Source organism: Mustela nivalis, assembly GCF_964662115.1.
Source record: "Mustela nivalis genome assembly, chromosome: 4".
In the NCBI taxonomy this organism is placed as follows: Eukaryota; Metazoa; Chordata; class Mammalia; order Carnivora; family Mustelidae; genus Mustela; species Mustela nivalis.
In genome coordinates this window covers 81,778,681-82,067,038 of record NC_139023.1, presented here as the reverse complement: position 1 = coordinate 82,067,038, position 288,358 = coordinate 81,778,681, and the positions used below count along the sequence as shown (strand labels likewise).

At 36.6% G+C, this 288,358-nt stretch overlaps 5 protein-coding genes across 16 annotated transcripts; 4 read left to right on the top strand and 1 right to left on the bottom strand.

The window, feature by feature from the left end:
• Positions 1 to 51,509: 51,509 nt before the first annotated feature.
• INTU (inturned planar cell polarity protein) lies at positions 51,510 to 136,224 on the top strand. Of its 8 annotated transcripts, none has more exons than XM_082727568.1 (17): positions 51,510 to 52,516; positions 69,142 to 69,680; positions 80,047 to 80,132; positions 90,395 to 90,598; positions 95,248 to 95,366; positions 101,433 to 101,522; positions 107,752 to 107,829; positions 111,433 to 111,574; positions 113,117 to 113,170; positions 119,446 to 119,508; positions 120,378 to 120,599; positions 121,239 to 121,721; positions 123,425 to 123,522; positions 126,293 to 126,482; positions 129,797 to 129,954; positions 132,894 to 133,701; positions 133,743 to 136,224. In XM_082727568.1, exons 1-16 carry the CDS (start codon positions 52,458 to 52,460, stop codon positions 133,003 to 133,005), a joined length of 2,697 nt encoding a protein of 898 aa, XP_082583694.1. In that variant the 5' UTR covers positions 51,510 to 52,457; the 3' UTR covers positions 133,006 to 133,701; positions 133,743 to 136,224. The 8 variants fall into 8 exon arrangements, with proteins under 8 accessions (XP_082583694.1, XP_082583692.1, XP_082583697.1 ...); XM_082727566.1 differs by having other exon boundaries at positions 111,385 to 111,574; XM_082727571.1 differs by having other exon boundaries at positions 51,510 to 52,772.
• LOC309863077 (uncharacterized protein) lies at positions 78,072 to 263,682 on the bottom strand. 3 transcript variants are annotated; one of them, XM_082727576.1, is made up of 6 exons: positions 263,522 to 263,589; positions 250,211 to 250,328; positions 229,428 to 229,504; positions 182,315 to 182,395; positions 81,515 to 81,669; positions 78,072 to 78,423 (listed from the first exon to the last, which is right to left on the bottom strand). In XM_082727576.1, exons 3-6 carry the CDS (start codon positions 229,430 to 229,432, stop codon positions 78,302 to 78,304), a joined length of 363 nt encoding a protein of 120 aa, XP_082583702.1. In that variant the 5' UTR covers positions 229,433 to 229,504; positions 250,211 to 250,328; positions 263,522 to 263,589; the 3' UTR covers positions 78,072 to 78,301. The 3 variants fall into 3 exon arrangements, 1 of the variants encoding a protein (XP_082583702.1); XR_014310881.1 differs by lacking the exons at positions 78,072 to 78,423; positions 81,515 to 81,669; positions 182,315 to 182,395; positions 250,211 to 250,328; positions 263,522 to 263,589 and adding exons at positions 224,635 to 227,691; positions 263,599 to 263,682; XR_014310882.1 differs by lacking the exons at positions 78,072 to 78,423; positions 81,515 to 81,669; positions 182,315 to 182,395; positions 250,211 to 250,328 and adding an exon at positions 224,635 to 227,691 and having other exon boundaries at positions 263,522 to 263,611.
• Positions 139,282 to 164,509, top strand: SLC25A31 (solute carrier family 25 member 31). The gene is made up of 6 exons (XM_082727575.1): positions 139,282 to 139,847; positions 147,751 to 147,878; positions 153,799 to 153,916; positions 156,758 to 156,912; positions 158,377 to 158,502; positions 163,021 to 164,509. The coding sequence occupies exons 1-6, from the start codon at positions 139,604 to 139,606 to the stop codon at positions 163,219 to 163,221; spliced, it is 972 nt and encodes a 323-aa protein (XP_082583701.1). The 5' UTR covers positions 139,282 to 139,603; the 3' UTR covers positions 163,222 to 164,509.
• HSPA4L (heat shock protein family A (Hsp70) member 4 like) lies at positions 173,090 to 221,134 on the top strand. Of its 2 annotated transcripts, none has more exons than XM_082727562.1 (20): positions 173,090 to 173,486; positions 174,677 to 174,874; positions 186,965 to 187,022; positions 188,585 to 188,725; positions 190,445 to 190,567; positions 193,892 to 193,991; positions 194,353 to 194,486; positions 196,423 to 196,667; positions 196,805 to 196,881; positions 197,725 to 197,876; positions 198,340 to 198,446; positions 200,935 to 201,068; positions 202,815 to 203,014; positions 208,543 to 208,641; positions 209,933 to 210,070; positions 213,183 to 213,308; positions 213,817 to 213,924; positions 216,287 to 216,406; positions 217,754 to 217,915; positions 219,826 to 221,134. In XM_082727562.1, the coding sequence occupies exons 1-20, from the start codon at positions 173,236 to 173,238 to the stop codon at positions 220,015 to 220,017; spliced, it is 2,865 nt and encodes a 954-aa protein (XP_082583688.1). In that variant the 5' UTR covers positions 173,090 to 173,235; the 3' UTR covers positions 220,018 to 221,134. The 2 variants fall into 2 exon arrangements, with proteins under 2 accessions (XP_082583688.1, XP_082583689.1); XM_082727563.1 differs by lacking the exon at positions 173,090 to 173,486 and adding an exon at positions 173,823 to 174,052.
• Positions 263,683 to 283,989, top strand: PLK4 (polo like kinase 4). Of its 2 annotated transcripts, XM_082727560.1 has the most exons (16): positions 263,683 to 263,987; positions 264,653 to 264,748; positions 265,572 to 265,667; positions 265,747 to 265,861; positions 269,745 to 270,765; positions 271,433 to 271,533; positions 274,401 to 274,768; positions 275,799 to 275,903; positions 276,258 to 276,360; positions 277,336 to 277,485; positions 278,602 to 278,735; positions 278,828 to 278,919; positions 279,067 to 279,211; positions 280,368 to 280,508; positions 282,855 to 282,961; positions 283,351 to 283,989. In XM_082727560.1, exons 1-16 carry the CDS (start codon positions 263,958 to 263,960, stop codon positions 283,451 to 283,453), a joined length of 2,907 nt encoding a protein of 968 aa, XP_082583686.1. In that variant the 5' UTR covers positions 263,683 to 263,957; the 3' UTR covers positions 283,454 to 283,989. The 2 variants fall into 2 exon arrangements, with proteins under 2 accessions (XP_082583686.1, XP_082583687.1); XM_082727561.1 differs by lacking the exon at positions 282,855 to 282,961 and having other exon boundaries at positions 263,701 to 263,987.
• Positions 283,990 to 288,358: the final 4,369 nt, after the last annotated feature.

Below are 288,358 nucleotides of genomic sequence, written 5' to 3'. Positions count from 1 at the left end.
AGTGAAAAGATTTGTACATGAAGTTTTTTCTATATTCAGGCTATTTTCTCTAGGTCAGTGTGATTTTTTTTTAATTTTATTTATTTATGAGGATGGTAGGTGAGGGAGGGGGCAGAGGGAGAAGGACAAGCAGACTCTTCGGCACTGAGCATGGAGCCCAACAACAGGCTTGATCCCAGGACCTTGAGATCATGATCTGAGCCAAAACTAAAAGTTAAGTTCTTAACTGACTGAGCCACCCAGTCACCACAATGTGATGGTTTTTCAATACATCAACTTAGCTAGCCTACAGTCCTGTCACCCAACCAAACACTAATCTAGGTATTGCTCTGAAGACATTTTGTAGGTGTGATTAAAGTCATAATCGATTGATTTTAAGAAAGGAAAATTATCCTAGATACTCTGGGTAACCTCGCTCAATCAGTTGAAGGCCTGAAAAGCAGAACTGAGGCTTTCCTGGGAGAAGAAATTCCTCCTATGGACTACACTTTCTGCTCATACCATGCCCAGAAAGTTCCAGCCTGTCCTTCCTGATGGCTCACCCCACAGATTTCGGACTTGCCTAGCCAAACTCCACAACCCACAAGCCAATTCCTTGTAATAAATCCCTTAATAGCTATTTCCTACTGGTTCTCCTTCTCTGGTCCAACCCTGATGGATACATTTATGTTCTCAGGAATATACACACTACATCAAAAGTCTCACCCAATAGAAAGTCCAAAATACTATTCCTGTCACTTTCCTCTAATAACTTTCTCCATGATTTTTAAAAAATAGATGATGTCTTTCTTGCTGACTAATCTCACATAGCCTAAAATTGGGCAAGTAGAGGGAATCATGTTTGACTAAAGACCTGTATAACAGCTAAGCTTAGACAAATAGCACTCAGAACCAGCCATATTGGTGGAATTTGTTCCGCCTGTGTGCTAAACGAAGTGTAACTAAGATGGTCTGAATCTTTCCCCAGCAGCATTGGCAGTAGCCTCAAAGTGTCTCAGCTAACACTTCATTATCCAGGCAAACCAGGGATTTGTATGATACCAGTCTTTCCACTGGGCTGATTATTTACATGGACTCTTTCTATTTATAATGTAATATCAAACCCAAACAAAAAGATTTCACAAGGGCACCCGGGTGGCTCAGTCATGAAGCATCTGCCTTCAGCTCAGGTCATGAACCCAGGGTCCTGGGATGCAGCCCTGCATCAGGCTCCCTGCTCAGCGGGGAGCCTGCTTCTCCCTCCCACTCTGCCTGCTGCTCTGCTTATTTGTGCTGTTTCTCTGTCTGTCAAATAATTAAGTAAAATATTAAGGAAAAAAAAAGATTTCACACACACCTATGTGCACATATACACATATCTACCCATATATACACATATCTACCCAAACACATATTAACTATTTTTTTACTTTTTTTTTTTTGCATAATTGAGACACAGCATTACGTTAGTTTCCAATGTATGATATAGTGATTCCACAAGTTTATAGATGAGGCTGTACTGACAAGTGTAGCTACCGTTTGTCACCATACAACACTATCATGGTATCATTGAATGTCTTCCTTATGCTGTGCCTTTCATTCCCATGACATATTCAGTCTATATTATCTTTTGGATATCCATATTCATCTTGTCTCATATAGACCCTTATAGTTTTCCAATTATTCTTCATAATCTCTTTTCACCTACTTTATATATGAAAAATGCTTTTAATGACTTTAGATAGAAGAGAAAATGCTCTTACAAATAATAAGTGTGTGCCAAGGAAGAGTATGTAAACTAATTTCTTATAAAGTCATGTGTGCCATTCTTATTCTGAAAAGGTTAACGGGATACTAATATCACAGCAAGACTTAGTCAGTTTTGTTTTCCATAGAGTGCATGTAATTCTTTATATATTTAGATCAGGTATGCTATTGTATATCCACCACAATGCTTAGGAACAACTACAGATTTGAATAGGAGGTTTTTAGAAGCCTATTAAAAATTGGTTTCAGGTAAAAGAATTACACTATTCATAAAGTTCCTCTGTCTTCTAAAGTGAATGATTCTGGCATTTGAAATGATTATGAAATGATGGAGAATTCTCCATCTACATAAAAGAATGAGCAAGATAAGAAATAACCCACCATGAGATGATTTATACATGTAATTCCTTTAGATCTGAAGCTTAGATAGCTAAAGTGTGACACAGTTGAGGAAGTCTATGTGTTTTACCAAGCTGGAGACACCTGTGGGGCACACAGATAACACTATGCAACTGGCAACTAGAAATTTAGGCCTGGACTGCAAAAGTGAGGTTAATAAAAATATAATGTGTCCACATGAAGTCAAGTGGATATGTTTTAGTGTTCGATGTACCCAATGTCATGATCTGCAAATATCAGTGAATGTGCTATGAATGAGTCCATCTTTTTTTCCCTTTGATAAGCAGTGAGCTGCAAATGGAAGTTGGTATAGAAAGCTCTTTCCACCAATGGTACTTTCTACAAAATTCTCCCTGTTCCAACATAACTTTAGGGTCTACCTGAATTTTTTAAGAAAAGAAAGGAGGAAAGAAAGCAAGAAAGTAAGAAGGAAGGAAGGAAAGAAAGAAAGACAGACAGACAAGACTTTGGAAAAAGGTGTTCTATAAAATGATTAAAATCTTGCTTAAAGGGGTGCCTGTGAGACTCACTGGGTTAAGCCTCTGCCTTCAGCTCAGGTCATGATCTCAGGGTCCTGGGATCAAGCCCTGCATCAGGCTCCCTGCTGAGCGGAGAGCTTGCTTCCCCCTCTCTCTCTGCCTGCCTCTCTGCCTACTTGTGATCTCTCTTTCTCTCTATGCCAAATAAATTTTTTTTTTAAATCTTGATTAAAATCCAGAAGTTTCACAACCTCCCCACAGGTGAACTGAGGAATTCAATATACTTTGAGGGCAAGATCCTGGACCTCTGGAAAAATGGCACTTCATCTTTTTCATGTGTATATCCCCATGGTAGGTGCTCAATAACTAATTACAGAAGGAAAGAAGTGAGGGAGGAAGAAAAGAAAGAATTGAGGGAGAGAGGGGAGCAGGGAAGACTTGTGATGACTTTTGAATTCTGGGAGTTTTTTAATATCTTTCAGTATCTTACAATTCTTTATCTATGTATTTTAACTAGAGCAAAATGTCACATTTACCAGTTGATAAATACTGTCATTAAATATTATGCAAAATGATCAGAACTAAGTGGGATGGTGGGAGAAAAAGAGGGAAAAATTGTTTCAGGACCAAGAAATATAGTTACTAGGGGCGCTTGGGTGGCTCAGTGGGTTAAGCCTCTGCCTTCGGCTCAGGTCATGATCTCAGGGTCCTGGGCTCCAGCCCCACATCGGGCTCTCTGCTCCGCAGAGAGCCTGTTTCCTCCTCTGCCTGCCTCTCTGCCTACTTGTGATCTCTATCTGTCAAATAAATAAATAAAATCTTAAAAAAAAAAAAAGAAATATAGTTACTAGCTGGGATTTGAGGTTCAGAATTCTTTATTCAGATGCACTTAAAAAGTAAGAATCAATGCTAAAACTATATATTGCACTTCGGTTATTATATATTTTATAAATATTTATTTTATCATGTTGAACAGATGGTCAAAATCAAGTTTCAGGCAGTAGCCAAGTAACTTTGTGTGATATAAACCCATAACTCACTTTCAGAATAGTTGTACATTTGGAATGGAACCATTGGACATACATGACTAAACTCCATTCTCTGGTAGAGCAACTTTATACCATGCAAATAAGTAGACAATCTATAAGCGAGACCCAGGATTTATGCAATTTTCCAAGTTCTAAAGATAAGTAATGTATTTTAATGGTCTTAATGTTTTTAAAATCTCAAGTGCTATTTCAAAGACAAAAACGGATTCCAGATCACACCACAAGCATATATTATGTATATATTAGATGGATTAACTTAATTGAATTCCCCTGATGACTCTGATTTACATACAGATTTTTAGCTGAAAGGTTCACACACCATGAAATACCCATCAGCCTTAAAGAATAATTCATTAAGTGTATGGATTTTGCATAATCATAATAAGTGAATAAATGGGAAAAAAATCAAGTAGTTTATGGTTAACTACTCTGGCATCAGCATACTTATTTCCCAAATAAGTGAAATCTCATTTCTTTGTCAGTGTCTATTTCTGATTGGGGAACTACTTCTCTCTCTTAAAAAATATTTTTTAGATATTTTATTCACTTTTTATTGTCCAAATACGCCACTTAATTTATATACATTATGCTAAATAGGACATTTTTCAATGCATAGTCTCTAAACCCACTGGTTAAAAATAAAAATAACTACAGAGGAAATAAAAGAATACAAATTTTTAATTCAATTAATTAACATGTAATGTATTATTGGCTTCAGAGGAAGAGGTCAGTGATTCATCAGACTTACATAATAACCAGTACTCATTATATCATTTGCTCTCCTTAATGTCCATCACCCAGTAACCGATTCCCCTTTTCCTCCAGCAACCCTCAATTTGTTTCCTATGATTAAGAATCTCTTATGATTTCTCTCCCTCTCTGATTTTGTCTTATTTTATTTTTCCCTCCCTTCCCCTATGCTCCTGTTTTGTTTCTTAGATTCCACATATGAGTGAGATCATGTGGTAATCATCTTTCTCTGATTGACTTATTTCGCTTAGCATAATACCCTCTAGTTCCATCCACGTCATTGTAAATGGCAAGATTGCATTTTTTATAGCTGAGTAATATCCCACAGTATATATATACACCACATCTTCTTTCACCAATCCTCTGTCAATGAACATCTGGACTCTTTCTATAGTTTGGCTATTGTGGACATTGCTGCTGTAAACATTTGGGTGCACAAGCTCCCTTCAGATCACTACATTTGTATCTTTAGGGTAAATACCAAGTAGTGCAATTGCTGGGTCATAGGGTGGCTCTATTTTCAACTTTTTGAGGAAGCTCCATACAGTTTTCCAGAGTGGCTGGAGCAGCTTGCATTTCCACCAACAGTGTAATAAGAGGATTCCCCTTTCTCCACATCTTCACCAACATCTGTCATCTCCTGACTTGCTAATTTTAGCTATTCTGACTGGTGTGAGGTGGTATCTCATTGTAGTTTTGATTTGTATTTTCTGAGGCCAAATGATGCAGAACACCTTTTCATGTGTCTGTTGGCCATTTGTATGTCTTCTTTGGAGAAGTGTCTCTTCATGTCTTTTATCCATTTCTTGATTGCATTGTTTGTTCTTTGGGTGTTCAGTTTGATAAGTTCTTTATAGATTTTGGATACTATTTTGAATATTTTGGATACATACCTTTATCTGATATGTCATTTGCAAATGTCTTCTCCCATTCTGTCAGTTGTCTTTTGGTTTTGTTGGCTGTTTCCTTTGCTGTGCAAAAGTTTTTATCTTGATGAAGTCCCAATAGCTCATTTGTGCCTTTCTTTCCCTTGCTTTTGGAAATGTGTCTAGCAAGAAGTTGCTATGGCCAAGGTCACAGAGGTTGCTGCCTGTATTCGCCCTTGGATTTCGAAGGGTTCCTATCTCACATTTAGGTCTTTCATCCATTTTGACTCTATTTGTGTGTGTGGTGTAAAGAAATAGTCCAGTATCATTCTTCTGCATGTAGCTGTCCAATTTCCGCAACATCATTTGTTGAAGAGACTGTCTTTTTTTCATTGGATATTCTTTCCTGCTTTGTCAAAGATTAGTGGACCATAGAGTTGAGGGTCCATTTCTGGGTTATCTAAGGAATACAAATATTTTTAAAAACTAAAAAGTTAAAGGGCACCTGGATGGCTCAGCTGGTTAAGCATCCAACTCTTGATTTCAGCTCAGGTCATGGTCTTGGGGTGGCAGATTCTAGCCCTATGTCAGGCTACATGCTCAGGAGGGAGTCTGCTTCAGATTCTCTCTCCCTCTGTCCCTCCCCCAACTCACACTCTCTCTTGCTCTTTCTCTCTCTTTAAAGTAAATAAATCTTAAAAAAGAAAAAAAACTAACTAAAATATTAAATGATATATTAAGGGCATTTATAACATTTTCATGCCAGCTAAAGTTTGAAAGTAATAGAAGGACATATTATAAGTTTTGCATAATAGTTTTTTGTTCTTTGAAAAATTCTCAAAAGTCTCTAAGAACTTTTTTTAATTTTTTTCTTTTTAGGATTTTATTTATTTATTTGACAGACAGAGATCACAAGCAGGCAGAGAGGCAGGGAGAGAGAGGGGGGGAAGCAGGCTCCCCAATGAGCAGAGAGCCCGATGCAGGGCTCGATCCCAGGACTCTGGGATCATGACCCGAGCCGAAGGCAGAGGCCTTAACCCACTGAGCCACCCAGGCACCCCTTTAAGAACTTTTTTAAGTCTGATTCTTTATTCCCAAGATGTTTGCACCTTCTTACTTTTAGGCCACATTAAGATTTGTCTTTTATGCTGGCTCTGCTACTTGCTCACTGTTTAACTTTGGGATAGTCAAGCCCCAGTTTTCTCATTTGTAAAATGAAAACCAGAATACCTGCCTCATAGGTGTTTGTGAGTATTTGAAGAAAATCATAAAGGACCTCGTACAGGACCTGGCCCATTGTACACAGCAAGTACTTGGTGGCATTTGTAGTGGAAATAGAGGAGGAGGTGCTGTTGGCCATTGATTGCCAACACAAGAAATCAGAGAAGTGTTTCCTGGGATCCACTAACTGAATGTGGGATTGGTGTTTTCAGTGGTAGTGTGCTACAGCTGGCTTGCTCTGGGTTGGAGAGCCAATTGCTAAATAGTCTTCAGTTTGTCAAGTTTGGCAGTTGTAGAAGCATTTACACCATAGAAATTGGCAAGTGCTGTAAACCAGGGGTTCCTCCCACACTACATATTACCCAAAACACTGATGGTTTTAAGTCTTAGCTTATGAAGTTTTTTTATTAAAGAAATTTGTTTAACTTCAGATTGTACTTATGGCTGCATATTTCAATAAATCCTTTACGTACATGATTTAAGCTTAATTTATGGGTTGCCCCAAGTGAAAACTAAAGGCAGACCTAGTATGCAGTACTCTGCTCTACTGCCCACCTGCTTAATAATAAGCTGCACTTCATTTCTCAAGGCTTTTACTCACTTTTTCATGGTTTTCTACACCAGGTTGTCACTCAAAGAGGCAGTAGAAAGAGTTTAAAAAAAAAAAATCTCTGCAACTTTTTTTTTTTTAAGCCTGTGTGTGTGTTTTGTGTGTGTGTATACTTATACCTTACCTATGTCTATACCTATACCTGTATACTTTGGGAAGGACAAAACTTGTGTGCAGCAACCAAAGTAAGTGTGCTCTGTCCTGGACACAGAAGAAGGTTGCATTTCCCAACATAAAGGGATAGGGGAGGACTGATGTGACTAGTTCTGGCCTAAGGAATAGGAGTGGAAGTTTTGAACAACATCCAAATCTGGTCCTTAACAAAATTTCTCACGCAATCTTTTCTTCTCTCTTTCAGTCACTCTCCCTCTCCTTCACTCCCTTTCCTCCCCATCTCTTTTCCCCAAATATGGAACTGGATATCCAAAATAGCAATATGAGATATCTAAGACACCTCTGAGAAGAGTTGCCTCTAGAGAATTACTGACCTGCCCCAGACAATGACATGAGTGAAAGTTAACCGATGGTGGCGCATTGCCGCTGAAAGCTCAAAGATGTCTTATTACAACAAAATCAACTCGTAAATATTATCATCCTCCCCCCACATTTCTACAACTAATCTCCAGAAAGAAGGGGTGAGCAGGAGGTCTATATTCTGGGAAGCTTGGATTTTTGATATTTCCATTCTCTACAGTTGGATTTTTTCTTTAAAGAATGTTCACAAGAATAAATTTAATGCATAGTTTACTGTAGAAAAATCTAGATAAAGAAGCATACAAATCCTTTAAAATCTTTTGAAATATACTGCTTATGAAAGAGATGTGGGACTAAGTCAGTTTTCTAAGAACTTCCAGTTTTAATAAGCAAAGCAGATTTTTTTGTTAATTGAACATTTTATGTATTAAACTAATGTCTAAGTAAGTAAAATGTAAACTATAGGATTGTCTGGTGAGTTATATTCACACTTCTTGATACATCACATTAAACCTTGCTATAATGAATACGTCAAGTGCCTTTAAGCTCCTTTGATATATTTTGTTAAAAAGATATTATGAACTCCTAAAGAAACTAATTAACTGAGAATTTTTAAAAATTGGGTTTTCCTCACTGCTTTGCCCCTCACCTGCTGTTAAGACCTTGAGCAAGTCATGCACCCTCTCTGAGTCTCAGTTCTTCACCTAAGCTGAGAAAGTTCCAAATAGATGATTCTTTATACCCAAGAGTATACTTAAAGTCTGAAATATGACTATGAAGTGTTACTGAATTTATAGACTTGCTTTTTAAAAATATATTGGTAGTAGTAGTATACGAAAGTTCTTGAGCAGGCACATACCCAGGGCCTGAGAATGATATTGTTCCAATGCAAAATATGATCTCCTTTGTAACAATTTCTTTTATAATATGGTTTCCAGAACAGAAATGTTTTGAAAAAGTCTTTGAAATCATCCCATATTAGTAAGAAAATGATGCAAAAAAAATTTATTTCTGGTTGTGCTATGAATGAGAGTAAAATATTTCCTTAAAAGCACATTTTTAGAAGAATCGCTAATTGAAGTACACATCTTTAAAAGTATGTTTACTTTTCAGGTAATCTGTAATCTCAGGCAATTTCATGATTTTAAAACTCTACTAAATGCTTGAGAGATAAATCAGTAGGAAGTTCATGAATAGATCTCAGCTTATATTTGTTGAGCATCTTCTATAAGTCAAGCTCTGCTTTCGACACTGTATGAAAAGATAAAACTTTATGGGGAAGATATTCCTCTGTCCTCAAGGACAGAATATAAAATATAAAATAACTTTAACATAAGGCAGGTCATAAAACCTGGTGAAAACATAAGCTGAATGTATAATTCAGAAGAAGGGAGTGTCACAGCCAAGCTATCAAGGAGGCTTAATATAGAATTAGGTGTGTGGCTGCATCTTGAAGATTAATAGAATTCTGGCAGATGGAAATGGAGAGAGTATTCCTAGCTAATGGAATAGAAGGAGAAAATGTGCAAAGGTAAGAAAATGAAGTATAATCTTAGAAAAAAGTACATTGGGTAGATTTAACTAAATTATAGAGAGTGGAATAAGAACTTGTGAGAGGTTACAATGGGCAGCTGAATTATGGAGGGCTCTAAATACCAGGCTGAAAAAAGAGTGTACTTTTTTCTAAGATTGTACTACATTTTCTTACCTTTGCACATTTTCTCCTTCTATTCCATTAGCTAGGAATACTCTCTCCATTTCCATCTGCCATTTGTGCAGTCAAATTCTAGAAGGTCATCATTGTGCCATCTCTTGCTGATAGAATGACCAAGAGGAATCAGAAACCTGAAGTTAGGAAACCTCAACAAGAAAAAGCCATCAGAGCTGCCAAGGAAGTGACAGAGGCTAAGTAAGTGTTTTTTAGACAGCAATGGCTGGCAGCTTTGAAGTTTCCCATGAAGGCAGCAGCTAAATGAGAGCTTGAGAAGCCCATGAAGCTTTCTGAGTGCTGGGTTCATGGAAAACACTAAATTGGCAGATCAGATTTTTAAATAAACATGACTATTTAAAAAAAAAAAAAACATCAAAGTAGAACTAATCAACAAATTCAGTAAATTTGCAGGATACAAAATCAATGTACAGAAATCTGCTGCATTTTTCTAAACCTGTAATGAAGGAGCAAAAAGAGAAATTTTTTAAAATCCCATTTAAAATTGTACCAAAAATAAGATATCTAGTAATAAACTTAACCAAAGAGGTGAAAGACCTGTACTCTGAAAACTATAAAACACAGAAGAAACTGAAGACGACACAAAGAAGTGGGAAGACATTCCATGCTCAAGGATTAGAAAACAAATATTGTTAAAATGTCTACACAACCTGGCTCTAACACAAGATGGCAGAAAAGTTGGAGACCCTGTTTCAACAAGTCCCCGAAAATGAGTTAATGATCTACCAGAACACTCTGAACACCCATGAAATCAGCCTGAGATGTAGGATTATACACTTCTGCATCTCTACAGGGGCAGAAGGCTCTAAGAGAGAGGTAAAGAGGAGTGGGAATCAGACTGATACCTGAGGATAAACAGAAGGGGGAGGGAGCCACCAGAAGTGACCCATTAGGAAAGTAATATTCAAATACAAGAGTACCCTGTGATTGAAGACCAGCATTAACTTGGAGTCTGGTTAAAAGCACTCAAAAGATCTTAAGGGCAACTGGCAAAATCAGGCGGTCATGGGCAAGGTCTAAGGCCATGGACCCAGGACGGTCACCACCAGTGACCACCCATGCCAGACAATGCAGCAAAGCCTCCAGGCCATGGTCCCTGAGCTCTGGCTTTCCACTGCTTGCCCCATGCTGCTAGGCATGCGTGAGAGATTCTGGGGTGGTCACCAGCTGGCGCTCTCTAGAACCACAGCCTTTTGCACTCTGCATGTGCACTATGAGACCAAGGCCTGAACCTCACTCTCCACCCTCCCCTGAGAGAGCTCAGTGCAGGCACTAGATGGTGGTCTCTGGGACCAGCCAAGAGTGTGAACACTCTTTTCACTACATCTGTATCTTTGGGGTAAATACCCAGGAGTACAATTGCAGGGTCATAGGGAAGTTCTATTTTTAATTTCTTGAGGAATCTCTACACTGTTCTCCAAAGAGGCTGCACCAACTTGCATTCCCACCAACAGTGGAAGAGGGTTCCCCTTTCTCCACATCCCCTCCAACACATGTTGTTTCCTATCTTTTTAATTTTGGCCATTCTAACTGGTGTAAGGTGATATCTCAATGTGGTTTTAATTTGAATCTCCCTGATGGCTAGTGATGATGAGCATTTTTTCATGTGTCTGATAGCCATTTGTATGTCTTCATTGTAGAAGTGTCTGTTCATATCTTCTGCCCATTTTTTTGATATGCTTGTCTGTTTTGTGTGTGTTGAGTTTGAGGAGTTCATTATAGATCCTGGTCAACCTTTTGTCTGTACTGTCATTTGCAAATATTTTCTCCCATTCCGTGGGTTGCCTCTTTGTTTTTTTGACTGTTTCCTTTGCTGTGCAGAAGCTTTTGATTTTGATGAAGTCCCAAAAGTTTATTTTCGCTTTTATTTCCTTTACTTTTGGAGACATATACACTATGGAGTATTATGCCTCTATCAGAAAGGATGAATACCCAACTTTTGTAGCAACATGGACGGGACTCGAAGAGATTATGCTGAGTGAAATCAGTCAAGCAGAGAGAGTCAATTATCATATGGTTTCACTTATTTCTTCTGGAGCATAACAAATAGCATGGAGGACAGGGAGAGTTAGAGAGGAGAAGGGAGTTGAGGGGAATTGGAAGGGGAGGTGAACCATGAGAGACTATGGACTCTAAAAGACAATCTGAGGGGTTTGAATTGGCGGATGGGTGGGAGGTTGGGGTACCAGGTGGTGGGTATTATAGAGGGCACGGATTCCATAGAGCACTGGGTGTGGTGAAAAAATAATGAATACTGTTATGCCGAAAATAAATAAAAAATAATTCAAATAAATAAATAAATAAATTGACTTGGCAAAATTCTTGCTAACACCAGGCTATGCAGGTCTAATAAAAACAGGACCTAGTCAAGAAAAGGGCTTAAAGGAATCAAATTAAAGTCTGGTTAAAGAGAAAGTCTTTGTTAATGTCATGTGACATTCAAAAGTGGTAATTGGGAAGAAAAAAAAAACTGCTCCTCTACTTCTTACTCTGAGGAATAGTAATAAATAATATTTGTTAACTTTGAATTGGTTTTATTATCATTTGTAATAGTTTGACATGTCTGAAAATACTGAAGGACTTAAATATGACAGAGAAAAGAAAATAGTGGACGTCCTATCTAGTTTACCCATCAGTGTAATCTCTACCTCTCATTGTCTTTGAGCTATTATACAAGTCTGTAAATTGTAGAAAAGAGGAAAAAAATGTAAATTATTCTTGTCCATAGAAATGCAAATAAATTATGTTCTCTTGAATGCAAAAAAAAAAAAAAAAAAAAAAAAAGGGTGTGAACACTCCCAGCTCGAGCTTGAAAATCTTAGCACACTATCCCTGGTTGGGATCTCTCGGGCAGTCTGAACCTCAGACAGCAGTCCAGCAAAGATAGCCACTGGAAGCGGGCTCCCTGCACCAACATCGCTCACAGTTTTAGTAGTGCACAGGTGCAGAGACAAGCGGGCACTCGAACCACCTCTGAGACAGTGGCTGGGGACATGCACTGCCTGTGGGAGGTTGCACAGCTCAGCAGAGTTTGCAGAAGGGGGAATCTGTATGTTCTGGACCCCAGAGGGGAGAAGACTGAGGCTTCTCTCTGAGACAGAGGTCTGGATGCACTTTGCTTTCCAATAAACCTCGGAAAAGCTGCAAAAAGCTGACAAAGAACAAAAACCTCCAGAGAACAAAAGCCTGAAAAACCGGTTTCCACACAGCCCAGTAGCACTCAACCCAAGCAAGAACGACTGAGAAACAGGACAGCAGGCCCCTCTCCCAGAAGCCCAGCTGAAAGAATGAGGACAACCAGCACAGGGCCCCCATAAAACTGTAAAACTCCAATATCAGGAGAAAACTAGATATTAATCTCCTGGTATTGCCCTAAAACCTGTATATTTCATAGATACAATTTTTATTTTTACTTCGCTCTCACTATTCTCATTCTTTTTTATTTTTTTAACCTATTTACCATTTTGAGAGGTTCAGTACAACAAATTCCATAATAGCCTTTTAACTTGAACTTTTTTCATACATATACCTGTGTTTTTCTTTTGCTTTTCTTTTTTTTAAATATAAATATTGATATACGCTTCACAGTAATCCTCTTTCCCTAATCAACACTACCCCTATATATAAACCAGTTTTAATCTCCCTTTGCCTCTGGAAAGTTGAGTCCTTTAACAAAGATATCAAGATACACCCAGGAAGAATCAAAATAAACTTCCTTGCCCACATTGAGTATTTATAACCACCATCCCATCTTTTTCTTCTGTCAGTGTTTCTGTGTATTTGTTTTTGTTCTGGTATTATATAAATCTTATACTAGAGGTTCATTTTCACTGGGTTCTTTTTTTTTCCATGTCACGTACTTTTGTCGGTCTTTTTGTTTGTCCATTATTGTTTGTATGATTTATAAATCTTACCTTTGGGGCCCATTCTGGCTGAGGCTTCTCTCTTTTTTTTCTGTCTCTCTCTTTCTCTCTCTCTTTTTTTCTTTTCTTTCTTTTTGGTGGTGACTTTCAATTGCTCAGAAGTGTTCCAGGGTGCACCTTACCTGGGTCATGGTTGATATACTCAGCTACACATCCCCTCAACCACCTCTCACCAAAAATGACTAGGAGGAGGAATGCCCAACAGAAGAAAAACTCAGAGACTATACCCTCTCCATCAGAGCTATTGGATATGGACATAAACAGTATGCTGAAAAGGGAATGCAGGTTAACAATTACCCAGGCAATGGCTAGGTTGGAGAAAACCATTAGTGACAACATGGAATTGATTAGGGCAGAAACGAAAGCCACCCAGAAAGAAGTTTAAAATGCTACCAATGAGATTAAATTTAATCTAAATTCTCTAACAGCTAGGGTAACTGAGGCAGAAGATAGAATTAGTGATCTAGAGGACAAACTGATAGAGAAAAAAGATCAGGAAGAGGCCTGGAATACACAGCTTAGAAGCCATAAAAACAGAATTAGGGAAATCAATGATGCCATGAAAGCTTCAAACATCAGAATTATTGGGATCCCTAAGGGGGAAGAGAAAGAAAGAAGACTAGAAGATATAGTTGAACAAATTCTCCATGAAAATTTTCCTAATCTAGGGAATGGGACCAGCATTCCTATCCTAGAGGCAGAAAGATTGCCCCCGAAGATCATAGAATCTAGAAAGACCTCAAGACACGTCATGGTGTCTCTTTAAAAAAAAAAAAAAAAAAAAAAAAAAAAAAGACACGTCATGGTGTCAATCCTAAGGGGGACATACAAAGCCATCCAAGCCTTCCTCAAAAAAAAGTTGAAAAATCCAGAATACACCAGGTCTCTCTACACCTTAAAGAACTGGAGAATCAATAACAAATTAAGCCAACCCCACATACAAGAAAGGAAATAATCAAAATTAGAGCAGAGATCAATGAGATAGAAACTAAAGATACAGTAGAACACATCAGTGAAACCAGAAGCTGGTTTTTTGAAAGAATCAATAAGATCAATAAACCATTGGCCAAACTAATCCAAAAGAAAAGAGAGAGGACCAAAATTAACAAAATTGTGAATGAAGAGGGAAAGATCACAACTAACACCAAGGAAATAGAAACAATCATCAGAAATTATTATCAACTCATATGACAATAAGTTAAGCAACCTAGACGAAATGGATGAATTCCTGGAAACCCATAAACTTCCAAAACTGAATCGGGAAGAAATTGACAACATGAATAGACCCATATCTAGTAACAAGATTAAATCAAAATCAAAATTAAATCAAAAACCTCCCAAAAAACAAGAGCCCAGGAGGTGATGGATTCCCTGGAGAATGCTACAAAACATTCAAAGAAGAAATAATACCTAATCTCCTGAAGCTGTTTCAAAAGATACAAACGGAAGAAAACTTCCAGATTCTTTCTATGAAGACAACATTACCCTGATCCCCAAACCAGGCAAAGACCCCAACAAAAAGGAGAATTTCAGACCAATATATCTGATGAATATGGATGCCAAAATTCTCAACAAGGTCCTAGAAAATAGAATCCAACAGCACATTAAAAAGATTATCCACCATGACCAGTTGGAAATTATCCATGGGATGCAAGTGTGGTTCGACACTGGCAAATCAATCAATGTGATAGAACAAATCAATAAGAGAAGAGAGAAGAAGCACATGGCGCTCTCAATTGATGCAGAAAAATCACTGGACAAGATACAGCATTCATTCCTGATTAAAACGCTTCAAAGTATAGGGATAGAGGGAACATTTCTCAAATTCATAAAATCTATCTATGAAAAACCCACAATGAATATCATCCTCAATGGGGAAAAGCTGAGAGCCTTCCCTTTGAGATCAGGAATATGACAAGGATGCCCACTCTTGCTACTCTTGTTCAACATAGTACTAGAAGTCCTAGCAAGATCAATCAGACAACAAAAAGAAATAATAGGTATTCAAATTAGCAATGAAGAAGTCAAACTCCCTCTTTGCAGATGACATGATACTTTATATGGAAAACCCCAAAGGCTCCACCCCCAAACTACTAGAGCCCATACAGCAATTCAGTAATGTGGCAGGATACAAAATCAATGTACAGAAATTAGTTGCTTTCTTATACACTAACAATTAAAATATAAAAAGGGAAATTAGAGAATCAATTCCATTTACTATAGCACCAAGAACCATAAGATACCTGGGAATAAACCTAACCAAAGAGGTAAAGGATCTGTACTTGAGGAGTCACAGAACACTCATGAAAGAAATTGAAGAAGACACAAAAAGATGGAAGACCATTCCATGCTCTTGGATCAGAAGAATAAACTTTGTTAAAGTGTCTATTCCACCTAGAGCAATCTATACTTTCAATGCCATCCGGATCAAAATTCTACTGGCATTTTTCAAAGAGCTGAACAAACAATTCTAGAATTTTTATGGAACCAGAAGAGACCCCGAATTGTTAAGGAAATGTTGAAATGGAAAAACAAAACTGGGGGCATCATGTTGCCTGATTTCAAGCTTTACTAGAAAGCTGTGATTCCCAAGACCGCATGAGACTGGTACAAAAACAGACACATAGACCAGTGGAACAGAGTAGAGAACCCAGATATGGACCCACAACTCTATGGTCAAATAATCTTTGACAAAAAAGGAAAAAATATACAGTGGAAAAAAGACTCTTCAATAAATGGTGTTGGGAAAATTAGGACATCTATGTGTAGAAGAATGAAACTCGACCATTCTCTTATACCTTACACAAAGATAAACTCGAAATGAATGAAAGACCTCAACGTGAGGCAGGAATCTATCAAAATCCTAGAGACGAACATAGGCAGCATCCTCTTCGACAATGGCCACAGCAACTTCTTTTAAGACATGTCTCCAAAGGCAAAGGAAACAAAAGAGAAAATGAACTTTTGGGACTTAATCAAGATCAAAAGCTTCTGCACAGCAAAGGAAACAGTCAGCAAAACAAAGAGGCAACCCAGGAATTGGGAGAAGATATTTGCAAATGACAGTACAGACAAAGGGCTGATATCCAAGATCTATAAAGAACTCCAACTCAAAACACACAAAACAGATAATCACGTCGAAAAATGGACAGAAGACATAAACAAACACTTCTCCAAAGAAGACATACAAATGGCTAACAGACACATGAAAAAATGTTCATCATCATTAGCCATCAGGGAGATTCAAATAAAAACCACATTGAGATACCACCTTACACCAGACAGAATGGCCAAAATTAATAAGACAGTAAACAACATGTGTTGGAGAGGATGTGGAGAAAGGGGAACCCTCTTACACTATTGGAGGGAATGCAAGTTGGTGCAGACACTTTAGAAAACAGTGTGGAGATTCCTTAAAAATTAAAAATTGAGCTACTCTATGACTCTGCAATTGCACTACTGGGTATTTACCCCAAAGATACAGATGTAGTGAAAAAAAAGGGCCATCTGTACCCCAATGTTTACAGCAATAATGGCCATAGTCACCAAACTGTGGAAAGAACCAAGATGCCCTTCAATGGATGAATGGATAAAGAAGATATGGTCCATATATACAATGGAGTGTTACAAATCCATCAGAAAGGATGAATATTCAACTGCTGTATCAACATGGACGGGACTGGAAGAGATTATGCTGAGTGAAATAAGTCAAGCAGAGAGAGTCAATTATGATATGGTTTCACTTACTTGTGAAGCATAAGGAATACTTGTGGAGGACATTGGGAGATGGAGAGAAGTGACTTGGGGGAAATCGGAGAGGGAGACGAAGCATGAGAGACTGTGGACTCTGAGAAACAAACTGAGGGGTTTGGAGAAGAGTGGGGGGTTGGGTGAGCCTGGTGGTGGGTATTATGGAGGGCATGTATTGCATGGAGCACTGGGTGTGGTACATAAACAATGAATTCTTTTATAGTGAGAAGAGATAAAATAAAATAAAATGAAAAAAAAAGTCTATAAAACCTAGAACAATCTACACATTTAATACAATCCCTATGAAAATACCACCAGCATTTTTCATAGAGCTAGAGAAAACAATCTTAAAATTTCTATGGAACCACAAAAGCCTCTGAATAACCAAAGCTATCTTGGAAAGGAAAAGCCAAGTGGGCTGGGGGGGGGGGGGGGGCGGGCATCACAAGTCCAGATTTCAAGTTATATCACAAAACTGTAGTAATCAAAATAGTAAGGTATTGGCACAAAAATAGACACCTAGACCAATAGAACAGAATAGAAAATCCAGAAATAAACCCACAAGGATATGATCAACTGATCTTTGACAAAGCAGGAAAGAATATCCAACAGGAAAAAAGACAGTCTCTTCAACAAATGGTGTTGGGCAAACTAGACAGCAAAATGCAAAGGAATGAAACTGGGCTGCTTTCTTACACCATACATGAAAATAAATTCAAAATGGGTGAAAGGGGAAAAATACAGATGAAAGACCTGCATGTGAGACCTGACGCCATAAAAATGCTAGGATAGGGCACCTGGGTGGCTCAGTGGGTTAAGCCGCTGCCTTCGGCTCAGGTCATGATCTCAGGGTCCTGGGATCAAGTCCCGCATTGGGCTCTCTGCTCAGCAGGGGGCCTGCTTCCCTTCCTCTCTCTCTGCCTGCCTCTCTGCCTACTTGTGACCTCTCTCTGTCAAATAAATAAATAAAATCTTTAAAAAAAAAAATGCTAGAATAGAGCACAGGCAGTAACTTCTCTGACATTGGCCATAGCAACTTTTTTTCTAGATAGGTCCCTTGAGGCAAGGTTAAAAAAAGAAAAATGAACTATTGGGACTACATCATGTAAAAACATTTTTCACAGCTAAGAAAACCATCAACAAAACTAAAAGGCAACCTGGGTGCCTGGATGGCTCGGTTGGTTAAGCATCTGCTGTGCGATCAAGTCCGGCTTTGGGCTCCCTGCTTGGCGAGGTGCCTGCTTCTCCCTCTGCTCCTATCCTCCATTGCTTGTGCTTTCTTTCTCATACACACTCTTTGTCTCATGCTCTCGATTTCTAATAAATAAATAAAATCTTTTTAAAAAAATCTAAAAAACAACCTTTGGCATGGGAGAAGATATTTGCAAATGACATATCTGATAAAGGTTTAGTATCTAAAATACATAAAGAACTTATAAAATTCAACATCCAAAAACCAAATAATACAACTAAAAACTGAGCAAAAGACATGAATATACATCTCATCAAAGAAAACATACAGATGGCCAACAGTCAAATGAAAAGATGTTCGACATCACTGATCAACAGGAAAAAGCAAATCAAATGAGATATTACCTTCACACCTGTCCAAATGGTTAAAATCCACAACACAAGAAACAACAGGTGTTGGAAAGGATATGGAGAGAAAGGAACTCTCTTCCAATGTTGGTGGAAATGCAAACTGGAACAGTCATCCTGGAGAATTGTATGGAGGTTCCTGAAAAAGTTAGAAATAGAGCTACCTTATCATCCAGCATAACAGTAGTGGGTATTTACCCAAAGGATTAAAAAAATACTAATTCAAAGGGATACATGCACCCCAGTGCTTATAGCAGCATTACCTACAATAGCCAAATTACGGAAACAACTCAAGTGTCCCTTAACGGACAAATGGATAAAGAAGATATGGTACATATATATACCTTGTAATGAATGAAATCTTGCCATTTGCAATGATGTGGAAGGAGCTAGAGAATATAATGCTAAGCAAATAAGTCAAGAGTAATCAGAGAAATAGAAAATACCATATGATTTCACTCATTTGCGGAATTTAAGAAACAGAACAAATGAGCAAAGGGGAAAACAAGAGAGAGACAAACCAAGAACAAGACTCAACTAAAGAACAAACTGATGGTTACCAGAAGGGAGATGGGTGGGGGGATGGGTGAAATAAGTGATGGGGACCAAGCAGTGCACTTGTCTTGATGATTAAAATAAAAACTTAAAAATAAAAGAACACATCAAAGTAATTACACAACTAAATACACTTTTTAAAAATGAACATGCTCTTCTGGTTTCTCATGTAATCAACAGCTACTTCCCAGAATACACCTCACCCACCTCCCATACCAGACACATCTTACAATATTTGAACAAAAACAGTGACTCTAGGAAAGAGACATTCTTTACAAAAACAGTGAGTGCTGAGTGCTTTTCTCTCTCAGACCCAATTTCACGCACAAAGGAGGGAAAACTTATCAGTTAAACTTCCTAATTATCTACAATAAAGAAAGTAACTAGATGCAGAAAGAAAAAAAAAATAGTAGTGAATAATCCAAAAGGCATGTTTCTTACTTTGGAATGCTAATTTACTTTTCCAGTTATGTTGAACTTAATCTATTATTGCATCTCCTAATTCCATACTAATATATAATATAGGAGACAGACCAGAAACAGTGCTGATTTGAAGAAGCCAGGGGAAATTCCAAAACATGTTGAAATAATCCATAAAACAGATGACCCATATACATAAATTTGAGAACCAAGATATTGTAAGGTTAGTGACTTAAAAGACGGAAATATTCCTGTTACTTTTTTTCTCTTCTGGTTGGTAGTATTGCAAGATAATTGTAAATTTCATTTTTCTATAATTCTATAATTTTCCCTTATTTAAGATAATTTTCCCTTGCTTTTATCTTTCCCTTGACTCCCTTTGATTTCACTACCCAGAAACTATCCATCAACTAGATGGTCATTTCTCAGGAAAGTAGTGAAGCAAAAAGGGAGGAAGGAAGTCATAAAATGAGCTGTCATCCCCATTTTTTACAGATAAAAACACTGACCTGATGACTATCAAAGTCAGAATTCAAACTCCAAAGTGACAACTTTTTGTAGTTAAACAGTACTTTCTACTTTTTCTTTAAAGATTTATTTATTTACTAGAGAGAGAGTGCACATGCACAAGCAGGAAGGTTAGAGGGAGAGGGAGAGAGTCTGAAGCAGACTCTGCACAGACCATGGATCCCAAAGATACGGGACTGAATTTCAGGACCCTGAGATTAGGACCTGAGGTGAAACCGAGTCAGATGCATACTGACTGTGCCATCCAGGTACCCCAGCACTTTATACTTTTAAAAGAACTTTCTACATATTATTTCAATTTATTTAACTTTGATTAGACCCTACCTCAATCTGAAAAATGGATTTCTTTTTTTTTTTTTTTTAAGATTTTATTTATTTATTTGTCAGAGAGAGAGACAGCAAGCACAGGCAGACAGAGGGGCAGGCAGAGTCAGAGGGAGAAGCAGGCTCCCCGCAGAGCAAGGAGCCCGATGTGGGACTCGATCCCAGGACGCTGGGATCATGACCTGAGCCGAAGGCAGCCGCTTAACCAACTGAGCCACCGAGTGGCTCATTTTCATCCTGAAAAATGGATTTCTAAAGGCAAAGGTGATATATGTTAAAATTTATGTTTATGGTTTGTCTTCCTCTCTGATTTCATCTGAGCTGGAGGAGGCTAGATTGGGGGATGGGGTAGTTAGGTGATGGGTGTTAAAGAGGGCACTTGGCGTAATGAGCACTGGGTGTTATATACAACTGATGCATCACTAAATTCTACCGCTGAAACTAAAAAAAAAAAAAAAAAAAAAAAGGATTCATGTTTATGACACATTTGGATTCAAAAAATTTTTTCACATTTAAATATAAAAATTATGGGTAAAAATACTGAGAAAACGTTTGTTTCTTTGAATTTTTGTTAAGCCACATAGTTTTATAAGGTTATCTGTGTATAAAATTTTTAGTGTGATGTTACATATTGTGCTCTAAAATCAAGAAAATAAATATTTAACCATATGACCAGTCCAAAAGAAACTGAGGGAAAAAGAAATCATTGCTTTTTTCGTCATCTCATAGCAAAAGTTTGTGAGGATTTGTACTTAGTCTCCAATTTGATCAGTTTGCTGTAGCATACACATGCTATTTTGAGAATTATAATACCCAACACAATACCTTGTGAATATAGAATGTGCCCAATAAAATAGTTGCATTCACAAATAAAAAGTTAATTGTATAAGGTGCCAAAGAATGGGAAAGTATAATAAGAAAAATTTAGAATGGAAATAAGGTGGGGCAACTTCCATGATACTTTATAATAAAATAGCAATTGAGGAATGCATAAATTTGTTTAACTCATTGATGTTACTTCTATGTCACAATTTATTTTTATATTTTCAAAATCAATGTGCATTTTTAAAAAAGGTAGGTCTAAAGTTATGTCAGGTTTATTTTTCTATTCTAGAAATTCTGAAAACTTGATATTTTGTAGTATTTGTTGATAGATCTCAAGAGAGATTGTTACATTAAAAATTATTTAAGAAAAAAATTTTTTAAAAATTATTTAAGGATTTGTTTCCTTTATAACCTCAGTATGTATTGGGTATTCCTGTGCCCCTTCACCCATTCATTTTTTATTTTTGTTCTTGTTTGTTTTTTTAGTATTCAGTGATATGCTGCCTTTTTTTTTTTTTTAACTCCTGGCTTTGCTAATTTTATATAAATCTAAACTGTTAAAATACAAATCTATTAGCCAAATTTTCGCATTTTCTAACACATATTATGTTTAAATTTCTCTGCCAGTAATTGCTATCAATTTTCCCTATGCTGACAAGTTTTAGAATATGAGAATTTTCATATTTTATTTCTCAAGCATATGAACAAGTTGCATTGAGAAGTATAAAACTAAAGCATACAAATGTCTTTGAACAAAGCAATGAATGCCCCCTAGTGTTTTTTGTTAGAATATCAGTTTTGATAACATAAATTGAATATGTAAATATTTTCATAACTACTTAAAAAATAAACTCATAAACAATAGAATATGAATGTTTTATAAGTTTTAAATTTCACCAAAAATGGAGTAGCAAGACATTTAGTTAAATGTTGCCTCAAGTAAATAATAGATATCATAATGTATACACAAAGGTGATAGAAATCAGAGCTGTTCTGACAGTTTTTCAGATATGGGACAGTTGACACTCCTGAAACACATACCCTGCCTTTCTTGCAACACCTTTCTAGCTAACTCCAAACTAAACTCATTAGGAATCATTCTTAAAACACCAATATACAGGTAATTAGTCCCAAAAGCCACATTTGCGCTCTGTCTGCGGACCTGCATATACAGAGCTTCTAACTCTGCAGATGAAATTCTGTTTCCATGAGCATCTTCTGCCTCTGCTCTAGTTCCCTTGTTGGTAACAGTCACGGTAAAAATAGAAAGGAGCAAAGAATACAGTTTACCTGGGCATGTGTCAAAGCTGCAAAGTTCCAATGTAACTTGCCTTAACTTTACACAGTGGCACTCATCAAGAATTTAGAAGTGCCAATGCCTCTGTGGTCAACAGCCCATGTCTGGTCTACCTGAAGGAGCATTTGCTTAGAGAAAATAAACAAACACATCAGAAAAGCATGTTGGTGGATATCTGAGTTTATTACAACTTCACAGAATACTACATATTTGTCTCTGTAACTAAGGAAAATGATTATAAGTACCACAAACACACAAAAAAGCATTGGAAAACATCTGAGTTGAATACATTAAGCAGGGGGTATTCCTTATTTTATTCTTACCCAAGTATCTCTTTGCCTTTTGGGGGGACACCGCCCCTTTTCTGGTGCGTAGACTTGATACTGTGCAGAAGGTTTGTCTCAGGACCAAGAAGTGGACACAGGATGGAGCCTTGACCAGACTTTAATTTCAGAAATATAAATCTTGGACGGAACAAAGAGGGGTGGCAAAGTTGCTCCCTAGATCCCCAAAGCTGCCTGTTCCTGCATATCCGAAGACCTACATGGCCAACTTTTCCTTGGAATCTGTGTGAGATACCAGTAACTTTTTGCTTAAGTTAACCAGAATAAGGAGATCTAACTGAACTATTTCATAATAACATTATACTTACCACACTTAGGTTACATAAAAATATGAAAAATAAACCAAATGATATAATTAGGTCATTTTAATTACAAATGAGTAATTTATGGACAATATTTTTATTATCATTGAATAACATTGTCAGCTACAGTTTAAAAACAGAATTTGTGTAGATAAGTCACATTATCAATGTACTTTCATAAAAATCTCCAAACAAGCATAATTTTTTAAAAAGCGTTAGAACAAGAATATTCTTTATTATTTATGTTTGCGAACAAAACAAAAAATGCCTTCTTTCATTCTTTGCTTTAGTTGTCAGGTAGCTGTAAATATGTCTTCCTTCCATCACCACCATCCAAAATTTAAGGGAGAGAAATATTTCTCTATCATATCCAAATCTTTCACTCAATTTAAATTTATACTCACTTTGTTTCCATTTTTAATCTTTCAAAGGGTAGTTAAATGATAAAACACTTTTCTTTATTATTAAATAATTATTATTTTATGTGAAAGAAGCAAAGCAAAATAATTTTATTTAAACTTTGTCAATTATACTTCAACTTAAAATTTTTTATTTAAAATAGCTGCTTCAGAGTATTTTTTATTTAACAAATCTCTTAGCATGGACTATAAAATCCAAACTTCCTATAAAAGATCAGAATACCTACTTGCTTTCTTTAACAGAGAATGTCATTAAAAATACAATGAAATAGGGGTGCCTGGCTGGCTCAGTCAGTAGAGCATGTGGATTCTTAATTTCTGGGTTGTGAGTTTGAACCCCACATTGGGGGTAGAGATTACTCAAAAATAAAATATTTTTAAAGAAGAAATACAATTACACAATGATAATATAACTTCAATATGATGCTTTAGCTTACCAAATGTTTCTGTGTGGATTATTTCATTTAAGTCTAATGACTATAAGTCAAAGATTTGTACCACTATCTTACAGATAAGGAAACAGAGGCCAAAAGAAGGTAAGTGGCTTACCAAAGGTCTTAAAAGTCATCATGCAGCAAAGCCAACTCAAACGCAGATACTCTATCTCTCCAACTATGGTTCTTTCCATTATACCACACTACAAAGTAGAATGAAGTTCTATTTTCCTAGTGTTGTATTACCTCTTAGTGATACTATCACTATACTTACTATCAGTAATACTATCAGGAGTAGAAAGTAAACCAAGAACATACCATGACACAAGATCCCTAGGCAGTTTTCAGGAACTGTAAGTTACTGGTGCTCAAATGCCTTTCTATCAAGAACTGTGAAGTGTTTTTCAATCTATAACATTGATTATTCTCTAGACTATTTCAATAATGTATGTCCCATTTCAATGATAAAGTCAAACAAATATGAATTCACTTTCAAATCATCTCCAACCTTTAATATTGAAATGCAATATATTGCATTTGAATATATTTGATGGTGTGGGTACAAAAACGATGTTCAAGTCCTTCTCTCCATACATTTTTTTTTTTTAATCCTTGATGGTATTTTTCTAGAAGAGATATTGGATTTGTCTGGATTAGTACTTAATCCTTCCCAGATGCCCTTTTGACTAATGCAAACAATAAGATTGTTGGCTAACTTAGAAATTCAGCATGTGGCCACAGAGTCTCAAAGCCAAGTGGCCTCAAAAGACACATGCTCTTCTCCATACATACATAATTAGCCAAGCTAGGAGACACCCAAAACTGAGTTTAAGATGTCAAAATTTAATTTCATAGATAAGAACCAGATTTTAGACAACTCAGACACTAGAATATTACATATTAAATATTATTAATAATGGAAATAATATTAGATACTAGTAGATATGTATCCATCTCCTTGTTTTCTATAAAACTTCCGGGAGTGATATTGTGTTAGTCCAGGATCTCTAAGAAGCAAGTACCAACAAATAGCCAAAGCAATATTGAGAAAGAAGAACAGAGCTGGATATATCACAATCCCAGATATCATATTATACGATAGAGTTTTAATAGTAATAAAAATAGTATGATACTGGCACAAAGCAGACACCTAGATCAACAGAACAGTCTAGAAATAAACCCACAGGTATATAGTTAATTAATACACAACAAAGGAGACAAGAATTCATGATTGGGAAAGGACAGTCTCTTCAATAAGTGGTGCTGGGAAAACTGGGTATCTACATGCAAAACAATGAAGCTGGACTGCTTTCTTACACCATACACACACACACAAACACACACACCTTAAAATGGGTCAAAGACCTAAATGTTATTCCTAAAACCATAAAATCCTAAAAGAAAACATAGGCAGTACGTTCTTCGACATTGACCTTAAAAAACACATTTATGGATATGTCTCCTCAGGCAAGAGAAATAGAAGCAAAAATAAACCATTGGGACTACACCAAAATAAAAAGCTTCTGCATGGCAAAGAAAACCATCAGCAAAACAATAAGACAACCTACTAAATGGTTGTCTTATTGCAAATGATATATTCAATACGTGTTAACATCTAAAATATTAAAAACAACTTATGAATCTGAACACCAAAAAGCAAATAATCTGATTTAAAAATGCACAGAGACCTCAATAGACATTTGTCCAAAGAAAACAGCCAACAGACACATGAAAGATGCTCAGTAACACTTGGCATCAAGGAAATGCAAATCAAAACCACAACAAGGGGCGCCTGGGTGGCTCAGTGGTTTGAGCCGCTGCCTTCGGCTCAGGTCATGATCTCAGGGTCCTGGGATCGGGTCCCGCATCGGGCTCTCTGCTCGGCAGAGAGCCTGCTTCCCTCTCTCTCTCTCTGCCTGTCTCTCCATCTACTTGTGATTTCTCTCTGTCAAATAAATAAATAAAATCTTTAAAAAAAAAAAAAAACACAACGAGTTATCACCTCACACCTGTCAGAATGGCTAAAATCAACAACACAAGAAACAACAGGTATTGGTGAAGATGTGGAGAAAAGTCAACCTTCTTTCACTATTGATAGGAATGAAAATTGGTAAAAACATTGTGGAAAACAATATGAAGGTTCCTCAAAAAATTAAAGAGGGGCACTTGGATGACTCAGTCGGTTAAGTGACTGACTCTTGGTTTCGGCTAAGGTCATGATCTCAGGGTTATGAGATCAAGCCCCATGTTGGGCTTCCTGCTCAGTACAGAATCTGCTTGAGATTCTCTGTCTCTCTGTTGCCCTCCCTCTTTGTTCCTCCCTGCTTGTGCTCTCTCTTCCTCACTCTCTTTCTCTCAAATAAATAAATAAAATCTTTTTAATAATATTAAAGATCAAAATAGTATATGATCCAGTAATTCCACTGCTGGGCATTTATCCAAAGGAAACAAACACTAATTTTAAAAGCTATATGCCCTTCTATGTTTATTGCAGCATTATCTATTTGGAAGCAACATAAATATCTTTCGATAGATGAATAAAGATATGCTACACACACTCACACAATGGGATAAGACTCAGCCATAAAAAGAATAATATATTGCCATTCGTGACAACATGGATGGCCCTAGAGAGTGTTTTATGTTAAGTGAAATAAGACAGAGAAAGACAAATATTGTATGAGTTCACTTATATGTGGAATAAAAAAAAAAAAAAAAAGAACAACAAAAAAACAGACTCTTAAATACTGGAGTTTGCTAGTTGGGAGGTGGCCTGGAGGATAAGTGAAATAGATGAAGGGGATTAAGAGGTACAAAGCTCCAGTTATAAAATAGATAAGTCACAGAGGTAAGTACAGCAGAGGAAACATAGTCAATATCATAATAGCATTGTATAGTGACTGATGCTGACTAACTATACTTAACCATGGTGAGCACTGAGTAATGCATTGAATTGTCTGACCAATATGTTGCATACCTGAAACTGATATAGTATATATAAATAATTATATTTCAATTTTTTTTTTTTTAAAGTAGAACTTACAGAAGCAGAGAATAGAAGAGTGGTTAGCAGGGGCTGAAGGGATAGGGAAGTATTGATCAAAAGGGATAAAGTCACAGTTAGGTAGGACGAATAAGCCAGAGAGCTAATGTACAGGCAGATGACCATACTTAATGCTACAGCACTGATTACCGGAAATATGTTGGAAGAGTAGATTTCAGGGGCACTCATCACACATACACAAAATGGAGGAGGAAGTGATATTAGCTTGACGCTAGTATTCATGTCACCATGCATATATGTATCAATTCATCCTGTGGTACACCTTAAATCATCTACAATCTTGATTAAAAATGCACAAATAAATGAAAAAATGAGTTTATTAGAAGGAAATGCCTGTGTACGAAGAAATAAGGAGGGAGCCGGAGAAGGCGGGGAGAGTCGTCAGACTGTGTGCAAGCCTAATCCGGTAGAATAGGATCGGGCGAGAGGGTTGACTGGACATAGCTGAGAGAGCCGTGCAGTCTGAAGAAGGCCTGGCAAAACCTTAAGGATGTCCTGGAGCCAAGGTGGGCCAACAAAGGAGTCACACCAATCTTCAGGAATGAGGAGGGCCTCAGCACAGGACTGTATTCCGTCTTAGGCTGTAGCCTCCAATAGGTATGGCCTGTGGCAAACAAGGTGGCTGGGTCTCAGAGAACAGCAGCCCGGGCCCCTCCATCTGTGAGGAGCTTCGTTACTGTTCCACCGTAGAGTGTATGAAAGACCTAAGAGCGGAGCTTTCCTAAAACTCTTTAAAACATTAGAGGGAAGGCCCCTTTTTATCAGAAATGCATTCCTTTTGTTTTGTTTTGTTTTTCACAAGAAAGCTAAGCCTGCATAATTTGGGAACAATATTTAGCATTACTATAAATAGAACACTGAGAAAAGCGTTCTAAATTACAATTTACAAAATATGACAATTTCTAAATCATCTAATAAAAATCGTTCCATAGTTTTATTCAACACCAGGTGGAGCTCTTTTGCTTTTTAAAACAAGGAAAGAGTTTTGGTTTTTGGTTTTTTTTTTTTTTTTTTAACTTAATTTAATACAGGTTTAAGCTGATTATGCATAGCTCTTAAGTCATCTGGTAAAATCATTTGAGTGCTTTCACACCATATTTGTCACCATTTAAAATCTGATAATTTCTACAAATAGCACAGACTAGCTCAAGCTGCAGTGTTAATAAAATAAGACCACTAAGGCTAAAAATAAGCATTAAATCTCAAATAAAGTTGTAAATAATACTGCTTCAAGGTCTACATTATTCTAAAGGAATGAGTTAAGAACCTAATTTAAATCTCACAATCAGGGGCACCTGGGTGGTTCAGAGGGTTAAGCATCTGTCTTTTTCTCTGGTCATGATCCCAGAGTCCTAGGATCAAACACAGCATTGGGCTCCCTGCCTGCTTCTCCCCATCCTTCTGCCTGCCCACCCCTCCCTCTGCATATGCTTTCTCTCCCTCTGTCAAATAAATAAATAAATCTTTAAGAAATAAATAAATAAACCTCACAGTCAATCCTTAAATCAACAACTATGGAACATCCTCTCCAAAATCTCCAATGTGCTCCACACTCATTCTTTTTATGTAAAATACCCTCTCTATAGGACAGATACTAAACAGGTTTTATGTTATGAAATATAATATTTTCACAACTTTTCTATGCCAATTCTCAGAAGAAGCTAAAGGATTAAATTAACAATGTTTATAATGTAGACATGCTTTTTCACAAGTAACTTGTCCCAGCTGGGAGGCATTACTTTCTCTGGGTCTATGCTTCAGAGGACTTGCATTCTCATTGCAGGGTGATGGATACAGACACAAAAGGATTTTTACAATCAAAAAGCTATTTTTTAATGATAGGGTTGATATACTCATAAAGAAGACCATTTACTGCAGTGGTCTGTGTTATCTATTTATTCTCCCATCCATGCAAGAAATACTTATAGGGAGCTTGCTATACGCTGAAGAGACAGGAATGAATAAGACAAACAGAGCCAGCTGCTTGGAGCCTAAGAGTTCAGAAGATCTACAGTGAAGCCAGCGTTATAATACAGACCATTGCAATGAAGGAGATACAGGGTACTCTGGGAGCCAGAGTGAGGGAACCTAATGACCAACTTGACCTGGGAGACAGAATACCTTCCCAAACAAGTGAAATTTAAGCCGAGACTCCTCTGTAGGAGAAAATGGGGTGAAAAGCAAAAGTCTTTAAAGATATTCAAGGTAAAGAAACAGCTTTTCCAAGGGCTTGGGGATGAGATACAGAGGATCAAAAATTGTTAAAATTAAAAGCATGTCAGCAGAGCATAAGACGTAAGATTCTTGGAGAAGTGAGAAAATTTTAAGATTTGGAAAGATTTCTGAGAACCAGATTGTGAGATCTTTTAAATGAATTAACAAATTGGAATTTTATCCAAGAACAATTGGAAATATAAATCAAGGGGCTAAGTTAAAACTTGAAAGGATGTGCTAACCAGACCAAGAAATATTCAGTGTCTAAAGGAGCAATATGTTAGATGAATCATCATCAGTATCCCAACCAAAATAAATTACTTAGATGTGATTATTTTAGCTTCTCTTATCCATTAAAGCAACAACATTGACATACAGACTCGGTTCATATGATTGTTGATGTCAGTGACTTTTTATCATAACAACTCTTAAACAGATATATGGCTTTTCAGATTCTTTTTTTTCTTGTTACAATTATATTTATTCCCAAAACATAATAATCAAATTCACTGTAAAAAAAAAAAAAAGCATCTGAGCAGAGAGCCCAATGTGGGACTCAATCCCAGGACCTTGAGATCATGACCTGAGCGGAAGGCAGTGGCTTAACCCACTGAGCCACCCAGGCACCCCTATAAATATATATTTTATATATGTTATATATTTATATATATTATACATATATATAACATATTTTTATATATAAATATATAAATATAAGACAAATATAAGGACAAAAATGATGATTAACTTCATTGATGCTAAAAAGCCTGACAAAAATTTATACCCATTCCTAATATGGTCTGTTATGGGCTGAGCTGTGTCCCTCCCAAAATCCATATGTTGAAGCTCACCCCCCAGGAGCGTATGTGGAAATAGGGCTTTTAAAGACGTAATTAAGTTAAAATGGATCATTAGGGTGAATCCTAATGCACTGCGTCTTTATTAGGTTTAGGACACAGACATACAGACAAGATGACCAAGGAGGACACAGTGAGAAGGTGGATACAGCAAGCAGAGGAGAGAGGCCTCAAAAGAAATCAAACCTGCAATACCTTGATCTCAGCTCCTAGCCTCTAGAACTGGGAGAAAATAAATTTCTGTTGTTTAAGCCATCCAGTCTGTGATACCTTATTATGAGAGCTCTGACAAGCTAGTGTACCCTACAGTTACCCTCCAGAAATGTGATTACAATGTGATTTTACACAGCCCAGTCTTAAAGCCAATACATTATTTAATAAGACAACTCTGAAGGCATTCCCACACACACACACACACACAAAAGAACAAAGCAAGGATGCCCACAATCTCCACTACTACTTAAGATCATATTACGATGAAATTTGGCAATAGAAAATAAAAAAACATACTACTCAGAAAAGCAGTAGTAAAAACAATTTCTGTATGCAAATGATATAATAGTGTACCTGCTAGCCCAGGAGAATCACTAACAAAGCTAACTCAAACAAAAATGTACTCAATAATACAGCAGGACATAAAATTAACATGTGAAAATCAATAGCCTTGATACAGCTCATGTGGAAAAATAAAAATGGAAGAATATTTAGGGAACCCTGAAAAGTAATAACAATATGGAGAGACTAGCCCTCCCAGAAACTGAAATATAACAAAAAGCTCTAGAATGAAAAGAGCATGGTGCCAGTGAGACTTAGACCAGTGGAACAGAACAGAAATTCCTGAAATAGATCCAAGAATACATGAAAGTTACTTTGTTACTGTCTCAAAGGGACCATCTCAAATCAACAGGAAAGAGTAAGATTTTTTATAAATACTGCCCTGTATAGTCATTTAGAAGAAGAAAAAATTAGACACTTCTCACCATATACAAGAATAAACTCCATTAGATAAAAGATTAAATCATATATAAAAAGAAAAGGAAAAGACAAGAAACCATACAAGTAGTAGAAAAAAATAAGGGAAATTCTTTTATAATCTAAGTGTGAGGAAAGCTTTCTAAAAGTGACCTGACCTGAAAGACAAATCCTAAGACACTCTTAACCATAGGAAACAAACTGAGGGTTGCTGGAGGGGAGGGCGGTGGAGTGAGGGGGAGATGGAGTAAGTGGATGAGGGGCATTAAGGAAGGCACGTGATGTAATAAGCACTGGGTTTTATACGCAAGTGATGAATCACTGACCTCTGCCTCTGAAACTAATAATATACCATATGTTAATTAATTGAATTTAAATAAAATAAAAATTTAAAAAGTGACCTAAAATCCAGATGCAACAAAAGAAAATATTAAATAAATGTGACTGCATTAAAAGAGAAAGCTTTTTCATGAAAAATAAACCACCATAAAGTCAGAGGATAAATGACAAACTAGGTGGAAATATTTGAACAGATAGCATATATAAAGCGCCCATCTCTCCAATGTTTAAAAAGTTCATAAAAAATAAGGGGAAACTTAAGACTACGGCAATAATGGAGTAGCAGAGTCTAGATTACTCTCACAAATGAAACAGCTGAAAATCCAGACAAAACACATGAAAGAATGGTTTTTAGACACTGGACCACAAGCAACACAAGGCATGATCCCTGAGAGAAGCAAAACAAATGAAGTCATGCCTCGGAGGGCCCCAGCTTACTGCCTGAAGAGAGTTTCGGGCCACAACAAAGGGAAGGGGAGGCCAAACAAAATCAAGCTACTCCACTGAATTTCAGAGACAGAGTTAGAATTTGGGGAGGTGAGGGTGGCGGAGTACCAGAGAAGAGAGGGCTGTGTTGCTAGACAACTGCAGGGATCTGAAAAGGATTCCTCTGGAGTCTTCAGCAAAGTACTGGGAAAAACATGCATTCGAGGGAAACTCCTGAGAAAGAGCCCCTAGAAAGAAACAGATGGAACAATCCTCAGATCTTTGACAGCATGGGGAATAGCCTCTGTCCCCACTAACCAGAGTGAAGGAACCTCAAAATAAATGGGAAATCTGACAGAATAAGAATCTGTAAGCTACAGAAGGAGGTCAGTGCTTGCCCGGGGATAGGAGTGAGGGATGAAAAAGTGGTGGACTGCAAATAGGAAACTTTTGGGGGTAATTAGTATATTCATTATACATATACATATGCTAAAACTCAACAAATTGGATATTTTAAATATGTGCAATTTTATTGTACATCGATTATACCTCAATAAAACCATGAGGAAAGTAAGTTTTTAAAAATTACGAGGGAGAGAAAACCCAAAATAAAAAAAAGATAAATACCCTCAAACATATAAAAATGCATAATTTCACCTATAATAAAAGAAACGCACAATACTGATGCCACTTTTTACCTTTCATATTGGGAAAATTTCAGCAGCTTTTCAATGCACACTTGAAGCTATGAAGAAACAGCCATTCTCAAACTTTCCAGGAGGTAGTACAAAATGGTATGTAATCCATTGGGTGGGGATTGGCAATGTCTACCAAAACTGTATATGCATTTATTCTTTGTTCCAGCATTCTTACTTCTAGGAATTATCTTGTAGATATAGCCCCCATCCCCCCCCAAAAAAAAAGAGTTTATTCAATGTGGCATTACTGGTAACAGCAAAATATTTTGAACAATCTAAATGTCATTCACAGCAGCCTGGTTAAATAAAGTATTGAACATCCATTCAGCTAAGTATTTATGTAGATCCAAAGTTGACTTTTAATAAAAACAACTGAACCAACCATATATTGAATTGATAACATAATCACAGAAAAAAAAATCACAAAATTAATTAAAGTATCTTTAGAATAGGGGTGCCTGGGTGACTCAGTCAGTTGTGTACCACTCCTGATTTCGGCTCAGGTCATGATCTCAGAGTTGTGAGATCAAGCCCTGCATCAGGCTCTGTGCTGGGCACGGAGCCTGCTTAAGATTCTTTCTCTCTCCCTCTCTCTGCCCCTCCACCACTACTCTCTCTCTCCCTCTCTAAAACAAAAAATAATAAATAAATAAATAAATAAATAAGTTTTGTTTTTTTTTTAATATAGTAACCTGAGTGTATCCTTAGTTGACATACTTCAAGGACAAAAGAACTGCTTAGAAGATTTGCCTTTGGTTGGCATAATAATTCTAATCTGAATTCATATTATATCCTAATTGTAGGAAAGAACAAAGGAGTGAATATATTGATATTCTGGAAACTGAGGTTCTCTCTGTGGATGAAGAAAAATTTAAATATGTGTCAAGGAAGGAGAGGAAGAGCCTTGTGGCATTGTTTGAGAATAAGAAGTATTAGTACACCAATTTATTTTTTTTCCAATATATTTCCTTTTTCTCCCTTGAAAGGGCCTAGAAACAATGACATACTAGTGGCAGCAAATACACCTATTTCCCAGTGTCAAGGGCTGTACAGATCTGAGATTTTTATCCTACTTACAACCTGATAAGCTAGCCTGCCATGGTGTCATGAATGCTAGCAGAACACAAGGAACTCCTGGGTTAGCAATAGGGACTTTATTCCAGAAATAGTCATCCCCAGAGCATCAGAATCTCTGCCAGCTCCCCAGGCCCATTCCCACAGGGCAACATGGAAAGGGTCAGGAGATGCCTGTACATGCCAGGGGTTGCTTTACATGAGGACTCGGAACTTAAGGAATCCTGTCTTGTAGAATGGGAACAGCCTTCCCCATGATTCACCCCACAGGAAGCATTATCTTTATTATATCGAACAGTACACAAACTTCTCTCTTTCTCTTGTAGGAGACTACCTTCTAAGGCTGTTCACTGCACAAAATCCTTGAAAAAAACAGTCTAGCACAAAGGGCATTTACTGCATCCCTCACAAGATGTCCAGGAGGGTGAGAGAACCATGGAGAATTGTCTCCCAACACCCAGATCTTGCTGTCCAAATATCATCCACCACAAAAAATAAATAAATAAATAAAAGGACTCCTTTGATAAAAGGCTGATTATAACTTTGGGGCAGGAAAAGCACAGGTGAGTCTGGAATGTCTTATTGTGTCAGAAAGTAATTAAGCCTGGAAAACTGATGAAGACATTCAAAGGAACTCAGGGCTAGAACAAGCTGAGCCTCAAAAAGAGTAATTACAGGGACACCTGGGTGGCTCAGTGGGTTAAGCCGCTGCCTTCGGCTCAGGTCATGATCTCAGGGTCTTGGGATCGAGTCCCACTCAAGCTCTCTGCTCAGTGGGGAGCCTGCTTCCCTCTCTCTCTCTCTCTCTGCCTGCCTCTCTGTCTACTTGTGATCTCTCTCTGTCAAATAAATAAATAAAATATTTTTTTTAAAAAAGAGTAATTATAGAATAGATTATAGCGCATTCAATGTTTCTTTAGATATCCAGGAGGCCATGGTAATCCTTTGAAAAGGTGGTGGAGGGAGCTCATCTTTAGAGAATAATGCCAGCTAATAAGAAGCAATGAGAGAATGAAAAAATAAATATGAATCGTCACTGAGTGCCTGTTGGTTTATGAACTGGCCCCCGCACACAGGGGGCAAGGAGGGTCTGAAATGGTAATGGCTGCACAGCCCTCTCCCCTCCACGCATCCTTCTCCTCTCAGCTACTCTGCCCCCGCCTTCCCCAAATTCTAACTCTGTCTCCTAAACTCAATGTGTTGGTTTCATGTGTCTTCGTTCATAAATAAACACGAGCCCCATGTGATAACCACTGACTTTCTGTGAAGTCATTGCCTCATTTATCTTTAGGTTTCCTTTCATTTCATTAATTCACCATTATGTAGACACATCACCTTTATTGTTACCACTTTATATTGTCCTTATTTATGTTGGACCAGGAATGACTCAGAGGTACTTCACAAAGGCACAGAGACTTGGCAGCACCTCCCTGTCTAGTTTACTTCCTCACAGGTTCTTACACATGCTTAGGCTAAAGTCAGTCTCATCTGTGTGAAGCTCCTAACCGTAGAGTGAAGGGTGGTACCGCCCATTATTAAATAACATTACTGTCAGCGGCTCACACGAACACACAGCCCCCAAACATGTTCAAAACACATGTCTAGGGGCGCCTGGGTGGCTCAGTCAGTTAAGCATCTGCCTTGGGCTCAGATCGTGATCCCAGAGTTCTGGGATGGGTGCCCATTCCCCCGCCCTTGCTCAGCGGGGAGCCTGTTTCTCCCTCTCCTTCTGCTGCTCCCCTTGCTTGTGCCTTGTACTCTCTGTGTGTGTGTGTGTGTATCAAATAAATAAACAAAATCTTTTTAAAAAACCATTTATTTAAAAAAAAAACCCATATGTCTATAACCTAGGACAGTTGGATCTTCCAACTCAAGAAGTTAGGGGTGTCGCTAGCAGTTTTTATACTACTCAGTTGATCCCCAGCTCCTGAAGAGGAAGGTAGGTACCAGGGGACATCTCAAGGAGAAGAGCAGGGGAAAGAACGAGCACTTCCCACTTATGCTGTTCTAAGGATTTGCATGCTGAAAGGATATGGATCCAGGCAAATAAAACTTGATCCTCCTGCTTATCATTCTATCTATCTGCACACATTTATTAAATGTTTAGGATAAAAAAGACTAAATGTGGTTTCAGTGCTCTGGGGAATGGCAAATGGGTATCAATGGCATATCATATAACAGAGGTATGGATGCTTCTACTATGTTCCAGTAGGAGAGCGGTGGGAAGAGCCTAAGACAGGGCACAGCACAGCTGGTCAGAGTTGAAAGCCTATTCCTGAAAAAGTGGCTGGGATCCCTAGCCCTCTGGGAGTCTGAGCATCAAACAAGATGCCCTCACTACTTAGGAAGATGAAAGAGGAACTGAGTGATAAATCATTTTTAAATGATTTATCATCTAAATGATATAAATCATTTTAAATGACAACATAGTATTATTTATTTATTGTTAAATAAATAAGGAAAAGTCAGAAATGCCAAATTGTTATAACTTTGCCATTCTGTCCCTTCAAAGTCTGGAAGAGCATACAAACAAGTATAGATCATTAGGGAGAGAACATAATCTTATAAGTCAATCATAGACAGACACAGAGTCCAAAGGGTACAAAAGCTCTTTTCTTGCTGTCTATAGCACATAGGCTGGTGGGTACCCAGAAGCCCTATTTCTCTTCCTTATTCCTACCAAGCTTCCCCCTCATCTCTCACTTGTTCCATCCTTTCCTTGCCAAGGGACCCATCCTTTTGTTGTATTTTGTGGACAAGGTCTTCTGAAGTCTACTTTTTGTTCCATTTTCGAGTGAAATAGTAGATTCTCAAGTTTTTCATAAAGGAGCACCTACTCAACAGATAAAACTGTCCCAATAACTAAAAATAATTTCAATCAATCTTGAGATCAAAAGACCCCTCCTAAATGATGAAGTGTAAATGGAAATAGAGAAGGCTGTTCTGCCAAATGTAAAATCTGAAGAAAGCTAATCTCCCCAGGTGAAGATCAAGATATTTCTATAATTTAAAAAATCTAGACATCCTATGTATATATTATCTTGGGAGGCAGAAGTAAGACTCCACTTCATTCTTTCACCCATATATGTCTTTTTCCTAAGTCAGAGAGTACACAAATGATTACCATCTAAAAGCTGCAAGAGTGAAGCAGTGCTGACATGGACAACAGAAGTAACTAGAAATACTAGAAAAGAAAAAGGGGTCCAGAAACTCTCTAAGCACTCACACTCCTCTTCATTTTTCTAGGGTTCTGCAACTTCTGTTAATCAACTCTTCCAGTGACAGAGAGCCTGTCACCCTTATGAGGTTAGATATTGTATTAGATGCCATGATGTATCACCACAGTCCTCTCTCCACATCCTCCCCGCCCGTGAGTCATTCATTCCCCACGCTGCTAGGTATGTTGACAGATATGGCTCTCAGCTGAGTCTCTCTCCAGAAACTGCTCTGAGCCACGGCACCTGGGTGGCTCAGTCAGTAGCACCCTACTCTTTTTTTTTTTTTTTTTTACCTTTTTTTTTTTTTTTAAAGATTTTATTTATTTATTTTTCAGAGAGAGAGCGAGCGAGAGCGAGCACAGGCAGACAGAGTGGAAGGCAGAGTCAGAGGGAGAAGCAGGCTCCCTGCAGAGCAAGGAGCCCGATGTGGGACTCGATCCCAGGACGCTGGGATCATGACCTGAGCCGAAGGCAGCTGCTTAACCAACTGAGCCACCCAGGCGTCCCGCACCCTACTCTTAATTCCAGCTCAGGTCATGACCTTAAGCTGGTGAGATTAAGCTCTGCGCTGGGTTACGTGTTGGTCATGGAGCCTACTTAAGATTCTCTCCCTCCCCCCCACCTCCGGAAAAAGAAAAAAAAAAAAAGAAGAAAAAGAAAGCGCACTCAGCTGAAGAGAGTCACTTTGTCAAACATCATAGCTCTTTTCTGTAATGGTAAGAAAATACAAAAACCTGTTCCTCTTACCTAAACTCAGGACAACCCTGCAGAATCATCCCATAGCAAGCCCATGGGATTGGCTGTGACCTGGAGACTACACTGCATTTCAGTGTCTCACTATGCCCAGTCTTGCTCCCTTCATTCTCCCCAGTTGTTGATCCCAACAGTACTTCCTAGTAACCCTCCCATATGGAAATCTCTATCTCAGAGTAAGCTTCTCAAGGATTCCAACTTGCAGTTTATATTAAGTATAAATCTGCCTTCATATTTAAAAAAAAAAAGGAGTCTTCTTGTTCTAATTCTAACTTCAGAAGCTGTACTGGACAAAACAATCTGTTCCACATGATGATGGCCTTTCAGATATTCGAAGATAGTTATTATGTGTCTTGAGGGGAGCACCCCAATCTTGGGAGTTTGTGAGAAGGCAGAGGAACCAGCTGATGCAATGAGACTAAGGCCAGGAAAGTGTAGTGTCTTGGAAACCATGCCTGCATCAGAGCTGCCAAGCACTGCAAGAAGTATTTCCTCTCACAAGACCCACTGGTTCCATAGACAAGTTCTCATAATCAACCTTGAAAATGCACTGCCTTAGTTTTCTATGATGCAAACATAGAAATTAAAAAACGACACAAATTTAGTATCCTTAAACAACACACATTTATTAGGCCACCAGGTTATAGGTCAGAAGTCCAGGTGGGCTCAAGTAGGTTCTCCACCTATGGTCTCACAAAGGCAAAACTGGGGTTTTATCTTGGTTAAGACCTTATCTGAAGGGTCTGGGGATAATCTCTGTTCCAAGTTCATTCAGAGATTAGTTCTCTGTAGTTGTAAGACCTAGGCCTCCATTTCCTTGCTGGCAGTCAGCCAGGGCCACTTTCTGCTTCTAGAGCACCCCCCTCCACTTTCCTTCTCAAATCGTCCCCTCCATCTCTAACCCAGCCATGTCTTATACAGTTATTTTCATATGGAAGAATTCTAACTCTCTAGCTTCCTCTTCTGCCATCAGTCAGAGAAAGCTCTTTGCTTTTAAGGACAAACAAGTAGCTATAGATACATCTCACTTTAAGATAGTATGACATTCATAAACTCAGATTTATTATGCAAACATAACTGAATAGTGATCTATAACACCACAGACTTCTCAAAATTTGATTCAAAATTCTCAAAATTTGAAGCCAAAAGGAAAAGTTATCTAATAGTTACAAACAAAATGTAAATTACTAAAAACTTAAGATAACTTGGTAATTATCCAAAATAGTTACACAATAACTACTCCCTATATAAAAATATTTTGTAACAGGCCTTTTTAAAAAATAGGGTATCCATGTATCCTTATATTGCACAATGTTTTGCAAAACCACTTATATATATCTGAGAATGGAAATCTAAAATAGATAATTGGAACTTTTCACCTATAGAATTCAGTTGCCAACTTTTCTTCAAATCATTCTTTCTACATATTTATATGTGAAAGCATCCTAATTCTAAAAATAATATGTATTTATTAAAATTTTGAAAAATACAGAAAAGCATAAAGGAAAAAATAAAAATCCCACCTCTACTTCCAGATACAATCATTTTTAAGATTTGGTGACTATCCATCCAATCGATTCCCTAATATTTACATAGTTAACAAAGTCTGAATGTACAGTTTTATCTCCTGAATATTTGCTAAAGTTTAAATCATAAATATTTTATCATGCTATTAAGGATTGTATTTAAATTTCATTTTAGTAAATACATATCAGTTCATTGTATGAATGGACTTTAACCTATACAAGTATTACACTAATTTTAAAGATTTTTATTTATTTATTTGACAGAGAGAAAGAGATCATAAGTAGGCAGAGCAGCAGGCCGGGGTGCGGGGGGAGACAGGCTCCCCGCTGAGCAGAGAGCCCGATGCGGGCTCTATCCCAGGACCTTAGCTGAAAGCAGACGTTTAACCCACTGAGCCACCCAGGCACCCAAGTATTACACTAATTTTAGATATTTACACCTTTTATATATTTGTTATGATGGCATACTATAATGAACATCATGATCTTCATCTTTTATTATTTCTTTGATATTAATTTCTGAATCAAAGGATGTGAACATTTTCAGATGAGGCAGAGCATAGAGCAGAGGTGAAGCAAAACAGAAAGATTAAGTGAAAGTCTATTAAAAGATGAGTTCCCCATTATTCATCCTCTTTACCTCCTTGGTTCCCAGAACACTGGCAGCCAGGATTCAAGAAACTAACCCAAGAGAAAAGTTCCACAATGGCATTTTGAAATCCTACAATGAATAGTGAAGTCCTAGCTAGTAACCATACATCTAAAAATTAATCTATCACTACTTATAATTAATCTGCAAGCTATAATCAGTAGTACCTTATAACTAAAACAACATTCTCCAGTCTCTTCTCCATTTATCCACCATTAAAGTATCAGACAGAATAGTTTCACTGCCCTAAAACTCCTCTTTGCTCTGCCTATTCATTTCTCCCCAAGCCCCCTGGGAAATCACTGATTCTCAGTTTTTACAATTATAAAGCTGATACAAACATCACTTATCTTTTTCCTTTCATCATAGCTTTGCCTTTTCTAGGATGTCATACAGCTGGAATAATACAGTGCGTTGCCTTTTCAACTTGGCTTTTTTCACATAGTAATATGTATTTAAGATTCCTCCATGTCTTTTCATGACTTCTTGATGGCTCATTTTTTTTTTTTTTTTAGCAATGAATAATATCCTATTGTCTAGAAAAACCACAGTTTATCCATTCATCTACTGAAGGATATTTTGGTTACCTTCCAGCTTTGGCAATTAAAGCTGCTATAAGCACCCACCTGCAGGTTTTTCTGTGAATATAAGTTTTCAGTTCATTTGGGTAAATACTGAAGAGTGGGATTGCTGGATTATATGGTAAAAATATTTTTTTTTTGTTTCGTAAGAAACTTCCAAATTGTCTTCCAAAGTGGCTGTAACATATTGTATTCCCACCATCAATGAAGGAGTGCTCCTTTTGCTACACATCCTTACCCGTATGGCATTGGCTGGGTTTGGCATTTTAGCCATTCTAATAGGTGTGTGGTGGTATCTCATTACTTTGCTAATTTGCAGTTTTCTAATGACATATGATGTGGAGTATCTTTTCATATACTTTGTGCCTCTCTGTATATCTTCTTTGGGGAGGTGTATATCAGGTTTTTTGTCATTTTTTAAATCAAGTTGTTCCTTTTCTTATTGTTCTATTTTAAGAGTTTCTTGTGTATTCTGGATTACAGTTCTGTTTCTGAAAGGTCTTTAGCAAATATTTCCTCTCAGTTCATGGTTTGTCTTCTCATTATCTTGACAGCATCTTTCGCAGTTTTTAATCTTAACGAAGTCCAATTTATCAGTTTTTTTTTTTCATGGCTCGGGCTTTTGATGCTGCATTTAAAAATCACCATACCCAAGATCATCTAGATTTTTCTTTTATGTTCTCTTCTAGGGTGAAGTGTATTTTTAAACATAGATCCCAAAAGAGAATATGGAGTCCACATGAGACTGTTCAGCCACCACATTTTATTCATTCTTTTATCTTTGAAGACTAGAACTCAGCCTGGCATATCACAGGTAATCAATATATGTTTGCCAAGATTGATGAATGTATGTGGCTTCTTTAGGCAGAATTAAATTCCCACCAAGAACTGAAACCTAGCTCGCCTCTCTTTCCTACTCATTTTCCCATCCTTCCTGGGGCAGCCAGGGCCCAAAGAGCCTCCTCATTGCCTCCTCCACTCCTCCCTTGTTCACGGTCCTCCAAGCTGCAGGTGGTAGCTTTCTTTGCTGGGGGCGGTGCCTGGACACTGGTGTCCCTTGCCCGGGACAGCCTTACTGTCCAGGAAGGGAGAGTGAGGAGCACTAGGCGGCGAAAGAGCGCAGCCTGGGACAGCCCGGCCGGAGGCACTGGCGGGCTCACCGCGCGTGCAAGGGACCTCGAAGTGTGTTGGGACAAGGAGGGGTGGGATAACCAAGACGTGGAAGAGGGGTACTGTGGGTTTGGCCAGCTCCGGCGGAGGCGGCGGCCAACAGAGCACCCACCTGCCCAGTGGTCTCCCGACGCCCGGGTGGCTGTGCCGCCGGCCTCGGGGCTCCCAGATCCGCGCGGGTTAGCAAGCGGGCGAAGGACAAGGACAGCCGTCGCTGCACACCGCTACCCTTCAGTCAGGTTTTTGAGGGTCCAAAGCTGACAGCCTTTTCTTTCAGCTCCGAGTTCCCCAGCTGCGGCCCCATCAGTGCCCGAGGCAAGCGGCGCTGCTAGTGCAGCAGCACAGCCCTCGGCGCCCCCTCCGCCTTCCGCCTGTGAATCCATTGTACGCTTTTGCAGCGAGTCTCGAGTGGGCATGTTTCAGGTGGGCAGGTCCAGTATCCCCAAACCTGCCCCCCGGAACCTGGAGGACCTGGACTCTGTGCAGCGCGTCCTCTTACACAGGTCAGTGCTGGGCCGGGGGCCCGGGGAAAGACCGCCCTCAGCTCCCGGGGCTTACGGCGAGGGGAGGGGCGACTTTCCTGGGCGGTGGCGGGGGGGTCCTGCGTGAACAGTCTTACTTGGGGTTCTCCTGCGTGTGGTGCTCGCTGCGGCAGGGCGTTGGGACCTGCACCCCACCCTTTCCAGAACTGGATGCTCCCGACCCACTTAGTCTAGCCGCTGGGACTCTGGTCCCGCGCGGGACCGGGGTATCCACCCACCTCCAGAAAACACCACTTTCTAAAGAAGTTAAACAGAATTAAGCAAAACTGTTCTTTAAACACCTCTAGACTTTCTCCAGGAAAAAAATAGCTAAAAGTGTTGTTTGGATTTCGGTTGTAATTGGAGTTAGAATGACCACTTTTTAACAAATCTAAATTCTAAAACACGCGCGCTCGCGCGCACACACACACATACACCCCAAACGCACGCGCGTGTCTGCACAGATAACTACACAAAAGAAATTTAAGAGTTCCTCTGAGAAGGTTGGGAACACCAACTTTCCGTAAACTGCTAATGATAAATTTACTGTTTGTACCTTCGTCCAACCTTATACTTTATGCAAATAGACCAACGAATATTAAATTCCATGGTAACTATGATGAGTTTATAGAAAATAAAGAAATAAGAATCCACATGGATAGCAGATTTTCTTTCCATTTTAAGGTTAAGAGAGGATGGATGAAATGTCAGGCAGTTAATGCTGCTTTAGGTCTAGGAAAGCCTGGCCTTCTTAAGACATAATATGGGAAAAACTTAGAAATATATCGAAAGTATCTCTTGAATACATTTGTGGTGAGAAAAAGTGGCCCTTAGTAAATACCTGTGGGGGGTGCTTATTAGTGTTCTCTCATCTGTAGACGGTTCAAGTGACTCTTTTAAGTCTTTGTATAAAACCATATGAGCTATAGAAACCCTGTTCTGTTGGAAGTGTGAGTAAAATAAAAAGACATTGTGCAAGGAAGAAAGTAGGTCTCTTCGATTTAAAAGCTGTCTTCTGAAACCTGCAATTTTCCACAGTTGGTTTCCTTTCGCCCTCCCCCCAAGAGAGCCCCTGCCATATACAATAAAATATTGTCAAACAAGTAGCTAAGGGGGGGGCGGGATTCTAACTTCCCAAAGACAAATCCCCCTGCATGATAAAATTTCAGTCCAGAAATAATCCCCCAAAACATTAACTAAAAACCCATTCACAGCATGATGTGATGAAGTAGGGAGAGGTTTTAAGCTTAAGACCCTGCTACAACAGAATTTCATATTTTAAATGTCAGGTGCCAGAAAATTTCCAAACTAATTAACACTGCAGGGTTTCAGATCCAAAGCACAAATATGTCTGAATGACCCAGGGCAAAAGAGTATGTTTAAACTATAGTCATCAAGACTGAAGTGATTATTTCAGAAGTAAGTAGGGGAGTATTTCTGGAATAAACTTGCTCAGTATATGAAAAACTACTCTATCTGAATTACAAATAACTGTTCCCACATGCTATAAGAACCAATGGAATCTGAAACTATAAATGTGTTTGTCAGTATTATAGCTAACAGGGCTTTGTTTTTAACACTATATGAAAGTCGTTTTGCTTTGGCAATGTATCATTTTTTCAGTGATTATTATTAAATATTTTCAAACATACTTATTAAAAAATGAGACATGTATAGAGGTTTCTCTTTCTAATGAAGCTATATTTTCACACATGTTCCTATTTCATCAAATGTCTTTTAAGAAAAAGATTTTATTTATTTATTGAGAGAGAGCATAAGTTGGGGAAGAGGGTGGGCAGAGGGAGAGGGAGAAACAAGGAACATGGAGCCCTATGTGGGCCTTGGTCTTGGTTGGGACCCTGAGATCATGACCTGAGCAGAAGTCAGATAACAAGCTGAGCCACCCAGGTGCCCTGAAAAAACATCTTTTACTTGCATTTATAAATTTAGATATCATGTAATAGAAATTAGAGAAATCAGATAACTTTTAGACCATGTTCATCTACTCACTATAGCTCTCATTGACTAGTCCAGAGCATGGCCTATTTTTTAATATCAGTTTTATAAAATTTTTATGTTTTTCCTTTAAAACATTGCTTGTCAGTTATCCACAACATTTTGGCAATTGCATTAAAGAGACGGATAGTCTTGAGCCATAGACAATTTACAGAGAAGAGAAAATAGTAAACTATTGTATCTTTACATCTGATTTTAAAGGGTAAGTTTTCTGAGTGTTTTTTTTAATTACTTGTGTATTTTCTGCTGTGAATATGGTTTTCAAAACTGTAAAGCATTAAATTACCGAGCTTTTGAAAAAGATACTTCAGCCAAACCAAAATTGAAGCAAAGTTGCAAACTTTTCTCTGCATGAGGTGTTAACTACAAAATATAGTTAAGACTAAAATAACAGTAGCTGGGGCAAAAAAGCTGTCTGGCTTTTTGATTAGAAGTTACATGTAGGTTTTCAGAGTCAGGGAAAACTTCAGTATTATTTCTCAGTTACTTTACACAAGTAAATTAATTCATATTTGTGTCATCTTGATTATAAAAAGTATCCAAATAATTATATTTGAGCTCATTAATATTTTGCAAAGACAAAATAAAATATATGCACAAGGCTATTGCAGGTTTAATCATTCCTTTTGAGTCCTATTTCTGTTGCATAGTTGTTGTGTGACTTGCAAGATTTTTAACGTCTATATTTTCCTGTTATTTCTGTAATATAAAGGGATAATACCCATCTCACAGGGTTGTGGTATGAATTTCAGTTATGTAACAGCTCTGTAAAACTAGGTTCTGTCAAATATGAAGGATGATATTAACAACTGTCCTAAAAAATTAAAGCAAAACACACACCTATAGCTATTCCTAAATATTCAGAAAATTCAGCTAAGTGACTTTTGCCCAAACCCTAACGGCTAATATATGGGGCTGGTCCAGGCCAGAGTGGTAGTATGTTCTGCCATCTAGACCAGCAGAGAAAATGAGCTAGAGTTATACCTCTGGAAATGTTTGATGACCTAAATTTCATGCTTTTGCCCACAGCAAAAATATGCATATTTAAAATACCTCAAATATTCAGAAGTCTCAGGGGGTAAAGGTGTACCCCATTAGATAACATTCCTGATGAATAAAATATACTTTAAACTCAAAAAGTAAAAGCTAAAAAAAAATAAACAATTTTTAAATATAGCATATAGCACGCACTCATCTGTTTCTTTAGGTGTGGGGCTTTAGATTCCAAGGGTTATCTCATTTGGTTCTTAGCGACCCAGTACAGCAAGCAGGGATTATTATTACTGTCTTCAGATGATGAAACTTTGTCCACATTCACTTGGTTATTAGTTCCAGAATCAGAAAGATATGTGGCTTCTCTGACTGGAGAATGCGTGGCACTTAAGAATGATCGAGCATTTTCACAGTCTTATCAAATTACTGTAGGGTTCGACAATGCAGTAATTTTCTTTTCTTTTGTTAGGTGCTTTTGAGGGCACTTGGCATTTCACTTATAAGCTTTTTTTTTTTTTAGTTCTTGTGTCTCCTTTTTGTTTCCTACTTTCCTCTTCATTGGCAAATTGTCAGCCATCAACAATTTCTGCAGCTGTTGTATTCCTGTTTTAAGGAGGCCTCCCTTCCTTCTGGTTGGCAGCTACTGATATACGGCAGTTGGATTTTTTTTTTATAATCTGTAAATGAAAATTTTTTTATGATCTGTAAATGAAAAAATAAAGTGAGGATAAGTAGGAGTAAATCAAGGGTTTGGGGCTTGAGCTTGGTGCCGTCTGTTTCAGTTACTTTTATGTTTACCTCTGTATTCTTACCTGTGTTTCATTATTATTGAAACAGAGAATGTATGATCTATCTCTTTGGAATAAGTTCCATACATTTTTACAGGTAATTTAATTTTTATATTGAAAATTAGAATTTTAGATAATACAATGCTATAAACATAGGATTGCTAAAGCATTATTCTTATATCCCAAATTTTAAAAATCTCACATTGCAAAGCCTCAGTTTTTAAAATGTTATTTTGCTGGTCTAACAAGTTATTTGTTCATGATATTTAAAATGTTGGGGGTTGTATTACTATATACTCATGAATTATTTCATTGTTCACAATTAAGGTGGCATTAATTAGTTTCTAACAATGTCAAGTTCCATGCACTTTTCCTTGCAGTTTAAATTTTTTTAATGGACATGACCTCATGTGGCCCTGTTTTCACTTACTTCTCATTGCTAGCTTCCATTACTACTAAACGGAGAGCTCTTGAACCTGCTAAAGACACTAAATTTTTAATTATGTTCTTATCTGGTGTATTTTATGTCAGAATTGTATTGTATGCCTAATTGAGATGGCAATCTATGAAAAATAAGGACATTATGTCATATATATTAAACTGAACATATTTAGTCCTCAGAAGACTGCTGGCCATCTGTGTAGTGGAAAATAGAAATTGAGAATATACCTCAGTCTCTTTTAAGTCTTCCTGAAATTGCTAATTATAAAACAGTCAGTATTTTTTAAAAGGCCCTGAAAATAGCATGTTATTCTTTTCTGTTCTTCATCCCCTCTAGTATACCTAAGATAGTTAGATATTGATTTATTTAGTACAAATATGATATATAAAATTGAAATCTGATTAGTTAATATCACCCTGAAATTTTAAATAAGAATATAAAATGATTGTTATTATTTCTAATTTTGTGAAAGATAAGCAAAGTGGCAAAATTTTGGGTGGGGCAGATTTTGTCTATTAAACTAACATATGGAAATAGACAAGCCAAGGAAATTAACATAATTCAGAGATAGGATTATTGTGAAGAACATTTCTTAAAAGATGCTTTTATGTGGCACTTCCTGCTCCTGTCCAACTCTGTGTAAGATGAAAGATCAAAAAACAGTAACAAAAACTCAGTCATATCTTCCAGGAATTTGTCATTTGATGGCAAAGATAGACACATTCCTAAATAATTTAGATACACCCAGACTGATACTTATTATAACAGAACTTTATTGGATAGATTATGAGGGGAAGGTGGAAAGAGGGATTGTCACTGAGGTACGAAAAGAGTGCAGGAAGCTTCTTGAAAAGGGTACTATTAGAATTGGGTCTTGAAGTAAAATGTGGTATTTTAGATAAGTAGCATTCCTCAATGAAAGAGTCACATGAGTAAATGATTTGTAAAATAGCTTGTTTTATTGACATTTTATGTGCTAGGTATTGTACCTGCATTAACTTGTTGGACTCCAAACAGTCCTGTGACGTATGTACCAATATCTGAATTCACAGATAAAGAAATGCAGCTTGGAGAGGTTAATTTGCTCAAGATTATAAGATGGTAGTTCTGGAGCCAAGAGAGGTCTGTCTGCCAGGCTCAAATTCAGGAGGTGGGAGTGGGTTCTAGTCTACTGGGGAAATGGTCAGTGGGCCTGCAGGTATGAAGCTTTAGAACTGCACAGAGGCTTAGGGCAGTGTTTTCCAAGTTTACCTTAACCTAGGGATCACTGAGGGGCAGGGGCATGTTTTAAAACAGATATTTCCTGGCTAACTTCCCTGGAGATTCTGATCCTGTTGAAGTGGGGCAGGCCTTAAAATCTCTGTTTAACAAGAACCCCAGGGGATCTTTTGATCTGACAAGTTGGGCACATTTGATTAACTTGATTAATGCAGGAAATAAGGCATCTAATTCCTAATTGGTGCTCCATTGTTTGTAGAACTGGAATTTTTTTTTTTTTTTGTAGTTAAGAGACTTTTATTCTCTAATGGAGTGGCATTGAAGGTTTATGAGCAGGGTATGAAATTATTAAATGTTTATAGAGAAAAAAGTATTCTTTTTAAAAATTTTTCTTTAATTCAATTTAGTTAACACATAGTGTATTGTTAGTTTCAGAGGCAGAATTCAGTGATTCAACAGTTTCATAGAACACCCAGTACTCATGACATCAAGTGCCCTCCTCAAGGCCCATCAGCCAATTACCCCATCTCCCCACCCACCTCCCCTCCAGCAGCCTTCAGTTTGTTTCCAAGAGTTAAGAGTCTCTTATGGTTTACCTCCCTCTCTATTTTTCTCTTATTTTATCTTTCCTTCCCTTCCCTTGTGTTCATCTGTTTCTTAATTTCCAGTGTTATTTATATGAAGAAAATGTGTTTGTTTTGTTAAAATTTAAAATGTACTTTTCTTTTTAACTTCCAATAAGATGCTTCTAAAATAAGAAAAGTGTAACTTATTAAAGAGGTGCCTAAAGCATTTTTTTAAAGTTTATTTACTTAAGTAATCTCTACACCTAATGTGGGGTTTGAACCAGAAATGAGATCAAAAGTTACATGCTCTTCCAACTGAGCCAGCCAGGCATCCCAAACATTTTTTATTTTGGAATGAAATCTTAAGTAATTTTTAACATTTGAGATTGTGGTGAGAATAATATGTATGTGTTGACCAACATAGCTATTATAGTGGTTCCAGCTTTTTTTCTAATAATGTTTCTCTGATTTTATTTATTTTTAAAGATTTTATTTATTTATTTGACAGACAGAGATCACAAGTAGGCAGAGAGGCAGGCAGAGAGAGAGAGGAAGGGAAGCAGACTCCCTGCTGAGCAGAGAGCCCTATGCAGGGCTTGATCCCAGTACCCTGAGACCATGACCTGAGTCAAAAGCAGAGGCTTAACCCACTGAGCCACCCAGGCGCCCCTGTTTCTCTGATTTTAAAAATAATACATTTTTTTGGACCTCATTGCTGATGGAAATACTTGTTTCCCTTCCTTCCTGGATCCTATCTCTTCAAACTTCTAATACCATTACATCCTTCATCATTTTCAGCCAGCAAGGTTGCCTTCTACTTATCTGAGAATATAAACACCATCACGTAAAGGATATTTCAGCTCCCTGACTAACCCTGACAAGTCAGCATCCATACCTGCACCCTCCTTAAGGAACCAGTTTGTGTGTGTGTGTGTGTGTGTGTGTGTGTGTGTGTGTGTGTATTCCACCCTTGCTCCTTACCGATGCAGGACTCGATCCCAGGATCCTGGGATCATGACCTGAGTTGAAGGTAGCTGCTTAACCAACTGAGCTACCCAGGAGTCCCTACGAACCAGTTTTAAGGAAGACATGTCAGCAAGGTCATATCCCTCCATCTGTACCTCAGATGCCATTTTCTCCTGCTACCTCAAGAACGTCCTCTGTCCCATTATCCCTTTATGAACTAGTCCCCTGTTTCCCAATCTGAGTGATGTAGAGACCTCTTTTGAGGAAAAACTGTTGTGGATTTCCAGGAATGACCTATACTTTTTTAAAATTATAATTTTAAATAAATAAGTATAAGCTCTGTGCTCTATAGCTCTTACAAAGATCAAAAGTTCTATAAATTAATTCAAAGCAAACTGTAAAACAATATTCAATAGCTGGTATACAACTCTGAAAAAACGCATTTAGAAATCATACAACAGGGGCTCCTGGGTGGCTCAGAGGGTTAAGCTTCTGCCTTTGGCTCTGGTCATGGTCTCAGGGTCCTGGGATGGAGCCCTGCATAGAGCTCTCTGGTCGGCGGGGAGCCTGCTTCCCCCTCTCTCTCTGCCTGCTGCTCTGCCTACTTGTGATCTCTCTCTGTGCCAAATAAATAAATAAAATCTTAAAGATTATTTATTTATTTGACAGACAGAGATCACAAGTAAGCAGAGAGGCAGGTGGGGAGAGAGAGAGAGGAGCAAGCAGGCTCCCCGCTGAGCAGAGAGCCCGATGCGGGACTCGATCCCAGGACTCTGAGATCATGACCTGAGCCGAAGGCAGAGGATTAACCCACTGAGCCACCCAGGCGCCCGATAAAATCTTAAAAAAAAAAAAAGAAATTATACAACAAAAAAACTTTTAGGATATTGAAATGTACATAGTTTAATGTAACAAATGAAACTAAACCGCATCTTGAAAGTTTAAATACTTTTAGCCTGCTGCTGCTTAGGTTCTTTTCCTTTTTAAGAGTTTATTTATTTATTCAAGAGAGGGAGCAAGAGTGAAGGGGGAGGGTCAGAGGGAGAGAGAGAAGCAGGCTCCTCGCTGAGCAGGAAGCCTGACTGGGGGCTGGATCCGAGGACCCAGGGATTATGACCTGAGCCAAAGGCAGAGACTTAGCAGACTGATCCAACCACTGGCCCCCACCACTCAGGTTTTTTTTAATTCTCCATGCATATAACCACTTTGTGCCATGGGAAGCACTCATTTCCCACTACTCTCTTCTTTTTGGATTGTAACACTCCATAATAACAGAAGTTTAGACTTCCTCTGTGGCCCTCCACACCCCAGTCTATCTTCCCTTGGGTATTCCTTGGAACTCTGCATTTATCATGATACTTATCACTGTGTATTATAAATTGCCTATTTGCCTTTCAATATCTACCATCTATCTGTCCATGTAGTTTAACTTGAATCTCGAGCACCCATCCATTGAGATCATGAAATATTTTATCCTTTTTTTACTTGCTATTGTAAGAGTGGGTTAGCATAAGAACGGCCATCCTGAAAGCCGGGAAGCCGGCTTTTACTGAGCGTCCCTAACCGGCCAACCACTGTGTAGGTGACTTGAGATAAGAGAAACTAGCTAAAACCTAAAACACAACTTAATCATATACCACCAGGGTGCCACAGGGACCAGATGTTAATAAAAAACAAATAGTTAACTTGCAGAGATCACAATCCTGCAAGACAGGAGTCTCCCTTGGTTTACAAATGTCCTAGTGATTTACAACAAAGAAGCTGTCTTCTCAAGAGCCCAATTTCCAGGGACAAATGGCTCAGTTCCTTGAGGCCTGATGTCGCCCTCCCCACCATAAAACTGAAGGAGGCTGAGGTGGAGAGAAATGTAAATAAAGTTAAATTTCTTCTAAACCTAAATCTCACTTAACCGCCAGGGTGACACCGGGGTGGCAAAAAGTTAAACAAAGTTAAAACTCTCAAAGTGGGGCCCAAGATATGTATGTAGCTATGAAAAATTGCCTTGAAAATGCTATATAAACCCCTGGCTTTGAGTGCTCTGGGTCCTTGTTGAAACCCGCTCTGTGGGGCAGATACTTGGACCCCAGCTAGCTGGAAATAAACCTCCCTGTGTGACTTGCATTATCGAGAGTGTTCTCTAATTGAGGGGTGGTTGATTCCGTCCCCTAACACTATAACATGACTATTTCCCCATGCATTACTCCTTGAAAACATTTACTATTTTCGTATTCCATACATATTATTTAGCTTTCGCCTGCTGTTGAACACTTAGATTGCTTTCAACTTTACACTTCCACAAATCTTATAAATTTTTTGCATCCTTTATTTTCTTAGAATAGATCTGCAATAGTTGAATTACTGGGTCCTGAGGGGGAAATATAATCTAGTAGTTAATGACTTAGGTTCAATTTTTGTTTGACTTTGTTGCCTTCTAGCCACTTGACGATTAAGATGAATAACCCAAGCTTCAGTTTCTTTAGTATAAGATATTTACTTCATAATAATACGTAGCATAGTAGACGAATAGAACAAGTAATTTGAGAATATTACTGATTCTCAATAAATGCTATTATTTTGTACTTAGAGAAAATACTTGGAGGTATTCGTAAATTACCGATAAAATTTATCAATTTACACTTCCAACTCAGTGATGAGAAGAAATTGTAAGTTTGCGTTACAGAATGAACATGCAGTTGATTTCACAACACTGCCACCCATTTGAAGCACTCCATGGCATCTGCCCGGAAAACTATAAATACGTTTGCAATTGGGAAACAAAATGAAAACCGAGGAGACAATGGAGCGTATTTACATTAGCACCTCTTTGTGGGCGTTGTTTAAAAGCTTTCCTTCCTAGTCCAGGAGGCAGAGGCCCTGAGGAAGGGTAAAGAGGAGTTTCCTTCACCTCAAGGAAACCCCAGGCTATGTGCCTCTAAGGCTTTGGGCAGCCTTTCCGCGTAGAAACACAGGGCAAAGTGCAAACTGGAAGAAAAGGGAAAAACAGTGGGTCTCCTCGGTTAACAAATTCTGCGGCTCCAAAAGAGTGCATTTAGGAGAGTCTAAGCGGTGAAATTTTTACTACTTAATTCCTCCAACTGAGACGCCCTCCTGGACATTTCACCTCATTGGCTTCTTTCAGTAGTTCTCGCGCGCTCGGGTAAAGCTTCCTCGTCTCCCTGGCAACCCAAACCGCCACCAATTGCAGCCAAGCGTTGGCGGTCACGTGGCGTCTCCTCTTTCCCAGTGGAGACAACATGGCGGATACAACGAGCTGTACTTTCGACATTTGAATTACGCGACTTGCGGCTATTGCATTCCTGATTATGGCGTCTCCGGTTTCGTGTGGCTCGCGTCATAGCCCCGATGAGCTCCCTGGAGACCCGTCTTCACAAGAAGATGAGGATTGCGATTATGAAGATCGGGTCAGCTACTCGGGTTCATACTCCTCAGAGAGTAGCGATTATGAGTAAGAGTCTTGAAGAGGGGCAGTTAAATCCATCCTTTCAATCCAGAGAGTGTACACGTGGGCTGGGGGGACTGCCAGAATGTTGGCGTGGTTGGGATTGAGGAGAGTTCTATAATCAGTGGGATTTACTTGAGCCACGTTCCACTTCTGCGGTAATGTGAGCCGCAGTGACGTGCCATTCTTCGCTCGCGTGGGCTTTTTGTGATGGTCAGGTGAGGAGGTTTTCCTCTTTGTGGCGGGTTCTGTAGTATGTAAGGGTATACCTGTTAGGATGTTCCCAACATTTTTTGAGCTTGTCGCCCTGCCTTCTCTGCTGTTACGGTCTTTGTGATTTTAGTGGAAGGATACCCTACACGTTTTATAAATAAACGATTGAAATTATACAGATTTTTTTTTCTTGTTTTAAAAATGGGTAGGTATAGAAAGAAAAAATTCACCCTTCCTCCTCACCTTCAAGAACAACTTCTCAGCATTTGGGGGGTATTTCTGCTCTATTTTCCTATACATTTTCACGGTTTTCTTGTTTTCTACTTAGTATGATACGTAATTAAAAAAAAAAAAAAGATTGTTATTTATCTATTTTGTCAGAGAGAGCACAAGCAGGGGGAGCGGTAGACAGAGGAGGCAGGGGGAGAAGCAGACTTCCCTTGAGGAAGGAGCCTGATGTGGGACTGGATTCCAGGACCACTGGGTTCATGACCAAGAGTTGAGGGCAGATGCTTAACCTGCTGAGCCACCCAGGTATCCCAATAATGTGATTTTTAAAATATAGAATATCTAAGTGTTATTTTCCACTTTTTAATCCATAATAATATCGAAAAGGTTATTTTGATCCATAGGACCCAATGCTATTCCAATTTTGCAGGAATCTATTTCTTACTACCATGAATTAAGACCTTTTTTGAAAAGTAAATTAGTCCTAGTTTGAAAGCTATGGATAACAGTGAGAAGGTGTAGGTGCCAAACCCTGGACCAATCCCATAACAGACTCCCATGCATAGTCAGTTTTAGGATGACATTTTAAGTGTATTATTTAGGAATAATGATTGCAAGTATTTAATGTGTATTTAGGAGTAAAAATTACTTGGCAATTATTTCCACCTTTGGGTATGTAAAAAGGATTTACCATTATCTTTTTTAAAGATAAGGGTAAGGGAAAAACTAATGACTGCTTAATATACTCTAGAGGCTCAATAAAGACAGATTACATTCTTGAGGAGACTGTCAAGTATTTTGTGTAATCTTCTGTGGTCATTTAAAAAGTAGTTAAAAAATGATGGTTATCAAGTGAGGCACTGGATGAAGGATGGGTTACAGGAAAACTGATTTGGTCTTGCTGTGGAAGTCATGGATCTTGTGAGACTAGAGCTCCTGGTTTCTCTGCATCTTAGAAACACACTTTTAGCTTAGAGAGAATCTGTAATTCATCCATAGTCACACAACTGAGTGTTTCAGCATAGAAATTTAGGAGGCTTGATTGCAAATGGAATGAAGGCAAATGAACTAGCCCTGTTTCCTAGGAAATGAGCAATCTGATGACCCTGTGTTAGGAAAACTTGTTAACTCAAAACATTCTGTGATTCAAAATACATGTAAATATGGATTTTATATATAAATACATAAACATTTGTGTATATATATTGTGTGTATATATATATATGTATATATTTTTTAAAGGGCATTAAGTTTTCCTCATTAGTTATTCACTGGTTACTCCAGATGTTCCAGTGTCTTTATCCTCCTAATAATAAAAGTACAGTAAATCGGGGCGCCCGAGTGGCTCAGTAGTTTAAAGCCTCTGCCTTCGGCTCAGGTCATGATTCCAGGGTCTTGGGATCGAGCCCCACATCGGGCTTTCTGCTCAGCAGGGAGCCTGCTTCCCCTTCTCTCTCTGTCTCTCTTCCTACCTCTCTGCCTACTCGTGATCTCTGTCAAAAAAAAAAAAAAAAAAAAAAACTTTAAAAAGTACAGTAAACCTCTGTTGCAAAATGTTCAGGTGATCTATATTTTCAAGTCCTGTCAAGATTCAGATTTAATGTTTATCGCTTCTTCATGTGTAGGACATGAGAATTGATTTGCTGATCTGACCAGGTAGGTTTCTGGTCTGTTCTTATTTACTTCTCTAACCTGCAGAGTCACCACTGTAGAAGTAGTCTTCCCAGTTTGGACATTATTTTCTTTTTATTTTTTTTTTTAAGATTTTATTTATTGATTTAAAGGGGGCATGTGAGTGGGGTTAGGGAGGGGCAGAGGGAGAGGGAAAATTTCAAGCACACTCTGCCCTCCGAGTGGAACTTGACATGGAATCTCACAACCCTGAGATCATGACCTGAGTCAAAAGCAGCCGTGGGACACTTAACCAGCTGAGCCACCCAGGCAGGCACCTCTGGACCAGATCACTTCTTTTTTTTTTTTTTTTTTTAATATTTTATTTATTTATTAATAAATGAGAGAGAGAGCGATCACAAATAGGCAGAGGGGGAGGGGGAAGCAGGCTCCCTGCCGAGCAGAGAGCCCAACTCGGGGCCCGATCCCAGGACCTGGGACCATGACCCGAGCCAAAGGCAGAGGCTTAACCCACTGAGCCACCCAGATGCCCCAGACCAGATCACTTCTTAATCAAATACACAGGGACATGTGAACATGTGAACCTAATTTTTCTCATCAAAGCTAAGAGATAGGCATTGTCCATGTTGTTGCCCATATGTAGTTCATTCATTTTTAACTTCTGAATAGGATTCCACTATATGACAATACCACAGGTTATTCTTTTCTTGGGTTTTAACATAAGGATGTTTTACTTGAAGAATCAAAATATTTTGAAGTCGTGATGCCATATACCGTATTAACATCCCATTTAGGATAATTCCCTTTTTCTTCTGCTCTGATTCCTGACTTCTTTTTCCTTTTAATTTAATTTCTCTTTTATCAAATTACATATATTAGAAATTCAAACAGTGGGGCGCCTGGGTGGCTCAGTGGGTTAAGCCGCTGCCTTCGGCTCAGGTCATGATCTCAGGGTCCTGGGATCGAGTCCCACATCGGGCTCTCTGCTCAGCAGGGAGCCTGCTTCCTTCTCTCTCTCTCTGCCTGCCTCTCTGCCTACTTGTGATCTCTGTCTGTCAAATAAATAAATAAAATCTTAAAAAAAAAAAAAAAGAAAAGAAATTCAAACAGTGTATGTCTAAGTTTTTTATGAGAATGGCAATTCTTTGCTACCCTTTCTGCTTCCAACTCAGCATGTTTGAAGATATTTCATTATCTTCCCTGTTTCTCCCCTGGTGTTGCCCATCTTACCTACTGACATCACTCTCTCCTTGCTCATGTCTTCAGATCTAGTAAGTCTGCAGTCTTGTTGACTTCCTTTTTTGATATCCACCCATCCTCTCCCCACCCCACCCCAGAGGCACTGCCTGACTTAAAGCGCTGGCCTCTCCCATGTAAGAGTGGAGTAGCCTTCTAACTGATCTGGATGCCTCTTCTTTCATCTCCAGCCTTTTTTCTATACAGCTGCCAGAATATGCTTTCTAGAACACAGTTCTGAATCAATTTTCTCTTAGAGAACTGACTACAAAAAATATATTGTGGCAGTTTGGATCAAAAATAGAATTAAACACATACTTGAAGCTAAATAAAATGAAGCAAATATGCATATGCTTAACTAGGTCATCCCCGTGATCCTGAAGAGAAGGCTGAGATTTAAGGAACAGCTAATATGTCAGGCTTGGTCACTGATGGTTGTATTGCAAAGAATTTAGCCACTTCACTTACAGTGGAATTTCTTGTTGCCTGAGTGTAGTCATCCTGTGCAAGGTAATGAATATTCGATTAAGGGTAAGGGTCAGAAAACCTGTGTTCTCTGCCACTAACCATATGGCCCTACATGGGTCACATGACTTCTATAAGGATCAGTTTTCACTTGTTAAAATGGGAATGAGAATATTTACTTAACTTTGAATTTTGTTGACTGTGAGAAGGTTTGTTAAATCCTAGGAAAGGGAAGTTTGTGAACTGTTGATGGTAAGGAATTGACAAGAGGCAAAGAGGAGTTGATGGTAGAGGTGACATTTTTGATTTGAAAGAAGGTTAATCCAAGCTGTGTTTTATTTCCTCCTATTTCCCCCAGCTTTATGGAGTATAATTGTCAACTAAAAATTGTATGTATTTAGGGACGCCTGGGTGGCTCAGTTGGTTAAGCAGCTGCCTTCGGCTCAGGTCATGATCCCAGCGTCCTGGGATCGAGTCCCACATCAGGCTCCTTGCTCGGCAGGGAGCCTGCTTCTCCCTCTGCCTCTGCCTGTCATTCTGTCTGCCTGTGCTCGAACTCTCTCCCTCTCTCTCTCTCTGATAAATAAATAAAATCTTTTTAAAAAATTGTATGTATTTAAGGTGTACAATGTAGTGATTTGATAGAGAGGATTCTATCAAATAGAGGATTCTCTAAGAGGAATGCGGATGCCCTTTACAAGTGTATTTTGCTTGCATAAAAGTGTTAACATTTTAATTTCTTCAAATTTTCCCTGGTCTTGAGGGGTTCAGAATCAGAAGAATTCTTGGTTATAAATTATCATTTTATGAGATGATTCTTATAATAAGTTTTCTCATCTTTGTCAGAGGTTTCACAACTTCTTCCATATATTCAGGAGGGAGAACACTTCATATTTTAAGGGACAGAGTGGTTAAAGAGAAAACTGTAGGCTGAATGTGCAAGCATTTCTATGAAATCTTTGTGTAGATGGCCAAATAAAGACACGCTTTTCTTTTTTCTTAATTCAAAATTATTTTCTCCAAAAAATTTGAAATATGCACAAAAGAAGAAAGAAAGCCCTTATATACTTCTCACCAAAGATGTGGTTTTTCTTTACATGAAAATTATCTTCCTGGTATTGAATGAGAAGCTTTGCGGGCCTTCATTTATTCTGACTTTTATTTTAAAATTTGAAGTAATAAGATAATTGTGTTAGGGCAGTGAAACTACTCTGTGTAATAATATAATGGTGGATGATGCATGTCATTATGCATTTACCTAAGCCTATAAAATGTACACCACCAAGAGTGAACTGTAATGTAAACTATGGATTTGGGGTGGTTATAATATATGACTATAGGTTTGTCCATTGTAACAAATGTATCATTCAGGTGAGAGATATAGATAATGGAAGAGGTTATGCATGTGAGAGGAAGGAGTATGTTGGAAATCTCTGTACCTTCAGCTCAACTTTTCTTTGAACCTAAAATTGTTCCAAAAAAAAGAAAAAGGTAGTAAATAATTTTTCTATAGTACTCAAAAGCTCAGTGGCCGCCAAAATAAATTCCAGATTATTAGGGGTTTCAGATCTGTCCCTAGCCTCTCTGATCTCATCTTTGATGATCTTCCTTCTTTTTTTTTTTTTAAGGTTTTATTTATTTATTTGACACAGAGAGAGAGAGATCACAAGTAGGCCAAGAGGCAAGCAGAGAGAGAGAGGGAGGAAGCAGGCCCACCGCAGAGCAGAGAGCCTGATGTGGGGCTTGATCCCAGGACCCTGGGATCATGACCTGAGCTGAAGGCAGAGGCTTAACCCACTGAGCCACCCAGGCGCCCCATGATCTTCCTTCTTTAAAGCCTTTTTTGTTCCCACTTGTCTTACCTCGGACTGTTATTTAAAAAATAATATAGGGTGCCTGGGTGGCTAGGTCAATTAAGCATCTGACTCTTGATTTCTGCTCAGGTCATGATCTCAGGGTCATAGGATCAAGCCCCACATCAGGCTCTGCACTAGGCAAGGAGCATGGTTAAGATTCTCTCTCTCTCTCGGGGCACCTGGGTGGCTCAGTGGGTTAAAGCCTCTGCCTTTGGCTCAGGTCATGGTCCCAGAGTCCTGGGATCAAGCCCCGCATTGGGCTCTCTGCTTGGCAAGGAGCCTGCTTCCCTCTCTCTGCCTGCCTCTCTACCTACATGTGATCTTTGTCTGTCAAATAAATAAATAAAATCTTAAGAAAAGAAAAAAGAAAAAAAAGATTCTCTCTCTCCCTCTCCACCCCCACCCCTAAATTAAATGTAAGAAAATAGCATAGACTGAGTATCTTATAAACAACAGAGATTTTTTTCTCACAATTCTGAAGGCTGGTTGTTCAAGATCACTGTACCAGCATGGTCAGGTTCTGTTGACACCCCTCCCCCAAGTTGTGGATTGCTGACTTCTCTTTGTATCCTCACATGGCAAAAAGCAGAGAGAACAAGCAAGCTTTTTCATAACCCTTATGAGGATGCTAATCCCATTCACCACGGCTCCATCCTCATGGCCTCATCTAATCCTAATTGCTTCCCAAAGGTCCCACCTCCTAATAGCATCACACTGAGTGATAGGGTTTCAACATATGCATTTTGGGGAGACACATTCAGTTCTTAACATTACTACTTGGAAATATACACTCATGCTCATACCTCTTGTGTACTTTCACACCTACACTTGTATGTCCTTTGTTCTCTCTGAAACATCCTTTCTTGCTATCTTATCAAAATCATTTAATGTCCCACTTATGTGCTACCTTCTCCTATAGACTTTTTTGATACTTCTTACACTTAATTTCCCTAAACTTGGCTCTCCTGTAGCAGTTTTGGTTCTTCACTTTTGGGCCTTGCATTTTAGCTAGGTGATGAACCATCTATCCATCTTACATCTTTAAAAGCACAAAAATGCCCTATCACAAAATGTTTTGCTGGTCTTTGATTTCAGTTTTGCCAGGGTCAGATCTTACGCTCAACTCAGTGATTTGTAAGCATGCTCCATTTAACTGAAGGGTGTGGATGTAGGGAATGTGGTCCTGGGAATGGGGTCATTATTAGCTTAGTTCCAATGGAGATGTGTTCCTGATGTAAAAATTTATTTCATGCTGAGAGTACACAGTAGTTTACTGGCTGATCCGTTCCTTTTCTCTAACATGTTTCACATTTTTCCAGTGGTAACTCTGGCTGGGCTAGAAAGACCACCAGCCCATCCCAGGTTCCCCACCCCTCAAGCTGCCATAACATCTAGCACAGATTTTAACTATTAAAACTATGGCTTTCTTCTAGAAAACAATCGGAAGACTTCAAGGATAAAAATTAGATATTGCTGGTAGAGCACAGAAAAACGTTAGATCAGCGCTGAACAAACATCAGATAGACTCGATATTAGTTGTTATGTTTTTATTGTGTGTGGGTTTTCTCTGTCCCTAGAATTGTCCTGCTGTACATATTAGGACCATGTAACTATGTGTTTTGGCCACTTTGGTACTTTTGCCCACTAACAAGGAAAACAAAGTATACTGTAACAGGTTTGGAGTAGTAGCAAAAGCCTGTTTTCCTTAAGGAAATGAACCAGTAGCTCTGGCTATTCATAACTTTTCTTGTGGTAGCCAAGAAAATCCTAATACCATTTCAGTTGATAAAAAATTTTGACAGTGTAAATAATGACCTAAGGGATTCAATAATTTAGAAGAAAAAAATAGTATCAGTGTAGAATTCTTTTTTTTAAGATTTTATTAGGGGCTCCTGGGTGGCTCAGTCATTAAGGATCCTGGGATCAAGCCCTGCCTCAGGCTCCCTGCTCAGCGGGAAGCCTGCTTCTCTCTCCCCCTCTGCTTCTATTCCCTCTCTTGTGGTGTTTCTGTCAAATAAATAAATACAAATCTTTTAAAAAATTTATTCATTTATTTATTAGAGAGAGAGAGCGCTCACAAGCAGGAGAGTGGGAGAGGGAGAAGCAGGCTCCCCACTGAGCACGGGTTCCCATACAGGGTCAATCCCAGGACCCTGGATCATGACCTGAGCCTAAGCAGATGTTTAACCGACTGAACCATCCAGGCACCCTTCAACATAGGATTCTTGAATATGAATTGAGAAATTTATTAGCATTATCTGAAGTTCATTTTCTTTAATATAGTTATGTTACTCTATATGTAAGTGAACTTGGTTATTTGTAAATTAGCAAATCTTTCTTTTGGGAAGAAGGACTCTGCTCATGTTTACTACATCAGAGCCTTGAAAACCACTTAAAGTGTCCTCAAACTTTGCAAGCAGACAATGAATATACAATTATTTCTGTTCAGAGAAAGTGGAATAAACAAAATAATCTCATTGCAAGACATTTACACAATGACAAGTTTGCAATTTGTACCATAGGATCTCAGAAAAGAGATTAAAGAACACTTATAAAAATGTGAATTAAATCTGCTTGAGTTGATTTCCTTTTTAAAAACAAACATTTTCTTGTGGAATAAGTTTAGATCTTACAGAGGAATTGCAAACATAGTACAGAATGTTCCTGTATGTCCTTCACCCAATTTCCCCTGATGTTAACATCTTACACAACTACGATATATTTGCCAGAACTAAGAAATTAGTACATTAGTACATTAGTACAGTACTTTTAAATAACTCTAGACTTTATTTGAATTTTACCATTATCTACTTATGTCCTTTTTCTTTTCTAGGATCTAATCCAGGGTATCATAATGCATTTAGTCATTAAGTCTCCCTAGTTTCCTGTGGTCTGTGACAGTTTTTTAGTTGTTTCTTGTTTTTCATAACCTGGATCACTTGGTTAAGGTAAAGTCTGCAAGGTTTCTTCACTGTGAAGTCACTATTTATCTCTTTCCGTATTCTGTTGTTTGGGAGCACATCACTGAGTCCAGTTCACATTAAAGGGGAGGAAGGGTTAAGCTCCATCTCTTGGAGTAGGACATATCAACATACAATATTTATTTAATTTTGTTATTAATAATAGTTGCACTGAAAGGTTGTTTTTTTCTTAATTGTTGTCTTTAATACACCCTCTTCTAGTAGAACTAGTTTGAGAATACAGTCTTTACAACTTTCTCAAACTTTCTAACACATTAATCAGTTATGCTCTTATTGCTTATCTAAACAGGAATTAATCATCTGGAGTAGGAGTTAGGAATCTTCCAGGAATAATGAACTATGGGAGCAATACAGGCTGCATCTGTTTCACTTCTTATGCCAGTAGTACTTAGCCTGGAACCTAGCAAATAGAGGTCATTAAAGACATCTTCGTTTATTGCCAGGGGTTGGAAGAATACAGAAGTATGAGTGCTATATCCAATAAAGTTAGAAGTTACTCTACATTTTTAACTCTTTTGGGCAAGAGTAAAGGAACTGACATTTGACACTTATACCATGTCTAGCAGATTTTTTAATTTACTATTGATAACAGCCATGTGAAGTAGCTATAACCTATTTTCTAGAAGAGAAAAACTAAAGCTTAGAAAAGTAAAAATGTCAATAGAACAGAATTTGAACCCAAGTCTTTGTGACTTCTCAGTTCATTTTTTTTAACTATATATGTTTCCTTCTTTCATGAGTCTTATACATTCATTTCTCTGTCTTTATTCCTGTTCCTCTTATCTCCCTTTTAATTTCTTCTTCCTCTTAAAGTGAAGCATCTTTTAAATTTAGAGGTGATGAAAATGGATCTTATTCATTGCTAGTGGAAATGTGAATTGTTGTAGTCTTTGGGTAAAAATGTATATGTACGAGGCACCTGGGTGGCTCAGTGGGTTAAGCCTCTGCCTTGGGCTCAGGTCATTGGGTTCTCTGCTCAGCAGGGAGCCTGCTTCCCCGCCCCCCACAGCCTGCTTGTGATCTCTCTGTCAAATAAAAAAAAATGTATATGTGCATACATACATATAAGGATGGTTACTGTATCATTGTCCATAAGGGTAAAACAAATACTGAACACAAAGATAGATTTTTAAGGAGGCGAATGACCAAATGTGCTACATCCTTGATAGGAACCATTAATGCAGCCATTGGGATTTCTAAATTGTGATAAATGACAAAGGTTTGTGTATATATACGTATGTAGGTACACTTTTGAAAGATGATTCCACATTATATATAATAGAATATGTAATAATTCTAGTTTTTCAAAAACAATGACAGCATAATCCTATATATGATTTTAGGATTTTAAGAACATGAATATTTAACATTTATGTCAGTGAAAAGTAGGAGGGGAAGACAACATGTATTATAGTTCTGTTTCCATTTATATAAAATGAGCCTGTGCATGTGCTTGCATAAAAGGATGCGTGAAGGTCGCCTGGGTGGCTCAGTGGGTTAAGCCGCTGCCTTCGGCTCAGGTCATGATCTCAGGGTCCTGGGATCGAGGCCCGCGTCGGGCTCTCTGCTCAGCGGGGAGCCTGCTTCCTCCTCTCTCTGCCTGCTTGTGATCTCTGTCTGTCAAATAAATAAATAAAAATCTTTAAAAATTAAAAAAAAAAAAAAAGGATGCGTGAAAGTATAGTCACCAACCAGGAATCTAGTCGACAGTAATTCCTTCTCTGTCATCATCTCATGTAATCAGTCTCAAAGTCCAGTGATTTTCAAGCATTTCTTAAATGTTTTTCTTACTTTCCATGTTTTCTGCCATTGCTTTAGATACCATCTTTGCCTGGTAGCTAAACATCCCATAGCCAGACTCTTGACTTGAATCTTGCCTCCCTCAAATCCTTCTTCCAATTTCTTGTTAAAGTAGATCTATCCAGAGATATCTGACACATAAAAATTTCTATCAATACTCTTCATTACTGGGGCGCCTGGGTGGCTCAGTCGTTAAGGGTCTGCCTTTGGCTTGGGTTGTGATCCCAGGGTCCTGGGATCAAGCCTCAAATCAGGCTCCCTGCTCAGTGGGGAGCCTGCTTCTCCCTCTCCCACTTCCCTGCTTGTGTTCCCTCTCTCGCTCTCTTTGTCAAATAAATAGATAAGTCTTTAAAATTCTTCATTACTTATACCATCAAATCCAAACCTCTTGCCAAAAGGCCTTGTAAAATTAGGACTTGAGTACTTTTCCTTTATGCCCCACTTTTGGTGACCATAGACTATCTTTGTTTTGTTTTATTTACAATTTTATTAAAATTCCAGTTTATTAAAGTACAATAATATTAGTTTCAGGAAAATAATTTCGTGATTCATTACTTACATACCACACCCAGTGCACATCACAACAAATGCCCTCCTTAATGCCCATCACCTATTTAGCCCCTCCCCACCCACTCCACCCCCAACATGTCTGTCTGTTCTCTGTAATTAAGAGTCTGTTTTTGGGGCACCAGGGTGGCTCAGTTGGTTAAACGTCTCCCTTCAGCTCAGGTCATGATCTCGGGGTCCTGGGATCAAGCCCCACATTGGGCTCCCTGCTCAGCGGGGAGCCTGCTTCTCCTTCTGCTCCCCCCTCTTGTGCTCTCTTTCTGTGTCAAGTAAATAAATAAAATTTTAAAAAAGAGTCCGTTTTATGGTTTGCCTCTCTTTCTCCCCCCAACATTCATCTGTTTGTTTCTTAAATCACACCTACGAATGAAATCACATGGCATTTGTCTTCCTCTGACTGACTTACTTCCCTTAGCACAATACTCTCCAGCTCCATCCACATCATTGTAAATGGCAAGATTTCATTCTTTTTTATGGCTGAATAATATTCGTGTGTGTGTGTGTGACCTCTTTATCCATTCATCAGTTGATGAATACTTGGCTGCTTCCATATTTTGGCTATAATTGATAATGCTGCTGTAAACATCAGGGTGCATGTATCCCTTCGAATCAGTGTTTTTGTATCCTTTATACCTAAAGGATATACCTGCAATTGGATTATATGGTAGTTCTATTTTTTTTTTTTAAGATTTTATTTATTTATTTGACAGAGCGATCACAAGTAGGCAGAGAGGCAGGCACAGAGAGAGAGGGAGGAAGCAGGCTCCCCGCTGAGCAGAGGGCCCAATTTGGGGCTTGATCCCAGGACCCTGGGATCATGACCTGAGCCGAAGGCAGAGGCTTTAAACGACTGAGCCACCCAGGCGCCCCAGTAGTTTTATTTTTAAATTTTTGAGGGACCTCCATACTTTTTCTATAGTGGCTACCCCAGTTTGCATTCCTACCAGCAGTATAAGAGGGTTCTCCTTTCTCCACATCACCAACATCTGTTGTTTCCTGTGTTAATTTTAGCCACTCTGACAGTTGTGAGGTGGTATCTCATGTGGTTTGGATTTGTATTTCTCTGATGATGAGGGATGTTGAGTGATGTTGAGCATCTTTTTATATGTCTGTTGGCCATCTGTATGTCTTATTTGGGAAAATGTCTGGTCTTGTCTTCTGCCCATTTCTCAACTGGATTATTAGTTTTTGGGTGTTGAATTTGATAAGTTCTTTAAGATTTTGGGTACTAATCCTTTATTAGATGTGTCATTTAAAAATATATTCTCCCGGGGCGCCTGGGTGGCTCAGTGGGTTAAAGCCTCTGCCTTCAGCTCGGGTCATGATCTTAGGGTCCTGGGATCGAGCCCCTTATCGGGCTCTCTGCTCAGCGGGGAGCCTGCTTACTCCTGTCTCTCTGCCTGCCTCTATGCCTACTTATGACATGTCTGTCAAATAAATAAATAAAATCTTTAAAAATATATATATGTATATTTTTTCTCCCATTCTGAAGGTTGTCTTTTAGCTTTATTGATGGTTTTCTTTGCTGTAAAGAAGCTTTTTATTTTGACCTTGTCCCAATAGTTCATTTTTGCTTTTATTTCCCTTGCCTCAGAAGACCTATCTAGAAAAAAATATCTACAGCCAACGTCAGAGAAGTTACTGCCTGTATTCTAGGATTTTTAAGATTTCAGATCTGATTTAGGTCTTTCATCCGTTAGGTCTTTCATCCATTTTGAATTTATTTTTAAGTGTGGTGTAAGAAAGTGGTTTAGTTTCTTTCTTCTGCTCATAGCTGTCCAGTTTTCCCATCACCATTTGTTGAAGAGACTGTCTTTTTTCCATTGGATATTCTTTCCTGCTTTGTTGAAGATAAGTTGACCTTATAGTTGTGAGTCCATTTCTGGGTTTTCTGCTCTTTCCATTGATCTGTGTGTCTATTTTTCCACCAGTACCATACTGTCTGGATCACTGTCGCTTTGTAATATAACTCAAAGTCTGGAATTGTGATGTCACCAGCTTTGCCTTTCTTTTTCAAGATTGCTCTGGCTATTTGGGGGTCTTTTGTGGTTTCATACAATTTTAGGATTGATTGTTCTAGCTCTGTGAAAAATGCTGGTATTATTTTGATTGGGATTGCATTAAATGTGTAGATTGCTTTGGGTAGCATGGACATTTTAACAATATCTGTTTTTCCATCCATGAGCATGGAATGTTTTTCCATTTCATTGTGTCATCTTTAATTTCTTTCATCATTGTTTATTGGTTTTCAGAGTATAGATCTTTTACCTCTGTGGTTAGGTTTATTCCTAATTATCTTTGGTTTTTGGTATAATTGTAAATGGGATCAATTCCTTAATTTCTTCTGCTGCTGCTTCATTATTGGTGTAGAAAATTCAACAGATTTCTGTAGGTTGATCTTTGTATCCTGTAACCTTACTGAATTTGTATATCAGTTGTAGCAATATTTTGGTGGAGTCTTCAGGGTTTTCTACATAGAGTAATATGTTGTCTGCAAATGGTGTTAAGTTTCACTTCTTCTTTGCCAATTGCCTTTTATTTCTTTTTATGTCTGATTGCTGAGGCTAGGACATCCATACTGTGTTAAATAACAGTGGTGGGAGTAGACTCCCCTGTCTTGTTCCTGACCTTAGAAGAAAAACTCTGTTTTCCTCCTAAAGGATAATATTAGCTGTGGGTTTTTCATATATGGCCTGTATGATGTTGAGGTTTGTTCTTTCTTTAGTTGTCCACATAGGCCAGATGGTTTTAGTTGTCCACATCGGCATAGAGACAGTCCCTCAAGGCCTCTGCTTATGCTGTTGTTTCGGCTTGGAATTGTCTTTTCTTCTTCCCCTTAAGCCCCCCATATCCCATCACCAACCACTTACTCTCTTAAAACTTACTTCTGTGTATCCTCTACCAGAAATTTCCCTGCCCTCGCTCTCAATCCCAGGCTAAACTAGGGGACCTCTTTTGCATACAGTGTGTATTGTTGTGAATTGTTTCTCACTTTCTCTTCCCCATTAGACAAGGGAAGGTACAATTCTAGTACCTTCCAAGGACCTGGCACTGTTCATTTGCTCCATGATTGAATATCCTGTGTCCTCCTCTTACCTGCAGAGATCTTCCGTCATAGCCAAAAGATGTTTTCTCTTTCAAATTTTAGAGATTAAGATGAAACATCTTCATGTTTAGCATAGGAGAAAAAGTATTTCTTTTTTTTTTTTTTAAAGATTTTATTTATTTATTTGACAGACAAGAGATCACAAGTAGACAGAGCAGCAGGCAGAGAGAGAGGAGTAAGCAGTGGGGCTCGATCCCAGGACCCTGAGATCATGACCTGAGCCGAAGGCAGAGGCTTTAACCCACTGAGCCACCCAGGTGCCCCAGAAAAAGTATTTCTTTGGGGTCACATTTCTAATACAAATAAAGAGATTATAAAGCAAATAGTTTCATTCATTGTTTAAATTGATACTTATCTTTGTAAGTAGTTGTGTATAATCATGATATATACATTGTAACATTTTAAACTATGATACATAGTTATCTAAATTTTTTATGATTGGAGGCAGTTACTTAGATTCTTCAGAGTAGAATTACAGAGTTGTTTTTTTTTTTTTAAAGATTTTATTTATTTATTTGACAGAGAGAAATCACAAGTAGACGGAGAGGCAGGCAGAGAGAGAGAGAGGGAAGCAGGCTCCCTGCTGAGCAGAGAGTCCGATGCGGGACTCGATCCCAGGACCCTGAGATCATGACCTGAGCCGAAGGCAGTGGCTTAACCCACTGAGCCACCCAGATGCCCCCAGAGTTATTAAATACTGATTTCTGTGGGTACAGATGAGTATGGTTGCAACATCTGATAAAGGGTTAATACCTGTTGCTTAATGGTTCTAAAATGATGCTCCACTTTGGGACCCAACAAGTGCCAAAGAAATACTAGTTTTGATATTTGGGGCTAGGTATGCCTTTTTTAACTATTAATATATTGTTGAAAATTATGTGTTAATTGCCAATGACAGATGAGATTGGTGGTTAATTTCAGAGTTGAGTAATAAAATGGTGCATTTTTTTTTTTACAATTAACTTTCACAGTTTTTGGAGAGACAGATGCCTTTTTTCTTTTTTTTTTTTTGAGAGGGCGAGAGAGAGAGAGAGAGAGAACGCGCGAGCGTTTGTGCTCGTGAGGTGGAGGGGATGGACAGAGGAGGGAGAGGGGCAGAGAGAATTTAAGCAGGCTCTAAGCCTGGTGCAGAGCCAGCACCAGCACAGAGCCCGACATGGGGCTGGATCTCATGACCCTGAGATCATGACCTGAGCCAAATTTATGCATCAGACGCTTAACTGACTGAGTCATCCAAGCACCCCTAGAGAGACAGTTGACTTTTAAGTTAAAAGAGCCAGAGTTGCTAATAAACACTGTAGAAAACAGAATTGTCTTCTATTTGATGGAATGATTAGAACACAAATTATACCCTTTTACATAAGAATACTGCAGTTGATGTTTCTGACTCTCTCAACATATTTTCTCCACTGTAACCAGTTTTGCTTTAAAAAAATAACAGTTTGAAAGGTACAGCATTCATAACATTAAATAGGGAGGGTAAGGGTAGAGTTTTTGATAGGTTTGTTACCTTAAGATGGGCATGTTTTTTTTAATGCTGTTTCAGTCCTTTTAATAGCAGAACTTTTATTTTTTTCAATGGCCTATTTCCCAGTTAAAAGTTTTTTTTAAAACAATCACATGATGAATTATGTAATATGCGGTTTATTTTTCTTACTATAATTATTCATAAAAAGGAGTTTTATGGAAATTATAAGTTATAGAAGCAATCATTATTAACTGTGATTATAAACTAGGGGTTTTAAATGAAGATTTTAGTTTATGGTAAGGTGAATGTTTCTCTTTTGAAAAGTTATTGTATAAAATCTTACTAATAATGGTAGGCTTTAGCTTTCATTTTAACGTGACAGCCATGCTGAATAGTTTTATGCAAATAGGTTGTTTGATGTCCAGTTTCCAAATGGCTTATGTCTGGATATAATTACACAATCAACTATTAATGTGAATTATTGTCCAGTGAAATTGTCTGAAGTCAGCAATAACCTTACAGGGGCTGAATTAAAATTTAAAAAAAAAAACCAAAACAGCTACCCTTAGATTCTAGAAGAAGGCTATCTCCTTTTTTATTTGTTTTCTTTTCTATCACTATACTTTTTTAACCCTCTCCTCCAACTCCATTTCTTGAAGACTCTTAAAAAGTGTCCTAGGGGCGCCTGGGTGGCTCAGTGGGTTAAGTCGCTGCCTTCGGCTCAGGTCATGATCTCAGGGTCCTGGGATCGAGTCCCGCATCGGGCTCTCTGCTCAGCAGGGAGCCTGCTTCCCTCTCTCTCTCTCTGACTGCCTCTCCGACTACTTGTGATTTCTCTCTGTCAAATAAAATCTTTAAAAAAAAAAAAGTGTCCTAGGAAATAATGTTGATGCTTATAATAAGTCAGAAATAGTAAGGAAACTTGAACAAGAACTTCCACCTCCTCCCACTTCTCTGCACACCTGGTGCCTGAAAGACATAACTATTTTTCTTTTGTTTGGCTCCTATTCAGAGTATCTTTTCTATTTTTCACAGTGATGTTGAACCTGAATGGCTGGACAGTGTGCAGAAAAATGGAGAATTATTTTATTTGGAATTGAGTGAGGGTGAAGAAGAAAGCCTCCTTCCTGAGACTCCTACTGTGAATCATGTCAGATTCAGTGAAAATGAGATTATAATTGAAGAGGATGATTACAAAGAAGGAAAAAAGTATGAACCTAAACTCAAGCGGTTTACCAAAATTTTAAAAAGTAAAAGTCTTTTACCCAAGCGCCACAGTAAAAAAAGTAGTAATGGCAATGAGCCAGTGTCCATTCTAAAGCATCAGTCTAACCAGAAAACAGGAGTTGTTGTCCAACAGCGGTACAAGGATGTGACTATTTATGTAAACCCCAAAAAGTTAACTGTGACCAAAGCCAAAGAGCAACTTAAGCTTCTGGAAGTCCTGGTTGGGATTATCCATCAGACCAAGTGGAGCTGGAAAAAAAGTGGAAAACAGAGCAGTGGAGAAAGGCTTGTGGTCCATGGCCTGCTGCCAGGAGGCTCTGCTATGAAGAGTGGTCAGATATTAATTGGTAAGTGTTGCTGGTAAACATCATTTCTTGTTTGCAGAGACTCATGATTAGTGATGCCTTCTGAGATGTGATCAAAACAGAATTATATCCAAAGTCTCAACAGATTAAGGACTGCATGATGGTATTTGGGACAGTAGCGACATTGTTAGGCATGGTGTACTACAAGGCATAACGCTCTTAGACTAAGTACTTTAGGGATTGAATATGTGTGTGCCTCATTTAGGTCAAGGAACAGCTTAACTGTTGAGTTTTGAATTATATCATTTTATTTCATCTTGCTTATATTTGCTGACAAGAAAAAGAAAATAAGTTAATTTTACGGTGATAATATCGATTTGAATGACCTATATCCAATAGCGTGATATAAAAATATGTAATTTATGAACAAAAATATTTTTACATTTGTGTTTGTACTTGAGTACACTAAGTTCTTGAGAGTGGTTTTTAAACTGTTTTGTTTGGCATATTTAGCAACAGTGATGTTATACATAAATTTCATTTTAAGGGTGGTTGTCATAAAATATCTTACCAATTTAAAGGTTAAAAAATGCATCTGAAAGTTATTCTGAATATATGTTAAGGTGAGCATTTTGTATTGCTGATACATTTTCAGCTGTTGGATATAATGCTTGAGTTACTAGTAATTTTATTACAAAGGTAAAAGCTATGTCAAATGTGAGAATATATTATTAATGAAACTTAAAATCAATGAACAAATCTAAAAGCTGACAGTCTTTTAAGTTGACTCAGCCTATAAGATTTAGATATAGGAACTTTTTTTTTAAAGATTTTATTTATTTGACAGAAATCACAAGTAAGCAGACAGGCAGGCCGAGGTAGAGAAGAAGGGAAGCAGGCTCCCCACTGAGCAGAGAGCCTGATTTGGGGCTCGATCCCAGGACCCTGGGATCATGACCTGAGCCAAAGGCAGAGACTTTAACCCATTGAGCCACCCAGGCGCCCCTAGATATAGGAACTTTTATAGCTACCTTAGAAACATTTAAAAATATTTCTTTAAGTCTAAATTGTATTTGTTTGTTTATTGATTCCACAAAACTTTTGAGTGTCTGGTGTCAGGAATACAAATATTATTCTAAGGATCCATTTACTCCTCCTAAGAGGCTCATACTGCAGTGCAAGAGGTGGGTCAGAAATAGGCAGTTTCACATAGTATGATTAGTGTCGTGATAGGGTTTTACATAGTATGATAGTTTCATATAGTATGATAAGTTTCTCATCGTTTGATAAGTGTCATGATAGGGTTTACAAGAATGAATCACATAGGAAGAGCATCTATGCAATCTATCCTAATGATTGCAGCAACATCTTCACATTCTCTTCTTACAGTTTAATGTTGGTACTCCTCCTACGTTTTTTTTTTTTTTTAAGATTTTATTTATTTATTTGACAGAGAGAGAGAGAGATCACAAGTAGGCAGAGAGGCAGGCAGAGAGAGGGGGGTGGGAAGCAGACTCCCCACTCATCAGAGAGCCCGATGCGGGGCCCGATCCCAGGACCCTGAGATCATGACCTGAGCTGAAGGCAGAGGCTTAACCCACTGAGCCACCCAGGCGCCCCTCCTCCCAAGTTTTAAGTTAAGTTTTTGTGTCCTCCCTTCCCTACTCCTGTGGGCCTGAACCACAGCTTAAGTAGTACTATGTGATTTCAGAGGTGGGATCATAAAAGGTGATACAGCTTCTGCCTAGTATTCTTGGAATTCAGTTGCCATTGTGTGGGCAAGGCTGGTCCACATGAAGAGGCCACAAGTACTATTCTGGCTAATCAGCCCCAGCTGAGGCCTTAGCTACCCTGCAGCATCAGCCAGCACACACGAGTGAAGAAGCCTTACAGAAAATTCCAGCCCCAACCACCATCTAGGTGCAACCACATGGAGAACCCTGAGTTTGAACCTCAGCTAAGCCCAGTCAACCCCAGAACCAGGAAGGATAACAAATTATGCTTGCTGTTTTAAACTCTAAATTTTAGGGTCATTCATTATGCAGCAACAAATAGCTGGAACAGAAGCTAATGCATGCTTACGTTCTCTCAGGTGCTCAACTTCCTTTTTGGTAAAATGTCTCTAAGGTTTCTTCTTTTTGTTCTGTCAGGATGCCATAATTCATGCTTATGAATTCTTCTCTGGTTGTTGCAAAACACCATAGCTTTAAGATAGCACATGATGGGAAACTCCTATATTTATCTGGGACCTCTGCTCAGGACCTAAATGGACTGATTTGTAGACAAATCTCTGAAATGCTTCTTAGCCATTCCACTTGAAACCTAATAGAGAGTTGGTTATTGTCAGTGAGCATCCCATTCCATGTTTCATTTCCCCGATCCTCCAGTCTACTGAACCTTCTAGGAATACTACTTACCTAGACCTGTCTTTTTGCACCATCTCTATGGGAGGAAAGAAAATGAACTATAGAGAGGAAGAACGTGCTACGTCGTCCTGTTGTTTATCGTGAAAATAATTTAAAGATACACAGGATGTTGGTAGTATACTTTTTAACCCGAGTGTGGTTATGTTGGTATGTTCACTTTTTGATAATTTATTGTTGTAGTAGTACTTTGTGTGCACTTTTCTGCATGTATATGAATAGCAATGAAAAGGCAGAAAAATGAAGTTCATGATTTCAGTTTCAAAATGGAAGAGTTTATGATTTACCAATAAGTAAAAAAAAAAAAAAGATATGTCGAAATAAAATGATTATTTCATCCTCGGTGCATAGCAAAATGCTTGGTTGATAAATAAGCCCTAAAAAACGTTTTTCTACACAAACTGTGTAGAAAAATACTGTGGAGGGAAAACAATTGGAAGTAAATATAAAGACACCAAAATGCTGGTAGGGTTTGTGTGAAGATGTTACAGATGGTTTGTTTTCTCTTTTTCCAGAGTTTTAATTTTATGGTGATATTGTATATTTTTAAAGTTGTATACTTGGGGATAAATAAAGAACAATTTTTAAAAAGATTTTACTTATTTACTTTATTTACTTATTGAGAGAGAGAAAGAGTGCACATGTGCAGGTGCAAGAGCTGGGGGGGAGCAGGCAGAGGGATAAGCAGGCTCGTGCTGAACAGGGAGCCCGACTAGGGACTCAGTCCCAGGACCCCAAGCCAATGGCAGACGCTTAACCAACTGAGTCACCCAGACACCCTAATGGACATTTTTGATGTCATTGTGACTTTTTAATTTTTGATGTCATTGTGACTTAAATAATTCCACAGCATGGAACTTTGTTATTTGTTTCTTTCATAGTTTCATTTTATACTGAAATCTGTGGTTGAACTGTGATGTAATCCCATAGGCAAGAGAGTCTTAAAAACTTTGTCCTGGTAATGCAGTTTGCTGGCCATTGTCTGGCTGGAGAATGATCCTCCTTTGACTTAAGTGCATTGGCCAACCCAACTCTATTCTATTTTGATTCTTCTTTGTTGGGATTTTGGAGGGTTTGCTGCATATTCTGGTGCCATTTTTGTTCTTACTGCTGACCTGTGTCTTTATTTTTTTATTTCTGAGTTTTTGTTAAAGTTTGACCACTAGGGTGTCCACGGTGGCTCAGTCATTTAAGTGGTGGACTCTTGATTTGGGCTCCGGTCATGATCTCAAAGTGGGGAGTTCAAGTCCAGTGTTGGGCTCCCTGCTGGGCCTGGAGCCAGCTTAAGATTCTCGCCTCCTCACTCTGACACTTCTTGCTCCTCCCCACCACCATGCATGTGAGCACATGTGCTTTCTCTCTCTCAAATAAATAAATCTTAAAAAAAAATAAAAGGGGTGCCTGGATGGCTCAGTGGGTTAAGCCTCTGCCTTCGGCTCAGGTCATGATCCCAGGGTCCTGGGATCGAGCCCCACATCCGGCTCCTTGCTCAGCAGGGAGCCTGCTTCCCCCTCTCTCTCTTCCTGCTTCTCTGGCCTCTACTGATCTCTCTCTGTCAAATAAATAAATAAAATCTTAAAAAAAAAAAAAAAGCCACAGTTCTTTGCTCTCTGACTATCTGTAGCCAGCCTCCATCCGTAGACCAAAGCAAATCCTCTTCTGACCTGCATCCTAGAAACTGCATATCACCTTGGTGATTGGTTTTTTTTTTATCAAGATGACCCATTTTTGCTCATTTTAACCAGGCGTATTATAAGGATGGAAAGGATAGGGTTAAAGAAATCACACATTAATGTTCTCAACACGCATACCCCTGTAGAAAGTTTCTGCTCAACAATAAAACAAAGTGTTTTTTTTTTTATTTTTTATTTTTTATAAACATATAATATATTTTTATCCCCAGGGGTACAGATATGTGAATCGCCAGGTTTACACACTTCACAGCACTCACCATAACACATAACCCTCCCCAATGTCCATAACCCCAGTCCCCTTCTCCCAACCCCCCCCAGCAACCCTCAGTTTGTAAAACAAAGTTTTTATTTTAAGTACTTTTTGTGTGACTTCTAATGTTCTCACCTGTGATCATTGAATAACCTGTTTTGTATGACACACTTGTGCTATTTCTCTTTTAAATTTTTTGAAGTTTTTTTTTAATCTTTTTAAAAATCTTTTTGAGGTATATCATGCATTGGTAACATAGACAAATCTTAAGTGTGCACTAGCGAATTTTGATGTATGTATATAGTTGTGTAACTACCACCCAGATCAAGATAAAGAACATTTCCAGTACCCAGAAGGCTCCATGATGCCTCCTCCCAGTTAATACCCTCTCCCTTCTGAAAATCCACTTTTCTATCAACAGAGCTGACTTTTTCTCCTCTTCCTCCTTCTTTTTAATTTTACCACTTCTCAAACTTCATTTAATAGAAGTCTATAGTGTATATTCTCTTGCATTTATTTTCTTTATTTTATAGTATGTGAGAAATATATAGGTTATTGCTATGTAGTATTCCATTGTATATTCATTTTTCCATTTCACTGTTGATGGATATTTCCAGTAAAAACATTTTAAGTGCTGGGACGCCTGGGTGGCTCAGTTGGTTGGACGACTGCCTTCAGCTCAGGTCATGATCCCGGAGTTCCAGGATCAAGTCCCACATAGGGCTCCCAACTCCATAGGGAGTCTGCTTCTCCATCTGACCTTCTCCTCGCTCATGCTCTCTCTCACTATCTCTCTCTCAAATAAATAAATAAAATCTTTATAAAAAAAAATTTTTAAGTGCTCTTTTTAAAAGATAGGTTTGGTTTTTTTGTGAACACCTAATGGTTTTATTCTTTAGTATTTTATATGTTGTTATTTGATACACATTTTTATTTTCACTTTCTGTAATACTTGAAACATTTCAATTTCTCCCCACTGTTTTTTTTTTAAGATTTATTTGTTTATTTTTGAGAGAGAGAGTGAGCGCAAGCTGAGGGAGGGTCTGAGGAAAATCTCAAGCTGACTCTGAGCTGAGCATGGAGCCTGACATGGGGTTCAATCTCACAACCCCAAGATTATGATCTGAGCTGAAACCAAGAGTCACACACTTAAACAACTGAGCCACCCAGGTGCCCCAGTTTTCAGTTTTGTTAACAAAAATAACTCTGCTGTGTTTGTCTGTCTCTCCTCCCTCACATCATTTCTTTCCCATGTTTTTACCTGTAGTACTGGACCCAGTAGTAAAGGAAAGAAACAAGCAGTGATTTCACTGGAAAAATAAAATTAGAGTTTTTAGGCCTTCCTAGAGAGTTTCTGGGGCAGTTACTTCCTTCTACAGCTGAGTACCAGAAGGATTATGTGATTTACCCAAGAACAGAGGGCAGTGATAAAGCTGGGAACTACAAGTTCTGATTTCTATTCACAAAACTCTCACTTGCTGTGGTGCTCACTTGAATGGGTGGGGGAAATGCTGAAGGATTTCTCTTTGGAGCCAAAAAGAAAAGAAATCATTTCATCCTTTCAAAATGTAATTTGGAAATAAGGATTAAGCTACAACAATGTACCACCTAACCCATTTTATCCATTTTGAGACACTTATCCAAACGAAATAATCTAAAACAGATCTATAAACCATGACCTTTAGGTCATATCAGGCCTACCACTCATTTTTGTAGTCTGAAAACTGAGAATGGTTTTTACCTTTTCAGTGATTAAAAAATAAAATCAAAAGAATAATATTTTATTATATATGAAAATTATGTGAAATTCATATGTTAGTGTTCATAAATAAAATTATATAGAACACAGCCATATTCATGTGTTTTGTCTATTGCTGCTTTCAAGCTACAGTTGTGGAGTAGAGTAATTAGTTGCTGCAACAAAAACCATATGGCATGCAGAGCCTGAAATATTTACTTATCTGGTCCTTTACAGAAAGTTTGTTCATCCCAGATGTAAAAGAAGGAAAACTAGGTGCATGAAGACATTTATTTAAGCATTTTTTAAGAATAAAAAATAAAAAGCATGAAAATGTCAAACTGGAGGATGATTATTTTAATTATGATTTAATAAATGTATGCATTATTTGACTATTAAAATAGTAATCTAAGCACTGTGTACCAACATAAAAATTCTTAATACTTGAGAGGTTTAAAAGGATGAAATTCCTTTATACCTTGTTAGTGTCAATATAAGTAAAGAGTAAAAATAATTTGTGAAAATAATTATGGCTATGAGTGCTGGGGTCATCAATAATTTTTTCAGCATTTCTATAGTATTACTTCTATTTTAATGAGAAATAAAAACCTTGCACCAGTTTCTTATCAGGCAACATTAGGGAATATGATCTTTTCTTAATCAAATATTTTGAGTGATTATTACAATATATGAGACACCATTATTCAAGGATTTCTAGAATGATAGGTTAGGAGAAACCTTAATTTTCTGCTTATGCCTGCATATTATAAATGAGAGATTGATATTGGAGCTCAAAAAATACATAATGAAGGTAATTCTCTCAGAATTTAAGAATTTTTCAGTAAATGTCTTAACAGTAAATGCGTTAACTTGAATGTATAAAACGGCAGTACTTGGTAACTATGTTTCAGAAGCCAGATTTTCTTCCCCCAAAGTCAAATTCAGTTTAATTTAAAAGACCAATTGAAACTCACAATCGGATCCCACCCCATTGGCATATAACATATTTCCCAGTCCTTCTGTGCATAAATTCCTCCTTCTAACAAGACTGATTTTTTTTTTTTCTCCAATGACCTCTTTGTACTCTTTATATATTCTGATCTGTTCTTCTTCATTCATGGTCCCTGATTCTCATTTGGTGCTTAGTTAGCCAAGACTGCTTTATATTGTTAAGACAGGTGTATTCATTTTCTATTGCTGCTGTGACAAATTACCATAAACTTAGTGGGTTAAAACAACACAAATTTATCATCTCGCAGTTCTGGAAGTTAGAAGTCTAAAATGTGTCCTTTTGCACTAAAGTCAAAGTATCCACAGGGGTGGATTCCTTATAGATTCTCTAAGGTAGAAATCCCTTTCCTTGGCCGGCTTTTCAGAGGCCACTTGAATGCCTTGTTTCACGGTCCCTTCCTGCATTTTCAGAGCCAGCAGCGTAGCATTTTCAAGTCTCTCTCTGACTCTGACCCTCCTGCCTCCTGCCTTATAAATACCCTATGATTACATTGGGCCACTTAGATAATCTCCCAATCTGAACATCCTTAACTTCATTATATCTGCCAAGTCCCTTTTGCCATGTAAGGTAACTTTCATAGATTTCAGTAACTAGGGTGTGGACAACTTTAGGGGACCATTAATCTGCCTACCACCATGGGTTTTTATTTTTTAGTAAAATAATGAGTTTTCGGGTTCCTCAGTGCTCAGTCAGTTAAGTGTTTATCTTGGACTCAGGTCATGATCCCAGGATCCTGGAATCAAGGGCCCCACATCGGGCTCCCTATTTGTTGAGAGCCTGCTTCTCCCTCTCGCATTGCTGCTCCCCCTGCTTGTGCTCTCTCTCTCTTGCTGTCTCTCTTTGTCAAATAAATAAATAAAATATTTTTTAAATATAAGGATTTAATTTGTTTTTATAATAGTAATATTTGTTTAATATAGACAGTTGAGAAAATGAAACAAAAAAAGAAAAAGCCCGTACACCCAAAGGCAATATTTTACATAAATATTTTTTCTTTTTTCTATATTTATGTGTAATAGTTTTAAAAATAATTTCTTTTTTTTTTTTTTAAGATTTTATTTATTTATTTGACAGAGAGAGAGATCACAAGCAGGCAGGGAGGCAGGCAGAGAGAGGAGGAAGCAGGCTCTCCGCAGAGCAGAGAGCCCGATGCGGAGCTCTATCCCAGGACGCTGGGATCATGACCCGAGCTGAAGGCAGAGGCCTAACCCACTGAGCCACCCAGGTGCCCTAAAAATAATTTCTTAAACTGTATTCATTTTGTATATAGTATAAATACAGTAGTAAACAAATGTTGACATATATATTTTCATAGCCCTTGGTGCCCTTCAGTACACACTTGATATTAAGTAGATGCCGAGGAATGCATTGATGGATTTTCTCAAGTGATTAATTTTACATTGAAGAATTGATTTAAGTGCAGTGCTAAACTGATTTCACCACTTTCTATTTCTTTGACTTTTGAATGTATCTTGATAAAACTTTCCATCAGTAATTCACATTTCTTATCTAACAGTTCAAACAATTTCATGCAGTTCATTTCCTTTCAGCCTTTGACAGGGTGTCCTAAGGACTCCTGTGTGCTTGCTGAGAAAGAACTTTGCCCACTGCAGTGATAGGATGTCCTGGAAGCCTGCCATTTCTGAGTCACAGAGTTACTGACAAAAACTGGAGGGAAACAAATATGTGGGAGAGTGAGAAGTGGGCAGAACACTTCTGCTATAGAAAGAGAAAATGTTCCACTAAACATTAAAATATTATTTATACCACACTCTAAAATTAATTTTCATATCTATCATGACAATACATGTATGTCTCCTACTTTTAGAGCTTTGTTAGACATGTTTTCAGATGGTTCTTCCCTACAACACTACCTCTGTTGTCCAAGGCTGTTCACTGCCCAAACATCCTTGAAAAAATAATCCAGAACAAGGACTTTCAGTGCCTTACCTTGCAAGATGTACAAAATATGAAACACTGAGGGAGAATCATCTACCAAGGGGTACCTGGGTGGCTCAGTGGGTTAAGCCTCTACCCTTGGCTCAGGTTATGATTCCAGGGTCCTGGGATCAAGCCCCGCATCAGACTCTCTGCTCGGCAGGGAGCCTGCTTCCTCCTCTCTCTCTGCCTGCCTCTCTGCCTACTTGTGATTTCTCTCTCTGTCAAATAAATAAGTAAAATCATTAAAAGAAAAAATCATCTACCAACATTGTTATCTATATACACGTTTATAATCTGTCTTCCCCAGAGTATGAAGCTCCATGACAGTAGAGGTTTTTGTCTGTTTTGTTCCATTGTTTACCTATATTGCCTAGAACAGTACATGGCACACAGTAGGTGCTCAGTAAGTATCTGTTTGATTAATATTAATTATTTGGTCCATTTCCTAATGATATGTTTAGGAATGATAAAAAATAACCTTGGTGGGACGCCTGGGTGGCTCAGTTGGTTGGAGGTCTGCCTTCGGCTCAGGTCATGATCCTGGAGTCCCGGGATCGAGTCCCGCATCGGGCTCCCAGCTCCATGGGGAGTCTGCTTCTCTCTCTGACCTTCTCCTCGTTCAAGCTCTCTCTCACTGTCTCTCTCTCAAGTAAATAAATAAAATCTTTAAAAAAATAAAATAAAATAACCTTGGTATGTATATATTTCTATAATAAAACTAACTGGAATTTTGATATTATCTCTATGTTATAAAAGTAAATTCCCATTTTAACACTGATCTTTATTTTATGAAAGCCACCAAATTTGATAACCATACTCACTTAAAGAAAAAGCCATGGAAAAGGAACTTTTACCAAAACATGCTGTGGTTTTGTTATAGTTGGGGCCTTTGAAACAAAGAGCTATATGTAGACACAGATCAGTAATAGCAGTGAAAGCCACAGCATATTGAATTATGATGTACCACATGGATTTAATTAAAATTAAAGCCAAATTTTTTTTACTGTGGGTTTAAGTGATTAGATTTAATTTTGCTAAGTGCAGTACTTGGTTTATGCTACAAATTTTGTATTTGCCCTTTGAGTTCTCTCAATTGTATCCAAAATGAGAATATTCATCTCTTTAAATGTCCATAGGTGGTATTTAGTTATGGTGTAACATTGGGCTATATTATAGTATAAGAAAAGAGTGGAGTGGGAGCTTAGCTCTGCTGCTATGAGCTGTATAATAATATATAATGAGTTCCACAGTACTTTGAAGAGGTTGGAATAGATGATTTTTAATGGTCTAACTCTAGATCTTTTTGGGTTTTGAATATTCATACAACAACTTTTGTTATTCTCTTTTCAGGTGATGTCCTTGTTGCTGTGAATGATGTTGATGTGACTTCTGAGAACATAGAGAGAGTTCTGTCTTGTATTCCTGGACCTATGCAGGTATAAACAGCCTTTCTTTTGTATTTTATGATTAATTACAGAAAATAAAGATACCTTCTACTGTTTTCTTTTTTAAGACTCTGAAAATTATCATGTATAAAGTGAATTATACTTACATATTTGATGATTTAAAACATTTTAGCTTCTGTTAACATTTTTAGCTTTTGGATATTATTCTAAAAAGAGAGAAATATCTACAAATAAAACCCTCCTATGTAAAGCAGGAATAATGACGTAATTTAAAAACTATATAATGACCAACCTATCATTATAACTTCTATATATGTTGATGAAAATCCATTTCCTAGACAAGTCATTTTAAACAGTCATGGAATTTTTTTTTCTCTGGTTTATTAAAATCACTGTTCCTTTAAAAAATTTTTAAGATTTTGTTTATTTATTTGTTAAAGAGAGAGAGAGCATAAGCAGAGGAAGAAGCAGGCAGAGGGAGAAGCTGTCTCTCTGCTGAGGAAGGAGCCTGATGTGGGCCTTGGTCCCAGAACCCTGGGATCATGACCTGAGTCAAAGGCAGATGCTTAATGTACTGAGCCATCCAGGCATCCCTCCTATAAAGTTTTTTAAATGTGGTTTTGTTTATCTTAAAAACTAATTGTACTATTTTCTTGATTTGTGTGTGTGTGTGTTATCTTGTTTAGCCTTATTCCTGAGCTTTCATTTAGCTACTTAGTGTATTATTGCTCATTCCTTGTAAGTAAAAATAAATCTCTTTCATAATAGTTATTTTGATAGTCTAAGCATTGACATTTTGTATTGTAGATGACATTTTTAGGTCATTAGAGAGATGTATTTTGAAAGTGCTGTACTTTCTATTTAGGAATGTTCTGCTCTAGTTAGTATCAGGAATTCACTTTTTCTCTTTTGAGGGATAGGGAGGATGATATGCTTTGAACAGGTAGATACTCCATCAGACTATGAGAGGATGAACCACTTTCTGGATTGATCAGGGTGAAGAATAGAATCCATGATAAAACAGAATCTTCCTGCATCTGATTTGAGATACTGAAATAATGGGACCCATGATGAAATTCTTTATTGTCTAAGAAAGAACATCTCCCTTATGCTCACTTCTTTCTCTTAACACACAAAGACACACATGGATGCTCTGTAAAATTAGCTATCTTTGGAAATGCAAAATGAAAGTGCTCGAAGAACTTTGGCAGCCAGTGACCAGCAGCGCCTAGGAATGGATAGAGATAGCGATGGAGACAAGGTGGTGTTTGAAATACTAACAATCAGGCAGACACCAGACGTAATGCTGAAATAGGGTATACTGTTGTCCCCTTTGGTCGTCAGGTGTGGAGAGGGCCTAGGGTGAGCCAGGGTACTAGGCACCTCAGGGGGCTCAGACAGCAATTACTTACCCATTAGTAATGAAGAATTGCAGTATTTTAACAACTGAATCAGCTTCTCCAGAGTAAACTGGCCACATGTCAGCTCCCAGGTCTGGGCTCCTCCTTTCTTGCCTCTGTCAGTGGCGGGTATCTGCCAGTGTTGCCAGAGTTCAACCGCGGCTCTTCTATCTTCCAAAAAAAATTATGTTTAGAGTGGAGTCACATTGTACTTATGTTTAATTAACATTTGCAGATTCAGCTATTCACACTCAGAAGTTAAAAAAAAAAAAGAGAGGAAGAAATAATGATTTAAATATTTTTGTCCGGTTCCACCCACCATTTACATGCCCTTATTAAATATGAAGTAGGAGTTGTGTATCTGCTGTTGGCCCAGTTTGCCTTTTATGATGTGAGCATCTTGCTGCATTAAGTGTGGTTCTGTATTTAAATACACATACCCCCCCCCCACACACACGCATGCACACGGCTTTTACATGCCAATATGTACATCTTGTGCCTAAATGAAGAAATAGCAGTTTGTTTTGAGAGTGGAAGAAAAACTGTTTTGAGTTGTTTGAATTTATCATATTGAGAGAGTATGTTCTACTCTAGCACATTCTTGCCTTCCTAATCTAAGTTCAGAGTGATTTTGACAGCATTTAATTTGAGGATATTACCCTGTCATAAGATGTATATTATTAAAATCTTTTTAAGGTTTTAAATCTTTTAAAGTCTTTTCTACTTAAGAAAATAAGCTTTCTTCTTATTATAAAGGTAGTACATGTTCATTGTAAAGAGGAAGATACGAAGAAGTAAGGGACAGAATCTTTTAAAATCCCATTACCTGAAGATGTTCATGTTTAATGTTTTGGAATATTATATTCTGGTTTAACCCCTTGAGTATAAACATGTATGCATTTTTTGTTTTGCTAGCAGAATTGGTATTATAGCTGTGTCATGCTCAAAACCAAGCACCAGCTTTTAGCATGATGTATCTTTAATAATGATTTAAAACATAGTTAAAATTCCTTTAACTAGAAGTAATGTTTAATTAGTAAACCACATCTTTCTTATATCATTAGTGTTGAAAGGGGTGTGAAGTATAAGCTTCTCTCTACCAGCCGTATAAACTAGGAGTTCGTAGGAGGCTCAGGGAGGACAGGAGTAGAATTGGGAAGAGAACTAGTGTTTGTACATACCAGGCAGTTTGTTGGTGCTTTGCTAATCTCATTTTCTTTAGCGATTTAATTTATTCCTCACAATAGCCTGTAGGATACCAATAATTGTGTTTCTATTTTGTATGTGAAGAAAAAGAATCAGAGAGATGTAACTGTTTCTCCAAGGTTGCAGAGTTAATAACTCAAGGAACTGAAACTGACTGCAGAGCATGATCCTTCCATCTCTCACACAACTTGGGTGGGTCTTCATTCCTGCTGGGCTAGAACAAACTGAGGTGGAATTGTCCCCGAAAAAGTTGTTTTACCTGATTTGTATCTATGGCAGCTGAAACAATCACTCAAGCAGAAGAGGAATAAGAGAAGAGGAATATTCATTTATAAAGAATACCAAAGGAGACTTTTTAACATTTAAATTTGGAACTGTCTAACAGCAATATTTTATTTTATTTTTTTAAAGATTTGATTTATTTATTTGGCAGAGAGAGACACAGTGGGAGAGCGAACATAAGCAGGGGGAGTGGGAGAGGGAGGAGCAGGCTTCCCGCTGAGCAGGGAGCCTGATGGGGGGCTCGATCCCAGGATCCTGGGATCATGACCTGAACTGAAGGCAGATGCTTAACGACTGAGCCACCCAGGCACTCCTCTAACAGCAATATTTTAAACTTCTGCTTGATGTATAAATATGGTCTAAATGCTCTTGTCATCTGACAGAAGATGGCCTGGGAGCTATCTACAATGTGGTAATGTGGTAGAATGAGGTCAGAGCTCCATTTTAAACCTTGCTCTGAGCAAGTTGCCAGACTGTTCTGGGTTTCAGTTTTCTCATCTATAATCAGAGGAGATTTGAGCAAATATATCTGAACCCAATTCCAACTCTGCAGTTCTGTGCTTGATTTTTAAGTAAGTTCTGTTATAAATAGATTCAAAATACCAGAATGAAATCCGGAGGTGAAGCCTATATGCTAGGTGAGGTACAAAAAGACTAAATTATTTCTTTTAAAGCCAAGTTATAAAATTCTGCAAAAATAGTTATCTTAGATTTCTCTAAAAATGTTTTCTGTCTTAAAAGAAAAAGAAGGCTGGAGAATTGTTTTAGGCTAAAGCAGAATGAAATGACATAGAACTAAATGCAGTGGCTAATCCTAAATTGATCTTGGATTGCAGTGGGTAGCAGCTATATTGGGACAATTGGGGAAATTTGGGCAAAGACTTGAGAACAGTATTATATTTAATATTCAAATTCCTAAGTATGATAATTATATTTGGTTGTGTAGGAGAAAGCCCCTATCCTTAAGAGATATGTGCTCAGGTATTTAGCAGTAAAGCATTAAAATGTCACCAGATAATTCTGAAGTGATGCAGCCAAATTTTTTTTGAGTATATAAAGTAGGGGTGAGGATGGAAGGAAAGGGGAGTAAGACAGAGAAGACAAGGAGAAAGCAAATGTGACAAAATGTTAAAAATTGGTGAAACTGGGTGAGGAATAATGCATGGGTAATTATTATGTTATTGCAACTTTTCCATATGTTTGAAATTTTTTAAATAGGAAGTTGTGAGTTTGAAAAAAAGAGGTTTTCAGTATTTAAAATGACAAGAACAAAGGTACAAGTACCCTTGTGATTGCTGACTGTGACCTTTACTACTGCAGCTCTTATGCACTCATATTTATTCAACAAGTACATAATTATATATATTAAGTATATATCACTCATTCCTGGCTTCTTCAGGGAGCTTGGGTCCAAATTCTGCTGTTGACCAGGGTAGATTGCATTAAGCATTGGGCCATACCTCATTTTCCTGGAGCTTTGGAGGAAGCCACCAACTCCTTTCACAGATCAGCCTGTAAAACATTAGTCCTGGACTCTTACCTCTCAAGTATTTCTTAGGCCCAAAAGAGGGGGGAAAGTCTTTTTAAAGGAGATGATGGTTGGGTGGAATGTTTTAACTTTTATTATCTCCTTGTTAAACAAAAGTGATATATAAACCATGGAAAAATTAGGAAATAGACTGGCAAATTTTTTTTTTTTAATGTAAATCTTCTCTATTCTCAGAACCCAGAAGTATCATCTATGTGGATATTTTAAAGTGGAGGACTGACTGATCAGATTTGCATTTTAGGAATATTTCATTCTGAATAGGCCTGGAGGTAGGAAAACCAGGTGATTGGCTTCACAGCAGTCCAGAAGAGAGCTGATAAAAGCCTATGGATATGGAGGAAGGAATAGATTAGATTCAAGATAATGTGAAGCATACGATAGTGCTTCCTGTGGGATAAAGAGAAGTCTAACATGCCTTCCAGGTTTCATCTTGAGTGAGATTGCCTTAAACAGAAGAGGATCAAGGAGAGAGAATTTGCTAAGTCAGATACACTCCTGTTCTTCAGAATTGTGACTGAGGAATATTCAAAGCATCTGCCAGGAAAAGGAGAAAGGATCAGATGGGCAGATAGCAGTGTAGATGTTGTGAGAGAGATCCCAGGAGGGCTGTGAGCAGAGGGTGAGAGACTGGTCAGCTCTTGGAGCTGCTTCAGATTCTGACAACCTCCCTGGTTCCCATCTGTGAAGAGGATGGCTTGGTAGCTAAAAGAAAGAAAGAATTTGCTTGTTTGTTTGACAGAGGCTGAAGAGACATTGCTTGTTAAATGGAGGGGTTGAAGAGAGAAGTAGAGAAAGGGTAATTAAACAAGATTTTGGCAATGATGAATTATGGAGAGCATGTCTTCTGACCCAAGGAAAGGTACATCATCTCCTGAACTGGAAGGAAAAGAAGAAAGGATGAGCAAATTGCACACCACACACACACACACACACACACACACACATTTTGAGAGAGACAGGCAATGAGGAATGATGAAACATGTCACAGGTTAATGTTCATGGAGGAACAGAAAACCCTTTTGTAAGAGGTTTCATGTAAACTATTTTATATTAGATGGGTTTTTCCCCCTCAGATTTTATTTATTCATTTAGAGATGACAAGCTGGGGGAGTGGCAGAGGGAGAGAGAGACTCCATGCACTAAGCACGGAGCCGGATGTGGGACTCCATCCTATGATCCTTGAATCTTGAACCAAAAACAAGAGTCAGACACTCAACCGACTGAACTAACCAGGTGCTCCCTCCTAGATGTTTCTGAACAAAAGTTTTCTATAAAATATATCTTCAGTATTTATGTATATAGACCCCTTTTTTAAAAAAGCACATAACTCTTAATTTAGTTATTTGTCTCATCCATTATTTTATCAAGGCAACCAGATATCCTGAAATTTAAAGCTACTTAACATGTAAGCTTTTCAAAATGCCTTGCTAAAGTATAATTATCTTTGCGTAATGCTGCTAACTTTACTTAAATCAGAAGAATGGTGGCTAAAATAGTCCTTAAAAGAATTTTAATGGATGGTTCTGTGGTGTGTATATTTGAGTTTTTGACATGGTGAGGGGAAAATGCCCTTACACCACAGAAAAGAAGTGCAGTTGTCTGCCAAGTATAACATTAGTTAGTTTTCAAGTATGTCATTTTTCACTAAGCATAACAAACTAGTCTTAAATTTTATGTTGTTTTTGCTGCCTAAAGTAAAATTAGTGAGCTTTTATTTTGAGTTTACCACCTCATTTCCTTTTGTCATTTTTGGTGAGTCACAGCCAGTCTCTTAACCTCTCTACCGACAAGAGTCTCAAACGGAAAAGATGCTCTCCCTGTTCTGAGGCACATTTCTTTCTCCGAAGACCACCTTTCTCCTTGTTTACTACTGGTATGCGCTACTCTCACAGACACTCCAACAAACCCAGCCAGCCTATCTCTGTGACATCTGCTTCCCTAGGATGCTAATCATCTCATGCTCCCTGTGGTCATATTTCTCCCTCCATTCATATATATTGCTCCTCACCAAAGCCCAAGCCTGGGGACAATCTCATAGCTCCCATCTCACCTGTCATAAGCTCTGGGTTCAGGATTTCCCCAAATTCTCAGATCTCTCACATTTTCAACACCATCACCAAGGAACACCACCCATATATTTTCTTCTGGAAACTCTTAAATTCTCATTCTTGGAAAAAAGAATTTTATCTTTTATTTATTTTTTTATTTATCTTTTATTTATCTGATCTCAACCACCAAGCCGTTCACTTCATAAGGTCATTCTTCAAGGATTTTATATGGTTTTTTTTTTTTGCTTATATTTGTATTTCTATTTATATATACATATTTTGAACGTTGCCCTGTAGAACAGATGCAACTCTCAGAATATAGTATTTTAGGCCATCTAATGCTTACCTGTTGCTTGTTTGGGTCAACACCTCACACCAAGAAATTCTTTTTCACATTCTTCTAAGACCGTTTCTAAAACAGTGCCTCTTCAGCAGTCTCTCACCTTAATCTTATATTAAGTTTCATCAGAACTTGCTTGATTTTTCCCATATAGGGTCTCAATTTTTTATATTTTTGTTGAGTTTGCTTATTATTTCCCCCTAAATACACTAATTTTCTATCCAACCTTTTTGGATACAGTGTTGTAATATTAAGGACCCATTTTTCAATAGGTTTATAGCAAATATAAAAAATTTAGTAAAGGTTGGCTTTCCCATTTGGAATATTACATGTTTTGTACAGAAACATGATCATTAGGCCTCAGGAAAATTTTCTGAAGGATTTCTCCCCTCCTACTTTCTATATAGATTACTACTGACCTAGTTTATCTTTCTCTGAATATATACATATTAATGAGTTTAAACCTCATGTTTCTTTTCTATTTGTTAATAAAATAAATCTGAGACTTATTTTAGAAAAGATGTTTAACTTAATTCACTTTAGGTATACAAAGATAATTTAGTGCCCTTTAGATGCCACAGATAGCTACAGATAAGCAAAATTGAACACAACCGTAAATAGTCCCTCCTTGTTGACAAAAAAGGATATTTAGATATTTGTCTTTTGGAAGCTTTTATTCTCAGGGCAGATTTATTTTATAGTATAACAGTTGGATGGTCTAGTGGGATTATGAATGAATTTTTTAAAAATAATATGCTTATTTCTTAAATAAGAGAGGGGCTTCCCACCCCCCTCTCTCTGCCTGCCTCTCTGCATACTTGTGATCTCTGTCTGTCAAATAAATAAAATCTTTAAAAATAAAATTTAATCTAATTTTAAAAGAGTCACTGTGTTTAAATTTGGAACTCTACGGATTATTATAGTTAGCATATCCTATTTTACTCCTCTGTATTGATGATAAAATATAAGTCCATAAAGCTCATTTTTTTAAAAAAGTGACTATATATGTTAATATTTATCACATTTAAAATTGGCCTTAAAAATTGTACCTCTTGAGTACCTGGGTAGTTCAGTCAGTTAATCATCTGCCTTTGGCTCAGGTCATGGCTCCAGGGTTCTGGGATCGAGTCCTACATTGGTCTCCCTGCTCAGCCAGGGAGCCTGCCACCCCCCTAATTGTGTGCTCTCTTTCTCTGTCAAATAAATAAAATCTTTAAAAAAAATAATAACATTAAGAATGAGGGATTATTTATTACTATCTTGATAATAACTTTTTTTAAGATTTATTTATTTGAGAGAGAGAGAGTTAATGGGGGAGGGGCAGAGGGAGACAAGCAGACTCCTCACTGAGCATGGAGCCCAACATGGGGCTCAGTCCCAGGATGCTGAGATCGTGACCTGAGCCAGAATCAGGAGTTCGATGCTTAACAGACTGAACCACCCACATGCCCCTATCTTGATAATAACTTCTAAATATTTTCCTCCCAAATGCAACTTAATGTGTACAATTTTATCTGCTGTTAAATATTGGCTAGATATTTCCCACCCCCAGCCTATTGAGGTATGATTAACAAATAAAAATTGTATATATTTTGGTTGTTCATGATTTTTTCTTTTTTTAAGATTTTATTTATTTATTTGACAGAGAGAAATCACAAGTAGATGGAGAGGCAGGCAGAGAGAGAGAGGGAAGCAGGCTCTCTGCTCAGCAGAGATGCGGGACTCGATCCCAGGACTCTGAGATCATGACCCGAGCCGAAGGCAGCGGCTCAACCCACTGAGCCACCCAGGCGCCCCTATTCATGATTTTTTTTAAAGATTTTTATTTATTTGACAGAGATCACAAGTGGACAGAGAGGCAGGCAGAGAGAGGGGGGGAAGCAAGCTCCCCGCCAAGCAGAGAGCCCAATGTGGGGCTCAGTCCCAGGACACTGAGATCATGACCTGAGCTGAAGGCAGAGGCTTAACCCACTAAGCCACCCAGGTGCCCTGTTCATGATTTTTTAAAGTGTCCAGTGTGATGATTTAACAAACACATATTGAACAGACTTTTTATTCTTAATCAAACATGAATTTATTTTTTTACTTAAAATTTAATCTAATTTTAAGGGGCACCTGGGTGGCTCAGTGGGTTAAAGCCTCTGCCTTCAGCTCAGGTCATGATCCCAGGGTCCTGGGATCGAGCCCTGCATCGGGCTCTCTGCTCGGTGGGGAGCCTGCTTCCCACCCCCCTCTCTCTGCCTGCCTCTCTGCATACTTGTGATCTCTGTCAAATAAATAAAATCTTTGAAAATAAAATTTAATCTAATTTTAAAAGAGTCACTGTGTTTAAATTTGGAACTCTATGGATTATTATAGTTAGCATATCCTATTTTACTCCTCTGTATTCTGATAAGATTTTAAACATTAGGAATACTTTGTGGTTATATAGCTTATAATGATGTTTTTACTACACCAAATTAGCTATATCTAGTGAAAACTTCTTTTAGTCAAGATACACACTGGTGCTTCTTTAAAATGAACAAGTTATCTTTGGCCAGCTGGCATCTAGACACCTATCTCCTTTTCAAGTAAAAGTAATTGAGAAGTGGAAGCTAGCTTTCAACAATTGGAGAATGGTCACATTCTGTATTCTTACCAATCTTGTCTGACATCAGGCCGTGAAAATAAAACTATCTTGATAAAACTTATAATCTTCTCAGGCTCATGGTCCCAGATCTAGCATGTTGATAGTTTTTTCTCTCCTTGGTCTTTATTTTAAAGGACCAGAAAGTGAGAGAAAAATATTTGAATATCGCCCCACTTGAAAGGACAGCTAACCTGGTTATATGCAGTCCCTTTTAATCCTATATTTCTTCTTTTTTCTTTCCCCAGATGAGCTATTAGCATTCATAATACTTTGCTCCTCTTTTTGAATTATGAGATTGTATGAATTTTTGTTTTTCTATTGTATTTCTTTGTTATCGGTATCTTAGAATACAGTGATTAAATTTAAATAAATAAATTTTTGTACAGAGAATTATAAATTCTTACTCAATAAATACATGTAATAATATGTACCAAAAACTAGGCTAGGAGCTGGAGATACAAATGTAAGCAGATTACATAGTCCTTAGGGTGCCTGGGTGGCTCAGTCATTAAGCCTCCGCCTTCCTCTCCATTTGTGATCTGGATCCCCGCACAGCGGGAAGCCTGCTTCTCCCTCTGGGGGCTTGTGTTCCTTCTCTCACTGTCTCTCTCTCTGTCTGTCAAATAAATAAATAAAATTTTAACCAAGAAAAAAAAAAAAAGAAGAAAGAAAAAGAAAAAAAAGAATACATAGTCCTTGACACCAAAGAGCTCATATTCTAGGATGATTTTTAGATATACTCTGTGTACCTAAGTGTCTATATATGTACAGACCCTTCTTTGTGAAAACTGCAACTGACCTTTCCCTGTTGAAAAATCTACTTGTTGTTTCGTTAAAGGTAAAACTGACCTTTGAAAATGCATATGCTGTGAAGAAGGAAACAACTCAACCAAGACAGAAAAAGGCACAGTCGAACACAAATGATTTAGTCAAACTTCTGTGGGGAGAGGAGGTTGAAGGTATCCAGCAAAATATCCTAAACACTCCTCACATCGTTATGTATCTCACACTGCAGCTTGACTCAGAAACATCAAAAGAGGAGGTGAGTGCTTTCTCAAACGTGCAAAGGAAAAGAATAAGGTCCTTTTATAGTCTTTCAAGTGAATGACGAGCACTTTTTTTCAGTCTTTCTGTGTCTTTAGGGTTGTGGTATGTCTCTTACACATAGCAATCTTCTAACTGATAAGCTTAATGAGTCCATTTATACAGATTATTGAAATATTTGAATTTTTTCTATCTTTAAAGATTTCTATTTTAACTACTTTTTCTATAGTATTTTTCTTACCTGTCATTGCTTGCTATATACTATATTTTATGTGATTGCCTATAAAATTTTATCATATTTGTCTTAGCAGATTCTGTAACGCTGCTTTAACTCTTTTTCAAAATAATTCAAGGCCCTTAGTATACCTTAATTCAGATTATCCCCTCTTCACATACATGCTATTTTCCTGAGTATTTTAGTGCTATCATTTTTTTAAAGTACTTATTTATTTATTTATTTTAGAGAGAGAGCACACGTGCATGCACACAAGTAGGGGGGTAGGGACAAAGGGAAAGAGAGAGAGAGAATCTTAAGCAGGCTTCATGCACAGTGTGGAGCCTAATGTGGCGCTCAGGTCTCACGACCCTGAGATCATGACCTGAACCGAAATCAAGAGTCAGATGTTTAACCAACTGAGCCATCCAGGTGCCCTGTGCTGTCATGTTTTTAATTCCAGAAATTGGACATAATTATGCTAGTTCTACTACTATTAATTATTATTACATTTTATATATTATAAAACATGTAATACATTATAAAAATCATTTTTTGCATTATGCTCCATACAAATGAATTTTAAAATTTGCATATATTCTTATCATTTTCTTTACTCACTATTCTTTCTTACATCTCAGACTGTCCTTACTTGATCATTTTTCTTCTTCTTAAGACATATATTTCAGGCATTTCTTTATAGTGAAAGTCTCTTGATGGTAAATTGTTTTTGTTGTTATTTCTCCGATGGTGTTTTTTTCACCTCTTCTTGAAAGGTGCTTTATAATTCTACATAGTATTAGTCAGAATAGGCCAGGCCTATTCTGTAACAGCCCTGATGTCTTAGTGGCTTAACATAATAGAAGTTCATTTCTCATTTCAATATAAATGTTCCCGGTCATGTAGCCTAGTAGTTGGAGCCCTTCATCTAATGGTTCCATTGATTCCCAAAGGCTTTGGAGTCCTCCATTGGGTCATTTGCATCTCGTTCACCAATGAGAGAAGAGAGAAAGCATCTAATATCCCATGAGACAGTTCAGAGTTCTAACTTAAAAGTTAAAGAGGGCACATATTGCATGGAGCACTTGGTGTGGTGCATAAACAATGAATCTTGGAACATTGAAAAACAAAATAAAATTACCAAAAAAAAGAGAACTTACATTCAAGTAAAATAAACAGTATATCAAATGGTTAAAAAAAAAAAAAAAGTTCTAACATCACTTCTGCCCATGTTCCAGTGCCTCAACTAGTTATATGGTCTCTCCCAATTCAAAGAGGTAAGAAAACACAGTTTTCCTGTGTGGCGAGGGAGAAGATGAAGTCAACGCATGGTATTGCTTATGTCATTATGGTAGAAAGTTATTTTCTCTAATCTGTTTAAAGATGGTATTCCTGGGGCGCCTGGGTGGCTCAGTTGTTGGGCGGCTGCCTTGGGCTGGGTCATGATTCCAGGGTTCTGGGATCAAGCCCCGCATCGGGCTCTCTGCTAGGCAGGAAGCCTGTTTCTCCCTCTCCCACTTCCCCTGCTTGTGTTCCCTCTCTCGCTGTGTCTCTCTGTCAAATAAATAAAATCTTAAAAAAAATAGAAGATAGTATTCCTTTGTCTTCTGATTTCAGTAATTGCTGTTAAGTCTACTGTCAGTCATTCCTCTATAAGGATCTTTTATTTATTTTTTTGTTTAATTTCTTTCTTCTGCTATGTCTAAACTGTTTTTAATCTCACTCTTGTGTTTTCTATTTAAACAATCATTTTTATTTTCAGGATTTCCTGAAAAATCTTTAGTCTGCCTTTCAAATCTGTCATGATACTCCTGGTAGTCTCTTGCTGCTTGCTTGTCTTTGTGATTCTATACTTCATTTCTCCAAGTATTTCATATGTATTCTGTGTTCTCTATTCTGTATCTGCCCATTCCATCTTCTCTAACTCCTAACTGACATGTGGTAGTTTGACTTCTTGTGCCCTTAGTGATCACTGACTAGGCTTACTACTTGATTTTACCTCTGGAAGTCCTGTGGTTAGAAGGTAGGAATGCCTTCCTCCAGAGAGAATCTGCTTCTGCTTCTGCTTCTGCCACTCACCTAAGGTACTCAGACTTTCTCAAGAGTCCAGGTTTAACACAGTGGTCCTAGGTTCATCTTACCTACCTAGCCATTAGGAAAATACTCTGTACTGATTGACACCCTTGTAGGCATCAGCCCTCTGTCCCTCTGCCCACCACTCACCACTGCCCGCTAAAGCCCTCTTGCTTTGCAGTTCTGAGGAAGGCGATTGAAAGGGTATGGAGAAGGCGTCCTTAGAAAACCTCTCCATTTCTTACATATCCAGCATTTCAGCAAGTTATGTTCTAGCCATAGTTCCATAGTGCTTCAAGCAGAAGCGCCATCTAAAAGTTGTTAACCTAATTTACATTTCTTTGCAGTTGAAATCCTTGCAGGCCATTCTGATTGCCAAAGCCATTTTCTCCAAGGGGTGCATTTCTTTGTGTTGCATCTTTGTATATCAAAATTTAGTCAATAATTGAAATGGAAAAGAAGGGATTTTTTACTTCTATGTATTTTTTGTAGTTTTCTGTATTCTGAAAACATAAGAGACCTAAGGTTAATTATTCTGATTTCTTGCATATATTTATTTTATACCTTAAAGCAAATGAGAAAATTAACTGTTTGTTATATAAAACGTACAACAAAATTCTGGGATGGTAGCACCCTGAAACTTTCTAGGTCATCTTGGAGTAGAATACCACCAAAGCCTTTTGTCATCTTTGGCTTTCTTTCCATGGGAAAATGTGTAGATGTTTCTCAAATGAACAGGTTTCTGTCTATTGAGAGCCCTATATCAATATTGTAATTAGAAGAGGCTTTTTATTCTTACTGAACAGAGTGGAAGCTGCTGCAAATGCATGCTACTAACAAGTGCCTAAAAATAAAAAATAAAAGCTAATTAAATTGGTTAGGAACTGTAGAGTTTGCCAGGTCCTTAATACTGAGGCTTTCTGGGCTGGTTGCTACAGGGTTTGGAAAAAAGAGACTTTCTCAAATGGCCTGTTTGGTCTTACTTTACAATAAAATGTCATAGGGTGTTTTGTTTTCATGTGAGTTACATATTTAATAAAACCTTGTCTTCTTCAACTTACAAGACTTAGAAATATCAAAAATCCAATCTAAGACGGTAAGGTTATTTGTTTAAAGTGGTGTTTGGTATTTGGCTAAATGCAATGTGTGTTTACTAGTCGAGGTTTAAATTTATTAAGTAAGCATTAACAGAAGATCTTAACTGATGTTTGGCTTAATTTCTAAAGAAAAAATTTTTATAGCTTTTTATCCTAGAAATGTTGTAAGAAAATTTGAGTGTTAGGCAACGTGTATTTGGCCAACATGTTCTATAGCAATTTGCATATACTGATGTGCTTATTAATATTTAAAAAGATGTGTCCAGTTTATCATTTTTTATATTTATCCTAATGTAAAAATTGCCAAGACATGGATACTAAGTCACGTAATTATTTATTGTAAAGAGGGACCAAAACAAGATATAGGGCACTCTTTAGAGAACTGAAGAAAGACGTATTTTAGGAGTTTGGGCTTTCAATAGTTACTGTATGAATATTTAAGGATGTTAAATATTAAATAGCGTAACTGGGAGCTACTCTGAATTCTCTGTGGTTTCTATCTAGAAATTCTTATTTTGCCAGCTTTTAGTTTGCCTTGTGAGAAAAATAACGTTGCTTTAAGTCACAACAAAAAAAGTGAGATACAGAATGATTCATCCCTTTGTGTAAAAGTTCTAACCCAAAGCACATCCTAATTTTGAAATTTATTTTATTTTGTGAAACTGTTTCCTGGGAATATGCTCTTCTTGAAAAGAAAAAAATATTAAGCATTTTGTGAATTATATAGATCTAGTTTTTTCTATGATTTAAAATGTGGTTTCTTTTAAAGTTTGAATTCAGATTAACTTGTGGTGGGAAAACCCTCTTAAATTTAAGACAGATAAGATAGTATAGCATCAGAAATACTGCTATCTGCACTATTATAATTTTGTGTTCTTTGTAAATTTAATTGCAGTATTGTCTCAGGTTAAAATGATGATTTCACCAAAGATGACGAAGGTTATCTATTAAATGTCAGTAATGAAAGTAATTAAACAGTGAAATTAATTATAATCATTCTAACTAATCAGTGTCCTACTCAGTGTATATTTTGATATTATGACCAGTTTTGACAGTCTGTAACTTACTTTCAAATATAGTGTTTTAAATACTAGGTAATGTGTTAAAATTCCAGACATACTTCCCTCCTTGTGTTTGTTTGAATAATGCTTCCTTTGAAGCTGAAAAGATTGATTTTTTTGTTCTTTTCTTAATAGTGAATTCTGAACTTTCCATGACCAAAATATGGGAGGCTGATCATTTCTATTTCTTTTCATCTAACAGCAAGAAATTCTTTATCATTGTCCAGTATCTGATGCATCTCAGAAACTTAAAAGTGTGAGAGGGATATTTCTCACACTCTGTGACATGTTGGAAAATGTAACTGGGACACAAGTTACTAGGTAAGAATTGATTTTTCTTTAGCTTTAATTCTGGTTTTTTCAAGCGCTGTACCTCTTACAATATAGTGATATAAGTATCTATTATACAAATATATTTGTATCTGTAATATAGATAGCTATACAGCAGATATGATATCTGTAGGTATTTTGTTTCTCACCCAATATTTCTTGTAGTCACCTATATAAAAGTGTAGGTTCTCAATACAGCTATAAATCTGGGTGTTTTGGCACACTTTAAATCACAAAGGTGGACTAATGGACCTGCATTTCAGAATTTATTCATGAAGGTAGTATCTCTTAAGCATGGCATTACATTGAGTCTGCTTTTTCATGCTTTTGTCTTGATTATTAACTCGCTAGGCAGTACTTCTGTGGTTGGCAAGAATGACTGAACACTGAATTTTTCATGTTCTACAAGTATGACAGAAAAATACAGAAAACACATACACTTTAAAAAGAAGAGTCAGAATGCAGTTATCATCTATGCAAGTTCACTCAATGATGGATAAGCAAGAATTATGTGAAATAATTTCTTGGAAAAACAAAATATACCATATAGTCAGTTATAGAGCCACATATCCCATTCTACATTCATTTATTAAGCCCTAACTTTGAAATGCCACAGTTAATTTATGGGAGAATGCTGAAAACTTTTGAGTTTTATTTATTTATTTTTTAAATAAAATTAAATAAATAAATGGGATTACTAACCATTTTTCTTCCTTAATTCAACAATTTTAGACTTTACAAAATAGGCATTTATCTCAAATTTTTTAAGAGCTCCATAATATATAAAATATAAAATTAGATTTTCTAAGGCTTTAGCTTTTCCCATCTTCTGGTAAAAATGATACTTGTATGATTTTAAAAGATAAGGTTGGCAAGACAATAGGAAGGAGAATTTCTTTTTCTAAATGAAATTTATATTTAACCATGGGGTTCATTTTCAAGACAGTAACTGAGGCTACATTTCATGTATAAGTTTGCATTAAAAAGGGGCACCTGGGTGGCTCAGTTGGTTGGGTGACTGCATTTTGCTCAGGTCATGACCCTGGAGTCCCAGGATTGAGTCCTGCATCCGGTTCCCTGCTCGGCAGGGAACCTGCTTCTCCCACTGACCTTTCTCCACTCATGCTCTCTCTCTCTCATTCTCTCTGTCTCTCTGTCAAATAAATAAATAAAATCTTTAAAAAACATTTTTTTGCATTAAAAAGAAGTGTTGAGTAAAATCATATGGTGTCTTTCTCTAACTTATTTCACTTAGCATAATGCTCTCTAGCTCCATCCATCCACATCATTGCAAATGGCAAGATTTTATTTTATTTTTTTACAGCTGAGTAATATTCCATTATATATATACATACATTTATATTTATACACACACACAAACACACATACTACATCTTTTCTACCCATTCAGCAGTCAATGGACTTTTGGGCTCTTTCAATAATTTAGCTATTATAGGGATGCTTGGGTGGCTCAGTGAGTTAAAGCCTCTGCCTTCAGCCCAGGTTGTGATCCCAGGGTCACCTGGGATCCCCTGGGATCCCCTGGGATCGAGCCCCGTGTTGGGCTCTCTACTCAGCGGGGAGCCTTTTTCCTCCTCTCTCTCTCTGCCTGCCTCTCTGCCTACTTTTGATCTCTGTCCGTCAAATAAATAAATAAAATCTTTTTTAAAATTTAGCTATTATAGATAAGCTGCTTATAAATATCAAGGTATATGTATCCCTTTGAATTAGTGTTTTTGTATTCTTAGGGTAAATACTTAGTAGTGCAATTCTCCTTTTAACTTTTTGAGGACATCCCATACTGTTTTCCAGAGTGGCTGCACCAGTTTGCATTCCCACCAACAGTGTAGGAGGGTTCCCCTTTGATCACTAGCGCTTCCTGTTTCTTGTATTGTTGATATTAACCATTCTGATAGGTATGAAGTGATACCTCATTGTAGTTCAGGTTTGCATTTCCCTAGTGGTGATTAATGTTGAGCATCTTTTCATGTGTCGGTTGGCCATTTGGATGTCTTCTTTGGGAAAATGTCTGTTCATGTCCTTTTTTTATTTGGATTATTCATTTTGGGGGCTTTGAATTTTTTTTTTTTTTTTTAAGATTTTATTTATTTATTTGACAGAGATCACAAGCAGGCAGAGAGGCAGGCAGAGAGAGAGGAGGAAGCAGGCTCCCTGCTGAGCAGAGAGCCCGATGCGGGGCTCGATCCCAGGACCCTGGGATCATGACCTGAGCCGAAGGCAGCGGCCTAACCCACTGAGCCACCCAGGCGCCCCTGAATTTTTTTTTTTTAAGATTTTTTTTTTTTTTTTTTTGACAGAGAGAAATTACAAGTACACTGAGAGGCAGGCAGAGAGAGAGAGAGAAGGAAGCAGGCTCCCTGCTGAGCAGAGAGCCCGATTCGGGACTCAATCCCAGGACCCTGAGATCATGACCCGAGCCGAAGGCAGTGGCTTAACCCACTGAGCCACCCAGGCGCCCCGGGGGCTTTGAATTTTTTAAGTTCTTTATAGATTTTGGATATCCAACCCTTCATCAGATACGTCATTTACAAATACCTTCTCCCATTCCATATGTTGTCTTTTACTTTTGTTGATGGTTTCCTTTGCTGTGCAGCTTTTAATTTTGATGATGTCCCAATAGTTTATTTTTGCTTTTGTTTCCCTTGCCTTAGGAGACATATCTGGAAGGAGGTTCCTATGGCCAATATCAAAGCAGTTACTGCCTATGTTCTCCTCTAGGATTTTATTGGTTTCATGTCTCACATTTAGGTCTTAAATCCAGTTTGAATTTATTTTTGTGTATGGTGTAAGAAAATGGTCCAGTTTCATTCTTTTGCATGTAGCTGACCAGTTTTCCCAACACTACTTGTTGAAGAGATTGTCTTTTTCTTTTTGGATATTCTTTCCTGTTTGTAGAAGATTAATTGACCATGTAGGTCTGAGTTCATTTCTGGGTTTTCTTTTCAGTTCCCCTGATCTATATGTCTGTTTTTATGCCAGTACCATACTGTCTTGATCTCTAAACAGCATTGTAGTATAGCTTGAAGTCCAGAATTATGATGGCTCCCACTTTGCCTTTCTTTTTCAAGATTGCTCTGGCAATTTGGGGTCTTTGTGGTTTCATACAATTTTAGGATTGGTTGTTGTAGCTTTGTGGTATTTTGATGCTGGTAGTATTTTGGTAGGTATTGCATTAAATGTATATATTGCTTTGGGTAGTATAGACTTTTTTTTTTAAAGATTTTATTTATTTATTTGACAAATAGGTCACAAGTAGGCAGAGAGGGAAGCAAAGAGGTAGGGGGGAAGCAGGCTCTCTGCCAAGCAGAGAGCCTGATGTGGGGCTCTATCCCAGGACCCTGAGATCATGGCCCGAGCCGAAGGCAGAGGCTCTACCCACGGAGCTACCCAGACACCCCTGGTATAGACATTATTCTTTTAAGATTTTTTATTTATTTATCAGATAGAGATCACAAGTAGGCAGAGAGAGGTAGGGGGAAGCAGGCTCCCTGCTGAGCAGAGAGCCGGATGTGTGGGGCTCGATCCCAGGACACTGGGATCATGAGCTGAGCTGAAGGCAGAGGCTTTAACCCACTGAGCCACCCAGGCGCCCCCCTAGTATAGACATTTTAATAGTATTTGTTCTTTCTATCCATGAGCATGGAATAAGTCTTCCCACTTCTTGTGTCCTTCTTCAATTTCTTTCATCTGTGCTCTAGAGTTTTCAGAGTACAGGTCTTTTACCTCTTTGGTTGGGTTTGTTCCTAGGTATCTTACAGTTTTTGGTATGATTGTAAATGGGATTGATTTTTTAATTTCTCTTGCTGCTGCTTCATTACTTGTGTAGAGAAATGCAATAGATTTCTGTATGTTGATTTTGTATCCTGGGACTTTGTATCCTGGGACTTTACTAGATTCGTGCATCAGTTATAGTAGGTTTTTGGTGGAATTTTGGGGGTTTTCTAAACAGAGTATAATTTCATCTGCAAATAGTGAAAGTTTTACTTCTTCCTTGTCAATTTGCATGCCTTTTATTTCTTTTTGTTGTCTGATTGCTGAGGCTGGGATTTATTACTATGTTAAATAACCGTGGTGAAGGTGGACATCCCTGTTGTGTGCCGGACCATACAGGAAAAGCTTTTTTTCCTCATTGAGAATGATATTAGCTCTGGGTTTCTCATATATGGCCATTATTTTGTTGAAATATGTTCCCTCCAAACCTACTTTGTTGGGTGTCCGGGTGGCTCAGTCAGTTAGGCGTCTGCCTTTCGCTCAGGTCATGATCCCAGGGTCCTGGGATCAAGCCCCACATCAGTCTCCCTGCTCAGTGAGGAGTCTGCTTCTCCCTCTGCCCTTTGCCCCTGTTTGTAATCTCTCTCTTTCTCTCTTACTATCTCTCTTTCTCAAGTAAGTAAATAAAATCTTTTAAAATAAATAAAATAAACCTACTTTGTTGAGAATCTTTTCATGAGTGAATGTTATATTTTGTCAAATATTTTTTCTGTATCTATAATTGAAATAATATGGTTCTTATCCTTTTATCAATATGACTTATAATGTTGATTGATTTGCAAATATTGAACCCACTCTTGCAACCCAGTAATAAATCCCACTTTAATCATGGGGAATGATTTTTTTAATATATTGTTGGATCTGGTTTGCCAGTAGTTTATTGAGAATATTTACATCCATGTTCATCAGGAATACTGGCCTGTATTTCTCTTTTTTAGTGAAGTCTTTATCTTTGCAATGACATGGGTGGAGCTAGAGAGTGTTATGCTAAGCGAAATAAGTCAGAAAGACAAATACCAGGTGATTTCATTCATGTGAAATTTAAGGAAAAAAAAAAAAACAGTTGAGCAAAGGGAGGATAAAAAGAGAGAGGGAGTCAAAGAAACCAATTCTTAACTATAGAGAAGAACTTCTAGTGTGGGGAGGAAGGTAGGTAGGGGAATGAGCTAAATAGGTGATGAGCACCCACCTGGTGTATGGAAGTGTTGAATCACTACATTGTATATCTGATACTATTATTACACTGTGTGTTAAATAACTGGAATCTAAATAAAAATTTAACAACGATTTTACACTTGATCTTAGCCAAAAGGCCAAGAAGCGATTTTTAACAACAATTTTAAAAACCAGTGATGGTAATGCCTGAAAAGGATGTTAGAAAGATGAAAAAATATCATGTCTCACAAATAGTATGCATTTGATTATAATAAAAATAATAATATCTACTGCAGTATAGAAGGTATATTAAATCCTAAGGACTCAGCAGACAGACTGATGTATGTATTCTAGTTTAAAGAAAAAAAAATCACTGAGTGTATTTTCATTTTATTTTCTTTCTACTATCTACCCATACTCAGGATGGAATCATTATGCTCTCCATGTTTTCATAGTTCATTATATATCTCTTTTTAGATCACATTTAGTTTTCCAACTAATTAAAGTATAGTAAACTGCATATATGTAAAATGTACAATCTGATCAGTTTCAACAGAGGCATATAGACCCTGAAGCCATCAGCACAATGAATATATACATCATTCTAAACATTTCTTTGAGAACACATTTAAATCTGACTTATATTTTGGTTACTTGCTTATGTACCTATGTCCTATATTGAATTATTATCTTGTGAGCTGGGACTGTATCTTCCTATTTTTGTAATTTCTCATAATAAATCATGTTTATAAATAGGCAATGAGAAAAGATTTGTTAAATTTGCATACTAATGGGAGCTTTCTTCTGAAAAAAGTAGCATATAGTCATTTAATGTTAATTAAAGAATTTCACTACTTTTGGCTGTAAGAGGTCTACCTTCATTTGACCTAGAGCTTTTTTATAGGTTTTAAAAAAATATTTCAGAATATATTTTTTGTTGTTACATAATTACTTGCCCTTTCTGTGTGACAATTAGGTATATGCCAAGAAATTTGCTCATTAAGCATGCATTTCTTAAATCATACTATATGTAATCTTTTATGAATGACTGTTTATAATTTTATGACATTTAAAGATATTCTAACTTATTTTCACTCTACTTTTTCCTAGCTCATCCCTTCTTTTAAATGGGAAACAAATCCATGTGGCTTATTGGAAAGAATCTGACAAGTTGTTGTTAATTGGCCTGCCTGCTGAAAAGTAAGTTGAGATCTTTTTTTTTTTTTTACCTTAAAATCATTTCTGAAATACTGCTAACAAAGTCTGTTTCATTAAAATTATGACATTTTTGGCGAAAGCAAAGTCTTTCAGTTTTACAGTTTAAAGATCTCTTGCACCACTACAATAGCTACCATGCTAATTTGGTATTTAAAAATACAGAAAAGGGGCACCTGGGTACCTGGGTGACTCAGGTAATTAAGCATCCAACTCATTTTTTTTTTTAAGATTTTATTTATTTATTAGACAGACAGGGATCACAAGTAGGCAGAAAGGCAGGCAGAGAGAGAGGAAGGGAAGCAGGCTCCCTGCTCAGCAGAGAGCCCGATGCGGGGCTTGATCCCAGGACCCTGAGATCATGACTGAGCAGAAGGCAGAGGCTTTAACCCACTGAGCCACCCAGGCACCCAGCGTCCAACTCTTGATTTTGATTTTGGCTCAGGTCATGATCTCAGTATCCTGGGATAGATCCATGTGTCATGCTTTACACTGAGCATGGAGCCTGCTTGAGATTCTCTCTCTCCCTCTGCCCTTCCCCCTCTTGCTCTCTCTTTTTCTCTCAAAATAAATAAATAATTACTTAATTGAAAACAAAACAGAAAAGTGCTAGAAACAATTTCTAGGGGCCCGGCTTTCAGTACACTTCTTTCTGAGATATGGCCAATATGGAGCTGAGAGATGACCTTCTCTACTTCAGTTGTCAAAAGAGGCAACTTTTGACAAGATTGTAGTATGGATTTTATGTGTTTGTAGTTTTTTACTGTTGGAGATTTTGGAGAATTAAAGGTCAAGTAGAAAGGTGTTTGGTCCTGATGTTGAGTGCCCTTGACAAAATAGAGTTGACCCTTGGAGAACATGGGTTCAAATTGCATTGATCCACTTATGCGTGGGTTTTTTTCAATAACTATATTGGAAATTTTTTTGGAGATTTGTGACAATATGAAAGAACTTGCAGATAAACTGCATAGCATAGAAATATTGAAAAAATTGAGAAAAAGGTATATCATGAATGCATAAAATATATGTAGATACTAGTCTGTCTCATCATCATTACCATGAAGTATACACAAGTCTATTATTAAAAGTTAAAATTTATCAAAACTCGTACAAACACTTGAATGGAGCAATTCATAGTTGAGAGAGATGTGAATAAAGTAAAGATGCAGTATTAAATCATAACTGCATAAAATTACTATAGTGCATATTGTACTACTGTAAGAATTTCATAGCCACCTCCAATTGCTGTTGCAGTGAGCTTATGTTATGATTATCTGCTTAAAACTCCCTATGACACTAATCATCTCTGTGAATAGTTTGTCTTTCCAGTAAATTGTTTATTGCAATAAAAAGTGATTTCTCACAGTTCTTGCATATTTTTCATTGTGTTTAGTGCAATACTGTAAGCCTTGAATAACACCAGGAGACCCATATGAAGTGCTATTAGTAATGCTGGAAGTGCTCCCAAGAAGCAGAGGAAAGTTATGACATTACAAGAAAAAGTTGAATTGCTTGATATGTACTATACATTGAGGTCTGCACCTGCGGTTGCCCGCCATTTCAAGATAAATAAATCCAGTGTACAGGCCATTGTAAAAAGAGAAAGGAAATTCATGAAGTTATCACTGCAGTTATGCCAGCAGGTGCAAAAACACTGCACTTTCTGTGAAATATCTTTTTATGATGTATTGAAAATCCGGCTTTAAGTAGGTATAGGATTACTATAAGAAAGGCATACTTATAGACTCTAATGTGATTTGAGAAAAAGCAGTTATTATATGACAACTTGAGGCAAAAAAAAAAAAAAAATGTGGCTCTAAAGCAGGAGATTTTAATGCCAGCAAAGGGTGGCTTGACAATTTTACAAGGAGGTTTAGCTTTAAAAATGTCAAGATAACAGGAGAAGCAGATTCTGCTAAGAGACAGCAGATGAGTTCCCAGATGCCATTAAGAAAATCAGTGAGGAGAAAGAATATCTGCTTCAAGGTTTTTAATACAGACAAAATTGCCCTATTCTGGGGGAGAAAAATACTGCATAGGACATTATTAAAGAAGAAAAGTGAGCACCAGGATTTAAGACAGGAAGGAATAGGCTAACTCTACCCTCTTATGCCAACACATTTGGGTTTATGATCAGGACTGCCCTTATCTATAAAGCTCATTAACCCCAAACCTTGAAGGAAAAAGATACACCAGATAATATTAGCTACCAGTCTTTTGGTTGTACCACAAGAAGTCTTGGACATTGAAAACCCTTTTTCTGCATTGGTTCCATTGATGCTTTGTCCCTAAAATCAGAAACTACTTTGCCTTTGAAAATTCTTTTGCTATTGGACAATGCCCCTCGCCACCCAGAACCCCATGAGTTCAACACTGAAGATGTCAGTCTACTTGCCCCCCAAAACAGCAATCTCTAATTCAGCCTCTAAGGCTTGTTACACATGGTACCCTATGGAAAGGATTGTCAATGCTGTAGAAGAGAACCCTGATAGAACATGAAGTCTGGAAGTCTTACACCACTGAGGATGCCATTGTTGTTATCGAAAAAGCCATTAAAGCCATCAAGCCAGAAACAATAAATTCCTGCTGAAGAAAATGGTGTCCAGATGTTGTGCATGACTTCACAGGATTTATGACAGAGCCAATCAAGGAAATCGTGAAAGAGCCAATCAAGGAAGTCATGCCAAGTATTGGATATGGCAACAAGGTGGCAAGACGGGGGGACTGCCAGAAAAAAACTGATACTAGATAGTCTGGCAGAAGGATTCTGATTATTCAGGACTGCTTTGACTTCTTTTATAACATGGACCCTTCTATGATATGGGCACTGATAATAAAGCAAACAGTGGAAGAAAGTTTGATGCCATATAGGAATGTTTTTAGAGAAATGAAAAAAAGAAATTACCATATATTTCTGTAAAGTTAAACTGAGTGTGCCTGCCTCTCTTGCTTCCCCTTTACCTCCACATCTTCTGCCTCTGCCAACCCTGAGACAGCAAGACCAACCTCTGCTCCTCCTCCTCAGCCTGCTCAACATGAAGATGATAGGGGTGAAGATCTTTATGATGACCCACTTCCCCTGAATGAATAGTAGATAATCGTCATGCCATGTAGCTAATAAACTTATCTGTTGTGTATGTGTGTGTCTTCATGTGAAAATCTGATAATTGTACAGCAAGAGCTATGTCGTCGTCATCATCGTCTAAGTATTGATTGTGTAGAACACCATGTGCAAAACTCGTGTGTAAGGTGATAGTGTGTCCTTACCTAGATAAGGCGATTGATATTTAACATAAAATTAATAATATGTTATTTTTCTATTTTATAACTTTCTTTCAAAAAAATTATACTACCATGCAGTATGCCTCTCCTTCTTGTAATAGGGGAAAACTGCATATCAGTATACCATCACAGGTAAGTGATTTAAGAAAAAAAGTAACAGTGTTTCCAGCATGCCCTGAAAATATTTTAATACTTCATTCTCTAGTGTTATGGGTTAGGCTGCCATGAAGCTGTGCTGTCAATTATATTAGGCTACCATAAAGAAATCATATTGCTGCTGCTTTGTTATGAATGCATGAATTGTTTCTAAATAAATATTTTATTTCTTTTTAGCATTATCTTTTCATTTTGGATCTTTAGTGTCAGTAACATGTGTAACATCTATAGTACCTGTGTCACAGGTACTAACAAATAGATGGATGATTCATCTTGTAAACAGATGATACAAACTTATGGTATCAATTTCTCTTCTTATGGTTTTCTTAATAAAATTTTCTTTCCTCTAGCTTACTGTATTGTCAGAATACTGTATATAATACATGTAACATACAAAGTATGTGTTAAACAACTGTTTACTTTATCAGTAAGGCTTTTAGTCAACAGTAAACTATTAGCATTTAAGTTTTGGGGGAGTTAAAAAGTTGTACTTGAATTTTCAACTGCCTGGAGTATTGGGACCCCTAGCCCCTGCTTTGTTTAAGGGTCAACTGTAAGAAATATTTAACTTTAAAGTGATGTCTCTAATGATATGTCTTATATTATTGTTTTCTCCTTCTTAATTTTTTGCAAGTATTTTTAAATATATCTTATTTTTATAGTTGGAGGTAAGAGTTGGGTTGACATTTATAATGAGCACACTGTGAACCCACGGACTGCATTAGGTACTTTACATTCATTAATCTCACTTAATCTTCAAAATCAGCTCCAGATGTACTTCGTGATCTCTGGCCCCATTTTATAAATGAGGAAAGTAAAACCAAGAGAAGATTAAATAACTTGCCAAAGGTCACATAACTGGCAAAAAGCAGAATTGCAAATTGAAGGAGAGTCTTTCTGAATTCTTTCTACCACATTGCTCCCCTGATGTCATTAGACATTAAAAGCTGTGGGGAAATGGGATAGGAATATGGACAACAGCCTCAAGGAGAGTGTAAGTTAACTAATGTTAGATGAGTCTTACATCCCTGTTCAGTGATTTTTAAAAAAAATTTGTAATTTAGATCCTTCCCCACTTTAAAAAAAAGAAATTGGACAACTTCTATTAAACTATAAGTGCATTTTAGTTTTAACTTCTGGTCCACAGAATCATACATTGTCTACCAAATACTAATCAAATATCAAAATAAGTACTATAGTCTATGAGTGACAACTTTAGAGAATACCAGTTTAGATAACTTTTCTTTTGGTGTTGCTTTTAAGCTTCCCAAGGAAGAAAAAAGTATTATAAAAATGCATTATCCAGAGGCACCTGGGTGGCTCAGTCATTAAGTGTCTGCCTTCAGCTCAGGTCATGATCCCAGGGTCCTGGGATCGAGCTTCGCATTGGGCTCTCTGCTCAGTGGAGAGCCTGCTTCTCCCTCTGCTACTCCCCCTGCTTGTGTTCCCTTTCTCACTGTCTCTCTCTTTCTGTCAAATAAATAAATAAGATCTTTTTTAAAAAATGCATTATACAGCCAATCTGAACATGAATATGTCTATTCTCTATTATTGGTAATTTTGTTAACCAGATTTTTTTCATTATATAGCAGTGCATTCGTTATCTATTCTTGGATAACAAATTATTAAAAACTTGGGGACTTAAAACAGTAGACATTATTATCTCATAGGTGTTCTTGTGAATCAGGAATTCATGAGCAACTTAACTGGGTGATTCTGGCTCAGGATCTGCCTTAATGTTTCAGTCAAAATATTGGTCAAGGATACAGTTATCTGAAGGCTGAACTAGAGCTAGAGCATCTGCTTCCAACATGACTTACACACCTGGCCATTGTCAGGAGGCCTTAATTCCTTGCCACAAGGATCTCTCCCTAGAGCTGCTTGAGTGAAGTTCTCATAGCACATCAGCTGACTTCCCCCAAAGCAAGTGATAGAGAGATGGGTTTCTTCAAAATAGAGAAAATGGGGAAGTTGACTTAGTCTTAGAAATGATGCAGTCATTTCCCCCCATTTACTATTTGTTAGAAGTGAGTTAAATAAGTCCAGCCCACACTCAGGGGGAGGGAAATTAAGTTCTACCTCTTGAGGGGAAGAGTGCTGAATTGTGGACATGTTTTTATACCACAAACAGGAACTCCAAAGGAGGCTGCAATGAAAAATAGCACAACATTTGTGTTTTAAAGGTGCCTAATTTCAGTCGAAAGAGATATGATCTATCATGAATGCGTGGCTAAAAATTTTTTTTAATTTTATTCTTTCTGTTCTCATCTTTATTATTTTTTTTTTCCTTCTATTGCCTTTGGGCTTTGTTCTTCTTCTAGCTCCTTTGGGGTAAGGTTTGGTTGTTTATTTGATACTTTTCAAAATTTATTGAGGTAGGCCTGTATTTCTATAAATCTTCCCTCTTTGAACAGCTTTTGCTGCATCCCCAAGATTTAGACCTTGTGTTTTCATTTTCATTTTCATTTGTCTCCTGTGTTTCCTGTATGCTTCAAAACATTTAACGTGAGTGATAATGGTTCTGTGACATATACTAGGAAACTAAACCCTAAAAAGGCTTAAATACTTTTTCTGTAGGTGGTGATATCAAAATGCCTACTAGACCCATGCTCAAATTTCAAATCTAGACAGTGGAGTCTTTAATGAACAACCAGCTATACTAGCATTTAACCCACAGACTTCTCACATTCTTTTCATGTAAAATGTAAAGATGTTCTGCTTCTCTTAAATATGTATTATTTGGTTATGTTATAAATGCATTTTTGCTTTTTTTTAGAGTTCCTCTTCCTCAGCTGAGGAATATGATAGAAGATGTTGTCCAAACCTTAAAATTTATGTATGGTTCTTTAGATAGGTAAGTACTTCTGTGAATTGAATCTCAAGTTTTTGTTTATTTGTTAAAAAAAAAAAAAAAAAAAAAACTTTTAGTCACAGAGAATAAATTGATGGTTACCAGAGGGGTGGTAGGTGAGGGGATAGGGGAAATGAGTGATGGGGATCAAAGAGTGTACTTGACACGATAAGCACTGGGTGATATATGGAATTGTTGAATCACTGTGTTGTACACCTGAAACTAACATAACACTGTATGCTAACTATACTGGAATTAAAAGTTAATAAGAAAATATTAAAAAAATGAAGATATCAATGCTTATGAAACATGAATCTCAAGTTTTAAGTATATAATTCTAAATCTCTTTTGCACTTAATACTTTTCCTTGATTGGCAAGTTAGTTATTTGTTTTTTTTCTTATTCCTCTGATTTTTTCCTTCTTTAATTAGTGGCTTTATTTTATAGTTCTAGGCAGTTTTTCACTTGATCCATTGCTTTTTCTTTTTTGGTCTTATGTTAGTTCAGTAAAATAATGTGAAATAGTGATAAAACCACAATTATATTCTGATTTGATATATTTCTATAGTAGCAAATGTAAGAGCATTTCAAAACAGATACAGAAAAGAGTAAGAAGGTTTTAAATAAGTTGTGTTTTTCTCTGGTTTTATAAGAGCATTGTCAAATTTACTATCCTAAAATTTGATACTTCTTAAAAAATGTTTAGTAAAAAACATGCACTCATAAATAAATGACACGGTAAAAAAGGTATTGGCTAGTTTCATGTGTATTCTTTCATACATTTCCTATACAATATGAATACAGTCTACATACTCTTTTTTTTTAATATATGTGGGCTCATATTATGCATATTTTCCTGCTTCTTGCTTTTTTAACCATGCAGTAAAATATGATACATCTTTCTTGATCTGAAGGAGGCAATTTGAGGTAACTTCGACATTTGAACCCATAAAATTATGGATAAAAAATACGATTTTTTCTGTTGGTTGGATTTTTCTAAGTCCCAGTACTTCAGAAGGCTAAAATGATACCTTTGCTTTCAAAGCCTTAAGAAAATATCAATATAAAAATCCAGAAACAGTTTATATGTTTTCCCAAAGCATAGTGGTGTCAGCTCTCTGTTCTTTCTATTGTGGATCTTTGTTGTCACTGTTCTCAAAGCAGCCTTGAAAGGATTTTCTGTGGCTGTGGCATCAGTATTTTCTAGTTTGTAGAGTTCTCCTCCAAGAGCCTCTGAAGAGACAAATCCTCTCAAACCCAATTACTAATTAGCATTTCCCAAACATGTGAACTATGAAAGGCAAGGCAACCACAAACAGTGCTTTTACCTTCAGTTAAATAAGGAAATTTTTAATCAATAAAGAATAAAGATATGGTTGTAAACCACCTCCTTAAATTCACACTGGGTGAGCAAACCTTGCTTTGTTTTGCCTTAATTAAAGCTTTATATTTTTATAAAACCAGAGATAATTAAAAATTAAATTTCTGCAATGAATTCCATACTTTAAGACAATTAGTCAGGATTGTTCTGCAAGTTGCAGTGGACTAGGTTAGGGGCAGGGGACACTTAATTTCTGTGAATTTCACTTTGAAATTTAGCTTCCATTTACTTGGAAGTATCACCAAATTGGCAGTAAATTTTAGTTTTTCCTTGTTCTGTTGAGAATTTGAAAGGCAAACTAAGAATATAAATGTGAAGATCCATTAGTTCTTAAGACCAAGAAGCAGTATGGATCCAAGATGCTGTTAGTAGTCATTTTGTAGCAATTTTTAATAAGTTTTTCTCTAATTATGAAAGATATTAAAAGCATATTATGAAAAATTATAAGACTAAAAAGTCCAAAGACTTAATTTTTTTTAAGTTGTAAGCTAGTTAGTTCCCTATAAGGCACGGAAGATTGATTATATATTCGCAGAATTTAGTGTTTTGATCAAAGATATGTTTCCTTCACTATTCCTAGCCAAACTATCAGCAAATTGTAAACAGTCTGTCTTTAAAACATATCTCAAATCCATTCATTTCTTTACATCTTCACTGTTAACCCTGTCCAGCCACCAGCATCTCTCACTACTACAGTAATCTAAATGGTTTCCTTGCCACTTTAATAAATTTCCAACTGCAGTTAAAATGATCTTTTTACATTATAATCTGGCTCCTACATACCTTTCTGATTCAGATCTCAAACCGCACCCACCCCTCTGTGCTCTTCTGTGGGTACCCTGCCCAAGTTTGTCAGCATTTGTGCTTTTTCCTCTCACTGGATCTTCTTGACATTGGGATCTCAGCTTAAATGCCCATTCTCAAAGACTCTTCCCCAGCTTTTGATCTGTCACATCACCCATTCACATGATCCTATTCTCTGTATGGCCCTTTGTACGAGTTCATGTTTTTACTGTTTGTTCATTTGTTGTCTTTTTCCATTAAAATGTGAGCTCCACAGAAACAGAGACCGTGTCTTTTGTCTTGATATTTTTACTACTGTACCTCCAGCAGTGAGAACAGTGCCTAGAACACAGTTGGCATTTAAGCTGTTTGTTGAATGAATCCATGAATATTATTCTGATGTATTAACGGCACATATAATAGTTATCGTATTATCCAGCGGGCTATTCCAATGAAAGGATGCAGGCAATGCTCTATTATTTTTGCATGGCTAAAAACAAATGTTTAGTCTGTCTCCCATTCCTCCCTCTCTTTGAGTTCTTCAATAGTGTTGCCTTCATTAGTGAAGAGGGGAAAATTACTTAGGCTAATTATGTGCTTTCTGTATTCAATAAGTAATAAGTATAATAAGTACTTATTTACTAGGTACTTCACATGTGAATCAGGTTGTATTATCCCCATTTTTAGAGATGAGAACAAAAGTTCAGAGAAAGGTTAGATGATTTTCCTGAGATACCTACCTACTAAAAGCAATGAATGATAAGAGTCAAAGTCAGATATGTTCTATTACAAAACTCTAACTCTCTTTATTATTCCATCTTGCCTGAAAGGTATTGGGAGTTTAAATGGCTAAGAGATAAGGTAAAAGCAACTTACTTTTTTTTTTCCCCCACAAAGTGTACTTCAGCTCATTCTGTCGTAGATAGACCATTTGTGTTAGCCCTGTGGTTCTCCCATAATATCATCTACTCTGTACATTTGAAAGTAGGTTTTTGGGTAAAAAATATTGACAGGATGAACTTCTTTTTTTTTTTTTTAAGATTTTATTTATTTATTTGAGAGAGAGACAGTGAGAGAGGAGCATGAGCAAGGAGAAGGTCAGAGAGCGAAGCAGACTCCCCATGCAGCTGGGAGCCTGATGCGGGACTCGATCCCGGCACTCCGGGATCATGACCTGAGCCGAAGGCAGTCCTCCAACCAATTGAGCCACCCAGGCGTCCCTGACAGGATGAACTTCTTACATTCCATCGGTAACATTATAGTAGTAATTCTTCATAACGGAGAGGAGTGAGGAAGAGAGCCTATGTAAGTTGGGAAAGATCTAGTCTTCTTAGGAGCATGTAGATAACCACCATTTCATATGTTGTTCTGACTTACAGCTCTTATTTCTTCAGTGCCTTTTGCCAGGTTGAGAATGTTCCTCGTTTGGATCATTTTTTCAGCTTGTTCTTTCAAAGAGCACTTCACCCTGCTAAACTACATCCTGGTACCAGTCTGAGTGCACAACAATATGATGCTTCCAGCGCAGTGCTTTTAGACGGCCTCCCTGGAGTTCGATGGCTCACACTTCCACGGGAAATCAAGGTAATCTCAGGAGTCATAAATAAAAATCAGAACCAGTTGCCTTGTAATTTTTTATCTTCTCTCCTTTTTAGACTTTTTCTTATTTTCAGGATTGTGGGTAAGAGTTAAAAGAAGCCATTGGTTAATTAAATAGGAGATCTAGTACAGTGAACTTAGAAAGAGAAATACTTCTTTCTAGATAGAAATTAGTTCTCTTATCTTACTTTAACATTTAAGCATTTTCCAAACTTAAAATACTTTTCAGAAATCATTGTTATGTGGTGTGTTTTGCTTTTGTTTGTTCAGATGCTCTCTCTTTTTTTTTTTTTAATGTCATTTTTCCTACAGTACACTGGACTAATTTAAGAGAAAAGATACTTTGCTTATTGTCTTAAGGAATGTGAAGGAACAATTTTAGTAACTTTGTGCATTAGCCTATAGAATTCAGTAGTGGAAATAGCAACCTGTAAACATTAACATTTGTGAGATCAAAATTCACAAGTGGATACTTTTCTTTTTGTCCTTTAGTTTTTCACAAGAGAAACCATAGCCCAAAAAAAGAGTACATGAAATATTTGCTAGATGCAGAAAAATGTAAGTCACAAATGAGTAATAAGTCACAGTGTGTGAAAAGTATTGAAAGGCATGACTAATGTTTCCAAAGCTTTAGTTATCTCGATAAGACACAGTTTGAAATAGTCCTGCAGAGAGTACCCTGGCCTTTAAAGAAAAAGGAAAAGAAAAAAAAAAGGATATCTTTTTTTCCCCCACAAATCACGTATATGATGCAAGCTTTAATTACCAATAGTTTTCAATTTATATATACACATTACAAATTAAGCTACAGATTAAATTTATTCTGTTTTCAAATTTGGAATGTTTCATGGAGGAACAAATACATGAAAGAGTTCAGGCAATTTCCATAGAAACAAAAGCTAAATCCTAAGTAAGATTTTCCTAATAACTCTGTAGGGAAGCTAAACTGTGCCAGATTCCAGGGGAATGCTTGCCTTCATGTTTTAATCCATAAATAAAGATTAAGGGTCCTTTTATATAGGACATAGGAAAGACACAGGGAAGAATGTTGATATTTTCAAAGAATCTAACTGCTGAGAAATATATAGGAAATAGAGGGGAGAAAAAAACCCTCAAAATAGTTTGAGCACATTAAGATTGATTATTTTCCTCTTAAGAATTTTAATAGTTTCAAGAATTTTCCAACTCAAAACTGGAAAGCAGTTTTTTAACCCCAGAAATTATTTTGCATTGAATACAGAATAAAGCTCATCTTAAAGCCCATAATAAACAAACAAATAAATAAATAAATAAATCTCATAATAATCGAGATTTAACTGAAAAATGTATGTTAAATAAATATTTTTCTGTAATTCCAAAGCTTAATAGTAACATGTTCTATTGGGGGACATTTCTTAAATATCACAAAAGAGAAATATACTTACTCAATTCTTCAACTAATTATTAAGCACTTTTATGAGGCCATTACTAAATAATAACTGATACGAGTTAAATGGTTTGTGTTACTTTTTTTTTCTTTTCACATAGATGGAACTAGACACAGCATTGAATGACTTGGAGGCTGCAGATTTTGCAGAACTGGTGAGAGAACTGATGGATTTTAGGAAAGGCTCAATGTTGATTTGATATTTTATAAATCAGCCATTATTCTAAATATTTTTCAAATGAGCATGTAATAATCTTGAAATACGTAGCATTGGGTCTCTATTTTGACATGAACAGAATCTATTTTGCTTGCCTTAAAATTTTTCACTCAGTTGAAAGTATTTGTTCATAAGGTATACATGATGATTAATTGCACTTAGAATCTTTAAGAACTGGGCTTTGAGAGAAAGGACACACATTAATGTTAAAGTAAAGTATATAACTGAATTGTAATACTAAAGTAAGTAAAAACCCTATTGATATAATTTTCAGTTGGGAGTACCAGTATGTTTTTTAATCTTTTATATATATATTTAATATAGATAGATAGGTAGATAGATCGATCTCCTAGCTCTGTCCAGTAAAAAGGCCTAGAAATAGTGATCATCCCAGTGGTGATGAATGCCATTAGCACCCAGGCTATGGTACATAAATAATACTTCTTACCAAAAGAAACCAAGACTCCTAAGAGAAATGGCTGATTGCGGATTTGGGGCTAAAAATATACTAGATAAACCTGGCAGCATCTTATTATTTCAGAAATCCAGAAAGCTTTAAAAAATGCTGCTATGGGGTCCCTGGGTGGCTTGGTCTTTAAGCGCCTGCCTTTGGCTCAATTCATGATCCCAGGGTCCTAGCCCCGCATCAGGCTCCCTGCTGGGCGAGAAGCCTGCTTCTCCCTCTCCCACTCCCCCTGCTAGTGTTCCCTGTCTCTCTGTCTCTCTCTCTCTCTGTCAAATAAATAAATAAATAAAATATTTTTTAAAAATATGCTGGAGTTAATAATAGGGTTCAAGTAATTAAGAGACAACTTGAAGAGGCTCCCACTTGAGCATTTGTAAATGTACTAACTGCAGTAGATTGAAACCCATCAGATATGTTGAAGTCCATGAATTCATAATTGTACTCAAGAAAAAAAGAAACTTCTTGGTCAACTTTGGAAGATGCAAGGGAACCAATTCATTACTGTGAAAACTGTTAACAAAGAGAAAGAAACATTTATCTGCCCTTCCTATCTGAACCATACCTCAAGGTTACCAAAAAGAGATGAGGGGGAGTTCTCTTTACAGATGTATTCTATTTAACATACCAAGAAAGGATGACAGAACTGGAATATTACCATATTGCAATCTTCCCAATGAATTAATAGGTCTAAGCAAAGATCATCAGTTTTCTTTTCTTTTTTTTTTTTTTAAGATTTTATTTATTTATTTATTTGTCAGAGACAGAGGGAGAGAGAGCAAGCAAGCGAGCACAGGCAGACAGAGAGGCAGGCAGAGGCAGAGGGAGAAGCAGGCTCCCTGTCCAGCAAGGAAACCGATGTGGGACTCGATCCCAGGATCCTGGGATCATGACCTGAGCCAAAGGCAGCTGCTTAACCAACTGAGCCACCCAGGCGTCCCAGATCATCTGTTTTCTAAAGATTTTGTTTATTTATCTGACAGACAGAGATCACAGGTAGGCAGAGACGCAGGCAGAGAGAGAGAGAGGGAAGCAGGCTCCCTGCTGAGCAGAAAGCCTGACGTGGGGCTCGATCCCAGGACCCTAATATCATGACCTGAGCCAAAGGCAGAGGCTTTAATTCACTGAGCCACCCAGGCGCCGCTCATAAGTAGTTTTTAACATCATGAAAAGAAAGACAGCCAGGTAGTATGTGGCTCATGGTGGAAGCACAAATTTTCTATCAAATATACTTGATGAGGTCTCGAGATCTAACTACCACTATATAGGAAATACTGGGACAAAGGGACTTGTTAAATGACCCCATTTGGGGGAGGGAGATTATAATCATCAAAATCCAGACTATAAAACACAATAAGACAATTTCTTCAACAAATAAAAGGGAACAGGGAGAAAAGGAGAGAGCCTATCAGTTACAAGAGACTTAAGAAACATATCAACCAATTTTAATATATGGGTCCTTACTTGGGTCCTGATTCAAACAGATAAATTTTTTCAAAACTTCTTTGAAACAATCAAGGAAATATAACATTGATAACTGGATATTAGGTGAGAATAATTCTTTTGATGTGGTAATGGTATTATATATATATATATATATATATATATATATATATATATATTTTTTTTTTTTTTTTCCTAAACCCTTCTGTTTTAGAGATATATACTCTGAAGTTTGTAGGTGAAATCATATAACATCTATTACTGGTTTTGAAATAATTCATCAGGGAAAGGGAAGAAAGAGAGGGATATTGATGAGACAGGATTAGCCATGTGTTGGTCTTGAAGCTGGGTGATGGTAGGCACATAAGGCCTAATTATACAATTCTGTTTTTGTATGTGCTGAAATTTTCAGTAAAGAAAGTTCTTTTACCAGGGACCTGGGTGGCTCAGTCAGTTAGCGTCCAACTCTTGATCTCAGCTCAGGTGTTATCTCAGGGTCTTGAGTTCAAGCCCCACATTGGGCTCCATGTGGGGCGTGGAGTCTACTTTAAAGAAAGAAGAAAAGTTCTTTTTGTTTTTGTTTTTTTTTAAGATTGTATTTATTTATTTGACAGAGATTACAAGTAGCAGAAAGGCAGGAAGAGAGAGAGAGGAGGAAGCAGTCTCCCTGCTGAGCAGAGAGCCCAATGTGGGGCTCGATCCCAGGACCCCGAGACCATGACCTGAGCTGAAGGCAGAAGCTCTAACCCACTGAGCCACTGAGCCACCCAGGCGCCCCATTTACTTTTAAAAGTAAATGGTGGGGGCAGTGGGTGGCTAAGTTGGTTAAGTGACCTGATTTCAGCTCAGGTCGTGATCTTAGGGTGCTGGGATGGAGCCCTACTTTGGACTCCACTCAGCAGGGAGTCTGCTTGAGGATTCTCTTTCCCTGTGCCCCTGACCTCTGTTTGTATGCTTACTTGCTCCTCTCTCTCAAATAAATAAATAAATCCTTTAAAAAAAAAAAAAAGTAAATGGGAAATTAGATGTAGAAGCAGTGAGGGCTGGATCATAAGCTTGCTGGTGAAATCTTGATTGCTTCAAAGAGTAGCTTAGTTTTTTCTGTTTGTTTGTTTGTTTGTTTGTTTGTGTCAATCAGTAGTTTTTTATTTGACAGGAAGAGAGAGTGAGAGAACACAAACAGGGGGAGCAGCAGAGGGAGAAGGAGAAGCAAGCTCCCCAGGACTCCATCCTAGGATGCCAGTATCACAATCTGAGCCGAAGGCAGACCCTTAACCCACTAAGCCACCCAGGTGCCCCAAGAATAGTTTAGTCTTAACTAAGATCCTGAGCAAATGGAAGCATATTTTGTTTGTAAAAATAATGGAAACTTAAACATGGTGAACTCTTCATATCTTCATAGGTCATAAATCTTTTCACTGATGGAGAATGTTTAGATAGACACGAAGCATTAGGAACAGCTTAAAGTATTAAAAATTCCAGGTTTTAGGAACTTAAATCTAATAGGTTTCATTAAAAGTCTAATTCCTGGTTTATGTAACATCATAATGAACATTGGAACTAACAGTATTTTCTGTGGTTAGAAAAAGTTCTATTGGGATTCCTTGGATACAACATCAAGACACAACATATATAAAGAAAGAAGAAAACTGATAAATTGAGAATGTCAGATGGTACAACTACTTTGGAAAACAGTTTGCAGTTTCTTAATAACTTAAATATACAACGACCATATGATTCAGCCATTCTGTTCTTCTAATTACCCCAGAGTAATGAAAGCCTATGTCAATACAAGACCTCTACACAAACATTCATAACAGCTTCATTTGTGATAGCCAAAAACTGGAAAAAATTCAAGTAACTCAAGTGTCCCTCAGTGTCTTGATAGGCAAATTGTGCTATGTTCATGCAAGGAAATACTACCCAGTGAAAAATTTGGCAAGAGTGTTGATGGAATTGTTATATATCTTGATGTTGATGACACGTAACATAACTATGCACATTTGTCAAAATTGGCAGAACAGGGGCACCTGGGTGGCTCAGTTGGTTAAGTGGCCAGCTCTGGGTTTTGGCTCAGGTCATGATCCCAAGGCCCTGAGATCAAGCCCCGCATTGGGCTCCTTGCTCATGGTGGAGTCAGCCTGAGGATTCTCTCCTCTCTCTCTACCCTTCCCCCAAGCCCAACTATCAATTAAATAAAAATATCTTTTTTTAAAGCTTGCAGAACAATTCACAATGAATTTTACCTTAAAAAATAAAAATAAGGATTTATTCTAAAGTTTTTGTGAAATTAGATTTAAGATTTAATCTTACATCCTAATTTTGTTTTCTTTAGTTTTTAAAATTATTATTAGGATATAATTTATATTTGGCAAATAATTCTGTGCCCCTTTATAGTCAGTCCCTCTCCCTACCTACCTCCAGCCCTTGGCAACTAATGATTTGTTTTTGTCCCCATGGGTTTTACCTCTTCTGGAATGCCCTATAAACTGAATTAGATAATAGATAATTTTGAGGGGCCTGACTTAGTTCAATTAGCATAGTTCATTTGAGATTCATTCACACCTCTGTATGCATCTATAGTTTAGTCCCTTTTACTCCTCAGTAGTATTCCATTGTATGAATGTTTCACATTGTTTATCCATTTTCCAACTGAGAAAGATTTAGGTTTTTTCTCGTTTTTTAGTTTTTTTGTTTTTTTTTTTTAATATTTTATTTATTTATTTGACAGAGATCCCAAGTAGGCAAAGAGGCAGGCAGAGAGAGAAGAGGAAGCAGGCTCCCCGCTGAGTAGAGAGCCCGATGTGGGGCTCAATCCCAGGACTCTGGGATCATGACCCAAGCCAAAAGCAGAGGCTTTAACCCACTGAGCCACCCAGGTGCCCCTCGTTTTTTAGTTTTTTTTAGGTTTCGTTGTTTTGGGGTTTTTTTTAGATTATTAAAGTAATACATGCATAATTGGGTAAAATGTAAGCATGGTTATTAAAAACAAATGTCCTCCCTCTTCATCCCCCCCCCGATCTATCTCTAATTTAACTTTTCTTACAGTTTGAAACATATTCTTCCATAAGAAACATATTCTTTTTTCTATACTCATAGGTACACACAAACCAGCACATGTGTATACACGTACATGTATATCATTGAGAATGCTGTTCTTTTTAAAAAATTAGATCATAGGGGCACCTGGGTGGCTCAGTGGGTTAAGCCACTTCCTTTGGCTCAGGTCATGATCTCAGGGTCCTGGGATCGAGCCCCACATCGGGCTCTCTGCTCAGCGGGCAGCCTGCTTCCCTCTCTCTCTCTATCTCTGCCTGCCTCTCTGCCTACTTGGGATCTCTCTCTGTCAAGTAAATAAGTAAAATCTTTAAAAAAAAAATTAGATCATAATGAATATTTTGTTCTGTAGCTTGCAGTCTTTGCTCAACAGTAGACCCTAAAACCTTTAGTGCCTGCTCATATAGATCAACCTTATTTATTTAACAGACCTATGATAGTCTATAGTGTGAATGTACCTAATTTTGTTAACCATTCTCCATTGTGGCACTCTCCAGTTTTTGCCTTTTACAAATGGTTCTGCTACTAACTTTTTATACAAAAGTCTTGATTATCCTGTTTGAGCATTTCTGTAGATTTTTGGAACTGAAACTACTCAAAGGCTTTGTGTATTTTATATATTTTATATATATATATATATATGTATATATATATCAGTTGTTCCCAAATAGGTTTTATCAAATTATACCTTTAAAAATATTATTTGGGGGCACCTGAGTGGCTCAGTGGGTTAAAGCCTCTGCCTTCTGCTCAGGTGGTGATCTCAGGGTCCTGGGATCGAGCCCCGCGTTGGGCTCTCTGCTCAGCAGGGCCCCTGCTTCCCTTCCTCTCTCTCTCTGCCTGCCTCTCTGCCTACCTGTGATCTCTGTCTGCCAAATAAATAAATAAATAAATAATCTTAAAAAAAATTATTTGGTAATATGGAATATTTTAGATGATATATAGTAGAAGCTTTTTGCCTTGATAGACTTGTTTCAATCCCTCCTGTAGTAACTAACCATATGTTCTATTCTTAGATATCTCTAATCAACAGTATCGTAAAAGATTAAAAAATAAAATTGTTTTCCATCACAAATTCATGCACATTATCTTTCTTTCTAATACCCTTGTATATTCATTTCTAAAAAAGGCAGTATGAAAAGTTCAGTTACTAAACACTGTAATTGCCATTTTAACCATTGTAGCTTAACTAAGATGTTTTTTATCATGAAAAAACAGAATATAAATCCACTGTGGTTTTTCTTCCCCAGTCTGAGGATTACTATGACATGAGGCGGCTGTATACAATTTTAGGGTCTTCTCTATTTTACAAGGTAGGTTGAAACTTGAAATCTTTATAAATGTCCAACTGCTATATGAACAGACCTAAAACAAATTTTCTCAAACTTTTACAAACATGAAAATACATTTCTTACTTTTCCTTTGAAACTTGTTACTATTAGATTAAGGTCTTAAAAAAAACCCAACAACAACAATAAAAACCAAGACACTGGTACCTACATATTTACAAATACAATAAATATTTCTGATGTAAATGATCTAAAGCAAACTGATCTAACCTGATCTAAAGCATTTGTGGATGTGTAAAGGAGAAACAATACTCAAGGAACCAAATGTGTAAGAGAAAAGCAATATTTTAATGATTTCTTTTTGCAGCAGTGAGTGTACTTTTTTCTTATCTTCAACATAACCCTGTATCTTTTTAGTAAATCTAACAATTAGTTGACTTCCATATACAGCAAATTAAGCATCAAATGAATTTAAGTATTTTCATATTTCAAGATTTTTAAACACAATTTAAAACCTTTCTAAAAAAGAATCTGACAAAACAGAATGGTACACAGTGAAAACTAGGTCTCTCCTCACCTTACCTCTTGCTTTTGCTTCTCTTCTCCACTTTCCATCCTCAGAATTCAGTTTTTTTCTAATGTTGCCAAACACTTGGGCTTATGTTACTCAGGTGATCTGGTTTTGCTCTAAAATCTATCTGTTGTAGACTTGACTTTTCATAAATCCTGGATCTCTAATTGACTTCAGGGAAAAAAAGTTTATCTTTACTGTATCTATTCCATTTGAAACTGGAATATTTTAAGCCAACTGAAGTACCTATGAAACCCTTAGAAATATGGCATTATTGCTTTATATCACTAGTTAACTTTTGTTCTTTGTGGTTAAATTCAAGGGTTATTTGATATGCAGTCATTTGCCTAAAGATGATCTTATTGATATTGCTGTATACTGTCGCCACTACTGCCTACTGCCTTTAGCAGCAAAACAAAGAATTGGTCAGTTGGTTATATGGAGAGAGGTGTTTCCTCGACATCACCTCCAACCTTCTACAGACTCAAACACTGAAGTCTTTCAGGAACCTGAAGGGAGATATTTTTTGCTAATAGTTGGCTTGGTAAGTTTACCTTGGTTTCTGTGTGTGTGTGTGTGTGTGTGTGTGTGTGTGTGTGTGTTTTGGCCATTTGAGGGTTTTTTTGGCCATTTACTATCTAAATATATTCTCAAACAAACATAATAATTTAAAATTATGAGCATTTCAGATACCAGTATTCAAGAAAATGTTATTTATCCCTTATTCCTTTTCTTTTGCATCCCTTTAATGCTTGTGGAGAAATTAATTAATGAAACCCAGAATAAGATTTTATCAGGTCCTTAAGATCTTTTGTTCATATTTCTATAGTGGTTTTATCCTCTTGTTTGTCTTGGGAAATAGAGACATGAAAAGGATATAGAATGAGAATAAACATGGGATTGTAAATAAAAGGACTTCCAATAATTGTGGCTCTTTGAAAGCTACCTTGTGACATGCGCCAAAAAGTAGTAGTTGATGGTATACCAGGAGAAGGCAATCTGATTGAAGATTTGTTTTCAAGGACAGTCAAGCAGCACTGAAAATAACTAACAAAGGGAGGGAGGAGTTTTTAAAAATCATATGATTATGCCATATGTTGTTAGTATTCATAAATGTATACATGCATGCTACATATAAACATTTTCATGTAGCTAAAGCTCTATTAATATTCTTTTCTTATAGAAGCACTATATGTTATGTGTGCTATTAGAATCTGGAGGCTGTGCATCCAAAGCTATTGGGAATCCTGGACCCGACTGTATTTATGTGGATCAGGTCAAAACAACCCTTCACCAACTGGGAGGAATAGATTGTCGCATCAGTGAACAGCTAACAGCTTCTCCCAGCCCCTGTTTGTCTTGTGCTGACTGGTTCCTTACTGGATCACATGAAAAATTAGATAGTTTGACGACCTCACCTATCCTCAGTAGGCTACCAGGTACTTCCAAGGTAGCAACCTCTCCAACATGCAGAAGAATTCTTTTTGGTGACTATTCCTTAAAAGCACGTAAGCCCAGCCCTTCTCGAAGCAGTGGAGGATCTGACAATGGCTGTGAAGGTGGAGAAGGCATTGGCCTGAGCCCCCATACTACACCAGATGCCATATGGAAGCAAAGAGAATCTCGGGGCTCTGATGGTTCGGAGGAAAGTGGGGCCTTGCTTAAGGTGTGTGTTCATTCAAGTGTGTACATTGAGCTAAGCTGTCTTGCCAGTTCTTATTTTATTTTATTTAAGATGTTATTTATTTATTTGATGGAGAGAGAGAAATCACAAGTAGGCAGGGAGGCAGGCAGAGAGAGAGAAGGGGAAGCAGGCTCCCTGCTGAGCAGAGAGCCCAATGTGGGACTCAATCCCAGGACCCTGAGATCATGACCCGATCCGAAGGCAGAGGCTTAACCCACTGAGCCACCCAGGCACCCTCCAGTTCTTATTTTAAAAATGCAAGAAAATTTTTAATTTAATGTTGGGATCATTCTTCATTTGAAATACTGGTTGTTTGGGTTACTGTTGGCAAACCAGTGATTTGGAACCAAAAAGAGAAAAAAATATCAAGTAATAAAATAGTAGCATCCAGGACAGCTGCTTGACACTACTTACAAGTAGGAAAATTGCTTAATCCTGCTTTCCCTGTTCATCTTCCTTCCGTATTCACAGTGTTAAGTGAAAACATCCTAGTTGTGGGAGATTTTACTATAAGCAAATTTGACTTTAATAGGAAAACTACTGCATTATCTTTTTCCTAGTTGTGGGGGATTTTAGAGGGCTGGTCTGGCTAAATAACCAATAAAATATTCAGAAACAAAAAGAAAATCAGAAACTTATATATAAGTATATAATTGTAAAAAATACATGTAAGTGTATACTTGTAAATATTTGTGTGTATATGTTATTCTACAGATTTTTATAGGAGATTTTTGTTTTATTTTGTTTTGTTTTGACCTGCCTCTGTGAAGGTCTGGTCTCCATAGTCAAGAATTTAAAATGCGATTATAAAATAAAGAGAATGTTCAGTTTTCAGGTTGTTTATTTTGATCATTTTTCCATTTTTTTCTCCACGAAAATACCATAATATATCCAAATGATCATCAAAGTAACCACACTGGGGGATGTTATGCTTATTCTAATGATGCTTCTCTTTCAGAACATTTTTGAAACTCTCATTTGGGTTGTTGGAGGCAATGCCAAACAAAGCATAAAAAAGGAGGAATCTGAGAAGGGGCACAAATAAGATCTGAAATTCTGAGTGTCATGGCATAAATAGCCATAGATTCCATCTTCTAGTTCCAAACAATGCAGAACTCTTGGGAGCTTAGGTAGATGTATTTAGGAAATAAATTCTTACTATATTCATTATCCGGTCAGTGAAATTGGTAGGAAACATAATTTAGGAGGTAATAGATTTAAAGAACCATGAATAGTTCCTAAGAGAGATTGAATTAATCCCTAGGATTGAGCCATTCAACAAACTTGATTGAACACCTACTATGTGCCAAGGGCCATGCTAAACAGAGGAGATACAAAGATGGATAAGACACAGCCCATGCCTGTGAGAAGTACAAGTCTAGAGAAAGAGATAAGTACATATACATATAAAACATAACAAAACTTGATAATGGCTCTGGTAAGTTTTCAGGAAGAACTATCTTGTCCTAAGACATGGTCCCGAGGTCACTGTTAGCAAAGGAGGTACAAGTACAAAGGATGTATAAGGTACAAAGCAAGAGGTACAAGTTAGCATCAAAAATATTTAAAGGAAACTTTGCAAAATAGTAAGTAGTTCTCTTAGAAGGATTATCAGTTTTTACACTATTTCTGCTGTTTGATTCCATTCTTAGATACAAACTGATCTACTTAACTGTATTTTTCAGGTCACTAAAAAGAAGGTTAGTCTTCCAAATCCATTTCATTTGGGGAACTTGAAAAAGAACCTTTCAGAAAAAGATCTGGAAATATATAACACAATGAAGTAAGAAACTTCCTTATAATATTCTTTTTCACTTAAACATTGTGTCTTTAAGAAAGTTTTACAGTAAGAAAGTACAAATCCATACCATATAGAGATTTAATTCAAAAATGTAATTATGATATATCTTACATTATTAAAGGTAGTATCTATGCTAATTCACTAATGTTTTTCATTACACGTATAGGAAACATGTACTCCTATTACAAAAGATTAAAAAAACAGAGTAATGTTTCGAACTGTGAAAGCTCCTTTTATCTCCTTTCAATGGGTAACCTCCCTTTTGGGTGTGTATATTTTTAAATTATTGTATTTACATTTTTAGACCTTAGTGGATTCTGTGGTCTGCTCCCCAGATACTCCGTAGCCCAGGGTACTCCTGCCCAGTGTTGGTGGTTGGCGGGGGTGGGGGTAATGAGTGTTAACTACACACAGTTTTCCCTCCCTGGCTTTGCTGTGTTTGGAAGTTTATTGACTCATCCAAGATTATAGTATCTCCCTGGAAATAGCCCACATCCAGTGGCTAATAGATAAGTGAATACAAAGACTTGGCCCTTTGCCTAAATTCAAGACAACTCTAAAAGGCCATCCAAGCTTCAGAGTTCCAAGAGGTATCTGCGGAGACCTTTGTTTTGATTGCGGCTTCTCCTTGGCTCAATCCTGCTTCCTGCACACTTTGTGCCACAGGTGGTATTCCCCAAGGTTCTCCCTAATAAACTTGCTTGCTGCATATCTCTGAGAGTCTCTCACTTTCTAAAAGAGATGAAACCTCAAACTTACATTAAGTAGGGAATTCTGAAGAAAAAGGAACTGAGTAAGAGGAGCATTTTCAGCAATTTAAATTGTCTAATTATTAAAATATGAAATGTTACATATTCACTTCTTGTGCAGCTATTAGGTGATGACAAGCAGATCTGTCAGGATCAATTAGTATGTAACAAACTCAACTGCACACTTTTATCTGGACAAGCAAACATGTACAAATAAAAATTATACAAAAAATTTCAACACTATGACCTTAATCTTTGAAATGTCTTATAGTAAGTTCAGATTTATAGATGAGAAAAATTTATAGATGATCTCCTTCTCTCTCTGTCCCTGGTTTTAAAAGAGAACCAAGGCCATAAGTCAATAATAAGAAGGAGAAATTATTCTGATCATGCAGCCTAATTAACAGTTTAATAGAAGTAGAACTAACATGGGTGATCAGGGCAGGCTCTAGGCTGGTAAGAGCTGAAATATGCCTTTTCTTTGTCCTGTGCTTGAGACTGGGGGAAAAGGAAAATAAAAACTGGAGGGATTTCTTTCAAATAGATATTAGAATTAGAATGGGGGCAGCTGGAGTGTTTGAGATGCAAATACAGAATTGCAGTCCATATGCTTAAAGATTGCTAATCAGGGGGCCTCTGGGTGGGTGGCTCAGCAGGTTAAACCTCTGCCTTCCACTCAGGTCATGATCTCAGGTTCCTGCGATGAGTCCCACACTGGGCTCTCTGCTGAGCAGGGAGCCTGCTTCCCCCTCTCTCTCTGCCTGCCTGTCTGCTTACTTGTGATCTCTCTCTCTCTCTCTCTCTCTAATGAATAAATAAAATCTTTAAAAAAAAAAAAGTTATGGATGAAGAGGAAAAAGGCAAGGTTTAGTGGAGGAAGCTTCAGAGTTAACTAAACTCAGCCACTTAGCTTTGTGACCTCAAGCAAGCCAGGTAATCTGAGATCCCTGAAGATTGATTCCCTCATAGTTAAAATGAGGGTAGTAGGGGCACCTGGGTGGCTCAGTGGGTTAAAATCTCTGCCTTCAGCTCAGGTCATGATCCCAGGGTCCTGGGATCGAGCCCCATATGGGGCTCTCTGCTAGGCAGGGAGCCTGCTTCCCTTCCTCTCTCTGCCTCTCTCTGCCTACTTGTGATCTCTCTCTGTCAAATAAATAAATAAAATCTTTAAAAAAAAAATGACGGTAGTAATACTATTGAACATCTCAAAGGGTCATTATGAACATTAAGACTAAGGTATGTTGTAGCACTTCCCTGGCACAGAGAGGGCACTGAATATATGATAACTATTATGATGTTGTTGTTGCTGTTATTGTTTTTCTTTAGCTCTTCTTACCACTGGTAGAAATAAGCAGTATATGTAGATTCTGCTGGCATGTCTGAGACCTAAAGATGGAAAAGAAGAATAGAGAGATGAAAAAATAGTAAGAGAACATGGAAGGGAAGGAAGACTCTAATGAGGAGTAGTATAATACAAGTAAATGCCATAGTGTTCCAGAATATTAACCCACTTTGCAGTTGGTAATAATTTTATTTTTCTTCAGGATCATCAGTTGGACTGTTAGGCTACTAATTTAAATATGTTTATTTTGTTGGAAGGTGTTCTTATACGTGGTCAACTCTAGACCGATACCTTATTTATGACTTGTAGGTATCTGAACCGGAAAGGAGCTGATAATTTATTACCAACTATGGAGAAAGAGGGGTTTAGCCAATTTGGGTTGTTTAGCAAAGGAACAATTGTTTGCAATTGGTGTGTATTTATCCTCGCCTCCCATGTGATATTTGCCTCCATTAAGGAATTGATAATAGCCCTAGCCTGTATTCTAGTTAAGAAGAAAATGGGACTTAGATGTTTGGCCTAGTTTTCCTGCCCTGATTACATTGCCAATATTATACTGTAGATAAAAGTTTGGAGTCTACAACGTTCAAAATGAAGCAATATTTTTTAAGTTTGTTTAAATATCTTCTCTCTTTTTTCTTATTTTTTTCTTCTTTTCAAGATTAACATCTGGTCCTGAGAACACACTTTTCCACTATGTTGCCTTAGAAACTGTGCAAGGGATCTTTATTACTCCGACCCATGAAGAGGTGGCACAGCTAAGTGGTTCTATCCACCCTCAACTAATAAAGAATTTCCATCAGTGTTGTCTCTCCATTCGTGCAATTTTCCAGAAGACATTGGTAGAAGAGGTATAAATATAGTTTTGTCAATTTTGTTTACAGATCTCTAAATATTCTCTCTAAAAGCTCTTTAATCAGTATGTCCAACAATGACAGTTTTTATTTTAATTTTTTTTAGCAGTCACCCAGTCTAATTAGAGTATACAATCTAACTTGAGGGCCAAAAGGATTATACTCACAATATTTAACTTAAAAGCTTTGTTTCATAATGACTGATTTTAATGCCCTGGAATACTATTCCAAAAAATGGTGGACCTGTGTTTTTTTCCATGGCAAAGTAGAATGTGGTAGTTTATAATTTAAATTGGCCTCTATATTTATTATCTGCGAGTCAGCCATGGCTCAGACAGTAGTATCTACCAGTTGTTAAGTCTGATAATTCTTTAAGTATTCTGTCAGTAGTATAAGGTGTTTTGTAACATAATAGGGTAAGGTACAGCAATAGACACAATACTGTTGCAAATCTTTTAGCCACTTGATTTATTTCTTGCTTGCTTTTTAATCCAGGTGAAGTTTCATTTAATATTTTACCTCTGCATAAGTAATAATGTTATATGTAATTAAAAAATCAACTAGATTATCTTAATGGCAAGGAAAAGTATGTGTTGATTTCTTGAAAGGGATAAACATACAGAAGTTTGTCAGTGGTCAAACATCGCAGAGCCAAAACCAAAAAACAAAACACCCTTCTGAAGATGATTGAAACGTATATAGCAATATGTGTGTTAGGAATGCTAAAATTGAAAAAAAAATTAAAAAAGAAGAATGCTAAAATTGGGGGGACTTGGGTGGCTGGCTCAGTCAGTTAAGCGTCTGCCTTCAGCTGAGGTCATGACCTCGGGGTCCTGGGATCGAGCCCCACATTGGGCTCCCTGCTCAGCAGGAAGTCTGCTTCTCTCTCTCCCTCTGCTGCTCCCCCTCCTTTTGCTCTCACTCTGTCTCTCTCTCTCTCTCTCTCAAAAGAAAAAAAAATGTTAAAATTGTGAAGAACTTGGGTTTAAACGTAGAAGAATATTGGGCTGGGAATGAGGAATTTTATACTGAGCCTGGATTCTTCCTATTTCCTCAGCTATAAAGTAAGTGGCCTGAATTATGTCTTATTAGAATTCATTCAGCAATAAAATTCTGTGCTTTGTAGGATTTTAAAAAATTTTTTAAATTTTTTAAAAATTTTCTTTCTTTCTTTCTTGAGAGAGAGCACACAAACTGGGGGTGGGGTACCAGGAGAGGGAGAGAGAGCTATTACCAGAGTGTGAATGGAGGTCTGGGTTCTTGGATTCCCCCATGAAAGATTTACGTGAGGATCCATGCTTGAATAAAAATGGCCAGAAGGAAGATAGCAGACATAAAGCAGTTTATTGAGGACAGTACACTCTCAAGGTGAGAGAGCAGGCAGGCCCAGAGATGGCAACTGCACCAGGGTTAGGAGTATCTTTTTTTTTTATGTTTCCATAGTTTATGGGTCGTAGCTAGGGCAGTCTCCCACTGAAGTGGTTTCCAGTCATCTAAGGGACTCCTGTGGTTGGGCATAGGTCCTACTCCCAACTACTGGCCCTGCAGGGTTCTTGCCAGAACTATCATGGTCAACTAATAAAGATTTTTTAAAATTTTCTTTCTTTCTTTCTTGAGAGAGAGCACACAAACTGGGGATGGGGTACCAGGAGAGGGAGAGAGAGAATCTTAAGCAGGCTCTTAAGATCATGGTCATCTTCTTCCATGGAGGGGCATTGAAAGAACAATCTAAATATACTATAATGAAGCTATTTATTACCCTGGGGCAGTGGTTCTCCACACATGACTCTTGGTCTGTCAACCCAGGGCTATCGGAAGCCTTAATTTAGGCCAGGATGTTAAAAGCCGAAAAGTCAGGATGTTGTGTCCTCAGGTTCCTTTTTTTTTTTAAATTAAAGATTTTATTTATTTGTCAGAGAGAGAGAGAGAGAGCACACAAGCAGGGGGAGAGGCAGAAAGGGAAAGAGAAGCAGACTCCCTGCTGAGCAAGGAGCCCAGTGTAGGACTTTATCCCAGAACCCTGGAATCATGACCTGAGCCAAAGGCAGACGCTTAACCGACTGAGCCACCCAGGTGTCCCTGTCCTCAGGCTTCTAAAGTGTCCCCTGTTTATCACCACCTTTTCCTCCAGCCCACATCTGACTAACTGCCTACTTTATCAAAGTCTATATTCTCAAGGGGAAGACTTATGAACTAGCAAGTAGTTACAATATGTCAGGTAGGTAAGTTTCAAGAGGAATAGTAAGATAGGATAATATTTGAACAAGGACCTGATGAGGTGAAGAAGGAAGCATGTTAAGTAGCCGGCTGAAGGCAGGGCTTCCAGACAGGGAAAACAAATTTGAGTGCAAAGCTGCAGAAGTAGGAGTGACTGAGAATGCTGGAGCTGGAGGGGAGGAGAGTGCTAGGAGTTGACATGGCAAAGGTTAGCAGGGCCAGATCGCGCATGGCCTGATAGATTGAAGGGCTTTGGGGTTTGTTCTGAAGGAGATGGGAAGCTCTTGGGACAGTTCTGGGTAGAGGAAGGACAGGATCCTACATTTTTGAAAGGATCACTCAGGCTACTACTGTATGAGGAACAAGCTCTGTAGGGTAGAGGGTGGAAGCAGAGACCAGTCAGGAGGCTATGGAACTTCTCAAAGCAAAGAATGATAGTGGTTTCTAGATTCTGGAGGGTGAGCAAAAATGATTTGTTGTCGGATTAGATAAGGGTTTTGAGAGAAAGAAAAGAATCCAGAGTCACTCCACTAAGTTTTAGCCTTATAAAAAGTCTTTTTAATCCAAATGACTCATTGTTTTGCTAATAATTTAATCAATGGGTAACTTAAAGGGGATGCATGAAAGGAAGAGACATACTGTTTTAAGTATAAGTGTTTTCATTTTATTACAGAATCATCTATGAATTTAGTAACCTACTCACTTTTAATCTATTTATTAAGCATCTCCTTATGTACTAGCCTCTGCTGCTTCAAAACACACAAAGATGAACACCATTTGGTCTCTGGCCTGGAAAAAGCATATAATCTACTGGGGAAAACAGACCTACAAACTACTAGCGTAATTAATGTAAATACTAATAATACAGGGCTACAAACAAATGTTTTCTGGGAGACTTTAAGGACACTGTATCCATGAAATCTCTTTTAGGAAACGGTATTTAAACTAAGTATGAGGAAGAATAGAAATTTTCCCACAGACCAGAACAATGTCATTCCAGGCACTTAAGTTGCCAATTCAAATCTGTATGGGAAAACATTTTAAAGTAACATTAGTAATACCAGTTAATATTAATAATACATATTAATTTACAGAAAAAGAAGGCACTAAATCGTGGAGATCATTCAGGTTCTACAAATTCTGTATCTTCTCTTAACCCTGTGAAAGAACATGGTGTGTTGTTTGAGTGCTCACCTGAAAAGTGGACGGATCAGAGAAAAGCACCACCAGTTATGGCCTACTGGGTAGTAGGGTAAGTGGGGGAAGAAAAGGATTTGAAAGGGAAGTAAAATGTTAAAAAATTGAAAGAAAAATGGTAAAAGAGAAAAGCATTTTAAAATGTAGGCATGGAATTATTAATCTAACTGTAATATATATTTTTAGGCAAGTATGTATGTATGTGTGTATGTATGTAATCTCTACACACAGTGTGGAACTCATGAATGACTCCAAGATCAAGTTTCATGCTCTTCTAACTGAGCCAGCCAGGTGCCCCTCTAACAACTATAATATTTTAATACATTTTAGAATTTTTATTTTATTTACTAAGTATCTCCTTTAAATTCCTCTCAAGTCTTTCTCTTCTTACTTTTTCGTTTTTAAAATTTATTTTTAGATTCAAGAATAATTCACATACAGTGTTCTATTATTATATTGTACAGCCTCAGCTGTACAATATAATGATTCTGCAATTCTATAGATTACTCCTTAAGTGCATTCCTTAACCCCACCACATATTTCACCTATTCCCACCACCACCTTCCCTCTAGTAACCACCAGTTTGTTCTCTGTATTTAAGAACCTGGCTTTGGGTTTGTCTCTTTTTCTTTGTTTTGCTTCTTAATGTCTACATGTGAGTGAAGTTGTGTGGTATTTGTCTTTCTCGGACTGCCAGGCTTTTTTCTATTAAAATAAAAGGCTGATTCAGTAACCTTATAAAATTATTGTAGTAATACACTAAAAGATAATGACTCCACAATTTTAATGCTATTGCTTTCCTTCCGTCCCTCCTTCCCTCTTTTCTTCCCTGTCTCCTTGCTTTACCTCTTCCTCTCCTTCCCCCCACCCCAGTCCACCAACTACAAGAGGCTGCCTGACTGTAGCCCTTGCCCACCTCTTTCCGCCTTTTGTCATTTCCGTCTCCATCCACTGTGCACAGCCACACTGGCATCCGTTGAATCTTATTCCTACAGTCCCTGTGTGAAATGTTCAGCTGCTTAACTTTGGGTGTCTGGTTCCTTGATATTCAGATCAGTGCTAGCCTCAAAAAGAGAATCCAGGATCTCTTTCCTGCATTAAAGTGGCTACTATTATTATTTACTTGTTTGTTTATGGTCTTTCTCCCCTTCACTAGGAAGTTAGGCTTTATGAGGTCAGGAATTGGATCTGTCTTGTCCACCACTGGTAACTGCAACAGCACCTGGCACATAGTCACTTGATAAATACATCACAATTTAATAAATGGAGTTGTGCTTGGCAAAATACGGTGGTGGGAGGCATACATAAGGCAAACATAAAGTCATAGTCATTGCATTCATGGTCACCATAAAAAATATGAAATATGCTCAGACATGTATGTATTTCTGGATAGAGTTTTTTTAGATATATTGAATAAATGAGTTGATACAACCAAATGCTATGGGAGTTCTGAGGAAGGGATAAAAATCTACATTGGAATTATGTAGGAAGGCTTATAGATTCCATTTGATCTGGTTTGAAAATGAATTAGATTTGGATAGAACATTCTAGGAAAAGGATGGGATGAACAAAGACTGAAACAAGGGAAATCATAAGGCAGGGCAGTTAAGTAGACTGATTTGCCAGGATGGTAAGGGAGTGACAGAGGCAAAGATAAAATGGAAGATCAGGTAGGAAAGCTAAGTTAGGGCCACTGTAGAGAGCCTTCAATTCCTTACTAAGGAATTTAATTTTGAGGGAGATGTTGAGGCACTGAAGGTTCTTTGAATTGGGTTAAAGAATTGGTGGAGGAAAGGACAGAGAGTTAGGTGAGACCAATGTTACTAGATACCTACCATGCAGTACTGAACTATATAACAAACATTATCCAAAGCAGTAATCCTGTGTGTTGGTCCATGAGATTTAGAATCATCAGAGTCACTTATTAAAATCAAGAGATGCCTTTGGCCCACCCCAGACCTGCCAACAGAATCTAAGGTAGTGGTAAGCTCTTTGTGATTGTGATGTGTACCCAACCAAGCTTGGAAGGAACATCAGCATAAGTTCAAGTCTGTGTAGTGTGATCAGAGCTGTGCTATTGGAAGATTGAGCTGGGAGCAGCAAAGTGTCCCTGGTGTGGACAGAGAGAAAATAGAGATAAAAACAGTTTGGCATACATACAGGTGTATAGCAGAGCCTTAACTGCATTCACAATTGGACTAGGAAGAATCAAGAGGTATTGAATTATAATGCAGATCTATATAGAATACAGGAATTTAAGGAAGTCAGACAAAATATACCTGATTTAAACTGTCTGATTTATCTATACTATTACTGACTAAATATATAAAAATTTTAACTCTTTAAAAAAATTAAAGTCTTAGTGGTATTTCCAGTTAAGTATTATCTACAAAAAGAACAATCATAAAATGTTTTGTTGTTGTTGTTTTGTTTTAAGATTTTATTTATTTGTTTGAGAGAGAGGTAGTGACAGAGAGCACAAAGCTAGGAGGAGTGGGAGAAGCAGGCTCCCGGCTCAGCAGGGAGCTCAGTGAAGGACTCGATCCCAGGACCCTGGGAGTGTGGCCTGTGAGCCAAAGGCAGACACTTAACTGACTGGGCCCTCATATAATGTTTTAATAATAATTAACATTTAGAAAGTAAATGACCATGTTTAATAGCTATTGTACTTAATGATGGTAACACATTTGGCTTTATTTTAATAATAATGACTAAATTTAATATTTTAAAACTAAGGTATATGGTAATATGTATATTGATAAAATAGGCTATTTTACTCTGGAAAAATAAAAACAATTGACCTAAGGCATTATTTATTTAAAAATAAATCTAACTGTATTTCCCCTTACTATAGATTTAGATTAGTGGCTTTTATTTCACTATGAATTCTGTCAGAAAGTAAAATAAAATAAAATAAATTGAAAGGTTGGAGTTTTTCCCCTTTGATATTTGTTTTTTGAATTTCTGAAATGAGCGTGTTCTTTTCCTCTACAGGAGACTCTTTCTTCATCCCAAACTTCAAGAACTTTATGTCTGTTTTCATGATTCAGTCACAGAAATTGCCATAGAAATGGCTTTTAAATTGTTCTTTGGATTAACCTTGTAGCTGTGTTTTCTTGATGCATGGCAACTGTGCACGGAACATTGAACGGTGTTAGATTTGCTGACACACATATACAAGAAGATATGGGTTAGCCTCTCTTAACTGTTCAGTTTTGAAGATAATATTGTTAAATATTGAGATGATATGCTCTTGGATTTGATGCACTAATCTTATGTCATATTGTGAGACTTGAAGAGATTGTTATTTCCATTTTGGTATATAATGTTAATTTATTGACTAGTTTGAAATAATGTGAAGTGTTTTATATAAAATTAATAGAGGACATATTTATCTTGAAAGAATATGCAATTCATAAGTTGAATATTATTTTCAAGACTAATAATGATATCTGGTAAAAGAATCACAAAATCAGGAGGATGTGACCACGTCCTCTAACTAATTAGTGCTGGGACCGTGAGCAAGTTTTTGTACCTCTCTGAGTTCAGAATTTTCATTACAAATGAGATGACTGTATTGAGACCTCTGAAGTCCCTCTTAAGTAAAATGTGCAGTTTTTTTTTCTTCTTGCTCTACTGCTCAGTACCTAAATTTGTCATGTCCAAGTACTGATTCCTTATTACATCAAATACTTTGCTTTAGTTTAACTGTTTTAGTAGATACCTCACCATGGGGTAAAAGAACTGAGGACTGAAAATTAAACTTATTTTTCTATTTATTTGATTTTGTGTACTCTTTCAGGTCAGCTCTATTTTGTATATGTGCTGCCGAAGCGAGCACAGGTCAGCTCAATTTTGGCTAGGATATAGTTTTCAAACTATTTGTACATAAAATTTTATTATTTTTCTTTTTATTGAGATATATTCAGGTATGCACACACATTTTATATAGTTCTTGAATTTCAGGACAGCTATATGTAAATCTTTTTTAAAAACCTGATCATGTTAAAAACACTGAAAAAGTTGGGTGAAAGAAATCCTATGGTGACTTCTGTTAAATACTAATTTTTGCCTTATAAATATGGTTTGTTATGTGGTGGGTTTTCCCAAAGGAAATTAGGTTAATGAGCAAGAGTTTACTTGACCCTTAGTAGAGAATCAAAACTAATAGAATAAGAATTTTCTTTGGCTATGAGAATTTGGTGGATTGAGAAAGAAGGAAAAACATAACAAATACTGTATTTTTTAAAATTTTATTTACTTATTTGACACAGAGAGAGAGGTCACAAGTAGGCAGAGCAGCAGGCAGAGATAGAGGGGGAAGCAGGCTCCCCGCTGAGCAGAGAGCCCAATTCGGGCCTCGATCCCAGGACGCTGAGATCATGACCCGAGCCGAGGGCAGAGGCTTAACCCACTGAGCCATCCAGGTACCCCTGTATTTTAAATTAACATTTACCTAGTGGATCGTCCTGAAGTCTCAGATGCCCCCAAGACTACAATACTGGGTTTTTTTCTTTTTCAGGACTTAAGCTTTAGAAGGGGAATTATGCCAACACATCTAAAGTTAGTCTCTACTGCCTCCTCAGACACCTGGAACATGAGCCCTCGGGGTTAGAACTAACTGTAAAACGCAGTGATTGCACCCTTTGAAGCATTTGGTCTTTGAAGAAACACTGTTACCTCTGTATAATCATCTTTAAGAGATTTTCACCCAGGTATTTAAAATGCAAACCACTGTATTTGTCCTGTTAGTGATTTGTGGGCCTTAACTCTAGCATTTAAATCAGAGAAACAAACTTCGGTTCTTGAAATGTACAAAACAGCTTGAAATATCCGCAGTTTAAGATCACAATATTGGTCAGAATGGTAGACTCTCAACACTGCCTTAGCTCTGCTTGCTACATATATGGGCAATAAGGCACTTTGTTTAAAAGTATTTATTAAATGTCTTAAATTTCTTAACATGTCCCCCAAAACACCATTAGCTATTTTCAGTACGAAGATTTATTAATAAATGTAACTGTTAGTTACCTCAGATTTTCAAACAGACTGAACGAAAACTGGGGTTTTTATTACAAGGGACTTTTTTTGTTTCAGTTAATGAAATTTTGGTCTTTTGAACTACTTTCCTGGTGTCAAAACATCTTGAGACCACCACTCAATAACAAAAATAAAAAGACAAAATAGACTACTTGTCTTAATAATAGAAAATCATTTGCTATACCATAGATACATACTTTAATGTCCATGTTGCAGAGATGTTGCATTTTTTTGAGACATTGAATTTTTAAGAAATAAAACCAAACATTGTGGTTATCTCTAAATGGATATTGAAGTAAGCATTGTAGTTAAACCTAGCTGCCCATTTTTCCAAATATGTTCAGATTCACCTCTGAAAGATCAATTTAATTTTTAGCCAATGAGTGCCTATCTGCCACTTTATTAAATAAAAGGGGACAACATGACAGTGTAAATACCCCAGAGGTGTGCTTTAGCTTATATAGAAATATTAAGTTGAATTTTATTAGCATTCTGTAAATGTTCCCTTTTACCAGACTATAAATGCAAAAGATTATAGAACTATCATTTTTTGAAATACCAAATACTGTTTTATCACCATCATACATCTTTTAGCAGCCCCCCCCAAAATTACATTTTAGATTCTGCACCTTCCACCCTTCCCCCCTCCCTCTCCTTTCTTTAGTGTTCTTTAGTTTGTTTGTTTGTTTGTTTGTTTGTTTTGTCAGGTTAGAGAACTGTACTTAGCAAGGGAGAGTTTCTTATTTGTTCCAAGGAACTGTTGATGGTGATTCATACTGGCAAGATAGTAAATTTGCAGTGCCTGATTTTTATATTTCTGACACAAATGAGAAAAGTCATAAAACCAATTTACTAGGTTTGTCTGCTTTGAACATTCTTCACAATAATATTGTGAATAATTATTTGTTTTCTGTATAAGTTCCCTCTAAATTGTGCACATATCATGTGCTATGAAAGTGTTATTTACTCCTACTACCACCTACTACTACCATTTATTATTATTATATATCCATTGGTTAAAAACCAAGGTATCAGCTAAATCATACTTGCTACTGTACAAAATGTTGGAAAGAAGCTGAGAAAAATATTCAACACTAAACACTTTTGAGAAAGGATGTATACTTTGGATATTTTAAAATACATTATTAAATGTTACTAAAACTTTATACACTAAACTATGTGAAAATAATTTAATTTTATAGAGTTGTATTTCTATATTCTATATAATTGAAGCTATTTTTATATTGATAGTCTTTAATAAAGATGGTTTGGAGGTTTACTTGCAGTTGTGTTGTCTTTTCATGCATTCATCCAACAAATAATTGACTTTCTACTCTGTGCCAAGCTCTGTTCTGGATGCAGGGGAAAAAGCAGTGAACAAAACAGCTAAAAATTCTGGCCTTCGTGGACCTGATGTTCCCATGGGAAAGGCAGGCCACAAATAAGACAAAAAAGTAAAATATATTGATAAAAGCTAAAGAAAAAAAGTGAAAGAAGAAAATAGGATATGAAGTGTGAGAAATAGGGTGGCCAGGGAGCAGGTTGCTAAGATGACCCTAGACCTGAACGGAGAGAGAAAACTAACCATGCTGATTTCTAAGGAAACCAGAATGAACAACTCAAAGGTTCTGAGACTCTCTATTTTAATATCAACATATAAATCACCAGTATTTATTTTTGTTTCCTAAATCAGTAAATAAAATGCAAATACAGCTAGTTAAATAATTTTAGCTCCATGTATCAAAAAGAGCTGGTCCATAGCTTTTAAGCCTAAAAAAAAAAAATCTACATTTTTAAGTACTTTCACTTTTTTCACATTTGCTGTCTTCTATGGAAGAATAGATGTCAGAAATAAGCTTGAGAATATTATAAAGCAATATGCTATAAACACTGTCAATGATAAGAGTCAAAAACATCTCCCTGGAGAGCAACAGAACACTTGCTTTTTCTGTCTGAGATGCATATGATCCCTGTGACCAGAGATCTTCCTTTGACCTCTTGGCCCCTTAAAAAGAGTCTTGCCTGGAGTGTGACTCAAGTATTCCTTCTGCCCCCTTAAATTTCTCCCTGTATGTTTGTTAATACTTCAAATTCCCTTAGAGGAGACTGAAACCTTTCATTATTCATATTTCTTGCAGAAAAAAAACATCACTTCTTGAATTTGCAATGTATTTCACAAAGGATTTTGAAGTCCGTACAATGAAAAGACTTTAAATCTTTTAAGCCTAGGAATAATGATTAATACAATTGCTTCAAAAAGATTAACCTGTCAGCAGCATGTAAAATGGAGAGAGATTTGGCTGAAAACCCCGCTAAGAGTCAAATAAGCTGCTATGGACAGGAAGATAGCACTAAACATGTAGGACTTGCTAACTCGTTTTATATGAGGTAATCAAAATATAAACAGAATTTCCCACTCTGGAATCCTGGCCTTAATGTGTGGTTTTGTACTTGTGACAAGTTGTATTAAAAGTGTAAAAATGGGGGCACCTGGGCCACTTGGTGGGTTAAGCTTCTGCCTTCGTCTTGGGTCATGATCTCGGGGTCCTGGGATGGAGCCACAAGTCCGGCTCTCTGCTCAGCAGGGAGCCTGCTTCCTCCTCCCCCTCTGCCTATCTCTTCTGCCTACTTGTGATCGCTCTGTCAAATAAATAAAACCTCTTTTAAAAAAAAAGTGTAAAAACACACTTAAGATTAATAAAGAAAAAACTAGAACCCTAAGTTCCAAAAAATAACTCAACTTACAGTTTGTAGATGTGTTTGAAGAGTGCAGATCCTAAAGAGTAAGAGAGGATAAAATAGAATCTCTATTAGAAACCATCAAGCAAGATATAAAAAGAAATCAGGAATATATTATATGCTACCACTGAAGGATCTCCAGGATGTACAAACTGAAAAAAAGCAAGTTGAAAATAGAGCAAGACATTAGATGCAAGCTAGATGTACATCACATCTACTGTGGTTTGTTTTGTTTGTTTTGTTTGCCCAGAATCAGACCTGAATCTGATAAGTTTCCAGATTAGTTCTCAAACTGGTATGGGTATAGATATCAAGTACAGATGTCACCAAGACCTCTTCTGAAACACCATGGGATAAAAACTTTTCTTAATAATACTGAGACACTAATTGCCTATTTCACTCTCATTCTTTCACGGCACAGTAGAGTTTTCCAGCAGCTACATGATGTGTGGTATTGCAGTAGAGTGGGGACAAAAGCAGTCATGTAAATCCAGCTGTCTTCTATTAAGTTAGATATTAAATAGATTTTCAAAAACACACACACAAAAAGGCTATTCTCATTTTTTTGTTTTGAAAGATGGTTACTTTTTATTTTTTTATTTTTTAAAGATTTTTTTATTTATTTGTCAGAGAGAGAGAGAGAGAGAGCGTGAACACAGGCAGAGAGAATGGCAGGCAGAGGCAGAGGGAGAAGCAGACTCCCCACTGAGCAAGGAGCCCGATGCGGGACTCGATCCCAGGACGCTGGGATCATGACCCGAACCGAAGGCAGCTGCCCAACCAACTGAGCCACCCAGGCGTCCCGATGGTTACTTTTTAAAATGCTATTTATATTATGGGTTATTTCAAGTAAACTGATATTTTAAAATTTTCCGTTTCAGTTTCTCAACAGTATCAATACTTTTAAAACAGAAACAGCTTCCTTGTGACCCTAGTTTTTTAAGAGTGAAAAGGGGTCTTAAAATAAAAAGGTTGTGAAGCACTGTTCTAGAACAGGTCATTGGTTCTCAGCCTTGCACATTAGAATCCGTAAGCCCAAGCACTAGTTAAAACAGCATATCCCTGGGCGCCTGGGTGGTTCAGTGGGTTAAGCCGCTGCCTTTGGCTCAGGTCATGATCTCAGGGTCCTGGGATCGAGTCCCGCATCGGGCTCTCTGCTCAGCAGGGAGTCTGCTTCCTCCTCTCTCTCTCTCTCTCTGCCTGCCTCTCTGCCTACTTGTGATCTCTCTCTGTCAAATAAACAAATAAAATCTTAAAAAAAAAAAAAAAAAAAAAACAGCATATCCCTGTCCCCTTTGGTTAGTCTTGAAAACCTCTGCTCCAGATAAAACAATTTGAATAAAATACAGAAGAAAGAGCAACATGTTAAATTAAGCTACTGGGGTGCTATGAGCAAAGGCAGACTGTAAACATGACTGGATAAACAATCCCTGCCTAATTAAAGGAGCAGAAATCGAATGGATTTGTATGAGAAAATGGAAGGATAACCCTAGGAACTAAAGCTAAACTTGGCTAACCCACGTGGTTGGTTAACGACTCTATTACAGTTTTGGCTCCTAAATATCCTGTTTACTGGACTAGCTCTCAAGGCTCCTTCCTGCACCTCTGCGATTCAGTCCCCACGGCCCGCCTGCCTGTCGACCCTGCGGGCAGCAGGGAAAGCCCACATCGCTGTTTATCACCGCAGAAATCCGGGCGGAGGAGCCACGTGTCGGGAGTCACGTGGCTGGTGCCAGAGGCGGGAGGCGGTTGGAGGCGCCTGCGCAGCTCCGGGAACCCGGGCCCTGCACGCTGATATCCCGGCATCCTGAGCGCTGCTTTCCCGCCAGGAGGACGCCGAGGCGGTTTTCTGCTTGCTTTTCGTCGTCCTTCTCAGGCTTGTTTTGCCACAGCTGCTGCCGGTTTTTAGCCTCCATCACCCCACCATGCAGCGTGAACCTCCGAAGAAGAAGCAAGAGAAGAAGTCGGAAAAGCGGCTCTTTGACCCCGCATCCTTCGGGAAGGACCTGCTGGCAGGCGGGGTCGCAGCGGCTGTGTCCAAGACCGCGGTGGCCCCCATCGAGCGGGTGAAGCTGCTGCTGCAGGTGCAAGCGTCTTCCAAGCAGATCAGTGCCGAGACGCAGTACAAAGGCATGGTGGACTGCCTGGTGCGGATTCCCCGAGAGCAAGGTGCGTACCGGCGGCGATGGTGCCAGCCTTACCCGTTCTAGGTCGGCGTCCCAGAAGAGGGGGTGGAGCGAGAGGGGATGGACTGCACCGCAGCCGCATCGGTCTGTGAGGAGTTTCTTTCTTCTCCGTTGAGAAGTCAGTGTCTTCACCGGTCTTAGGAGGCTACACTTCCCCGAGCCGAGGCCTGCCACGTGGTCAGTCCTGAGTAGGAGCGGGCCCCAGATTCTCTTGTTTCTCCTCAACATCAGGATTGACACCTTGGTGCAGTTGTGCCTGCCTCGGAAGGAAAGTGGTTGACCTCCCAGGATCGAGGGAGATGCCATTAGGTTAATTTGCTTTCTGTTAACAGGTGCTTTAAGGTGCTTAAGTTTTTGTTGAAATAGTACTTTTAAGAGAAGTACCCCAAATACGGAAGCCTCGGAGCCTCCCAGTACTCTAGTTCCTACTCAGTGAAAGAGGTTCTGTTTATTCTTGAGAACTACTGAAGACCAGGGCGGAAACTAAAGAGGGACATTCACCCCTGCACAAATTTGTGGAGGACCCCCCCCAAAACTCAAAAAGACAAATGGTATAAATCAAAATGCGAAAAATCCAAAGTGAACAAAATATCAAAATTTTAAAGACAGTAGTATTTTGCATCAGCCCCGCATTAATTAAAATTTTCGTATGTTTTCATTGTGGAGAGTTTTTCCAGTATTATTGAAATGATTTCAAGGAAAAAATAATGAAAGTGCTTTGTTAGCCATTAAATACCCTCCTGTTACAGAATGGCTCCTAAGTTAGCTAAGTAGGTAAGAGGATAAATTTACCAACAATTTTCTATAATTGACCCATGTAGTTGTATTCAGTTGAAAACTCTATATGAACTTTAAAAAGGAAATAGATCTATTTATTGTGTATTCTGAATGAGAAGTGAAGTGGTTTCAACTCCAGTGCCATCCTTTTCTTCCACTCCTAAATCAATGGTTGCTCTTCCATGAGAAAAGCATTCTTTCCCTAGGGATGTACTTACAACTCCTCTTGAGCTGTTGAGTGTAGTATTTAGGGTGGAGTGTAAATTTTTTTTTAAGATTTTATTTATTTGAGAGCAAGAGCACAAGCAGGGGGAATGACAGGTAGAGGGAGAAGCAGGCTTCCTGCTGAGCAAGGAGCTGGATATAGGACCCTATTCCAGGACCCTGGATATCATGACTTGAGCCAGAGGCGGACACTTAATGGACTTAGCCCCCCAGGTGCCCCTGAGTGTGACTTTTAAGGCATCATCTAAGCCATAAATTGAGAATGCCCATCCGGGGAGCTGAGCTCAGATCTTTCATTGTGCTTCACATTTCTCCACTCCTGTTTATCAGAGTAAGCTTCCCATTTCCCTCGGGGTTTTTAAAGGAAAAGTGGGAACCTATCTCTTCTTGGCTGACATTCTAAGACCTCTTCAGAGAAGTAAGGGACTCTATTATTAGCTAATCTGGTTTAAATATTTAGTAAGGTAAAGTTAAATATCCTGCTCAGATTGTGCTGATCAGCACTAACTTATTTTATATTTTGAGTGTTTTAAATGATATTTAAACCTATACATATTCAATATGGCTCTTGTAAATTGAGATCATTTTGAATAGTATTCCAGTCCCTGTTTTCTTTACCTTCCAGTGAGATGATTATAGCCAGAACTTTAAGATGTTTTCTTTTCTTCTAGACCAGGCTTTGTGCTAAGAGATTAGAATTCACAACAGGGATAATATTGCCATCTAGGGGTATATTTTACAATCTTGTAGGGAATTTTTTGTTTAGCACAAAGATAGAAGGTTGTAATCCCTAATTCCAATGATGTAAAAGGCAAAAGCCAGGGGTGATAAACATCCTGCTGCTGTACATGGCCATCTTCTACAACAAACATTTATTCTACAACCTGAATGACTCAGTTCTCCACTGGACATTCTTGTAGCAGTAAAACCTGTTTATGATTTTGTAAGCCTAGAACCTAACTCTGATTTGCTTATAAACACAAACTATCTGGAACATTGTTTCCATGTTCACTGATTCCAGAAATGCAGTTGCCATGTGAGTAGAGGGAATATTGTACTTTGTTTTATTAAGAAGTGTACTACGGGTCACCTGGGTGGCTCAGTTGGTGAAGTGTCTGACTCTTCATTTTGACTCTGGTCGTGATTTCAGGCTCTGTGCGGGGCTCTGTACCAGGTGGGCATGGAGCCTGCTTAAGATTCTCTCTCTCCCACTTCCTCTGCCCTCCTCTGCCCTCCTCTGCCCTCCTCCCCCTGCCCAATAAAAAAATTATACTGAGAATTGTTCACTATGGGGAAAACTCACCAATTCTTCTTTCACATTTGGTTACCACTTTACTCTTGAATTCATGATGGTTGCACATTTATATACACAAATATATTTATTAAGCACTCTAAAAGAAATGTAAATGTATCTTAAGTATAACATTCATTATTAAGTAGAAGCAAACATTTGCCTGTTTTGTCTATGGTGTGGTCATACTTCACCAATTTACTAATTAAAATACCTATTTTATTTAAAATGTCTATTTCTTCTTCCTATGTAGTAGAGAGGATTTGTAAAAAATTGTTGAAGAGGTCACAGTCTTTGAATTCTGTGCTAGATAGTAAAGGGAGTATTGTAAAATATGTATTCTATATAGAGGACTTGAGGCTGGTAAGTTTGAGAATCACTGTGGTAAATCACTGGAACTTTACTAGGCAATCAAGTTCTGAAACTGTTATTTTCTGGAATTTACTTTCTGTCGCTTTTTTGAAAATCAAGACACATCCTCATCTCAAAGGTTCTGAAGTTTCTTTTGTGTTTCATGTTTGCTCTAATTTTACTGATAAATTTTCTTCAGACAACATGAAATGAACCTGAGGGAATGAACTCGTAAGGCACAAGTAGTTGCTCTCAAACTGTCTTCTTATCTTATCTCTGCTTTGTTTGTACCCCAAAGACAGATCTCTTCATTTTAAAGCTTTGAACTTTGCATTAAACATCTCTTTGGGTACTTTTCATACTTCTTATAAGATTTCTTTGGCTTATAAAAGCTTCTGGATTTAACTTGGCTGATGGTATTCTTAAAGATTTATTCTATTCTTTAGTTCGTTGTAGGACCTTCCAACTTTGTGTGCATTTAATTTCTATTTAAACCGTTATTATAGAAATAAAGCATGTTTATTATAGAAAGTTAGAAATAGGGCGCCTGGGTGGCTCAGTGGGTTAAGCCGCTGCCTTCGGCTCAGGTCATGATCTCAGGGTCCTGGGATCGAGTCCCGCATCGGGCTCTCTGCTCGGCAGGGAGCCTGCTTCCTTCTCTCTCTCTCCGCCTGCTTCTCTGCCTACTTGTAATCTCTGTCTGTCAAATAGAATAAATAAAATCTTAAAAAAAAATGTTTAAAAAAAAAAAAAGAAAGTTAGAAATATAAAGAAGTACAGAGTAAAACAAATGACTACTAAAATGACCACAGTTAACATTTTGGTGTCTATGCAATAATTTTTCACTGGGCACAATATGCATATATGAAAGCATATTCTAAATTAAAATAATTGTTTTACTTAATATATTGTAAACCTAATCTTTTAAAGATCTGATCTATGCAGTTCATTTTTAAGCACCTACCAGAACTCTTTTCTCTTTTAGGAGTTTCTGACCATCCATAAGGTTTTTATATCTTGAAAACAGTGTTTTGGGGTATGCAAAGAAAATATTAGGCATTCACTTTAAATAAAATGGGAAAATAAACTTTATGATACTTGGTATATGAGTTGGCACTGGCACGTGTGCTGGGCCAAATGTGAATTATATAGCCGTGGAAACTAAGGCATTATGGAAAAAAATATGAATTATACACCGGAGAGGGGATGACAGGTATCCTTCCTCAATTATTATATAATAAACATAGTTTATGTTTGCTCAATTGGATTTATAGAGACAAGACTATTTGAATATTTGAAATTATCAAGAAGACTATTTGAAATATAGCTTTAGGTATACTGTTCTTAAGAATGAACATTATCCTAAGGGTGCCTTGAGATACATAATAAATGATGGTATGAAAACATCATGATTAGTAAGATAACTAAAAAGATTGTTTAATTGTTCTAATGAATGCTAAGTTAGGCTCTGATATCTCTTAGCCAGAAGTTTTTCCCAACCATCATGTCTAAATAGCTTTTCCTCCTTCCTCCATCTCCATATAGTATTTTTGTTCTTACAGCCACTTGACATATTTATTTATTCATTGTCTGTCTCCCTGGTCCTTCTCCCTCAAAATATAAGCTCCATAACACCACAAAATTTATTCCTAATGCTATCCCCAGCAAGTCTGCTACATACTGGATACCAAATAAGAGGTTTTTAAGTGAAAAATCTTTATTTCATCCTTTAATTTCTCTTTTGGATATATTTTACAAATGTGCACAATAGAGTAGTGTATAGTGGAAAATGTATATAAGGATAAAATTAAAAGGTTTTTTTTTTGTTTGTTTGTTTGTTTTAGGATTTTATTATTTGAGAGCAAGCATAAGCAGTGGGGTGGGGAGAGGGCAGAGAAAGAGGGAGAAGCAGGCCTACCTACTGAGCAGGAAGCCCATCACAAGACTTGATCCCAGGACCTGAGCAGAAAGCAGAGGCTTAACCAACTGAGCCACCCAAGTCCCCTAAAAGAGTAGTTCGTAACCTAACACTGTAGCTTCAGGGAATCCATAAATTCTTTGAAATATATGCAAAAGTATTTTATGTATGTGAGATTATATTTTTTCAGATATAACCCATTAAGACAAATCAGTTTTCCTGTTATACTTCTAGGGATTTATTTGTTTCTAGATTTTCATTGAGACATTGACATTTGTTTTGATGAATTTTTTAGGGTTTTTTTTTTTTCCATGAAAATTTGCTAAAAAGAATATGTTCTTCAGCCAACTCTAGCAAACCCCTTGACTCATAAATCCAGCTTCCTGTCATGGTCTTGTGTTAGTTTTCAGATGACTTTGTCATCAAAATCTTCCCTTGTATTTAATTCATTAGCCAAAGTTACAAATCTTTTTAATGCTTTATATATGACACTTGTTTCTTTTACAGATTTAGTTTACAGACACTTGTTTCTTTTACAGATTTAGTTATTTGAGAGACAGAAAGAGAAAGTGAGCATGCTTGGTAGGGAGGAGCAGAGTGAGAAAGAAAATCTCAGACTCTGTGGAGCATGGAGCCTGATATGGGGGCTGGATCTTACAACCATAACCCTAACATTATGACCTGATCTAAAATCAAGAGTCAGATGCTTAACTGACAGAGCCACCCCTGTACCCCATATGGCACTATTTTTGTGAAATAAATACTAATTTAGACTGTAATCATAATTATAGAATTATTACTAATAACGCATAATCTAAAGCCCATAATATCTCAGTAACATTCAGCTGAGTGAGCCATTTCCAAAATGACTATAAGTATTTAAAAGTCATGTATAAAATGGAAATTGTAATATCTTTTCATAACATGGCACTTTTTCTAAATTGTTTATATTTTTTAAACAAATGATTTTTTCTTCAATTTAAATCTCATTTGATCATATTGGCAATTTTCCAGGCAATATGTTCTTTTTCATACTTTTAAAATTGACATTGTTCTCTGCCAGTAATCTGTCGTTGTGTTACTATAAACCATGGTCTAGAAAATACTATCATTCTTCAGTATCATTTACACAGTCATATTTTATTCTCTGTATTTCTGTTTTGGAGGTCTAACCTGTTAGAAAATACAAATGTTTTCTTAAATGTTTTCATTAACAAGAAAGAACTTAAAAATCACTAAAAATACCTCCAAAAATTAGATTCACCAATCTCCCTCAATAATTCAATGTGGCCAAAACTAGCAAGAAATATTCTTCTATAATTAGCTTACATTTCTCATGTTTTTATTTTGCTTTCATTAAAGAAAAAGAGTTGACCTTTCTTAGTACAGAAAACATTCACTTGATTAAAGTATATATGGAAAAGTATTGTAGATAAGGGACTAAATTATTGAGCCAGATTGCTTGGGTTTGAATTCCAGAGCTACAATTTTCTAAGTGACCTTAGGCAAGTAACTTAACTTCTGTCTGCCTTAGAAGTTCTGTTTTAACTCATTCCCCCATCTTTAAAATGGAGAGATGAATAATACCTTGCTCATAGGAGATTATGAAGATTAAATTAATAAATTCCTAGAATTTAGTATTGTCATTTTTGTTAACATTGCCTCAAAAGTTTTATAATAATCCATTTCCTTTTTTTAAAAAGACCTTTATTTACCGCGCTTTCATAATCTTAAAACTTTTTAGGATTTATTTCTTCAGAAACTCAAACCTGGAATAGAGTTTTGTTACTAGACACAAGACCTGACTAAATCCTGGTTGGCTATTTATTAACCATGTCTGTAGACAGTCTTTAAACTTCTAAAATTTCAGTTTGGCATGTATAATATGGGTAGTATAGGAGAACCTACTTCGTAAGCCTAACGTAGTGATTAAATGAAATATACAACCTTTGGCCAGTGCCTGGCACATACTAAACACTCAGGAAATGGTAGCATCTAGCATTACATGTTCCATGTCTTAGTAAAAACTGAATCAGTTGTGAGTACTGAGGTTATTTCTTGGCTATTAACTATGCTCCTTAATTATCTTTGTGCAAGGGCACCTGGGTGGCTCAGTGGGTTAAAGCCTCTGTCTTTGGTTCAGGTCATGATCCCAGGGTCCTGGATAGAGCCTCTCATTGGGCTCTCTGCTCAGCAGGGAGCCTGCTTGCCCTCTCTCTCTGTCTGCCTCTCTGCCTACCTGTGATCTCTGTCAAATAAACAAATAAAATCTTTTAAAAAATTATTTTTTTCAATTGCTTTACATGCAGTTGGGATTCACAGAGATTCTGTGTTCTTCCCCCAAAAAATTATTTGTTAAATAAAACTTTCAGTTTCTGAGCATCAGCCCAGTCAACTGAGATTATTTTCCTTTGAATTTTTATCATCAGAAGACTGATTCTGGGTATTCTCCAAGTTGGGACTAGAGTAGCCAGATCAAACCATTGGATAATTTGCAATATAGTAGAAACAACTATGGCTGCTGAGGAGATAGCCTATTGTATTCTAGGGCAGCTCAATTATAAAGATTATAAAGGTAGCTCTGAATTATAGGGGTAACACAATGACTGAATTTTAAGGATTGGTCAATCCATGGAGATTTGAAGTGGGAAGATATTGACCTGAAAAGTTTTCTTCAGTCTCTCCATCAGGCCTCTGGAGAATGCCTTGAATTGTAAATTGATCTCTTTTCTGGCTAGGTTCCAGAAGGTAAAGGTAAGTATACTTTAGACTCCATTTTGTGGGGTGGGGGGACAGGGGTAAAGGGAGAGAGAGAGGCTTAAGCAGGCTCTACACCCAACACAGAGCCCCATGCGCAGCTTAATCTTAGATCATAACCTGAGCCAAAATCAAGAATCAGATGCTGAACCGACTGAGCCACCCAGGCACCCCCACTTTAGATTCTTAATGCTTTCTCATTATCCTAAGTATATATACAAACCAATTTTGTTTTAACCATATAAACTGCATATCCTGATTTGGAAATGAGAGTAAGGGTTACTAGCTTTAGCAAGCTGTTTTTCTACCTAGTAAAAAGCCTTATATTCAAATGATGAGTCCATAGACTCTAAGGTATTTAAGGCTTTTTACTGGAAATTAACAAAATTGAAATGGGGTACATGGAGTTAACACTGCCTTTTTTCTTCAGTGGATTCACATGTAGACTTAATTTTTTCTCATGAGAAAGAGTATAAGTTTTAGATAGTTCACATAGCTAATTTGTTAAAACTATGGGAATTTTTAAAATGATAATACAAGTTTGTATTTAATGTGTTTTTTTGATAGGTTTCTTCAGTTTTTGGCGTGGCAATTTGGCCAATGTTATCCGATATTTTCCAACACAAGCTCTTAATTTTGCGTTTAAGGACAAATACAAACAACTTTTCATGTCTGGAGTTAATAAAGAAAAGCAGGTAAGTACATTTTAATATCTATTATTTTCTAAGGAATAGTTGAATTTACCTTAGCCTATATTGTTTTATTTGGGAGGAGGTGCGGAGTGGTGGAAGGAATAATAATTAAAACATACATGTTATAATCACTATTCTTCTATACTAGGAGAGCTCCAAAAAAACAGTCAACAGATCTGTATTCCTATATATATGAGATAATTAATTTCCTAAAGAAGTATATTGTTTCATTTTTATGACTAAGGCTCTATTTAGGTGAGATTAAAGTGCATAGGAATATCAAATCAAACAACAGAAAAGCAACAAATTGAAGTTGGAGGATTTTTTTTTTTTTATTGAAAAGGTATTTTCTTTTCAAGGTAGTCACTCCCTTGATTACAGAATTTCAATTTCAAAATTTCCTGTTTGTATGAACTATATATCATTTGTTTAGATTTCTATTTGTTTTGTTGCTTCCATATACACTATACCACCTACTTTACTCTTAAGGTCGTCCTTTTACCCTTATAAAGTCTCTATTCCCCTTTTTCCTTTCTCTTTCCCCCAGCAAGCCAACCAAACAATTGAGCTTTCCTAGGAGGTTTTTTTTTATAAAAGCAGCTATTTGTGGAACATTCCTTTGTTGCTGCCTTTTAAAATTTCTTTTCATATCCCTTATTCCCATTTTTTCACAATTTATATTTCTTTTTTTGTTTTTTAAGATAGATCTGTTTATTCATTTATTTATTTATTTTGAGAGAGAGAAGACAACACAAGCAGGAGGAGCAGCAGGCAGAATGAGAGGGAGAATCAGGCTTCCTGCTGAGCAAGGAGCCTGAGGATCCTTGGATCCCAGGATCCTAGGATCATGATGACCTGAACAGAAGGCAGACCCTTAACCAACTGAGTCACCCAGGTGTCCCTCACCATTTATATTTCATTAACAAATGTTTAATTAATAATTTGCAATGTCTATTTTGGAGTGGAATTCTCTGTGTCAAATAAATAAAATCTTAAAAAAAAAAAGTGATTGATCTATCACAATGAGATATCATTGCCCACACATCAGAATGGCTAAAATAGTGACAATACCAAATGTTGGTGAGGATGTAGAGAAACTAGATTATTCTCTCTCTTTCTTTCTTTTGTGTGTGTGTGTGTGATTTTATTTATTTTTTTATTTTTTTAACTGTTTCAAGATTCACTGTTTATATATTACTGGTGAAAATGTAAAATGATAATTGCCCCTCTAGAAAAGAGGATGAGAGTTTCTTATAAACTAAATGTGTGCTTACTATACAGCCCAGCAGTTATACTTTTGGGCATTATCCCAGAGAATGAGAACTTACATTCACAGAAAAACCAGTGTGCACAGTGTTTGTAGAAGCTTATTTTATAATAGGCCAAAATCTGGAAATAACCCAGATATCTTCCAACAGGTGAATGGTTAAATTATGGTGCATTTTACCATGGAATACTTTTCAGCAATAAAGAGGAACAAACTTTTGATAAGACAAATATTGTATGATCCCACTTAGATGTCTAGAACAGGCAAATTCACAGAGACAAATAGTAGAGTAAGAGGCTAAGAGGAAGAAAGACTGGGAGTTTTATTTAATGGGTACAGGGTTTCTATTTGGGATGATGCGGTTTGGAATTAGAGAGTAGTGATGTGTTGGTTCTTTTTAAATTATTTTATTTTATTATTTGAGAGAGAGTACAAACGAGGGAGGAGCAGAGGGACAAGAAGACTTCCCATGAATGGGTATCCCAACTCGGGGCTCCATCCCAGAGATCCAATATCATAACCTGAGCCAATGTCGGGCGCTTAACCGACTGAACCACCCAGGCACCCCAAGAAGAATAATATTTTTATGTTATTGTGAATGTACTTATTATCACTGACTTATACACTTAAAAATAGCTAAAGTCAGGGGCACTTGGGTGGCTCAGTGGGTTAAATGCCTGACTCCTGGTTTTGGCTCAGGTCCTGATTTCAGGGTCCTAAGGTAGAGTCCCAGGTTGGGCTCCATGTTCAGTGGGGAGTCTGCTTGAGATTCTCTCTCTTCCTCTCACCTTGCCCCTTGCCCTGCATGGTTTTTCTCTCAAATAAATAAATAATTTTTTTAAAGATTAAAATGCTAAGTTTTATGTATATTTTATAATTTTTTAAAGAACAAACTTGATAACGTGTAGTAGCAACTTTGGAAGCTAAGTGAAAAAAAACTCAATCTCAAAATTTACTTTCTTATTTCATTTATGTAACATTCTTGAAGTGTTAAAATCATTAAGATAAAAATAATGTAGTGGTTGCCAGAAGAGAGGGAGGTGGTTATGGCTGTAAAAGGGTAGCATTCAGAGATCTTTATCACGGAACTATTGACTGTGGCAGTGGTCACATGAATCTGCATATGTGATAAAATTGCATATATTTTAACACACACAGAACAAATAGACGTAAAATTGGTGAAATCTGAATAAGTTTTTATCAGTGTTGATTTCCTCTACTATAGTTATGCTAGATATTAGGGGAAGTTAGTTGAAGGGTTTATAGACTCTCTCTGTATCACTTCTTAGGACACATGTGAATCTGCAATTATTTAAAAATAAGAAGTTTTTAAAAAATAACCATGGTGGGGGGGGTGTCTGGTGGTTCAGTCAATTAAGCATCAGACTCTTAATCTTGGCTCAAGTCCTGATCTCAAAGTTGTAAATTCAAGCTCCATGTTGGGTTCCACATCCAGCTCCATTATTACTTTAAATAATAATAACAACCACCACCATGATGGGAGCTATATGTCTACTATATACCATTTCACTGAATTTTCACCTCATTCTTTGAGGTAGTTATTTTTATCTTAGATGTAAAGCGAAGGAAAACAAGACTCAGAGGTGAGAGCACTTGTCCAAACCATTTGTTCAGGTCTTTCTAACTCCCAGACTTAGATTCTTCAACTGGACTCTTTCTCTGTCAACTGAGGTGACTACACGGGGTGAAACTTAGCTGAGCCTGGGCACAAAATGTTTCTCTGCCCCCTTTTAGTAGCTTCCAATATAACCCTTGACAGGGAAGACTTGAACTTCTAGCTCTTTCCTGCCCAGACAAACTTTGTAAGAAACAATTTCGCTTCTAGAGCATTTGTTCTTCAGTGCATCATTGAGTCCATTAACATGATTATCTATTTGTCTACAAAATAAACAAGATTATTTTCCTCCAAAACCCTCAGATTCTTTCAACCTCCTCTCCCTGTTGACTCTTCTCTTTGCCCTCTCCTTTTATGATATAGTAATATCTGAAATTACTGACTTACAATAATTGAAACTCTCATTTCTACTGATGTACCACCTCCTTTGAGTCTGTTTTATTTTCAAGCATAATTTTGAAGGGATAGATTTTTTTTGTTATACGAACACTTGCAAGATTATGATTCAACATAGATACTTCCTGTCTCCTTCTCCTTGTTCCCTTCAGTCTTTCCTCCTCCCCTCTTCCTTTCTTTGGCCAGAAAGTTGGCCATATTACTTACATATGTTCTGCCTGCCTGTGTCATTTTTTCCAAAGCCCCACTTCCACTGTCAGAAGTGTCATAGTTTGAATAATAAATTATATGATAATCTACCCAGAAAGTCATTGATCTGCCTTCCCAGGATCCATGAATGTTTAAAGAATACCTTAAACCATTAAAAGTGTGTTTATACATACGTGGTTTTTATTGGAAGAGGATCTATTGATTGCAACAGTCTCGAGACTGAGACCTAAAAATAGTTATTTAATACATTTTCCATTTCTGTCCTTACTGCTAATTGGCATAGAATTTTAGAGTTAAATTCCCAAGAAACAGGCTTTGGTCCAACTCATTTTTTCTACCAGGTTACATATTATCTACTAGATTATGATTAGCTATCCTGGGGTCAGTTGTAATCTCCTGATCTAATTATCTCTGAGTGATTATGAAACATGTCTACCCATAAAAACCTAGGAGTTTCACTGAAAAGGAGGCATGATAGTCTGAGGACTATATGTGAGATTATCAGTACCTCATTTATTGAACACATTACCATTACTTTTGGGCAAGGCCCATAACTTGTTTTGTAAAATAAACAGATGAATTAAGAATCTTGGCTTCAAAAAAGTGCAAACAACCAAAATGTCCAAGAACTGATGAATGGGCAAATAACATGTGGTAACTTCATATAATGGAATTTTATTTGGCAATTAAAAAAGGGGGGTGCCTGGGTGGCTCAGTCAGTTAAGCGGCTGCTCTTGGGCTCAGGTCATGATCCCAGCGTCCTGGGAATCGAGCCCTGCATTGAAGAGCCTGCCTCTCTCTCTCCCTCTCCCTCTACCTCTGCCTGCCGCTCTGCCTACTTGAGCTCTCTCCCTATCTCTCTGTCAAATAAAAAAATAAAATCTTTTTTTAAAAATGAAATGCTAATACCTGCTGCCACATGGATGAACCTTGAAAATATTATGTTAAAAGAAAGAAGTCAGTCACAAAAGACTACATACTGTGTTATTCCATATGTACGAAATGTCCATAATAGGCAAATCTATAGGGACAGTAAGTTGCTTAATGGTTACCTCAGACTCAGGGGCATGGGGAGGATGTGGGGTGACTTCTGGTCACTCTGTTGGGTATAGGGCTTTTGCGGGGAGCTAATGAAAATGTTTTGAAATTGATAATGGTTGAACAATATGAAAATGTTAACAATCCATTGGATTGTATGGCAAATTTACATTGGTAAATTGTATGGTGTATAAATACACCTCAGTAAAACAAATAATAATAATCCTGACTCTAAGAAATTTATGGTCTGCATGAGGTAAGATAAGACATGTATATAAATACTTATAAATTGAAAGTAGGAAGTGATTGTAAATACTATTTAAATTGAGAATCTAGAACATGTTGACATATTTTACATATTGGTCAGAGGATTCACTTCTAATTCTCTTGAGAGCTGAAGTATTTATGGAAAGAGATGATTACATATAGATTTGGGTAGGTTTAGAGATCAGAGGTTTTATGGAAGAAGTTGAATTTGAATTAGAGTATAAATTAGTAATTTTTTGTTTAAAAAGTTAGGAAAGTCCTGGACCAAGAGAAAATTGAGAGTTCCAAAGCGATCTGAGACTTAAAACTACTGTTAGAAATAAAGGTCAGAGCATAAAGCAAGAAACTGAACTTGATTAGAATATTATTCATTTTAAGGTATTTTAAATGGTTACAGTGGCCTTATACCCTAGATTTTCTATAACCACTCCAATTCAAATATTCTTCTCCAGTAAGCTCTAGATGTTGAAAAGCAGTTTATTGGACCAAACAGGGCAGATTTAAAATATTTATGAAAAAGAACCTCAACAATCCATGTGAACCAGTAGATCCATAAGGCCTAAGTTACATGCTGCTCAACTATATTATAATTGATTTCTGCTAATTTTCATGTTAGCAGCTGAAAATATTATATTTTTTGAGCTGTTAAATTTTGAGCTGCTTAAATATCTAATAAAATTACAAAGTAAAATTATAGCATTATGAAGTATTATTGCCCCATACCAAAAAAAAAAAGGTTCAACTAAAGCCTCCATAGATCCCTGACATTTTAACCATAATACGAGTATTAACAAAACGTTTATATAGTCTAAAGAGATTATTATCATCTGTGGCCTTATTTGCTAATTTGGGCTACTTTTGCTACAGACAATTAAAATATGTTGGAATTTCTTTATATCAGCACTTAAACTGTATCTCCCAGGCTGCCTGGAAAGAAACAAAGGCTTCATGGACATGAAGGGAAATATTTTGGATAATATGATATACATTATTACAGACGTTTACTTTAAAAGAACAGTTTATAAATCTGACTTTTTAACCTTCATAAAAATAAGAATTTTAAACAGATTCTACAGTTTAATAACCACTTTTTAATTAATGTGTTTCAGTTCTGGAGGTGGTTTTTGGCAAACCTGGCTTCTGGTGGAGCTGCTGGAGCAACATCCTTATGTGTAGTTTATCCGCTAGACTTTGCCCGAACCCGATTAGGTGCTGATATTGGAAAAGGTACAAGATTTTCAAAAATACTAACTCTCCCTTCTTTGTGTTTTGAGTGAAGCATTATTTATTGTAGAGTTTGCTATGATGACAGCATGAAATATGTTTTTAAAATCTTACCTTCAACTAAATAGTAAAGTCTTGAGACTAAAGATTACTACTTTTTTCTTTTCCCTCGAAAGAAGGAAGGGGAAGGCCAGCACTGTGATTCAAGAGAGCAAATGCAAAGACTTCTTTTAACTCACTTCCAGTTTTTTCCCAGAGAGCCACCTCTTATATCCCTCCCTGAACTTATTCCTGTTTCAACTATGGCTCTTCTCTAGGTTACATATACAGCTCTTATCCTAGAGATTCCCTTTGCCTCTCACCTTACTTATTTTATGTATCACATCTTTCTGTGTTGTTGTTATACTCTTATTTTGGTAGATTATGCTCTTTAATAGCTTTCTGAGATTTTTGAGAAGAGTGCATAGGAGATACATTGAGATATTACATGTCTAAAAAATGTCTGTTTTACCCTTTTACTTAATGTTTGGCCATATGTAAAATTATACTTTAAAGTTACTTTGTTTCACAATTTTGAAAGCATTTCTCTGGATTCTTGTTTCTAATATTGCTCTTAAGAAACTGATCTCCTGGGGTGCCTGGGTGGCTGAGAGGGTGGGTTAAGCCTCTGTCTTTGGCTCAGATCATGGTCTCAAGGACCTGGGATCAAGCCGTGTTGGGCTCTCTGCTCAGTGGGGAATCTGTTTTGCCCTCCCTCTCTGCCTGCCTCGATGCCTACTTGTGATCTCTCTCTCTCTCTGTCAGATAAATAAAATCTTTAAAAAAAATGATCTTCTAATTGCTAATTCTTTTGTATGTGACTTTTTCCTTTTTAATTACCTTATGTCCCTGATGATCTTGACATTTCACAATGGTATATCTTGTGAGGCTTTTTCAGCAATTGTGGAAGTAACTCAATTGGCCCCTTTCAGTCTGGAGCCTTGTGTTCAGTTCTGAGGATGGCAGAGGAGTAAGTCACTTGGCAGCTCAAGGATGAGGTTTTGAGCATCCAGATGCTACTTTGTTTTCACTGCAAGAGCAATACTTTTTTTTTTTTTAAGATTTTATTTATTTATTTGACGACAGAGATCACAAGTAGGCAGAGGGGCAGGCAGAGAGAGAGGGGAAAGCAGGTACCTTGCTAAGCAGGGAGCCCAATGTGGGGCTTGATCCCAGGACCCTGAAATCATGACCTGAGCTGAAAGCAGAGGCTTAACCCACTGAGCCTCCCGGGGGGCCTCGAAAGAGCAATACTTAGTTCTTCTAATTTTTAAGTCTTTGTGAGGGAGAAGCTTGCTTTTCTTTCTGCAAGAACATAGGTTTCAGCTTTTTCTGCTCTGAGTGAGTTACTACTCCTCCTTCTCCTTTCCATTTTGCTAAAATTTGTGGTTTTCATTCTCTGCCATGTACTGTTCTTGCCTGTATGGCTTTAAACCTGTTTTGTTCTTTTATTACCATTTTAGTGGAATTTCCTAAGAAAGCAGAGGTTTATTCAACAAATACTTACTGAGTCCCTGCTGGGACCAAGGCCTGCCTCAGATATAAGATGAGAGACATACACATAAACACCCCATATAAAACATGGAGCTCGGGGCACCTGGGTGGCCCAGTGGATTAAACCTCTGCCTTTGGCTCAGGTCATGATCTCAGGGTCCTGGGATCGAGCTCCGCATTGGGCTCCCTGCTCGGCGAAGAGCCTGCTTTTCCCCTCTCTCTCTCTGCCTTCCTCTCTGCCTACTTGTGATCTTTTTCTCTCTGTCAAATCAATAAGTAAATAAATCTTTAAAAATATTTTAAAAAAACATGGAGCTCATGGCTTGGGTACTTTATGATCTCGGGGAAGACACAAGTAATGAAAAAACGAATGAATGGCCAAAATATACTGTCATTTAGCAATAAATGACATACAAAAATATTTAGGAGCAGGGAGTGACATCAGATTTAGATAAGTTGGTTAGAAAAAAATGCCTCAGAAGTCGTAGCAGTTTGAGCAAAGATGAAAATAATGAGTTCCATCTAACATGTTCAACTGGCTGTTCAAATTTTCTTGTTATTGTTAAGAAAGTGACAAAAATTCCTGTATCTTGTTTTTAGTTCTGTAGTTTTCTGTCAGAATTGGGAGAATTTAATTTATTTTGAAGACTATCTTTTATATACAATATTTTTAAACTATTATCAAGGAGTTCTAGGTGAAGGGAAGATAAAATTAAAACCAGCAAACACTATTAAAATATAATAACTCATCTAAAATGTTAATGATTCTTAAAGTTGGTAGTTTTTTAAAATTTTTAATATTTTATTAACATATAATGTATTATTAGCCCCAGGGGTACATCTCTGTGAATTGCCAGGTTTACACACTTAACAGCACTTACCATAGCAGATACCCTCCTCAATGTCCATAACTGGTAGTTTTTAACTTTGTCTTTTTACTGTGTCTGTCTTTTGCCTTTCAACTGAAGCAAGTCATAGAATTTTTCACTCCCAAGTATTTTCTGAATTCCAATCAGTAGCTTCTGGTAATTTTATTGAAATGTTTTAAGCCAGGCAAATTGCTTGAATTAGATTGTTTTTATAAGCGATTAATATTTTCAGTTAAAATCTTTTAAGATATTTTTGAAACCTTAATTCTCTTTAAAGAAATGGGAGGATTTTGATTTGTGTCCATTTTTATTAGAAAAATTTCTAAATGGCAGTTTAAGAAGATATTTTAAATCGGTAAGATTAATTTACTTTGATTAAAGTGTTTATCTGATATATAATGTATATAATGTTGCTAATACATTTCAAATGGCTTTATTTTAGGTCCTGAAGAGCGACAATTCAAGGGTTTAGGTGACTGTATTATAAAAATAGCAAAATCAGACGGAATTGTTGGTTTGTACCAAGGGTTTGGTGTTTCAGTTCAGGGTATCATTGTGTACCGAGCCTCCTATTTTGGAGCATATGACACAGTTAAGGTAATTTGGGGATTTAACTGGCATATACTAAATACATGGTTTGTTTCTTTTTATTGTCTTAACTAGTAGTTTGTTCAGCTATGAACTTTTGTTTTTAATTTTAGAAATCAAAATAAATTAGGAAATAAGAAACATTATAGAATATCTTCAATTGTGACTTTGCCATAACCTTATTGAATTATAATTCTATTATGGATCTGACTTTAGATATAAAGCATAAGCACAAACATTAAGTTTTTGTGCTGTTTGCCACTGACAGACTCACTATACATCATGTTGCAAATAGGAAATGTGCTAATTAATTAGCCTTACATCATAATTAAATAAAATCTTTAGTATATAGAAAGGCATCTTCTAACAGTTTTTCTGACTTTACATTCATTTCATTATCACTTTCTTACATGAGGATAATCAGCTTACCATCTCATCATTTTAAAAAGTAGGCAAGGCATAACTAATTAGTTAAATGTAATAAATGCTTCTAGAGCTCAGTTATCAGTTGGGTTCTATTAGATTCTATATTGTATTCTCCAGGTTGTTCTGCAATTTGCCTTCTTATTTCAGATTTTAACATATTTCCATAAGGTAGGAAAGAGGAAAATTATAATAAAATTTTTAGTTACTACTTAGTTCTACGAACTTTGTTAAATACTTCCTAGCAATATCCTAGGATAGCTTTTAATATCTCCATTTTAAAGATAACCTAGGAATAGTTAAGTAATTTGTGGTAAGTGGCAAACAAAAATCCCATGCTCACAGTCTCTTACAAAAGGAAGCAGGGAAATTAATATTAGTATTATTTACTAGATAAGATTAAAACTTGAGGGAAATTTATATGTTTTACATATTGTCTTGGCCTTCCCTCATTAGTATGAATGTAATTATAGATTATTTTTATTGTGGTCTCGGCATGTTATTTTCAGTTTCTTGTGTATTTTTTAGACAGATTAATGGAAATTAACAAGTTCTTATGTATGTTTATTTAGTCATGGAAAATTTTATGTATGCCCTTCCTCTGTTTTTCTTTATTATCACCTGTAGTAGTTATGAAATTTAGAAGTGTTTCTTCACTAGCTTAGAGCTTTAAAGATGTTTATTAAATACCTGTTAATGATAATATCAGGCATTATTTAATTATTTTTCAACTCTGAGGAAGAGCTAAGAACTTGTTTGGTCACTGGCAGCTATTTCCCTTACTGTTTGCCATTAATAACAAATCTCTGGTAATAGCAAGTATGCTTTCTTTTTTCAGATGTGCTTTTAAAGTAAAGCCATGTGTGGCATATTTCTTTTTTATTGATCTCCTGATACTGTTTTAATCTTTCCATATTAAATCCAACTGTGTTTTATTGCATTTTAAGTATAATAGAACCCTCTTGCATTATAGGAGTTATCCTTTGACTTAAGAATTTAAGATATTTTGGAAATTTAGATGGTTACTTGACATGTTGATTTCTTTTCTAGGGCTTATTACCAAAACCAAAGGAAACCCCATTTCTTGTCTCCTTTTTCATTGCTCAAGTTGTGACCACATGCTCTGGAATTCTTTCTTATCCCTTTGACACAGTTAGAAGACGCATGATGATGCAGGTATTTTATATTATTTGTGAGTTTAATTGAATTTTCCAATATCCTTTATATTCAAGTATAATTTATTCAAATTTTAGAGAAATTCTGGCTGAAAGGCAGGTCATCTGTTTTATTTACTTAAATAAATGTGTGCTGTGCTCTGTCTTATATCCTTTCCTATCCCAAAACAGCCATCATCCAGCAAAACTTTCTTCTTCTATTATCAGAATAGAAATGCCCTCCACTCCTGTAACATATTGTTTGAAAGGTGGAGGGGGGTGTCAGGGATGGGAAGAGTATGTCTATCCTAAATGAATATTAGGCTAAATAGATCAAACCCTGTCACAAGCCACTGCCATATGTTGTTATTAGTTGTAATATATTTTAACAAAAGTAAATAATTTTTAATTCCAAGGATGAAAACTTGTTTAAAATTCTTAGTGCTCTGAATATAAATCTCTGGGGTGCCTGGGTGGTAGCTGGTTAAGTGTCCGACTCTTTGTTTCTGCTTAGTTATTGATCTCAGGGTTGTGAGCTTGAGCTCTGTGTTGAGCTTAAGACTCTCCCTCCCTCTTCCTCTGCCCCTCCTCCCTGCTCTTTCTCTCTCAAATAAATAAATAAAATCTTTAAAAATAAATACATATAAATCTCCAAATCAAAATTTTGATACATTCAGTCTTCATTGATGTTATTTGTTACATTCATTTATTCAGCAAATATTTAAGTGCCTAATATATGCTAAGTTATGACAACCCAAATAAAAATAAGGTGGAACCTGCTTCCAAATCAATAGCATAGCACTGAATGCATATGGTTAATGGTTTAAAAAGAAATGTGCAGGGGCACCTGCGTGGCTCAGTGGGTTAAACCTCTGCCTTCAGCTCGGGTCATGATCCCAGGGTCCTAGGATCGAGCCCCATGACGGGCTTTCTGCTCAGCAGGCAGCCTACTTCCCGCTCTCTCTGCCTGCCTCTCTGCCTACTTGTGATTTCTCTATCAAATAAATAAAGAAAATCTTAAAAAAATATACGCATAAGTCCCAGGAACACAACAGAAGGATACCTAAATGCTTAAAGTGATCAGATGTAGCCCCTTGGAGAGCTAATTATCTATAAATAGATTTTTTTCTTTAGACAATGAGAGGATATTCTAAGCAGAGGGGAAAAAACATACGTAGATGTATAGTTTGAGTAGCAGATGATAGGGTTTGTGAGGGCAATTGAAAATAAAAATAATGAGGCCAGAAAGCTAGGGTTTGTGAGGGCAATTGAAAATAAAAATAATGAGGCCAGAAAGCTAGAATAGTAATATAATGCTTATTGTGTTCCAGATATTGTCCTAAGCATTTTGCACTTTAACTCATTTAATTCTCAAAACAATGCTATGAGGTGTAGTTACTATCATTATCCTCATCCTCATTTTATGTCTGCAAATTGGTCCTGGAGAACCCTGTAGGCCACATGAAAAGGTAAAGCATACCTATTATATTATTCACTTATAGACTGTTTTTAAAGTTACTCCTTTTATATGTGTGTTTCCTCTTGATCTATATCTAGCTCTAGTTTAATACATTGAAAAACCTTTTTAAATAGAAAATTAATTTGCATACAGACTGGATTAGGTGAATGGTATTGTATTGATGTTATATTTTCTGATTTTGTTAACTATACTTTGGGTTTGCAAGAAAATAATCTTAATTTTAGAAAATGCACACAGAAGTATTTAAAGGTAAGGAACATGATAGTCTGTAACTTACTATCAAAATAATTCAGAAAAAAATTGTGAGTGTATGGGGCTTTAGATACATGTGTATATTAGATACATGTGTATATTACAACAGAGACTGGGTGGCTTCAGCAACAGAAATTTTTTTTCTCACAGTTCTGGAGGCTAGAAGTCTGAGTCAAGGTGTCCAGCAGGGTTGATTTCTTCTGATGGCTTTTCTCCTTGGCTTGTAAATAGCTTTCTCCTTGTGTCTTCCATAGTCCTTTTTTTTGTTTCTCTTCTTATAAAGATAGCCAAATTGGATTAGGGCCTACCCTAACAAGATTATTTAATCTTAATTACTTTTATAAAGACCCTGTCTGATGAGTAGATAAAGAAGATATGTATACACAGTGGAATATTACACAGCCATCAAAAATGAAATCTTGCTACTTACAACAATGTGAATGGAACTAGAGGGTATTATGCTAAGTGAAATAAGTCAGAGAAAGACAATTTATCATATGATCTCTCTGATATTTATAAAAACTGAAACAAGACAGAGGATCATAGGGGGAAGAGAGGGAAAAAATGAAACAAGACAAAACCAGAGAGGGAGACAAACCATAGGAGATTCTTAATCCTAGGAAACAAACTAAGGGTTTCTGGAGGGGAGAATGGGTGAGGGATGGGGTAACAGGGTGATGGACATTGGTCAGGGTATGTGTTGTAATGAGCACTGGGTATTATGTAAGGCTGATGAATCATAGACCTGTACGTCTGAAACAAATAATACACTGTAAATACTTACATATATACATATATATATATATATATATATATATATATGTACATACATATATACCCTGTCTCCAAATATAGTAACATTCTGAGGTGCTGGGTATTGGGACTTCAATATATGAATTCTTGGGAGGATATAATGCAAACCCATAATGGTACTTTAATTTTTCTATTTTCAATTTTTTTGTTAAACCCAAGTACAAAAGCTAATCTATATGTACACTCTGAAGTTGTGTGTTGTTGTTGTTGTTGTTTACACACAGGTATATAATCTGTGAATAATACTAGGTTTTTTTCCTCTTTCTTATCAGTTCTTGTACCTTTTATTTCCTTTTCTTGCCTTTCTGCACTGGCTGAGACCTATGATTCAGTGTTATTGTATTAAAGAAGTAATAACTAACAACCTTTTTGCTAGTCTTAATAGGAATGCCTTCAAAGTTACATCATTTAATGTTAGCTGTCTGGTTTTTATAGTTATCCTCTATCAGATTATGACTATTCCTTTCTGTTTTGGGTTACAACAGCTTTTAATCATGAATGGTGATTCTGTATATTTGTTGAGATAATTTTCTGTATCTTGAAATGATTTCATTTTTCTTTTTCCATATGTTAATAAATTACATTTATCTGTTTTCCAAAGCTAAACCAACCGTATATGTCTAATATAAACCCATCTTAGTCATTATGTATTATATTTTTAGCTGGGTTTGATTGGCTAGTTTTTGTTTAGGAGTTTTGCATTGTTTCAGGGACTTTAGTTTGTAATTATTCTTTCCTGTATTGTCCCAGCCTAATTTTGATATCAAGGTTTTACAAGCCTTATAAAATATATAGTGGAGTATTCCACTTTTTCTCTTCTCTAGAATAACTTCTGTAAGATTGGAATTAAATTGAATATTTAGTGAGCTCACATATAAAGCTATCTGGACACATGGCTTTCTATATGAGGATTTTCAACAACTGATTAGATTACTTAAGTGAATTTCATATATTATTCTAATGTTTTATTTTTTTATTCTGTTGGTAAATTATACTTTTTAAGGAACTTGTCCATTTCTTCTGAGTTTTCAAAATAGGCATCATGAAGTTGTTAATATCATCTTAACCTCTGGATCATCTACAGTAATGATACATTTGATGTTTCTAATAATTTTGGAATATTTTCTTGTTTTTCCTCAGTATTTCTAGAAATTTGTCAGTAAGGTATTTCAAATAACTAACTTTGACCTGTTGTATTTATTTCCTATTTCCTCAATTCCATAATTTCTGCTGGCTACTTTCTTTTTTTTCCTTCTTTTTTTTTTTAAGATTTTATTTTATTTATTTGACAGACGAGATCACAGGTAGGCAGAGAAGCAGGCCAAGAGAGAGGGGGAAGCAGGCTCCCTGCTTGAGCAGGGAGCCCAATGTGGGGCTCGATCCCAGAACCGTGGGATCATGACCTGAGCTGAAGGCAGAGGCTTTAACCCACTGAGCCACCCAGGCGCCCCTGCTGTACTTTCTTATTTCTACTTTCTTTTGGTTTAAAAATGTTCAGGTTGCTCATTAATTTTCAGCTTTTCCTTTCTAATATTTCAAAGTCATTAATTTTCTTATAATTTACCACTCAAGCTGCATCTTGCAAATTTATTAAGGAGTTTTATGGTTATTATTAGGTTTTAAATATCTTCTAAGATGTGTTTTTCTTAGTATCTAAACAGTTGATAGTTAACTAGTTATCTTTTTTGCTGTCAGTTTCTCATTTAACTGCAATGTTGTGAGAGGGTAAATAATAGTATGTGATAACCATCTTTTGAAGTTTGTTAAGCCTAATATATGATAAGTTTTTAGGTGAAATATGAGTATTCTCATATTTCATATCAGAGAAATATGAGTATTCTTCAACCACTGGGTACTATATTCTATATATGCCCATTAGTGCAGCATACTTATTCAACACAGTGTTAATTTTATGTGTCCTTAGTGCTGAAAAAAATCTACCTTAAGATGAAAGATAGTAAAATAATGACAAACTATTTGTCTTCTTTTGTATAGAGTGGTGAGGTGGAACGGCAATACAAAGGAACGTTAGACTGCTTTGTGAAGATATACCAACATGAGGGAATCAGTGCATTTTTTCGTGGTGCCTTCTCCAATATCCTTCGTGGTACAGGGGGTGCTTTGGTGTTGGTACTATATGATAAAATTAAAGAATTCCTTAATATTGATATTGGAGGTAGTTCATCAGGAGATTAAGAAACACATGTATTTAACTTGTTAAACATACAAATTATATAGCTGCCATTTGTGTACGATTTGATAGAGTGTTATTACTGTCAGTATTTTTTAGAATGCTAATTCTACAAAAAAGCATATGCTTTTTCAAGGATTTTATATACTAAAAATCAGATAAATGTGGGTTTCCTTCCTACTTAGACTCAAACCTTAATGAGATATTTGACTTTAAGTAGTATGTGTTATTTCTATTAGTTTAAAATCCTTTGCTTTTGTAATGAAAAATTAAAATGTATAATACTAAAATCTAAGAAATGGAAGTATATTCTTTTTAAATGCTCTTCTCTTAATATAACTGCCTTCTCATCTTTTAAAATCATATGATATGACAAATGTTTCTTAAAAGCTTATCAGGAGATGTCATCATATTTATGGGCAGAAGTAAACTTTCTTCTACAACATCTCTATTAAGACAGCTCAGGTATTACTATGTATAGTTTATGTTACCATATACCTGTTATAGATTCTAGATCTGATCATAAAAAATTAATGACTTTTTGACACTATAAACATGTTGGTGGAAAACAAAAGATATAAAATGGTGTGTCTGCTTTTATCTTTAAAATAAAAAAATCTGACTAATGTGAATGTATCTTGGAACAAAAAATATACCTATTAGTTTGTGTGCTGTGTATTGATAATAAAGTTTAAAACTATTATAGATGAGCTTTTTTCCTTGATTCTAGCTTCATTAATAAGCAGAGAGTAACAAAATTTTTGCCAGAATTCAGAATTGACTTAAAGACAAAAAACAGTGTTTCCAAGGCTTTATACAAGAGTCTGTCTTGTTTTTTCAAAAATGTTGTAGAAGATAGTACATTTGAAATCCCTAAGATTTTAACATTTTAGTGGGTAAAGGAATGTTAAACTAGAGGGGATAAACTATAGAGAGATTTTTGGAGGCTGTGAATGAACAGAAATGGTGCCAGCTGAACTTCTGGTGCACAGTGGCAAAAGTATAAATATTCATCTGTTTTGGTGAGTTTAACATTGTGTTCTCATAGCAAGGTTTGCTAGGGGGGAAAAAAGACAAAACAAAAATAATATATATCCCATAATTACAATATGGTATGAAAATACCTGATTTCTATTGGTGGGAAAAATCACATACTATTAATACTACTGTAATTTGTGGGGTGCCTGGGTGGCTCAGTCAGTTAAGTGTACAGCTCTTGATTTTGGCACAGGTCATGATCTCGGTTCTGGGATTGAGCCTAGTGTCAGTCTTTACACTGAGGCTGCTTGAGATAGTCTCCTCTGCTCCTCCCCCCACTCACAATGTCTCTCAAAATAAATAAAATCTTTTTAAAAATACGACTGTGTTTATTTGTGTTTATATTCAAAATTGAAAGAAATGTTAAATTTTAGTTAAAGGTTAGTTCAAAACAATCCCCGTTTAATTCTACCTATGGATCCTTTGGGGATATGCCTTCCTGCTCCAAGGTAAAGAACACTTGTCCTAGAACATTGTACTCATTTGTATAATCAAAATTGGATCTCTGGCTAATCTGTGTTCCCACTGACAGGAAAAGGGAAAAATCACAGGAGGTGGAAGAAATTTTAACCAGGCAAGGTGTGGAAGTTGCACATGTTGAATATACACATTGATGACTTCAGTCACATGGCCATACTTAGTTATAAAGAGGGTGGGAAATATAGTCTGCAGTTCAGCAGCCATGTGTACAAGACAAAATATTAGATTTTGAAAGACTGCTAGTAGTCTTCCACAGTCTCTTAACATTTTGTATCCATTCTCACCGTCCTCTAATCCATTCTAATCCACTGCCACCAGAGTATTTTTTTAAACTCTCAATCTGATCATGTCAGTCTCCATATATTTCAGTGTTTTTGAGTAAGTTATAGCACTACTTCCTGGCTTGGAGGTCATCAGCATTGGGCAAGGTTGGGGGGCAGTTTTTGCAAGTAACTTAGGAGTCCATATGCCAATTAAGAATGAAAATAGAATTTTAAAGTAGGATTTTATGTATATGTAGCAATTTTGTTTACTTTATGTACAAGTTTAGGGGATTAGCAGAATACAAAATTGCATTGAAATATTCTTGAACTCATGGTAGTACATGGACATCCTATTTCAATAAAAACTTTTAAAAACTTACTTTGAGAGGCATAGTTTTTGTTACATTAAAAATGTGTCTTCAGGGGCGCCTGGGTGGCTCAATGGGTTAAAGCCTCTGCCTTCAGCTCAGGTCATGATCCCAGGGTACTGGGAACGAGCCCCACATCAGGCTCTCTGCCCAGCGGGGAACCTGCTTCCTCCTCTCTCTCTGTCTGCCTCTCTGCCTACTTGTGATCTCTGTCTGTCAAATAAATAAATAAAATATTTTAAAAATGTGTCTTCATTCTTGAAAAGGTAAATGGCTAGCCTGCAGGATAAATGAAAGACTTCTTATTCTTACTGTGGGATACAGGATCCTTTGTGCTCTAGCTTTGGACTTAAGCTGTGTATCTTATCTGTCCTCCTAGGCATTAAAGGCTTACCAGTAACTTCTGATCCCCAAACACAACATGCTTTTTGATGCCTTTGCCGTTGGACCTTATTTTTCAATGTCATTTATCTTTTTTGTACTTTTATTTCCTCTTTGCCCATTAGCTTGCTCCTTTTCATTATCTATCTCGAAAGTTACTTATTTTTTAAGGTGTAATTCTAAAGTTGCCTTCTCTGAGCTCTTCCTGTTTCAAAGGATACCTCCTTTGACAGACCGGTGTCCTATTTCTAGCCCTTCAAACACAGAAGTTTCTAGACTTCAATGCAAATCTCTACCATAGCATTTATTATGAGGGTGAATTTCCTACTTATCTCACAAGTATTTTTTGTACACTATTTAGTTCAATGCCTTGGCTAGTTTTGAAGTATACAAAAACACATCCTATACACATAATCTTGTAAAGTTCATAATTTAGAGGTTATAATCTAGTAAAATGGACAAAACAACTGGTGGAGAACAGAATGTGGAAAATATAAGAAAGAAAGGTACAAAATGGTAGCAAAGGAAAGAAACAGTTAACTTGAGGCAGTCTTGGGAGGCCTCATGATACCCTTAAACAATACTGAAGGTAAGGTTTTTTTTTTTTTAAAGATTTTATTTATTTATTTGAAAGACGGAGATCACAAGTAGGCAGAGAGGCAGGCAGAGAGAGAGAGAGAGAGGGAAGCAGGCTTCCTGCGGAGCAGGGAGCCCGATGCGGGGCTCGATCCCAGGACCCTGAGATCATGACCCGAGCCAAAGGCAGCAGCCCAAACCACTGAGCCACCCAGGCGCCCCTGAAGGTAAGGTTTTAATAAGGGTGTAAAATTTGAGCTATGTTCCAGAGAAAGACAGTGGCCCAGAAACTTGGTAGAGAAATTTGTCATATTTGAGCAACAGTAAGAGGTCAAGCTGCCTAGGTAAAATAGTTGATGTAGAAAAATGATAGGAAATAGAGTTGAAAAAGTAAGTTGCAGGTCAAACTGTGAGAGGCTTTGAATGCCAGAGTGAAGAATTTACACAGTGGAAGAACCATCGCTAATTTTCTGAACAAGTGAATAACAAAGTCAAAGCAATGCTTTAGGAAGACAGGTTGGCACAGTAAATAGGGAAAAGACTGAATGTGGAGAGACCAGGAAGCGAATTACAGCAATAATCCAGTTGAAGTAGAGATTCTGGATCAAATATTTATCGCAAGTATATGAGCTAAATATCTGGCAATGTGGCAGATTGAATTTACACAGATACCCTTCCCCACAAACATAACGAACATATTGGGTATGTTGGATATTGGATAAAATATATCCAAAAGAATTTTTTTTAACAAAAATGTCAGCTACAAAGATACTCAAGGCTAAGAATGTTGCTGGGAGCTAATACTGTGTAACATCTCCGAGGATTCAGAAACATCTACAGACCTTAAGAGTAGTTTCAACACCCTCATGTGGATAGGATTATGAACTTGGACCCTGGTAAGGTAAGGGAACTGAAGCTGAATATGTCATGCGTACTAAAAAGCTTGGAAGGAGTGTTTTCTTTTTCTTTTTTAAGATTTTATTTATTTACTTGACAGAGACACAGCAAGAGAGGGAACACAACCAGAGGGAGTGGGAGAGGGAGAAGCAGACTTCCCGCTGAGCTGGGAGCCCAGCCTGATGCAGGGCTTGATCCCAGGACCCTGGTATCATGATCTGAGTCAAAGGCAGACGGTTAATGACTGAGCCACCCAGGTGTCCCTTTATTTTTTTTTTAAGATTTTATTTATTTATTTGACAGAGAGAGATCACAACTAGGCAGAGAGAGAGGAGGAAGCAGGCTCCCTGCTGAGCAGAGAGCCCGATGCGGGACTCGATCCCAGGACCCTGAGATCATGACCTGAGCCGAAGGCAGTGGCTTAACCCACTGAGCCACCCAGGCGCCCCCCAGGTGTCCCTTTAAAAAATATTTTTTTTAAGAGTTAAGCATATGGCTATTCCCATATGCTTTCTTTTTTGTTTGTTTCAATTTTTATTTAAATTCTAGTTAGTTAAAATATAATGTAATATTAGTTTCAAGAGTAGATTTAGGGATTCATCACTTACGTATAACAGCCAGTACTTATCACAAGTGCCCTCCTTAATACCCATCACTTATTTAACCCATCCCTCCTCCCACCACCCCTCCAGCAATCCTGTTTTTTCTCCATTTTAAGGAGCCTTTTTTACGGTTTACTTCTTGCTTATCCCCCCTATGTTCATCTGTTTTGTTTCTTAAATTCCACATATGAGTGAGAGACTCCTATTTTTTTTTTTAAGATTTTTATTATTTGACAGAGATCACAAGTAGGCAGAGAGGCAGGCAGAGAGAGAGGAAGGGAAGCAGGCTCCCTCCTGAGCAGAGAGCCTGATGCGGGGCTCGATCCCAGGACCCTAAGATCATGACCTGAGCCGAAGGCAGAGTCTTTAACCCACTGAGCCACCCAGGTGCCCCGAGACTCCTATTTTTATTTTAAGAAGAAAAACTAGAGAAATGGGCACCAAACCACAGTAGACAAATGGACTGACAACCATCTCAAAGCAGTGAGTAGGGAAAAAGTCATCTATGAGAAATCAAAACAACTAGACTTCTGCCAGGACACAGTAGAGTTGACCCTTGAACAAACATGAGAGCTAGTGCGGCCAAGACCCTGCATAGTTAAAAATCCAAGTATAATTTTTGATTTCCCAAAAACTTAATAGCCTGCTGTTGACTAGAATCATTACTGATAACACACTTTTCATATTATATGCTGTAATCTTACAATAAAGCTAGAGAAAAAAAAGTACTGAGAAAATCATAAGGAACAGAAAATTCACTTATAGTACTATACTGTAGTTAATAAAAAAAAAAATCCAGATAAAAGTGGACCTGTGCAGTTCAGATCCATGATGTTCAAAAGCCAATCGTGTATACACATAAGCACTATATGCATGGTATATGAACTCCAAACTGAGAAATTAAGACTGATCTAGGACCAGTAAGTCTCCTGGTTCTGACAAATACAAAACATCTCTGGGACACTTCTATGACCCAGGGTACACAAAAACCCTACAGTAAAAGTTGCCTTAGTGAAGATGAATTTTTGGTCAAATATTTAAATCTTATGAGGAAGAAAGAAAGTACATTGTGGCAGAGTTGGTAGATAAGACAATCAGAATTAGCCCTCAAGAACTAAAAAGGTGATAAGAGAGACTATAAAATTAGAACATTTAAAACAATAGATTTTTTAAAGGAGGAGAAATAAGACAGTACAGTATAAAGAACAGACAAGTTTGAAAACAAACATTTAAAAATCACAAAGTGCTTGAAATTAAAAATAGATTTAAAAAAAAGAGGCTAAGAATCATAGAGGTTAGAATAAAGAGACCTATATATTTTAACAGGAGATCCAAAAGAAACCGAAAAGAAGGGATGAGAAGCAATAATCAAAGCAAATAACTCAAAGGTACTGAGACTTCTGCAGTACCAACCCTCCCCAAAACCAAAAACCAAAAACAATTCATCCTCAGGTTAACAAAAATTTCAGAATAAATTTTTAGAAATCCACACCTAGACACAACATAATTAAGCTACAAAATATCAAAGAAAAAAGAAAGACAAACTCATGACTTTCAAAGGAACAATATTTAGTCTCAATAGAAATGGAAGCCCAAAGATAAGGGAAGGTAACTAATTTTTTAAATTATTTTTTTATTTTTTTATTCACATATAATGTACTATTAGTGCCAGGGGTATAGGTCTGTAATCACCAGGTTTACACACTTCGCAGCACTCACCATAGCACATACCTTCCCCAATGTCCATAACACCACCACCCTTTCCCTACCCCTACTACCCCCTACCCCCCACAGCAACACTAACTTTGTTTTGTGAGATTAAGTGTCTTATAGTTTGTCTCCCTCCTGATCCCATCTTGTTTCATTTATTCTTTTCCTACCTTCCAAACCCCCCACTTGCCTCTCAACTTCCTCATATCAGGGAGATCATATGATAATTATCTTTCTCTGATTGACTTATTTCGCTAAGCATAATACCCTCTAGTTCCATCCATGCCATCGCAAATGGCAGGATTTCATTTTTTTTGATGACTGCATAGTATTTTATTGTATATATATACCACATCTTCTTTATCCATTCATCTGTTGATGGACATCTAGGTTCTTTCCATAGTTTTGCTATTGTGGACATTGCTGCTATAAACATTGGGGTGCACATACCCCTTCGAATCACTACATTCATATCTTTAGGGTAAATACCCAGTAGTGGAATTGCTAGGTCGTAGGGTAGCTCTATTTTCAACTCTTTGAGGAACCTCCATGCTGTCTTCCAGAGTGGTTGCACCAGTTCGCACTCCCACCAAGAAAGGGTTCCCCTTTCTCTGCATCCTCGCCAGCATCTGTCATTTCCTGACTTGTTAATTTTAGCCATTGTGACTGGTGTGAGTTGGTATCTCATTGTGGTTTTTATTTGTATTTCCCTGATGCCAAGTGTTGTGGAGCACTTTTTCATGTGTCTGTTGGCCATCTGGATGTATTCTTTGCAGAAATGTCTGCTCATATCCTCTGCCCATTTCTTGAATGAATTATTTGTTCTTTGGGTGTTGCATTTGCTAAGTTCTTTATAGATTTTGGACACTATCCCTTTATCTGATATGTCGTTTGCAAATATCTTCTCCTGTTCTGTCAGTTGTCTTTTGGTTTTATTAACTCTTTTGGGAAAGTAACTAACTATCAAGAATTCTACACAAGGCTAAAGTATTATTCAAAAATTAGGATAAAGAAATTTTTTCTTTTCAGAGAACAACAAACCAGTTCACCACTTAGAGGACTTTATTTAAATAATTACTGAGGGGTACCTGGATGGCTCAGCTTGTTGGGGGGTCTGCCTTCTGTTTGGGGTATGATCCCGGGATCCCTGGATTTCATCCCACATTGGGCATCCTGCTTATCCCTCTCCCTGTGTTCTTTCTCTCTATCGCTCTCTCTTTCTCCCTCAAGTAAATGAATAATATCTTTTTAAAAAATTACCAAAATTAAAAACCCAGAAGGAAGGAATGGGATGCAGTAAGCAAAGAACAAATTGGCAAACCTAAATAAGCACTGGCTAAAACACTTTTTGGTGGGGAAAGTGACTTAACTTGATGAGTTTGGGAATAATTAAGCCTCATTCTCACTTCTCTTGAGAGCCTACACATTCTGATCCATTCTTTCTTGGATTTTTTTCAGGGACAGGCCTCAGTGTGGAGCTATGTGTTTTACTATAACTAGGTAAGTCTGCTTAATTCTGGGGTACAGTGTTTATAAGCCTATAAGACACATGCATTTCTGTAATACCAGTTTTATCAATAGTAATATTGATTTTTTTTATCTCCATTGCCTACTCTTCTCAGTTGTTCGAAAATTCAGATAGAGATTCAGCCAAAGTGGTATCTAGAAGGAAATTTATGGCTACAAATATACCTATTAGAAAACAAGAAGGACTGAAAACTAATGCTACAAGTGTTAAACTCATGAGATCAGGAAAAAAACAAAGTAAACATAAAAAATATAGAAGGAGATAATAAAGAGCAGAGAAAGATGAAAGAGCAGAAAAAAGAACCAAGAAGAAAAGATTCAAATGAACAATATCAAGAATGAAAAAGTGGATATATAACTACAGAAGAAAATTTCAAAACTCACAAGTGAATAATCAACTTTATGCCAACAAATGTGAAAACTTAGATGAAATGGTAAATTGTCAATAAAAATATAAATATTGATTCAAGAAATAATAGAAAACATAGACTATAACCACTAAAGAAACTTAACCGGTGGTCATAAATCTCCTAAATTCCAGGTCAAGATATTTACAGCCTTATTTTACCAAAACTTTGCCAGAGAAAAGAAAAAAGAGAGGAAACCTCTCAAGTTCTGTGAGGCTAGTATAATCCAGATATCCACAAGATGAGTAATGAAAGGAAAATTTAATCTTACTTATAAATGTAAACATTCTAAATAAAATAGTCATAACCCAAATCCAATATATCTAAAAATAATCTGAATGTCATGGTCTAACTGGTTTGTCCCAGGAACACAAGAATATTAGAAATATCTATTAATATTCACCACATTAACAAATTAAGGGAGAAAAAAAATGTCATACCAATAGATAAGTAATATATATTTTTAAAGATTTTATTTATTTATTTGAGAGGCAGAGATTACAAGTAGGCTGAGAGGCAGGCAGAGAGAGAGAAGGAGGAAGCAGGCTCCCTGCTGAGCAGAGAGCCCGATGGGGGGCTTGATCCCAGGACCCTGGGATCATGACCTGAGCCAAAGGCAGAGGCTTTAATCCACTGAGCCACCCAGGGGCCCTGATAAATAATATTTGTTGTTTCAATGTCGACATATGAGAAAAACTTAGCAAACTAGGAAAAGAGGATAATTTTAATTTCTTTCATCATAAGTACAAGTACTTAACATTAGTCACAAGACAAAGATGCTCATCATTACTGCTCATATTCAACACTAGAGAGTTTAGGCAACATAAGAAAAAAAACAAGAAGTAGAAGGATTAAAAATGAAGAAAAAATAGTTGTTTCCGGTGTTTCTATACACAGGAAATAAAAGAAACTCTACAAATGCTGGAATTTATGAGAATACAGCATGGCTGCTGTATACATGGAACAGTGTAAATAAATCAGTATAATTCCTATATTCTAGCAACAGGCATAACTTCCATTTTTTCATTTTATTTATTTATTTATTTATTTTTGCATTTTCAGTGCCAGCAAGGCACTACTGTTACATTATTTAATCATAAAAAGAGCATGGTAGGTATATTTGTCATCATTTTAACAGATTTTGAACCTAGGACTTGGTGAATTAGGTAATTTGGCAAAGTTAAGTGAGCCTGGGACAACAATCCAGGTCTATGTGACCCCAAAGCTTGTCATGCTTTTAGCCACTAGATTCTGTGATTTCCTCCCCAGTTATGTAAAGAATGTGGTGATATCCCCTTGCTCCTGACCTCAACTGTTTCTTTTTACTCGAATGTTTTAAGTGTTCTTTAACAGATGAATCATCATCATGCCCTCAAATTCTACAGACAGAAAGCATGGATAAATAAATGGTCGTAGGAGAGTTTCAAGATAATTCTGGAAAAAAATCTAGATGGTGGCGGGTTCAAAAGGATGCTAGCTGAAGAGGCATCTGGGGAGGAAAGCGAGAGGCCATGAGATGCCCAGTAGGACTGCGGGCCCAGGGTTCTGTTGCGGGCGGCAGTACCCAATCCCTGCTCTGCTCACGCACTGCCTGCTGGGAGGCCCCCCACCCAGTCTAGGCACATCCAAGAGGACTGGCGAGCGTCAGTCAGGAGCTTCCCCTCTTCCTGTGTGCTCCGGACACGGGAGAGAGATGGGATTCTTTAACACAGAAAGACTGGAGTCAAAACAATACCATACATTCCAGTCTCCTTAGTATTACCCCTGAAAATGGATTTCATGCTACTCATAGCAACAGCTGCAGGAGCTGTAGCCACACTTGCTGCTGCTGCTGTTACCGCATTGATAGTAGTGAAAAGTCTAAGTTTTCTAAAGAAGAGAACAAGTAGGAATGAGAGTGGTAAAAAAATCAATGTCAAGACGGAAACAAATAGGAAACACGGAACACATAAAGAATTGGGTGAGAAGGAACAGGAAACCCACGAAGAAGTGAACGAGGAGAAACAAGACAGCCAAACTTTGTAAGTGTAAACTATAATTTGATTAAATTTCGGCTAGATAATGATGCAGGTCAAATGAAGGCAGACAGCGGGACGACACTAGGCTCCTTTTCTACCGACCAAAAGGCAGAGTCCGGAGGCAATGCATGGTCTTGCCTGGTATCACAGTGTCAGACTTATTTTAAGGTCAGCTTTCTGTGAAACTGGTCTTCAGAGGTTAAGGGTTAGTGGAGACTGCATCTTTATAATGGTTTAAAGGAAGTTACAGGAAGGTCGAATTGTTAGTGTGCTCTTGTTTCCTGGTAGAAGTTTGGTTTTTGCCATTTCAGGCCCTGATAAGGAAAAACACACCCCTCAACTTTGTTCAGCTGGCTTTCACACAGGACACTGCGGGAAATGAAACGAACAGGCCTCCTTTCCCCGCGAGCGCCGGCGCCCCTGCAGAAGAGGCGAGGCTGCCGCCATGCGGCACAATGGGCGCCACCTCACAGAGCTGGGCGCGGCGGGCGGGCGGCAGGACCGCGCGGCCAGACTGCGAGCGCTCCGGCTGCCAGCACATGGGCCCCTCGGGGCGGCGAGGCCGGCCGGTGGGTTCCCTGGCTGCGGGTGGCACTTCGTCGGGAAAGAGAGGCGGTGCAGGTCTACTGGCCTGCGCGTCCCACTTCGAGCACGCCTAGGCAGTACCCAGCTGCTGTAAAAGGCGTGCCTCTGGTTGCCACAAACAACCCAAAACACGCTGGCAACGCGCGGGGTCGGCCGGCTGCCTCTCACCTAACCCAGTCGCAGCTCTCCCAGCTGCCGCGCGATGGCGAGCAAACTCCCTTTGCCTTCCGTCCTCTCCTCCCTGATCCTCCCCGCTCCGCCTTCTCCCTCCCACCCTAGGCCGGCTCGGCCGCCTCCATTTTCCAGATCTTTCTCGAACCCTCGGCATCTCGGGCAGCCGTTGCCCGAGTACTGACGGAAGCGGCCGAAGTGGAGGCGAGGAGCAGCCTCGGGTGCAGAGCGGCCGCTCGCGCACCTCCCCGGCGGCCGAGCGCGCAGGCGCAGACCTCTGTAACTGCCGGTTGGAGGCGGTCGAACCGCAGTGGAGAGAGACCGAGGCGGCGGAGCCTGCGGCGCGGGAGGCCTCTATCTCTTCCTCTGGTCCCGGACGCGCTGCCCTAGATTTAATGCGTAGCGACTTGGGGTCATTTCTCCTCTGCTTCTCGTAGGAGTCCCGATTTTTGGAGCAACAGCTCAGAAAAGGACGCGGTTCCCACACGGGAGGCTTCAGCACCAGCTCCCCGACGATTCGGCGGCGGGATGTCTGTGGTTGGCATTGACCTCGGCTTTCTCAACTGCTACATCGCTGTAGCAAGGAGTGGCGGCATCGAGACCATCGCCAATGAGTACAGCGACAGGTGTACCCCGTAAGTGCCTTGGCTTGATCGTAACCCCGACCCTAACAAACGTTTCCTCCCGACCCTGCGTGGGTCCCGCCTGCTGGCTGCTTCTGCTGCGCGCCGAACCTTGTGATGACAGGTGCAGTCCATCAACTGCAGTCCCTGGAGACCGCTGGTTGGCGGGCCCAGGTGGGAGTCGGACTTCGTCGCCCTGCAAAGCTGCTTTCCTTAAAGGACAAGGGACTTCGCTCTAATAGTTGGCGCATCTCCTTTCTGTACCCTCTCACGCCCACGTCCCCACCCTGCCTCTGTTCCCCAGCGGGCCTGCTTTAGTTTTCCGGGGCGGGGGGGTGGGGTTGCGTGGTGCAGAACCTCCTCGATATCCTGAACAAATCTATGAAAAGATGTCTGGTTACCTCTAGCGGGGCTTGCTGGGGATTACCGGCCTCGGGCGCGGATCTCCCATTAGCTGAGCAAAGAATTCTTCATTCCGCCCTTCCTCCTTTCCCCATCTCTCTGCCTGACGGCTTTTCAGAAAAGTAAGAAAAAGGAAAGCTTAGGCTGCACACATCAGAAGATGAGTTGCAGGTTCATCTGGCCCAGAAAGCCCCCCCCCTTTTTTTTTGCTAAGTTGTTGAGGTGTTCGGGGTTTTACCCCGTGTCCTTGAAAATTCGTGGGAATTAGACTGGTTTCCAGTGGCGTATATTGATGATGCATTAATAGGAAATCGGGGATGGGAGTTGTTGGCCTCCTGAATTGTATTGGTAATGTATGTCCATGAATGAAAAGCAGTGCAGCCAGAACCTATCAAAAGCGAATTTCTACAGAGTGAATTATAGAAGAATCTGAGGTGGGTGTCCTGTATAAACAGGATCGTAGAGTGATTCGTTTATGAACACTTAATGAAAGACTTAGGAGTGGCGTTATGCCACGGAAACATGTTTCTACACGTTCCATTGTTTCTCTGGTTTATGAATGTTGTTGGCAAAGAATAATTAGAGTAATTAAGACAGGTCTATGAAAAATTAGCCTTTTATTGTCAGTTCCTGTTACTGGTAATTTTGTGAAGAAACCAACTGTTCATGTCTTTCTGTGGAAAAGTAACTAAACATCTTGATTTGATGCTTTAAGGTGACCCAAAATATATAAATATGAGACTAATTTTAAGATCCGTGTTAAGCTAAGCCTTTAAATGATAAAATTACTATGATTGTATGAATAATTTAAAAATATGTCAAGATGTTGAAGAGTAGCTGACTTGAAGCAGTCTGTGCCTTTGGTTTCTTTCAAAGAATATTCTGGAAGGTTTTATACCACTTTTTTCTAGATATATACGTTATATTCTGTTGAAATTTTACATGTTTAAATTCTCAGGTATGAGCATAGATCAGTCAATCCTCATACTACTGTTACAACTTTTGTTTGCTTTTATGTCTTTTTCCAGCCTTTATCCACAATGAGAGGCTCAAGCAGAAATTGTGAACTGTTTCATGACTTTATGTCTGAAGATCTTGTTTTAAGCCACAACAGATAGAGGCTGCCAGAAAAGAAGCAGTAAATTCCATTGTCCTCTTTCAGCAGAGTAGAGGTTAATGGGGGGCAGTCTCTGGCTTCAGGGACTTAAGACCATGGAGAAAAAGTGAGGGGTAGCATGGATATTCCTCTAATCGTTAAACTCTTATCCTAAAAGATCACAAACCAGAACTGTAAGATGCTGCATTTCCGGCTCAGAAGTCTTAGTAGCAAGTCCATTGACTTTTTAAAGAACCAGGCCAGACTTAATTCTTTAAAAATTAGGCTGCTCATTTTCATGTTTCTTAGACACATTGGCTAATTCTACACGGCTGAGATCTAATATATTTCTGATCTGTGTGTAAGAGCCACTAATACCTTGATTTAGTGAACCTAGTCCAAACTAGAAAATGACTAAGGCGGAAGTATTCTTAGCTGTGTTAGCAACTCTGCCCCTCTTTTCATGGCTGTGTACTATTACCTCAGGATCTTTTATGTTACTAAACTAATACTTCACTGTAGTCTATTCTTACACTATATTTACTCTGTGGAACTTAAAATTATTGAGTGAAAAAATATCTTTTCCAGGTCCCTGGACCTTTGTTTATTGAATATGTATCTTGCAAAAAGCATAACTATTAGAGAGCCTGTAAATTTTCTAATACATCACAGTATTTAATGATATAAACTAGGTTTCAAAAACTTTTTTCCCCTGTTCCACTCACTGACACCAAGGTAATAAGACATAGGTGTTTTCAAATACATTACAAAAGGACCTTGTGGAAAGAGGAAGGAAATGTTCCATTTAGTTCGTTTTGGCATTTATGCTTTTTAACATTTTTTTCATTCTTTAACATACTTGATTATACATGGGAAGGTCTGGTGAATAAACCAAGGACAGTTTAATGGAAAAGATAATTCCTTAAGTTTTGGCCTTGTGTAAAGTTGGAGGGCCTGGACCAGCTGCTCTTCTCCTCCCATGCTTAAATTGAAGAGGGGGAAGGAAATTAACATGCATAAGTTGAAGAGGAAAATTAATTTCAGAACATTTTCTTATTTAAAGCAGTTGTTTCACAAATAGTACATGTTCATTGTAGAGAGGTAGACACATTAAAAGATTAAAGGAAAAATTTAATTCCTCCGCCCAGAAATAAAACTTCCAGGTGGTTTTCTCTGTGTTTCTAGGATGGATTATACTTTTTGCACTTATATCCTGTTTGGTAACTTTTATGTAATACATACTTCTGTACCATTAGTTTCAGTGTTTTTGTATAATCCTTTATTCCATCCCTTTTTGGATAGTGAAGTTGTTTATATTTTTTTATAAGCCATACTGCAATAACTATCTTTGTGACTGAATTTTTGACCCTTATAATTCTTCAAATTAATTCTTAGAAGTAGAATAGCTGAATATGCACATTTTGGGATGTTTGTATTGTTCAATTAAGCATAGATGTAGGGGATTGGAATTTCCATCCCAGACTTAATTATATCAAAGTGATTAGTTTCATGGGAAAACAAAACTGTAGCCAAGAACCTTCATTCAATATTAGACTAAAGCATGTGATCAGCTAAAACAAAACTTTTGTTGATAATAGTGATTGGTATGTGACAAATGTTGTGCCTCTGTTGTCGTATGTATTATATCAATTCTGTGAGTTTGGTAATACTAGCTTTTTTCATAAGCCTAAAGCAAACTTAACTGTTTTGGCCAAGAACTTGTAAGCAATGAAACTGATTCAGTTTCAGGCCTCTTTTACCCCAAGAACCCCAAAGTCCTTCCATTATCCATTGGTATAAGGACAGTATATCCATATTAGGTTAATGGGGACATAACAAAGGAACAAAGTATCTGGCTGAGAAGCATCTTTGCTCTAGTATCAATAAATTCACCTGTTTTTGAGTAGTTTCTAAGAACTGTTTTAAAATGCTTTTAAGTTATTTTAAGAACATGTAAAAAATCTTATTTTGTTTAACAAATTCATTAAAATGCATAGCAACACAAAATAGGTTATTATAAGTATATGGAGGAAAGCAGTGTGGAAGATTGTAAACTACAAACTGCATATTTCTTTTTTTTTTTTTTTTTTTTTTTTTTTTTTTAAATATATTTTATTTATTTATTTGAGAGAGAGTCAGTGAGAGAGAGCATGAGTGAGGAGAAGGTCAGAGAGAGAAGCAGACTCCCCATGGAGCTGGGAGCCCGATGCGGGACTCGATCCCGGGAATCCAGGATCATGACCTGAGCCGAAAGCAGTCGTCCAACCAACTGAGCCACCCAGGCGTCCCTAAACTGCATATTTCTTGTGGGTAGCATTAGGAGGACGTGCTTTTACCACATAATGTGTAAGGTTTTGAATTTTTATGAACATATTTTACAATAAGGAAAATGGAGTTTTTTAACATGAAAGTATTTCAAGACATTTTTGTTAGGTGTATTTTTCAAAATTCTGTATGATCAGACTGAATTTTCAGTTCTCTGGTTTTCTGTCCTCATTTTTCCCTGTTTCTTTACCAGTGTATGAATAATTTGGAAATATGGGAATATACTGTTTTTACCTTACTTTGAGCTGTCCTCTTCAGTGCATACAGGTAGAAATCACTTACTTTGGGTTATTAAAAATAAACATTTTTATACATAGGAAATGCCAAACTCCAGAAGTTAATAGTAGCTATATTTGGGTAGGAGGAGAACTTTTCTTGGTGATAGCAGTTGGGGAGGTTGAGGGGGAGGGGAGGCTTTAACGTTTTATTTAAATATTCTTTATATCATATGAATTGGCTTTGTATATCTTACTTTGAGCTTATGTTAACTTTGATTTAAAATATTTTAAATACATCTGAGAAAGTAAATCTCCAGCTCTTCCCAGCCATCTAATAAACTTAAGTATGTATGCTTTTAGTTTTATACAAGTGTATGTGTATATAACTGGTATGTTTTTCTATGTGTTTTTTAACGAAAGTAGAATTACATGGTATGTATTTTGCAACTTTTTCTCAAAATACATTTTGAACATCTCAAACTCGTGTGTATAGTTCTAATTTACTTCATTTAAAAATTTTTAAGTTTTAAAATTTCAGTTAACACAGTAATATTAATTTCAGGTGTACAATTTAGTGATTCAGCACTTTCATACAGCACTCAGAGCTCATCACAAGTGCATTCCTTAATCCCCATCACCTGTTTCACCCATCCCCCCACCCACCTCACCTCTGGTTCTCTGTAATTCAGAATCTGTTTCTTGGTGTGCCTCTGTCTTTTTTAGCCTATGCTGGTTTGTTTTGTTTCTTAAATTACACATATGAGTGAAATCATACAGTATTTATTTTCCTCTGACTTACTTCACTTAGCATAATATTCTAGCTTCTTTGGGTAAATACCTGTAGTGCAATTGCTGGATCATAGGGTAGTTCTATTTTTAACTTTTAGCGGAACCTCTCTACTGTTTTCCACAATGGCTGCACCAGTTTGCATTCCTACCAGCAGTGCAGGAAGGTTCCCCCTTTCCACATCCTTGCCAGCACCTCTTGGTTGATTTGTTGATTTTAGCCATTCTGACCTAATTTACCTTGTTTATTTAAATGGCTGTACGGGGTGCCTGGGTGGCTCAGTGGGTTAAAGCCTCTGCCTTCGGCTCAGGTCATGATCCCAGGGTCCTGGGATGGAGCCCCGCATCGGGCTCTCTGCTCCTCGGGGAGCCTGCTTCCCTTCCTGTCTCTCTCTGCCTGCGTCTCTGCCTGCTTGTGATCTCTGTCAAATAAATAAAATCTTTTAAAATAAATAAATAAATGGCTGTACATCCATTGATAATTGCACTATTAGTGAATGTTTCAAATTATTATTTTGCCATCGACAAAAACAAAAATTCAATGAGTATCTTCGGTTTTTTTGTTGTTTGTTTTTTTAATTGTGCTAAGTAGAATGGAAAGACAGATGGCTCACACATTAGGAAGGCCAAAGCTAGGACTATAAAATCTTTTAGTGTGAATATTTTCTATGATAAAACAAAATCATTATTTATTGCCTTGAATTTGTGGATGAGGAATTCTGAAAAGTTTCTAGAAGGCAAGGAACTGTAAGTACAAATTACATACTATTGTGAGTTTAAGGTATTTAGCATGCTATGGTAGTCTTTCGTATATAGTCACTACAATACAAATTAATCAGCATAGCTGTGTTCAATAAAGCTTTATTTACAAAAATAGGTGGCAAATGGTAATTTGCAAACCCCTTGTCTAGTCAATCATAATCAAAGGAACTTTAAAATTATGGTGCATTGCTATTGGAATTTGACCTGTGGAATTTTAAGATAATCAGCTTTTAAAATAATGTATCTAATAGTTAAATACATCTAATTTAATGTAACTAATAAGCTTTTAAAATATGTCTATGTAATTATAGTTGACCCTTGAACAATATGGGTTTGAACTATGGAGGTCTGTTTATAGGTGGACTTTTTGTTTTGTTTTCATAAATACAGAACATTACTGTGAATATATTTTCTCTTATAATTTTCTTAATGTTTCTTTTTCTCTGGCTTAATATAAGAACACAGTGTATAACACAAAACATGTGTTAACTTATCATTAAGGCTTCTGGTCAGCAGTAGACTATTAGTAGTTGTGTATGGGTTAAAGATTATACATGGATTTTCTTCTGTGTAGGGATTCAGCACCCCTAACTCCCTCATTGTTCAGGGTTCAGCTGTGTGTGATTTCTGTTAATAGCTTCAAGTTATGAACCAGTTTGTTTATGAATTAGGCACATTTATTAAAAGCATTTAGAAACTCATAAAAGAAATTTTTATTTTTTATATTTTAAAAAGTTTTATCCATTGTCCATACTGAAATACCGGAAAGTTTTTGTTATTACTAAATCATGTATGCCTAAAAGAAGTCTTACTTTGGGGGACATCTGGGTGGCTCAGTAGGTTAAGTGGCCAACTCCTGATTTTGGCTGAGGTCATGACCTCAGAGTCCTGGGATAGAACACCCCTGCCCCAGTCAACTCCACTCTCAGCTGGGAGTCTGTTTGAGGATTCCCTCTCTGCCCCACCCCTCTGTGCATGCATCCATGCTTGCACACGCTCTCCCTCTCTCAGATCTTTAAAAAAAAAAAAAATTGTCGGGGCACCTGGGTGGCTCAGTGGGTTAAGCCTCTGCCTTCGGCTCGGGTCGTGATCCTAGGGTCCTGGGATCGAGCCCCACATTGGGCTTTCTGCTCTGCGGGGAGCCTGCTTCCTCCTCTCTCTCTGCCTGCCTCTCTGCCTACTTGTGATCTCTGTCAGATAAATAAAGAAAAAATCTTTAAAAAAAAAATTGTCTTATTTTTCTAAGTGGCAAGCTCGAAAGCAAATGGCAATCAGAAGTCTTTTGGAGAACATTCCTCCCCCACTTCTTCTGGGGCAATTTTTTTTCGAGATAGTTAACCTTGAAAAAGAACCATATGTTTTCTTTACTGCAGAGCTTCTCAAATCCGCTTATTTGTTTATAGACATTGAAACGCTCCCAGGAAAGAATGTTTTTCCCAACTTACTTGAATCTCCAAGGAATTATATTCCATAGAACAGTATTTGGAAAATGATGCTATAAGGCAGTGGTCTCAGGTGGAAATTTTGCGCCTTAGGGCACATTTGACAATATCTGAAGGTACATTTTTGGTTGACACTCTGGGGGTGAGGAATGGGGGGAGTGCTTCTGGAATCTCAGGAGATGACTGCCTGACTTAAATCAATTGATGGCCCTTTCATATCATTATTCATCCTGCTATTGTTTTCTTAATATGTACTTGATAACATAAGACTATAAATAGTAATTTTGATTTTATGGAAACTGGCAAGGGAAAGCCGACAATTTTTAAAATAGGGTTATTTTTAAAATGAAAGTGGTACAGTCAAGAGACTTTGAATCCTTCGTGGAGACTGACAAAGTGAACAAATTTAAAGAGTACTGACCTCTTAGGTGAGAAATCTATAGTCTTCTGGCAGTATGTGTTTTCTCCAGCCTGATCATGCTTGGCTTTATAAAAATAGGCTCTATAAGAGAAAAAGAAAATTAATCTTAAGTTTTAAGGGAAAATGCAAATACAGTTTTGTTTTGTTTTTTAAAGATTTATTTGAGATAGCATGCTTATGGGGGTGGTCAGAGGTAGAGAGGGAGAATCTCAAGCAGATTCTCCACTGAGGGTGGAGCCCAAGTGGTGCTTGATCTCACAACCCTGAGATTATGACCTGAGCCAGAATCAAGAGTTGGATGCTTCACTGAGCCACCCAGATGCCGCAAAATACAACTTTCTTAAATTAACACTTGCCATTTGATTTTTATGCCCCTCGTCTACCAAAAGTGACATTTAGGACATTTAGAAATTTTGTTTGTTTAGAAGTTTGTGGCATTTTCTGAGAATCTGGGATTACCACTGTGGTGGCAATATCAGATTGGAAATTAGAGATTTAAACTGCATTGTAAAGTTTGTTTTTAGATATAAGATGGAATTTCTAAATAACAGTTGAAATAAAGTATAGAAAGTATGATATAAATGGATTATACAGTATATATTTGGGTAAAGTATTGAATATCCTTTCTATTAAAATTTTTATGTCAGCCTCTGAGGTATGGTATAATGTGTTTATTTTCCTTGTGTTCGTAAAGTCAGGTAAAAGTTTTGAGAGATGGTAGGTATTTTGATTCCAGAATCTATTTGAAAGAAAATCAAGGAAGGAGTGTTAAGCCCTTTTTTAGTTATGTAAGGAAGGTTTTCTGTGTATTGAAACTAGGTATTTCCAAGCTGTAACACTAAATTGTTTAAACTTTTAAAGTTGTCTACTTTTAACTTCAGAGAATAATAATGGTAACTATTTAGCTTTCTCTGTGAAGTGATATGTGCGTGCAGCATGTTTCAAAGAATTTAGCGCTTAATAATTGTTGAAACTTTTATTTGGCTTCAGTGTTCTAAGAAAAGTTAACTTCTTGAGAATCAATCTTAAGAATAAGATTTTCTATATACTCAAGTGATGGTCGCCTAGTATTAAAAAACTAAAAATATTCTTAAGTGTGTCCAAATAATGGACTAGAGAGGACAGATTATAATAAAGTAAGCTAAAAGAAGGCAAATCCATATTTTCTCTGATGAACTTTAGGACAGAATGCCAGCCATCCACATAAATAATCATATTAGGTATGCAAATGCCTACTCTAGCAGGGACTATGTTGATCAAGGAGTTATTTGGAAGAGATAATCTACTTGGGTGTCTCAAACATATCTCAATCTCAGCATGTCCAGTGAGCACTGCGATGGTCCATCTCAAACCCATCCATTTTACAGTGTTTTCTGTCTCATTAAATGACACCACTCTACCCTCTCCTGCAAATGGGAAACCTAGATTAGTCACGATACTTGCCTCTTCCTCTTATATATTCCAGCTCTGTTCAGTAAAAATGTTAGCAATATCCATAAATGTTTTAGTAATTACACCAAAAAGCTAAGAAACAGGTGAAATTTATTTTGATATTTTTGATTTATCTCAATATGTCCAAAATTTTATTTCCGTATTTTAAATTCAGATATTTTATATTTCTTTTTAAATACTAAATTTTCAAAGTCCAGATAATGTTTCACACTTAAAATGAATACATCTCAATTCCTACTTCCACATTTCATGTGCTTAATCATCACATACAGCTGGTGGCTACCATATTGGACAGTGAAGATCTAGTCTGTCACTAAGTCCTTTGAGTTGTACCTCCTAAATAACTCTTAATTCCTTTTCTCTCTCTCTCTCTCAGCTGGCATCATCCTGATACAGATTACTGATAACTTCTAGCCTTTCTCCCATCAGTACACAGTGGTCAAAATGATCTCTCCCAAATCTTTTAATTCCACCCCCATCATCATTTACTCTTTAAAATCTCACCGCTTCCTTGGGGTTAGCCTTTCCTGATACTCCTCCTCTAGATCAATTCTATTATCTACTCATCGAGCATCATGTACACCCTCTCTTGTAGCATCTTGTTTACTTTCATTTGTGTGAGCACTGTAAGTTCCAAAAGAGCCAAAAACCATGTATTTTTCCCCTTGCTAGATCTTTAGTAACTGAGTGCCAGATGTAAAGTAATTATTCAACCAAACTCTGTTAACTGATGAATTTAACTGCTTGCCCTCCTTGAAAATGTTGTGGCCCCCAGTGTAGCAGTATCCGGTTCAACCCTTAAAAAGCATTGTTTTGGGGGCACCTGGGTGCCTCAGTGGATTAAAGCCTCTGCCTTCAACTCAAGTCATGATCTTAGGGTCCTGGGATCGAGGCCCACATCAGGCTCAGCAGGGAGCCTGCTTTCTCCCATCTCTCTCTCTCTCTGCCTGCCTCTCTGCCTACTTGTGATCTATCTGTCAAATAAATAAAAATCTTAAAAAAAAAAAAAAGGCACTGTTCTTAATACTCTTGATCTCAGCTCAGGTCTTGATCTCTAGTTTTTGAGTTCAGGCCCCATGTTAGGCTCCACACTGGGTATGGAGCCTACTAAAAGAAAAGCATTGTTCTTGGATCTTTCCTCTTCATTTCATCTTCTGTATAAGCAGGGATTGTTCTTTTCTTTGTTCAGAAGCCTTTAATTCACTTTACCTACTGAGATAAATTTCAAATTTTTAACTTGCCATTTGAGGCTCTGTGTAATCTGACCCCGATATTATAAAAATGAAACTAGCCAAGTTGTATTCTTCCTACTCTCCAAATTAACATTACCCTTAGGAGCCATCTTTCTATTCATTCAGTAAGTACTTTTACTATGTTACCAGGTAATGATCAAGGTCAGTACTATCAAGGAAAACTTTCTATTCGACTGTATATCTCTTCTGTTGTAGGTATAATCTGTTCTCTCTATACTCACTGGTTGCATATGACTGTTAAGCCCTTGAAAGTTGACTGTTGAGCACTTGAAATGTGAATAATGCTGAGGAACTAAGGTTTTTTATTTTGGTTAAATCTTATTAGCCATGTCTGGTTAGTGGCTCCAGTATTGGATAGTGCAGATCAAAGGAATGGAGCACATGTTATCTGCCCTCATGGGGTTCATGCCCTGGTATGGAGATGGTCAGTAAATAAACTGTATCAGATGGTGATACATTATGCAGGAAAATAAAATTAGGTAAACAGTAGGAGATGTATATGTTGGGAAGGAGCAGAAAATGTTGTTTATGTAAGATAGAAAAGGTACTGGCAAACTGACATTTGAGCAGAGATATGAAAAAAGTGAGTGTAAGCCATGTGGATGGGTATATTTAGAAGTGTTCCAGAGATAGAGAATAGCACGGACAAAGGACCTGAGGAAGGAGTGTGCTTACCTTATTCTAGAAATAGCAGAGACTGGTGTGTCTAGATTGAAGTTACAGGGTAGAGCAGCCAAGGACCAGAACAGGAAGGGTTTTATTGGCTGTTAGGGAGACTTAAGCTTTTGCTTTGTGAAACAAGATGCCATTGGAGGGTTTCAGCAGCTGAAATTCATGACCCTGGTCTTGAAGAGAATTACTCTGATTATTGTATTGAGAATAGGTATATACCTACATACTTGGAATGTCCTTTTGGACAAAGGACATTTTACATATTAAAATTTTTTCTCTTCTTTCAGATCTTAATTCAGAAATTACCTCTTCTGCTTGCTTTTCCTAAGCCTTATCCTATAGAAGTGATTTTTCTTTTTCACTAGTATTCATGTCCGTATGTTCATAGTCCTATATATGTTCATTTTTTTCTGTAGACTATAAATTCAACAACGGTGATTGTAGCTAGTATACACACAGTGCTCCTAGTTATTGGTTGAATGAATGGTACCTCTAGTTACAACTAAAATCATGGGAACAGTTTTTTTTTTCTTTTTTTAAGATTTTATTTATTTATTTGACAGACAGAGATCACAAGTAGGCAGGGAGGCAGGCAGAGGAAGAGAGAGAGGGATGCAGGCTGAGACCCTGGACCCTGAGATCATGACCTGAGCCGAAGGCAGAGGCTTTAACCCACTGAGCCACCCAGGCGCCCCATGGAAACAGTTTCTTAAATTATAACACGAAATGATACTTTGATGAAAATGTTGCTCTATAATTGCTTTTATAAGCAGAATTACATCAAAATGCAGTAATAAAAAAAAAGAGCATGGTGTCCAAACCATTTACCCATATTCACTCATTTAATCCTCTTACAAACCTGTGAGTTGGTATTATCAGCACTATCTTCTGGATGGGAAACGGAGACAAATAGTGGTTAAGTAATTTCTACAAAATTACAGAGCTTGGATTTAGATTTGTGCAACCTGGCCTTACTAAACACTGTTAATTTTTTTAGTAGATCATAGACCTACTAAACAATTTTGGGAGCCAACAGAACATTGCCAGCTATTAGCAACATTTATTCTAAAAATTCTAACATTCTGACTTAACTACTGTTCTATTACTTGTGAAACAAAACTATGCAAAATTCTGATGTTCATTAACCTATTTTTAGAATATACATCATTATGTTAATCCATTTAATTCATTTTTTTCATAACAAGAGATAGAGTAATGACATATCAATATAAACATACCATGGGAACAAACTTTGTGTTTTTCCCTTGTTTAGGGCCTGTATATCTTTGGGATCAAGAACTCGAGCCATTGGAAATGCAGCTAAGAGCCAGGTAAATTGTTAATGTAGATGTTTTGACTTACAGGAAGAACTTAATGGAATCTTGGTAACCAAGCTCCCACTTTACTAGTTAGTGAGAAAAGAGAAGGAGAGAAATTTGACAGACTTGAATAACTTTGTATTTTAATAGGTATATTTTGCTTTGGGGTTGTAAAATATTTCTTATATTTTATTTTTTAAAAAGTCTTATTTAGTTGTGAAGTTAGGGTGTATGACATCACTTTTTCCCCTGTATGGTCACTTTTCTATGAGGTATCCTATCTAGAATGTACACTTCCAACAAATAAGCAATGTCTTTGTAAAAGAAGGTGGGAAAGATGGAAGAACTAATTTCCAGAGTAACCCAGTGTGGCTACTTTTGCTTGGAATCTGCTTAAGTGTTCGTATTACTAAGCTTCCAAAGTGCTTTTAAGTAGAACATTTACTTTTAACGTTTTTTGTTAGAGGTTCATTTTCCTCAGACTTTATTTCCCTGATCCAAAAGCCCTTAACAATTACTTCTTATATTTTAACGTGTAGCTGGGTCTTCTTTTTGTCATAAAATAACTTTAATAGGTCTTTTTTCCCTCCTGACTTTATGGGAATAATTAATTGACTCATTTATCGAGGAATTTTTGCTTAAGACTTTCCTCAAGGTTGTCTTCCAATTGGCCTTTATGAAAATGTTATCTTTTACACTTTCATATTGTACATTAACACATGTTGAGTTTGTGCCAAAATGACTTCTTCACTAAAGTTTACATCTTATATTCTGTGTGATCTTCTAAGCGTATCACAGATAAGAGTCTCTATAAAGAATGCAAACTAAAGTTATTCCTCCTAAAGAGACCAATGTGGTAATTCAGCATCCCTGTAGCTTTCATCTTGTAACTTGTAACTGAAGAGCAAGATCTGTTTGACTTTAACTAAGAGGGCAGCAACTAGATCTCAATATTGTGTATAGTTTGAGCTAGATGTTCTAGTTAAAAAATTACTTTGGTAAAATACAAGCCATTTGCAAATTCAGACACTTTAACTTTGTGTCATGCTACACGGAAGGAATTTAAATTTACCAGCCTAGAAGCACTTCTCAACAGTAAGAAATTTCATTCTCACTACATGGGAAGTTTCACAAAGAACTAGATATTAAGAGGAAAAGAAAAAGGGGGCAATGTGGAAGAGTGTTTCAATAAAAACATAGGAATGAAAGTGGAAGAAAGAGAAGGCAAACGTACTAATTCACTAAAGCAAAAGGTGAGGAAAACCAAACAGATGAACTGTAGATAGATTTTCACTGTATTACTTGAAAAGTTTTACATTTTTGTTCTTTCTTTTTTGAAGACATTAATTTTGAGTCTACATTCCTAGGATAGGAAGAGAATTTGTGGAGCAATATATAAGATGCATACATTCTTATTGTATAATTTTACGGTCAGCTGGAAGCCAGACAAATGATTGTGTATAATTCTAAACTTAAATGTGTAGGATAAAGAGACTCGGTGGTCTTAAATATTAGCATAATGTTGATTTTGCATTCATTAAATATCAATAAATAAAAGTGTTTGCTGCCAACAGATAGTCACAAATGTAAGAAATACAATTCATGGCTTCAAAAAGCTTCACGGGCGATCATTTGATGATCCCATTGTGCAAACGGAAAGGATCAGGCTTCCTTATGAACTGCAGAAGATGCCTAATGGAAGTGCAGGAGTTAAGGTAAGCTTCTCAGAGTACAAATATATTTAAATTCAAGAAACCAAAATAATATTACCTGTTTATAATTTTTTTCCACTAGACCTAGTACTTATGTACCAATATTCAGCTTTTGTAGGAAGCTTTAGTGAGTGCCCCTAGATAATTTTTAAAATCCAGACAATACTTTGATTGTCAAGAAAAAATTATTTGAAGAACTTTTAGAAGTGAACAGTATTTAAGCAATAAAGGCAGAGGCATACGTGATTTGGAAAAATAGACTGCTTAAGTATATTAATTGTTATATTAAAGCAAACTCTACTTCCAAATAAGAGATGGATTCTTGATTTTTAATTCTACATCCTGAGATGGTAAGTTATAGATTGGTTAACAAAAACATGGTAGCCTTTCTGTTTTTTACCTCAAAACAAAGTTACCATATGACCCAGCAGATTCCCTCTTCATTATATAGACCAGAGAATTGAATAATGTGTGCACACAAAAACTTGTACCTGATTTTCACGATAGCATTGTTCATAATAGTCAAAAAAGTAGGAACAGTCCAAGTATTCATCATCTGATGAGTGGTTAAATGAATTGTGGTACCTGTACAATGGAATATTTAGCCATAAACTGGAGTGACTTCATAGAGATGAATATGGCCACATAAATATACATATATACACTTAAACACACATATGTTGTGCTGCTTGAGAAAAGCTCTTCCAGAGTTTAGTGTTACAGAATAAAATTTGGTTCACTAAGGACACAGAAGTAAGACATAACTTTTTCTTCAGTAAACTAAATGTAGTTATTATATGGGTTCCAAGGTAACTTTATATTGCTCATAAATTTATTGGTTATTATAAAAGGGCTTAAATGTTAAAAAAAAAAAAATATGTATAAAAGGGCTTAATTATCTAAAGCACACATCTTCCAGTATTTCTTCATCAAGAAGAATTGTAAAGTTCCCTTTTGTGTGCTTAAACCTGTGTATAAGATGAAGTGGTTATTTGGTCTAAAAAACATAATTTTGAAATTTCATGTATACATCTCTAATATTTAACTTAATGATTATTCCTAGAAACCTTGGAATAATCGATAAAGTACCTCTTTTTTTAATAAGAAATTTTCTTTCCTGATACTCTAATTTCCTCTTCCTAAAACTGTATGACTAAATCTTACATTTTAAGGTCATAAGAGTTCTAACTTTCAAAAGAAGGATTATTTGATCTTTTTCTCTCTCAATATATGCCTGGAAAGTGAATGTTAAAAATTGCTTTTGTGAGAGGCATGTGGGTGTCTCAGTTCGTTAAGCATCTGCCTTCAACTCAGGTCATGATCTCAGTCCTGGGATTGAGCCCTTCATCAAGCTTCCTGCTCAGTGGGGAGCCTCCTTCTGCCCCTTTCCCCCTGCTTATGTGTACACTAGCACACACTCTCTTTTACAAATTTTTTTCTTTTTTTAACTTTTTTCTTTTCGAAAAATTGCTTTTGTGAAAAGGAGAGATTTAAGGCAGGAAGACATTTTTTAGAACAATTTGGTTATATTACTACGTGTAAGTCACTTGAATTTTATAAACGAGAGGTGGTAATACTAGTATAATCTTTTTCAGAATATAACTTCCTTGAGCAAAGATGGTCTTTTTCGCTGTTGTTGGTCTATCATGTATGGAGTAGATCCTCACAGAATCATATTGGATGAATAAAAGACTCAATAAATATCTCAACTTCTGGTTTTAGGTGCGGTACCTAGAAGAAGAGAGACCTTTTGCAATTGAGCAAGTTACTGGAATGCTGCTGGCTAAACTTAAAGAGACTTCAGAAAATGCTTTGAAGAAACCAGTAGCAGACTGTGTGATTTCAGTAAGTTTACTTAACTACTTTCAAATTGCACCTTCCAGTATATTAACATTCTATTGAAATATTTTTCTTCCCTTTTCTTTACTCTTTCTGATTTTAATTAGTTTAAAAAAAATTTTATGTTAAAAAAAAAAACACCTTATTTGGTAAAGTTTAGGATTGAGTTAGTTTCCTAAAAAGTCAGTATGATAATCTGTGAATCTTAAAAAAAAACAAACAGTGTATATGATTAGTGACTGCCGTACCTGCCAGTAATTCCTCAGAATCTTTCCTGGTCACTCTTAACTTTCCACCTGTAGGGACCTTAACATTCCATGGCAAAATTGAAAATTCCCATTTGGGAATTTGAGATTATATATATTTGTATATTTTGTATCAGAAAGAAAAAATATTTTTTTAAATGAAAAATTGGATATATTTAACATGCTATAGTTTCAGAAATTTTGACATATGTTTACACAAAACCATCATCAATAATTATCAGTATTATAAACATATTTATCACCCCCCCCCAGAATCCCATTGTATCTCCTTTAAAGTAAAAGTTGTTTAGGTATAAGGTGTGTAGCATGATCCTTTGACATACATATACATAGTGAAATGATAATGATTACTGCAATTGAGCAGTAATCATTAATTAATCATTAATTAATTAATATACCCATCTCAAGTACTATTTTTGTGTGTGGGGCAAGAACACTTAAGATCTACTTTCTTAGCAGATTTCCAGTATATAATACACTATAACTAACTCTAGACACCATATGCTATATATTAGATTTTTAGAATTTATTCATCCTACATAACTGAAACTTTGTAATCTTTGGCCAGTATCTCCCCATTTCCCCCACCTCCTTGCTCCTGGTAACCACCACTTTACTCTCTTGCTTCTATGAATTTAACTTTTGTAGATTCCACATATAAGAGAGCATGCAATATTTTTCAAAAAGAAAAGGTCTTTAAGGATTCATAGAACATTTCATCATTTATCTTTTGAGATCCCATTATATACTGATAATTTTTTAAAGTTACATGTTGTCACTTAAATGTGAGTATGTTTCTAATATTATTAAACTTCTCTACCTAATTTCAACAGTCTCCTGTCCTCAGAAAAATAGAATTAGATTATAAACTCCACTGGAATTTAGTAATTAGATTATTATAGGTATTTAGAATTTTTTGAATGAGAGGAAAAATAATAGAGCTTTAATATTTTCTATTCTGACCATTTAATAATAGCAAATACTAGAGTTTACCTTTGGCCAGGCAATGTTGCAGGCATTTCATAAGTACTAACTCATTTAATCCTCAGAACCGCCCTATGAAGGTAGGATATTTTTAACTCCAGTTTTATAGATTAAAAAGCGGACACACAGAAGTTAAATAACTTGCCCCAAATCAACAGAGCTAATGAGTTGTAAGCCAGAATTCACACCCCTGTATTTCATTCCCAAGCCTCTGCCTATAACTCTTCCCTTGTACTACCAGTTGAAAGTATACATCATAGGGAGTTTGGTTTTAAAATCCATCTTAAATTCAAGTTCATTGACTATACTTGATAATACTTTCACATCAGTAGTTAATATTAGGAATGGATAAGGAAGATGTGGTCCGTATACACTATGGAGTATTATGCCTCCATCAGAAAGGATGAATACCCAACTTTTGTAGCAACATGGACGGGACTGGAAGAGATTATGCTGAGTGAAATAAGCAAAGCAGAGAGAGTCCATTATCATATGGTTTCACTTATTTGTGGAGCATAACAAATAGCATGGAGGACATGGGGAGTTAGAGAGGAGAAGGGAGTTGAGGGAAATTGGAAGGGGAGGTGAACCACGAGAGATTATGGACTCTGAAAAACAACCTGAGGGTTTTGAAGGGGTGGGGGGAGGGAGTTTGGGGGAACCAGGTGGTGGTATTAGGAAGGGCAGGTATTGCATGCAGCACTGGCTGTGGTGCAAAAACAATACTGTTATGCTGAAAAGAAATTTTAAAAAAAGAAAGTTAATGTCAGAAGAGAGCATGATGAACATTTTGGCCATTATTTACTTTGTAGTTAGTGTGATAGACACATTGTGAGCTATATAAGGGGAAGTATTTTCTCTGTTTTATGCACTGTTATATCCCTAAGTGGTTAGAAAAGTACTGGTTACATAAGTGCTCAATGAGTATTAAATGAAGTCTATATTAGAATTTGGATTTTTGTCAGAAGGATAATAGCAAAATCAGGATAAACAGTTTATCAAAATTCAAGTTCTTTTCCTGTTGTTAGTATCTGTTAAATGAAATTTCTGACTTCAAAAAGCAATAAAATTGGAGACAACTTACTTAAAATTGGAAGAGCTTCAAGTCATTTTGTACATGAATGTACTTAATTAGCTTTTTTTTAAAAAGATTTATTTATTTAAGGGAGAGAGCATGCAGTACCCATGCACACACAGGGGGAGGGCGAAGGGAAGAGCTGACTCCCTCTGTCAGGACCCTATCCCAGGACCCTGAGATCATGACTTAAGATCAGCCTAAGTCAGATACTTAACCAACTGAGCCACCCAGGTATTCCTACTTAATTAGCTTCTCAGAAATCTGTCTGTAGACAAAAATCAAAGTTTGACAGAACTAAGTATATGTAAATCTTAAATGTCTCAGTTATCTTTTAATAAAATCTTTAATTAACATTAATTAAACATATAGTGGTTTTTGGTGATTTTAAAAGAAGCACTTCTCTTCATAAGTCCCCTGTAATATAGGTACCCCCTCCCTTTGAGATGATAGGCACTGCAAACCTTGGGTTTTATATTCTCCTAGCTAACATATACCTACACAAAAATCATGCTATACATGTCCTTTTTTCTAATCAGTATTGATACTCTTCCATGACCATTCAGATCTGCCTGATTCTAACAGCCACGTAGTATTCCATTATATGGAAATACTAAGATATATTGTTAATAGCTACTGGATATCATTTTAACAGTCTTGGGCTTTCAATTTTTCATTATTAAAGATGAACAAACTTTTTTTTTTCCATAGAGCAGACCCAACACAAGAAGGATTTAGATGAACATAGTTTGGAAATCTTGAAGTATAATTTCATCTTATTAATTGCTTTAAATTTGTGTTCAAACTTAGATAAACACTTTATGGTATAGAAATTGCCAAAAAGAAAACTAGTGTTTTTTTTCTTGTTTATTTAATTAGAACACCATTCTTTGCCTTAAGCCCTACACAAGTTTTAGAGCAGTTATTTTACGTTTTTAACTGATGAAATGTTTAAAATCTATTACATCAAACTAATATATTTTAATTACTGTTTTAAAATACCAGATTCCTAGCTTTTTCACTGATGCTGAGAGAAGATCTGTGATGGCTGCAGCCCAGGTTGCAGGTTTAAATTGTTTAAGGTTGATGAATGAAACTACTGCAGGTGAGCACTTTGCAGTTTGAAAATCACTGTCAGAAAAATACTGTTCTGGTTGTTTTTGTTTTAATATAAAGCATTTATCTTTTTAAAACTTACTGTGTACTAGCTCTTTTAACCTTTAGTTTTGTAGTACAGTATTTTGCTAAAAGTTAAGTATGTCTTATATTTGCTGTAAGAATTGTATATAGCAAATGATTCTAAAGGAAAAATAAAAACAGTAACCAAATTATAAAAAATTAATTGACTTTGAAGACAATATAATTTATATTACTCTCTATGAAAGTGCAGTATCAAAAGGACTTATGTTTTGTTTTCCAAGAGATTGCTATCCTGATACTAATGTAATTTCTTTGTTCTTACACAGTTGCACTAGCATATGGAATTTATAAACAGGATCTTCCCCCACTGGATGAGAAACCAAGAAATGTAGTATTTATTGATATGGGACATTCTGCCTACCAGGTCTCCGTTTGTGCTTTTAACAAAGGAAAACTTAAAGTAAGTAAATAAATGATTTGCTATATGTAAGTTTAATGGTTAAGAGAGCATGTAAGACAATATAGAGAACCTTAGTGCCTGGGTTTAAATCCTGGCTCGGCCACTTAAAAACTGTGACCTTGAGCAAGTTACATACTCTCCTTAAATCTCAGGTTTGCCACCTGAAGATAGTATCAGTAATTACCTCAGAATTTTTGAGGAAAAATTAGTTTTAATGTATGATAAATGCTTGGAATGCCTTATAATAGATACTGTAATTTGTATTAGCTGTTTCTATTGTCAAGGTGTTAAGTCACCTACAGGGAGCTTTAAGTACATTACTATCCATAAATATATTTAGGAAAAATTTTCTAAAATGATTCCCTTTGGGTTTTTTTGTTTTTTTGTTTTAAGATTTTATTTATTTATTTGACAGAGATCACAAGTAGGCAGAGAGGCAGGCAGAGAGAAAGGGAGGAAGCAGGCTCCCCGCTGAGCAGAGAGCCAGATGTGGGGCTCGATCCCAGGACCTTGGGATCATGACCTGAGCTGAAGGCTGAGGCTTTAACCCACTGAGCCACCCAGGCGCCCCCATTCCCTTTGTTTTATAAACTTTCCTTATCCAGGAGTTCTAATTATAATTTTCTAGAATGTGGCATCATTTAGTTCTGTGTGCTTATCTTATAGTTTGTATTTGATTTTACATTCATTTTTACATTGGTCATCTTATCATCTTGTCTCTCATCATCAGTCACATATGTAGAAGTTACTTAGAAGATGAAATACTATCCAACAGACCTTTTAGAGCCTTTTGTCTCACAGTTTATAGTAACATCCCACAAGGGTAATGACTTATAATGAATATAGGATAGTTTTCTGTAAATTGGTTTAATCTGTTGTTTAGTTTTGAATTTTAACTTAAGAATATTTTCCTCCCTTCCTTTTTAGTAGATGCCTTCAAGTAGCCATATCTGTGGCCCTTCTGTCCAGAAGGGTGCATGTTTGCACTAGTCACATACTAACATAGTTTTGCAGTTAATTTTGTGTGGTACTGGTCCTAGCAAGAAGTTGATCCATGAATTCTCCATACTAGTTTGTGGGCTGATAACCCAGTCACATTATGTTTACAACTTTCTGTAGGGTTTACTATTGTTCTATCACACATTCTTGTGAAAAAAACCTGAGGAGCCACACCAACAGTGGGGTTTCTATTTTTTAAGTGACTAGTATAAGTAGACATTTGTGTCCTCTACCTTGGAGAGAGAGACTAGATATCTTGCTCCTGCATTTTCAAGAGGTATGATGTTCAAGTTCTGTGACTTTTATACTACTCTTTGATCCATCCACTAGCTGGGGCTCATTGGTCAACAAGTTTATTATATTATTAATTTTTGTTTCTTTTCTTCACTTTCTTGTGTTTTATTTTTTGGTTTTTCATGTATTCTTTTGCTCTATGTTTTTATAAAAATGGTATAAAAATGGCTTGGCTTTTTTTTTTTTCATGGTAGTTAGAAGGCCTAATTCCTGACCTGAAAATTGACCAGTTGTGCTGTTTTAGATTGAATCTTTGAATTGGCTTTTCTTGGCTGTTTTGTTTTGATTTCATGCTTTAGAACTGTTCTTTTGCTCTCTTAAACTTGGTTTTTGGCCTGTCTGTTCAGTGTTGTTATAGAATCAACGGATATGAGATAGCGAAGTTTTAATTATAACTAAATTATTCAGAAATAGAATTAATTATAATTATGGTATATGGATCTGCAACCCAAAATAGATAATTCAGAATGGGTAAGTATGTTTTAAATATAAGTGATAATTAGTATAAGTGATAGCTAGTTTGACACCCCTTTTTGACAAGATTTTTGCCTTTAACTTTATTTTTATTTTAAAAGTTGGTTTTTACCTTTTTGAAAGCATTTATATTTCTGAAAATTCAGTTCTGGTTTTTTTGGTTAAACAGGTCTTGGCTACCACCTTTGATCCATATTTGGGTGGCAGGAACTTTGATGAGGCTTTAGTAGACTACTTCTGTGAGGAGTTCAAGACCAAATACAAGATAAATGTGAAAGAAAATTCTCGGGCTTTGTTGCGTTTGTATCAGGAATGTGAAAAACTGAAGAAGCTGATGAGTGCAAATGCATCAGATCTTCCACTGAACATTGAGTGTTTCATGAATGACCTTGATGTTTCTAGTAAAATGAACAGGTACCGTGTATGTTTTCAATTTAAGAAGTGTTGGCTTATTTTATGTTTAGATCATGTCTGATATTTTTCATCCTGTTTAGAAGATCTACTTGAATTTTATATCCTAAAATGATGAATTTTATTTAATTTTTCCACAGGGCTCAGTTTGAACAGTTATGTGCTTCCCTCTTCTCCAGAGTTGAGCCACCATTAAAAGCAGTAATGGAACAAGCTAGTAAGTGTAAATTACTGGACTAACCATCAAAATTGTATTATGGCATTAATTCACTTGAATGGGGTAGGAAATAGTAAAAGCGATGAAAACTTTCATTTGTTTTTTGAAGATTTTTAGCTTTCATTTTAAGATTTTTTATTTTATTTACTTGACAGAGAGAGATCACAAGTAGACAGAGAGGCAGGCAGAGAGAGACGGGGAAGCAGGCTCCCTCCCGAGCAGAAAGCCTGATGTGGGGCTCAATCCCAGGATCCCGGGATCATGACCTGAGCCAAAGGCAGAGGCTTAACCCACTGAGCCACCCAGGTCCCCTTTATCTCTCGTTTTAGAGAAGGAGATTTTAGCTTCATTCATAAGAGTAAAGGCGCTATGAATCTGGGTTTATAAGACTAATTCCTGACTTATGTTATTGTTTACATCATAAAACTAACATTAGTTATATTTGGAGGTGTTTATATGTAAGTATCCTTTAAAGTCTAAATGAGAAAAAAGTAGAAATGGGACATGATTGCTTTTTGTTAAGGTTTTTGGTAACCAGTACTTTCTATGGGTATTTGTGAGGTGAAAATTAGAAAATTGAAGGAATTTGGAGAGCCCATGAGGTACTTGTCTGTTCTTATTGTCACTCTGTCATCTGGACCAAGTGCAGTGCTTGACGCATGGATAGTTAATATTTATTAAGTTTTGCCTTTTTCTAAAGTTTGTTTTTATCTTCCTTCTATTTAGTCTTGTTTTTAGCAAAAACGAAATCAATTTTTTTTTAAAGTAATTTCCAAGGTCTTTTGGTCACATTTTAATAAAGACTATCGTATTTTTCTCAATTAAAAACATTTTGTTTTCCAGACTTGCAACGTGAAGACATAAGTAGTATAGAAATTGTAGGGGGAGCAACTCGAATTCCTGCCGTGAAAGAACAAATCACTAAATTCTTTCTTAAAGACATAAGTACCACATTAAATGCTGATGAAGCTGTTGCAAGAGGATGTGCATTACAGGTATTATTATTTAATAATCCCCCTCTTTTTTACAGGGTATTTTTTTTTGCCAGAAATATGGTGATAAGCCTAAAGGGACCTTTTAATAATATTTGTTCGAACCACTTGTCAATAGGCTAAAAATAAATTAAAATTATTTCTGATAAGTAAGTCTTGCATTTTTCCAATTTGTTTTTAAACTGTCATAGGACAATGTCTATACTGTAGTGAAAGAACATTTACTTTATGAATTCTTATAATTATTCCCATTTTAAATTATTTTTTCAGATTTAAAAATACTTTATATTTTTGTAATTTTGTCATAAAGAGTACTCTTGGCATTTTAAAGTAGCTCTTACCAAAAGACTATAATTTTTAGGATGTAACGATTTTATTACAAGGACTTTATCAAGCAGTTCATTCAGGTAACCTACTGTATGTTTTGTGTTTGTTGATTTAAATATGGTATACATCTTATTTTCAGTGTGCGATTCTCTCACCAGCATTTAAAGTGCGTGAATTTTCTATAACAGACCTTGTTCCCTATTCAATCACATTAAGATGGAAAACCTCTTTTGAAGATGGAACTGGGTAAGTTACTTTTAAGGCCTTGGTTAGAGCTTGTTGTAAATAACCAATTGAAACAACTTTCTGAACTAGAGGAATTTACGCTTCTAAAACTCTCAAAACTCTCAAATACTTTTTTTTTTTAAAGATTTTATTTATGAAAACTCAAATACTTTTGAATAAAATGTTAGAGAAAAGGAACTATAAAATATCATATAATATGTAAACCATGATGGCATATTCTTAATATTTTATTATAAAGTAAATCATTCTTATTTTCAAATAAAATCACAATATGGAAATATAAAAACTTAACCTGCATCTGCCCTACCCCAACTCCTACTTAGCCCATTTTACAAAGGTAGCCATTGTTAATAGCTACACTTATATTTATCCATTTTCTTGAATATCCAAAAATAAAAGTTGCACTTTTTAAATACATACATCATTATCCGAGTGTTTTCCAGTGCGACTTCCTTTTTAAAATGTCATATATTACCTTTCCATGTCAATAGATAGTGACTGTTTTCTCAGCAGTTGTGTGTGCCATAATTAATTTAATGAATACACACTTAAGTCTTATTTTTTCTGATTAAATTAGTGCTATTAGGAACATCCTTGTACACATTTCGTTGTTTAGTTGGGTTTAGTATATCTGTAAGATAACTATATAGGACCGAATTGAGCATTATTATAACCAGTATTGCCACACTGTTCACCAAAAAGATTATACCAATTTATATTCCTTTTAACATTGCTAAATTATCTGTTGCAGCTCATTTTCTTCTATGCTTTTAAAGATAACATTCTGAAAGTGAAAATAAGTACTTTGTTAATAGATTTGCATTTCTGACTTTCATGAGCCACAGTCTTTTCATGCTTTTATTGCTTAAGATTGAAGTAGCTTGCTTCCCTACCAAAATAAAAATTTGTGTTTCCAATAATATATCTGACTAGTTTTCAGAGCTTAAAATTTGTACAAAAAGGTAAACCTGTATTTAGCTTTTAAAGTTACTTTTAAAATTTTGTTCTGTGCTCTATACATCCACACCCCCAAGAAACTAAAAGTTTTACACAAATTCTGAAACTATAGATCATCAGTCTGATGTGAATGTTTTGCAGAACATTTAAATGGCATGTCCTAATGTCAATTTTGAGGCAAGAAATGCTGTTCTTTAAAGTTAACTTCAGAGGCGCCTGGATGGCTCAGTTGGAAGAGCATGTGACTCTTGATATTGGGGTTGTAAGTTTGAGCCCCATGTTGGGTGTAGAGATTAACTTAAATAAACGTTGTTTTTTTTAAAGATTGTATTTATTAGAGAAAGAGAGAGAGGTTATGAGCAGAGTGAGGGGCAGAGGAAGAAGCAGACTCCCTGCTAAGCAAGGAGCCCATTGCAGCATTCCTTCCTAGGACCTTGGGATCATGCCTTGAGCTGAAGGCAGATGCCTAATCCACTGAGCCACCCAGAGCCCCTAAATAAACTTTAAAGAAGATAATTAAAGTTAAGTTCAGTTGAAGATACAGTGATCCAGAAAAGTATTTTAAGAAACATATGGGGAGTTAAATTGAAAAGTAAATCTATCCTAGTGATTACAATAAGAAAGTAAAAGATAATGTAGGTTTTTGAAAGCTGGGATAGAGGGCAAGGTCCATGAATATGAGATTTGCAAACCTTGCATAATGAATAGGGTAATGGTATAGTATTATAGAGTAAGATTCTGGGCCACTATAAACAATAGTTTAAGCTACTTCTGTTAAACTGTTTAAGAGTGGGACTTCTTATGTAGATTTTTAAACTTCCTTTACTAGAGAGGAAGAAATACGATGTTATTACATCAGTTGAAGAAGTTGGAATATGGAAGTATCAGTGCAAATTTATAAAGTTGACAGCTGTACCGTGGTTATAGTAGAAAATATCCCTGTTAGGAAATACACACTGAAGTACTTAGATGTAAATAGGGCTGTAATGTATGGTATCACCCTCCACTGGTTCTGAAAAAAATACACATGTACATAGAGTGTGCACTTAAGTGATGAGAAAAGAGGAATAAAATGCTGGCAGTAAATCTAGTTAAAAGATATATAGGTGTTGTTCCTTGTTCCTTGTGCTGTTATTTTTGCTTCTTTCTGTAAGTTTGAAATTAGTTTCAAATTATTTTAAAGGGAGCTAGAATTAAAAGGGTTACATATGACAAGTATTTTGGAAACTGATAGGATTTGGTCCACAGATGTGAGCATAAAACTACTTCCTGTATTTTGGCCTCAAAATATCTTATCTCGGTTCATTTTTCTTTTTTTTTGTAGGATAAAATTGTCTCATGACAGACATTCTAAAAACTTTGAGCCATAAACCTATCAAATTATATGTTCATAGCAAAACCAGTAATTCTTTATCTTTACATTTGTGATAGAGGTCTTTAGAATTGCTGCTTTTGAATTAGGAATCACATGGATTCTCGATTCATAGACAACTTTCTGTTTATTTTGAACTATTTTCCCACTTCATTTTAGGGAATGTGAAGTATTCTGTAAGAACCATCCTGCCCCATTTTCAAAAGTCATTACTTTCCACAAGAAGGAACCATTTGAACTAGAAGCATTTTATACTAATTTACATGAAGTGCCTTATCCTGATCCAAGAATTGGTAAGAGAACTCAAGAAAAAAATTTCACAAACGTTTGCTTTAGAAAATATATTAACATTTGAATCAAGTAATTAATAAATTGATATTTGAGATAAGCTAGCACTGAAAGCTATTCATACTTTTTCTAAACATGCGCTTTTAGTACTCACAGTTTATCCTGGACTAACAGCAGATCTGAATATTTTTAATTCATTTTGACTTCTCTATTTAAAATGCCCTGTAATTTACCTGAAAGATTTGGGTAAGGGTCATTTTTTTATGGAAAAACTCCTTTAACAGTAAGTTGAAATTGTGCTGTTAGACTGACTATGTAGTCTGAGTTTAAACTTAAGTTCCCTGACAACAACTAGAATACATATCATTGGATCAATACAAAAGTGAAAATTGGGGACTGTAATAACTGTTTTAGCTGAGTAATCTTTTTTAGAGATATAAAACAAAGTATGATTTTTATAACATTTAAGAGAAGGAATAATTTATAATTCTTTAAATTTTCTATTTGTATTGCTTTTATTGATAGACTAAAAAGGGAACAATCTGAATATCTCAAATATGTTATTTAAAGCAGTAGAAATAAGTTAGGGAAGGTGGAATTCGTTGCCTTTGCTTCTGTAACTGAGTGGCTCAAACAGAATTTGTTGTCTCCAGTTCTAGAAGCTAGAAGTATGAAATCAAAGTGTTGACAGGATTCCTTCTGAGGGTTTTGAGGAAAGGATCTGCTCCAGGCTTCTGTCCTTGGTTGGTAGATGGCCATCGTCATGTTCACATGACATTTGCCCTATATGTGTATCTGTCTCCATATAAGGACATCAGTCACTGGATTAAAGTCTACCCTGATAACCTCATTTTAACCTGATTACCTCTGCTAAGACCTTGTCTTCCAAATAAGGTCATCTTCTGAGGTACTTGAGAATAGGACTTTATATTAATTTGAGGGTAAGGGTCTCAATTCAACCTGTAACAAAGGTCAACCAAATTTTTTACTTCAGTTTTTCTGCCTAGTGTCCTTTCTCCTATAGATATCATTATATATTATGGATTTTTAAAAATAAAACAGCAGAAGGGCACCTGGGTGGCTTAGTTGGAAGCGTTGTGTGAATCTTAATCTTGGGGTTATGAGTTCAAACCCCATGTTGGGTGTAGAGATTACCTAAAAATAGGTATTTTAAAAGATATAATAAAATAGTTTCTTAAAGTGAAAAGTTAATATCTCTGTAGGTATTAGTGACTGAATAACTTAGCAATTTTGTTATAGGGTACATTTTTTAAAAATTGCTTTATTTGCTTTATTTGTGACTGAATAACTTAGCAATTTTGTTATAGGGTAAATTTTTTAAAAATTGCTTTATTTGCGAATTACCAAGATGGTTATGATTTGCAAAACTTTGGAGCAAAAGGATAATTTCCATTTTTATGGAAAGCTCATAAATTGAATTTTGTTATTTTGGTTTTAAAATAGCAATTTATAAAATACTTAAAAGCTCTGTTGCCTTGAGTCAAATTGTCCTTTGTTGAAATTCCAACTTAACTTTGTCCTAGCATTGATGATTTTGGGCAGGCTGCTTAACCCTTCTAATTCTTAATATTAGGTCCATTAAGATATAAAAAAGAGGTGATCTAGGGTCAGTGCATTTTCCACAGTAGTTATTCTGGATATAATTTATGATTATTTGCCTTCATCTAAAAGAATGAATGAATAAATTAATTGGAGGCTCATGTTCTGATGGAAGCTCTTTTTTCCTTAAGGGAGCTTCACTATTCAGAATGTTTTTCCTCAGTCTGATGGTGATAGTTCCAAAGTGAAGGTTAAAGTTCGTGTTAACATTCATGGAATCTTCAGTGTGGCCAGTGCATCAGTAATTGAGAAGCAAAATGTGGAAGGGGATCACAGTGATGCTCCTATGGAGACAGAAACTTCATTTAAGAATGAAAGCAAAGATGATGTGGTATGTAGAAAGCCTATTTCAAGGTTCCTCTAATAAATAGTTTCTTAGTTATAACTGATAGCTTAAAAGTTGAAAATATTAATCTCTGAGATTTTACTGTAAAAATTGATATAAACTTTTTAAATAAAAGCATCAAAGAATGATTTTTTAAGTATAATTTTAAATGCTGTACATCTTTCACATTTTTAAACTCTTTAGAGGTTTTGCATCTTTTTTTTTTTTTAAGATTTTATTTATTTATTTGACAGACAGAGATCACAAGTAGTCAGAGAGGCAGGCAGAGAGAGAGGAGGAAGCAGGCTCCCCGCTGAGCAGAGAGCCCGATGCGGGGCTCGATCCCAGGACCCTGAGATCATGATCTGAGCTGAAGGCAGAGGCTTAACCCACTGAGCCACCCAAGCACCTGAGGTTTTGCATCTTTAATAGCCCTACATGAAACACATGTGTTTGGAGTTGTATTTCCTAAATTCTTTTTTATTTCCATTAAAAACATGTATTATGGCTAGCTTTTTAGCTTAGAGATAAATCCATTCAGACTGATACATTTTGAACTATACATGTACCTTTTTTTAGATTAAAGTACATGCTTAATGCTATTTTTCTGGGCTTAGGAGATATCTTGGTATTTGAACATAAGAGTGTGCTATACATTCAGTAATGTCAGTACAGATTTTAGACTGTTTATTTCCTTAGGAAAGAGTTACATGACCCTAAGACTATATTACTCTTCATATACTTTAGATGCAGGAATCTAGGAGAACGTGATATTTTCCATTACATAAAGGTTTCATCTTTTTATATAAGTACTATTTATAAGTTATTTTTAATGGGATACTAGATTTTGTTTTGGAAATCTGCCCTAGATTTTTTGTGTTTTGTGTATATTAAGAATGGATTTTGAGGGTGCCTGGGTGATGTGGCTCATGGGGCATCCAACTCTTGATTTCAGCTCAGGCTGTGATCTCAGGATTGTGAGATCAAGCCCTGCGTTGGAGAGTCTGCTTGAGATTTTCTCTCCCTTTGCCATTCCTGCTCATGTGCCCTCTCTCTCTCAAATAGAAGAATAAATCTTTTTTTTAAAAATGGATTTTGTTTTGTTAAATTTCAAGACTGTTTCTACCTTTTGTGAAGTTTGTCTCTTTGTTTTTATTAATACTTACACTAAAATCTTCCACATTGATCAGAATTCTGCTGCTGTTTAAAGTACCCATTTACCCATTTAAGAAGGATCGTGGCATTTTCTTTCATTCTTCTTCCCATGTATTATTTTGCTATTGTATCTTTCCTTGAACTGAGGAGAAAAGAAGTGTCTTAATCTGTTAGTAAAGAGTATAAATTTTTTATAATTAATGTAAGACTAGTTTTTTTTTGAAAAGTTAGTTTTCTTAGTTGTAGTTCATAATAATTTGTCAGACATGTACATTTAATCCATTAAGATTTATTTTTACTAATATTGAGAGCACTCTTTATGCCATTAGGATGAGTTTTTCATAACTATTTCAGTTTTCTTCACTTCTTTTTCTTAATACTCTATGCTGAGACCTTTATTTCATTTTCTGTATATAGCAGATCCTAGGCACTAAAAACAATAATTTAGCATCCATTTTTCTGCCACCTGCTGCTTTTATTTTGTCTGTGGGCTTGAAAGAATGATCTGGATGTGGACTTAAAAGATTGTACCTGTGAATAAAGGGTATGAAGTTATGACAGCTGCTTTGGCCATTCAAGAGACTGACTTGCCTACACAAGAGTGTTTTGGCTTATAGGAACATTTCCAGGTAGTTGATGTCCCCATATAAGGGATTTCTTCTAGATAAGTAAGATGTTCCTAAATATTCTTTCTACAACATACATAATCAAGAAAAAAAGAAAGGTTAATATTGTGGATCATATCCTTGGCATATTTAGCAGGCATGTACCATACCTATTATCTCCTTTTAAATCCCTACCATAGCTGGATATAGTAAGTGTTGAATAAATTGTAGTTCATTTCCAACGCATTGCTAACAAGGAGTGATGTTTGAGTGTCCTGTGTAGAAAACATCCTGTATGCTGTATTTATTTCTTAATGGTTTTCTCTAGGATTTTTTAAATTCTGTATCCAGAAGTTTAAGAGCTAAGTCTTACATACCATTATAAAGTTGTTTCTTCCTTCTTCCCAAAAAATGTGAACCAAATCAGAGTAGACTTTGGAATTTAATTGTTTCAGTTTTAGAGGGAAACTAAGAGGGTAGTAAGTTCTTTTTACTCTTCCCTGTTTGCTGACACTATTGGCTTTGACGTAAACCCAGTATGCAGCAGGAATCTTTTTTGCTGGGGGGGCTTTTCCATGAGTTGATTTATGAAAGATTATTTTATGGGTCTCTTTTTTTTTTTTTAATTAAAAATTAGGATAGCTTTGGTTTTCCCAAAAAAATCAACAGATTACTGACTTTTCTTCAATATAAAGATACCTCAAAATTAATATTTCTAGGTATAAATATATATGTGTGTATATATATATACACATACATGTACACATATATATATTAATATATGGTCATGCTAAGAAGTTATCACAGCTTTGTCTTTGTCACAAAAGCAGAGATCAGAAAGACTATATGCCACTTACTGTACTAATATACTTTGATTTTATTATTCCCCAATTGTTGACCATTTTTTCAAAATATCTGATTGCTTATATGTACGAGGCACTGTTTTAAGCACTGAGAATACAGTGGTAAGCAAGGAAGAAAAGGTCTCCATCTGTCTTTTAACACATTCTAATGGGAAAGGACAAGCTGGAAACAACAAGATACCATTTAAATATAAAGGAAATTAATGGGGGGGGTGGGATGCGTAGTGGAAATTAACTGTGTGGTAGTGATCAGGAAAGCCTCTGTGAAGAAGGAACAGGTAAGCCAGCCTGAAAGATAAGAAAGCAGTTTGAAGGTAAGGTGTGGGTAGATGTCTGGGCTGAGTGAGCAACAAGTATAAAGCCACTGAAGCAGAAAGCCCTTTTTTGTTGTAACAAATGTGCAAGGGTAGCTGATACATGAGATACAGGAGTGGAGAAGCTGGGGAGAGTGGCAAGAAAGGTAGATCAAGGGACAAATCCAGTAAAGCCTTTATATAGTTCATGATAATAATTCTGGATGTTATTCATTTTTTTTTTTTTAAGATTTACTTATTTTAGAGAGCACAAGCTAACGGGCAGAGGGAGAGAGAATCTCAAGCAGACTCTGCACTGAGCATGGAGCCTGATACAGGGTTCAGTCTCATGACCCTCAGATCATGACCTGAGCTGAAACCAAGAGTTGGATGCTTAACCAACTGTACCACCCAGGCACACCTGGATTTTATTCCTAAGTACTTTTTATTCAGCAAATAACTAAAAGCACTAGAATATGTATATGGATATAGCAGGGAACAGAAAAATGATCTGGACCCTCATGCAATTTTAAAATCTGTTAGAGAAGCCAAAGTCTAGAAGCACTTCTTTTAATTTCCCCACCATGGATAATATTTGTACGAACCTTCTCAAATCATTTCAAAAGGTTAACATATTACTCTCAAATAACATTTGTAAGCTGTACAATTTCTACTTTTTTTTAATATATCTGAAATTTTAATATATCTGAAATATGATCATTTTGCAAATGATCATATCTTTTATGTATTGTTGCCAGTGGCAGTACTCATCATACAGTTCTCATCACCTGTACAAGTGTGAATTTGGTTTTTATTCCCAATGGCATGACTAGGCAATTGCATCCCCTTGACATCAGCAAATTGTTTTCAAGACCTTTCATGGAAGGAATTCAAGTCCTGGTTGCTGTTTGAAAACTGACTCCTTTTGGTGTTCTAAAGAAAACACTATCATAGGGGTGCCCGAGTGGCTCAGTGGGTTAAAGCCTCTGCCTTCAGCTCAGGTCATGATCCCAGGGTCCTGGGATCGAGCCCCACATTGGGCTCTCTGCTCAGCAGGGAGCCTGCTTCCCCCCTCTCTCTCTCTGCCTGCCTCTCTGCCTACTTGTGATCTCTGTCAAATAAATAAAATAAAATCTTAAAAAAATACCATCATAAAACTTACAGAATAAGTATCAGGGGCTTATAAGAAAATATTAAGAGACCATACTGGAATAATTTTTAAACAAATGCTGGGTCACTGATGCTTTTGATGGCAGAGAGGACAGTATTTGTAGAAAAATACTTAACAACTGAATTAACTGATTCAGAGGAGTTGAAAATTTGAATGTGAAGTTTTAGAAATACCTTAACCACTTCATATGATTTATCTTTTAGAGATAAATATATACATGTTAGAAGAGCTCTTTCAGTAAGTATCAAATAAAAATGCTAACTGATCAAGCATTTTGGCCACTTAATTGAAAGTATTTTTTTTCTTAGTATTTCATGAAGTAGAGTTAAATGTATTTGTGTCTTCCTACATTGTACCAACTCACCACTATATCATTTTTTTTCACCTTTTTTCAATCAGGATCAGGGAAATTCTACAGTTGGAAGTTGCCTGGGGGTAGGGTGGGGTGGAACATCAGAAATATTTGGCTTTCTAAAAAAAAAAAAACTTTTTAAAAGATTCATTAGAGGGCAAGGGGAGGGGCAGAGACAGCATCCACAAGCTGACTTACTTACTTAGGGCTTGATCCCAGGACTCTGAGATTATGACCTGAGCCAAAACCAAGAGTCAGCCACTTTCTCCACTGAGCCACCCAGGCATCCCAGAAGATAACTGACCTTTTAACTACAAAGAAAACTGGTTAAAAGATCTTCTAACTTATTATTCTCTTTGCCACAAGTAAGCATTTCTTCATGATAGCCTTCTGAGTATTTTATATTTGCTTAACTCCAAATATATAAGAAGACTTAAATTATACTGATTCCTGAAATCCAGGCATCTTTTTAGTAGGATGGCCATATAAGGTTAAGAAAGACCAGAAAAATCTATTACTTGTGATTGTTTACCAAGTAGAGTTTATTTTAACTGGTTGAAAGTTTGTCTTTTAGACATTAAAAAATCTTTGAAGTTTACTTTGTAATAATTTGGAGACATCTACTTTGACAGTTCTGATGTATTGGGTATCTTACTACATTTTAAAAAAATGAACTTACGTAATACATGTATTTTTTATCTCATTTTCCCACATTTAGTTCTTTAAAAATATTTTTCAAGTCAAATTTAATGTTCTTTTTTTGGTAAGAAATATCTTTCAAGTCAAATTTAATGTTCTTTTTTTGGTAAGCTTATATTTGTGAATTTTGATTGGTGACTTTAACTTGAAAACCATTTTCTGTTTCTTTTGTAGTTACTTGACCACAGCTGAATGAAACTGTTTATTCACTTACCATCAAATAGATCTTTTTCTTTTGTGTGTTAATCTTTTTATTTGTAGTTTTTCTCATTTGGAAAACAGCCTTCTACTTTACATTCTTCACACATTACAATTTTGAACACTTAACACACTGTTTATTTTTTAAAAATAGAATAAGGAGGACACTCATGTTATCAATTACATTTTTCTATCCAGGATAAAATGCAAGTTGACCAAGAAGAAGGAGGGCATCAAAAATGTCATGCTGAACACACCCCAGAAGAGGAAATTGATCATACAGGAACCAAAACAAAGGTGTGTTTTACTGTTTTTGTGGTTGTGTCTTTTTGAGATTGGTATTTTGAGTAACGTATTTACTTTATACTGCATGCTTTTAATACACTTGATATTTTAAATCTTAGTACTCTGGAAGTATAGAGGCATATAACCAGAATAAATATAATTCTATGAGTTTATTATAGAGGATTTTTAAAAGAATGAACACTAACAATGTAAGTAAAATTATCCCTTTGGTGAGAAAAAGAAGATGCATTTTTCAGTAATTTTTTTGTGTGTCGTTAAAAACCATATAATCCCAGAAAAATAGGAAATATAATAAGCTAAATGAAGAAAACTTACATTGTCAGTAACCTCACATCTCAAAATTAACCACTCTTAGCATTTTGCTGCGTATTATACAATATTTCCCTTTGTGCAAAAAATATATATATATATTTTTTTGAAGGTAAAACTTTAAAGGAGAATTCTTTTATTGAAAGTCATCATTTTACTGAGACAGTTGTTGCCAATAAAAGGGAGAGATCCCGCTCTAAACACCCAGATGAATGGGGCTGCAGTTCTAAATAATCATCTTCAACAGGTCTGTCTAACCTGAACAGAATTTAATCTATATTGGTTAGTTGTAGGTTATTTGTAGATCTTTTCCAGAGGTTATAAAGATCCTGTTTCAAGTCCTAGGCTCTCCAGAACAAAACAAAAGAACAACAAAACAGTTCTAGGCTCTCTGTAATTTAAAAATTAAAGCCTATTTTTCTAGATTTTCAATTTTTCTTGGTATTTTTTGTTTTAATTGTTTAATATCTTAAGATATAGTTTATATACTGTATAGTCCACCCATTTAAAGCGTACAATTCAGTGGTTTTTAATACACTCCATTTTATAAATGTAATAGTGCAGAGTTTTGCAACTATTACTATAGTCATTTTTATAGTGTTACCATCACTCAGGAACTGCCCAACTGTTTTTCCAGAGTGGTTTCAGTATTTTATAATCTTGTTAGCAGTATATGAGGGTTCCAGTTTCTCCACATCCTCACCAATTCTTATTTTCCTTTTTTTCATTATAGCTGTTGCTATTGAGTGTGAAGTGGCATCTCATTTTGGCTTTAATTTGCATTTCCATCCTGGTGTCTTTTATGTAGAAAGATGTAGTGTATGCAGTGTATAAAATACTATCTATATAAAAGTAGTATTAAGTACAGTAGATGGTAAAAGTTTTGATTTTACTTTTTTGTTTCATCTGAAATCACTTTTAAATCTTTTTTTAAGCTGGTTTTATTTTACTTCTTTTGCATTTCTCTTTGCAGTCAGCTCCCTCAGACAAACAAGATCGATTAAACCAGACTATTAAAAAAGGAAAAGTCAAGAGTATTGATCTGCCTATTCAGAGTAGCCTGTGTAGACAATTGGGCCAAGATCTTCTCAACAGCTACATTGAAAATGAGGTATATAAATTTGAGTTGATACTGAAATAAGTGGTAGTGTAGTCTGAAATTTTTGTAAAAGTCAATGATTATGACCCCCCTCCTCCCAACAATTTGGGTATCTAGTCCATAACTCCTAAGGAATTATTAAGTCATTAACTGCTTTATTTTAGACAAAATACTGAACTATGTTAATGTCATGTACGGTAAGCTTTCATCAGAGTTATGTGAAAAATATGCATTGTCTCCACTATAAAGAAAGACCACTCTAATACTAAGGGTTCTTATCCCCTGGTACTTTGTCTTTAGCAGTAATACCCAGCAGACATTGTATGGGGAAGTATTAGCAGCTCCCCTCTTCTAATGCGTTCTTAAAGATAAGGCTCTATTCAGAATATTTTCTGACTTCTTAAGATCTATTGTCATTCTTGAAATTTTCTTTACATGTCTAATTACATATATCTAATTTTATAGTCTCTCAAGGAGAAGAGTTTTGTTTCTTGACTAGCAGTTGTGTAAGAAATAATTTTATTTTTAAACCTTCTGTTTAAGTAGTGGTCATGTCTACAGGCTTGGCTAGTGTTAGAAAGTCAGTTTTCTTTGAAGCGCCCATATTCTCCTCTTGGTGCACATTATTCTGGGAATTTCTTCAGAGAATTTGACTTTATAATGTTTGCCCTGTTTAGTACCTATCTATATTGCCTGTTCATTAACTATTAAGTTGAAGCCAGCATTCTTGGAGATCATAAGTAATTAAGAATTTGTTTTGAGACAGATTAATTTTCCCAAAGGAATAAACTGTAGGCAAGTACTGCTGTGGCAAATTTTGTGTATACGATTTTTTTTAAGGTTTTAAAAGAATGAACACTAACAATGTAAATTCCAAAAGTCTGTACACTGTAGTCTTCTGTTTAAAATAGTGTGTTTCTGTTAAAGTGAAAATTTTGTTTAGGTATTAACAATTCTCAGATTCTTTATTTCTTTGCGTTAGTTATAACAATAATCATATTTGCTAAACCTCTTAAAATACACTGATACCGTATTTAATACTCAAACCTGTGAAGTGTAAGTACTGTTAGAGATTTATTTTTTACAGATGAAGAGACAAGAACAGGTAGCCTATTGAGTTGTAACCTTTGAGTTGCATCTGGGTAATCTGTCTCCAAAGCTCAAGATCACCACCACTATATTATATCCCCTTCCAGAGCTAACATTTATTCAGCACAAGTTAGGTGCTAGGCACTATACTAAAATTTTATGTGAATTATATCAATCTTACTAACAGCCCTAACAGACAGATAGTTGTATTCTGTTTTAGGATAAGAAAACTGAGGCTTAGAGAGGTTCAGTGAACTTGCTGTGATCTCAAAGCTAGTAAATCGGGAGCCAAGGTATTGAACCCGAGTATGTACAATGACATAGTCTATGTGGGGTTTTTAAAATAGCTTTATTGAGATATAATTCACATACCATACAGTTAACCCATTTAAAGTGTAGTTTGGTGGCTTTTGGAATATTACACTTATCTTTTAAATTTAAATGTATATAACATAAAATTTGTCATTTGACTAATTGTACAGCAATTCAGTGGCATTGTTAAATTCAAAGTTTTGTGAATTGTCACCACTGCCTATTTCTTTTTCATAACTTTTTCATAACCCCAGAAAGTCTGTAATCATTAATAACTCACCATTCTTCTCTCCCTGCAACCCCCAGTAAATTCTAGCCACTTTCTGTCTCTGGATTTGCCCATTCTAGATAAATCATATGACTGTATTCATATAATAGTTGTCCTTTTGTGTTTGGTTTAGTATACTTTGCAAGTTTTCAGGGTTCATGTTGTAACATGTATCAGAATGTAACACCTTTTTAGAATAGAGTAATATTTCATTGGATATATATGTACATTTTATTTATCCATTCATCTGTTAAGGGACAACTGAGTTGTCCACCTTTTGGCTATTGTGAATAATGCTGTAGTGGGCATACAAATAACCTGTTTTGAGTTCCTGTATTCAGTTCCTTTGGTTATATACCTAGGAGTGAAATTGCTGTCATACTGTAAATCTTTGTTTAGCTTTTTGAGGAACCACCAAACTGTTTTATATAATAGCTGCAGGATTTTACATTCCCAATAGCAATATGCAAGGGTTAAAAATTCTCTACATCCTCACCAGTGTTGTCCGTTTCTTACAATCCATTTCTTTTGATTATAGTCATTCTAGTAGGTATGAACAGGTTTTGGTTTGCATTTTCCTGATGCATATTCTTTTTTTTTTTAATTGAAGTCTAGTTGATATGCAGTGTTACTTTAGTTTCAGATATATAGCATAGTGATAAACTAGTCTATACATCTTGCTCACAAGTATGGTTATCATCCCTCACTATACACTATTATTATACTATTGACTATATTCCCTATGCTGTACCTTTTTATCCCCATGACTTACTCATTCCTTAGCTCTAAGCCTGTATTTCCACTCCCTTTCACCCATTTTGCCCATCTCCCCACCTAGCTCCCCTCTGGCAACCATCAGTTCTGTTTCTATTCTTTCTTTCTTTATTTGTTTTTTTGATTCCACTAAGTGAAATCATATGGCATTTGTTTTTGTCTGACTTGTTTCACTTAACATAGGTCCATTTGTGTTGTTGCAAATAGCAAGATTTCATCCTTTTTAATAGCTGAGTAATACTCCATTACATGCCCCCCCCCCACACACACACAACCCATACCTTCTTCATTCATCTTTCAGTGGACACGGGTTTCTTCTCTATCTTGGTATTGTAAATAATGCTGCAATAAACAGAGGTATATACCTCTAATTATTTTTGTTTTCTTTGGGCAGATAGATACCCAGTAGTGGAATTATTGGATCATATGGCACTTCTGTTTTTGATTTTTTTGAGGAACCTCCTTACTGTTTTCCACAGTTGCTGCACCAGTTTATATTCCTACCAACACTGCATGAGGATTCCTTTCTCTCTATGCCTTTAGCAACACTTTTTTCTTCTTTTTGATTCTAGCTATTCTGACAGGTATTAGGTGATAGATCATTGTGGTTTTTATATGCATTTCCCTGATGACTCTCCTGCATATTCTTAATAGCAGCTAATCTAAACATTTTGAATATAGGGGAAGATGATAATGCAAGATAAATTAGAGAAAGAAAGAAACGATGCTAAGAATGCTGTTGAAGAATATGTGTATGATTTTAGAGACAAGCTGGGCACGGTCTATGAAAAATTCATCACTCAAGAAGTAAGTCTAAATTTTAAAATTTTTTATTAGAACTCTTTGTTTGAGGGGCATCTGGGTGGCTCAATTGGTTAAGCATCTGACTCTTGATTTCAGCTCAGTTCGTGACCTCAGATTTGTGAGATCGAGCTCCATGTTGGGCTCTGCGCTCAGTGCGGAGTCTGCTCTCTTCCTCTCTATTCCTCCTTTCTACTTGCACTCCCATGCACTCTTGCCCACTCACACTGTCTTCCTAAAGTAAATCTTTAAAAAAATGATTTGACAATGCTAATACGAATTATATAAATAAACATACCAAATGTGTTACTGTTGTCCTTCTCCTTGAGCCACATTTAGGAATGGTAATTAGTTATTTCTCCCAACTGCAGAACTATAGTGAGAAACATGTTTATGAATAAAAAGCCAGAGAAATTGAAATTTAATCTTTTATACTTGAAAAACATTCTGTCCTTCTTTGATAACTTTTATTTCTAAGGAATTTTCAGTCAGTGTCTTTTAAATGTATAATTAGGACTTGAATAAACTGTCTACGATATTGGAAGACACAGAAAATTGGCTTTATGAAGAAGGAGAAGACCAACCTAAACAAATTTATGTGGATAAGCTTCAAGAACTAAAGGTAAATTTTTTAAAGTCCATGTTAGTTTTCAGTAGAACATGAAATTTTCCTAAAAATTATTCTGTAAAAGCAAAGTCTATTTTTAATAAATATATTAGAAAATAATAAAGCAAGATACATGTAGGAAGAAATGTTCTCTAATCTTAAAAGCATTTTTGGAGGGCAATAATGCTACATAATTGTAATCAAATAATGTATAATTATATTTTTTTAAGATTTTCAGATATAAATATGTAGCAGATGATTGAGTGTTACCAGTTTTACATTAGCCATATATTTCTGAGATGTCATTAAGAACAGATTTGTAAACCTAATCCCTTCTTACCCATTAGAGGTTACACCCTTTCTCTACTTCTCTCTTCTTCACTGTCATGATTTTGAGGAGTAATATACTGCCCTATTGTATTTTCACATTGCAACTGAGGGGGACATCTGCCAGTGAAGAAATTAGAAAGTAGCACTCTTGCTCTTGAATGTCCTTCCACAAAGAAATAAGGAGATGTGGCCACCAGGTCTCCCTTTTCTAGGTCCAATGGTATGATTTTAAGAAAAGACCATAATTACTGCTTTCTGCTTATCTGCCCTACCCTGAAAAAAGTAGTTTTAAGTTCACATTACAAGGATGATAGGAAATTTGTCTTTTCTTCTTCTTCTATGTGGATCATAGCAATACTTTAATGTTCACATAATTACCAGGGGCTCTTACTAAATGTAGACTATGATTCAGTATATATCTGAGTGATGGGTCCGTGATTATCTATTTTTAACAAGCTTCCAAGAAATTCTGATGCTGCTGGTCACTGAGCCATTCTGAGTAGCAAGGAAAAAACATAGATGACATTGATAATGATTCCTAGGCTATGGGAAAAGGCAGACCTTTAGGACTGGGAGAGGTGGGGAGTATAAGAGAAGTTACTTAAAAGCAAAGTTAGTATCTTGAAAAAGTTAGAACTGTCTTCATGCCAGTAAATTACTTCCATATGGAATAATTAAAAATCAACTAGAAAATCTAAACTTAAAAAAAACTTAAAACTTAAAACCTTTATCTTTATCTTTATCACATTTTATCTTGATGGTGGTGTTACTCCCCATCTCCCTAGAAGAATGTATATATTTTGGGAGGTAGGAGCAGCCAAGCAGCTGAGGCCAGTAGAAGAAACTGAAAAACCCAGCAGCTCTCAAAAAGGATTATTTTACCCCAAATATATAAGTAACCATAGAAATGAATGTTGTAGAAGGCTTCACAGGCCTTAGTTTTTTGTTGTTGTTTTTTTTTTTTTTTTTTTTTGAGATGGTTAAAAAATACAGTATTTGGTCCTTTTTTCAAAAACATTTACAGTAAGGGGCACAAGGTGGCTCAGTTGGTTAAGCATCTGTCTTTGGCTCAGGTCATGATCCCAGGACTCCTTACTCAGTGGGGAGTGTAATTCTCCCTCTGCTCCTCCCCCTCTTGTGTGTGTTTGTGTGTGAATGCGTGCGCACGCACGTGAGTGTGCGTGCACACACTTGCATCCTCTCTCTCCCTCTCTCCCCTCCCCCTGCTCATGCTCAAACATGCTCCACACCCCTGCGAGCTCTCTCTCTCTCTGATCCTCCCCCTGCTCATGCACTCTCTCACTCCTGCATGTGTGCATCCTCTCAAATAAATAAAATCTTAAAAAATTTTTTCAATTAAAAATATGATGTAAGTAGACTAAAGGCAATATGGTATCCTGGAACAGAAAATTAGGAAATCCACATGAGGTCTGGAGTTCAGTTAATAGTAATGCTCCAGTGTTGGTTTCTTAGTTTTGGCAAGTGTATGTTCTATGGTGGTACAAGATGTTAACATCAGAGGAAAGTAGTGAGAGGTACTCGATGCTCTATTATTTCCTTTATAACTTCTCTGAAAATCTAAAATTAATCTAAAATATGTTGTTTTTTTAAGTGTATAAAGAATAGAAAAGAAAATAGGTATTTGTTCTTCTAATGCATTCCCCTCCTCAAAGTTACAAGGGGCTGTTAAAACATTTAGAAATTCCTCACTCCAAGCATTTGGGTTAAGGGCCAGAGGTTTTTTGTTGTTGTTGTTTTGTTTTTTTTCTAAGTGCTGTACTCATAGATCCAGAATTTCTACCTAATTAATAAACATAAATGATACTCAATAAATACTGAATATCCAGAAATTCTAATAATCATGTTGTTTACAGAGTTATACACAGAAACTTGGTTTCAAATACATGAATTCTGCATGGAGTATTGTCCTTATGGTCTAATTATTTAATAGTTCTGTAAACTTTTAACACGTAACTTTGAAGGAATTAAAAGTACTGTCTTGTTAAAAACTTTTCTGTTAACTTTTTCTTTTAAAAAAATTTAATAGAAATATGGCCAGCCTATTCAGATGAGGTACATGGAACATGAGGAGAGACCAAAAGCTTTAAACGACTTGGGAAAGAAGATTCAACTTGTTATGAAAGTGATAGAAGCATACAGAAACAAGGTATGAAAACCACAAAGCCAGCTGATGATGATGGCATGTGGGTAGTACATCGTGGCAGTGGGGTAAATCTGTAAGTTCTCAGCTACAAAGCGAGTGCAGTTGTTGCCACCAAATTTTGGAGACCTTGTGCACCAAACTTAAGACTTTTTTTTTTTTATTAGGGGGCGCCTGGGTGTCTTGGTCATTTGAGCATCTGACTCTTGATTTTGGCACAGGTCATGATCTCAGGTCTTAGGATCGAGGTCTATGTTGGGTTCCATGCTGAACGTGGACCCTGCTTGGGGTTCTCTCTCTCCCTCTCCCTCTGTCTTCACTCCCATCCCTGCCCCATGCATGTACTCTCTCACCAAACAAAACAAAACAAAAAACCCAAACAAACAAAAGTTTTATTTATTGGAAAGTCACCGATAAAGGGTACTTACACTCCTAAAATACAGTGCAGGTATATGATTTTAATCTATTAAAATTCCTTAGGTGTATGTGGTTTTAAAACACATTATCACTATTCTCCCAGTTTTTTGGCTTTGGAGTACTCTTTCATTCCATTTCCCTTTATTTTCCACGTCCAATCTGTAATCCACATTGCATTGCCATTTCTTTTTGGTCCTGTGACTACCATCTTAAACCATGAATTCTTAGATTGTTTCCTATATGGGGTGGCTGCAGTTGTTTTTCAAACAGAATGTCATTATGTAATTCTCCTTATCAACAACTTACCATGCTGTTCTGCTGTATTTTGAGAATTTTCTGTCTAGCTTGCAGTATGCCTTCTTATTTCTCTTTATTCCCTAACAAATTCAATTCCGAACAGCTTCTTTGTTGGCTAAGTATTGTTCCCTTGAATATTCTCCACTAGGCATTTTTTGGCAAAACTGACTTCTTTAGAAAGCCTTTTCTTTTAAAAATGCACACAGAGGGGTGCCTGGGTGGCTCAGTGGGTTGAGCCCTCTGCCTTCGGCTTAGGTCATGATCTCAGGGTCCTGGGACCGAGCCCCGCAGAGCCCCGCATTGCATCGGGTTTTCTGCTCAGCGGGGAGCTTGCTTCCCCCTGCCTCTCTCTCTCTGCCTCCCTCTCTGCTTACTTGTGATCTCTGTCTATCAAATAAATAAAATCTTAAGAAAAATAAAAGGCAATACCTCAAAACTAAAGTTAATTAAAAAAATGCACACTCATCTTTTTTCTTTCTCCCTGTCTCTTCAATTCTATATAATTTGTATATGGCTTCTTTGCATGGATATGTGTGAGGTATATATTCAATAAGAATCTAAATCTTTTAAATAGAAATTATTAATTGATGCATTAATTGATATAAAAATCTGTTACATTAAGTAAAAAATTTTTAATAGGATGAAAGATACGATCACCTGGATCCCACTGAAGTGGAAAAAGTTGAAAAATATATCAGCGATGCCATGAGTTGGCTGAACAGTAAGATGAATGCACAAAACAAACTAAGTCTCACTCAAGATCCTGTGGTGAAAGTTTCAGAAATAGTTGCAAAGTCAAAGGTAAGTTACCTACAAAATTCTTTTTTTAATGGGTTCAAGCATTAAACATTTTTAATGGGAGCTGTTCTTTGAGAAGTCATCAGCTTGCAAAAGAACTTAGAGAAACAAGTTTAAGGCTAATTTTTAATTAAAAAAAAAAATTCTAGGTGGGACATCCCTGTCCCTTGATTTAGTCACATACACAAGGCTGTTTTTTATATTTTAAGTGTAATCCAGAAAGAAAGAAAGCAATGTGATAACTTACTGTTAAATACTTCAGACTTTTCTAGATTAGATAAGACTTCTAAATCTCCATAGTAGTAAAACTTTGTAGTATTGGTCTTTGACATCATTTGAAACCTGTAAAATTCTGTGGTAAATCTTATTTTTGAGATAAATTTCCCAGTCTAAAAAACATTACCCATGAAAATACAAAAGATTATCATAGAAAAGAACACCATGAAAAACATGGAGACAAATTTTGTAATAAAGATAAGCATCTTAGTAGAGAAATGAGAAAAACTATTGGATGGCAATTGACAAAACAAGGTTATACATGTCCAATAAATATATATGAAAAGGTGCTCATCCTCATCACATTCTTCTCCACTCATCTTTTTTCATCTGATTCATGGTTTTGTGTTTACATTCATAATCTTTGTCATAAGTTGTCAAGGGTGCAAAGACTCGGATGTTCTCCCTTAGCAACTTGGTTGAATTTGTTAAAGCATTTTGCATCAGTATATGTTTAGAAATTTAAAGGACGTATATGTACCCTTTAACCCAGAAATCACAATTGTTCATCCTAATTCATCCTAAATTGATCATTGCACAGGGATAGGTACATAAATACCCTTGCTTATTAATTAGCAAAAAATTGGAAGAAACACATACCTGGCAGTAAGAAATTAGATAAATTGAAGCATCCATTCAACACTTTGCAATCATTACATTAATTTTAGAGACAGAGATCTATCTAGATAGAAAGATGTGTACAACATATTGCATGAGAAGGGAAAGATTACAGAACCTAAATGACATTATTTCACTGTATAAATTAGCAAGCATCTTCACAGATCTGTAGGCTTGTAGGTATGTGTATGCATGGACATACACCTAAAAGGACATTCACTAAAATGTTCATGTTAATCTGTAGAAGATGGAATTTCAGGTGCTCTTTCTTTTTTTTCTTTTGCTTTACCTAGTTCAGTATGTTTTCAAGGTTTTGTTTTTGCTTTTTTTTAAAACAATAAACGGGTATTTTTAAAATCAAAGCGAAGTATTTTCCTTTTGAGAGAGTTTTGCAAAGAAACCATAATAATTTACTCTTAATCAGATGTAGTATGGTAAGAGCAGTTTCCCCTAGGTTGTTGACTCCCTATCTTTCTGTCCCTATCCCGATCTCTGTGACACTGGTCTTGGGGATTTTAATGGTCTTTTATTTCTGTGTTAAAAAGAAATAAGCAAAGATAGAGAAATTACATTGTACTTACTTTAAATTATTGAGTTGCATATACATTCATGACTTCATTTTCCTTCAGCATAGTTCTACAGGTCCACTTATGAAAGCTGTTTTCATGTAAATACCAATTTATGAAATGTGTTATTTGATATAATTCTCAGAGCACTAGGCATAATTTAAAGGAATGAATTAAAAATTATTTCTGTCCAAGAAAACTATATTTCAATTATGAGGAACCAGTTTTTAGGAAGATTAGATACAAAGAATTTGGTAAAGATTGAAGAGTTCCTTGTCAGCATTAATATGCACTAACCCAGAAATAAATGCTTCATTGATGTATTTGAAGAAACTTGGTTATCTAACTGAGCTAACATAAATTCAGGAATATCTTATTAATGTGGAAATTTAGAAAATTAATGGTAATCTGTTCTGTAGTATTTTTAATATCACTTTTCTTCATGTCTTTTAGGAACTGGATAATTTCTGTAACCCCATCATTTACAAGCCCAAACCGAAAGTAGAGGTTGCTGAAGACAAAGCAAAAGCTAATAGTGAACATAATGGACCAATGGATGGACAGAGTGGGACTGAAACTAAACCAGATACAACAAAAGACAGCTCCCAGCATACTAAATCTTCTGGAGAGATGGAAGTGGACTAAGTCTTAATTTTACCTTCACATAATTCAAACAGTGCAAGCAACCACAAGGTCCATTCTTCCTTTTACATGTGGTACACACAACATATGTTCAGTTGTTCTTAACCACTTTTTGTCATTTGTTTTTTGGAGTAGTTTTGAAAAGTGTTCTATATTGAGTGCACCTCTGTTCATTTCCATTGCTGCTTATGTGAAGCTTTAGCTGCGTATAGATTTACAAGTCAGTTTTAGCTTTCTTAATACATGTTCTATCAAACATGCGAGACTGATATGTATTTGGCAACAATCTACCTTATTTATAGCTTCTACTTGGATAAACCTCAGCTCCTGTATTCAGGAGAGGATACTGTATTGCACTATTGTTGCAGAAGCATAGATTTAATTGCATCATCATTTTGAAAAACATTGAAATGGATGTGGTTTGAAGCCACTGAGGCACTGACTTTTTTTCTAGTTATTGTAGTTTATAATTTAAATATTAAAACAGATGATCTCATTGGTGTGCAATGAGAACTCCAAAGTGTTATCATCACATAAATGAAATAAATCACATGATGAAAGGGAAACACAATTTTTATGTTACGGTGACACCAGCAGTTTGCATCTTTTATTAGTAATATGGATTGATGTTTTCTGAGAGTAATTCAGTGTCATTTTCACTTGAAACTTCTGATCTACTTGTCCTGAAGACCAGCTGCTGCTAAAGTAATACTAGCCTAAAGATAAGAAGCATTATTGATGAAAATACCTTCATGTTAAGGGGGAAATTCTGTTGAACTACTCAGACATGCATCGGTGATGTTGATAGCCTTGTTTCAGTTTTAGTAGTTATTTTGGTTTTCTTAATTGATTTTGTTAATAACACAGGGTAGGGAGAAATGGGCACAATGTGTATCGCATTATATACATTATCACTGATTTACTTAATGTTAAGAAGTAGATAAACACTATTAAATAAGCGGTAATACTTGAAAAGAAGTACTTCTACCATAAGTCTTAGAAAATAATGCTTGTAATAAACTTAACTATGTTACATATCAACAGGCAAAATATAGAATGTTACATAAGTGTAATATGATATGATGTGATTAAATTATAGTTCCTGCTGTTACATCACCTATTCAGATGTTGGCTCCAGTTTTGGTGCTTCTTATATATATTACATGGGACAAAGGACTGTGAAATTAAGATATTTTAAGGACTTAATCTGTGCTCCATCACCAGACTTGTTCACATTGTTCAGTTCCTCCCAGAGGCTAGAAACTATTTTAAGTATAGGAGCAGACTGAAATGACTTTCCAAACCTACAAGAAGCCTAGACAATGCCATGGGCACTGGTGTTTCATGCTAATCAACTAGATTAACCTAAGTTAAAATTTTGAAAGGCTCACTTTCCCCCAAAGCTAAACCTTTATATTAATACTGACTTTTCATAAGTAGTAAAAATTGAGAGTTGAATATCTTTAGGGATAGTCATTATTTCTCAGAGATAGTTCTCTTAAGAGAGATTTTGTTTCTACAATGTAGTCTGCACTGAAAAGGAAAGTATGGAACAGTGCATTTTGCAGGGATTTTTATTCATCCTTTTTGAGGGAGATGTCCCTTTTTTGCATTAAAAAAATCATATAGACCCAACATATTTTTAATGTCTTCTAGTCTTCAAAATTGTCTTAATACTCTAAAGGTGAACTAATTATACCCATTAATAATGAAATACTTTTTTTTCTTTAAAGAAGTTACTTTTCCTTTATAGGTTAAATATGCAGGTTCATTTCAGGAAGAGCATCAAAGATAGGAAGGAATATTTCAACAGTAGACATTAGGGAGTTTATAGCTTTTGCTTGAGTTACAAGAAAATCTCCAGGAACTTCATTAGGAGCTATATGGCCCCGTAACTTCTTGTAGACAAATGAGGAAATAGCCCTTCTGCACCTGAGTTGTCTAATTATACTTGATATGTCCTGTTCCTTCTTTTCAGTTCATGTAGCTCTGTCTTAGTCAGATATTTAACATTCTAATTCTTGCAGTTATATAACACTTGACTTAACAAAGATGATATGTATAACTTTTCCTACTCATTCAACTTAAATATTTTCAAAAGCCCTTTAACCTTGTGATGTGGTTATTTATCAAGTATATTAATAAAGGAAAATATGTTCTCCTTAATACAGTTTTGGGTAGAAGGCATGGTTCAGTTTAATTTTAATCACTGAAATATGTTCAGTATTAGACAAAATTTTTTTCAGAATAAAAGGCCACTATTTTAGTATATGTGCTGCCGAAGCGAGCACGAAAGGCCACTATTTTAGAAGTTATTTTAAAAGACATAAAAAATTAGAATGTTTTCCTATAATCAAATATGAACTAAGTATGTAGAAAATACCTAGGATGATTAATAAATATAGATTAGTACACTCTGGAAAAGTGTAAATTGGTTTCAGAATCCAACTCCTGATAGTCCATAATACTGTGATCTTAAAAACAAAAATTGCTTAAATAAGAAAGTTTGTGATGTTTCAGTTCCTTAGCAGTATACAGAATTCTTAAGTTTTAAACAACTAGAAACAGCACACCAAAGAACTGGGCTTTTGGAATAAACAGATCATCTGTGTTTAAGAGTATAAATAATTAGACTTTTATTAAGGAATAAAGATTTCTTAGAGTTTCTTGGCCAATTTTTAGTATATTTATGATTATTTCCTAGATAGAAGTCTATATTAAAGTGAATTTGGGGGCTCAGTTTTCAATATAATAAGTGTTAAAGCATTTTATCCAAATTAGCACATCTTGAACTGTTTTGAGAAATTATCATCTTTTAAAGACAATAGGCATTCAAATACAGTAAACCAATTAGCTGACTTAATTTTGACCTGAAATAAATAGAACCATTCCTCCATTTTCATAAATTTGATTTTTAATAATAAACCTATAAACCTTCCCATTAGAATTTTTTTTAAATAGCTGATATTTGGTAGTTTACAACAAATGAAACCCTGGCATTGATCTTACATACAGAAGTAATTCTTAAATGACAAGAAAAATATAACTTTACCTAACATTTTATAGTTTTACAACCAATAACTGCAGTTCTAAGGTAAATGTTATTTTGTGGTTAAAACTTTGGAAGTTTTTTTTTTTTTTTTTTAAAGATTTTATTTATTTATTTGACAGAGAGAAATCACAAGTAGATGGAGAGGCAGGCAGAGAGAGAGAGGGAAGCAGGCTCCCTGCTGAGCAGAGAGCCCGATGCGGGACTCGATCCCAGGACCCTGAGATCATGACCTGAGCCGAAGGCAGTGGCTTAACCCACTGAGCCACCCAGGCGCCCGAAACCTTGGAAGTTTTAGGTGGAATCTGCCTTTGCGATATTTGATCCTACAAAATTAATGATAAGCATAACTTAATTTTATCAGTATTTAAAATCTGTAAAATCTGATGGCACTGATTAAAGTGAGCCACTGAGAACTTTTCAAATGACATAGTAGCAATGCTTATAAAGTGTGATTCTAATATTTTATTATCCTCTTACTCTACAGTAGATTTTAACTATCGTTTAGCAAACTAATCTTGAAGCAGTCAATTTCAGAAGACACTTTTTTTGATCAAAAAAGAAAAAGGTTTATAGTTACCTTTTGTTTTTTTCAAGGTCTTATTTAATCTAAGGTCTTACCGTTTTAAAGTTCCTAGGAAGCATATAATTTTTTCTTTCAATAATGTAACAAAACTTTGATGCAGATGAAAAAGACCAAACGAAACTCTTAACCAAAACAAACAAAAAACTTCAGCTGTTTTGCTTCCAATCTCTAATTTAAAAAAATACTAAAATTAATGTTCTTCCATATATTCCTGTTTCCCAAGAAAACAGCAGCTTTGAGTTTATAAAACATGTCTAAATTCTTTTCTTGCTAAATTCAAGGGTATTTGTTTCACACAAAAAGGGTCACCTGGAATTCTTAGAATATGAAACTGAAACTGCTTGGAAGACAACTTCAATCTCTCTGGCAGTGGTCAAGTATCTATTAGGTGGTAATTGTTCTTTCATCTTCCAGATCCCTAAGGACACATCCTCTAGCATATTATTAGAGTGGGTACCAAAAGAAAATGCGTATCTATTAAAATATATTACTAAATGACTAGGAACATTCAAATCAAAGAAGAAAATAATTGAATCATGAACATTTGACTCCATCAAGCAGGGCAAAATCCATAACCGTAATAAAAATTAACCTTATCATCTTTGCTTTGGAATCTGTTACTGTCATGTTCTAAGTTACAGGATTGATTTATTAAGAAGTAAATTGATACTTAACCCATCCTTTATAGAGATAAGTGAAATTCAGTATGTTTTATAGTGTATAAACTTATAGATGGAAATGATCTTATTATTCCTGGTTAATGTTGTTTATCTTTTCATTCAGTTCTAAGCTCTGAAATAATGTTTTTCTCAAGCACATTTTTTTTTATGTTAGATTCATTAGGTGCTTTATTTCATGGATTTTTAAAAATAGTTTCACTGCTATCCTATCACTTCGATAGCTAATTTTATTACCTTTGTCCCATTTAAATACCAAATCTTACTGTGAAGAATGCTTTGACTCTTAAATTCATACATGAAGAGCCATGTTTTAAGTTTCCATATATAAATATCTCTAAAATTTAATAATGGCTTCTAGATTTTTCATGTTTTGGCCTTAGAATACTTTTAAGTAGAATACTTTTTAAAGTACTTCTGGATCAAAAGAGGTCAGTTTTGTGAATTACTGTGTATTAAGAAACCCAGCATTCTTTATTTTTAATACAAATATCAATGTGAAAAAATAACAAGGTTCAGAAATTCAAAATAGTTGTTAAAGGGTTAGCCACCTTCCATTCTTTGTTTTCTGATTTACATACATGTGCTGTGCATCTTTGTTTTCTTAGAATTTCCTAAATTTTTTACTTCCAAGACCTTGAGTAAAATCCTCTTGAAATCATATGGATCAAACCAAAATAAGATGTTAAAATGTCATTAGAGATAGGGAAATCAAGGTAATGCAAGGTACTGCTTTAAAGTATTGTATTTTTGTCCCTGAAATAAAATTTTATGGCTTAGTGTTTTAGAAAGAGACTTACAAGTGGTTACCTTTTATACTTGGTAGGATGAAGTCATTGTTTAATACTACAGTATATAGAAGCAGTTTTTTAAAATGATATTATCATTGTTTTAGTTCTAACAATATGGCATCCAAGTCATTTTTCTTTTCTTCAACCGTTATTAAAATAATTTCTGTACATGGTGACTCTGACTCTAGTCATTAGTCTAAAACAATTTCTGGCAGTTTAGTTCCTACTAGCTAATCTTTTTAAGGAAACTACATTTGATTTCTTCATTTCCCAGTTTGTTTTCAATACAAAGAGTAACCAGTGCAATGCATAAAATCATTGCCAAGTATGATGTGTCTATAAAAATAATCAACTGATTTTTCCATGAGCCAACTCATGTGTAGTGAGCCAACATGAGAATAGGTTGTGATGTTGCGTTGGTACATTGTAGGAATATATATTTGGCATACAGTTTTGGTTCACAAACCTAAAAAATGTTTACATATGGCAGGATCAAAGAATATAAAACGATTTATGTATGTAAACTGACATCTTAATACCAGTGAACAAATAGTAATTGATAATACAATTAATTTTTGGATGACAGTACACACAAGTCATGTAATCAGAATAAATCTATATCTACTTCTTGAACCATGCGTTTTGCACACCTGAGGTTTAATTTTCACATATTGAACTTCACTGACTGGATGGTAGTTGCAAGTCCTCAGAAACATTTACAAAAATTGCTTGTTGATGAGGGTTTTTTAATTGGGCAAATTTTTGAAACCTTCTAATGCTATTGATTCTGAAAACTAAAATAGTTTGCTAATGTTGGATGTGTTGTCAGAGACTAAATTTAGCTTTATATACTGGAAGAGAAAACAGGAATAAGTGAATTTGAAGACTTTAGGCATTTTCAGTAGGCATAGAGGAGCTCCATGCCCAGTGAGTCTCCTGCTTGAGAACTGCTATTGACAAAAATGTATCAAGTAGTTTAGGGTGTTGGGATAAGAAAATGATTAAGGTCCCCTGGTCTAGATTAGAGCATTCGGTGCTTAATATTCTAGGGACAGAAAAACACGAAAGAATTAAAGGCTAATGGATCCTCTGTCTAGAAAAATGTTTATATGGACTGTAGACTGTCCAATGAAATGCAGATAAATACTTGTTAAGTCTAGAAGGCTTAACAATTGGCATTTCATTCCTCTTCATCCTGAACTGGGGAGAACTGGATAGGATTTAGGTTTGTTTTGCTTGCTTGTAAAACCCAAGTCATTAGTTAATTGAACAGGAAAGACAGAACCTTCCAGAGCTGGAGAAGGAATGTACCTCCCAATACTTTGTCCTTAAAAATTCTCCCCTTTTTAAGTATAAGGAACAAAAGGTTTAAGATGGTTTACATAGCCTGGAAATGCCAGAAGGCAGTTTGAACTAATATCCAGCAGCTGCATTGCCAAATGACTGCATTTGGTTTCCTATTTAAGTTCACTGTGATGGTGAAAATCAGTGTAAAACCTGAAAGGCTTAGTGTACTGTTTTAGAGCTAGCAAGGGTTAGGTTAAATTAAAAGTTAAATAAGTAGGAAGGAAATAATTTGTAGTTAGGAGAACCCTGTTGAAGGCAAAGAGAAGCAAAGAACAAATCACAAAAAATAATAGAAATCCAAATGTCAGTAGTTACAGTAAATGTAAATACTGTAAACTTGCCAATTTAAAAACTATGTGGTTTTTACAAAAATAATTCTTAAACACAATGATGTAATAAGTTTAAATTGGTGGAATAAAAAAATGCCAATCAAATGAAATTGTGAAACCATTAATCAGATAAAATTTATTTTAAGGTGAAAAAAGTGGGATAAAAAGTGAGCTTTAATAATGATAAATGGAGCAATTCACTGGGAATTAAAAATTCAAGCTTTGAAATCTATAAAGCAATTTACAGCTACAAAGAGAAGTTTAGGTCCAAGGTATCCATGATAACTGATAGTTAGGTAATAAGTAATTAAAATATTGAATTTTAAAAGCTAGATCTAATAGACTTACATAAATTATCACTCAGCTATTAGGTAAAACTTTAAGTACACATAGAATATTTATAAAAATATCAGTAAACCACAAAACAAATCTCAACAAACACCAAAATCCATTATACAGATCTTCAAACAGCACACACAGTAATATGACGAGTAACCCATGAAGAGAGCCCTAAAGAGATCCTTGTGCCTGTATGCTTGAATTGAAAAAAATAACTTCATGAAACATCAAAGCACATTAAAAATTAGAAAATACTTCAATCGGAATGACATTATAATCATTTTATATATTTTTAAAATATTTTTTAAATTGCAAATCCACCTCTGAGATTTAAGATCTATTTTTCTCATTGTAATACACAAGAATGCATGTAAGCAAATATTTAAATAAATGAAAGCTGCATGTAAGACTTGGTAATGGGACACCTGGGTGAATCAGTTAAGTATCTGCCTTCAGCTTGAGTCATGATCCCAGAGTCCCAGGATCAAGCCCGCTGAGCAGAGAGCCTGCTTCTCCCTCTGCCTGCAGCTTCCCCTGCTTGTGCTCGCTCTGACAAAATCTTAAGGAAAAAAAAAAAAAAAAGACTTGGTAACATGCAACTAGATTACTATTTTGTAAGTTCATATGCCTTGGGGTACCTGGGTGGCTCAGTCAGTTGAGCGGGTGGCTCAGTCAGTTGAGCATCCGACTCTAAATTACAGCTCAGGTCATGATATCAGAGTTGTGAGGTTAGCCCCAGGTCAGGATCCATGCTGGGTGTGGAGCCTGCTTGGGATTTTCTACCTATTACTCTGCCCAACCCCCAAATAAATCTTTTTTTTTTTTTTTTTAAGTTTCTATGTTTCAATGCATATACTGAAAATGAATATTAAAAATCTAATGACCCTGGGGGATCTGGCTGGCTCAGTCATTAACTGTCTGCCTTCAGCTCAGGTCATGATACCAGGGGTCCTAGGATCAAGCCCTGTGTTGGGTTCCCTGCTCTGCAGGAAACCTGCTTCTCCCTCTCCCACTCCCCCTGCTTCTGTTTCCTCTCTTAATGTCCCTCTCTCCATCAAATATATGTTTTTTAAATGTAATGATGCTAATCATCCCAGGAAGGGAGAAAGACAATAGCAAAATAAACCTAAAAAAATGAGAATGAAAGAATAAAAGAGGAAAAATTAATAGCAAGTGGAAAAGGGGCACCTAGGTAGCTCAGTGGGTTGGGCCTCTGCCTTCAGCTCTGGTCATGATCTTGGAGTTCTGGGATGGAGCCCCAAGTTGAGCTCTCTGCTCGGCGGGGAGCTTGCTTCCTACCCCTCTCTCTGCCTGCTTCTCTGCCTACTTGTGATCTCTGTCAAATAAATCTTAAAAAAAAAAAAAAATAGCAAGTGGAATAAAGGATCAACAAAGTCAAAACCTCTATCTGAAAATAAGTTTCTTTTAAAAAGCCTCTAGCAGAATGGGTGAAGGAAAAAACATAATCATTAAATCAATTATGAGTTAAAAATTTACCCATAAAAGATAAACCAAGACCAGAATGCCTTACAAATATCCTAGAAATGACTTTAAACTTAAGAAATTAAGAAAACTTCCTAATTCTTTTTATAAAACCAGTTTCTCACAATGTATTCTTGGTATGCCACACAAGAAAAGGATGATATGAGAAACAAAATACTTTGCTAAACCCAATCATGCACATAAATGCAACAAATTACAAATTTTCTAAATATTAGCAAACAATTTATAAGCATATTAAAAATGTTATCAGATTAGTTTTATCCCAAGGATGCAAGAATAGTTTAATGTTAGGAAATCCCTTATTCATCACTTTGACTAAGAGAAAATATTTTTAACAGTTGCTTGAGAGTATATTTCATTGCTCATTTATGATTTAATCAAATAAAAGATTTTATTGAGCATGAGAGGGGAGAAAGGAGAGGTCAGAGGGAGAAGCAGACTCCCTACTGAGCAGGAAGTCTGATGTGGGACTTGATCCTGGGACTGCAGGATCATGACCTGAGCCGAAGGCAATTGCTTAACCAACTGAGCCACACGGGTGTCCCCATAAAAAAATAATCTTATACTTAGTCCAAGCCACCATCGTCCTTCATCTACATTATTATAGTAGTGTACTAAGGGGTCTTCCTGACATTCCCAACACAACTCAAATTTATCCTTTTAAAACTTGTATCCGATCATAGGTCACTCTTCTGATTAAAACACTCCACAGATCTCCACAGCACTTGGTAATACCTAAAGTACTCACCATATCCTGTAAAGTCCTACATGATCTGTACCATTAACTCTTACCTCATATTTACTGCCTTCCTCCTTCATCACAGGGCTCCAACACAATGGTCATCTTCTGTTTTAAGAGCACTGTAAAACTGTTGAAAGATAAAGAGAAAAATCTTAGAGGTTGCCAGAGAACAAAGACCATTTCCCCCTCTAAGGAGCAACAAGACTAGTTAATGACTGACTTTCCAAGAGAAATGATAGAATCTAGAAGATAAATTTTCACTACTGACATAGTAAAGTGAAACAAAAACCTACCAACCTAGGGTTCTATACCCATTGAAAATATCCTTCAAAAGGCACAATATTCTCTCATATAAAAGCTCTTAAATCTGCACCAAAAATAATACTAATACGAAACTCTTCAGATAGAAGAAAAATGCAAGGAAAAGAAAGCACCAGAAAATAGAAATGGATGGGTAAATCTAAATCTTAAATGTGTTTTAGAGGCAACAGGTGGCTCAGTCATTAAGCGTCTGCCTTCAGCTCAGGTCATGATCCCAGGGTCCTGGGATTGAGCCCCGCATCAGGCTCCCTGCTCAGCAGGAAGCCTGCTTCCCACTCTCCCACTTCCCCTGCTTGTATTCCCTCTCTCACTGACTCACTCTCTCAAATAAAATCTTTGGGAAAAATAAAAAATAAAAAACTCGGGGAGCTTGGGTGGCTCAGTCGGTTAATCAGCTGCCTTCAGCTCGGATCATGATCTCCGCATCCTAGGATCAAGTCCCATGTTGGGCTCCTTGCTCAGCAGGGAGCCTGCTTCTCTGTCTGCCTGCCACTCCCTCTGCTTGTGGACACTCACTCTCTGACAATAGGTATTAACTTTTCTTTAAATGTTTGGTAGAATTCCCTTGGGAAGCCATCTGACCCTGGAGTTTGTTTGTTGGGAGATTTTTTATTACAGATTCAGTTTCATTGCTGGTTATGGATCTGTTCAAATTTTCTACTTTTTTCTGTTTGTGTTGTGATAGTTATATGTTTTTAAGAATTTATGTTTATTCCAGATTGCCTAATTTGTTGGCATTTAATTGTTCATAATCTCTTATTGTTGTTTGTTTTTCTGTGGTGTTGGTTGTGATCGCTCCTCTTTCATTTGTGATTTGATTTATTTGAATCCTTTTTCTTTTGTTTTTGATAAGTCTGGCTAGAGGTTTAACAGTTTCATTAATTCTTTCAAAAAGCCAACTTCTAGTTTCATTGAAGTTTCATAGTTTTTTCTTTTTCTATATCACTTATTTTGGCTCTAATCTTTATTATTTCTTCTTCTGCTGGCTTTAGGTTTTATTTGCTATTCCTTTTCTAGCTCCTTTAGGTTTAAGGTTAGGTTGTATATTTGAGACTTTTCTTGTTTCTTGCTAGATTCTCTCTCTCCCTCTTCCCCACTCCTACACCCATAAATAAATAAATAAATAAATAAATAACTTAGATCCTGTTTCCACTAGAACTGCAGCTTTGCAGCATTCTGTGGTACGTGGAATTGGTGCATCCAGAGGGTTTTATGCTGGCTTCCTGGGGGTAGAGCCTATTACTGCTCTGGCTCATAGGCACACATGCCACAGTTTAAAAAAAAAAAAACAAAAAAACAAAAAAAAAAACCTGCAAAGCACAGAAGGGCTTGGTATGAGCAGCTTGAGCCTCCACTGAAGTCTGCCCATGCTGATGGGCAGGGGGAAAATGGTATTAGCCAACTGTCCCATCCTCAGAGAGGGGAGTTCATACCTGCTATTGTTCAGGAAGCCCTCACATAAGAGTGACCAATCCCCTTGTGATTGCCAGGCATTCCTCAAATCCCTGTCTTCACCCTTGTCTCTGAATCATCTGTCCATGTAACAGCACAGCTCCTTGTTTTATCTCAGGTGCACCTGCTGGGTTTCAAAACTCCACATTTTAGGGACCCAGCAAAGGATGGACCCATGATGTGGGTCTCACCACACTGTGGCCAGTGCTGGTCTGTTCTGGAAGGGCACTTGCATGAACACACAGGGGGACTGGACTTTATGGTAAAGCACATCAAAAAGCCAGCATCCAGGTTAGCTGCCCTCAGCAGGTGTGTCTGCTCCTCTGCTAATGAATGGGGCAGCTCAATGGCACTCACCAGCTCTTGTGTCCCCTAAGAAGCAGTGGGCCTGTCCCAAATTCACTCTAAGAAGGGAAATTGTCTCTCCCTATGTGACCCAGGAAACCCTCAAACCATACTGTCCGCTCCCAGACCTCTGCCCTCCTTCTCAACAGGAGCACTTCAGGCTCTACCCCAGCGATAGCATGGACTTCTAAGAAACCCTTTAGTCTTGAGCTCCACTGCTTGTAAAAACTTGTGGTAATCAGTCCCTCTCATTTACTCAGACAGTGGTTTTAGGAAGTGTTTTTCTTGTGCAATCCCTGCACGCTGTTCTTACTCTCTCTCCTCTTTGTGAGAAGGCTTCCCCACCTCTGCAGCACCTGTGATTCTTTCTGCCCCAAATCATGTCTCTGCACTAGCTACCTTCCACAATGTGGCCTCTGTTCTACCTCTAGATGTGCAGTTTGTTCCCTCAGTCCTTGGATTGCTTTCTTGGGTGTTCAGAATGATTTGAAATAAAATATCAAACAAAAAAGTCACAGAACTGAAGAACCGAATAACCTCACTGGAAAATAAACTAGTTCAACAGCAGGTTGCATGAAACAGAGAAAAGGATCAGTCAGTTCAAAAGCAAGGTGGTGGGACTCATCCAATCAGAGCACAAAAAGAAGAATGGGAAAAGGTAAAAATATCTTAAGGGGGTTATAGGATAACATCAAGTGAACTAACATAAGAGTCCCAGAAAAAGAAGGGCCAAAATCTTAAGAATTAATGGCTGAAAACATCTCTAACCTAGGGAAGGAAACAGACATCCATATCTAAGATGCCCAGAGCATTTCAAAAAAGATGAATACAAACAGACCCATACTAAGATACTGTATAATTAAAATGTCAACATTTAAAGGCAAAAAAAAAAAAGTAGCAAGAGAAAAACAGTTTGTTACATAAAAGGGAACCCTTAACTTTACAATTATTTAATGAATATCTCATGGCGAGGAAAGCAACAGAATATGCAATGTAGTCAATGGCTATACTATATTTTAATAGTGTTGTAAGGTGAGACGGCAGCTACACTTGCTGTGAGTACAGCAGTATGTATAGAGTTGTTGCATCACTATGGTGTGCATCTGAAACTAATGTAACATTCTATGTCAACTCCAATTTAAAAAAAAAAATTAAAGGAACATCAAAAGACTATCAGTATATTTTTTAGCAGATACTTTGTAGGCCAAGAGGGAGTGGCACTATGTGTAAAGTGCTCAAGAAAAAACTTGTGGTCTTTGGAAGACGCTGGATTGGGAGGATTCTAAACTCATTATGTTCCACAGACCAACCTGCGTAACAGCCACCTGGGTGCACTGAACACAGAAAATAACTCAAAGACGGGCGGAACAGACTATCAGTAGTTAACCAACAAGAGGAGGACACATGGGAAACGATAGGAGGGGTTAGAGATGCAGTCTGGAACCGGTCTCAGTGAGACTAACCACAGATGCGAGGGACACCACAAGCACAGAGAAGGGAAAGGAAACTCCCCACACCAGGCACCACACACATGGGAACGGCACTGGGAAAACAAATCCCCATAACATTTGACTCTGAAAACCAGTAGGGCTTAATACCATGAATCTTTACAATCAGTGGAGCTTAACTCTGGGTAAAATTTTGGCAGATTCAGTCTTGACAGAGCCAAAGGGTGATAGGAAAACTGAGGCTCCACCAAGATACAACAGAGAAGCAGCACTCTGCAAAGCATATAGGGTACAAGTAAAAATTACTCATCCCTCAAAGTGTGCTGGAGGAGCAGGGATCTTTAGGAGACTTCAAGAACAGAAAGCTGATGGGCACCATTTCTCCCCCACCTCCAGGCTAAATAGTGGGATGCTTGCATGAAAAAGCATGAACACCCCGCACCTACCTTTCTTTTTTTTTTTTTTTTCTTAAAGATTTTATTTATTTATTTGACAGAGAGAAATCACAAGTAGATAGAGAGGCAGGTAGAGAGAGAGAGAGGGAAGCAGGCTCCCTGCTGAGCAGAGAGCCCGATGCGGGACTCGATCCCAGGACCCTGAGATCATGACCTGAGCCGAAAGCAGCGGCTTAACCCACTGAGCCACCCAGGCGCCCAAGCACCTACCTTTCAAACACCACACATCCCCACTCCCATTCTTCTGCAAATCCTCTGAATCCAAACTGGCCCACCTAGCAGGAGTCCCTACAAAGCAACTCCTTCCACCTTCTATCCTGAATGCAGCCCTGGCAAATACCAGCACCACTGCAAAGTGATTCCTGGGGAAAATGACCACACACACCAGTACATCTGCAGTCCCGTCACCAAACTGGCAGTGTGGAGAGAGTGCTCGGCTGATCAGTGTATCTGCAGTTCCAGCACAGGGTCTGGGGAAAACATATGGACCAACTACAGGCCATGCCTACCAAAAAAAGCCTCTCAGTGGACAAGACAAGAATTGCTGGCTGTAGTTGGTGGGACCACAGCCCAGACAAATGGGCTAAGCACAGGTGCCTGATCTGACTGCTGACCTTGCCCAATTACATGCCCACACCTCCAGACTAGCTTGTTAACAGCACGGGACCAACCCAGCCCACAAGAGGCAAAATGGGCCATGGAAGCTGACTGGAATGAAAGCAAATGAGGCTTGGCTACAATAGTGAAGTACACAAAGCCTACATAGGAGACAACTCTCATGTGCCTGGTTTTGGTGAACAGGGGACATTGCACTACAGGGTACCAAAGGAACTCTTACTCACAAAGCTGCATCTTTCAAGATCAGGAGACAGAGCTAAATTTCCTAACACATAGAAACAAACACAGAGAGATAAAATGAGGAGATGGGAATATGTCACAAATGAAAGAACAAGAACCACAACAAAAGAACTAAATGAAATGGAGATAAAGAATATGCCTAATAAAAAATTCAAAGTGATGGTCATAAAGATGCCCACTAGACTTAAAATGTGAAATAGAAATATAAGAAAGAACCCCTGGGGATAAAAATACATTATATGTTTATTAAAATAAAAAAAAGAAATATAAGAACCAGAGAAGATGAACTCTATAACTAAAATTAAAAACACACTACAGGAAGTTAATAGTAGATTAGAGGAGAGAGAAAAATAAAGATTAATAAATCAGAAGACAAAAGTATTGGGAAACAAACCAAGCTACAGAGGAAAAAGAAAAAAAGGAGTAATAAAAAGTACGAATAGGTAAAGGGAACTCAGTTACATCATCCAGTATAATAACATTCCCATTGTAGGGAATCCCAGAAGTAAAAGGGAGAAAACATTTATTTAAGGAAATAATAGCTGAAACTTGTATAACATGGATGCAGGAAACAGACATCCAGTTCCAGGAAACCCAGAAAGTGTTGAACACAAATAACCCAAGCAGATTCACAAGACACACAGTAATTAAAATGGCATAAAAATAGTGATAAACAGAGACTTTAAAAGCAGCAAGAGAAAAACCAGTTACATACAAGGGAAATCCTATAGGGTTAACAGATTTTCCAGCAGAGAACTTAGAGGCCAGAAGAACGTGGATAGGGTGCCTGGGTGGCTCAGTTGGTTAAGCGATTGCCCTCTGCTCAGGTCATGATCCTGGAGTCCCAGGATTGAGTCCCACATTGGGCTTCCTGCTCAGCAGGGAGTCTGCTTCTCCCGCTGACCTCTCTCCTTTCATGCTCTCTCTCTCTCATTCTTTCTCTCTCAAATAAATAAATAAAATCTTTTTTTTTTAAGATTTACTTATTTATTTATTTGACAGAGAGAGAGAGAGAGAGAGATCACAAGCAGGCAGAGAGAGAGAGAGGAAGGGAAGCAGGCTCCCCGCTGAGCAGAGAGCCCGACGTGGGACTCGATCCCAGAGACTTTAAAAGCAGCAAGAGAAAAACCAGTTACATACAAGGGAAATCCTATAGGGTTAACAGATTTTCCAGCAGAGAACTTAGAAGCCAGAAGAACGTGGATAGGGTGCCTGGGTGGGTGCCAGAGATCATGACCTGAGCCGAAGGCAGCGGCTTAACCCACTGAGCCACCCAGGCGCCCCTAAATAAATAAAATCTTGGGAAAAAAAAACAAAAAACAGAAGAACATGGGTAAGGTGCTTTCAAAGTACTGAAAGAAAAACAACAACAACCCTGCAAACAAAAACCCAGCAAAGATATCATTCAGAACACAAGGAGAGATAAAGTTTCCCAGAAAAACAGAAGTTAAAGGAGTTCATCAATACTAAACCAGACTTACAAGAAATATTAAAGGGAATTCCTTGAGTGGAAGAAAAGGCCATAATCAGAAGTAAGAAAATTATAAAAGAAAACTCACATGTAAATTCAAACATAATAAAAGTAGTAGATTAATCATTTATAAATCCAGCACAGAGATTAAAGCACAAAAGCACTAAAGCCAAATATATTTATAAAAATCAGTCAAGACATTCACAAAATAAAAGGATGTAAACCATAATATCATATACATAAAACATCAATGAGCAAAGAGTAAAAACGTAGTGCTTTTAAGTGGGTTCAAGCTCAAGGAACCAACAATTTAATACAGAATACTACAGACACAAAATGTTATATATAAGCCTAATGGTAACTACAAATCAAAATCCTGTATTATAGCTGGGGCACCCCGGTGGCTCAGTCAGTAAGTATCTGCTTTTGGTTCACGATCCCAGGATCAAGCCCACATGGGGCTCCCTGCTCAGCTGGGAGCCTCCTTCTCCTTCTCCCTCTGCCCCGACCCCCTGCTCATGCTCTCTCTCTCAAGTAAATAAATAAAATCTTAAAAAAAAAAAAACCTGTAATAGATACACAAAAAATAAAGAGGAAGAAATCAAAGCATATCACTATACAAGCCAGCAAACCATGAGAAAGGAAAGCAAGAGAAGGGTACAGAGAAGAACTACAACAATCATAATACAAGTAACAAAATGGCAATAAGTACTTACCTATCCCTTTGAATGTAAATGGACTAAAGGCTCTAATCAAAGACAGAGTAACTGAATGGACAAAAAAGCAAAACCCTTCCATATGCTACCTAGAAGAGATTCATTTCAGATCTAAAGACATGTGGATTAAAAAGACTGAAAGTGAAGGGACAGAAAAATGTTTAGGATCCAAATGAAAGAAAAACAAAAAAACAAAAAACAACAAAAAAAAAACCCCTGGGGTAACAATACATCTATCAGCCAATATAGACCTCAAAACAAAGGCTGTAACAAGGGACAAAGAAGGATATGATGAGAAAGTGATAAAGGGAACTAATCAATAAGAGGATATACAAATGATAAGTATATAAGTACCCAACATGGGAGCACCTATGTACATAAAACAAATATTAACCAAAATAAAGGAGGAAATTGGCAGTATAAGAATAGTAGGGGACTTTAAACCCTCACTTAAATCAGGGAGGGTATGTGCTTTGGTGAGTGCTGTGAAGTGTGTAAACCTGGCGATTCACAGACCTGTACCCCTGGGGATAAAAATATATGTTTATAAAAAATAAAAAATTTAAAAAAAAACCTCATTTAAATCAATGGATAAATCATCCATACAGAAAATCAACAAGGAAACCATGGCTTTGAATGACACACTGAACCAGATGAACAGATATATTCAGACCATTCCATCCAAAAACAGTAGAAAACACATTCCTTTCAAGTGTACATGGATCATTCTCCAGAACAGAAGAAGTCTCAGTTAGTTAACTGATAAAAAAAAAGACTGATATCACAGTAAGCATCTTTTTCAACCACAATGGTATAAAACTGGAAATCAGTTACAAGACAAAAATGACAAATACATGGATGCTAAATTACATGCTACTAAACAATAGATGAATCAACCAAGAAATCAAAGAGGAAATAAAAAACTAGGTGGAGACAAATGATAATGAAAATACAACAAACCAAAATCTTTGGGAAACATCAAAACCTGTTCTTACAGGAGGGTTCACAGCAGTACAATCTTAAGAAAAATCTCAAAAACAAAACAAAAAAAAAAAACCATACCTTACCCTTAAAGGAGGTTGAAAAAGAAGAAAAAGCCCCAAACCAGTAGAAGGAAATAAGTGAAACAGAGTAAAAAAACAATAGAACAGATGAGTGAAACCAGGACTTGCTTCTTTGAAAAGACCAACAAAATTGCAGATATATATAGGAGATTAAACAGAAAGGGGAGAGGGCCACCAAAGCTAGCCATTGGAAAGTAATACCCACAATGCGAAAGTGCCCTGAGCCTGGGACCAGCAATAGCTTGGAGACCAATGGCTGCAAGTTGGGAAGGGGCTGATAACAGCACTCAAACAGAACAAAGGGGCTTAAGGGGTAATTGTTGGGACCAGGTGGCCTCAGGTGCACATGGACCTAAGGGCACACTAACGTGAGCCAGTAGTCCTGGGAATGACAGCCACCAGGACCAGGGTTGCCTGGACCAGTATTGCTAGAGGTTTTGGTGGCATGGAGGTACAGAAATAAGCTGAGGCCTCGGACAAACACTGAAACAGTGGCTGGGGCTGTGCACCGCCTGAGGGAGGCTGCAGTGTTCAACAGAGTTTGCAGAAGGAGAGTCTGTGTTCTGGAGGATTCAGAGAGGAGCAGACTGTGGCTTCCCTCTGAGGCAGAGGTTGGGTGCAGACAGTTTACTTTGCTCTGACCCTCCAGAAAGGCATGAAAAGCCTCCAAAGAACAAAAGCCTCCAGAGAACAAAAGCCAGAAAATACAGTTTCCCAGGGGGCAGGGCAACTCAGCCCACACAGGATAATTAAAAAACAACATGGTAGGCCCCTCCCCCAGAAGACAAGCTGATACAATAAGAGGACAACAACCATGGGTCCCCATAAAATTGTAAAACCCAAACATCAGGAGAAAACAGTCTATTAAGCTCCTGGTATTGTCTCACAGCCTGTATATTTCTTAGATACAACTTTTCTCCCTCTTTTAATACTTCCTCATGATTCTTGATCTTTTATTTTTTTTAACTATTTTAACTAGATGTTTAATACAAGATATTCCATAGTAACATTTTTTTAAGATATTATTTATTTGACAGAGATCACAAGTACGTGGAAAGGCAGGCAAAGAAAGAGAGGGAAGCAGGCTCCCTGCTGAGCAGAGAGCCCAGTACAGGGCTTGATCCCAGGACCCTGAGATCATGACCTGAGCCGAAGGCAGAGACAACCCACTGAGCCACCTGGGCACCCCTCCATAGTAACTTTTTAACTTGAACTTTTTCATATAATTTTTTTTTCTTTTTCTTTACATGTACATGTGTGTGTGTGTGTGTGTGTACACAATGTATACTTCAATGTAGACCTTTTTCCCCTATTCAGTACTACCTTTTTTAAAAAAATAGATTTATTTATTTATTTGACAGAAAGAAAGAGAGATCACAAGTAGGCAGAGAAGCAGGCAGAGGGGGAGGGGGAAGCAGGCCTCCCACTGAGCAGAGAGCCCAACCTGGGGCTTGATCAGGGACCCTGAGATCATGATCTGAGCAAAAGGCAGAGGCTTAACCCACTGAGCCACCCAGGTGCCCCTCAGTACTACCTTTATATAGTTTTAATTTCTCTGTATTTCTGGAAAGTTGAGTTCTCTAACAAAGATAACAAAATACACCCAGAAAGAACTGAAATACACTTCTCCCACATAGAGGGATTATAACCACCTTCCCATCAGTCCCCACTTTTTATTTTTGTTTTCCTTTCTTTTGTTGGTCTGTTTGTTTGTTTTCATTTTTGTACTTTATAAATCTTACTCTTGGGGCTCATTTTGGCTGGGTTTTTTTTGTCTTTTTGTTTGTTTCTCTTTTTGTACTTTATAAATCTTACTCTTGGGGCTCATTTGGGCTAGGGTTCTTTCTCTTTCTTTCTTTCTCTCTTTCTCTCTTCCTCTCCTTTTTTCTCTTTTTGTAGGTGATTTTCAATTGCTTCAAAATTGCTCTGAAACTTCCTAGGATGCACGTTGCCTGGATAGTGGTTGATATTTTCAGCTATATATCCCTAACCACAACTCAACAGAATGACAAGGAGAAAGAATTCCCAACAAAGAAAAGACCTAGAGACAATGGCTTCTCAGAAGATCTAATGGATATGGATCTAAGCAAGATGTCAGAAATAGACTTCACAGTAGCAGTTATGAAGACAATAGTCAGGCTGGAGAAAACTATTAATGGCAATATAGATTCATTTAGGGAAGAAGTGAGAGCAGATCTGGCAGAACTTAAAAATGTATCAATGAGATACAATCAATCTAGATACTCAAACAGGGTAAATGAGGCAGAATGAATTACTGCTCTTGAAGACAAACTGATAGAAAAGAAGGATCAGGAGGAGGCCTGGAGCAAACAGCTCAAAATCCATGAAAACAGAATTAGAAATAAATGACACCATGAAACGTTACAATGTCAGAATTATTGGGATCCCTGAGGGGTGTATGGAGAGAGAGGATTAGAAGATATATTTCACCAAATCATATCCAAGAACTTCCCTAATCTGGGGAATGAAACAAGTAATCATGTCATAGAGGCAGAGAGGACAGCCCCCAAGATCAATGAAGGTAGATCAATCCCCAGGCATGTAAAAGTAAAACTCACAAATCTTAGAACCAAGGAAATCATTTTAAGGGCAGTTGGGGGAAGAGATTCCTTATGCACAGAGGGAAAAACATCAGAATAATGTCAGACCTGTCCACAGAGACCAGGCAAGCCAGAAAGGGTTGGCAAGACATATTCAGGGTACTAAATGTGAAAAATAGGAAGCCAAGAATTCTTTATCTGGCAAGGTTATCATTCAGAATAGATGAGAGATAAGAAACTTCCAGGACTGGCAGAGACTGAATAAGTGACCACCAAGCTGGCCTTGCAAGAAATATTGTGGGGGAGGGGTTCTATAAAAGAAGAAAGACCCCACAAGTGACACAGAACAGAGATATACAGAGACAATCCATAGAAACAAAGACTTCACAGATAACATGATGACAATAAAATCTATCAATAATCACTCTCAACATGAACAGCCTAAATGCTCCCATAAAATGGCACAGGGTTGCAGATTGGGTAAAAAGACAGGACCCCATCCATATGCTGTCTATAAGAGACTCGCTTTGAATTTAAAGACACATTCAGACTGAAAGTGAAGGGATGGAAAACTATCCTTCATGCCATCAGCCTTAAAAGAAAGCTGGCGTAGCAATTCTCCTATCAGACAAATTATATTTTAAGCTAAAGACTGTAGTTACAGATACAGACGGACTCTATATCATTCTTAAAGGGTCTATCCAACAAGAAGATCTAACAATTGTAAATATCTATGCCCCCAATATGGGAACAGCCAACGACATAAGCCAACTGTTAACCAATATACAGAGACATACTGATAATAATATGTTAACTGTAGGAGACCTTAACACACCACTCTCAGCAATAGACAGAACAACTACGCAGAACAACAAACGAACAAGAGCTTTGAATGACACACTGGAACAGATGAACCTCATAGACATATACAGAACATTCCACCCTAAAACAATAGAATACTCATTCTTCCCAAGCATGCATGGAACTTTCTCCAGAATAGACCATATACTGGGTCACAAATCAGGTCTCAACTGATACCAAAAGAATGAGATTATTCCCTGCATATTCTCAGACCACACTGCTATGAAACTGGAACTTAATTAGAAGGAAAAGTTTGAAAAAAATTCAAACACTTGGAAGTTAAAGAACATCCTGGTCAAGAATGTTTGGGTCAATCAGGAAATCAAAGAAGAACTTAATCAATTCATGGAAACCAATGAGAATAAGACACATTGATCCAAAACCTATGGGATACGGCAAAGCCAGTCCTAAGGGGGAAATACATAGCCATCCAAGCCTCACTCAAAAGAACAGAAAAATCCCAAATACACAAACTATCTTTACACCATGAAGATCTAGGTAATCAACAACAAATTAAACCTAACCCACAAACTAGAAGGGAAACAATTAAGATTAGAGCAGAGATCAACAAATTAGAAACCAGAAAGACAACAGAACACATTAATGAAACTAGAAGCTGGTTCTTTGAAAGAATTAATAATATTGATAAACCCTTGGCCAGACTTACCCAAAAGAAAAGAGAAAGGACCCAAATTAATAAAATTATGAATGAAAGGGGGGAGATCATGACTAATACCAGGGAAACAGAAACAATCATCAGAAATTATTATCAACAGCTATATGCCAATAAGTTAAGCAATCTAGAAGAAATGGATGCACTCCTGGAAACCTACAAACTTCCCAGATTGAAACAGGAAGAAACTGACAACCCGAATAAACCAATAACTAGTAACAAGATTGAAGCAATGATCAAAATCCTCCCAAAAAACAAGAGTCCAGGACCTGATGAATTCCTTGGGAAATTCTACTAAACATTCAAAGAAGAAATAGTACCTATTCTCCTGAAGCTGTTTTAAAAAACAGAAACAGGGGACGCCTGGGTGGCTCAGCTGGTTAAGCGGCTGCCTTCGGCTCAGGTCATGATCCCAGCGTCCTGGGATCGAGTCCCACATCGGGCTCCTTGCTCAGCAGGGAGCCTGCTTCTCTCTCTGCCTGCCTCTCTGCCTACTTGTGCTCACTCTCGCTCCTCTCTCTCTCTGACAAATAAATAAATAAAATCTTAAAAAAAAAAAAAAAAAAAACAGAAACAGAAGGAAAACTTCCAGACTCTTTCTAAGAGGCCAGCATTACTTTGATCCCCAAACCAGGCAAAGACCTCAAAAACTCTCTCTCTTCACAGATGACATGATATTCTATGTGGAAAACCCAAAAGTCTCCACCCTCAAATTACTAGAACTTATACAGAAATTCAGTAATATGGGAGGATAAAAAAATCAATGCACAGAAATCAGTTGCTTTCTTGCACATTAACAGTGAAACTGTAGAAAGAGAAATTAGAGAATCGATTCCATTTACAACAGCATTAAAACCATTAGATACCTTGGAATAAATCTAACCAAAGAGGTAAAGGATCTATACTCTAGGAACTACAAAACACTCATGAAAGAAATTGAAGAAGACACAAAAGATGGAAAAACATTCCATGCTCATGGATCAGAAAAATAAACATCATTAAAATGACTATGCTGCCCAGAGCAAGCTATACTTTCAACATCATCCCAATGAAGATACCAATGGCAATTTTCAAAATGCTGGAACAAACAATCCTAAAATTTGTATGGAACCAGAAAAGACCCGGAATCACCAAGGAAATGTTGAAAAAGAAAAACGAAGCTGGAAGCATAATGTTACCTGACTTCAAGCTATATTACAAAGCTGTGATCACCACGATTGGCATGGTACTGGCACAAAAACAGACACATACACCAATGGATTAGAATAAAGAGCCCAGATATGGGCTCTCAACTCTATGGTCAACTAATCTCCAATTGGAGATTCTTGGAGAATCTCCAATTCTCCATGGGAAAAAATATCCCATGGAAGAAAGTCTCTTCAATAAATGGTGTTGGGAAAATTGGACAGCTATATATAGAAGAATGAAACTGGACCATTCTTTTACACAAAACACAAAGATAAACTCTAAATGGATGAAAGACATCAATGTGAGACAAGAACCATCAAAATCCTAGAGAAGAACATAGGCAGTAACCTCTTTAACATCGGCCATAGCAACTTTTCTCAAGACAAGTCTCCAAAGGCAAGGGAAACAAAAGCAAGAATGAACTTTTGGGACTTCATCAAGATAAAAAATTTCTGCACAGCAAAGGAAACAGTCAACAAAACAAAGAGGCAACCCACAGGATGGGAGAAGGTATTTGCAGATGACACTACAGACAAAGTGCTGATATATCCAAGATCTATAAAGAACTTCTCAGATCAACACCTAAAAAACAGATAATCAAGTCAAAAAATGGTCAGAAGACATGATCAGACATCTCTCCAAAGACATACAAATGGCTAACAGACACATGAAAAAGTGATCATCATCATTAGCCATCAGGGAAATTAAAATCAAAATCACATTGAGATACCACCTTACACCAGTTAGAAGGGCAAAAATTGACAAGGCAAGAAACAACAAATCTTGGAGAAGTTGTAGAGAAATGTGAACCCTCTTACACTGTTGATGGGAATGCAAACTTGTGCATTCATTTTGGAAAACAGTGTGGCAGTTCCTCAAAAAATTAAAAATAGTGGAACCCTATGACTGAGCAATTACACTATTGGGTATTTACCCCAAAGATAAAGGAGTAGTGAAAAGAAGGGCCATATTCACCCCAATGCTTGTGGCAGCAATGTGGCAGCAATAGCCAAAATGTAGAAAGAGCCAAGATGCACTTTAACAGATGAATGGATAAAGATGTGATCCATATACACAGTGGAATATTACTCAGCCATCAGAAAGGAGGAATGCCCAACTTTTGTACCAACTTGAATGGGACTGGAGGAGATTATGCTAAGTGAAATAAGTCAAACAGAGAAAGTAAATTATCATATGATTTCAATTATTTGTGGAACATAAGGAATAGCATAGAGGACATTAGCAGAAAAGAAAAATGAAGGGGGAGAAATCGGAGTGGTAGATGAACCATGAGAGACTATGGACTCCAGGAAACAAATGGAGAGTTTTAGAAGGGAGGGAGGAGGGGGGAGAGGGGAGGCTGGTGATGGATATTAAGGAGGGCAGTGCTTGCATGGAGCACTGGGTGTTATATGCAAACTTGGAACACTACATCAAAAACTAATGATGTACTACTGTATGGTGACTAACATAATACAACAACAACAAAAAAAGATTAACAAAATTGATAAACCCCTAGCCAGAAAAATCAAGAAAAAGAAGAGGGTTCAAATAAATAAAAACGGAAAAGAAATAACCGATGTCTTAGAAATACAAAAGATTATAAGATTATGAAAAATTGTATACCAACATATTGGACAACCTAGAAGAAATAGAAAATTCCTAGAAAATTATAACATCTGAAAACTAAATTAAAAAGAAATAGAAAATCTGAACAGACTGATTACTAGCAAGTAATCAAAAAACTCAAAATAACCCAAAAGTCCAGGACCACATGGCTTCAAAGGTGAAGTCTACCAAACATTTAAAGAAAAGTTAGTATCTATCCTTTTCAAACTAATCCAAAAAATAGAAGAGGAAGGAAAGCTCCCAAATTCATTCTATGAAGCCAGGATTACCCTGATACCAAAACCAGATAAAGATACTACAAAAAATGGCCACCTGGGTGGCTCAGTGGGTTAAGCCTCTGCCTTTAGCTGAGGTCATGATCTCAGGGTCTTGGGATCGAATCCCGCATCAGGTTCTCTGCTCAGCAGGGAGCCTGCTTCCCTCTCTCTCTCTCTGCCTGCCTCTCTGCCTACTTGTAATCTCTCTCTGTCAAATAAACAAATAAAATCTTTTTAAAAAAAAAACGATACTAGAAAACATTAAAAGTACAGCCCAGTACCTCTGACGAACATACAGGCAAAATACTAAAAAAAAAAATGAACCAACCAAATCCAACCATATCAAACAATACATAAAAAAAAAAATTCAACACAATCAAGCAGGATTTATTACAGGGATACAAAGATGGCTCAACATGGCAAACCAATCAACATGATACACCACATTAACCAGAGAAAGAAAAAAAACCACATGATCATCTCAATAGATGCAGAATAATTGACAAATTACAACAGCCACTCTCAAGGTAGATTTAGGGGGAACATATCTCAACATAATAAAGACTGTAAGTGAAAAACCTACAACTACTGAAAACTGAAAGTTTTTCCTCTAAGATAAGGAAAAATATAAGGATGTATATTCTCACTCTTCTATTCATCATAGCATTGAAGTCCTAGCCAGAGCAGTCAGATAAAAGAAATAAAAGTCATCCAAATTGGTAAGGAAGAAGTAAAACTTTCATTATTTGCAGATGACATGGTACTATATGTAGAAAGCCCAAAAGACACCCCCCAAAACTAGTAGAACTCAAATATTAGTTTGGAAAAGTCACAGGATACAAAAATCTGTTGCATTCTATACATTAATAATACAGCAGAAAAAGAAGTTAAGAAAACAATTACACTTATAATTACACCAAAATAATAAAATACCTAGGAATAAACTTAATCAAGGATCTGTATTATGAAAAATAAACACAGTAATAAAAGAAATTGGAGATGATACAAATAAATAAAAAGATAATCCATGCTCAAGGATTGGAAAAATAGATATCATTAAAATGTCTGTACATCCCAAAGCAATCTCCAGATTTAATGCAATACCTATCAAAACACCAATGTCGGGGCGCCTGGGTGGGTCAGTGGGTTAAGCCGCTGCCTTCAGCTCAGGTCATGATCTCAGGGTCCTGGGATCGAGTCCCGCATCGGGCTCTCTGCTCAGCAGGGAGCCTGCTTCCCTCTCTCTCTCTCTGCCTACCTCTCCATCTACTTGTGATTTCTCTCTGTCAAATAAATTAAAAAAAAAATCAAAAAAAACAACACACCAATGTCTTTCACAGAACTAGTACAAATAATCCTAGAATTTATATGGAGGCATAAAAGATCCCCTGATCTCAAAGCAATCCTGAGAAAGAACAAAACTTAAATAGCACAATTCTAAATTTCAGGACGTACTACAAAGCTGTAGTAATAAAAACAGTGTGGTACTATTCCAAAAATAGACATAGAGGTAAATGAAACAGAATAGAATCCAGAAATAAATCTACACTTTAACAGTTAATTGATCTATGATAAAAGAGTCAAGAATACACAATGAAAATAAGAAAGTCTCTTCTACAAATGGTGTTGGTAAAACTGGACAGCTACATGGAAAGAAAAGAAAAAAAAAGAAAGGAAGGAAGGAAGGAAGAAAGAAACTAGACAGCTTTCTGACCACCATAGACGAAAATAAACTCAAAAGGATTTAAAGACCTAAAAATAAGACTGTAAACCATAAAATTCATACAAGAAAACATACTCATCGTAGTATTGAAGTATTGAATAATACTGAATTTTGACATCAGCCATAGAAACATTTTCTAGGTATGCCTCCTCTGCCAAGGGAAATAAAAGCAAAAATAAACTATTGGGACTACTTCAAACTAAAAAGCATTTGCATAGCCAAGAAAACGATCAAGGTATCAAATGGAAGATAATTGTAAATGATATATCTAATAAGGCGTTAATACACAAAATATATAAAGAATTTATATAAGTCGATGTCAAAAAATCAAATAATACGATTAAAATTGGGCAGAGGAGGGAAAACTGGGCAGAGGACCAGAATAGACATATTTCCAAGGAAGACATGGATAGCCAACAGATACATGAAAAGATGCTCAATATCTCTAATCATCAGAGGAATGCAAATTAAAACCACAATGAAGTATCACCTTATACCTATCAGAATGGCTAGAATTCAAAAAGAGATGAAACAACAAGTGTTGGTGAGGATGTGGAGAAAAAGGAACCCTCATGCACTGTTGTTGAGAATGTAAGCTTGTGTAGCCACTAGAGAAAAAGGTATAGTAGTCCTTCAAAAAATTAAAAATAGGGGTGCCTGAATGGCTCAGTTGGTTAAGCATCTGCCTTCAGCTCAGGTCCTGATCCTAAGGTCTTGGGATTGAGCCCCACATTGGGCTGCCCACTCAGGGGGAAGCCTGCTTCTTCCTCTCTCTCTTCCCCTCCCCTTGTGCTCTCTCACACACACTCTCTCTCAAATAAATAAATAATCTTAAAAAAAAAAAACAAACCTGGAATTATAATACTTCCAGTTTGTTTAAAAAAAAATTAAAAATAGAATTACCTTATGATCCAGTAATTCCACTACTGGGTATTTAGCTGAAAGAAAACAAAAACACTAATTTGAAAAGATATATATACCCTTATGTTTATTGCAGCATTAGTATCTAATAACTAAGAAATGCAAGCAATCCAAATGTCCACCTATAGATGAATGGATAAAGAAGATGTGGAATATATATATATATATATATATATATAATGGATATATAATGGAATATTACTCAGTCATAAGAAAGAATAAAATCTTGTTATTTCAATAATATGGGTGGACCTAGAGGGTATATTTCTAAGTGAAATTTTCAAAATCAGTTAGAGAAAGACAAATACCATATGATTTTACTCATATGTGGAATTTAAGAAACAAAACAAATGAACAAAGAAAAAAAGACAAAAAAAGATACTCTTAAATCTAGAAAACCAACTGAGGGTTGCCAGAAGGAAGCTGGGGGAGGGGCGATAAAGGCTGTAATAGATAAAGGGGATTAAGAGTACATTCACCTTTATGAACATGAAGAAAGTAGAGGACTGATGAGTGATTATACTGTATTACCTGAAAATAATATAGCATTGTATGTTAATTGCACTGGAATAAAAAATAAAATTAAAAAAATTTTTACTCTACCCAGCAAAGTTACCAGTCAGAATTGAAGAAGAGATAGTTTTCCATAATCTCAAGCAAAAGCTAAAGGATTTCATCACCACTAAAATAGTCTTAAGAAATGTTAAAGGGACTTATTTAAGCTGAAAAGAAAGGGCATTAATTGGTAACAAGAAAATGGATGACATAATAAATCTCACTGGGAAGGTAAATACATGGCAAAATAGTAGATTAATCAGTTATAAAGGTTTAGAGACAAAACTAGTAAAAAAAAAAAAAAAAGCATGATTGCAATTAATTGGTTAGGGGATAAGGGACACACAAGATAAAAAGATGTAAAATGTGGGCCAGCAGGCTGGCTCAGTCAGTATAGCATGTGACCCATGATCTTTGGGTTGTGATTAAGGCTCCACATTGGGTGTAGAGGTTACTTAAAAAAAAAAAAAGATGTAAAATGTGATATCAAAAATATAAACCATTAGTAGTAAGAGTAAAGATGTTGAGCTTCAGATGGAATCAAACTTAAAATTGTTATCAACTTAAAATATACTCTTAAGTTTTCAAACATAAGCCTCATAGTAATAACAAAACAAAAACCTGTAACAACTACACAAAAGACAAAGAGAAAGGAATATAAGTAAACTACTAAAGGAAGTCATTAAGTCATGAGGGAAGAGAGCAAAAGAAGAAAGGAAAGCGAGAAATACAAAACTAGCCAGTAAACAATAATGAAATGGCAATAAGCACACACTTATCAACAATTACTTTAAATAAAAATAGACTAAATTATTCAATCAAGGCATAGACTGGCTGAATGGATTAAAAAACAAAAACAAAAAACAAGACCCATCCATATGTTCCCCACGAGTCTCACTTTAAATGTAAGGACTCAAACAGTCCTTACTGTATGATGCAAGGCCTATAAAAGTTATTTCTTATTTCCCAAAAGTTGGATAGATACATTTAAAATTAAATAAAATTCTATCTACAATGTTCCTTTTTTTCTATCATAAAACTAACTTCTGGGGTGCCTGGGTGGCTCAGTGGGTTAAAGCCTCTGCCTTCGGCTCGGGTCATGATCTCAGGGTCCTGGGATCGAGCCCTGCATGGGGCTCTCTGCTCAGCAGGGACACTGCTTCCTCCTCTCTCTGCCTACTTGTGATCCCAGTCTGTCAAAAAATAAATAAATAAAAATCTATTAAAATAAATAAATAAAACTGACTTCTATTTAAAAAAATAAAAATAAAAAAATTATAGCTCAATATCTTTCATGAATATAAATGTAAAAATCCTCAACAAATATTAGTAAATTGAACCAAACAAGATTTACAAACTACTACCAAGTGAGATTTATCTCAGGTATGCAAAACAGGTTCAATATTAAAAATCAATTAATGTAATTCATCACACTAACAAGCTAAAAAGGGAAAAACCACATGATCATTTCAACATATAAAGAGAAAGTATTTGACAAAATCCAACACCCATTCATGCTAAAAATTCTCAATAATCTAGGAATAGAAGATATCTTCCTCAAATGAATAAAGAACATCTACAAAAAAGCCTATACCTAATAATACTTAATGGTATGAACCTAGTATAAGTTTTCTCGCTAAGACCAGTAACAAGGCAAAGTTGTTCCCCCTCACCACGAGTTTTCAATATCACAGTACAAGTATTAGCAAATGCAAACAAGGCAAGGAAAGGAAATAAGAGGTATACAAATTGAGAAAGAAGATATGAAACTGTCTTTTTTCCCAGTTGACATGATCAGCCATGTAGGAAAACCAAAAGAATTGACCAAAAAAAAAAAAAAATCTCCTGTTCCTGATAATAATAGCAAGGCTGCAGATACGAGCTTAAACCATAAAAGTCAATTGCTTTACTATATACCAGCAGAGAAGAACTGAAAATAAAATTTAAAATACAGGAGGTTCTCATCCAAGATGGCAACAGAGGAAGACTTTGAACACACCAACTTACACCTATTAACACAACAATTCTACATGAAAAAGAATTAAGGGCTGACTGAACTACCAAAGACAGAGAGAATGGCCAGAAGACAAGAGAGACAGACAGACAGTAATAAAGGGAACCCCCACTCCCAACACTGCAAACAGTAGTGGGGAACAATAATATTGAGGGACCAAGAACAGACACCTCTGTCCTTGGGCTTGGAAAAAACCCCTAAGTTCACAAAAGCAACTGGCATATAAAAGACACACAAGAAATCTGCCAAACACCGGAGTTGTGGGAAATCTCTTCAAGTCAGAGGGACTGCAGAACAATATAGTTTATGTTGCGACCCCACCTTGAGAGTGTAGACTACAGCAGGGTCCAGACTATGGAACATATGGGTCCAGTCATCTCGATAAGCTTGCAGCTTCAGGGAGCCCAGGATCTACAAGACCACACCAGCCCTGGGCATGCTGGGACACAGGAAAAAGAGCCATGGTTAAAAAGCACTGAGCAATTGCGGGAACACTTTCTCCCCTTCCACCTTAAAAGTCCAGACCCAGTAGGGTTGGCTTATGGTAAGCCTTTGACCCCAGAAAGCTCAGGGAACACAAGCCCGCATCAGTTGCCTTGAGATGTTGAGGCACAGAAAACAAGCTGCAGTTTTGTGGGGATTTTATTATTATTACTTTTATTTCACTTTGAAAATTTGTCTTGTCATTTTTTTCTTTTTGGCTTTGTTCCTTTCTTTCTTGTTCTCTCTTTTTTTTTTTTTAAGATTCTATTTATTTATTTGACAGACAGAGATCACAAGTAGGCAGAGAGGCAGGCAGAGAGAGAGGAGGAAGCAGGCTCCCTGCTGAGCAGAGAGCCCGATGTGGGGCTCGATCCCGGCACCCTGAGATCATGACCTGAGCCGAAGACAGCGGTTAACCCACTGAGCCACCCAGGTGCCCCACTTGTTCTCTTTTTAAAATTCTCTTCTTTTAGGGTGCTTGGGTGGCTCAGTCATTAAGCATCTGTCTTTGGCTCAGGTTATGATCCCAGAGTCTTGGGATTGAGCCCCGCATCGGGTTCCCTGCTCAGTGGGAAGCCTGCTTCTCCCTCTCCTACTACCCCTTGTGTTCCCTCTCTCGCTCTCTCTGTCAAATTAAAAAATAAAAAAAAATTTTTTTGTTTACTTTTTTCCATTTTCTTTTCTTCTTTTATTATTTTTTTCTATTATTCTTTTTATTGGTATTCTTTCTATAAAAAGCCACAGTGTAAAAGACTAGCATATACAGCCACAACTCCAGCCAGCCAGAAACAGTCATCAAGCATACACAGTCTACAAAGAGGATTCCATGCACAAATCCTTAAACTTTAGGAGAAGTAGCTTTTTTTTTCTTTTTTTTTTTTAATTTTTTAATTTTTATTTTTTATAAACATATATTTTTATCCGCAGGGGTACAGGTCTGTGAATCACCAGGTTTACACACTTCACAGCACTCACCAAAGCACATACCCTCCCCAAGGAGAAGTAGCTTTAATCCACGAAACAAACACAGAAAGTTACATAAATGGAAATACAGAGGAATATGCTCCAAAAGAAAGAACAAGAAAAAAACTCAGAAAAAGACCTAAATGAAACAGAGATAAGGAATTTAAAGTAATGATCATAAGATCATTACTCACTCGGCTGGAGAAAAGATTAGAAAAACTCAATAACATTTCAATAAAGAGAAAAAAAATTAAATCAATCAAAGTTGAAGCATACAATAACTGAAATAAAAAAAAAAAACTAGAGGAAATCAAAGATTAGAGGATGTGGAAGAACTTAACAGTGATCTGGAAGACAGGGTAATAGAAAGCACACAACCGGGACGCCTGGGTGGCTCAGTTGGTTAAGCAGCTGCCTTCACCTCAGGTCATGATCCCAGCATCCTGGGATCGAGTCCCACATCGGGCTCCTTGCTGGTCTGGGAGCCTGCTTCTCCCTCAGCCTCTGCCTGCCATTCTGTCTGCCTGTGCTCGCGCTCTCTCTCTCTCTATGATAAATAAATTTTTAAAAATCTTAAAAAAAAAAAAAAGAAAGAAAGCATACAACCTGAACAACAAAAAAAGAAAAGAACTGAAAGAAAATGAGGCTAGATTAAGAGATCCCTTAGACAACACCAAATGAACAAACATCTGCATTATAGGGATCCCAGAAGAAAAGAGAGAAAGGTGTAGGAAATTTATTTGAAGATATAACTGAAAGCTTTCCTAACCTAGGAAGGGAAATAAACATTCAAGCCAAAGAAGCACAGAGAGTTCCAGACAAGTTGAACCCAAGAAGGTCCACATGGCAATAGATAATAATTAAAACGCCAAAGGTTAAAGACAAAGAGAAAATCTTAAAAGAAGCAAGAGAGAAATAAAAAGCTACCTGCAAAGGAGATAAAGAGTTTCCCAGACAAACGAAAGATAAAGGAGTTTACCATCACTATGCCAAGCTTCCAAGAAATGTTAAAGGAACTTTTCAAAAACATTTTTTAAAAGATTTTATTTGACAGACAGAGCTTACAAGTAGGCAGAGAGGCAGGCAGAGAGAGAGGGGGAAGCAGGCTCCCCTCCGACCAGAGCCCGATGCTGGGCTCGACCCCAGGACCCTGGGACCCTGGGAACCCGGGACCTCGGACCACCACCTGAGCCGAAGGCAGAGGCTTTAACCCACTGCGCCACCTAGGTGCCCCAAAGGAACTTCTTTAAATGGAAAACAAATGGCTGTTATCTGGACATAAGAAATATATGAATAAAAAGATGTAAAATATGACAACATATACATAAAATGTGAAGAAAGGAGTAGAAAAAGACAAGGAGAAAACTAAAAAAGAAAAAATCTTTTTTTTTTTTTAAAGATTTTATTTATTTATTTGCCAGAGAGTGATCATAAGTAGGCAGAGAGGCAGGCAGAGAGAGAGGGGAAGCAGGCTCCCTGCTGAGCAGAGAGCTTGATTCGGATCTCAATCCCAGGATCATGAGATCATGACCTGAGCCGAAGGCAGAGGCTTAACCCACTGAGCCACTTAGGCACCCCGAAAAAATCTTTTGCTTTTTCTGTTTTATTGTTGCTAAAGAATGTGTTTGAACTTAAATGTCCATCAAATTAATATCGGCTGCTATTTACTTATAATGCTAAATATGAACCTCATGGTAACCACAAATCCATTAACTATGATAGATACACAAAAAGAGAAAGAAAGGCAAACAAAATACTATACTCACCAATCACAAAAAAAGAGAGCTAGAGAAAAGAAACAAAGAACTACAAAAAAAAAAAAAAAAAAAAAAAACAGAAAATAAATCTTTTGAAAGTTTTTATTTAAATTCCTCTTAGTTGGGGCACTTGGGTGGCTTAGTTGCTTAAGTATCTTCCTTTGGCTCAGGTCATGATCTTGAAGTCCTGGGATCAAAGCCTGTGCCAGGCTCCTTGCTCAGCAGGGAGTCTGCTTCTCCTTCTGCCTCTCCCTCATGTTCTTTCACTCTCTCTCAAATAAATAAATAAATCTTAAAAAAAAAAAATCCAGTTTTTTTACATACAGTGTAATATTAGTTTCAGGTGTATAATATAGTTGTTCAACCCTTCCATATATCCCCCAGTGCACACTGCAAATGCAATTCTTAATCTCCATCGCCGACTTAACCTACCACACCACCCACCTCCCTTCTGAAATGATCACTATGTTCTCTATAGTTAAGAGTCTGTTTCTTGGTTTCTCTCTCTCTTTTTTCCTTTGGTCATTTTTTTGTTGTTGTTTCTTAAATTCCACATGAGTGAAACCATGGTATGTCTTTCTCTGGCAATGTTACTGGCTGGGAGGTCTATAGTTTTTGGTTTTTATTTTTAGGTTTATGATCCATTTTTAGTTAATTTTTGTGAAGGTCGAAAGGTCCATGTTTAGGTTCACCTTTTTTTTTTTTTTTTCCCACTTGGCTATCTAGCTGTTCTAGCACTATTTGTTGAAAAGACTTATCTTTCTTCCATTGTATTGCCTTTGCTCCTTTGTCAACAATCAGTTGACTATATTAAGGTGGGTTCATTTGTGGACTTTACATTCTTTTCCATTGATCTTCTTATCTGTTCTTTCACCAGTACCTCACTGTATTGATTACTGTAGCTTTAAAATAACTCCTGATATCAGATGGTATCTAACTTCCAACTCTGTTTTTTTCTTTCAATACTGTGTTGGCTATTCTGGGGTTTTTGCCTCTCCATTTAAATTTTAGAATTTTTGGTTTTAAATTTTATTTACTTTTTATTTGCATATAGTTCATACAATATTAGTACATTAGTATCAAGTATGTATCATAGTGGTTCAACAACGCTATGCATTATGCTATGTTCACTAGAAATGTGGCTGCCTCTTGTCACCATACAATGCTATTATATTATTGACATATTCCCTATGCTATACCTTCTATTCGATGACTACCATAATTGGAAGCCTGTGTCTTCCATTCCCTTTCATCCATTTTGCACATCCCTCAGTCTTCTCCCCTCTAGCAACCATTGGTTTGTTCTCTGTATTTATACATCTGATTCTGCTTTTGATTTCTTCATTCAGTTTGCTTTTTAGATTCCATATTTAACTGAAAGCATATGCTATTTGTCTTTCTCAGATTTCATTTAGCATAATACTTTCTATGTCTATCCATGTTATTGCAAATGGCAAGATCTCATCCTTTTTTATGACTACATAATATTCCTGTGTGTGTGTGTGTTCTTTATCAATTAATCTATTGACGGACACTGGGTTGCTTTCATATCTTGGCTATTGTAAATAATGTTGCAGTAAATAGAGGGGTACATATATCTTTTCAAATTAGTGTTTTATTTTCTTTAGGCAAATGCCCAGTAGTGGAATTACTGGATCTTACACTATTTCTTTTTTTTTTTTTTTTAAGATTTATTTATTTACTTGAGAGACAGAGACTGTGAGTGTTAGCGGGGGGAGGGGTAGAGGGCAGAGGGAGGGGAAGACAGAGAATCCTAAGCAGGCTCCATACTGATGCAGAGCCTGATCTCATAACACTGAGATGATGATCTGAGCTGAAATCAAAAGTTAAATGTTTAACCAACTGAGTCATGCAGGCACCTCTGGATCATACACTTTCTATTTTTAATTTTTTTGGGAAACTCCATGCTGTTTTCCACAGTTGCTGTACCAATTAACATTCCCACCAAAAGTGTGCGTGCCTGTGCTTTTTCTCTTGCCAGCATTTGTTATCTTTTCTTTTTACATTAAAAAAAATTTATTAACATATAATAATATATGTATTATATGTAATATACAATATATTATATATAATATATGTATGGAATATATGCTAAATGAAATCTGAGAAAGACAAATAGCATATGCTTTCAGTTAATATATATATATATATATATTAATAATGTATTATTAGCCCCAGGGGTACAGGTCTGTGAATCAACAGGCTTACACATTTCACAGCAATCATAGCATATACCCTCCACAATGTCCACAACCCAACCACCAAACATTTGTTTTTTTTTTTTTAAGATTTTATTTATTTATTTGACAGAGAGAGATGACAAGCAGGCAGAGAGGCAGGCAGAGAGAGAGGAGGAAGCAGGCTCCCTGCTGAGCATAGAACCCGATGTGGGGCTCAATCCCTGGACCCTGAGATCATGACCTGAGCTGAAACAGCGGCTTAAGCCACTGAGCCACCCAGGCGCCCCACATTTGTTATTCTTGCCAACATTTGTTATTTCTTGTCTTTTTTATTTTAGCCATTATGACTCATTGATTTACATATCCCTGATGATTAGTAATGTTGAGCCTCTTTTCATGTGTCTATTGGTCATCTGGATGTCTTCTTCTTCTTTTTTTAATGATTTTATTTATTTATTTGAGAGAGAGAGTGAGAAAGAGAGAGAGTGAGCGCATAGGGATGGGGCAGAGAGAGATGCAGACTCCCTGCTGAGCAGAAAACCCGATGTGGACTCAATCCCAGAACCCTGGGATCATAACCTGAGCTGAAGGCAGACGCTTAACCAACTGAGCCACCCAGGTGCCCCTGATGTTTTCTATATAAAAATGTCTATTCAGGTCCTCTGTCCATTTTTAATGGATTATTTGGTTTTTTTGTGTTGACTTGTGTAAGTTCCTCATATTTTTTGGATATTAACCCATTTTCAGATATATCATTTGCAAAAATCTTCTCTCATTCAGTAGGTTACCTTTTTGTTTTGCTGATGGTTTCCATTTCTATGCAAAAGCTTTTCAGTTTGGTGTAGTTCCAATAGTTTATTTTTGCTTTTGTTTCCCTTGCCTCAGGAGACATATTCAGAAAAATATTTCTATGGATGGCAGATAATCAGAGAAATTACTGCCTATATTTTCTTCTAGGAATTTTATGGTTTCAAGTTTCACATTTAGGTCTTTAATCCATTTTGAATTTATTTTTGTGTATGGTTTGAGAAACCAGTCCAGTTTCATTCTTTTGTATGTGGCTGTCCAGTGCACTAGCACCATTTATTGAAGACTGTTTTCTCCACGTTGGATATTTTTGCCTTCTTCATCATAGATCAATTGATCATATAAGTGTGGGGTTGTGTCTGGATTCTCTGTCTCTTTCATTGATGTATGTGTTTATTTTTGTGCCAGTACCACACTGTTTTGATTGTGACATCTTTGTAATGTCTCTTGAATCTAGAATTGTGATGTCTCTAGCCTTTTTTTTTTTTCTGTTGCAAGATTTCTTTCACTACTTGGGGTCATTGGTGGTTCCATACAAATTTTATTATTTGCTCTAATTCTATGAAAAAGTCTATTGGTATTTTGGTAAGGATTGCATTGATTCTGTAGATTGCTTTGGGCACAGGGACGTTTTAACAATATTAATATCTATGAGCATAGAATATCTTTTCATTTATTTGTGCTGTCTTCAATTTGTTTCATCAATGTTTTACAATTTTCAGAGTATGTGTTTTTCCCCTCCTTGGTTAAGCTTATTCCTAAGTAATTTATTCTTTTTGGTGCAACCATAAATGGAACTGTTTTCTTTTTTTTTTTTTTTTAAGATTTTATTTATTTATTTGGCAGACAGAGATCACAAGTAGGCAGAGAGGCAGGCAGAGAGAGAGGAGGAAGCAGGCTCCTTGCAGAGCAGAGAGCCCGATGTGGGGCTCGATCCCAGGACCCTGGGATCATGACCTAAGCTGAAAGCAGAGGTTTTAACCCACTGAGCCACCCAGGTGCCCCGGAACTGTTTTCTTAATTTCTCTCTCCACTACTCTCTTATTAGTATATAGAAATGCAACTGATTTCTGGGTATTAATTTTTAGCCTGCAAGTTTACTGAATTCACTTATTCTAATAGTTTTTTAGTAGTCTTTAGGGCATTCTACATAAAGTACCCTGTCATCTGCAAATAGTGGCAATTTAAATTCTTCCTTACCAACATGGATGCCTCATCTTTCCCTTGTCTGAGTGTAATGGCTAGGACTTTGAGTACTATGGAGAATGGAGAATGAAAGTGAAGAGAAAGAACATCCTTGTCTTGTTCCTGATCATAGAAGAAAATCTTTCTGTTTTTTCCACTGTGTATGATGTTAGGTGTGGTTTTTTCATTGTGGCCTTTATTATGTTGAGATTCCTTCCCTCAAAGCCCATAAATGGAACTGTTTTCTTGAGAATCTTTATAATGAACAGATGTTGAATTCTGGTCAGATGTTTTTTGTTTCTATTGAGATGATAAAATTATTTTTTTATCCTTCATTTTGTTAATGTGTATCACATTGATTGATTTGTGAATATTGAACCATTGTTATAGCTGAGAAGTAAATCCCACATGAACATTGTGACTGATCCTTTTAATGTATTGTTGAATATGGTTTGGTAACATTTTGTTCAGGATTTTTACATCTTTGCTTATCATGGACATTGGCCTGTGGTTTTCTTTTGTTGTGGTGTTTTGTCTGGTTTTGTAATCAAGGTAATGCTAGCCTCATAGAATGTATTTGGAAGCTTTTCTTCCTCTTTAACTTTTTGGAATTGTTTGAGGAGAATAGGCATTGAATCATCTCCTTCTCCTTCTTCATTTTATTTATCAGAAAGAGAGAGAGCATACAAGTAGAGGGAATGGCAGAGAAAGAGGGAGAAGCAGGCCCCCCACTGAGCACAGAGTCCAATGCAGGATTCCATACAAGGAACCTGGGATCATGACCTAAGCCAAAGGCAGATGCTTAACCAACTGAACCACTCAGGCATTCTGACATTGAATCTTCTTTAAATGTTTGGTAGAATTCATTTGTGAATCCATCTGGTCCTGGACTTTTATTTTTTGGTAGTTTTTTTTTTTTATTACTACTTCAATTTCATTACTTGTAATTGGTCTATTCAGATTTTCTATTTCTTCCTGGTTCTGTTTTGGAAGATTGTATGTTTCTAAAAATATATTCATTTCTCAGGGTGCCTGGGTGGCTTAGTGGGTTAAAGCCTCTGCCTTCAGCTCAGGTCATGATCTCAGGGTCCTGGGATCGAGCTCCACATCGGGCTTTCTGCTCAGTGGGGAGCCTGCTTCCCCCTCTCTCTCTGCCTGCCTCTCTGCCTACTTGTGATCTCTGTCAAATAAATAATTTTTTAAAAATAAATATATACATTTTTCCTAAGCTGTCCAGTTTGCTGGCATATTATTTCTCATAATATTCGCTTGTAATCCTTTGTATTTCTGTGGTGTCAGTTGTTATTTCTTTTTTTTTTTTTTAAAGATTTTATGTATTTATTTGACAGACAGAGATCACAAGTACGCAGAGAGGCAGGCAGGGGGGTGGGGGCGCAGGCTCCCTGCTGAAGAGAGAGCCCGATGTGGGGCTCGATCCAGGACCCTGGGATCATGACGTGAGCTGAAGGCAAAGGCTTAACCCACTGAGCCACCCAGGCACCCTGATTTCAGTCTTCTTAAGTTTATTGAGACTAGTTTTGTGGCCTAGCATGTGATCTATCCTGGAGATCTATCCTTGAAAACAATGTGTTCTTTTTGGATAGATTGTTCTTTATATGTCTGTTATGTCCATCTGGTCCAGTATATTATTCAAAGACACTGTTTCCTTATTGATTTTCTGCTTAGATGACCTATCTACTGATATAAGTGGATTTTTAAAGCCCCCAACTATTATTATATTACCATCAATTCCTCCCTTTATGTCATTAATATTTGCTTTATGTATATATGTACTTCAGTGTTGGGTGCATAGATATTTACAATTGTTATATCCTCCCACTGGAGTGATCATTTTAACACTATATAATGCCCTTCTTTGTGTCTTGTTAAATTGTATTTTTAAAGTCTATTTTGTCTTGATATAAGTATTGCTACCCTGGCTTTTTTCACTTCCATTTGCATAGTGAATGTAATTTTATCACTTCACTTTTGGTCTCTGTATGCGTCCTTAGGTCTGAGGTGAGTCTCTTGTAGGCAGAATATAGATGGGTGTTCTTTTATTATCCATTCTGCCTCTCTGTGTCTTGACTGAAGCACTTTTACATTTATATTTAATTAGTTATTGATAGGTATGTACTTATTGCCATTTTGAAAATTAATTTTCAGGAAAGAGAAAAGACCCAAATAAATAAAATCACAAATGAGAAAATGGAAATAACAACCAATAGCACAGAAATACAATTTTAGGAGAATATTATATTTAAAAAACTATATGCCAACAAATTGAACAACCTAGAAGAAATGGATAAATTCCTAGAAACATGAATTATCAAAACTGAAACAGGAAGAAATAGAAAATTGAATGGACTGATAATCAGCAAAGAAATTAAATCAGTAACTTAAAAATCCCAACAAAAAAAGTCCTGGACCAGATGGCTTCACAGGTGAATTCTTCCAAACATTTAAAGAAGAGTTAATACCTAATCTTCTCAAACTATCCTAAAAAATAGAAAAGGAAGGAAAATTTCCAAATTCATTCTAGGAGGCTCACATCACCCTGGTATCAAAACCAGATAAAAACACCACAAAAAAAGAGAACTACAGACCAATATCCCTGATGAACTTAGATGCAAAATCCTCAAGAAAATACTAGCAAACAAAATCCAACATTACATTAAAAAAAATCATTCAGCACAATTAAGAGGGATTTATTCCTAGGTGCAAGGATGGTTCAGTATTCACAAATCAATCAACATGATACATCTCATCAATAAGGGAAACGAGAAGAGCCATTTAATCATTTAAATAGATGCAGAAAAAGCATTTAACAAAGTACAATAGCCATTCATAATAAAAACCCTCAAAAAAGTAGATTTAGAAGGAACATACCTCAACATAATTAAGGCCATATATGAAAAATGCACAGGTAATATCATCCTCAATGGGGAAAAACTGAGAGCCTTTCCCCTATGGTCAAGAACAAGACAAGAATTTCCACTGTTACCACTTTTATTCAACATAGTACTGAAAGTCCTAGTCACAGCAATCAGACAACAAAAAGAAATAAAAGGCATCCAAATTGGTAAGGAAGAAGAAAAACTTCCATTATTTGCAGATCACATCATACTAGATATAGAAAACCAGAAGGACTACACCAAAAAATTGATAGAACTGATAAATTCAATGAAGTATCAGGATACAGAATCAATGTACAGAAATCTGTGGCATTTCCATACACCAATAATGAAGCAGCATAAAGAGAATTGATTACATTCACAATTGCATCAAAAATAGTAAGATATTTACGAATGAACCTAATTAAGGAAGTGAAAGAACTGTACTCTGAAAACTATAAATCATTGATGAAAGAAATTGAAGATGACAAAAAGAAATGGAAAGCCATTCTATGCTCATGTTTTGGAACAACAAATCCTATTAATATGTCTATGGCACCCCAAACAATTTATACATTTAATACAAACCCTATCAAAGACCACCAACATTTTTCACAGAGCTAGAATAAACAATCCTAAAATTTATAAGTAACCACAGAAGACCCCAAATAGCCAAAGGAATCTTAAAAAACAAAAACAAAACAAACAAAAAAAGCAAAGCTAGAGGCATCACAATTCCAGGCTTCAATTTATATTACAAAGCTGTAGTGATCAAAACAGTATCATACTGCTGCACATATAGACCTATAGATTAATGGAACAGAAAAGAAAACTCAGAAATAAACCCACAATTTGTGGTCAATTAAACTTTGAGAGAGCAGGAAAGAATATCCAAAGGGAAAAAGAACCTCTTCATCAAATGTTGGGAAAACTGGTCAACTACGTGCAAAAGAATAAAACTGGACCACTTTCTTACACCATACACAAAATTGATTTCAGATGGATGAAAGACCTAAATGTGAGACTCGAAGCCATAGAAATCCTAGAAGAGAACATAGGCAGTAACTTCTTTGACATTGGCTGCAACTTCTTTGTAGATATGCTTTTGGAGGCAAAGGAAACAAAAGCAAAAAGAAACTACTGAGACTACATCAAAATAAAAAGCTGCTGCACAGCAAAGGAAATAATCGACAAAACTAAAAGGCAACCTACGGAATGAGAGAAGATATTTGCAAATGACATATCTGATAAAGCATTAGTAGTCAAAATATATAAAGAACTGATAAATCTCAACAACTCCAAAAAAGAATACTCGAATTAAAAAATGTCAGAGACATGAACAAATATTTGTCTAAAGAAGACATATAAACGGCCAAAAGACACATAAAAAGGTGCTCAATATCACTAAAAATCAGGGAAATGCAAATCAAAACTACAATGAGATACCACCCACCCCTGTCAGAATGGCTAAAATCAACAATACAAGAAACATGTTGGCAGGGATGTGGAGAAAAAGGAACCCCTTTGTACTGTTGGTGGGAATGCAAGCTGGTGCAGCTACTCTGGGGAACTATAAAAGTTAAAATAGAACTTCAAAAATTAAAATAGTTAGAAAAGTTAAAATAGAACCTCAGAAAGTTATAAACAGAACTACCCTACGATCTAGCAATTGTACCATTGTGTATTTAACCCCCCAGCCAAATACAAAGACGCTAATTTAAAGGGATACATGCACCAGGATGTTTATAGCAGCATTATATACAATAGCCAAATAATGGAAGCAGCTCAACTGTCCACTGATTGATGAATGGATAAATGAGGAGTGGGATATATACAATGGAATATTATTCAGCCATAAAAAAGAATGAAATCTTGCCATTTGTAACAATATGATCAAGCTAGAGAGTATAATGTTGAACAAAATAAGTTAGAGATAGACGTATCATATGATTTCACCCAAATGTGGAGTTTAAGAAACAAAACAAATGCTCAAAGGAAAAAAAAGAGAGAGAGAAACCAAGAAATAGACTCTTAACTATAGAGAATAAACTGATGGCTACCAGAAGGGAGAGGGATGGGGGTTATAGGTGAAATTGGTGTTGTCATGTTGAGCACTGGGTGATATATGGAATTGTTGAATCACTATATTGTACACCTGAAATTAATATAACACTGTATGTTAACTACACTGGAATTAAAATAGAAACAACAAAAGAAGAAAAATTGTGTTTTTTAACAAGTCAGTATAATACCTGATATAAATGGAATAAAGGATACCTTCCAAAAAGCCCCACAATTAATAGTGAATTATATGAATCTCTGAAAAACTCAACAGTAAAAGCAAGTCTAAAAGGAAGACTGGACCCTGAACCACTGCTCAAGTATTATCACATATAATCTTTAAGGACGAATTTCTAGAAATGAAGGGGAAATTTTGACTTTTGTCTAAATAGTTTTTTATAGCTTGCAGGTAGGCAAACTTATGTAAACTTAATGTATCCATTAATGTAGAAGAAAGAGTTTTTTCCATTTAGAAGCAGAAGATCTAGGGGTGCCTGGGTAGCTCATTGTATTAAGCATCCAACTCTTGATTTGGGGTCTGGTCATGGTCTCAAGGTCCTGAAATGAGCCCCACATGGGGCTCCCCACTCAGTGGGGAATCCACTTGAGACAGACTCTCTTATCCTTCTGCACCACCCCCCCTTAAATAAATAAATAAAATCTTAAAAAAAAAAAAAAAACCAGTATCTAAGTTTGTGGTGTAGTTCGTTCTAAGTCCTTATTAAATATCTCAGTCTTCTCAGTGGATCACTCCAACCTTATAGATGTCTCCTTTAATCAATGCATTGCATAAAAAGTATGAGATATCTTAAATATAAGTTGCTATACAAATAATAATAGCAATTCACCAAAATAAAGAACGGAGTTCAATTTCTCAAAGCACCATACACCTTCATTACAGTTATGAAAATCTATGGAATAAACACAGAGGTGTAAAGTGTGCTTAAACTGGGTAATGATTTTTTTTCCAGTGCTGCTCTGTCAAAATTTAAACATTTGAACTTTTAAAATCATTTTATATTTTTTAAGATTTTATTTATTTATTTGCCAGAAAGAGACTCAGCGAGAGAGGGAACACAAGCAGCGGGAGCAGGAGAAAAAGAAGCGGACTCCCCGCCCAGCAGGGAGCCCCACGCGGGGCTGGATCCCAGGACCCCGGGATGACGACCTGAGCTGAAGGCAGCCACCTAATGACTGAGCCACCCAGGCGCCCCTTAAAATCGCCTTAAACCCTTCATAGAAACGAAGACAGTTTTCCAGACTCTCAAGTGAGTAGCCTACCAGTTGTCTCATATTTCAGGGCAGCTCTTCTATCCACCGTAAACCCGACCTTCTGAAAGATTGACTGCCAACCTAACCTAGCGAGGCTGCAGGGCAGCCGGAGCATTTCCGGTTCTAGCCCCTTTAGCCGCGAAGGGGTGCCTGCCGCGCATGCGCGCCCAGCGCAGCCGCTCCAGATCGACCAGTCTCTTTACGTCACAGCTAGCCCCGCAGGGACGGCAACCGGCGCGAATTTTTCAAAATGGGAGCGCGGAGGCGCCGCCCGGGTCTCGGAAGGTGCAGGAGAAGCCTTTCGGTGGCTGTGCAGCCGTCGCCCGGAGGGGCGGCCTAGAGAGCCAAGCCTGATGGGCGCCAAGACCGGCTGGCTGCTTGGAGCGCTGCCTCGAAGGGACTGCGTGAAGGAAGCTAATCGGAGCACAGGCCTGAGCCTGGAAATATGGCGACTTGCATCGGGGAGAAGATCGAGGTGAAAAGTCTTGGCAATCTTCTCCGGGGCAGATTGGGGGGTGGGGGGGTGGGATAGCTGGAGTGGCAGGACTCGAGACTGCTGCAAAAAGGAGGCCAGGCGAATCTAACGGCTGTGGGGCGGGCGCCGAGGTGTCTTGGGAGCGTCCCAACCGCCGGCCTGGCTGTCTAGGGCGGAGCGTCCCGCCCCTCAGGCTGGGGTGTTGGGGGACAAGGTGAGTCGCTCACGTCCCCGCCCGTCCGTCTCCAGACACCAGGGCTATCCCGCCGGGTCTGCCGCGCTAAAACAGGGCAAAGCTGCCACCCCCTTCTCCGAGGGGATGGCGGTTACCTCCGGCGGGAGATGCGGCGGGATTCGTGCCGTGCCCTCTGCTCCCAGGGGTTGGCTGGAGGTGGGAGCAAGGTGCTGAAGTTGCGCTGAGGTTGAGGAAACAGTCCACTAGGGTGCTGTATCTGAAGCCCAGCCTGGACTTTCAGGGATCTCCGCAAGGCGTCAACATGCTTTCCACCCCAAACTCCTGCTGTATCGAGGTGTAATACCTGCTTGAATTTTAAATTCATATTCCCCTCTTGGTCCATTTTATCATCTTTTTCCAGTCTCTTCCTATCTTTCTTCTTTTTCACTCATGTGAGTCATCACACCTATCTTTAATTTTAACTTTTAAGGATTTTAAAGTTGGGAATCTGCTTGGTAAAGGATCATTTGCTGGTGTCTACAGAGCTGAGTCCATTCACACTGGTTTGGAAGTAGCAATCAAAATGGTAAGAATATATTAACCAACTTTTCACCTCTACTTTGCAAGTAATTAGAGAGGTGACTTAAGATATAAGAAACTTCTTACCTATGAGGCTTTTTTTTTTTTTTTAATTAAGAGTGGAGGGAAACCCATCCCTTATGCAGAAAACAATAATGCCAAGTCCAGCGATTGTCATTACAGATGTTTTAGGAGATCCTTGACTATGCTTAAATAAGTGTTTTATTTTCACTAATGTTCAGTAGACCTATTACTAGTTATTATGCAAACTTGTAGTAATTGACAGAAATCGAAAAGCAAATAATTTGTTTATAATAATGAGTAGGATTTGTGCCTAGTTCTGTATTACACTGTTAACAATCTAAAATACTATGTTTTGATTGTTATAAAAAATACTATGTTTTGATTGTTTATGATAGTATCATAAGCAAATTAAGAATCACTTATCTAAACCAGTAGGGAAAAGGAAGTTTTATTTTAAAGCTTGTCTAGTAGAAAATAATAGGGTGAAAAAACAAAAAAAAAAAATAAAGCTTGGGTAGATTTTTGTTGTTATTGTTATAGATATGATTGTTGTGCTATTAAATTCTTTTAAGTTGGGAGAGGATATTAGAATGCATTGGGTAGACTTTTTTACTGAATGTCTCCTCTGCCAAGCACTCTCTTAGGTGCTTGGGGAAAACAGACAACAGAGTAAATTGATCTCAGAAAGATGTAGATAAAAGGACTTAAGAATATTTTAAAGTATACTTTCTCTTCAAAGTTAACTTTTGAAAATTTCACATTTGGAAGTTCATCAGCAACATTTAAATGTTTTGTGTTTTTTGTAGATAGATAAGAAAGCCATGTACAAAGCTGGAATGGTGCAGAGAGTCCAAAATGAGGTGAAAATACATTGCCAGTTGAAACATCCTTCTATCTTGGAGGTAATACAAATTTTATAAAAGTGACCAAGGACATTGAATATTTGTATATTATCATTTACTATGCCCTTTTACATTTCAGCTGTATAATTATTTTGAAGATAACAATTATGTGTATCTAGTATTAGAAATGTGCCATAATGGAGAAATGAACAGGTATCTAAAGAACAGAATGAAACCATTCTCAGAAAACGAAGGTAGGTGGCTGCTTTTTTTCTTTTGTGTATATAAATTTTACTCTTTAAAAACTAGTTTTTGAAGAATGTGGTATTTTGTAATGTTTAATAAAACTGTTTAAATTATTACTTTGGGCTAGAAAGGGAGACCCCCAACTCTCAAAATTCGAAAAGCTGTAAAGTTCTATAAATAATTTAAACATTACAGAAGTAAAAGGAGAAATTTGTTATCTTTCCCCAAAATACATTTTATTTTTATTTTTTTTTTAATTTTTTATTTATTTGACAGACAGAGATCACAAGTAGGCAGAGAGGCAGGCAGAGAGAGAAGGGGGAAGCAGGTTCCCCGCTGAGCAGAAAGCCCAATTCAGGGCTCGATACCAGGACCTGAGCCAAAGGCAGAGGCTTAACCCACTGAGCCACCAGGCGCCCCCTTTTTTTTTTTTTAAATCCAAAATCACATTTTAAATTAAATCATTGATAGTGTGTATCCTTTCAGTTCTAGAGAAAAGCTTTTTAGAATGTTATTGATGTCTATAAAGTAGTTCCTAAGTCAAACACAAATATTGAAATAATTTATTATAGAAAATGTCAAAAATAGTAGATGGAACAGTATAATGAGGCCTCAGCTTCCAAAGCTATCAATTCATGATCAAATTGTTTCATTTGTACTCTTCTTATTCCCCTAATTTTCCAGAGTATTTTGAAGCTGATTGTAGCCATCTTTATATCTATAAATATTTTGTTGTATGTCTTTAATAAAAAAAATAAAAACTTTTAAAAATAATAATAGCCACAAAGTCATTATCATACCCAGTAATTCCCAGTATCAAATGCATAGTAAGTTTCAACTTCCAGAATTTCTCATAAATAACTATTTTACAGTTTGGATCAGTATCAAATAAGGTCCATGAGTCATCACAAAAAATAATTGTTTTCTAGTTATCCTGATAACTGAGATTGTAGGTAAGCTAACGAATGTGGTTGCTATTGGACTTTTGGTACATTTAAGTCTATATAATCCATTTGAAAAGCAGTTTGGTCATATGTATTGAGTTATGCAAATATTCATATTCTTCTTCTTTTTTTTTTTTTTTTAAAGATTTTATTTATTTATTTGACAGAGAGAGATCACAAGTAGGCAGAGAGGCAGACAAAGAGAGAGGAGGAAGCAGGCTCCCGGCTGAGCAGAGAGCCTGATGCGGGGCTCGATGCCAGGACTCTGGGATCATGACCTGAGCCAAAGGCAGAGGCTTTAACCGACTGAGCCACCCAGGCGCCCCGCAAATATTCATATTCTTTGACTCAAAATAATGTAGTAATACAAGTTGAATAATACAAGCTATACAAATATTAGTGGTGACTTGCATTTTTTGTAATACTGTATAATAGTAAGCCTTAATTAAGAAAATCTACAAAAGCTATAAAGGAAAAGAATTATCAATTTGACTTAATTAACATTAAGCACATGAATGACAAAAGATTAAGTCAAATTTAAAACGAAGTAAGTATTTGTAAAATATATGACTGACAAATTAATGTTTAATATTAAAAATAAAAGGGATGCTTAAGGTAATGCAATAGAAAAATGGGTAGGGAATATAGGCAGACTTCACAGAAGAGAAAGTACAAATGGCCAAAAAATAAATAAAAAGATGCCTAAACTCGATAGTAATCCTAAGAGTGCCAAATAAAATAGTGGAATACCCCTTTTTTTTTTTTTTTAAACTCATTGGATTGACACTACCCAATGTTAACAAGGATATGCATGAAAATACAGCCTTTTGGAGGGCAGTTTGGCAAGTATTAAAATACTAAATTTTATCCTTCATCCCAGTATTTCTGCTTCTTGAATTTAACATAGAGAACCATGCCATACATATACATAAGAAAACAAGTGGGTACAAAATGTTTATTCCTATGTTTTCTGTAATCTTGAAATATCAGAAATGACCAACTATTCATTGATAGCAATTAAATAAAATGAAAATTTATGGGGGACCTGGGTGATGCACTTGGTTAAGCCTCCAGCTCATAGTTTCAGCGCAGGTTGTAATCTCAGGGTCCTGACATTGAGCCCCCACACCAGAGACTCTTTCTGCCCCTCCTGCTCATGCTCTCTCTGCCTCTGTCTCTCAAATAAATAAATCTTTTTAAAAAAGATTAGCACATCTTTATTTTAAAGATTTATTTATTTTAGAGAGTGAGGGGTAAGGGAGGGGCAGAAGGAGAAAGAATCTTAAGCAGACTCCCTGCTAAGCACAGAGCCCAAACTGGGGCTCCATCTCCTGACCTGAGATCATGACTTGAGCCAAAACCAAGAGTTAGAGGCTTAATGACTGTGCCACCCAGGTGCCCATAAAATAAATAAATAAATCTTTAAGAAGAGAAAATATGTGTACTGACATGAGAATATTTCAAGAAATTCTGTGAAGTGGGGGGAAGAGTAACAGAACTGTATTTTTTATACATTTTTATATATTTTTTTTAATATTTATTTTTTTTATAATTTTTTATTTTTTATAAACATATATTTTTAATCCCCAGGGGTACAGGTCTGTGAATCACCAGGTTTACACACTTCACAGCACTCACCAAAGCACATACCCTCCCCAATGTCCATAATCCCACCCCCTTCTCCCAAACCCCCTCCCCCCAGCAACCCTCAGTTTGTTTTTTGAGATTAAGAGTCACTTATGGTTTGTCTCCCTCCCAATCCCATCTTGTTTCATTGATTCTTCTCCTACCCACTTAAGCCCCCATGTTGCATCACCACTTCCTCATATCAGGGAGATCATATGATAGTTGTCTTTCTCTGCTTGACTTATTTCGCTAAGCATGATACGCTCTAGTTCCATCCATGTTGTCGCAAATGGCAAGATTTCATTTCTTTTGATGGCTGCATAGTATTCCATTGTGTATATATACCACATCTTCTTGATCCATTCATATGTTGATGGACATCTAGGTTCTTTCCATAGTTTGGCTATTGTGGACATTGCTGCTATAAACATTCGGGTGCATGTGCCCCTTTGGATCACTACATTTGTATCTTTAGGGTAAATACCCAATAGTGCAATTGCTGGGTCATAGGGCAGTTCTATTTTCAACATTTTGAGGAACCTCCATGCTGTTTTCCAGAGTGGCTGCACCAGCTTGCATTCCCACCAACAGTGTAGGAGGGTTCCCCTTTCTCCGCATCCTCGCCAGCATCTGTCATTTCCTGACTTGTTGATTTTAGCCATTCTGACTGGTGTGAGGTGATATCTCATTGTGGTTTTGATTTGTATTTCCCTGATGCCGAGTGATATGGAGCACTTTTTCATGTGTCTGTTGGCCATCTGGATGTCTTCTTTGCAGAAATATATACATTTTTATATTTTAAAGCATTTATTACAGTATATTTTGGTAGACAAATGTACATAAGCACAAATGTATAAAACAGTATAAACACATTATTAATAGTGGTTATTTTTTGTGAGGGTTTGTGAGGACATCAGAGGAACTAGCTTTCTTTTTTCCTTTTAACAATCATAATACATTTATGAATTGTTTGTGCAATTATAAATATTTTCTTTTAATTGCTGTGGACTTCTAGAGACCCTAGGTAGTCCAGTCTCCCCCAGTTGCTAATATAATTAAGCTTTCCTTAACTATATAGAAAACTCATCAGTTGGAAAGGACAAAGATTAGAAGGAGTTCCCAGTTGTTTTAAAGGGACTTAAAAGAATATTATGGAATTATCATCAAAAGAGTATTTTGGTTGGTAGAACTAAGCTGCAAGCTGGTGTTCTAATGTAATACTGTGGCATATATACTTGGGTTTCTAAAAACTGAATTCTAAGATTCTAAATACTGAATCAGATTTTCTAAATTGTCAATTTTATTTTTTGCATTCCAACAGCTCGACACTTTATGCACCAGATCATCACAGGAATGTTGTATCTCCATTCTCATGGCATATTACATCGGGATCTCACACTTTCTAACCTCTTACTTACCCGTAATATGAACATCAAGATTGCCGACTTTGGGCTGGCAACTCAGTTGAAAATGCCACATGAGAAGCACTATACTTTGTGTGGAACTCCTAATTATATTTCACCAGAAATTGCAACTCGAAGTGCACATGGACTTGAATCTGATGTTTGGTCCTTGGGCTGTATGTTTTATACATTGCTTATTGGGAGACCTCCTTTTGACACTGACACAGTCAAGAACACATTAAATAAAGTAGTATTGGCAGATTATGAAATGCCAACTTTTTTGACAAGTGAGGCTAAGGACCTTATTCACCAGTTACTTCGCAGAAATCCAGCAGATCGTTTAAGTCTGTCTTCAATATTAGACCATCCTTTTATGTCCCGAAATTCTTCAACAAAAAGTAAAGATTTAGGAACTGTAGAAGACTCAATTGATAGTGGACATGCCACAATTTCTACTGCAATTACAGCTTCTTCCAGTACCAGTATAAGTGGTAGTTTCTTTGATAGGAGAAGACTTTTGATTGGTCAGCCACTCCCAAATAAAGTGACTATATTTCCAAAGAATAAAAATTCAAGTGATTTTTCCTCTTCAGGAGATGGAAGCAGTCTTTATACTCAGTGGGGAAATCGAGAACAAGAAACCGGTAATAATGGGAGGCAAAGAGTAACCCAGGATATGGAAGAAAGGCCACATTCTCGATACCTTCGTAGAGCCCATTCCTCTGATAGATCTGGCAATTCTAATAGTCAGTCTCAAGCCAAAACAATGGAACGATGTCACTCAGCAGAAATGCTTTCAAAATCCAAAAGATCAGGAGTAGATGAAAATGAAGAAAGATACTCACCTACAAACAGCAATGTCAATATTTTGCATTTCTTTAAGGAAAAGACATCCAGTAGTTCTGGATCTTTTGAAAGACTTGATAATGATCAAGCCTGGTAAGAATTCTATCAAAAGCATTTTATTTTTCTATAAATGTTATATCAGCACACGTAGGGAACTGCATCTAACTAAGGAGGGTTAATTTTTTCTTATATTGTCAGATGTTCCTGGGGTACTTCTTAGCTATGATTTCTATTTCTTATTAGAGAATCAGAATGATCATTTTTTAATTGTAGTTAAGAAACAATTTCATAATAAGTGTATGTGCTCATGAATGTGTTTAATACTTGAGAATTTTGTTTCATTTTTATTTTATAGGCAGCAGGTCTCCAGTGCAAAGTATCATATTAAATGTGTCTGATCCCTAAAGTACTCTGATAATAACTGTTCTCTTTTTCTATCCTTCTTTCTCCCTTCTCTCTCTCTCTCTCACACACACACACACACACAGCTGAGCCAATGATGAGTAATCATGTTATTAACATTAAGACTCATTTTTTAATGCTTGTAGTGTTTTTTCCTTTTTCTTATCTTTTATTTTTATGCTTAAATTACTAGAGGGCAGTAGCCATATAGAAACTTTGTTACATGGGCATTTTGGTCTTGAAATTTAGCTTCAGTTTAAGTATTCAGATCAAAAGATTTTTAAAATCTTTTTATCATCAGAAGTTATTACCTGATAATTTTTTTATTAGTTTATCAGAATTTTTTTCCTCTGTTTAGCTCCAATCGTCTTTGTCCAGGGAAAACTCCTTTTCCATTTCCAGACCAGACAACTCAGACTGAAATGGTGCAACAGTGGTTTGGGAATCTGCAAATAAAGGGTGAGTTTTCTGTTTGGGTTTTCTTGAGAAAATAATACATTTAAAAAAAATAATAATACATTTTCAGTAAACTATATTACGATAACAGTAATAATAACTTTACTCATTTTGAGTATTTGCTGTATCAGCTACTGTCCATAATGCTTAACAAATATTAACTTATTAAATTCTCACACACAATAAATATGAAGATAGAGGTGCCTGGGTGGCTCAGTTGGTTAAGCATCTGCCTTCCACTCAGATCATGCATGATCTCCGGGTCCTAGGATAGAGCCGGCTTTCTGTTCAGTGGGGAGTCTGCTTCTCTCTCTCTGTCTATCTCTCCCTCTGCCCCTCCCCACTGCTTGTTCTCTCTCTCTCAAATAAATAAAATCTTTTTAAAAATACAAAGATAATATTAGCCCCATCTTACACATGAGGAATTGTGTTGCACGGAGCTTAATTTGCTAAGCTACACCGCCTAAAAGCAGAGGAGCCAGGATTCCAGTACAAGCGGTTTGGCTCATGAACTGTACTCTTTATTCCTTATCTCTGTTCTTGCATCCTATCTGTAAGAAGCACATACTGTCAGCACATATAAAATAATCAAAAGATGACTGACCTTATTTTTTAAGTAGACGCTAATGAGGACATCATGGTTTACATGGGACTTTACATACACGGAAGTACACAGCTATTAAAACCTAAATGGGTTTTGTTTTTTTTTGTTTTTTTAAGGTAACTCTAGGCCGATGTGGGCTTGAATTCACAAACTTGAGATCAAGAGTTAACATATTCCGGGCGCCTGGGTGGCTGTCGGTTAAGCATCTACCTTTGGCTCAGGTCTTGATCCAGAGTCCCAGGATCAGGCCCTGCGTCGGGCCCCTGCTTTTCTTTCTCCTTCTGCCTTTCCACCTCCCCCTGCTTATGCTCTTTCTCTCTCTCAAATAAATAAAATCTGTTAAAAAAAAAAAAAGCAAACAAAAAAAGTTACATGCTCTACTGACTGAGCCAGCCAGGCACCCCAAAACCTAAACATTTTTAAACAGCTGTCATCCATGGGTGCCTGAGTAGCTCAGTGGGTTAAAGCTTCTGCCTTCGGCTCAGGTCATGATCCCAGGGTCCTGGGATCAAGCCCCACATGGGCTCTCTGCTCAGTGGGGAGCCTGCCTCCTCCCCCTTCTCTGTCTGCCTCTCTGCCTACTTGTGATCTCTGTCTGTCAAATAAATAAATAAAATCTTAAAAACAAAAAACAAAAAAACAGCTGTCATCCAAGTCATTATTTTAGATTTAGAGTTTGACAGTTCAACATTTCTTATTAATAAACACAACAGACTCCCAGAAGGTGGGTTGGAAATACCATGGAAAAAAAGAGAATAATAAAGAAAACATATGGGGAGGAGGAGATCATTTCTTACTAAGTATTATATTACTTCAGACAGAGAATACATAATATGACTATAATTTAAGCAGAGTTGTTATGTTACCTCAACCATCTGTTTTTTTCTTTTTAAAAATACATTATTTTCAAGAGCCCAAAAGGGAATTAATCTTTTTATGTGTACTTCGTGATGGTAATTCAATTTTATGGTTTTTAAACTATAAAATTGCCATGTTCTTAATTGTGCATTTAACCTTCTGTTGTGTTTATAGATACTTTTATTTGGTAATCGGGATATATCTGAGATGGAGAAATAAGTTTGTTTATAATCTGGTAGTGCTGCTGCAATTTTAAAGTATATTATTTGGTACAAAATATTTCTGTCATGGGAGAAGGAGGAAAGAAAGCACTAACAAGTCATTTAGGGAAAAAATGCAATATATATTTTTGAGTTTAGCATTTGAAAAATTGCCTTATAGAGATCTATATAGCCTAATTACTTAAGGGGCTTTAAAAAATTAATGTTCCTGTGTGAACTGTAAAGCTATATAAAATATAAATAGGTAAAATTCAACAAGAGCTTTTAAAAAATATGGTGCAAAATGGAGCGCCTGGGTGGCTCAGTGGCTTAAAGCCTCTACCTTCGGCTTGGGTCATGATCCCAGGGTCCTGGGATGGAGCCCCACATAGGGCTCTTTGCTCGGTGGGGAGCCTGCTTCCTCCTCTCTCTCTGCCTGCTTCTCTGCCTACTTGTGATCTCCTGTCTGTCAAATAAATAAATAAAATCTAAAAAAAAATGTGGTGCAAATACACTCATAATAGTAAATATTAATAATAACATTACAACTATTTAATATATTGTTTTTGGTTTTATTTACATATTTTATAAGTAAAGATGGTCAGACAGTCCTCAGCTTAAAGAGGTAAATTTACATATTACATAGAATGATTACCTGTACTTGTTGGAACACTGGCAGTTACTTGTTTTAGAATTAGTAAGTGACCCTAAATTTTGCCTTGACTGAAAAACAAATTTCATATTAATATCTTTTCTTAGTTTTAGGAGTATAAAGGTATATCTTTGCAATCTGGATTAAAATGTTCTTTTAAGGTCATTCTTAGGGAGCCTGAGTGGCTCAGTCAGTTAAGCATCTGCCTTCTGCTCAGGTCATGATCCCAGATTCCTGGGATTGAGTCTCACATCGTGCTCCCTGCTCAGTGGGGAGTCTTGCTTCTCCCTTTTCCTCTGCCTCGTCCTGCCTGCCTAAGCTAATGCTCTCTCTGTTTCTCTCTCTCGCATAAATAAATAAAATCTTTTAAAGTCATTCTTGTATTATGTCATATCTTAAAACTCCTTATTTGTTAGAAATATTATAAACATTTTTTTACTAGATTTCTTTTTTACTTCAAAACAAAATTATACCAGTATGACATTATGTTGTGTAGACTTGTTTTTTTTTTTTTTTTCCATTTTCACTAACTTGCTTCAATCTGTGTATATTGCAGATCATTTAAGAGAAACTACTGAGCACAACAGCATTAGCCCAAAAAGAGATTTCCAAGGCCATCCAGACTTGCAGGACACATCAAGAAATGTTTGGACTGATACGAGAGCCAAAAAGAGTTCTGATGCTTCTGATAATGTTCATCCTGCAAAACAGTTGAATACCATGAAATTTATGACTGCATTTCAAAGTAAACCTGAGATAATTCAACAGGAATTTATTTTTGGCTCAGATCCTCTTTCTGAGCAAAGCAAAACTAGGGGTATGGAGCCACCATTGGGTTATCAGAAACGTACGCTACGAGACATTACATCTCCTTTGACTGCTTACAGGTTAAAACCGATTAGACAGAAAACCAAAAAGGCTGTGGTATGTCTATCATTTTTCTAAATTCCTATTTGATATTTTCCTTGAGTATGTGGTTTCTTATATCCAATATGTTTCTTTTAGTTCCTGTACTTTTGATATTTACATGATAAACTGATTTAAAAGTAAAGACTAGGAATTTATGGAAAAATTACTAATGTTTTCTATTAGCTACTTTAAGAATGGTGAATTGATACTGATAAGCTTTGAATTTTAAATTACTGATAATGAGAAACATTTAAAAGTAACAATGGGAGGGCGCCTGGGTTAAAGCCTCTGCCTTTGGCTCAGGTCATGAGCCCATGGTCCTGGGATTGAGCCCCACATCTGGGCTCTCTGCTCAGCAGGGAGCCTGCTTCCCTTCCTCTCTCTGCTTGCCTCTCTGCCTACTTGTGATCTCTGTCTGTCAAATAAATAAATAAAATCTTTAAAAAAAAAAATTAAGAAAAATAAAAGTAACAGTGGCTAAATACTGTGTTAAATATTATTTTATTCACAATTCCGGTTACTGAATTAATATTTAATACTGCTTTTTGCTTTTGTCTTAATTGTTTCAGTATTTAGTCTCATCAAAAAGGTAAACTAAAAAAAAATTTTCTTAACATTTGGAACTAAAGAAAAACAATATATACAAAATCAAGTTTAGAGTTTACATTGATGTATGAATTGGAAATAGCAATTTTTATTTTTTAATTCTATCTTCTTCCTCTTTGTACCTTGTTTTCTATTCACCCAGTTTTGCCTTTGTTTGGCTTGCTATTGTCTTTTTAAAGCCCTTATTCTCCACCCCTACCTTCTGCTTTCATTTTACTCACTGGTTATCATTTCACACTTAATTATGCCTTCTTACCTTTGCTCCTTATATTTCACAATTGTGCTCAAATACAGCTCTGGTGTAGACTGTTGGAGAGAAGCAGCCATTTGATTTTGACTTGAATTTTTGCTATGGTTAAGTACTTTTAAATATTTTATATGTCAGAGCTATTATAGTAAACAAGAGAATTGTTACTAATGTTACCTTCTTGTTTTTTAGGTTAGCATACTTGATTCAGAGGAGGTATGTGTGGAGCTTCTAAAGGAACATACATCACAAGAATATGTGAAAGAAGTTCTTCAAATATCTAGTGATGGAAATATGGTAATATGGCTTTACTTCATTTTGTAATTTTAAATCATCATTAAACATTTAGCATTCCAGTTCATTCTACAAGGATATCATTAAAATACTTAAACATTGGTTTTCTTAATATGATAATATCTCTGAAATTAAAAAACTGAAATACCATGTTACATATATTTAATTAATGAGGTTTTTAAAATAATTATAACTTATAGCAAAATCTAAACTTTATTACTTCTAGAAAATATTTAACATTTTCAATAAAATAATATTGAATTTTACATGTGAGCTCTTTTTCATAATTTTTCTAGTGAAATATAGCTCTCTAACTTAATGGCATATAATTAGAATTTTTAAAAAACTTTTTGACAGATTACTATTTATTATCCCAATGACGGAAGAGGTTTTCCTCTTGCTGACAGACCACCACCCCCTACTGACAACATCAGTAGGTACTGCTTTGACAATTTACCAGGTATGTAAATTTATCAGGAATAAATTTAGATAATGCACTTATTTATATGTAAACTCTATATGTGTGGATATCATAGATTATAAATTTCTTGCTTCAACCAGGCTATAACTCATGTTCTCATATTTTATATGTGGTGAGATATATGTTGTACCTTACTAATCCAATGTTTATTCATACTCTGTTATCACATATTTAAGCAAAAACTATGGAATATTAGTCATATATCACACAAATTAATATGTACTCTTGTTTAGTTACTAATTTGTGAAGAATCTTGTTTAAAATTCAACATAAAGTATCAATTTTTGGCTTTTAAAACCATTATTATGCTCCATAAATGACCATCTGTTATTATGGCTAACCAATTTTGACTTCTCGTTCAGCTTCTGGATTTTATGGATAGGGGAATTAAATATTGAATAGTAAGCCTTCACTGAAGTGACTTTTAGAATCAAACAAGAAAAGCTGTCTAATCCTATTAGAAATCAAAACAGAACAAGACTAAATACTGTAAGTGACTATAGTTCCAGGAAATTGTAAAAACTGACTTTTGAATATTAGGACCACAAAACTCTATGCTTTACTAACATAAAAAGAACTACATCTTTTTCTGATATTCTGATTCTGATATCTCAGGTAGAAATTTTTTCATTTCAATTGTTAAAACATTTCTAGAATCATTACTTATAATAAAGAGTCAGTGATTCAGGGGAAGAGATTTTTTTTTAATTATCGTGGTACTACTCATTGGATTTTGTTATATACTTCTTGGGGATTGTATTATATTGTCTTTAGTTTTCATTAAAATAATAGACTTGCAGGACTAAGATATCTTTATTTTAGTAATGAGGTTTCTAACCTATCGACTTGAATTTTTGTGGAAGAGTAGTGATCAATATTAAACTTACGGAATTTATATGTCAAGTCAACACTTTATTTCCCACTATTAGGTAATTTTTTTCTTTTTTTCCCTAGAGAAGTACTGGCGAAAATATCAATATGCTTCCAGATTTGTACACCTTGTAAGATCTAAATCACCCAAAATCACTTATTTTTCGAGATATGCTAAATGCATTTTAATGGAGAATTCCCCTGATGCTGATTTTGAGGTTTGGTTTTATGATGGTAAGTACCATTTAGAAATGATAATTTTTCCCCTTTAGTTTATAATTTAGTAGTTTTTTTTTAATTCAGCACCACAAGTTTATAAGCTGTATATTTATACAAATTAGTTACACAGCACAGTATACTATATGTTAAATATGTTAACCAAATTTATTTATGTAAACAGCTTATTCTCCAATATGTATATTAGTTCTCTTTCCCATTTTAGCTCAGATTTAATAACAGTCAGGTTGATAGTACAGAATCACCTTAAATAAATATCCTACTTCTTAGTAGAAACTCAAATGGACATTTACCAAATGAAGAGAATTATAAATGTGGCAAATGGAGGTGCCTGGGTGGCTCAGTGAGTTAAAGCCTCTGCCTTCAGCTCAGGTCATGATCCCAGGGTCCTGGGATTGAGCCCCGCATCGGGCTTTCTGCTCAGTGGGGAGCCTGCTTCCCCCTCTCTCTCTGCCTGCTGCTCTGCCTACTTCTGATCTCTGTCTGTCAAATAAATAAATAAAATCTTAAAAAAAAAATGTGGCAAAAGGATAGGATTGAACAAGAGAATATGTTTTCCTAAATCTAAAGATGATTTACTTTTTAATCTGTAAAACTCCTTTTAAGGGATACCTAGCACATACACTCAGACAGTATACATATAATAATAGCTATCCTTCAACTGTGTTTTTGTATGAGATCAGTGATTTTTATTTTTTTTTATTTTTTTAAAGATTTTATTTATTTTTTTGACAGAAATCACAAGTAGGCAGAGAGGCAGACAGAGAGAGAGGGGAAAGCAGGCTCCCCGCTGAGCAGAGAGTCCTATGCGGGGCTCGATCCCAGGACCTTGGGATCATGACCTGAGCCGAAGGCAGAGGCTTAACCCACTGAGCCACCCAGGCGGCCTGATGTGATTTTATAAAATATCATAAAAGTATCAGACTTACACCAGATATATGAAGGGAAAAAAATGGATGGCTTATGTTTATTGAATATATTCACAGCCTCATTTTTTAATGATCAGTGAGTGAATATAATACCTTAATCTTTATGCACTAGCATGATAATGAGTATAAACACAGGAGTATTTAAAGAAATGATAAAAGAGTCGTTTTCTTTTTATTCTTTAAGGAGCAAAGATACACAAAACCGAAGATTTAATTCAGGTGATTGAAAAGACTGGGAAATCTTATACCTTAAAAAGTGAAAGTGAAATTAGTAGCTTGAAAGGGGAAATAAAAATGTATATGGACCATGCAAATGAGGTATGTACCTAGTTATGGTAGGTTTTTCATACAAGTTAATAGTGATTCCAAATGATAGGTGAAATAATGACAGCTCTATTCTTTTGAAATAGGGCCATCGTATTTGCTTAACACTGGAATCCATAATTTCAGAGGAGGAAAAGAAAAGTGGAAGTGCTCCCTTTTTCCCAATAATTATAGGAAGGTAAATGTTTGAAAATTTTTTAAATATGGCTAAGATGTGTCAGAAATGTTAAAAAAAAAGTTTAGTGTTTACACTATGGACACTTTTAAGTTTTCTGTAATTTGAAAGCTTTAAGGGAATATATTTGGACATTTCTTTCCCCTTCAGAAAACCTGGAAATACTAGTTCACCTAAGGCCTTATCACCTCCTACTTCTGTGGATCCAAACTACCTGATGCGTGATAGAGCATCTTTGAATAAAATGATAAATAATACTGCTTCTTCAAAACTGGCACCAATGCTTAATCCTCCTGTAAGTGAATATATGTAACTTCTATACTTTAAACTCTTCAGTGATTGCCTCTTGCCTTTCATATAAAATTTAAATTCCTTACTGTGGCCTTTTTATCATGTCAACTTCTCCCCTGCCTACTTTACCCTGTACTATCTATGCTTTCTTTTAGTTTTTCAAGTAAGTCAAGCATACAGGCCTTTTCACATGCTATTCACTGGACCTGGAACTTTTCCCTAACCTCTTAATGGCTAATTCTTTCTCATCCTTCAGGTCTCAGTGTAAATGTTACCCCTGTAAGCTAAATATATTATTATATGAATCATTTTATTTTTACTAATAAAATATCGACTGCCTTAATATCCATGATAGAACATTGTTTACAAAAACTTATTAATTTTTTATTCCATGAACTGTCATGCCTATAAATACTATATTGCAATATAGAAAAATGCAACATTAGGGAAATAGATCTGTGTGTGTATATACTCACACACATGTACATATATACTGCAATTGCAGTTATGAAAAATTATGCCTTTGGGAAACAAAAGACAAAAGAAATCTACCTAAATGAAAACAGCAACTGTATGATTTTTTCTTCTGTATTTCTCTAGTTTTCCATAATGCGGTTATATATTCACATTTTTTGGTTAACGCGTTAATTAATTAATTAATTTTTTAAAGATTTTATTTATTTATTTGACAGAGAGAGAGAGATCACAAGTGGCAGAGATCACAAGGGAGAGAGGGGGAAGCAGGCTTCCTGCTGAGCAAGGAGCCTGATGTGGGACTAGATCTCAGGACTCTGGGATCATGACCTAAGCTGAAGGTAGGCGCTTAACTGACTGAGCCGCCCAGGTGTCCCTATATTTTCATTTCTTAACTCTGTTATTAAAAAATTTTGGGCGTGCCTGGGTTGCTTAGTTGGTTAAGTGATTGCCTTCAGCTCAGGTCATGATCATGAAGTCCCAGGATCTAGTAACGTGTGGGGCTCCTTGCTCAGCGGGGAGTCTGCTTCTCCCTCTTATCCTCCCCTCCCCGCCTCGTGCTCTCTCTCCTTCTCTCTTTAAAATAAATTAAACAAAGATTTTTTCAGCTAATTTTTTCAGTTTTGATGAAGTTGCCTTATAAAAATGCCAAGGAATAATATCTTCTTGTACTTTACTGTTTATAGATGGTTACAAATGAAGGACATGGCTTTATGGCTGCAGCTTCTGAAACAAACATCTCTTCTAGTAGTCTAAAAGATTGTCTTCCTAAATCAGCACAACTTTTGAAATCTGTTTTTGTGAAAAATGTTGGTTGGGCTACACAGGTGAGAAGCTTTTTATAAAGTGAATTTTTTCACTCTGAATTTCTTTAGTTTTCATAGTCATTAGACAATTATCAAAAAAGTAAATAAGTTTAAATATTTCTCTTTGCAAGAAAGTTTTTACACCGTTTTTACATTGGTTATATTAAAATTTTAGACATTTTTTATTTGTATACACTTGGAGAACTCTAGGTATTGTTAATAAATTGGTAAGGCATAAGTGATTTGTTTTTAAAGTTTTTAAAAACAAGTGTCTTAAACCCAAATGTTCACTGATAGATAAAGAAGATGTATGTGTAGAGGCACCTGACCAACTCAGTCTGTAAAGCATGCAACTTGATCTCAGGACTATAAGTTCAAGCCCCACTTTGGGCATGGAGCCTACTTAAAATTAATAAATAAATATACAGAGATACATACATGAAAAAATATTTGTGTATATACACAATGGAATATTACTCAACCATAAGGAAAAAAAAATCTTGCCATTTGTGACAACATGGATGGGCCTAGAAGGTATTATGCCAAGTGAAATAAGTCAGGCAGAGAAAAATAAATAAATATTTGATTTCACTCACATGTGGAAACTAAAAAACAAAACAGAAAACAGGAAGAAGCTTGTAAATACAGAGAACAAACTGGTCATTGCCAGAGGGGAGGAGGACTGGCTAACTAGGTAGCAGGGATTAAGAGGTACATACTTCCAGCTGTAAAATAAATAAGTCACAGAAGTGGAAAGTACAGCATAGGGAATATAGTCAATAATACTGTAATAAAGTTGTGACAGATGGTGAGCTTTAAGTACTCTATAGAATTGTTGAATCACTATGTTGTATACCTGAAACTAACGTAACACTGTATGTCAACAGTGCTTCAATTTAAAAAATAAATTAAGAAAAACAGAATAGAGAGACACCTGGGTGGCTTAAGTCAGTTAAGTATCTGCCTTCAATTCAGGTCATGATCTCAGGGTCCAGGGATCGAGTCCTGCTGTGGGCTGCACACTCAGCAGTAGTCTGCTTTGCCCCCTACCCTCCTCTACTTATGCCGCTCCCCTCTCTCAAATAAATAAAATTTTTAAAACAAAACAAAACAGAATAGAGGTGTCATGATAATGGCTACTTTTTGGTAATTGAGAATGATGTTCATGACTTTTAAGTTTTACAAACTGTTGGTAATCTATTACTATTAATCTATTAATAATAGATTACTATTTGTAATCTATTATCCTTTGGCAGAAAAGTTTTGCATTTAAAAATTAAGTCCACATTGAGTTTCAAACTTAAAGAATTATATGTAGGTCTGAGCCTATATGTATATATTATCTGAAAGCTGAAGCTTTCATACTTGAGCATAGTACATTTTTTTAGTACATGTAATTTTTACTTGCCAGGGAAGAAAAATGCACCTTAAATCTTTATAGGGGTAGGAAATAAATGAAGAGAACTCGGTATTTGTTCAGTACCTGTTATATTGTTTCTCACGTATATTGTCTTGTTATTCCCCAAAATAAAACCCAGTAAAGTTGGTGTTACCTCCTTTTATAGGTAGTAAAATTATGGCTTATAACTGTTGATTGACTTGCCCGGTCCTACTCAGTAGTTGGCAGAGTCTGGTGTAAACTCAGGTCTGTTTGATTCCAGAGCCCATGTCTTCTCTCTTCTGTTTGGAGTGCCACAGTATATATTAGTGACTATATCAAATATCAGTGGCTAAAGGAATAAGTTGCAAAGACTAAAGTGTACAGGCAGAAGAGAAATTCTGTGGCCCAAGAACAAAGAAGAGAGGGAAATCCTAATTCAAGAAAATACTACTTTTGTATTTCCTAAATCTCTCCTTTATTAGAAATACTGTTGGCAGGAGGGACACAAAACTACTGAGACATTGTAGTAGAAATGAATTGGAAACTGGATTCATTTAGAATAATTTTAATATTTTAATGTCATAGCTATTAAAGGAATAAATGGAAAAGATGTGAATGAATATTCTCAATGCTACTAACTTCACAGCCCCACATTTGTAGTTTCCTGAGAGCGTTGCCTTTTTTTTTTTTTTTTAAGATTAATTTATTTAAGAGTGCACATTGAAGTGCAAGCAGTGGGGGTGCAGCAGGAGGCAAGCAGACTTCCTGCTTAGTGGGGAACCCAACAAGGGCTTGATCCTAGGACCCTGAGATCATGACCCAAGCTGAAATAGAGTCAGATGTTTAAATGACTGAGCCACCCAAGAACTCCAAGCATTGTTTTTTTTTTCTTTTAACCATTTGTAAAACCTGTTGAACATGAGTACCTTTTAAGAACTTTAAATCTTCTACTGTATAGTAATTTTGTATACTTAATATTTTTCTAGTTAACTAGTGGAGCTGTGTGGGTTCAGTTCAATGATGGGTCCCAGTTGGTTGTCCAGGCAGGAGTATCTTCTATCAGTTATATATCACCAAATGGTCAAACAACTAGGTAAGCCCTTAAAATGATGGTTGAGATTTAGCCCTTTGCTATATAATTTTCTTTTCTCTATCTGTTGAAATAAATGATTTAATAAGGTTTTGTATGTTCTTTAGATTAAGGCCTTCAGTTTAATGAAGAATCTAGTTTTCAAGTCAGCTCAAGTATTTGACCTAATTTTCTTTTTTTGTTTAAATACACTTATAAAGTGCCCTATTTTAAAAGAAAACAAATGATATGCTTAACTTGATTTAGGTATCTACTTAATATGTGTGATTTTTCTGAGGTGCCTCTTTCATTGAAGAATTACTGAAAAATAGTATACACCTTTTGGTACTTTCATACGAACAAATTAATTAAGTTGTGTTTTTGTCTTTTTTTTTTTCTTTTGCTTCACTTAGGTATGGAGAAAATGAAAAATTACCAGATTACATCAAACAGAAATTACAGTGTCTTTCTTCCATCCTTTTGATGTTTTCTAATCCAGCTCCTAGTTTTGAATAATTAAGGCTCCTTATAGGTACATAAGTCTAATAAATAACTTTGTTGGCTTTCAAGTAAAGTGACTTTTTTTTATTTGATATAACTTCCTCAGAAAGCCTTTCTACAAAAGACCATTTTAATCTATATCGTAATAGATTTATTCTAATGAGAGAACAAAGCAGAATGAAACTTCTAAAATGTACTGGCCATAGATAAAATAGTACACTAAACTTTGCTCTTAGAACATATACCCCTAAACTTTGTATTCATATATTTGTATTGAACAGTCCTTTAAAAGCAAAAATATAAATGGTGTGTGGTGTATTTATGCTTTTTTTTATTGTTTTCCCTACTTCTTAGTCATGTTGAGAATCATGGAAGAAACATGCTGGAGTTTTTGAGGTTTTGACCATGTAAATAATGTGTATTTATGTTGTAAGTAACAGATGTAAACATGTATATTTGTTTTATATTTATTTTTGTAGCACCAGTTTCTAATGAAATATTTCTGAAAATGCATTTTATAAAAAAAATAAATACAGAGATAAGTTGCTTTATCTTTTGATTTATTTAATTAAATACTCATTTTAAAATAAGTTACTAGTAAGCTCATTTTTAAATTATGTTGCCTGTTCAGGAGCCAGTTAAATTTTTAAAATTAATTTCGCAAATGGTAAATACATTGTTTCTCTACCTTTATTTGAAAATATGTGTATATTTTAATGATAAACATTTTAACACTGTAGAACTTAATGTAATAGTTACAATGAGAAAAAGAATATTTGATAGGGGACACTCATTACCTTTTACTAAAGATAAAACAGGAATGAAATAAAATATATGAATATGATTAAGACTTTTTTTTTTTTTAAAGATTTTATTTATTTGACAGACAGAGATCACAAGTAGGCAGAGAGGCAGGCAGAGAGAGAGGGGGGAAGCAGGCTCACCGCTGAGCAGAGAGCCCGATGCGGGGCTCGATCCCAGGACCCTGAGATCATGACCTGAGCCCAAGGCAGAGGCTTAACCCTCTGAGCCATCCAGGCGCCCCATGATAAAGACTTTTAACCTAATGTTTCCTGCTGCTTTTTAGAATTAGAAATATTTGATTTTTTTTTTTTTTAAAGATTGTATTTATTTGACAGAGATCACAAGTAGTCCGAGGCAGGCAGAGAGAGAGGAAGGGAAGCAGGCTCCCTGCTGAGCGGAGAGCCCGATGTGGGCTCGATCCCAGCACCCTGGTACTATGACCTGAGCCGAAGGCATAGGCTTTAATCCACTGAGCCACTCAGGTTCCCCAGAATTAGAAATATTTGAGCTATTTCCGTTTAGTAGACAGGAATACCTAATGCCACAATTATTCAACATTGTTTTGGATGTTTTTGCATAACGCCATAAGAAAAATAATTTGCAACATAAGTAAGAGTTAATAAGCTAAAGGCAACCTGATAGAAGTATGGACAAAAGATAGCGGATAATTCACAAAGACAAGAAAGGAAGTACATGCTCACTACATTTATAGTTGGAAAAATGCAAAATTAAAATAAAATCATTTTCTTTTATCAAAGAGATTAGTAAAAAAATAATAGTGCTTGCTAAAAGGAACAGGGGATTCTCAGGTGTTGATTAATTAGTGTAAAAGTCATTAGGCAATATCTGTTAGAATTAATAATTATCAGAAACCAATGAGAATGAAGACACTTTGGTCCAAAACCTATGGGATACAGCAAAGGTGGTCCTAAGGGGGAAATACATAGCCATCCAAGCCTCCCTCAAAAAAGTTGAAAAATTCAGAATATACCAGCTGTCTCTACACTTTAAAGAACTGGAGAATCAACAACAAATTAAACCAACTCCACACACAAGAAGGGAAATAATCAAGATTAGAGCAGAGATCAATGAGGTAGAATTAATAATTATCTGTTACAATTATTTTAGTACATTGGTAATCACTTTTTGGGAGGAAAATTTATGTAAACCCTTAGGGAAAAAATATGAGAAATAAGAGTTTCCTTCTAAAAATGAAATCAATTAAGGAATTTCTAGCTTACTTTTGAAAGCTAAATAGATTTTGCTTTGACAGACTTTTTTGTCATCTCTTTCAGTCTTAATGTGTCTCTGTTTCAGGTATTTTTCTTATACATATATAGCTGAAAATTTTTTTTTTAAGATTTTATTCATTTATTTGACAGAGAGATCACAAGTAGGCAGAGAGGCAGGCAGAGGGTGGGGGAAGCAGGCTCCCCGCTGAGCAGAGAGCCTGATGCAGAGCTGGGTCCCAAGACCCCAGGATCATGACCCAGGCTGAAGGCAGAGGCTTAACCCACTGAGCCACTCAGGCGCCCCTGAATTTTGTTTTTTAATCCAATCTGATAACCTCTGTAGTCTACTGTGTTCACATTTATTAAATCATTTCTGATAAGTTTACTATTTGTCATTACAGTTCTATTGTATTTATGTCTACCAGTTTCTTTTGTGCTTTCTATCTACATGTTTCATTGCTTTTTTCCCCCTTGCCTGCCTTCTTCGACCTTGAATTTCCTATAATCTCTTTTACTCTTTGTACTGATTTTCTCTGAAAGGGTACAGCAATGGCTTAGTAATATTCACTTTACTTTATCATGACTACTATCAAAAAATTCATAGCTGAGCTATATATCACACTAGAATTACATTCCTTGAACAACTTTTGAGTTTTTCCAGAGTCCTTTGTTTGCTCAAACACATCTGATAATCTATCTGTAGTTTTTAATTGTTGGTTCCTTTTTCTCTCCTTTTGAAGACAGCTCTCTTGAGCCCTCTGATTTTCTTTTTCTATCTGGACTGGTTGTTAGGTGTAGCATGTCCAGTGCATAAATAAAATATATTGTAATTTGTTTATCTATTATAATGCTAATGAACATTTGGTTGTTTCCAGATTTTGGCTGTGAAAACCATACAGCTATGACAGTGTTTTGGTGAATATGCACACAAGTTTCACTTAGAACTGAATTTGCTGGATCTTAATATTGGCGTATCTCAAATGTTAGGAGATAATGCCTAATTTTTTTACACTTCTACCTGCAACATATATTTTTATTGCTCGACATCCTCATCAGTATTTGGTGTTGTGATCTATTAAAATTTTTGCCAGATTGACAAGTGTAAATAATGTATCCTTGTAGTTTTAATTTGCATTTCCCTAATTACTGAAGAGGTTGAAATCTATATATTTATTAGATACTCATCTCTCCTCTTATGAAGTACCTGTAATGTCTTCTGCCCACTTTTTCTCTTGGGTTGTCTGGCTTTTTCTTGGTGATTATGAAGAGTTCTGAATATGTATCCTTTGTCTATTGACATATGTGGCAAACGTCTCCTCCCAGTCCAGGTTTCCACTCTCTTAATAATGTCTTGATAAACAGAAATTCTTAACTTTAATGTAGTCCAATTTCACAGATTTCCTTTACATATACTGCTTTTTAAATTCTGCAAAGTATTTTTTAAAAAAATTCTTTATTTAAATGCAATTTAGTTAACATATACTGAATTATTATTTGTAGAGGTAGAATTTAGTGATTCATCAGTTGCATATAACACCCAGTGCTCATGGCATCAAGCGCTCTCCCATCACCCAGTTATCCCACCCCCCACCCACTTTCCATCCAGTAGCCCTCGGTTTCTTTCCTAGAGTACAGCATCTTTTATGATTTGTCTTCCCCAGTTTTCATCTTATTTTATTTTCCTTCCCTTCCCCCATATTCACGTGATTTGTTTCTTAAATTCCACACATGACTGAAATCCTAAGATATTTGTCTTTGGCTGACTTACTTCTCTTAGCATTATACCTTCTGGTTCCATGCACATCATTGCATATAGCAAGATTTCATTCTTTTGGATGGCTGAGTAATATTCTGTGTGTTTGTCTGTCTGTATGTCTATACATCTTCTTTATCCATTGATCTGTTGATACACATCTTAGCTCTTCCCACAGTTTGGCTCTTGTGGTCGTTGCTGCTATAAACATTGGGTATGGTGCCCCTTTGGATCACTATGTTTGTATCCTTTGGTTAAATAGTACTTAGTAGTGCAAGTGCTGGATTGTAGAGTAGTACTATTTTTAACTTTTTAAGACTTTTTTTTTTTTTTTAAAGATTTTATTTATTTATTTGACAGAGAGAAATCACAAGTAGTCGGAGAGGCAGGCAGAGAGAGAGAGGGAAGCAGGCTCCCCGCTGAGCAGAGAGCCCGATGCAGGACTCGATCCCAGGACCCTGAGATCATGACCTGAGCCGAAGGCAGCGGCTTAACCCACTGAGCCACCCAGGCGCCCCAAGACTTTTTTTTTTTAAGATTTTATTTATTTGACAGAGATCACAAGTAGGCAGAGAGGCAGGCAGAGAGAGAGAGAGGAGGAAACAGGCTCCCCACTGAGTGGAGAGCCCGACGCGGGACTCAATCCCAGGACCCTGAGATCATGACCTGAGCCGAAGGCAACGGCTTAACCCACTGAGCCACCCAGGCGCCCCACTATTTTTAACTTTTTAAAGGAAACTCCATACAGTTTTCCAGAGTGGCTGTACCAGTTTGCATTCCCACCAACAGTGTAAGATGGGTTCCCATTCTCCACATCCTCACCAACATTTGTTGTTGCCTGAGTTATTTTAGCCATTCTGACCAGTGTGAAGTGGTATCTCATTGTAGTTTTGATTTGCATTTCCTTGATGCCAGGTGATGTTGAGCATTTTTCCATGTGTCTTGGTCATTTGTCTTCTTTGCCAATTTCTTGACTATTATTTGTTCTTGGGTGTTCAGCTTGATAAGTTCTTTATGGAGTTTGGATACTAGCCTTTTATCTGGTAAGACATTTATAAATACCTTCTGCCATTTTATAGGTTGTCTTTTAGTTTTGTTGACTGTTTCCTTTGCTGTACAAAAGATTTCATC

Coding starts and splice junctions, on each gene's coding strand:
- LOC309863077 (XM_082727576.1), bottom strand. Junction 81,670..182,314: donor ATAGATTTCTCACCTAAGAG/GTCAGTACTCTT, acceptor TTTGGAAGATAG/AAGAGCCGCGGTTGAACTCT. Junction 78,424..81,514: donor CAATTCTTCATTACTAATGG/GTAAGTAATTGC, acceptor GTTTCCCTCCAG/TTTTTGTCAGTAACTCTGTG.
- INTU (XM_082727564.1), top strand. CDS start 52,418: ATGGCGTCTCCGGTTTCGTGTGGCTCGCGTCATAGCCCCGATGAGCTC. Junction 69,681..80,046: donor GAGTGGTCAGATATTAATTG/GTAAGTGTTGCT, acceptor TTCTCTTTTCAG/GTGATGTCCTTGTTGCTGTG. Junction 80,133..90,394: donor GTATTCCTGGACCTATGCAG/GTATAAACAGCC, acceptor GTTTCGTTAAAG/GTAAAACTGACCTTTGAAAA.
- PLK4 (XM_082727560.1), top strand. CDS start 263,958: ATGGCGACTTGCATCGGGGAGAAGATCGAG. Junction 263,988..264,652: donor GCATCGGGGAGAAGATCGAG/GTGAAAAGTCTT, acceptor TTAACTTTTAAG/GATTTTAAAGTTGGGAATCT. Junction 274,769..275,798: donor AGAAAACCAAAAAGGCTGTG/GTATGTCTATCA, acceptor CTTGTTTTTTAG/GTTAGCATACTTGATTCAGA.
- HSPA4L (XM_082727562.1), top strand. CDS start 173,236: ATGGATTTCATGCTACTCATAGCAACAGCTGCAGGAGCTGTAGCCACA. Junction 174,875..186,964: donor TACAGCGACAGGTGTACCCC/GTAAGTGCCTTG, acceptor TCCCTTGTTTAG/GGCCTGTATATCTTTGGGAT. Junction 194,487..196,422: donor TTAACAAAGGAAAACTTAAA/GTAAGTAAATAA, acceptor TTGGTTAAACAG/GTCTTGGCTACCACCTTTGA.
- SLC25A31 (XM_082727575.1), top strand. CDS start 139,604: ATGCAGCGTGAACCTCCGAAGAAGAAGCAAGAGAAGAAGTCGGAAAAG. Junction 139,848..147,750: donor GCGGATTCCCCGAGAGCAAG/GTGCGTACCGGC, acceptor TTTTTTTGATAG/GTTTCTTCAGTTTTTGGCGT. Junction 153,917..156,757: donor AGGTGCTGATATTGGAAAAG/GTACAAGATTTT, acceptor GCTTTATTTTAG/GTCCTGAAGAGCGACAATTC.